Source organism: Neopsephotus bourkii, unplaced genomic scaffold, assembly GCF_033783945.1.
Source record: "Neopsephotus bourkii isolate Nb327-2 ecotype Australia unplaced genomic scaffold, CSIRO-AGI_Nbou_v1 NB_1279, whole genome shotgun sequence".
In the NCBI taxonomy this organism is placed as follows: domain Eukaryota; kingdom Metazoa; phylum Chordata; class Aves; order Psittaciformes; family Psittacidae; genus Neopsephotus; species Neopsephotus bourkii.
In genome coordinates, this window is record NW_026901764.1 from 2,456,315 (window position 1) to 2,670,640 (window position 214,326).

Sequence of the window (214,326 nt, forward strand, 5' to 3'; positions counted from 1 at the left end):
ACTTCCATTTTCAGCCCAAGAAGTCTGTTCCCCACCGAGCTGGCTCTAGTGCTCCAAGAGCACAATTAGCCCGTTAGTCTCGAACACTGAGCGGCTAGCTAGTTCTCTTGCTCACCAAAGGCTAAATGAGGCTGCAGAAAACATACAACTGATTAAAATACCCACGTGTGACCACAAGCAAAACCCCAAAATAGAAGCCTCCACCCCTTGCGCCCTCTGCTCAGCACTACACTTGTTCTTCTGGCTCACGCAGCTCCAACCTGGCAGCCACAGCACTGAGGCGGGGAGGGTGTTTTGGCTTGGGTGTTCTTCACATCCAGCTCCCACTCCCACGGAAGGGTGTATGGCACCAGGGAGCTCTGCCACTGCACAACCTACCTATGCCGCGAGCAAAAGCCATGCTGCAGCACTCCATCACCAGAAACCAGCTGGTGTTTGTACAGATTCCTTTAACTGTCTTTTAATAGCATGTACTTTCACTGTGCTAAAGCACTTGGAAGTAACAAATACAGCACTTCCACTTTCTTCTACACCATGGTAGGGCATAGACTCAGCTTCGGCAATGTTTGTCACTGCAGCACAGAAAAATCAAGTGTTTAATATTAAGTGACACAGGAGGCAAGACATCTTTCTCCCCCCAACCCAAGTGTTAGTATTGCTGTGACCAGAGGAACTTGGATTGATTTCAGTTATGCAAGTGAAAATGCTGTCCTGCAAGGCAGGTTAACAGCTCACCCACTAATTAAGTATTTTCCATCAACCTGCTAATCTGCCGAACAGTTTTAGAGTAACTAAACTCACTCCACAATTCCTTCCAAAGGAGCTCCACACCAGCCATCAGCTGGCACTATGCAAGCTCAGTCAGAAAACCAGACTGGATTTGGCTGGCTGAAGCTGAGACCTCCAGGACTGAAAACCCAAACACCATGTGATGTCTGGGTATAACCCTGAAGAGGGTTATAGAGTCACTTCCTAGGTTTGCCCTGCACCCCACACTGTTGGCTACAACAGGAAGCAGTCATGGGAGGACCAGCAGCCTGACAGGGAAAGTGAACTTGTACTATTTCTAGTAAAATCATTACAGAATATTCTTTAAGGAGTGTTCTTTGATAGTAGCACAAACCACCTGAAATCTCTAGTTTTGTTCTTAGGGGGAAAGGCTCCCCTCTTTCCCCAGCTCTACTCTGATGGCAATGCTTTCTTGCAGCAGACAAGTGTGGCTTCCCACTCCAAGAAAAGCTGTTTAAGGGCTTTCTTTGGCAGCCATCTCTTCTCCCTACCCAGAGACGCAAGGACCAGTTTAAACAACTTATTAATCCCAATAGTAATTTGACTTTTATATTTACTTAGTAGCCTGGGAAAAAAAAATCTACAAAAAAAACCCCACAACTGGTATACATTCTTAGTATCTACAAGCAAGCAAACAGTTAACATTGGTGCAATACATCATGTCCCATGTAGTGATGGAGACCACAGATGGTGACAGGCAACTGCAATCCCAGAGCATACAATTTCAGCTGTAATTTGCAAACCCTGCTTTTGATTGAGGCAGCTCCACCTGGTCCAGACAGCAAACCAGAAGAGACTGGACTATTTCAAGTGCATCTACCTTTGACGCATTACATTGCCAGAAGTGTATTATGAGGGCAAGGACAAGAGTTACACTTGTACGAAACCAAATAAAACACTTTTTCATTGTCATTTATGTACTGCACCTGCCCAAGCCTAATTGAAGTCAGACATTTCTCTTTGCCTTTACCACAATATATTGTGAGTCCCAAGTTTTGCACTTCACTGATGACAGCTACCAATAACCTTGCATTTTACCCATGACATGTGTGAAGCCTTGTCAAAACCACCCAACTCTGATCCCAAGGCCACTGCTGCAAGGGTTTGGGTTTGCTTTTTTTTTGTTTCAGGCCAACACTATTACCTCCTGCAACTGGTTTCCTCAGAGGTCTCCACCTGGCCCAACCTCTCCCTCCTACTATGCCATCAGCAAGGCTGGTCTCCATTTTGGAGTATGATCTGTAGCAGATGTCTGCTCTGTAAGTGAAAAAGTTTCACTCTTTTCTTGTGCTCAGAGCACTGTACAACTGCTATTCAGCATTAGTTAGAGCAGCCACTTCTTGGCCCTGCTATGCCCACTGGATAGCTTGACCAGCTAACCGAGGAGCTAATTTAATCTTTGAGCTGAAGTGGCATTCATGTTATTAATGCTTCTGGCATGGATTTCAGTATATTCAACCTCTATGCAGTTCAGTAACAAGACATGCATTTGCATATCCTGAAAGAAACAGCTTAAGTACAGTGCAAGGAGAAAAAAAAAATAATCCAAAAGGATGTAGGATGTGTAGGATAGAAAACAGCTGACCTGCTATACAGAATACCAACAAGCTTTCAACAAGCTTTCATAATGCTGAAGCTAAAAACTTAAGAGATAGTTAAATTTGAATCTAATGCTTCAGAAAGCCTAACAAAAATAAAAGCTAGGCACTTCTTTGCCGATGACCTTTTATATTTTTATAAGCTAACTGAGAAGGAGGAAGGTATATAGGCAAATTCATTTACATAAGTGTGGGCTTTTGAAAGCTGATGGACTAAAAATCCCTGTTCAAGGTAGGCTGCCCACTTAGATTGTGAACTTACAGGAAGGACATCTCACAACTTAAAACTTCTAAATGGACAATGGAAACACTGTCACTGACCCAGAGAAATGCAGCTACAGAATAAGTGACAAAACCCCAAATGCAATTTGTTAGGCAAATCCAGTTCTTAACCCTAAAGTTTCTGAACAAAACAGATGTGTCATGCATTCAGCTGTATGAGGGATGCCTTGCCCATGGCAAGCACAAAAGAGCTCCATTACTCCCCCTGCTTCACTGAACAGCACCATTCCAAGTCCTGTACATCATGCTAAATTAGTAGTTACTACCTATACCTAACTGTAGAGCCTAGTTTAAGCAGCCGAAAGAGTCCTGTCAGGTACAGAGCTCTGGGGAAGGTAAGAGGGAAACACCATAGTGTGTCCTATTTACACTGGTAGCTTTGTGTTGTTCCATGACAGATGATGAAATGTCTTCAGGCTACCAATCTCTGGACGACCTCAGCCTCTAGCAAGTGTTGCAAATACCAACCTTCACACATACTAGGCAGCATACTCAATTCTCACTAGGCTCAGCTATTCACATCACCCACATGATGCATAGTTCAAGTTTTTGGCTGAAGTTATCATGGAACTGTTTATGTCAACAAAGAGGACACAATGCTTTTGGCCTGCAGTTATAGAATGCTTGGTACAAAAGCAAAGTTACATTAATACAGACTATTTGATCTAGGTCTAGAAAGGCATTTGGTGGAGCAGGGAGAAGTTACATCTTCAGCTCCAGGCACAAAAAGTGGCTGAGCAGGGAGATTCTCTTACAGGAAGGCACTAGCTTAAGAAATACTCAATTTTAAGAGAGCCAGACCAAGCTGCTGCCTTCTTCTGAAGAGTCAGAGAAGGAAGTTTGGTTCAAGATCAGAGTCAAAACTCATGAACTGAAAAAAAATACCCAGATTTAAAGTGCGAGTTGGAGAAAAAACCTGTCCCAGAGAACCTGAAGAACACTTTGAAGTTAATTGAGGAAGAAAGTGACCTGTACATAGATTTTTAACTATTTGCACCAACTGCACTAAGTACTGTAAGTATCCCATGAGACACCTCTACACGTTTATTTTGAGGTCCAACTTCAATGGCTATAAGGTATAAGCACATTCTTGCGGCTGCAAGATATATTCCAACAGTTTCTTTGAAGATAGATGAAGCATAGGGAAGTTTAGATACCAGACTTCACTTTTGCACATAGCTGTAACAAAAAAGGCAGCAAGCACAGCTAAACAGAGTAAAACAAAAAAGCAGTCTTGCAGCATTGCTGGTCTTGCTGTATTGAGCCTAAAACACTCAAAGCCCTTGAGTCCACATGGCAGGCACTGGGCAGCCTTTTTGCCCAGAGAAACATGGCCTGGAACAAACAATGGGCGACTTCTCCAAGTTTGAGATGTTAATATCCTTGTCAGTGCCATCTGTGCTACTAATTTAAAAGTCTTATTGCAACTGACATGTGAGCTCAAAGAAAGCAGCTTCACTTCAGGCATTTAACTAACTCTTTCCAGCAGGACTGAATAAATACTCAACCAAACTTGTTAGCAGTCATTTATGGAGCTGGCTGAGCACACTGCAATTGTTCCTCCAAAGCAATGAGACCACTCTGGTTGCAATAGGAAGGTCACATGCTGGGTCTTGTTTTTCAGATGATGATGCACACTTGGCAGCATATTAAAATGCTCAAGCCTCTTGGTAGGCTTCTCTTCCCCCCTCACAGGTGTTCACAACTCCCATTCTGCCTAAGATCCTTATATCCTAAAGCCTTCAGCTTCAGCTTTCCTACCATGCTGCTTGGCCTCTGCTACATCTGAACACCCTTTCAGGTTCAGAGCAGCAGGACCCACGATCTGAATGTAACGAAGATCAGAAGTGGTTTCTTCTACAATAGAAGTAAGAGACGTTTCTTCTTCCTCCAGGCTTTCTGGTATGTCCTGAATGTTGGCTTTTCCCTTCTAACAACTCTTTCCAGTGCTTCCTACTTTAAAGTAAGGAAAAAACCCCTGGACATCCCCATAGATACAAAAAAATAAAAGTCACATTTTATCAACATATCAGGTCACATTTAAAGTATCTAACAAAACAGTCTTGTATTACTCAATACCTGGAAGGTTCACTACATGCAGAGCATTACTAAGAAAGGATGATTGCTAGCTTTTAAACAGCTCAGTACTTAACATTGCTCAGAAGAGGAGTAAGTTACTGTCAACATGAGATAAACAACTTGCACACAGAGATAAGCTGGAAGGTTATTTTAAAAACATTTTGTACCTTAAGATATTGGTCTGACTTCAGGCAATACAGCCAATGCTGCACACAACTGCAAGAAGTGTGGTACTGGTTCTGCACTTTCCTCTCTCAGTTTTAATTCTCTCTCTGCCATTTCTAATTCTCTCAGTTCATTAGTGCATTTGTGTTTGTTTCAAGATGGACCGTGTCCATCTGGAACACCTCCTTTTCAGCTGTGTCCAACCAGCCTCCCTTGCTAAGGGGGAATTCCCCAGCAGACCATCAGCTTCAAAAACTGGCTGGCCCCAGGAGGAACCATCTCTTTATCCAAATGCAGCTCCCACACAAGCCAGTGAGTTTAGTGCTTCTTTATGAAGAGTCCTGACCACTGCTTCATGAGACTTTCCATTTAACATGAAGGAGAGACAGACAAGCTCCATTTAAAGCTTTCTGTAGCCTCACAACTAGTGTCTCCAGTTCATAAGCCAGACTAATTCTCTCACATACCTTCTCCAGTATTAGATGGTCGTTCATTGCAGTTCACTTCATGAAACAAAACTGGTCTCTGACATTGACCAGAGAGAGCTTTTGATTTCACCACTTAGTTATAACTATACTACGAGTTTCAAGAAGGTGCTTACACACCATTTCCTTTTACTTCCATCTCTCATTTATACAGAAAGACAACTTCAGCTCTGCGTCATGAAACAAATACACAGCTTGCTGGTAACACAGAGAATTCTGCAACTTTATAGTTCCACTACCATTTTCAAGGGTTTTTTTTTGTGTTCTTTCATTATGGTAAGCCCAACAACTATTGCTAAAGTTTCTATGTGTTATTTACTCCTGTATTTAAAGCAGACTTTCCACAATCTTCTCTAAGATCTATTATCAGGTCTTACAGTATCAGAAGATTAAAGAGAATTATGTTTTTAATTTACTGGTGTCCCTTTAATAAAGAAATGGTTTTGTTGATCTTAAGTTCTTTATGCAATATGGTTACTTTAACATAATGAAGAAACAGCATGGGACAGTCAGCCCATCATGACTAATGCTGCAGAACCAGTTTCCCCAAAAGATGCAACACAGTGGTGTTTCACAACATGGCAGTCAGGCTATACCCTCTTACTCTGGATTCACCCTGGTAGAGGGAATGATGGTTCAATAATTAAAAGCATTTGCCTAAAACATAGCAGGAGGTCCACAAACCAGACCCCCATTTCAAGATTTTGTGGAAAAGCCTCGTGAAACCACAATTCCCACATTTATTGTACATTACAACACTCACTATGCAAGTACAGGCTCATTAAGAGCCAAAGGCAAACCTACAGGATTGTCAGCTCTTATTAGTAAGGTACAGGGTATTAACTCTTTGATAATGAGCCACATTTACAGAGTAGCAGCACAAGCTGCTGGACTAACAGTGGCTGGTGTCTTCTCAGGTACCTCACCACCACCACCTTTACTTCTGCTATAGTATTTGACCTTCTTTCCTTCCTTAAAGGGTATTAAAAGGGAAACTCAGTAACCTTATTCATTTCTACATGTTGCAGAACTCTCCTGATAGCAGGACTTGCACCTCTACATCCCTGCAAAGCAAACTGCAACTTGATACTTCCCTCCCCAGGTAAATTTTAGTCTGCAGGCCAGCAACACATGCCCCATCTCCTGCACATACCAGGCTTAAAGAGTAGAAAAAGCGTCACAGAGATGGCTCCATGGCCACTTTGAGACTGCATGCAGAGCTGTGCTTGGGGCAGACTGGATGTTGTGAACTTCCAAGTACACAACCTTCTCCAGAAGGGTTACAATACTAATATCTGAAGCACTCAGACATGGAGAACCATAAAGCAAAGGAAAAAAAAGTAATCAAAAGTAATCAAAACTGAAGACATAGAAGATTCCTCAAACAAACAGCGAAAAGTTCAACAGAGCTTTGACAAGGCATGCAACTTGCTGCAGAGCTAAGACAGATGATTGCCTTCAGATCCTACACCTTTTAGGTTTAGTTTACTCTACAAAAGAGATACTTGTATTTCCTATTAAAGACACCCTATGAAGCTCTGTTCCCATCATTCCACACTCTATGGTTCAGTCTGTGCTTACAGCACAATTGAAAACAGGGGTGTCTATGTAGCAATAATATTTTTATACTCCTGGGAAAATAAGGGATGGAAGGATGCACCAGCCACATGCATGCTTTGGTTAGGGATGCCAAACTGCAGTCTCTCAGTCTTCCAAGGGGCCTTTAAGAAGCTCCACCTGAAATTATTAAGTTTTACTTATTCTTCCATCTACAAAAGGTAAGGCTTTCGTAATAACAGTGTTGTCAGTTCTATAAAGTTACACAGTTGTATTTGATACACTCTTTCCTCCATAGAATTAAATTGGAATAACTCCCATGTTCTCTGATCATAATAAGAATTTGTAGTTAAACTTACTGATCCAAGACCTGAAACTTACAAGCTATGTAAGTTAGTTAACTTACAAGTATCTAAGGAATACTACCACCTGACAAAATACTTGGTTAGAGCAGTGTTCTTGATCTCTCCATCTACTTCACTTGTGGTTGGAGATCTGCAGAGTGATAGGTGACTAGCCTTTCATTTATTAATCATGCTGTACAACACTAATAATCAACTGCTTCCTATCTTCAAGTGAGTCTAGAAATGCTATTCTAATCTATATAACAAATGTAACTATTGAAGTGTGATGTAGCCAAGGACTAAAGTAATTAACATTTAAGATGAAAAAAGCATACTGATTTTGTGTCTCCAGGACAGCTCACAGAACCATTAGATACTAGTTTTCTAGTGGCTTCTTCTCAATCATTTCAGAACTAGCCCTAAAGTTACCCAAAAGAATAGGGATATTTAGCTTTTTCTTTACAGCACATAGACACTTACATATATTCGTCTTCCCCCTACCCCCAGCTTCAGAAGCAGAACCAGCCAACCCCAAAAGCATCAGAAATCACAGATGCTTTTAAGGATCCAGGAACCACAATCAGCAAGAAAATAGGAATGAAGCATTGTGCTGGGAACCCTAGCCGTATACTCAGATACCTTCTCAATCATTTGCGAGAAGACTTGTATTACTCAGTTAATAAGAGAATTAGCAGCTCTTTATAAAACCTGTATTTAAGAAAACATGCACTTTTCATTAATCTGACCTCATTTCCAATTAATCCCACTGGTTTTACTACAGGTTTCTGGAAAGGCAAGACCTAAATTTCCATAGAAAAAAGGGACAACTGAGTATGAACTGCGCACAGAAATCCTGCAAGGGGAGGTCATGACCTGATATATTAAGCCATCTGATTCAGTTCAGATTGAAAGTCTGCAGGCTGCATTGGCCGAGAAGCCGCTGAGGAGTCCATCACTTTCTGTAACGCAGATGATGAACTTCAGCAGAGGAAGTAAGCAATTAGCTGGGAAAGCAGCCTCTTAAACTGAGCTGCCAGAGCAGCTGGAGGCCTCAAGCTTCCTTCACCGCTGAGAAAGCTACATGAACTACTCCTTATGGAGGAGGAAGATATATAGCATAATGGAGACATACAGCTACCAAATCCACCAACCTCTAAATAAGATTTCTCATATCACTTAAGGATGTAAAGTAAGACGATAACAGAATGAAAGAGAAAAAGCTAAATGTATGTTCAGTTCTCCTCTTGTTTTTTTTTACCTGCAACCTATCTGAGCCAATGCCAGAGACTCCCTCTCTGGAGACATCCAAAACCCACCTGGACATGTTCCTGTGTAACCTGCTCTAAGTGACTCTGCCTTGGAAGGGGGGTTGGACTAGATGATCTTCAAAGGTCCCTTCCAACCCTTACAATTCTGTAATTAAGAACTGTAGGTTATGATCTGTTGACAACTAAATTTTTCAAAAGCAAACAGTTTTAACCTGCATGCTGAGGCCACTACATATACACAGCCTTGAGCAGGGATCTTCAGTTCAGAACTTGCTGGTAATCAGTCTTGATGCCTTCCATAATTGCTGTCATAATCCAAGATACTAAAAAGAACTTCAGGCCACTATTTCTAAAGCCCAGGAAGAGAACAGGAGGCTTCCTGAAATACATGGTTTACATCACATTGCCAAGTATGGTCAGGAAAATTGAGATTCCCATCATGGGAAGATCAATCCACAGATGAATAGTTTCATACTTAAACTGCTTTACAGCATATTTAACAGACCTCAGCACCAGACACCTCCCAATTTCAGCCTGAAAATATAAGCAGAAGCATCTTTCTGGCTGTTAAAGGTGAACACCGGACCACAGGCAAGATATAGTAGCTGCCAAGCCTCATGTGTTTCCACAGGCACTGCTTAAGAGGAGGTACTAAAGAATAAAGCATTTCAGTTAGCACTTAAGTGTTCAAGGCCATCACAAACAACTCAAGTATGGCTCATCCTAGCATCGCCACTGAATTTTCCCTTCCTCTTCCTGTCCATGATCACCGTCTCCAACTTCAGCAGTTGCTTGACACAACAACAGACCTCTGCGTTTGCAGAAGTATTCATGTAGTTGAATAATGAACTCTATTCTAGTACCAAGGACAAGACGGGCAAAAGCAGGGCACAGGAAAGCTTTTTCCCATAACATGCCAGCTGAAACATTTGCGTAGCTACAGCTGTAGGATGCTACCACCTTTATTGCGTCTCTTTCTCATCTCCTCCAACCCCATCATTTTAACCATCACATAGGAGACACACCTGAACATATGCATGGTTGCACATATTTAGCTCTCATTCTCACACACAAGCTATACACTTTAGCAAAAAAAAACAAACAAAAAAAAAAAACCAATAAAAAAACCCACAACCAAACATGGACCTTTTTTATGTTTTCATAGTTCTTTAATTTACACTGTTAATCTCTAAATTCACATGTAGGTGAATGGCTACCTGCTCTTCAAAGCTAGAAAGAGGAAATTCTTTATCTCACTTTGCTTATTCAAAAGTTGTTTATGGTTAGTATAGGTGCACTGAGTTACATGTTACTTATAAGGCTAGTACTTTGATGCAAATCATGATTTCTAAGTTATGTCACAGGAAATTGGGAAGATGCCCGGAGGCACACAAAGATGACTGCACCCAGCAACACTTCATGATTAGTGATGATTAATCCATCTTTTCCCTGTCTTCCCATGTATAAAACCTTTGACCCTAAAGAACAGTAGAATCCAGTTAACACACCAACTAACTGGAAGTGCTTTGATGATTACACTGGATTTTCCCCCAATTAATATTACAAAAGCATGCTCTCTCATGCATGCTTGTGATTAAGCAATCCAAGCAGTCCAGAAAACCCTAACTCTAGCTTCCAAGAAAAACTGAGAGCCTCAGCTTTTTCAAGTATGAACACTGCAGTTGCCTAGCAAGAATCAAAAGCCTCAAATAGCTCCATGAGCCAGGTAGATACTGAGCCCATCACCAGTCTCTAGCCAGAGCTCCCTCTGAACAAAGTGTTCTCTTACTGTAGATGCACATAATTTGTACATGTCCTCATTTTAATTCCTAGCAATAAGGTGAGGTGGTTATTTTTATATATTTATATGCATACACACACTCTTCAATCTAGTCTAAAAATGCCTAGTGCAGGCTAACTGGGCTCACTGCTTGACATTTTCCTGCCTAACAGTATGCTGTTACAAAGCTTTAGAACTGGAACGCGTTTCTGGCTGTGCAATTTAGAGACCCACACTAAAAGTCTCTGCGTGCCACTAAGACATGCTATTCTCTTGGTTGTCAATGACAACACCAAACAGAAGCTTCACCACTCATGTATACACCTTGAGACAAATTTCACTGCAGATTTCTTTTTCTTTTTCGTACTAACATGAGTTTACATCACCTCCTACATGAGGTACATACAGCTATATATAGACAGTTGTCTACAGTGATGGCCACATCATCATCCAAAGCAGAGGTTTTATAACATCCTGATGTCTAGGTAGCAGATGCACAGGTAATGTCCACACAAGCAGGTTTTCTGCATGTTAAGAGATCTAACGAAGTTTGCTTACAGACTGACATGCAACTTGCCCATAATTGTAAGGAAGCTGTGGACTAGCATTACTCAAAGTTCACTCCTGTGCCAAACAGCTGCTATTCTCACAGGTATAATCACACCTCATAAAACGCTAATATTCCAAGCTAGCACATCTTATACATATTTGATTCGGTCTACTTAATCATTCTGCCTTTTCATTTGTGTTGGTCTTCACCTCACATGCTTTAAGGACTCATCCGACTACTTCTCAGGCCACAGCTGCTTTTCACTTTGCCCATGGATTTCTACAGTTTCTCCCCTTTTTCAAAGCTACATGAGGGCAGCTTACAGCTACATGTGTTTTGTGAACAGTCCCTACAAAACCACATTTCTAATTAATTCCTGTGGAGAGCAGGGGGTAAGACGTTACAAAATTCTCACATAAGAGAAAGTGAAAGGAGAGGTCATTTTTCAGTGCAGTTAAAAAGAAAGAAAATCAGTCTACCGGGTTTCTCTTTCAGGAAGTTGCCCAAGAATGCAATTAAAACCACAAAGCCAAACCACGTTTCGGAATATTCTGCAGGCATGAGGAAGGGGGAGAGAAGTAAATCATGCTAATCACACTGAGGCCTCTACTGCTGCAGCAGATATGCCCAAATTTGAAGGGAAATCTGACATCTTAACAGCTATTTGCTAGCACAATGGTCTCTCCAAAGGACTTATTTCTCTGTGAAGATCCTCCTGTGCTGCACAACATTAAGCCAAGGCACTGAGCACCATTTTAACCAGAAGACAAAAGACTCTCTCCTGAAGTGAGATACTTTGCATTTCCCAATCCTCTCATAACTCATTACATGAAGTATACTACAGCATTATTCGAAAGAGAGCCAAGATAAAGAGTTTTAGCTAACCAGTTCTCTGCCTCAACACACGATTTCATGTCACCAGCATTATCCAAATCCTGTTTCAATAATAGAATATATACACCCTTTCGTCCCTGAAAGGCAATGGAGGTGAACACTTCTATTTCTCCATCACTCGATATGCAAAGAAAATCTCGGTTACTAACTGAATTAGGAATTTTTGGTGGCTTTTTAAGTACATGGAAAGCAAGCTCTCCCTCACAGAGGACGGGAGACACTAGCCAAGTGAGCAACTCCCAGTTTTCAAGCTTTTACGATGAAGCCGATGCTCGGGAAGTGCCTCCTCTCACATCCATGACTGGGGAGCGGGCTCCCACGCTGGCGCAGGGATGCGGCGCCGGGTTCACCGCATGGAACCCACGGCAGAGGGGGGCAGGCCCTCCCGCCGGAGCCGGGCCGGCCCTGGCAAAGCGTAAGGCTAACAGCCTGGAAACTCGCCTCTTGAGAGGAGAAAAGCCTCCCTGCTTCCGAAACAGCAGGGAAAAGCAGCAGCTCCCCGCGGCAGCGGCACCCGCTCACGCCACATCGCCACGCACCCGGCGCTGGGAAACTTGTGGGAGCAGGTAACAGGCGAAGCACACTTAAGAGCCCGCGGGCACCCGGGATAACGCGGCCGGCTCGACCACTATCGGCCAGCAGCCTTCCGGTTGTCAACAGGGAAACTTTGCCGTGTGCCCCCTGCCCCGCGGAACCCGCACAACGCCCGCTATCCCTTCTTCACCAAGCGCCGAACGGCTGCTCCGGGCTCTCCGGCCCGCCCTCCTCCCGCCTGCAGCAACACGGCCCAGAGGCCGGGCGGCCCTGACTCACCTCCGTGCCCCACAGCCTTGTCCCGCCGCGGCCCCGCTGTACTGCACCGCGCCGCTCGGCCGAACAGCGGCGGCGCCCGGCGTTTATAGGGCCCGCGCCCCGCCCCGGCCCGCCCCGCCCGCCCTCCCCTCCGCCGAGCCCCGCGGCGGCCCGCCTCGGGGCAGAGCTGCCCGCGGCCGCCCCAGCGGAGCGGGGAGGCGGAGAGAGCAGCGGCGGGAAGCTCTGGCCCGACCCTGTTTGTGGGAGGCAGCTCGGGCTGCCCGCGGGGTGCCAGGCTGCAAGCGGGCGGTGCGGCGGCACCACATGCCGCCTGTGGCACTGTAGGGCCCATCGTGATGGGCACGGCGGGCTGCGGCCCCTCGCCCCAGGCCTGCCACCTCGCCTGTGCCCTTACCCTCATCACCCTAGCGTGCCTCCCGAGCCACACCGGCTGCTCTCGCCCCTCTTCTGGGGCATAGGGAGCGGAGAAGGGGAAGTGGAGGCAGATGTGGTGTGCACCGGGGAAGCCTCAACCTGGCAGGACGGCTGATGGAGCAGGGACAGTGAGGGGACGGATCACTAAGGCCAAGGGTTGCAGTGGCCCCCGACACCATGAGGCCCCTTCCTGACAGTGGTGGTGTGGGAGATTGAAGGATTATGGCTGAAGGGACACCTCCTCCCACCACCTTGCATATTCCCCATGGCTGGGACTGCTGCACCCATGTCCTCTAGCAGCAAGGGTGAGGAAACATGCCAGTGGCCTAGGACCTTGATCCCTCATACGATGGCTTTACTCTTCACAAACTATGTAAGGGAGGCTGCGAGGGAGGCAAGCTGCACCCCAGTGTAACAGCATGGGCACAGTCACGGCAGCATGACAGAAGTGTAATCCTGGGAAAGCACATGTGAATGTTAACACTGACTGACAGCCCCTGACTCCTCAGCTGACGAAGTGCCAAGAGGGAATTTCCACTATTCATACCAAAACGCTGCTGCTGACAAGCCCAGAGAAGCAAGCAGTGTGTTGGTCCGGCAGAGGACAACACTGCTTTGCTAAGTCATCCTTTCCTGTTTTCCAAAAAATTTCTCATGCATGGCACAGTCCAGCTTTGAAGGAACAGGACAAGTACGCAATAAACCACGTTTCTCCCCTCAGGAGTTTGGACTGTTCTGGATACAAAAACCCCAACCCACCTCTTGGCTGCAGCTGGAGGAACAGTGGTGCCGGCTGCTTTGCTCTTTAAGGTGGAGAGCCTTGTGTCCATTGAGGTGGGCTCTCTCTCTATGGAGACCCCCTGTGCCTGGGCAAAAGCAGGATGCTGGCAGGCAGGATGAGGGAGGTGGCACAGCATGACAGTGTGTGGAGGCAGGGCGTTCAGCCTCAGACAGGGCAAGGGGAATTTGGCTGAGACTAGGTGCTGGCACCAGCAGGCTGGGCTGTCGAGGAATGGTGTCTTCATGGGCAGTGCCAGCTGAGGTGGATGGTTCTCAGGCTATTAGCTATTTACTAACTAGTTTAATTTTGCTATTTTTAGTTAAAAATTGTCTCCTTTTTCCGTAACCTAAATGCCTTGTATCATCATTCCTACAAACACAGATCCATTTCTGAGTTGAGAATGAGATGAATTAAAAACAACAACAAAACTCCCACCTTTTGCATGGTTTTTCATATTAGCAGGGACAGCCCTGGAGTACCCATTTTCTCTCATGGATTAAGACAGAAAGCTATGCAAACCATGTCAGAGCTCCTGCTCAACTGCTTAACATCATGAAAACCACATGGAAAAATTTTACTGAGTGGTTTTAGGAGCCTTTTGGTACAATCTGGCTTATGGAGAGGAGGCAGAAGAGACAGTCAGCTGCACACAGATCTTGGGGTAACAATCCTGGCTCTAGTCTGAAAGACTGAAGACCTAAGCCAACAGCCAAGCCCCGCAAACACCCTCAGCTTGGACCTGAACCCAGCCTTTGCAGGTGCAAACCTCATAGTCTGTCTTCAGCAGAAACAGGGCAGAGATAAGGGAAGCTACCTTCCAAACAAATTACCATAAAATAGTCTCAGTATTGATTACACTCAGTTTGAACAACACAGTTTTAATCCAGTGAAACAAGCTGAAGAGTTGCAACCAGAAGGCAGTGCTGTTCCTCCCCTTTCTTGTTGCCACATAGCCCATGGCTGCTTCAGTTTCTAGCTGTGGGCAACCACCTCTCGCCCAGGCAAGAAATCACTATTTCTCCTTTTTAACAAATGGTTTAAGCAGTCAGATTTTTAGCTATTAAGCAGTTAAGTAGTCACACTTCAGAAAGTATGAAACATCATACATATTAAGCACTTGGCATCAGCAAAGGACTCGCATGCAGAAATACAAACATCAAGTAAAAAAAGTCGAAGGTAAAGGGAGTTTGGTTTGAGGCTGCATGAGATTGGGCAACCCAATCTAACAGCTACCAAAAGGAGAGTCCTCCTTTTTCCCAAACCCCTCTGAGATGAGGGTCTCAGACCCTTACTGGCTCTGCTGCTTGTCAGGCCCTTGTGTGACCCATCTTATCTTGGCAGGGAAAAAATACAACACAACTTTTTTTTCTGAATTTGTCTATGAAGGAGCCTTCTGAGGGGCTCGATGAATACTAGAGCCACTGGAACAACAAAGCAGCCAGGTCCACAGCAGCTAGGAGCAAGACTGGCTTAAACTGTTGGAGAAACCTAGCCACAGGGGGCATTGCAAGATCTGGTGTAGATCCCTTCAGGTGAGTGCATGTGAGATGCACTTGCTTGCTAGTGGAATTAATTTCATAGATAAGTACCTATGCACAGAGATGAAAGATGTGTACATGAAAGCAAAATTCACTGACAAGCTGCATGTGCTGTGGGGCTATACTTAAAAGCACAGAGGTTCTTCAGATGGTATCCCACCTTAGAAAGGGCAGATTTCAAACCGTGCACCAAGTTGCTAATGAGGATACAGGAAATCTCACCCATTTTTTCCACTTGAAGCAAAACATCTCTTCCCACAGAGGGAAATGTTGGTGTTTCCCTGTATGATTTAGGCTTAAAGAGGAAGCTGACAGGCATAGTGTTGTGGTGAAATAGAAGAACTGGCTCCAACACAAACAAGCCTAAGCTTGACAAAATAGGCTGTAGTTTTAACAAGCAGCTTAGGAGAAGACTAAGGCGGAGGCTGTTAATGAAAACTACCACCTTTTTAGGCCAAACATCTTAAGAGTAACGTTTTTCAAGCAGTTCAGATTGGAAATCCTATATGAAAGTAAAAGAAACTTCACAGTTACCATACATGTTTTATAAAGCTAAAGTAAAAAATTATGGTAAAGGTGATAAGCCTATAGAATTTATTGTTTTATGTATGGTTTTGACAGGTTGCCAAGAGAATGGTGCTGCTATATGGAGAGTGGAAGGAATGACATTTTCTTTGCTTTTGGATTGTTATAAAATTTTCAGTGCTTTACAAGCCCCCAGATGGTTTTTATAACCCCTTCAGGGCTTGAAACATATTGACTAAGAAATACTGATTTATATAGGAAACTCTACTCTCTTCTCATTGCTGGCAAAATTACTGCTTTGTGTATGTATATATACACTGTGGTTGAATGTAAATAACGGTCCAACAAATAATGAGGTCTGAGGCAAAATCTACCACCTAGTGGTACATTAATTCGGACGAAATGTCTCTAAATTTACACTTGTGTAAATAAGATAAATATTTGGCCCTAAATCTTTTAGGTGAGCTCTGGATAGAGGATTAAAAAATTTGTACTGTGTTTCACCCTGCAAATGCAGCAGATTACTGACTGCTTTCATTGGTATCTGAAATGCTTTGCCTGTAATGAGTAGGCATCTGGAGTAAATAGCCTGTCCAGTTTTAATTTTTGGAAGACCACTGTATTCATTCATGATCTGTATAGTCCGAAGGGTATAAAACGATTCTTACTGAATAGTGGCTTCCTAAAGTACATTGAAATCCAGTGGTGTACCATAAAGAGCTCATATCCCTTGGGTGACTGAACCTGTGCTTTTGCTTTTGCCCATAGGTCCTGTACAATCAGGCTGGTGGCATGGTTTGCTGGATGACTGGCCACTGCTGCAACCTGCGTACAAAATGCTCCAGCACGCTGCCGGGGAGGAGGTAACACTTTGTTCATCCTATACCTCATGGATTATGTGGTCACTTAGAACATGAGTAGTATGATTTCAACTCCACCAAAGGGAGGAGGAGAGTTAGTGGTGTTCCTAGGAGAGCTCTCTATCCACCCTGTATGAAGCTTTCCTGGAGAAAGAAAGGGTTTTCAACTCTCATTTTGGCACCTTTCTACTTTGCATTAAAGAATTAATTTGATCAGCAGAAGGAAAGGAAAAGCATGGCATCGTAGCTTATTTAAGTCATCCTTTGGGAGGGTGGAGACTGCAGTTCTACTCCCCACTTGCCAGACAGAATACTATTGTATTTTACGTTAATCAACCAGTGGGTAAAATACATGAAGAATCCTTAGGCTGGGCAGAAAATTTAACTGATCGCCTTGTAAACAGCATCTCCTCTGCTCCTTTGCATTGCAATACCTTAGTCGCTTCTTGGAGCTGGGCCTGAACTCATGCCCTGTAGATCTGCACTGGTAAAAGCAGAACCTCTGCACTAAACTTTCTGGCAATTCTCACTATGCAGATTATAAAACTTTTAGATCACAAACTTTCTCTGACAAGGCAAGCACACAGCTCCCAGCTCCTTCAGCCTCCACCTCAGATGAAGCCGCCTGACACTAAGAAAAGGCAGTGAGCTGCTTCCAGATTACCTTGGATTTGTGTGGATTTGGAGCTAAGCCCCATCAGCGACGCTGCTGCTTAAGCTTTTGCATGCTGTGTTTAAGTTGTAGGACCCAAGTGACCAGAGCTGGCAAAGTTTTATTGTTGGTTCAACTATTTCTGCTCACTTGGACAGCTGTAAAAAGAGCAGGCAGCAGAGCAGCTCCAGACCTGAAAGAAGGCAGCAAGGCAGACTTGGCAGATAAAAAAAACACAGGCAAGTCAGCTGGCTCGGGGGAGGTAAATTGGAGGAATGAGCCCAAAGCACAAACAAAGCAAATGGCAGCCTTGAGGCTGGTCCAGGCCCTGGTGGGTCAGAGCCGAGCCACTGGCCAATGCATGGCCTGGTTCCCAAGGCTGAGAGAGGCTTATGTTGGCAATGGGGTCAGCAGAGGGTGATGATATGAATGAATGCCACCTTCTTTTTTTTTTTTTTCCTTTTTGGCTGAAATTTGCCTGTTACTCCAGGCTGGGAACACTACCATTCGCTATTGTAAATACCCTATTCTAAAACATGGGCTCTCGGCACCCAGCTGGAGGAGGAAAGATCTCATCTGCAACTCCTCAGTGCTAGGAAAAGCCAGTACTGCTCTGTCAAGCCTAAATTACCTTCCCTTGGTGTGGGCAGGATGCAGTGCTTCAACATCTTTGGCATACATTTCCTTGAGACAAATATCAATTTCCTCGGTGGCCCATCGTTTACTATCTACATAAAAACAGAGGGAGATGGTTAGAGTGGGGAACTGCCCTGCTGTTGCTATATATAGCACCCTGTCTGCTCAGCCTGTAATGTTTTGTATTCAGTTGTAAATAATACTGTAAGGAAGGGAACAAAATGGGGAATAAAATGAAAATTTAACTTGGAAAAACTGATGTAGAAAAGCAGGCAAAAAGAAAAAAGACCACAGGTCCAGAAAACACAGGAATAAACCACCTACTTGGGCTTAAAATCAGAAGACGGCATTAGTGGAATGCATCCTGCCACTGCTGCTCTGGGGGTCTGCTGACAGAAAGCTGAACAAATCTGTCCTTTTGGCTGGCTCCTTCTTCCTGGCACCTGCCAATATGGTCCAATGTGAAGGTTTCCAGCATTATACCTAAAGGAATTCTCACATTTATATTTCAAAGAGTGCTGGGAGACTGCACATATTTCTTTTACATGTACATATTTAAATCTATTCAAATTTGTTCCTCTTATGAATCATCATATCATCATGAATCATTGTCAGGACTTACTAGCTGAAACTCTACACAGTACGCACTTGTAAGGAAAAATACAAAATATATATGCCTTGAATATTCTAGTGGTGGTTGGGCATCTTGCAGCAATACATAGATTTTCTAGCAACACCCTTGTGAGGAAAAGTAGATTTATTCCCATTTTACAGAATAGTAGTAGAGGTAAAGTGGTCAGTCTGTGGCTATTAAGGAAGTCTGTGGAAACAACCCCAGATCTCTAGTGTTTCAGCATAATTTCTAACCCACAGGATAGGCTTCTTCTCAAACCAGATGGAAAAGCAATGCATAAAGGAAAAAGAACAAAGAAACGGGTTTGGTTTCGTTTAGTTTGGTTTGGTTTGTTGCCAGTGAAGGGTAAAAGAAGAAAGCCATTAACAAAGCATTTTCCCATGTGATTCAAATTAGGGCAGCCATAATGGCTGAAGACAATTGTGCTTTTATTCTTTTTCAGTGATAATTTCAAATTTGGGCAAGTTTTTGTTGTTGTTTTGCCATTCAACATAAATAAGTTGAGTTTGGTTCCACCACCAGAATGATTCACTAATGCCCTAAAGAAATTGGGAATGTCCCCAGTAGAGGCAATACATTACTAAATTTTAAGCCTGAGCCACATCAGTACTGATCTTTCTATGCTGGGAAACAATTTCCCTGCAATCTGGAGGAAGTGCTCTCTAACAAGTGAAAAATTAATTCTGTATTGCAAACCCCACTAAGTTCACTGTTGGGATTTTTCTTTTCTGTGAGCAAGGAATGAGTGAAAACAAACAAAGAAAACCTTTGGGATGTGAACCAAGAAGAGGCATAAAACATTAGTTGGGCTTCTAGCCATAACCTACTGGGAGATCTATGGTCTCAGTGAGTTTTTGGTCACGCTCTTCAGGAAATAGACAATACATAGTTTATTCAAGATAACTTAATGATAACAGCTCCAGGCATTTTGTTTATTAGTTGTAGGTTTCTTTCTTACTGACACATTCTTCTGGAAACCTAGCCTTGGCTCTGCATTGTGCCTGTGGCAGGGTTTTGTAGATTTTAGTTTCTGCAGCTCTTTCAAACTGAAAAAGAAGAAAAGAGGTTATAGGTAATATTGTAAAAAATAAACAAATAAATAAATAAGTAAATCGACACACAAGAATTTAAAACTTGAAGTTTCTTTTCACTATTTTAGGGCTTCCTTTATCTGAAAACTTCTAAAATTTAATTTAAAAAATATTATTTATAAAACAAGAGTCTGAAAAATGTGCTTTCCAATGAACACTTTCTGATTAGCCTTTTTCCCAAGACTACCTGGGTGTTTTCATACTCGGAGTTAGTGATACAATCACAGTGACTTCTCCAGAGGTCAGCTCACACTCTGAAGCAGCATCACGTGAAGGCATCTTGCATTTTGTTGAACAGAGTTTTATCTGTTCTGTTCCATACACTGAATTCTGGGATACGTTTGCATAATCTATTTGTATGAGTAAACGAAAGAGGCTAGAAGGAACATTTCTTGTGATAAATAATGGGAAGTTGTAGAGGTGGGGCAGTTAGGACTGTTTCCTGCATTATATTGATAGGGAAACAATAAAAAGCTAATATTCTCCCCAGAGATTTACAGATTAAGACTTCAGAGTCTTGTTTCCTGGGTTTTTCAGTTTGTTGTTGTTGTTTTCCACCCAAGTGGGAAAAAAAACCCAAACAACTAAGTGACTTTTCAGGCTAACAAGCACTTTGGATCCTCTGAGGATAAGGTCTAAAGAGAAATAAATTCTGTATTCAGCCAAAGAATATTAAATCAGTTTAAATTACTATTCTCTTTCAGCAAGTGTAGAGACAAACAAGGTTCAGGGTTTTGATTTCAACCTGTTCGAGTGAAACAGGCTGCTGCTAAGAGTGTCCAAGAGAACATGCTATTGCCCTGCTCCATAAGTAGTAAATACCTAAAGTAAGAAAGAGTCCATAAGAGAAATGCTATGCCTTTGATTCCTCAAATGTTCAAACTACTGTCTGAAATAATTAGCAGCTGCAGCCTGTAATCACTTGCCATTCAGGCAGGAAGGAAACCCAGCAGCAGGCAGCCAAATTACAATGCAATGTAGGTTGCTTCTTCCTGCCTGAGCTAACCTGTATTCTCCTTTGTGTGTCAGGGTAAGGACACAGATAGCCCCAAAAGAGAAGCCTTTCAGTTTTCTGTTGGAACATTTCTTCCCTCATCACAGTCAGCTAGACCTGACGCGGTAGCTAAATATCAACATTTAAAGTTAGCTTGCCTTTTCCCCAAACAAGGGCTAACTTCTGAGTTTGTAAGCTAGAGTAGTACTCAGCAAATATTTCTTCTCTCATTTATTGCCCAAATGACACAGAAGATGGCAGATTAGACAGTCTTTGGCTAAAAGTAAAGGTTTCTTGCCTTTCAGCTAATTAACATACTTCAGGTCATGCTTTCAAAACCCTGTTATTTCTTAGCAAGATATTTCATACTTTCCTTCTGGTCTTTTTAGTTTCCTGCCTGAAGATATACTCTTATCATGCTAATGATCTTCAGCTTCTGTTGCTTCTGTCATGCTTTCTGTGACCTCTCTAGGTCTCAAGTTTTAGTCATTGAACACTCAGCTCTGGTTAAGTTTTATACACATCTTTTATATAGCTATTTCTTTTGTATATATAAAGTGCCTATCACCATACTGATATTCTTTTCCTAATCTCCCAATTTATTTTTCCACCCACCACTTCCATTTGGAATGTTTGATACCTCAGTGTCTTGGGTTTGCCTACCTCTTTCTGCATTCCAGCATTTATTTCTGCATTTCAGCTTCTTCCAGGACTGAGGTCCTCTCTGCTTGGTAGAAGAGATTTAACTTTTGTTGTCCATAGTTTTGTCCAGACATCCCCTTGAGTCTGTTTGTGCTGCAACAACAATAAAGACAGGATTAATTGGCTCAAAGCTTTAAGAATTAAGACGTATCTTGATAATTTGAGAGACAATGGGAAAGGTGCTTCCCCTGTCCCCTTCTAAGAGCTGGAGTTCAGGCTAACAGTTTTTTAAGTCACATTTTCTGAAGTTTTTGAAGTTTCAGTTTCTGAAGGCAGAAGTAGACTGAATGGTTCACAGTTCAAACCTATTATTTCAGAAAGGGGTGGAGTTTGCTTTTAACAATGCCAGGCTAATTTGTGAATTAATGTCTCTATTTTCTGAGGTACAAGAGCAGTCTGATTTGGAGGACTGGCTGAAAGGATGCAGTAAAAACGAAGATGAAGACAAATCTGATTCTTTAGATTAAGCTGCTACTGTGCATTAGGACTGTCAGCAACCCACTATCAGTCTATAGGAATTGTTTCCTATGTTTTCAATTCATGGTGAATATGCATAAAAGCATATGTGACTTTTTTTTCTAATTAAAAGGGAAAACCCAGTAGCACTATGGGAGACAGATAAAAAAAGGAGAAACAGTAAGGTTCCAGAAACAGTTTTTACAACTACCAATGACAGAACAAGCACCTGTAATGACAAAAGGCATTGCCTTGTAGTACAAACAGCTAGGCAGACTTTTGGGCAGAAACAACTCTGTCCTTTTTCATGTAGAGGTACCTAAGAAAGCTCTAGAAATCTCTGTATGCAACAAAACAGCAGCCAAGGAACAAAACCACATTTGCCTTCAATTCACTCTTACACAACTGCAGATAGCAGATAGTGCCCTAAGTGGGGTTTATTTTTGGCTGAAACCTCAGGTTGTGCATCAGTAATGACAAGACCAAGGGAAGAAACCTTGCCTCTGGTGAATGTGGTTTGTACTTCCCCATGCAGTGCCTCTGCCCTGAAGTCTACAGGGGCCTTTCTCATCACACTGCTGCTGGTAAGTAAAAACTTAAGTTTGTAGATTAACATGAGGGTGAAAATAGTGGCCAAAACCCTTTCTGAGACAAGTGGTTTAGATACAGCTACAGCCAAACTTAAGTAAGTCTTGCCTGAAGCTTAAATACTCTACATCTGCTGAGGTCAGCGCTCACAGTGAATGGTATTACACAAAGAAAAGTACAGGGAAGCAGGGGACAGAGAGGATGCTGAACTGCTTTCCAGGCGTCAGCAGGGCCATTCCCATGGTACGTGGGTGTTGTGGACAGATGCAGCCCGTGCTCCTGCCCTGTGGTTAGCCTCCACCACAACTTCCCATCCACTTCACTTATTTCTGGCCCTTTTGGTGGCAGTCACAGGTCAAGCCCAGGCCAGATGTCTGTGACCAGCCCCTGCTGTGCACAGGCCTGTCTCTGCCAGTCCTCCTCCCTGCAGCACCTCTGGAACCTCAATCTCTTTCTGAGGCTTCAGCAGATGGATCTTAGGAAGGCTAAGGAAGACGTTCAGAGTGTCCCAGGTTGGAAAACTTTCACCATACCAGAAGTTACACCAGCCAATGTTTTCCTCTAGAAGCACAATGAAGTCATCTTAGGAGTCTGAACAGCTCTGGCAGGGCACTTTTTCCTCCCAGGTCTGGACATCTGGCTGGTGCCTGAAGACGAGAGCCCCTTCATGAACAGAGGACATTGCTGCAGTGATCTGTCTTGCTGTGGCTCTGCAGTGACTGCCACTTCCACAGCTATCATAATAGCACTTGGGGATACGTTTGTATCTCCAAGCTGTGTCCACTGTCTTCATTTTGAAACCACATGTAAACTGGTGGGCTCATGGGCTAGCCTAAGAAAACCTCAGCTCTGTGACAAAGTCTCTCTCTCAGGGTCTTCCTTGGGTCAGCAACTCTTCACCTCAAACACACAGCCCAGAGACCAGAGATCAAAGCTATTCCTAAACCAAGACAGGACACAATGAACTGGAGGTTGTCTCACATCACCTCCTTCTGAAGAGAAAACAAACATGACTATTTGGGTTTTTGTGCTGGGCAGACAGCTCTGCCTTCCCTACCATGTTTCAGTGTTGTAAGAGAGGACATAAATCCATGTCCAAACCCACTCTGTGCCTATCACTGCATAGACTTTTCCTAACGACACGAGAGTCTTCTTTTTTCAACTGGGCTGAGATGATTTTATTTGCAGCTTTTATTTTATTCTAGTCCTGGCTTCCTTCCATCCACTTTTGTCAGCTAGGGTTTTGCTGCTTTGTTTTCCAGTCACACTGTTTGGGCCCAGTGGATAAGCTTTTAAGTCAGAAAACTAGCACGTTGGCAGCAGCATCCCAGCTCAGGCTTGCCCTGCCCTATTGGGCTTGACAACAGCTCAGAGATGATTGATGTTCTAGCCCCAGTGCCTTCCCTTGAGATGACAGCACTCAGAAAAGCTGTCAGTGCTTGAGGAGAAAGGATCACCACAGAAATGCTAGCTCATTGCAGCTTATCTCCAGAGTTAGTTACTCGAAGATCATAAATACGTGGATTACAGTTTCTAACTTCATGAATTCCTGGACAGTTGACACCAAGAACTGTATTTCTGCAGTAAAATATAGACCTATCTCCCTCTAGTCCCTTTATTCACAGTGCCTTGAAGATGCCAGTATCTGTAATTCGTTTGGTGTACTGTGTGATTCAGAAGTCGTGGCAGACCATATGAAACATCCACCCAGCTTAAAATGACTGCAGTTAAGTCCCCTCATAGAGCATTCTCCTAATTATGCCTCAGAAAGGAAGGGGCAAAAGACATGAAAGGCAACAGGAGGCATATGCATTAACATTAGTATTATGTTATTGGTTCTTGTGCCCTATGGTATCAGAGGAAGCTACTTTTGGCAATTTCCCTGTTATCAAGAAGGTCCAGGAAAGTAATCCAGATGGCAATGAGTTACATAAAGCAACTTTAACTTTTCTTAAGGTATGTCCCACTTGTTTTATATGCTAGCCCAAAGGTAGTAATCTCGGTACCTTTATGCCTGCCCTCTGTGATTGGTATTTGTTCAGGCTGAACAATCATCTGTGATGAATAAATGGCATATGTCAAACCATCGGTTTTAGTAACTTGTAAGAGAAAGGTCAGGAGTTAGTCTCAAAATAGCTTTGAGACAGCTCAAAGCACCAGTCCATCATATCCATTCATTTCTTCTAAGAGCACTTCGAATTCCCTTTGCTTCCTTTAAAAACCATTTCTCACTGCCACTTCTGAGCAGCCCAGTCCTCCCAGGTGCTCTGGGCTCTGCTTTCTTAGGGTGGTTATTTCTCTCACAGAGTAATTCCTTGTAGCTTGCCACAGTTTATCTCAATAAATCTTCACAATTTTTAATAAGCTTTTTTCATGTCATGTGTTGAGCAATTGTCCTGAACCCAGGACGACAGCAATCTATATTACATCATTTGTACTGAGTGTTCACTGTCAAGAGCAGAGAACTGGCTACTGGATATGATTTCCTTTCAGAGATGAAACAAAGGAATGTTTACTATGCCTGAGTGTTTACTAAGCCAGCCAAATACAGCAAGGCTGACCCCAGCCTTTCACATGTGTAGAACCAGCTTCAGGCTGCCACCAAACACTGCAGAGCCCACCCACCTTTCAGAAATGGTTTGTTCATACTAGCAGAGCAATGCAGGATGACCAAGTTCCAGTTCAGCAGCATTTAGAGTCCCGTTTGTGTAGGAATAAATAGCTACCAGAGGATCAAAGGCAGAGAATTAGAGCTTAGTGTCCATACACTGTATTCAAAATTAATGAAACATGTGAGGAGAAATTATTGCAGGTCACTTTTTGTAATCATTAGGATTGCCTCATTCTAAAATGCTGTTATTGAACAAATTCAAGGTAAATTGCATCTCTGGTAATAACTGGAATACTTTCAGGACTAGATTTTCAAGTTATCTATTTGCATGTGTGCCTGCACAAATTGTACGTGCTGCATCTCTTGGCACTAGCATAGCAATTGTGTGCGTGGAATTGGCATCTGTGCACACACATGGCCAGCTAGCTACCAGGCTGGACTTGGACTTGGACTTGAACACCCAGGCTGGAGACACAGATCCCTCAGAGCAGTTGGCTCCTACTTTTATTAAGTTACTGTCAAAACAGTGCAGATAATAGAGCAGCAGGAGTTAAAAGCTAATTCCAAGTAATGTAGATGAAACTGAGTTCACGTATCACTCAGGCAGTGCCAGCAGCTCCTTCAATTTTGCATCCATCTTTCCTAAACGCACAGCATTCAGCAGTTCACACCTCAGGTGTGATCACACCTCAGGTTAAAACATTTCTTCTTTTGTAAAACCCTCTTGCCAAGTATGCTTTTGTATTTTATTACAAATGCCTACTATTTGGGTTAAGTTACTTCCTTTGTATGATTGGCTATCTTCCAGATGCCTCTAAAATCAGTAGTGATGAAGTGAGGGAAACAAAAGCAGCAGATTCTCTTCCTTCAGGCCTCACCACCCACACTGCAATGCAGCACTCAGCACTCCTTCCCCAGACCTCTGTCCTCTCTCCATCCCTTGATTTCTGGAGCTAGGGAGGGGGAGAACTGCTGCTGATGGCAAGTGGGATGGTGATAAAATGCCATTTTTCTCTTACCTCTTTATAATAAGCTCTGTCAGAACATTTAAAAACAACACAATCAAACCAAACAACAGATCTAAAACAAACCCCAACAACAAACCCAACCACCCAAATTCCATTGTCCTGAGCAAATTCCCTTGTCCTCAGGCTCTTCCTATTTTGACTTTTGGTACCCATTTTGGTACTCACTCAACACTTGTAATTATCATAAATTTTGCTGTGTCTAACTGGAAATCTCTTAGCAGTCATTCCAGTATCAGGCACTGTGAGATACATCATGACAGCACCATCTCTATTCACACTTCTCCAATATGCCCTTGATAAATCATCTACTATATTTTTAACTCCTTTTCTGGATTGGTATTCAAAACTTCACTTGGTATTTCTGGAGTGTTAACAGCTGTCTCCCTATTCCTGGTGAATGCTTAGTGAAGGTTCTTGAAAATAATCTCAAACACCTAGTGATCTGTTCCTAGGGCTGCTCAAGTTTTCCATAGATACACTAGTGGGATCATTAGGAGCAGCACTGTTGCAGTCACCCCTTGTGACACTGGTATCTTGGTTTGCTAAATGCTGCTTGAGATTAGAGATACACTTATAAAAGACAATGCTGAGGTGGGATGGGAGATAAGTTGCAACATAAAAAGAGCAGATGAGGAACTGAGGCACATTTGGCTTTCAACCAAATATGCAGTGCTCCATATAAACACATGAGAGAACAAGGAGGTGGCACATGAAAGCTCTTATATCTGTCAAAGAAGAGAAGAATAACAATTCTGGATTATCAAAAATCACCTGTTTCACAATCCAGCAATAAAAAATTCCAGTGGCTAAAGACTTAACTACTTCTCTGGGGTCTTGGGTTTGATCCCTGACCTGCCAACAAACTCGCAGTGCAGCCTCTAGAAGAACACTTCATTTACTTTGGTCTACAACCCTGTTTGTAAAATGGGAGTACTGGCATTTATTTACTGTGGTGCCAGACAGCAGAAGTTTGGAGCATGGGGGTGCTCAAATGCTACAGAGTCTACTACTGCTCCTCAAAAGCTGAATATTCTCCATCTTATGGAGTGGTTTTTGATATGCATGTAGCAGAAGGTAGCTAGCAAAATGAAGCAATTAGTTCCATGACATTTTCAGCTGCCTAACAAGTTTCTCTTCTGCTTGTCACACAAGTGTTTCAGAATTGGAGCTTGTGTTACCAGTTCTCAACATTTTACACTTTTTCAGGCTGCAATTCAACAGCTGTCTCAATATTGCAGTTGGAGCCAACAAATTCCATATAGATTTTCCTCAATATGTTGTCATTTTAAAAAACCCTTTGCCATGCCTCTTTGCTGTTCATGGCTTGATCATGGCTACCCTTTCATTAGAAATCTGTCACTTGAGTCGTTTTCCTACTAATGTGTGAACTGGAGTTGTTTTAACATCCTGGATATTAATTTCTCTGAAAGCTCAGGTTTCTGTCCCAGCACTTTCACCCCACTATTCCAAGCTGCTCCAAGCATCATGTGCCTGTTAGTCAGTTCTCCACAAAAATACCACAAATCTCATATAGAATACTACTTTTTCCAGCCCTTCTAATTTTGCTTTCTAGGTTCAGGAAGGTACTATATCACACATGTTATTGCAGGGCTTTTTCGGTTCAGCCCCTGTTCCTTAAGGGTTGATCCATAAAAATTTGTCCATATAACAGCTCTATATGCTATCATGGTTAGTGTTAGTCTCCCCAAAATACTGTATTGTATTGAGGCTAGGCCTCCCTTTTACTCCTCCTGACCCAGTAAAAATCCTTCTGGTGGAGAACTGCACTGTGAATCTCTGGCCCTTCTCTCCTGCCCTTTGGTATGGCTAGAGCTGTACGAATCTCACTTAAGTTCTCTGCACTGATTTCACCAGTCCTAATGCCTAAGGATGTAAGAATCTTGATTCATGCAATTAAGAATCATTACAAGTGCCTGTATTGATTGAAGAATTAAACTGACAGTATCTTTGCCAGCTATACATAGATCAGTATTCTTTGAAGCTTTGCATTCTCACTGTTTTGCACATCCCGCAAGAAGGACCCCCTTTCCTTGGAAGGACCCTCTTCGGAAGATCCATTGGTGTCCAGGGCTTGAACATGCTCGCAGAACATTATCTCTGAGAAGATTTCAGTCACCTACTTTGGACCACTTGAACCACAAACAGTTTAAAAATGTGGCATTTAGGGAAAAGGAAAGTATATCTTTGTATTTGATAATACTTTAAATTATTATTATAGTATTGCATATATTTCTGGAATCAGACTGTATATATGAGAACAAACAATCATTTTGTTCATTATTAGGAAAGGAAGCATATTCTCTTTTTATCCACTATGCTTTTTATGCAATCTGCAAGTACAAAGAGAACATTCAAGACCTCAGGACAAATATATTCTTCCTTTTCAGCTATACTATTATATTCTTTTGCCTTCTGAAAATAACTTATGCAACTTGTCAAAATCTGCAAGTTCAGAACTATTTCTGAACTTCAGGAATATTTTTAGATCACTCATATACAGCTCACTGAATATCATCTTTGTTTTTGTAGTTTAGGCAACCTTCTTTCTTAAATCACCATATGCTACCAAAATCTGTGAGTAGTCCCTTGCCTTCCTTCTTTCCCAGGTATCACACCCATAAATGCTCTATTTTGTGTGTCTCAAAATTCTTTGTCCTCTGAGGATTAATCTCCTCAGGCTGTCCTCTGAGTATTTCCCTAGTTCCTAGTGCCTCTCAGCCTAAATCATTGCCTCCATTTCTCACCCTCTTTCAGGCTGTGTTTGCCATGGTGGGTTTGGGTAAATCTTCCTCAGTCCATCCCTGCTGCATGGCTCCACCAGGGTGAAATCCTGAACTCATCTTTGGGGTGGATTGACTCACTGTCCCCTCCAGCTCAGTGTTACTGTGGCACTATCCCTGGTACTCATTCTCTGCTCAGGCGTATGGGATCAGTGCAGGATGACTTGAGCATCACTGCAGTGGTGATAGTGCTGCCAGGAGACCTGTGCAAGTTGAAGGCAAGAGTCAGGGCTACATCCCCCATGTCCTGGGTAAATAGTCCAGCCTTTAAACTAATGGGTGAAGGGAGCAATTGCAACAGCCACTGTGTACTTTGAGTACTTTCCCCTGCTCCCCTTTCTAAACAGCTAAGTGAAAGGTTTTGTTTCAATTAACTTCCTTTCACTTTTGCTCTTGTGAGAAAAATGGAAAAAAATAGTATCTTGCTTGAGCCGAGAATGCAGCTCACATGTCCCATACCTGCCAGAAATGTTCATTAGTGGTGTCAGAGTTACAGAGTTACCTGCATGAGTTACAGACGGATAAATTGTCTCCTGCCACAGAGATGAGGCACTGCTCTCCTAAACAGCCCTTATCAGTGCAGTACCACAGTGTCTAAACTCAGTGATCCTTCTGCACCCCAGCCCACCCTGAAACGTCCCTGTGCTGCATACAGACCCCAGGTACCTTGGTGATGGCACTGGCCTTCCCTGGCAGGGTGATGTGCTGGCTGGAGCTCCTGGACACCTAACTGCAAGCAGCTTAAGCTGTCTTTGAACGTGTCACTGCTCTTCACCAACCAGGTTCTAAAACAATTGTAATTTGGGGAGCTAGATCCCATCTGGGCCAGAGAGACCCTATGCAGACATGCCCCAGTGAGTTACAGCCATGCTGTGAGCCAGCCAGAAGCATCACCACAAGCTCTTGCAGGGCTGTTTAGCTCAGGCTGGGGAGCTGGGGCACCACAAGCAGCCAGCAGTGAGGTGGGACCATGGGCCATGTATGCTGCAGCTGCCTACAGAGGATCATGGATTGCTGCTGAAGAACGCCAAGCAACAAAACCAAAGGCTGGGAAGAGCTTTGCAATACACAAATTATTGTTGAGAAATCTGAGGACATCAGACACAGATACCAAAAGGTCACCCACATATTCTAATGTACAGAGACAGCACTGGTTACTCTTAGTCAACAGGACATGCTCTCATATAACTCTTTTTCCTGCCTGCTGTCACTGCTATAAAATATTATTTTCCAGTCTAAGCTCCATCCTTTCCCCCCCCCTCCAGTGCATCTGGTTTTGTTCCAATTCTGTCTATTGTTTTCTTTATGCATGCTGTAATAATAATACTGGTATAACTTCCCATACCCTCTGCTAATAAAAGTCAATGTATGAATGTCACCAAGGGTCAGCACACTTATTTCTGTTTCACAGTAGCTAAACTGAGCCATGAGGAGATGAAGTGATTTGCTGGAGACCATTGACCAGATCCTTGACAGCTGTGAGACAAGAGGCCAGGTCCAATGAGACCTTAATCCTTGCTCTATCCACTTAGAAACTGTTCTTCCTTCCCAACACACGTGCATGCAAACAATGCACCTATTGTGGGAATAGGAAATTAACTCTGTTCTTTCAGGATGAAGAATCCTTTCACTACTGTTAGCAAAACCTGCCAATTCTGTGGACATAACTATCCCTGGACTGGAGCAATAGCTGCATATATTAACATCAGACACAAATGCCTGCTCACTGAATGGCACACACACAGCAGGGAACTTGCCACCCAAATTTCACCAGACACAGGCAGATCACACACAGGGCCAGCAAATTGCACATGGGCTTGGGGCTGGAAGAGACCACCACACTTCCCTCCCAGACACAGACTGCATCACCTGGACCTTAGTGCTTCCCACTGGAAGATTCATGCTTCATCTGCTGGATGCTTCCCTTTTCCGTCAGCTCCTCTCTTCTGCCATCAGGAAAGTGAACCCACCTTTCCCACAAGCTTTGCCTGGCAGTCTTTGTTTTCCTGCATTGAGGCTTTACGGAACTGCAAGATTGGTCCAGGAGGGAGAAAGGGAGCCCACAGTGACCCATGCAGCCCACATCTTCCCAGGCTCAGCCAGGCAGAGCAAAGAGTTAATAAATGATGAGGGATTTCTCTGTGAGCCACAGAAAAGACTAAGAAAACGGAAACTGGCCTGAATTTAAACTGAAGGACCCCATTCTTCTGCCAAACCACTCAGTTCCTCAATCAACTGGGGCCTTGTTTCACGGTCAGTCATCAGAGGCTTTAGAAAGTCGTTCAGACAAATCTGTAGTGGGAGAGCCACAAAGGATGTCTTTTCTGTGGCACTCTCTACCTAGAATATGTAATGCTCAGGGACAGGCCTGCCCTCAGTGGTGCTTCTATACCACTGGAGCACAATATACAATGATGCTATAGGATACTTGCATTGCTGAGCTCCTGCTTATTTAAATAAGCATTTAATTAAGGCAAGTCCTGTAGAAAATCGAGCAACGAGCTTTCCTAATGGTACTTCTCCTCCTCCCCAAAATAAAATCTTTGTTGGAATTAGGAGTGGGTTTCAGAAGCACTGCAGTCTGCTCCAAATCAGACTCCTCTTTCTCTCATTAGCCCTGCAGTCCTGTCACTAGATTTCTAGCTTCTAAGGAAACACTTAATTCTCTTTTTTTTTTAGCTCAATTTAGTAATGCTTTCAATGATTTCTGATAGCTGCACTTTTATTACTCATTATTATAGAGTCAGGAGAAAAAAAATATCCCACATAATAGCAGATATCTGATTATTCTGGGAAACTTTGAAGTTCCCTTCTGCAGTGGTATTCTTTGATGTTCCTATTAAATAAATAATGATTTTTACATCTAAGGGTTATCTTACAGTGCAAAATACACCGTGATCCTCAGTGTAAAAAAATCTCTTCATTGTTAGCCACAATAAACATCAGGGGAAGCTGTGATTCTGGAGTGCTTGAAGCTGACCTGCCCAGATATGTGGCGATGTATTTTTTTCACATCAACTATTTGTGAAGGAGAAACTGGTGCTGCAGACAGAGGTATTGCAACAGAGAGAGGAAAGGAAGATGTTAGATCAAAACAGAAGAGGCACACAGGCAAAAAGAAACTAGCAGATGCTCTAAAGGCAGAAAAGCATCAGATTAGAAACAGAGTATGAGTCTTTTCATAAGGTTTTCAGTCACGGCCTTGGGCTCTTTGTATGACAGTGGGAAATAGGATGACATTTCTGGAACTGTGCTCACTTAAAAATAATAACAAAAAAAGATCAGAATTTACTGTAGAAGGAACTCGTTAAAAGACTTCAGCAATGGTACATGCAGTATGTGTTGTGTAAAGCAGGCCACCTAAATTAATTTATTCTATTTTGGTACCCGTGCAGCCCTCTCTTAGGTCAGGGCTTGTGGTCTGTGCTGTTCACTTGCTCCTGTCACTGTCCCTGGCAAGTGGCAGAGGTAAGGGCAGGTTGACCATGCTGTGCACCCCTGAGCTCTGACAGAGAAGCTACTGTAGAGCTCATGGTCTTAAATTGGAAGGTGTGTTGTCTGGGCAGCTGCCAAATCTCTCTTCCTCATCTGACTTTCACCCACAGCATGCTGGCATGGGGAAGCCACACTTCTGCACACAAGCCTTGCAAATCCCACATGTGTGCTGGTTTGGGTGCCTGGTGTTGGGCTGTAGGCATGACATTCCTCCTGGAAATGCACGGGGTCCACAGTCCTCCTGCCTGAGGTGGGCACTTTACCCAGGTAAAGCCTTTACTTGTGCATGACAGAAAACACCTCCAGCAGCACCCACTCTGTGAGCCGTGCAAGGAGGAGGATGGCTGAGATTAACAACAATACTGCAGGCAAGAGAGTAGAGCAGCACTGAGCATAGAGAGAACAGAAGGAGCAGGACAGAGAAGCAGAAGCTGGAAGGAGTGCTCCCATATTTTTTCCTGCCTTTATCCCCACTTTTATGTCTTGATTTCTATGAGGTGTTTTGTTTTTGTTTTTTTTTTTTGCATTACAGATAAAACCCAGAAGTCTTCTCTATCCTTCCCACAGCTACCAAATATTTTTCACACTCCAGGAATGGCGTGCCTTTCACTTCCTTCCTTATCCCTCACTTTCAGCTACCACCTGCACCTCCCAAAACCTCCCTGAGCCACTGGTCTTCTCAGCAGTCCTGTAACACTTTCTGCTAGCACTCTGCAACTACACTCATCTGACAAGACTGGAAGAAGTAACACCACAGGCTTCTCGATGCAGAGACTCAATCTCATACTCAGAAGGAAAGCCCCCATGCAACAGTTTGCTGGAAACTGGGAACTTACCCTGTCATCACGCTGCTCTTCCAAATGTCCATTTGCAGAAATCAGAGGTGATCATCCTGGAAAGGGTTTGCATCTGAAATGGAAAACTTGTGTTTAAAATAAAAGCATAAGAAAAGCAGCAATGAGAAGGAGTTTATTTTGGATGCCAGTGGAGCAGATGATAACATGGCTGTATTCCTATGTGAGCACTGCGCAACCACATGCACTGTCTAAACCTTGTCCCATCCCTGTCCCAGAAACCCTTCCATCCCCTCCATTAGCTCCTGAACAGGAGCAAACATTAGTAAAGTGAACTGGAGAGACCAGTAGTAAGGTGAATGGGAGAGAGGGCATTCATCTAGAAACCAGAGCTCCTTCCTGGCCTTCGGACTGTTGACTTGTATTAATGTATCAGCCAACCCCATCAAACTACCTTTGGCTGACTAACTTCTTCCAAAGGACATTTCCAAGAGAAGGCTCCTGTTGCAGTCCTGCTCACTGGAGCTTGGTGCAAGGCTCTAGGTTTTGTGTGGCTTCTACCTGAGGTAGCTAAGAGGCATTTCCAGTGGTTTTCTGTTTTTCAGTCTCCTAAGCTGCTGAAACCAGTTCATCCCAAACATTATTCGAACTGGTTTTCCTGTAGTCCAGTTTCCTTTTACTCAATCCAGTCTAAGTGAAGGCTACCAAATAGAGTAGTATTTTTCCTTCTGTCCTACCATACAGGGCCTCCTCAGTCACAGAATCACAGAATCCCAAGGGTTGGAAGGGACCTCAAAAGATCTGTCACTCTCACAGTAAAGAAGTTTTTCTGATGTTCACATGGAACCTCCTATGCTCCAGTTTACACCCATTGCCCCTTGTCCTATCACTGGATATCACTGAAAAAAACCTAGCTCCATCATCCTGACACTCACCCTTTACATATTTGTAAACATTGATGAGGTCACCCCTCAGTCTCCTCCAAGCTAAAGAGACCCAGCTCCTTCAGCCTCTCCTCATAAGGGAGGTGTTCCACTCCCTTAATCATCTTTGCGGCTCTGCGCTGGACTCTTTCAAGCAATTCCCTGTCCTTCTTGAACTGAGGGGCCTAGAACTGGACACAGTATTCCAGGTGCGGCCTCACAAAGGCAGAGTAGAGGGGGAGGAGAACCTCTCTTGACCTACTAACCACACCCTTTCTAACACACCCTAGGATGCCATTGGCCTTCTTGGCCACAAGGGCACATTGCTGACTCATGTTCATCCTCCTACCCACCAGGACCCCCAGGTCCCTTTCCCCTTCACTACTTTCCAGCAGGTCAGTCCCCAACCTGTACTGGTACATGGGGTTGTTCTTCCCCAGATGCAAGACTCTACACTTGCTCTTGTGGAATTTCATCAAGTTTCTCCCTGCCCAACTCTCCAGCCTGTCCAGGTCTCGCTGGATGGCAGCACAGCCTTCTGGTGTGTCAGCCACTCCTCCCAGTTTAGTATCATCAGCGAACTTGCTGAGGGTACACTCAGTTCCCTCATCCAGGTCATTGATGAAAATATTAAACAGCACTGGTCCCAGCACCGACCCCTGAGGCACTCCACTAGTCACAGACCTCCAGCTAGATTCTGCACCATTGACCACAGCTCTCTGCCTTCTTCCTTTCAACCAGCTCTTGATCCACCTCACTACCTGATCATCAAGCCCACACTTCCTTAGCTTATCTATGAGGATGCTGGGGGAGACAATGTCAAATGCCTTACTGAAATCAAGAATATCACCTCCTGTAGATTCACTCAGTGAAAGTGGTTACAGGAACTTTTAGGAAGCAATCATGTACTGCATACATGGTTCTCTGCCCAAATTCAGCCAAACAACCTTGTTTCTTTTTCTTTATGTCTGTGGCAAAGCCATTGCACAGGGCATGGTATCACTGTCCCAGTTCAATAAAAATCATGAGCATGCCTACAGCTTTGTCCAGCTGCTTAGGCTGCAGTTCCATCACTGGTTAAGTGAACTTAAAGTCATGTCACTCTGGTCTTCTTCTTTCCCTTACACTGGCTGCATGTCCCCATCTCTCTCCTTTGCATCAGCAGTGGCATTTATCTGACCCCTGGAACTGAGTGGAGCTCCAGACTCCAATATGTCAGAAAACTAAATCCACAAGAGGAATGAATATTTTTTTTGCTAGTTTAAACTACCATAAAACCACATCCACAAAACCATGACTGATCTGAGCCCTTCATAAGACAATTTCAATGGGCAAGTTACTGTAAGTTTAGGCTCCTCTTGCATTTAGCGTTCTGCAATATGTCAGATAGATTTCAGAACCATAGACAATTACATTTTGGAAAACATGAGTAACTACAGACCTCCTTCTCCAGAAAGTCTTTCTTTCCTGACTCTTGGGGAAAAAAATGTAACTGTGTTTCCAGCAATTTTTTTTTTTTTTAAGATTTCAGAAAACAAAAAGCTTACAAGATTACGGAAAAAAAAAAAAAAAGAAAGAAAAAAAAGAAAAAGGAAAAAAAAAAGACCATTTTAGTTGAAGAAGCAAAAATCTTGAATAATTTCTCATAGTCTTTTACTGGAATCCAATAAACACATTACCAAATTACACTGTATATTTTACTAGGCTAAGATATATTTGTGTGTATTAGAGGCACAGCATGAAGAAAAACAATAAAAAATATTAGCCTCCTTCATATAACTCAGTAGAGTTATAAAATATCTAATTGAATAAACTCCATTTGACATGAACAAATGGCGACATTTCCATGCAGTGTTGTCTTTTTTGGCTTCCTGACAAACAAAAGCTTAAGGAACCATGATTTTTGTTTCTTAAGGGCAAGTTTGTCTATTTTTATAAACTCAGCAATCAGTATTAAAGTATGAGCATAAGCACTTTTAATTTATGAACTGTATACTTTCAGTGAGTTTAATAGTTTAATCTTACGCATGTTGTTATAAGAGTGGCGGTTTTTGCTCTACTGCATAGGATTGCTTAATGAAAAATATTGCATTAAGGCATAAAAGCAGCCATATATGTAGAAAATCAGAAAAGGAATAATTAAGACACAGCAAAATCAATACTATGCTGATTTCTTGTAAGCAGAAGAGCACCATTAACTTGAAGGAAAACACAACCCCAACAGGGAGCCTGCACTGATGTCACCCATAGACAGAAGGCCGTCAGAAGATGTGAAAATCCTCTCTGTGGTTACGTAGATGAACAGGCTTCTTCCTCCCTGGCAGACACTTGGCACTTTTCTTTGTTCCTTAAAAAGTAGAGCTCAGCACTCCTGAGTTTTGATATTTGGCTCAGGTGCAGTTTTGTTCCCAGTTCCCAGCTCTGATGAAGTGGTTTGTCCAGCATGTCTCCTCCAAAGCACCTCTCCAGCACCTGTGTTTGAATTGACTGGTGGATCTGCCAGTTTGCATGAAGCTGGGAGTCAGGAGGGGTTGCATGTTTAAACTGACCTAAAAAGGACTTACCACTAATACTTGTCTATGAAAATATCACATAAGGACTAGACTTTCATGAGACTAGCTATGAAGTGAATCACTGCTGTCCATTATTCACAGCAGAAATAAAATGTGACCTGCTGTTAGCGTTAGGGAGAGGATGGCTTTTTCCACCAAACTCATGTTCAGATCTGATAAGGATTTTTCACAATGAGTATTTATCATGTAGAAAGCAGGCTCTTTCACTTTGTAATATTGATGTCAGTCACAGATGGGCTGCTGGTTGCCATGCGGATGATAATGCTCCAGGGATTTTCAGTTAATATTAAATGGAAAGTGCTTGATTTGCATGTCTCTCTAGAAACGGCAGAAAAACCATCTTGAGAATCAATATTGATAATACTCTGAATGTGAAGCAAAAAATAAGGAGTGCATGTCACATGGTGACTCCTATAGCTGTTAAAAGATATGTAGAAATATCTTGCAACAGGAAAAGCAGGACATTTAAAAGAAGACAAAATTCAAATTTGGCCTATCCAACTTTGCCAAAAATAACATCAGAGCCGATTCTTCATAACTGCATTCTAATTAAGACAATGCATTAATTAACAGATTGCAGAACACCTGTATGCCGCCACAAACTTGTCAAATGCATGTCCCAGTGTAGGTGAGCACCATGTGCAAGAAGAGCACACACAAAGAGCAGGCAGACCCAGACCAGCTGAGCTGTAGGTCATGTCCTAGGAGTGTTCAGGGGCTGGGAAGTGACCTCTCACCACCCTTTGGCAAGGGAACACAGGGCTGAGGCAAGCCCACGCTTGCATTGTTGGATGTGGGCCTTTTTGTTCTTTTTGGCCTATGGAAATGTAGTGAGACAAAGCAGCCAGCAAGGAGGTTTGTTTCGTAATTCTAACTCTCAACCCAAATCACACACATAGAAGAAAAGTGATATTTGCTTCCCCTGCTGCTTCAGGCTAGGATCAAGTGCTCATGACCATGTGGATCTAATGGCTCACATGGCTCTTACCTTTCTCAAAGAAGTCTAACTTCTCAACCTGGTTATGCAGTTAGTAATTCATGAAAAATCCTATCACCTGAAGAACAAGTACACCAGCCAAACTGACCTCTCTGCTGTATTCTCAGTGTCAGCTTTCTTACTTCTGTTTAGGGGGGCAATATAAGATTTTCAGGAAAGCATATGTACGGTGTATTTCTTACCCCATTTTACATTACCAGTAGCCTGACCACTGCTGAGTATTCAGCTAAAATAGATTAAATGAACCCATAAAAACAGAGGATGATTCAAATCAAGACTTGGCATTGAAGACCAGGCAAGTGTGGAGCCCTACACACCCTCTGTAGGTGAGTCTCATCATACAAGCAGGATTCTCATTTATTTGGTTAAACAAGAGTGTGTGTGTATGCACAAGAGAAAAAAACCCTTTACTGGGTTCTGAAAAAAATTAAAGCAAGCAAAACCCACAGCAGACAGAGCTATGAAAGACACCCTGTGGCTGGTTTGGAATTTGAACCAAGGGAAAGGCATTTTCCCCTTAGCTCCTCAATGATTGCACACAGTGTTCATCCAAGCGGAGCCCAAGTTAGGTCCTAAACTTGTCAGTGAAGGACAACATTGAGATTTTGGACACAGGGGAAAGACTGAACATGTGCAAAACCACCAAATAACTGTTGATGTCGGGTAAATCCTGATTCAGGGATACCGGTAAGCTGTAGCAATTCCACTGACCTGGATCCAGCTCCATTCCTTCAGCTCAGGTTGGAGTCAGGCAGCCTGCTCATTTCCTGATGATCAGGGCAGCATCTTCACTATCCACATGCACCCTGAAGAGAAGGATGTCAGAAACTAACCTGGAATGCAGAAACAATTTGTGCATCAGTTAGTAGAAAGAAGGAAAACAGCACATGAGTAATTGGAGTCTCAGGGAAGGGAAAACAGAGAACAATGTTGGCAAAGCTGAAGTAAAATACAAATGAGAATGCTTTTGTCTTCATCCACAGCCTCAGCTCTCCAGCCTGCTTACACAGGCTTGCCCCTCAGTACATCAGGCAACTTCTCTGCAGTGAGAGGAGAAAAATCATATGCTCAGCTGAATATCACATGATTTAATACCCAAGAAATTTGCTTAATTTTTAATTTTTTTATAGTGTGCTATTTCAGCTGGACCCAGATAATTCGTTTTAAAACGATCATTGCAGGTTTACCTTTTCTAACAGCAGTGAAGCAACTATGGATACAAATTATCTATCACATTATAGTTGTTGCCACGGAAATAAACTGCCACATTATAAGCACAAATAGAGCGAGCCTGCTGCAAAGGAAGATGTGGCAGCCACGGCTTTAAGGAAGTGCTTTTTCAGTGATATATGATGAACCAGTTCCTCCAAACCTCCTGAACTACAGGAGGTAATGCAGCAGCTCTGGCTTACATTGTTATAGAACTGTGCATAATGTCTCAAATCACTTTGGCAACAGAGGGTGCCTCATACTTGATGGCTTGAGGTTAAATGGTAGTTTTGTCATACTGGGAACTCAGCTGGGACTTTCTGACGAATCTCTGCATTACAGCCTGTTCCTCTGAACTACAATCCCAGGAGCACATCCTTGCCAAAAAGAAGTCTCTTTTCCTAGCAATAATATACATGCATGAGCACGACTAAGATGCTTTGCAGCAGACCCATCCTTTCAGAAACTCCCCTTAGGCAAGAGGATTTCTCCCCTGGCCTCATGGTTTGTGACTGTAGCCATGTGATGCCACAGAAAGCTAGAAGGGCATCAAAGTCTGCTGTGATCTAGGGGCCTGTTTTAAAGTGAGAAAAAGGAAAAGAAAGGGGAAAGGGAAAAGGAAAAGAACCTGTGTGGTTTTGTTATTCTTGCATGGTCAGGGCAAAAAGCACATGGTCAAAAAAACCTTAGCAATCAATTACAGATTTTGAGACAGCCGTCTCCTAATCTTGCTCAGAGGATTCAATACGCCATTAGTAATATCCCAACCCAACTGGCTCATACATGCTCCAGTCTCATGCATGCTGGGCTGCCCCACCAGAGATGCTGTGTGTGGAGACAACAGCCACCAGAGAGCACATGCTGGGGAGAGACCTCTTTGGTACTCAGGTTGAAGACATGGGTACTATGTATGTACGGAAAACAATATTGGCTGCAGAGAAGCTCTGACACCCATATGTGCTGGTTTGCATCTTGTGAATCTGATTCCAGGGCGTGGGGCAGTAAGAAGCTGTGATTGCAGCTACTGTCCTGTGCTGCATGTTCACAGTGTGAAATAGGTGCCTGGCCTTTCCAAAGAGCATGTCTATGCCAGGGAGGGGATGTGGAAGTGGAGCAAGAGAGGACACAAGCCCACCACTCTCACCATAAGCGTACTCTATCAGTTAACGGAGAAGAGGCACAAATGAGGCTGAAATAAAGCCCCTTGTTATTTTTTATTTTCTAACCTGCTTTTCCAGCACCTCCAGAAGAATCAGAGAATGAGGCTGTGTTCATCCCTGCCTTACTTGATCCTAACACACCCTCGCCTCTTAGGGTTCTGCCTTGGCTGGGTAAGGCTGCAAGTCATCAGCCCTGGCATCTGCCTGTGCCCTACCTGTGTGGGCGCTGGGCTGCCAGCCAGCCCCAGTGACCAACCACCTCCTGGGGAAAACAGCCTCCCTGGAAGGTGCATGGGCAGGCATGGTGGGGCAGAGCCAGCAGGCTGGGCTGAACCCACCCTCTGTGCACATCGGTGGCCGGTGGCCAGTGGCCATCAGGAACGGAACATCCAGAGGACACAGCAGCAAGCTGTGGGCATGGCCAGAGCCCACCCTCCGTCTGCTCTGTGGGTACAAGCAAACTTTGCTTTCGTAGTCTCAGGCCAACTCATGTCACAAACAGTCAATTAGCTTTTTAAAAGTCAAACAAACAAACAGAGCAGGAGATTATAACTGATTAACTGAAGGGCAGGAAACATGAGAAGCTGGTTTGCTAGAAAGGAAAGCTCTTGTGCTGAGATCTCCAGTAATTAGCAGCAACAAGACCTACAGAAATTTATGAGGGGAAAAAAAATAGCGAACCCTTCCTGTTTGAATGTTCTCTTTTCACATGTTTTGCTTGGAAGACTAGCTTTAAATACAAACACAGACTGGGTCTCAAATACAGAAGAGATTCATGCTCTGCAGAAGTCATATGCTTGGATTGCAAATCAGATGAACACGGGTCAGTGCAAGCTTCCTCCTCCCCAGTCTCCCCTCTCCCAAAAAACTTCTGTCTTTTTAACAACTGTCAGATTGACAGCTCTATACTTTTCTCCAAGCACCTGGAAGGCAATTTGGTTACTGCTGGCAAATGCTTTAGGTCCTCCTTGGAACACAATTGCAGACCAAAGCCGCTAGAGAGTAAAGGGCGAACTTCCTTTGCTGCTGCTGCACTGTGTGATTCAGTAATAATTTAGCAATCTCAGCACAGCAATTGCTTATGTGCCCTGCTTATCAGACTGCAGCGGAGCTGCTGTTGATTGTGCAGAAACATACCTGGTTTCATTATTCCCTTGAAGAAGTATTCTTCACCTGGCTCATGGAGCAGCACAGAGTTTCCCTGATTCACATAATGAGATCCCCAGGCAAAGCTGAAATCCTGACCTAGATTTCAATGGCTCTCCAAGCTCTGTTTATGCACCTTCAGCATGGTTGTGTTTACTCTTTTAAATTGCAGATAAACTGCAAATTAAAGAGAACCCTGGGTCTTGTCTTTTTCATTTTTTTATTTATTTTATTTTTCCAGTTTAAACGCATTCATCTCTGCTTTGCTGTCCTGGCTTTGCCTCTCTTTGGCTTCATTGAATAGTTCAGAAGAAAACTTGAAACAAAATGAAGACTTGCTCAAATAGATAGCAATAGCATACACTTGGAAAAACAGCACTAGCAGATCAGCAGTGATTTCATTGGGAAGGAGGACAGCAGGTCTGATCCTGACTGAACACACAGAGCTTGTTAGTGTTGGGTTATTATTGTGTGGGAAGGTCCCAGGAGCAAGTATAGCTCCAGGGATGCAGGCCTGTGTACGTTGTTAAGGATGGTGCTCAAACTCCACTACCCATGGAGAGGATCATTATTCCATTTCCCTGATAGCAAATTGCAAGAAAAACTCAAGGTAAATCTGCACATTGATACAAAGGGACACAGAGAACAAGAGGTGGCTCTCAAGAGTTATTTGGCTAATAGCATCACTCATCACCACTGCGGTGTCCTAGCCCCTCTCCCATGCAGGGTTATCACTTAGGTGTTTGGACCTAACTTCCAGAAATCCCTAACAGTGCTCAGACTCTTCTGCAGCTGAGACCAGGGGCAGCAGTATTACGCCACCAAGATGATTCTGAAAAGCCCTCACACACAGAGCAGCCCTCCTTCCCCTTCCAAAATCCATCATGACATGCTGCAGGTCCCTGGCTGAGGCCACTCCAGAGCAGGGCTGGTGTGAGTAGTGGGTATGTGCTCTGTGGAGCCTGACGAAGCCTTGTTCACATTAAAAAGCAAATGAGTGGGTGACAATTAAAGTGTTGCATATTTTTGCCTAAAAATAGCTCTCCCACAATCTCACCCCACTTATTTCAGCACAGCACTGAGCTGCCATTAATTTACACTTACCAGAAAAGAGAAGGAATTCTAATGGTTTACTTCCTTACATAAATATCTTCTATTTTAGGGACTGACTTTGTGGACTCTCTTTGCAGCCCAGCCCAGAGGTCCCAGGGAGGGCCGAGGGTACTTGCAATAGTGAAAACACACTTTCAAAACCATTTTTAGAAATCCCTGTCAATGTTTGGGTATCTACAGAGCTATGAAAGTCCAGCTGAACCAGAAGAGCTGTCACCAAACAGGAGCTTCCCAGCAGCCAGCCCTGTAAGGCAGAGGTCTCCACTGCAGGTGGAGGCACAGGTGGGAGCCAGGGAAGAGCTCTGCCCTTCTGAGCCCATCAGTTTACATTTTGATTAATCTTGCTGAGAACAAAGTAACCACAACAAAACCAAACCCGAACTACACAACAGGGCTGAGAGGTACAAAAGAGTGGTAGTATCAAGGCCCTTTCTGCACTCAGAGTGAGACAGGGTTTGAAGAGTTTTTAAGATTGAAAAGGGAATGTAGCTCAGCGCTGAACATGTGGGAAGCTGGAGACAAAGTCTGAACAGTCTTCTTTAAATCAAGGACTTTCTTTTCACCTCTGCTTTTGCTTTGTGACAGGTACCATCACAGTCCTTCCCCCTCAACTGCTCTTTGTACACAGCAACAGAGTTTGCAGAGCTGAATTCTGCACCACCCTGCTCCCAGTGCCTTAAAGGGCCATGCTTATGCCCAGGAGCTAAATCTGGAATAAAGCCCTGCCCTTCATGATGGGAAGTGAGACAGTCAATGCTTAGGTGAGCAGGAGTCCTCTTCCCATCCCGGCTGTGCTCTGTACCCTCCTGAGCTGCTCTGTCCTGGGGCTTTCAACCACATGGCTATTCAGCAGGTCAGAGCCCTCTCTCACCAGTCCAAAAGTTATCCCACAACAAGATGCTTTGCAGTGACACTGGCAGAGACAGGGAGCCAGCCTCCTCCCTTCACAACATGGAGCTCTGACAGACAAAGCAAATCCGTAAAGCATTCCCTGCTGCATGAAATGCTGTAAGCCAGCTGTGAAGCCACCTCCTCATTGGCATGGTACCCCATACCAAAGACAGTACCTACCTCTCAGGCTGACAGCCTGCCAAAAGAAGGGTAGAAAAAATATGTCCAGGAAGTGACATTAGCTTTTCTTTCAATGGTTCACTGAGCAAACGTTTGGAAACTGGTCCCTGTAATGAAATGGGTATTACATTGCTGTTGTGCAACTGGGGCTGTGTCTACTCTGACCATTTTCCCCACAGATACATTCATGACACTACCTCTACTCAAAGCCTATTGCTGGCCCTGCTCATGCAGCCTGAACACTGCACTGCTGTTTTCAGTCAGGGCTTTTGATAACCGTTTTGCAGGTAGAAGTTGCTGTCCCTCAAGCACTTGCACCAGTAGCCTCTTCTGTTCATTGTTAATCTTCAAAACACAAGCTGGTTAAACGAGAAAAATCTAGTCTTTTCCAGACACCCTGATAGCACTGTCATACCCTGTTGCGATGGCCATGACTCTGCCCGTTAAGTCTCCCAGTTTGGGCTTATCTGCACTGGTGTGACCATTTGGTGCATCACCCACCCCATCTCACTCTCATCTCCAGCCTGTTCCTCTGCTCCTCCATATGGCACAAACCAGGGCTGTGATGTGGATTAGAAGAGCTTTAAAATTGATCTTGTTCAATTTACATCTTCAAAGCTCTCTGAAAAAATTTAAATCTGTATTTTGGGATTTTTTTTTAAATCTGTGTTCCCATCAGACACAGTGCCTTTTATTTATTTATTTTGAAACAGCACTGGAGAACCACAAGGCCAGTAATGGACCATAATGAGCTAAAACTGCTGACCAGGACTTAGCTGTATTTAATTAAGACTCTGTTACACACACAGCATTAGCAAGGCAATGCCAGGGAGCAGTGTGCAGCACTCTGGCAGCCTCCCCATGAAGAGCCTACTCGCAGTCCATCACCTCTTCCAGAGGAAGACCTCTGTGCCAGGAAACTTCCCTTGGCCAGGTGGCACTGCTGGCCATCTGTAGCCGGTCCCCTATCCCAGCAGGACTGCGCACCCTCCCCAGTCCTGCATGTCCACAGGAGGGAAGCCCAGCCTTCAAATTAGCAGTGCCTGAGAAATTAGCGATATAAATAACAACAACCTACCAAGCAGCAGCACTTATGGATGCCCTAGAGGTGGTACGGGTTCTTTTATGTTCTTCTAAATTAGATTAACAAAAATTCGTTTGATGATGCCAATACTGCGGGCCCAGGAGTGCTACATCATCCTTTATGGGCGCATAAATACATGTTTCATTCTGTCACATTTAGTATCGGCGATGATTTCACACACAGCTGTAGATCAGCTCTCTTTTGATCACAATCTGCCACCCTTTTCTAGCCATTCAAATTTATAGCAACATTAATAGTTCAAAAATAATGGTGTTTACTGTATAGTAGATTTCTATAAATTAGGAGGAAGCAAGAGATCCTAACAAAGACCTCAGAATGCAGCAAAGCTGGACTGAATGTCAGCTTTTTCACCCCGATTAACACATCCTTGTCTATTGGCAGAAAGTTTCCATTGCAGCTGTGAGAAAATAATGCCATGGATTACGTCACATTGATTCAAAGTGAAATTCAAAGCCAAAGAGAAAGCAGAAAAGCACTCCCCATGTTCTCACAGAAAATATCACTGCCTCGATTAGGTGCTACAGATGCTTGGAGTAAACATATTTTCCACCAGTTTTCTTAGAATCGTACCCACTTAAATCTCCAATATTCTTCTGCATGTTCATTTTTCACCCCAGTTTAATACCACGCCTCTGGGTGTTGGTGGTTAAGGGGATACTGCCAAGCAAGGAAAGCCAAGAAAAGCTGGGATAAGAAGGGAAAATATGGCCTTTCAATAGTAAATAAACTTTCCAGCCTTAATGGTATCGCTGCTGTCAGCATAACTCAGAGCAGGGAAAAAAATCTCAGTGCTAGTTGTACCTTTCATTTCTTGGACCATGTGAATGCCCACTTCTCCAGTTTTCAATCTGCTTCCAATCCAATGGAAATAATGCACACAACTGAGCATTCAAGCCTGTAATAAATCTCATCTTTGTGTGGAATCTCTGGGATCCAGAACGGAAACAAAACTAAACAACACTTTTCAATATTTCAGTAAATATCAACTTCTTTCCAGTAAAAATTTGAGTTCCAGGGAATCAAAATATGCTGTTGATATAACTAGCACATAGCTGTAAGGTCAAAATTGAGACATCAAGTATCTGGAAGTAGCACTTGTGAACTGCATGTAAACACATGTAACACCTGTATGGGTCTCTTCAAAACGATAATAAAAGTTAGCAGCTTTGTTGCCAGCCAGAGTAAACTGGGAGCATCCCAAACATGAATGCCCTAGAAGATAAAAACCTCCTCACCTACAAAACTCCTTCCCAGCAGTGCTGATGGTCAGGGCAGCCCAGAAGTGGGAATGACAATGGAGCAGCAGATTCCTCCCTGGCTGCAGCATCACCTTCCACAGCACCTGTGATGGGAAGCTGGAACTGTGGCTCTACTTCTGCTCACTGCTAGAGAGGATTCAACTTAATCCTCTCAATGCTCAGCTTGGTCCTGCTCATGCAGCCAAGTCCCCCTGAATGTGCCATGCTGTTTTCAACATACACCAACAGAAAGTTTTCACCCTGAGTTACTATTATGTATATCCTACCCTTGCAAAAGTGGCAGGGGAGGAAGAGGGGAAGAAATCACCGGTTTTATAGGCACTACAAAGCAGCTTACTTTAGAGCTAAAAATTTCTGGCAGATGGTACCCAACATCTGGGAGAATGTTAATGTCCAGATATAAAATTTGTTTTCCTTATTTGTCTTTACTGAGATAGTACTTGGCTACAGTGTGTTGTGGTAAGATCTATTTCCTATGCCTGTCTCTTAAATTTAAACCTCAAAGCCATGTTTATAAACATTGCAACCTATCAGTTATTACTGTAGTGCAGGGCTGAATTCAGATCAGTGATGGTATGCATAAATATGTCACGTAGAAGCATATCTGCAACGCTTCCTGAAACACACCTCCAAGAATGATTTTTTTTTAAAGAGATGGCTGAAAAAGAATAAAAAATAGATTATATTAGCATATCCCAGGAAAACAATGGTTTGACCTTGTAGGAATAAAAGTAGGAACAGCTCCATTAATCACTTAACCCCCAAAGGTTCACTTTTGAGAGCAGGAAACATCCCACTTTATTCATTGTTGACAGCAGCAGGCACAGCAGGGAGCACAAGCCACAGCAAACACTCCTAAGCCCTGCAATAACTCTGCACAACAGCCATTCCCAAGACACAGGCTTTGCCTGATGAAGCACGGGAAGGCTGTCAAATCAGTGTTCCTTGAGCCTCTCCCAGCTGGTCACCAGGGAGCTGTGAGTGCTCCACTGGGGAGCAGACCTGAGGGTGATGCTGGGCTCCTGTCTAGGAGCCTTGCCCACCCCAGCATGTCAGGGCTTGCTGGAGTGCAGGAGCACAGCATGCTTTCCACTCATACCTTGCCCTTTCCTGCAATTAGCTCTGGTTTTGGAGTCAGTGGAGAAACCTGGCTTTCCCTCTTCTGACTGCTGCTGTGGCTCCCCCCAGCCCTGCCAGGGATGCCACTCAGATTTTGCTTTCCATCAACCATGCAGGAAAACCATGGGTCCTCTCTGTTTAGGATAGCAGATCAAGTCTGCTCCCAGCTGAAATGCTGCAGGAGAAAACAACAATGAAAGTAAAAATAGCTTCTTCCCTGTGCTGCACCGAGAGCCCTTTGTGCCAGCTTTCCAGGGGCTGAGGGAAGAGAGCAGCTCTACTAGCTCTCTAAATTAACAGCTAGGGTACCAAGGACTATCTATAACAGCTGCACACCTGAAAATCCTGGAAAATATTCCCGTCAGAGGCATGGGAGTAAGAGACCTGGAGACATGTCTTTTAAAGGCTGTATCTCTCCTAACATCTCTCTCTTCTTCTACCATAAACATGGGCAAGAGCAGACAGGCAAGGGAAGGATGCTAGCAAACACAGCCTGCCACAGAGTCTGTGGATATCCCAGCTGTTACCAGCAACATAGATGGAATGGGAATATTTTCTCCAAACCAAGTAAAGTCTAACGGCAACAGTTTGTTTCCAGAGCCCAAGCCCCTTCACAGTGCATTAGCAGTTATTGCTCCAGCCTTTCACCTCCCTCACCACTACACCTAGCTCCCAAGGTCACTGTGGAGAGACAGCATCACTCCTGTGCACAGGTTGCCCAAGGTGGTGCTCACTGTGAAGAGGCTGTAGGCTTCTTTCCTTTCAGCATCAACCAGGTTGTATCCCGGAGGCCCTTGCTTCCCTTCCCCAGCCTGGCTGCTGGGCTGGCTCCACCTGCCTCACCCCACTACCCTGGCTAGTCTCCAGCTGCAGCTTCCGGATTTGGGTGGCAAGGTGTAGTCAGACACAAAAAGGCTAATGAAAACCAGACCAACATTCATTCCAAAGCATTTGGAAACCAAGTTGCTGCGCTGTATACCTAACTTTGTACACTTCAGTTTGAAACGGTTAATTTACCAAGTTGTTTCCTTGTTCTACTGCTAATTCACCAATATTAAATAGACTATTAATGCTTAAACTATAGACAAAAGCAATTCCCAAAAGCAAAAATAATGAATCACCTTGCATGAGATGCTAGCAGATTGGCTGGAATAAGGACTCTGCCAGTGGAGCCCTGGCTTTGTTAGCGGCATCTCAGTGAAGGAGAAGTGCAGAACTAGTGAAAGCTGGGCACTAAAAGCAGCACAGCATCCAACAGCTTTCACCCACTTGTAGGACACCTTCTTACAAGGGCAGATTTACAGACAGGATATCCTTTGATTAACCAGTGACATACTGGATCAGGGTCATCTTTCCCTATTACAAATTCCTGAAGTTAAGGAGAAACAAAGTGTGGAAGACCATATCTTTTACAAGTGCTCTATGAAGTAATAATGGAGAAAAAAACAAACGGATAGAGTCATTCTCAGCCTCACACTTACTTCAGTTCATTACAAAAAGGTACATTTCTTCCCTTGTGCTATTGGTGGTAGGTTGAGATTTCCTTCCTGTCACCTCATAAGAGAGCAGTTCCCATCCCACAGTGGTGTCTGTCTTGCTTATGGTCAGCTCAGAAACTTTGCTGGGTATTGCCAGTATCAGGTCCTGATGACTCCACCAGCCAGGTCTGTACAGAGTCATACATCAATGTTCTCAGCACTGGTGTTGATGTTCTAGAGGCTGACCACAGGTTACAATAACCTAAATGAGAGTTTTTACCTTCTGTACCCAGAACAGGACATTTCTCTCCAGTGAGGTCAGGTGTTCTCCAGAGACCTTCTGTTACCTTTGGCCAACTAAATAATTCCATGTGAGGAAAAGGGAAAGAAAAAGAAACTCACCTTTGCAAACATTAGCATGGGCTGGAAGAAATGCATAGATAAGATGACAAGATAAAATGAGATTGCTTTTAATAGCAAAAACATGTTTTCTTTGGCCTATACACAACCTAGAGCTTTCCAGGTGCTCAAGCTTAAACTAGTCATATAGGTCTAGAGAGGCATTCATTATTTAACAAGCACAAAGAGGCCTGAGGAAATGATTGCCTTTTCCTCCTATTCTGTGCACGGGTACAGCTAATCCAGGCTCTCGGATCAGAGAGGCGGTTTTCATCTGCTCTAAAAGCCTGAGTTTTGTTTTAGCCTTCATTTCCTTCCTGCTAAAGACCTCCTTGGTGCAGAAAGCCCTGAAGTTTATCCATGCTCTCTTAGCAGGAGCTCAGCTTTGGGCAATCCCTGCTTGAAGTCAGATGCTGAGGCCCCAGAGATGGACACTTGCCCTCAGAGGTGCAGTTGGAGCCCACCAGAAACTGCTGCTGGCAGCTTCATGTTTTGGTTCTTTACCTGGTTGTCACAAAGGGTGCATGGGGTAGAACACTCATTTCTCAACACCAGGTAAAAGCAGTCTGCCAGGAAGCGGGGAAGATGCTACAGGGACTAATGTACCAGTGACCTCGCCAAGCTGCTTCATCTGTTCCCAAACAGTGAGATGATCTTCATCTTTGCTATGCTGCCCATGCATCCAGACTGCAGGGCCAAAGGGTGGTTGTCCAAGTCATCCCTCTGACCCTGCTGATCAGAAATGCAAGCAATTAATCTCCTGCTTAAACTTACAGGGAATGCTTCATGTCAGGGAAAATGAACTGCTCCAAAGGATTGTCCTGGGAAATTAACAGCTATAACGATTTCCAGAAGCACACACTGTTCCCAAGACAGATGACTCAGTGGATTCATCTTGTCATGGTATTTTGTTCTCAGCCTTGGACACCAGAGCCCCCAAAACTACCTTTTGCCTTACCTTTTGCCAAACAGCATCCTCATTTTACAGCTAGTGTGAGACGGATGCCATGAGGAAGGAATGGGGAAGGTAATTCTTACTGCCTAGAAGCACAGATATACCAACAATACCAACAAATACCAACAGTAAGCTGGTGTTGGCTTCTGTCAGGTTTTTACCATTACAGTCATTAGCCCTGTAATGGGTGTTTCCTATCACATTTAATGCTGGCTGCATTTTTTCACAAGAGTTTGTACAATTTGTGACTACTTTAGCTCAATTAATTAGGAAAAAAAAAAAAAAAAGGAAAGAAAAAAAACACCCAATCAATCAAAAATTATCCAGATGAGACTTTTCTTAACGCTCATTTGCTTAGGCTGTGTTGAGCAATATTTTCTCCACACTTAACTAGAGTGGAAACAATGTAGATTTGAGAAGGAGCCCTTACCTCAAGCTAAGACATACTGCAAAAGACAGGCTTTGTGAAAGCAGGGAGCTAAAGTAGGTCAGAATAAAACAGGCAAAAGAGACACATGTTCCTCATCTATCACATAATTTTATAAGATGCTGTAAGTGAAGTTAGTTTCAAGAGCTGGCTGCAACTGCTCTTCCTAAGGAATTTTCAAGGGAAATCAGTAGAGCTTCAGCTTTATGTTAATCCTCCATAAGGAAGCATAGTTTATTTGCCATGAAAAAGGGTATTTGTAGTCAGAACTTCATTTCTATTCAAACTTCCAAGTGGCATGTGAGTGGGGTGATGCTGTGAGCCTTCTGTTTGCCCACTGGATCAAGTCTGGTTTATCTGTTACAACCCAGAAGTATGATTTCTACTAAGGCAAAATGATCCAGCTATATGCTGTTATGTACCTCCTCTGAGCTGTAGGGAACACCTTTTGTAGTCATTTAGGAATATCTCAGTGCTGCAAAGCCTCTTGTCAATCTTTGCAATGCCCACAGTCAACAGAAAAACAGCTGGGATGAACTACAGGGAACTAGGTGGAAAAGCTCAGTCTTCACCTACTGCCCAGCAGCAGCTCTGTGACACAGAGAACAAGGTGGAATGCTAATACTTGATCCCAAACCTTTCTAAGCAAGCCAGTGATGGTTCCTAAGCTCTTCCATCCCAAAGTTTAGCACTTGCTTCTCACTTCCTCCATGCTCCTATTGCCTTGCCATAGATCCCAACAATGCAATGAGATGATTTCCACCTTAAAGTGGGTGGACTGCAGTCAGCACAGAGTCCCAGGCAAGACCTTTTTCATGGAGGCATACACACAGATGGTGATTAATTGCACCTTATTGCTGCTGTGCTCTGCAAGGTGGAAACACTCTGAATAAGGCAAAGTCAGAGCTATTGCTGCTGTCCGTAGCTGATGCATTGAGCTGCTGTATCTTTTAAATGCAGTTTTTCACTCTTCATTTAAAATAGCAGTGCTTTCCTTAAGGCAGAGCTGATGACAGAAGAACAATCTACCCTGGCCATTTCTATTGCAGTCCTTGCAAAATATTTTGGCTCAGCCTTCAACTGTCTCTGGGGCCTGTGTATCTGTACTACCAAGCCTCCTTTACCAGACCTTAAGGTGGGCCATGGCTGACAGCTGAAGAATCGCTGTTTAATCCCATTTGAAACTCCATTTGGCTTTGTCCTAAACTGGAACACAAAAGGTCACATTTTTGAAACCTCCCTTGAAGCGTGGGAGCTCAGAGCATTCTTGGCTCAACTGCTTCTTGTGGGGAATCAACCACATGAACCTGCTCAGATGAGCGGCTGTCAAGCTGGGTTCGGAGGCCCCATGCTTCTCACCGCACATGTGCATTGGACTCCTGACAGAGCACCTACCCCACAGTGAGTTAGTCACAGGAGGGTGTTAAGCTACTGTGGTTTAGCCAAAATGCTGGCACAGAGCCACCGTTGTAAAAGCAGACAAGTATCAACATTTCATCAACGTTTCCCAGAGGAAATTTCTCCTCTTGATTTCCCTGATGGAGAATTGCATTCCCCTCCTCCCCCAAATCAAGCGTTCGTTTTTTCTTTTCTAAAAAAAGAAACACTACCTTTTACTGAAACCACATTATTTCTCTCAGGAAATTGTGAGGGTAACTTCCCAGCTAGCTCAGCTTAAGCAATCTTCTGTACAGCATCTGACACCAAGAGATGCAGGCTTTCCATTCAAGAGGTGTCTTCCCAGCCTGGAACACTATACTGTGTTACCTTTTAATCCTTAAAGCTTCACCCTGGAAAAAACACAGGAAACCTATAATACAAAAGCACATGGGTATTCCAAGCAAACAAAAACAACAGGAAAACAAACAGAGTTTTGCTGCTTTTGCAGTCTGGTCACAAGAGTCCAGATGTTTTCAGGCTGTTGCAGGATTCAACAGCAAGTTCAGTTCAGTGTCAGCCATGAGTCTGAAATACATCCATAAGGACATAAGCACTATGTACAAGATCATCTTATCGTTCTTATTGATGTGATAAATTGAACACAAACACCTGCCATAGTTACAAGCAGATCTTTTGGAAGGACGGAAGGTAAAGGAAAGGAGATAAAGTGATTACTCAGATAATAGAGATTGTCTTTTTAATAAATCAACAAACTTTAAAGAAGGATCTAATTAAAAGGCTGTTTATACAGCACTTTAGGAAACTTGTAAACTGGAGAAAACTTGAACTTTTCACAGGTATGATGACAACTTTCAGAGATCAGTGACGGATGCTGAGTCATGGATGTTCTGACCAAAAAAGGGTTCTTACTGATAACTCCTCTGGGAAGTCAGGGCCTATATACATCTATAAATCTATTTTGTTCTGCTACAGACCTTGTCCCACCAAGTTCATGGTCAGGTTGCCAAACCTGTAACCACCCAGAATACAGCATGTATGTTCAGTGAAAGGTGATATTAGAAGAAGTAACAAAGGAGAGCACAGGAATCATCTCCTTTGGAGCAGGCTGCAGCAATGCCATAAAGCCTGGAAGTTGAGCTTTGCACTAAGAGTGAGATTTTTCACATGTAAAAGCAAAACACAGCAGAAAGCAAACCCTTCACAGGTATGTACACTCTTAGTGTACATACATAGTCATGTATGGTGAAACCTGTGCTAGCTTGAGTGTAGCACACGAAGCCTGCTCAGCCTGACTCTAGGACCTTTCCTTGACCTACCACTAAGAACTGAATGTGCAGAATATGTTAGTTGTACTTATTAAAAATCTTCCCATGAGACCTACAGTTATTATCTTCTACCATGGCCTAAAAAACACTTTAAATGACAGTTTCCTGAAAAATCAAACAAAAATTCATGTTGAGCAGAAAGATGATGACAGACTTCAGTGGGATTAAGCAATTTCTCTCAGCATTTTTGTGGGTTTAACTAAACCCAGAGATTACAAGCAGAAAGGAAAGAACCACCCCCAGATTTTCCATTAAGAAAAAATAAAAGCAGTGAAGAAACATTCTGAAGGAACTATAAAAGGTAAACAGGCCAGTTAGGCATGACGTACCGCAGCCTTGACCTCCCAACAACAACTCTGTTATTCCCATTCAAATTGACTGCTGATATGGTTTTCTTCTCACCTAACAGCTCCAGCTGTTTCTGAATGCTTCTGCTTTCAAAGCTTGTAAAAGGAGACCACGCACACAGGGAGGAAAGCAAAACACATTAAAAAACTCAGTAAAACCTTTGGCTCTATGAGCACCAAGAGACTGACCAAAACTGCAGCACCTCTTCAACAACTTGCTTCCAACAGTGAGAGAAACAGGAGCAGGACAAGTATCACAGATAATGCAGGCTGCTTCTGCAGAGTTCAGGGAAGTTGCAAGTCAGTGAGTCACTCCTCATGACAGAGGGGAAAAACCCCACTCATAGGTCTTGAGAAGTCAGATGGACTAATTGAACCAGCTTTACAACAGGAATCTCAGATTAAAGCATCTCACCTGCTGCTTCAGGAGAACTGTACAGCCCTCCAGCCGACAGAGTTGGTCATTTTGAATGCACAACATGTACAATTGACAGCAGAATAAACCTGAATCATGCTGGATGCTTTTGTCAGAACAGGAAAAAACTTAGTCATCTCACACAGAAAACCACATTGCAAAATTAGAGGTGAAGCCTGCCAGGATGGATTTAGCTATGTTTATGAGGTGCCTGTCAGTGATGTGCACACTGTCCACAAAAATTAAACAATGTACTTGATTGCTAGAAGAAGGACCAAAGATCAGTGGAAGTTCATGGAGGAGCTTGTGCATTTTCACACAGAAGACTAAGGCTGAAGATGTTAATGGTATATACACCCTGCAAGTACACTGGAATTTATAATGTGCTTTTATAATACACATTCTTGTACACGTGTTTATGCATAAAGATTATGTACCCAAATCCATCTTCTATTTAGGCCTTGACATTCTCCTAAGTGTTTTAGTTCTGACTTAACCTCTGTACTCCCAGTGCCCCCACTGCCACTGCCCTGTAATGGACATGGTGGGAATACTGCCTCAAGCCTGGGCAGCCCTCTCCCACAGCACAGTGAATGCCCCAGCCATCACCTACCTTGTTGTCAGACATTACCTGCAGAGATGTTAGCATCAATTTTCTGTCGCCCTTCCTTGGTGGCACAAGTCTCGACCACTTTCATATTGCGAAGAAGAGACACCTCAGATAAATGTCACTAAAATGATGCTCACATACAACATGTGATTTGGAAGATTAATGCAACAAGTCCCACTGGAAGTTATGTCTCTGAAACAGGGTCTTCATGGATTAATCCTTGCTAGGACCTGAAAACTGATAACTGTTTAATGACACAAATGGTAAATTAATAAGTTCTAGGATATTAAACCTGAAATAGAATAGAAAGAATGAAGTACAATATCAATATCTCTTACACCAACAAGAAAAGTCTACAAAGATTTCCTAAACAAGGCTGGGAAGTCCGACTTTCTTAAGTAAACAGCAAAAGAGAAAAAAAAATACACTTTTAAACAAGTTATTACAGTTGTTAGCTGCTTGTTACATGATCTCCAAAGAGTTAAGTACCAAAGGCCAGCAGTTTTTCCAGGGTGTTTTGCATTTTTCAATACTTATACTGAGAGCCATTGAGCACATTACCACATGCAAACATCTCCCGCAAGCACCGTTCCTCTGTAAATGGCTGGCTTCTGCTCCAGTTGACAGTCGACCAGATGTGAGAGCTTGGGAGGCTTGGGGACTGCTGAGCACTACTCTGGCGTGCTGGGGTGGCAGCCAAGCCACACAGAAAAGGACAAGTCAGGTAACTTGTTACAGCAGCTATTTTTCCACTTATGCTTTTTGTGACTCCAAATAAGCATATAAACCGAAATGCAATGGTGAAGTGAATCTGAGTGTATGCAAGGTCAGGCTTGGAGGGGGAGGCAGGCAGGAGCAGCTGCCCTGCAAAAGGGCTGAGTCACTGGGAGCTGGGATTAGGGTCAGCAATGATGCAGCGTGGGATGGGGTAGGGAAAGGTTTGGGGCACAAACACTTAGCCCTACTGTGGCCCAAGGATGACATGCAAGGAAGAGAGTGGGACACCAAGCAGCTCCAGAGGAGGAAAGTGCTCCAGGCAACATGTGGTTCTGCTCCACCAGTCACAGGTCTGGCCCCACAGCAGCAGCGATGCGTTTTGAGTTTCCCAGTACATGCTGAACGCCTGGTTCATTATTCTCAATTAAACATAAGTGAACCATACTAGCTCCTTCAAGGACACTGCTGTTCATGCTGCTTTTCTGCGCAGCATACTGAACTGATTTAGAGGATGAGAGAGACTGGGTTTGGCAACGCAGATGTTATGGGGTTTTGGCAATGTGACAAAACTTCCTGATGAGATGGACGTATGTAATACCCTTTCGCTGGCTGTTCTGCTCAACTCGGGCATCTGTAAGCACTTCCCTTTAGACCATCTGGAAGTGACATTTGGAGTAAGTCAGATTTTAAGTAGATCATAACCTCTGCTAGTAATAGACACAAGATAGTTGGTTACCTGGATCTGAAGGGCCAGTTCTCTTCATCCCCTGTAGAGGAATATTGAACAGATAAATCTTAATAGGTAACAAAAACATGTGGGATTCACCAGGTTGAACAGTAATTTACCCATCATTAGTTCAGCATCTGCTAATACAGTTACACAGATTAACTGAAGAAGAGAAATTGCTCTGCTGAAATACCTTGTGCAGAATGGCTAACTGAAAGAACACAAAGACAAATATTCTGTATGTTTTGCTTATGGTAATGTATTTACCATCCTGATTTTGCTTGCCTTTGATTTCAGATTTGTATAATCCAAGTGACAATATGTATAGCAATAATAAGCAGCTTGCATACAGAAAAGAAGGGCAGTCCCATGGGCTTTATGCCTGTCTGTGCTCCTCCTCTGAAATGGTGAATTCTCTGAGTGGTGACTGTTAAAACCCAAGCAAACAGAGACCAGTCCTCACCCAAATTGTGATCAGCAGTGCACCAAAGTGCCTTGGTCCCTGTTTAGAGGGAAACAAATAAATCTTTTCAAGGAAGCTATGCATGCCAGCCCATGCTCTGCAGAGCAAAGTCAGGCAGCGAGGCAGAGGACAAGGCTGCTTTCCAGGGCTGCCATCCTTGCTGAGTGTCATTGCACTCTTGGTGCTTCCACAGCACTCACCATTACCTTCCCCAGCAAAACAACATGCAAATGACTCAAACGAGCACCAATCTGTGGCAGTCAGTGGAGCTGTGCAACTCTACAGCTGCCAAGGAGAGGAAGGGCCATGGTTTTAAAAGCTTCAAACAAAATTAAACCAGAAGACCATAGTCCTGCACTTGACACGTTACTGGTAGGCAGGCCTGACCTTGTTGGTAGTAGCAGAATCGCTCATCTTTCCAGGTAGGTATTCTGTTGTATTTAAGCAAAACTGCTTTTTCATTTTCCATTGTCCCAATCTTCCCCAGGTAATCCTGTTCCATTATACAGGCAGGACCCACCATGCCAGGACACGGGAGCATGAAAAGCATCAGTTTAAAGTCACATCACAGCAGCAATTTTGAAAGATGCCTTGAATGCACAGGCACAGCCATCTGCTGTGTGTACGTGTATGGGTTGAAGACTCTGTATGCTGCCAAAATGCTCCAGACCCATGAGGGATTCCTGTGGCAAAGCCTTTGCAATATGGAGAATATTCTCATTCATTTACCTCTCTCAGTAAATTGGCCAAAGCCACCTCCTGCAGCTTGGGCCTCAGCAAAGCTCCTGGGCAGGAGTTTTATTTCCTCCTAGGATCCTACACACTCATAACGCTCCGTGCTCTTTCTGTTAACAAGGCTGAAAACCCCAGTGAAAGCAAGGATGAAAAGCCATTGGTAACACACGTGTGCTTTGGTATGCAGCCCTAGTCTCATCCCCATCACCATGTGCCTCTGTTCCAGCCCCAGGAGAAATTTGCCGAGTTTGCTCAGAAATGGAGTTTCTGTCAGGCATCAGCTTCTACATATGGCATTGAGGATGCAGAAATACTTCTGCATCATGAAACAGACTTACATCTTCCTCCTTTGTCTCAGTATATACAATAACACCCCAAAACACATGCATTGGCATGAAAACAAGAACAGAGATAGAAATACCTGCAAACTATTTACTTAAAGATTTAAAAGTGTGAGAAAATACACTTAAAATACAATGAAACTGCTAGCTGTCCAAAACTAATTCCCTTCCTGCATTTAAGACAACATTTAACCTAGAGTAGAATTTCTATATCTTTCTCAGTGTTTTAATGTTTTTTTGTGGAGAATTAAAGATGCAGGCTTGACAGCCAGCACAATGTAACAAGTACAGACCCTAGGTTCTGGCACAAGAAGGTATTTTCGAAGTTCAGACCAAGGTCCCAAGTAGCAGGTACTGCCAAAAAATGCAGCTGATGTAAGAAAACAGGTAACAGCAGGGTTTTGGTAAGCAGGTAAACTTTATTACAAGGCCTTGTTGTCTCATGTGGGTCATGGTTACAAGGGACAGCAATCCCATGAGCTGACAAGATATTAATCTCTGTAACTGTAACTACGTTTCCTGACTCCGGTGCTGACTGTCATACATTTAGCACTCAGAACTCCAGAGCTTTAGAGTACACAAACCATTAATCTAGCAAAGCAAGAAGCTCCTGCTCCTCAGGATCATAGGGATGCTCTGTCCAGGAGCCCTGCTGCATTTGTAAACACCTTTGCAGTTTTCGTATTTGCTTCTCTTTTAGGATATTATGAGCAAAACTCAGGTAAATACTTCCCCTTCAACCAGAAAAAAATCAGTGGTGGCATCACTCCGCAGCCCTGCTTTAGAAACTGATGCAGTGAGGAGGAGCGTGACAAACTCACTGCAGAAGAACTGGTGAAAGCAAGGAGGAAATGAAGACAGGCAAGGAAGAAGCCTCTTGACATTTCAAAGCATGGTTCTGCTTTACAAGCGGGCTTAGCACAGCACTGTGGGTTTTCCACATTGTCTTTGTGGTATGGGATGAATTTTCTCACCATGAAATCATAAAGAAGCTCTAGCAGCAATGAAGAGTTAAACTGAAATTTTCCAGGCTTACATACTGTTACCACTGGTGAAAGTAATATGACATAAACTGGAGTAGCAATTAGAAGTCTTCCTTCCCAACTGCCTTTGGCAGTACTCAGGACTCCCCAGTGACTGTGATTAGTGTGGCATAACTGCAGTATAGGTGAGCACTCACACACTGTGCTTCGAACTTGATTACCTAACTGATTTCAGCAGCACAGGCTGAAGGACCTTCCTTGCCTGGGTATCTGAGAGCATGTATGGTCAGTAAATTAAGCACCCAGAAAGGTGTTTAAAGGGAGGCACCTTTAAAAGCTGTTTTCTTGCCTACTAGTCTTCTGCTACCATTTAAAGAAAACCAAGTACTTCTTAACTTCCAAATGAATCTGAAGCTGGATGAGCACGAGGGCATAACAAACATTGATTTTTAAATACACCACTAGTTTCGTATAACTTTGGAAGAAGAAGCATGCCTGGCAGATAGCAGAACAAGAACCACACTGGGGAAGAGAGAAAAATATTCGGATTAAGTGGGAGGAGAAGGAGAGGAGGAAAAATCATGATTTTCTGCAGTTTGAAGGTATTTGACCCAGAAACTACAAGCTTGAGAACAAGAAACCACTTTGTTTTTTTTTTAAATGCTTATTTCCAAGTATTTGTCATCACAATTCACCCAACGTATTTACATTAACCTGCTTTGCTTTTGCTTGGAGACTTGGTATTTAAAACTGTTTGTTAGAGACTAAAGAACATCCTCTGAGAAACAGATCTGCTGGTATTTCTGGCTCGGCATACTCAGGCTACAGTTTTGAAAGGTTGGGTTTTCAGGGTGCTTTGTTTCTTCTCTAAAAAGGAAACTAAAAAAGACTCAGCTTTCGTTGCTGAAATTGTATTTTCTCTTGGCCTCTTCCCACACCAACCCCCCGCCCCCCTTTAGGAAAAACAGCAAGAGTTGCACGTTTGAGAGCTTGGCTTTTCAGTGACCAAGGCTGGAAGGACTTTGAAGGCTCTCAACTTCAAACCCCTGGTCCTGCCCAAATCCTGTGTCAGCATAAGCTGCAGGTTTTGATTTTCAGAAGCGTGCCTAGCACTTCTTGTCCCTGAACAGGGCTTTGCTGGTGGCAACATCGTTGATCCTTTTTATAAAGAATGCACCAACAAATAAGTTTATATGGAATAATCTAACCTTAAAAAGGACAGGAGATCTGACACATGAAGCCATGCCATGAGCTGCCCTGCACACTGCTCCTGCAGCTCTTCAGCAGGGTGGAGAGCAACATCAGGGCAGGCAAAGAGCCCAGAGGCAGAGGCTACTTTGCCCACAGCAGCCTAGAAACCTTTTCTATCTAAAACTTTAATCTCTAATTTGTTAGGACCTCTGCTGAATGGCATTTAGATTTATGCACATTGCAGCCCCTAATGCATTCTTGCAAGTGTAATTTACTCATTTTTCAGTTGACCTACTTCCAATCAGGCTTGGTATTAAAGAAATCTCTCAAAAGGCACTAAAAGCTCTGCTGCTACATGCTAAATGCTTATTTGTGTGGCCCCTGAAAAGCAAGAATAAGAAAGGCAAACCTGATAGCATTTTGCTTTAATTCCTGATGAAGTGGGAGCTGAGGTCCACTCTTGGCCTTGGCCACTGGTGCTGTGGAAGCAGCACGCTCCATCCAGCTGCTTCCTCACAATTCCAAGGCTTCCCAGGTGCTGCAGGTAGCTGTAGCCACCAACTGCCTAGTGCTTACTGCCTCCAAACCTTTCATTTTCGTGTGCTTTTAAAGCTACACCACTGAAATCAATCATGTTGAGAGCTTTTTCCCAAGCCAGGTGTTTCCCTGAGCCTGAGTTTTTTGGGAATACTCTAGTGGGAATGTTTGCATCAGAAATAAGAAGGAAAAGGAAATCACTCATTTTGACTCAGTTAAAACCTTACAGTGGCTGATCTGGATGCAGAGCAGCGGTTTGGCACCGTGGAGGGGTGCTCTCAGCAGCCTTCGGTGTTTCTGCAAGTACCTGCTTCAATAGGCTATGTCCTATGCCACTACAGAAAGACAAACAGCTACAGCTGTTCCCCAGCTACAGAATAGGGGATGCAGTGGGGAGAGACAGGAAGTTAGAAGGAGAAATTAGGGGTACAGAGATAAGAAGGAAAGCAGCCCAACACAGGGGTTTCAGCTGGGATGAGTGCACTTGAAAAGAGCCATCATCACTGCAAATCTCCCCAAAGACAGAGTCAGTTTCTGAAACTCTTTCATCTGCCCATGACATCCAAGGGAGAAGCATGTACCCCATGCCTCCCAAATGATGCCTATAGATGAAACACTTGGAATCTTCTGCTGCTGCTGCTTACCCTGGGACCTTGCTGAAGGAAGGTGGGAAAAAACAAAATATATGGAACATATAAGCTGCACTGGTTGAGATAGAGCATGAACAACACCCCGGGAAGGGAACCAAGAGCTTGGCAGCCTCTGTGATGCCAGGAGCTGGAGGAGAGCCTGCTGGACCCCTCCTGTGGAAACTCTGCTCAGCCCCTCCCGACCCACAGGCTCTCTCAGGCTTCTGCCTGGCTCTGGCAGCTCAATCGTGTTGGCTTGGAGCTGGAAAGCGAAGCACAGAGCACGTGCTCACTCCCCCGTCGGACTTTCCATCTGCACTGCCATGAGATCCGCTGGTACTCGGCATTGCCAGCTCCCGTTAGCAGCAGTGTACAGCCAACAGAGATGAACTGGGAGCCTGTGAGCAGGGAGGGCAGCTTCCACTTGAATAGATGTTTAAAATCTGCAGGCAAGCAGCTGGGCAGTGAGCAAAGGGAGGAACCTGGCCCTTCATAAGGGCTGTGCTATCCTGCAAGACAGCAAGGCCCTGCTGCCTCTGTAAAGCTTCACCACAAGGGAAATGGCAGCTCCTTTTGGTATCCTCCTGTACTTTGTGTCCCTCAGCTCTTCTGGTATTTACTTGAAGCACAAGAAGTGAGCTTAAAAACACCAGTGGCATCTGAGGTCACAGCCTGTGCAAGGTCCTAGGGCTGCCTCTAATGACCAAATGTGCTTACATCAGGGATTTTTTGCTGAGTATGTAAATAATTTGAATAACAGACTTGAGCTGTTCTACAGAGACAGACTTACCCTGAGCAGAGCCTGCTGTGGCCTGCCTGCGAAAGCAACCCCATGCACATGATTTAATTCTGGGGCTACCCTGGTGTAACTCTGGAAATCACTGGCCCTGAAGCATCATGGCAAGGAGGTTCATGTCAGTATTACAACCTCACTGGATAACTGCATTCCAGCATCCCACTTCAAAGCCCTCTGCTGTGTGTTGCTGCTCAGGACTCGTCAAGACAAGAGGTCTCCTGTGCATCTAAATGCTCGCAGCAGTCAAATTGCTCGTTTTGAGCACCAGCATTACAGGATCAGGCCCCTGATCAAGCAGAGCTACTGCCATGCATAGAATCATGAACAGTTAGGGTTGGAAAGGACATTAAGACCTGGAAAGGGGCTGTGGTGCCGGAATATGTGGGGCAAGGGGACACCATGGCACTGCAAGCCTGCGTAGACAACCACTACAGCAAGGATATCAGTGCAGCTCTTGCCAGCTAACTGAGGGATCCTGATACACACTGACCAACAGGTACTGTAATATGGCAAAGGGCTGGCAGTCAGCTAGTGAGGGGTCAGACAAATCCCCTCTCTGCCGAGCTATCACTGGTCCCCAGCCTACGCCACCAGCTGCAATTTTGACATAGGAAACACCGCACTTAACACCAGTCATTTCCTCTACACACCATCAGCTGCTATGGATATGCAGGAGCACCTTCATCACCACCTGCTCCTCCCCTCATGGGGCACAGCTCCCACCATGTACCCAGAGCCCATGCACCCTTCCGCAGCCACCATGGTCACCCTGCTGCTGGCCCAGCTCTGCTGCAGCATCCTGTCTTGCTCCATCCGAGGGGCCTGTTTTCTGCTCAGCCCCAGCTCCTGGCTGCTCCTGCTCCAGCCATGGCGAGTCAAAAATCACAGAAAATGAAGCTCCTCTCCAGTAAGCAAGGATATTGTGCAACAGCCTGTGTATGGTTCTGAACAAAGAATATGTTGTCTGCCTTTTATTTATGGGGTATTAACATGGGAAAGCAGCTTAGCATTGACATAACTATCCCCAAACCATTCTGCTAAGTTCTCCCATCAAACTTAATAAAATAATATTTGTGCCAAAAGTAATAATACAAAGCCCATGGTACAACCATAATTCTCAAAGGCCATCATAACCTGCCAAACTCTTTCCAGAGAAGTCTCTGTATTTGCAACAAGCTACATCCCTAGCACAAGGCACCGAGCTGTCAACAACAAGCTGCAAGGGTGCTCACCCCCAGCTGCCTGTGAAATGTCAACTGATCCCCTGGTTGCGTAACAGCATATGGGACAGGCACCCAATGGAGTCTCAGGTCCAATGTGCACAATGGCAAAGGATTCCATAATCCCCCAACACAAAGTAGCGAAGCTCTGCTTTGGTAGCTTAGGGCACACACAAGGCACCCCTATATTATGTATGTGAGTGGGGAAGTGCCAGGGAGGCACTCATCTACAGGGTCTTCTCGAGCAGGGAAGAAGCTCTGAAGGTGGCATCCAAACAGAGCTGGGAGAAAAAAAGCTTATATCTAAAAAACTAGGGAGACCAAAGAAAACAGAGCAACTGTTTCTTGTTCTGGTGGCTCAACAGGCTCTGCAGGATCATGTCCCTGGCTCCAGGCTGCAGCAAACCACACGCCCAAAGGGTCAAGACACACACATGGTTCCTAAAATGCAGAGAGAAAGCAGCAAAGTGGTGGGACTTCACCAAGCAGAGGGCTGCAGGGGAAGCCCCTCTCCTGCCCAGCTGAGAGCTGGCGGAGATTTTTAAAATTTAAACTAAAATTTAAACTAAATTTAAATTTAAAAAATAACTTTATAGGGGATTATAGATTTTTTTTACCCCTATAAAAGACTTTTAAGAATCGCAATATTCAGATTTACCTTTACCAAAAAGAGGTCTAAAGGGATTTTTGCAACCCATCATAAAGAAAGGCAGTGGATGCACTGTAACTTTACAGGCATGTATTAGCATTGTATTCCCAGTAAATATTGTCCCAAGTTCTTCTTGAAACTAGGGGAGGTTTACAACAACACTGTGACCCTGATTATTGCAGGAGGGTTGCTCCCAGCGTTCCCTCAGAGACATGAGAGAGAAATTATCCTCACTGGAAGATCATTACTGTGAGTTCACGTAATCCTGCTTTTAATCAAATGATAATTTAAGTGTAAATTCCACTTCATGCTTTTAAAAAAACATTGTTATAATATCCACTGCTATTAAAACCTCATCCTCCAAGAAGATCATTATCACAGTTGCCATGTAACAAAGCAGGAAAAAAAAAAGGTACAATTCAGGATTTAGGCAGATATTTAATCTATATCTCTTCTTCAAAAATACGAGTTTTATGTAATATTAGAATCTCAAATAGGTACAGAGCCCCTAAAGGTAAAGTAGGACAGATAAAGCACACAGAAATATTTAAGCTTGATTTTTTTCCTTCTGGAAGATAAACCCATGCCATCAATATTCTGTTAATAATCTTCCTTGAGTAATGTGTTTACAAGCAATTGCTTTAAAACCATCAGTCCTGTGAAGTTTTAGGGACCTAATTGATTTGCTCCTCACTGGTAAAGGTGTGAAAGTCGGAATATTGACAGGGATATCAAGAGAGTTGAGATGCATTAGCATGAAGTTCACATCAAATGAAAGGAGAAAAGCAAAAGGAACCACTAAGAAGTTTCGGTACTCTCAGTAAAAGCCGACATTCAAAGCACTGCTCTCAGCAGGGTGCACTATTATCTGCAGAGATGATAGGCCATTTCATCAGCTGGGGTATCATGATGATGTGGCTCATTATTCTTGGTAAATTATGCATGCATGATGAGGGGGATCAGGAGTGAAATCAGAAATCATTCCAGTTCATCATGTGCCAGATCACTGGAAAATCGTCAGTACAATCGACACTCCAAGCAGGCAGCCGAACAGCGCACAGGCTGTACGGTCAGGTATGAACTACACAAACATATTTCCATTTCAGTTGTGATTAACCTGCTGGTGAATAGTAGAAAAGGATCAGAATAATGCGTCAGTGTCTCCTATAGTGACCTCAGTCATGTATTCCAAATTGTCACAATGATCCAGAATTACCTGGCATAGAATAATCAGAAATGAGCAAATGCTTCAGGGCCTGGCAAAGCAGCAGGGCTGCCTCCTCCCTCCAAGCAGCAGGATTGCCACCTACACCCACCTGAGCTTAAGCAGGAGGAGGACTGAATTCTCCTGTCATTTAACATCTTCACTTCAATGTGCTTGAAACAAAGGCACACAGTAGTACTGGGTTGGTTCCTTCTCCACGTGGCCCCAGTGGAGTGCAGGGAAAGCTTCAAAGACAAGTGCTGGAGGGAAGAGCAACCCATATATTACATATATATATGGTTCTGCTCTGACATATAAAAATACACAAGCTTTCAAACCCTTGAAGCAGCCTGACAGACAGACAGTCGCTCTCTTCCCAGCCATTCCTCACTTCAACTGAGGGATGCAGGGACTTTCATACCAAACTGGATATTCCAGCTCCTCTGAAGATAAGCCCAAAATAGATTTCAAGGTGTTTGCTTATTTTAAGACATATGCAATCCCGTCCTACAGTGGGACATCCTCCTTTTGGAGGTGGCTCACCTGGTGGCTGAGTATTTGGTGTTAAAAACAAGGAGACCCAGAGGAGCTGTTGTGGAAGGTCTGGGATGTGGTGTCTCCCAACAGATCCCCTAGCAGAGCTAGGCACCACTGGGTGCCCTAAGCAGGGTGACTAGCCACCCCCCAGCATACAGGGAACGATGTTGTCACCTCTGCCACTAATACATGCCAAGTAGCCACAGGCAGCTCAGCAGCCCCCAGAGCTCTTGGCCTTTTTGAAGAAGAGCTATGCTGCCACCAGCCCTACATGTGTGCAGCCCTGTCTGTGCACAGAGAGAACCAAGGCCAGCAGCAGAGTGAGACTATTAGGGGTTTTATCTCCATTGTCTGGCATAAAGAAACAAGACTACACAGGCAGACTGTCTTAACACCACTGATGCTCAGGTAAAACACAAAGCACTGTTGATGGACCCTGGTGAAGACCAACCAGCACCTAGTGCAAAGTCATTTTGTTACTCCCCAGTCCACCACGATGCTTCCAAAGCTGGCTTGCAAGCAGGCTTGTGCAGTGGAAGCACTGCGACTAAATAAATAAGGAGATGGGGCCATGGCACTGGTAAAGCACGACCGCACACTGGGCTGCTGCTGTAGCACGGGCTTACTATAGTCTCATCCCGTGTGGTGCCTGAGGGCCAGAGCACAGGCTCATTCAGCCCTGGGAAGCCCACAGCAGCCCCAGGAGCTCTGCTCCTCTCTGGGGATCCAGGACAGCAGCTAAGTGCTCCTTATCAGTGCTGGGAAGATATGACAGGTAGAGAGCAGAATAACAAAAGCTCCAAGATGTGATTTATGTAGGAAAAAAAAACCAGGCAACTTAGTATTAGTTTCCAATGGCATTTCTGAGGCCAGCCAGGACTTCTTTAAAAGAAAAATCCACATCACTTTTCAAATATTGTTTTCTACAGAGACTTCACTGTGTTGTGCTTAGCTGGTGTTATAACAGTAAACAGGCATCTTTGCCTGAAGGGATTGCAGATACTGCCAAAGCAGGCAACATTTTAAACCTACAATAACCTTTAACTAATTGCAGAAGTCAAGCCAGACAGCCCAAACAGGCACAGAGCTGGGATTTGGGCAGGTTGGGAGAGTGCTTCAAGGAAGAGTGACACAGCACGGGCTTTTACCCAGGCGCTGCTGCCAACTGGCTTACAGAGGAACTTCACATCACCATAAAGGCCAGAAACCGCCTCTGAAAACCTAACTACTTGAACACCCATACAGCTAACACTTTGGGAATTGAAGCCAACGTGTGACTCCCTGGCAAATGGTGGTGCCCAAGAGGAATGTGGAGATGCAGCCCCCAACATGGAAACACATGCGACCGCTGTGAGACACTGGGAATGCCTGGGGAGAACCTGTTTCAGCTGAAGGGAAGGCTGACTGCAGCATGGCATGCTGGCTGGGAAGTGTTAAAAGCAATACCAGAAAGCAAGAAGGCAAATGACTCTAAACAATTCTCCCCCGCCTCAGACAACTAATGCTAGCAGGGAGATGGGATGTGTCAGGGAAGCTGCTGAGCTTTGCTCATTAGTTGCTCATGGTTTTTCACTGGTGAAGATCAATGACAGCTCATTGAGCATCAGCCCACTTATGGGGTCATTGGGCTGACAGCTCCAGTACAGCCACTGGAACATTTTAAGTGGGTCTGAAAGCACATTCCTATTCCAAGGATCAAAAGCGTGTAAGTAGAGTATTCCAAACAGGGGCATTATTGCAGATGCTTTTGGAAGAGCCAAGGAAGTGGCACTGGTCACCTTCCTATACCATGTAGCTGTGACGAGACCTGGGGTCCCTTCAGGGGGTTGTGAACCAAGGCCCTTTCACCTGACCCACACCCTAGACTGCCCTGGGCAGTTTATGCTAAACTGAGCCAATTTTTATAGTGACTGGTTTTGAGCCAGGAGGATTTCATTTGAAATCCTACACTGTTTAAAAGAATATATTTAATTAAGAGCACCCTCCCCCCAGCATGGTCCATAAAGCTTTCACTGGAGATGCTCAATTGAAAGGATCTGGAACTCATCACGGTACCATCTGCCTCTCTCCGAGAGGTGATCAATCATCCTGAAAGTTAAACACCCACAGAGCCTTAATCTGTTCTAATGTTGAAATCAACCTATTTTAAACAGTGAAAGGGAGGACATGCTGTCCCCTCATGGCACAGCGGTCAAGCCCCCGCTTCCATGCCTGACAAGCTACAAAACACCAACGTTTCCTGATTTTTACAGTCAGTGCTAAGACACAGATCCTTTTTCTTACGGAAGACACATGGGCAGAACTGGAGAGCTGTGTGACACCGGTTCATGCATTGTCCTTTACAAGGGTGAGGGAGCAGTGTGCATCCTGACATGGGAGCCTGCGGGGGGATGAGCATTCCCCAAACCTGCTTTCCTTCTGCCCACACACAGGAACTTTGCCTGGAAGTAGACAGGAGCAAAACTAATGTCTCATCCTACCACGGTTAACATGAGGGGTGCACAAAGAGCTCTTTCTTCACAGGATACAGGTAAATTCAAAAGTCATTGGAAACCAAATAGATACTGGTGGCTCCATTTCCTTCTGATAGGAGCAGACAAGAGGCCAGGCCAGGCCAGATCTATGAGATAGCTTAATCTGTCCCAGAGGAACACTGATCAATCAGCAGATAAATACATGGAGATTACTTATCCCTAGTGCTGTCTGCAAGCTTTGGTATTGAACAATGGGGGTGTTTTGGTCCACATCAAATCAATTCCTGAGAACAAGAGTGGTCTCTGATGCTACTGAGGCCACTTTCTCTCTGCCCAATGGTGGTTTTATGCACAGGCTGAGTGCTGCCACAGCCCTGATCCCCTCTGATCCCCAACTGCCTGGGACAGCTGTATGTGTCCAAGAGGCATAACCTGGCCTTTCAGAGAGACCAAGGAACCTAAAAGAGCTTGCCAGGAGAGCAACAACCAGCCTTTTAGGTCCTGCTAGCATCGCTGTCAACAGCAGCACATTGCTTTTACAGCTTGGATTTCGGATGCACCAGTGCAAGCCATCAGTGCTGGTACTGTTATATGAAATACCAGGGGAAAATAACATACAAAGCATTTACTATCATTTCTGTTCCTAGCAGATGAGTAGGCAGTCTATTAAGAGAGTTGAACTGAATGTAGGATTTCTGGTAACAACCTGGGATGAGACATGCTGTCATCATTGGCCTAGAACAAGTCCTGCTCAAAAAATAAATCCCTATTTGTCCAGATTGGATACAAATTGTTTGTTTTCTTACACAAGAACATTGGGTAGTCCACAAGTTCATGATTCATTCTCCACCATGAAGATCTCCACCCCAAGTTTCACTAACAGTCAGCTCTTTACTGACCTGCTAAACCTTCTCTAAGCTTACCTGGATACACCAAGCCAACTTCATTGTGCTGATCTTCATCTTCAGGGAGAAACACATGGAGCAGCTGAGGGTTCTGCTCATCACTTCACAGTTCAAGCTCCTGAATGTGGCTGTCCTGTGTTGGAAACAAGCTGTAGCCATGAAGGTTGCAATTCTGGAAAAGGCATGGTGGTTCAGGAAAGCACATAGATGCACATGCAATATCTAAGAGTTTCAGGGCTCCTTAGATAGGTGAAGAATAACTCAGGTACTCTTTCAGACCCAGACTGCAGAGACTACAGACAAACCTTCCGCTGCCTCTGCTGAGCCTTGTTACAATAGGGAGCAAAAAGTGAGAATGTGTTGGGCAGAAGAAGAGGTAGAATAAAGTGGAAATATTTGGAGATTTCATGAGTATGTGCACTGGGGGAGTTATAGAGGAAATTTAGGCATTGAAGCTTTATGCTTAACTGCCTGTGTTTTCACTGTGCACATCCAGGACACACCTACATGTTGGACAATTGTCAAAACGACACCAAAGCCATACCATCACCTCAAAGAGGCCACAGTAGGTATCATTGGATAAGTGAAAACAGAATAAACCTGACAGATGCCTTACATTTATGGATTAAAAGAGAAATGTCCCTGACAAGCTTTGAGCCCAAGCCAATTGCACTGGGTTGCTACATGCCAACAGTGAGGCAACCAAGGCACGAAATACAACATCTGTCCCGGACCTTTTCAGTCTTGGTCCAGCTGAGGATCTCGCAGTCCTGGCCATTAGGCAGACCAGACCATAACAGATGAATCCAAGTCTGGGTGTGTATCCTCCTTTAGGACCACTTCCACCAGCGGGAGCGCTGATGGGTGAAAAAGGATTTCCAGAAACACTTATCTGCATGATAATTCATTGTTGCTGGGAGCCAAAGGCAGCGATTTTTCCCCTGCCACCAGCTGTCTGGTTCTATTCTTCTGTGTTAAAAAAAGAGAGGGAAAGGCCACAAGACCTGCTGCCACTCTGAACTTCACCCGCAGGCCCATGGAGCTAGTCTTGGAGACAGCTTTCATGACAAAAAGGGTTCTTGATGTAACAAAGTCATATTGGGATCAGTGAAGACTGATAATTAAAAGCCATGGCAAATCATCCCCAAATCAAAAATACAGTTGCAATATGTGCTTTGGGAGAGAGCAGAAAGGGACAAAATTTAATTTTCTTTAAGTCAGCACATAAAATCAATGACTAATGTCTGAAACACAGCAGCCTCCGTGGTGCCCACTGAGATTTCTCTGGAGAAGAAGGAGAGAAATATATTCAAGGCATAACACAAGTAGCATGAGTTAAGCTTTTCTAATCCTCTCTCTCCCTATCCCCAGGTTTCATTACAGCGTCACTCACAAAGCTATGTTTTTTCTGATGTCTACATCTGACACATTTTCAAAGCCCAAAAGTTAACAACACTCAAAATTCAGTGAGAGCCGCTTGAGAACCACTTTCCAATATTTATGTGAACAACCTTGGAGCTCTGAAAACATCTCAAAGCCCCCACATCCCACAGGGGCCCTCCATCATACCCATGAGCTTTGGGTTTGGCCCAGAGCACAGGAAAAGCCTGAACTTGTGAAACAGAGGTTAGTCAGATTTGACTAAACATCTGGTCATCATCAGCGTGGAGAGCAGCACTCTGAGATGGGAGTTTATGATATTGGCCCCAAACAACTGCTATTTTTCACAAGATAGAGAATGTAAAAGTTTGCTGTATACAAGGCTGTTTATTGGCTCCCGTTATTGTTTCCATCAGCTTCCTTTCCAACATCCAGTCACAGAAGAAGCACTAATCGTATCCAGCAGACACCTCCCCAGATACCCACCATGTATTTCACTCTGTCAGCAGCAGCTGCACTGCAGTCTGCCCCACAGAGACAGCTCCACCATGGGCTAGGGGCAATCCCACCGTGAATCCTCACTGCCCCTGGGTCTGTCCAGGCTGTTTGCAGCACATTCAGATCAGCTCCATGGGATTAGAAGAGCCGCACGGCTCCAAGTGCAATGATAATGCTGACAGAGTTTGCAGTTATACAGAAAACGTAGGCTAGCAGTTGCAAAATTGACTCTGGCAGCAGGGACTCCCTGCACCTTCTGAAACCCATCCACTCTCATCAGAGGTGCCTTCTTTGAGGCAGCCAAGCTGGAGAAGTGTTGGCCAGGAATGTGTGAATTCGTCAGTAACTCTGTGAGTAACAGGAAGGGAGGTATAAGGACCCAGACTGCTGCCTCGTCACACAGGCTGTGGAGCTCTGCAGAAAATGTTAAGAGCATTATTCATCCTGCCACTCACTGGGGAAATACACTTTCACTGCAAGGCACCGCAGGATGGTGCCTGTCCCTCCTCTGCAGTGTCTGCATAACACCTACGCTGGAGACCCTTCAAATACCTCCATGGGACAAGTGAAGAATGTGAGCTATACTGAGACTAGGTCACCACACATTCCCAAAGCACGTGGGAAGAAGTGAGCTCCACAGCTTCCTTGGTGAAACAGAGAGGATTATTTAATGAAACTGTGTGGGGAAACATCCTCCAAAACCCAGCTGTTCTTGAGACAGCAAACTTGCCAATGGCCATTGCATACATGCAGTGCTATTCCCCTGTCATGGTCACCAGGCAAGCTCAACCCACCTCAACATCGCTCCAGAGGGGAGACCCCCATGTGATGCTGGCTGGGCTGGGGATCCTCAGCCATGAAGAGGTCTGTTGATACCACCAGAGCCCTCCATCAGACCTCGCCAAGGTAACTGCATGGTGCAGGTCCCACTGCCCTATGCAGGGTACAAGCCAACCATACCCAAACCTTGAAGATGGAGATGCATATAGGCTTGCCTGTGTCTCTGAAGAGCCTTGTTGTGTATACCAGGGTCCTTCACACACTACACCAAGCTTGGAAGTATTCAGAGATTACATACTTGAGGATGCACTTTCCTGAAGGAAGGTCACAATTCCAGATTGTTTCTCTTTGTTCAAACAATCAGGTTAATAAATCAAAATAAGCTCTCACAAGATTCATGTTCAAGAAGGATTAAAACATCAAGGGTTATGCCAGAAATAGTAGGCTGAGATACACGGTTTGACCCCTCTTTTGCCAAACACACAGAAAACATCTGCGCAGTCAAGCAAAACTATGTAGCAAATTGGATCAAGATGATTGTGACCTTCTTTGTGGGCTCCCCAGATCTTTTGTTCAGATGGAAAATAAGCAAATTAATATGCAAGACTTATAAAGCTGTGATGTGCCTCAATTTACAGGAAGGCTTTTATACCTCTAGCTAAACAGTTCACAGATTGCTTTGTTTAGAAGAGCACAAGACAAAGAATAGGTGCATTTCCACAGCACAGCGTGAAGCTCGCCATTGTCTGTAGGTTAGATTCAGTGCGCAAATGCAATAAAAATGATGTTGTGCTGACAAGTTAGTGTTTTATTTAACAATATTCTAAGAATAATTCAGTGGGGATGATAAAATAGCAAGTTTATGCCTGTTCAGCACTAGATAATAAAATTTAAATATTCAGCCATCTCTTAGTAATACCACCAGCAAGTCAGAGCCCTGTTACATGAAGAGCTTTATAAACATATAACAGGAGACCCAGTTGTTGCCACTAACAAAGCACACTGGAAACTGACCGATTTAGGCATCTTCTCCAAAGGTTCTGTCGCCATTGCGTTTACCCACCTAGATTCCTGTTATTCCAGGTGGATATTTCCAGATCCTGGGTTAAACCAAAAGCTTTGGAGTAAGTTCCTGCATATCCCATAACTTATTTGAAAGTAATGACCGTCACATCCTCTGAATGTGGGCTAAGAGAAATGGTATCTGTTTACCTTGCACAAACATTGACCTTCTACTTAACCCAGAGGAGAGTTTAATAGGCACAACCGTATCTCATTTAACATTTCCATCACTCACTCTCAGCTGTTTGCCTTCACGGATAGCCCATTCCAGCTTTGCTGCTTGAGCATGATCTCAGTGGAGCATGTTGCTGCAGGCAGCGTTCCCAAGGAGCTCCTCCACCCGCGAGGAGGAGCTGCTGGCGGCTGCTGACAGCAGAGGCTTTTAAAAGACGATGGGGCTAAATTCAGTTGTTGTTGCTGAGGTTGTGCTGCTGAGATCTTATCACTCTGGGAAGCACACATGGAAAAGATTTAAGCAATTACAGACAGAGAAAGCAGAGCAGAACATCAGATCTAAACGTACACCCATCAGAAAGTCCGGCAATGCATTGCCTCTTGAATTAAGTACTGAGCCTGCAGTAATGTCCTTTGCATGTGAGGACATTGTCCCTGTAGAGAAGGACATGTCCCTATAGAGGGTGGATGGCCTGCCTGCCAGCTGAACTAGCAAAGGACATGGGCAGGACAGAAGGTGTGGTTTTAGGCTATCACTGGAAACTCCTAATGCGAGTGATTATTTATACAACCAACATCCTCCTGAGAACAGCAGTACTCTGGACGTGCCTTTCTTTTGGTACAGTGATGACACAGGCTAAGCCACTTTGAAACTGTGTGAGGTACTCCCATGTTTTAACTGGAACGCTATCATAACTTTTTATTTCTTGGCTTCTATTACTCAGTCAGGAGCATTTCTTACAGCACTGGGCCACCTTCCAGGCATAACATCTACCAAAGGCCCCGAGTATGTCCTAGTTTTTCTCAGAACACAGCACAGGGCAAAATAACTACAATTACAGCACGTGCAGAAGAGAAACAGCAGCAAAGAGGCCCAATAGTAATGAAAACCAAACTGAAAAAAGAGCAAACCAAATCTGCCTAATCTACGGCCCCAGGAGAAAATCGTTGTGAACAACAAACAAAACCAGCATACAGTAATGCTTTGCAGAACCAGCATTGCAACACAACTCTGCAGGGCAACACGTGAGGAGGGGCAGCCCCGATATTCCCAAAACCCAGTGCTGCTGAATCAGCATCCTTCTGCAACCAACAGGTAGGGGTCGGGAGGTGAGCACCCCTAGCCTGTGCACCAAAGGAGCACCCATGGGTGGACATGGACCTCTGTACCAGAGCACCCAAAGGAGGAAGCGAGCCTCCTGCAGTTGTATAACTTCTAAAACAATACATTGAATGACTGACTTAAACCCAGCAGAGACAAGCACAGCAAAGATACATTAAGATCCATCTCCCTAGTATCCAAATCACTGTACAGTACACAACTCTAACAAACACTTCCTGACTACAGGAAGGGTAAAAAAAACATCTAAGTGCTGCTAGAACTTAATTTTCAAGCACAATCAGTACTTCTGCCAAAGTAGGACCATTCAGTCCCAGGATCTTCCAGCAGCTCTTGGTAATAAGCACCTTAAAAGGCAGGATAAAGACAGAAACAGTTCCATGAACACCTGTAAACACAAAAGGAGCATGGAGAAAAAAACCCACAATATTCATGAGGTATTTCTGATCCCACCACTGACATCTCTCTGAGTAATCCTGTTACCTAGAAATACTAAGATTCACCAAGAAGTGCCTTAACTGTAGTCTAGTTGCCTGTACTTGACATGGAAGAAAGATGCACTAAATTTTTTGTTATTTGTTCAGGCAAGAAGGACTTCTTCGCTGTCATCCAAAAATCCCTTTCCTTCCCCTTCTTATAGATGTCAAAACTTCCATTCCACCCATCACTGATCAGCCTTCATTAAGCCCTTCTCAGTCCCCAGCAACCTGATCAAAGGTGACGTTGTCACCTCATTACCCCTCTGACAAAGAGAGATTATAAGGATTGAAACAGGGAGTGGTGGTATGGTATCAGAAAGCAGAGAAACCAGCGTAAGTACCCAAGATCATTGCAATATCTATTTATGCCATACATCTGCATTTGTCCTCTTCCTAATTGTTCTCATTCTTCTTCCAAACAATAATGGGGACTTTTTCATAGATCAGAGGTAGGGTTCAGACCCTTGGATGCCTGTTCAGGTGTAAAGTCTTGGTGTACTGTTGCATTTATGTTAAGCCAGCTTGTTACTACTCAACAATAGACTGTGAATTGGCTATTGTTCAAAGAAATCACTTATCAAGGCCATGCCCAATGAAAACAAACTGTTAGTGCAAAGTTTTGAAGTGTATGAAAGGAGAATTAAGGAAGGAGGATGTTGTTGCAGCTAATGTGTAAGATTAAGAGATGAGAGCTGGTTTTTATTAAAAGGACTCTCCCTGTGCTGTTGGGCAAAATCCTTTTATTTTCATTTCCTTTGGAATAAAATGGGAATAATACTATTTTCCTACCCAGTGGAGAGGTTTAAATCATTTTGACCCTAAGGCTCACAATGCCCACCTACCTATGAAGCCCACCACAAAATCATGTTGGCCCTACTGCTCACAATGCCCACCACATCTACGAAGCATGAGGTGAAAGACAAAACACAATTCTACCAGCCATGTCTGATCGACTGAATTTTTAAACTCAAATTAACTTTCATCCAGCTTCCAAACCCCAAACTGACTGCACGCCATTAGGCTAGGAATAAGCATGAGAAATTACACTCTGCAGGGTAATTTTCTGGGGAAGCTGGAGTCCCCAGGGGAGAGGCTGGGGACGAGAGCACCTCTTCAACCGTGACCGCATGCCTGCGCCTATGACAATCCCATCAATTCTGTGCCTCAGCGCAGGGTCCCAGGGGTGGCTGGAGCCCCAGGCAGGCTCTGCACCCCTGCCAGCTCCTGCCCTGCACACCCTGCGTTTCAAGGCATTAAACTACCTTTACGCAGCTGAGACCTCCATGGTCCCACAGAGATAACTGAGTCTTAACCTGCTGCCTCTTTGGAACAAGCGGGTGCATTGCATCCTTTGCAGCAAGATGAGCAGCTTTGCAGTCTCAGTGCCGAATGAACTAGGGGTTTCTGAAGAAAGGATGAGTCCAAGTCTGAGCTGTGAGAGCTGCAGATGTGCAGGACCTGGGAACAGCTGGGTGGGGAGGATGGGACCCCTCTGCTGACGCCTTGCTGGACTCACATCCAGGGCTTCATTTCCCACATTTCTGGGGAAATTGCTGCACTGCCTCCTACATGCTTTGCAGAAGGATACAGTCGTGCTGCCTCCGGAGCCTGGTCCTGTGCTCGGCTCTGACATGGCGCAGCTGGAACTGCTACCCACTGCTGTGAGAAATGGCTTTCAGGCATTAAAGGGAAAAAAAAAATCACTTCAATCTTGGCAAAGCCTCATAGGAAATTTTCAGTTTCTCCCACACATCCTCTGCATCAGCAGGGTTATTACTATTATTATTACATACAATTTAATGTTACAGACAAACAGCTTTTAGAACATAAGGGTGACTGCTTTGGCTTTTAAAAATCGGCCAAGATGCTGTCAATGTTAAAAGGGGCTGCTGCATGCCCATAACATCTCCTTTCCCATTACCATCAGCAGCACCATGCAATCCCCTATAAAGTAAAAACACATGCTGGAGCATTAATGAAAATAGATGGATAGGCTGAGGTTGCCAATGTGCATTTCTGTGTGCAGATCAAACAAGACAGAGCACAAAGGAGAAACACACAGAGCAAATGCTCTCAAATAATCACCCTCCAAGTAGTAACTGCACCATGACAGATTCTCTTGCGGACAAATCCTACCCAGGAAAAGCAACTGAAAGACCCAGACAAGAATCCAGGATGCACTGTGGGTCAGCTGCTCATGGCACCCACTGCTTGCTGTCCTCATCCACCTCTCGGAGGCCCAAGATCCCTGTGGCTGATGTGCAGGGAGGAGATCAACATTCAGCATTGGCCTCGCAATGCTTCCCAAGTATTTTCATTGTCAGTACACTTTCCTTCACAAACAACTTACACCCCGGTTTTGATGATGATCTGAGGTTTGTCATTGCTCCTGCCATAAAAGCATAGCAGAACGCAGAAAACTCAGGAGACCATCAAATCTCACAGCAACACCGGAATCAAGAAAAGCTCAAATTAAGCCTGGAAAATTCCCATCCTGGCCTGTTTTTGCTAAGTTGCATACTACCCAACTGCAGCAAACTGCACAGCAGTGATGTAGGGGCTCTGGGACTTGGGCAGCCCCCACATTCCCAACACCCTGTTCCCCCTTCCCCAGGGAGCAAGGCTGTGGAATCACTACCTGGCTTGCTCACCACAGATGGCGTGAGTCACTGTGGGGAATAGAAGTACTCCAGACACTTCCAAACACTCTGAGACACACTCTTATGAATCAAACAGCTGAAAATAAAACCCAGCAGCCGGATAAGTGGGGCAAGGGCTGTGAATCTGGGAGGCATTACAGGAAAGTGTCTTATGGGTCTTCCTTCCTTCCTCTCCTCCCTTTTTTGTTTGACTGAAAGCAGAAGGGGTTTTTGGGACACGGCTTTCCACATCTCTAGTTAGCTTAAGTAACCCAGCTTGTGCAAGTGGCCGTGACAGGGCTGTCTGGTATTGCAGGGGGCCACCGGGCTGACGTCAGCCATGACGGCAGCTTCCATCCTGAAATCTGAATCCCGGGAACTCTCGACTCCCATCTACCATGCATGGTTCCTCCTGGGTCGCACCGGCTGCTGCTGCTGGGTTTGCTTATGCTGTGCCCCCCTGGCTGGATTCGGTGGGGATGAGCTGTGCCAGGAGGACATGTGAACAATGAGGAGAAGAAGGAGATGTTCCTGGCAGGTGTTGTGCCCAGGTGCATGGATAGAGGCCATATTCAGACCCCAGTATGTCCTGAAGGAGCGTGAAGGCCATCAAGGACCCCCACATCAAGTACTCACCTTACTGATGCCAGCAAATTACAGACTGAATATAATCTATCTGAATAAGTGGCACCTTGATAAGAGTCATTGATCACTTGCGGAGGCACAGGGACTGCGTAACCCATGCCAGCATGGTACAAGATAGAGCTTGCCCACAGTTCAGTTACATGTCAAGCGGTGCAAGGGAGAGGAAGCCCTGAGTGCTGACGAAGGGAGGCAAAGCCAGCACACTGACACAAGAAGAAATGAAATGCTGGAGAGGCACTTGGCCTGTCGTCACTTAAAACTTGCAAACACAACAGTGGTTATTACCAGAGTAAAACAATGAAACTGGGGGGAAAAAAGAAGTCGTCTCCACTAAGAACAATTGCTGAATCAATACAGCTACAAAAAGTAAAACTTTTGCTTTTCCCTAATAGAAAATTCTTGGCTTCCCATGGCACCTATCTTGTCTCGACTGTGTTAGCACCTTGTGCCATGTGCTACAGACTGAGGTGGCTCAGCAGCTCAAGCAGGCTGTCAGAGAGCTGCAGCTAAAGGTGGCCAAAACTTCAAGTCTGTGAGAAGTCTAAACCTCTTGAAACCTGGTTTCACTCTGATTTGCAACAAAAACTAACATTTGCAAGATTTCTCGTCACACAGAATGACTTTCCCGTCTAAAAAGAGTATCTGGTAAACATTAGCATGAGGCATTTCTGAAACCAGCTATTCCTTCCTCAAAGCCCAGTAGCTCTGAATTAAATCAAGATGAAAAACCACAGTGAAACTGTCAGGGAAACTCTGCTCATACCCCTTTCCCTGGCCCCCCCAGCTCACACGGACAGGCAGAAACCATCACAGCCTGGCTTAGGCCATGGTTGTAGGGCTGGGGAGCCAGGCTGCAGGGCAGGGAGACCAGTGCTGCCAGCAGTATGAAGCCACTGAACCTGCAGGTGAAACCAGCTGGTGGCCAAACCACCCCTACTAAGGCCAGTGGGAACCCAGCAGGACTCTCAGTGGAACCCAGGCATCGGGATTCAGCATCCCACCCACTGAGACACTTCTGGTGGTGCCAGAACCAATCTGATGAGTTACCTTCCAACAACTCAACTCACTTCTGGAAAGTGTATCTATGTTCTTAAGCAATGGCTGGACTAGCAGGAGGCCAGCACAACAACCACCATACCCAATGGGTAAGGAAATGCCTGGGAAGTGGGATATCAATGCCTTGAAATGCTGCATTTGATGTACAGCACAAGGTTTCACAACACTTCTACTTCATCCCAGTTACTTACACCCATTCCAGCAACCATCACCAGTTTCCCCACAGTTGTGTTCAAAGGAAGGTGCTCTTTGTGCCATTCCTAGTACACGTGGTCATGCAGTGAGGATGTTTCCATCTAACATGACCAAGAAATAAGGGAGGGAGAGGAACACAACTGAGATCTGCTTGCTTAGATTCACTAGACACAAAACCTCTAGCCTTTGGGATGGCCAAAACATGTTCCCTTTGTACTCACTCTCAGAATGACATTTCCCACATTGTTCTGGGAGTGTTCTTGAATATAATCAATCTCCTTTGTTTGTCATAACTGGGACTCCCTGGAGCATTTTAAGCCAATTCTGGCAAACAAAAGCAAAACCACAAACCATGTTTCCACTCCAACCGTACACCAGTGAAGCTTCAGATTCAGAAAGCAACATGGCAACACCACGCACGGTGCAGGTACACCTCTCCGTCACCAGCGAATGACCAGCCCACGCAGGGGCAGCTGCCTGCACACAGGGAGGCAGGGCAGAGCACACAGCAATGCTCCCTGTGGATGCTGTGGGTTTGTGCTTCCTGGCTTGGAGCAGGGCTGGAGCAAGCAGCCTAACACACAGCACATCGCTGGCAGCAGCGTTGCTCACTGCAGGATCTAGCTGAAGAGGGAAGTCCAACAATCCAGACAGGCTCATTGCCAACATCTAGGGCAGGCCATAGCTGTCGCTGTGTCCCAGGCACTCCAACCCTGATAACATGCTCTCCCAGCTACGGTTTTTGGCAGCAATAAACACAGGGGAGAGACTTCCGTCTGTGGTAGGGTGAAAGACCAGCCCACGGGAACAGGCAGGTGTTTAATGACAGGATCATAGGTGCACGTTTATGGCCTAAGCACCCAATTCAATCGCTCCTGTGAGGGCCTTGAGTGTGGTGAGCTCCAGCTGGGGGCTGATGACAGCTCTCCCATGTCTGCAGCCTCTGACCAAGCAGCACACCATCTGTGGACAGGATTGGATAAACTAGGAGATACAAGGGAAGATTAGCCTAATGCTTTGTTTTATATATAGTATCACTCTAAGCTGCAGTCACCTATCCCGTCAGCCAGTAATTCTCAGGCCCTAGAAAAATTATTCCATATGGGATCATAGAATGCTTTGGGTTGAAAGGGGCCTTAAAGCTCATCTAGTTCCAGAGAAGTGAGAGGCACTGCAGAGGCTACTGCTTACCCAAAGTTTTTCCCTCACTGGTACTCAAAGACACGCTGGGATTTCAGGCTAAGCTCCCACCAAGTAGGTCACCCTGTTCCCTTCTCCTGGGAGCACCACCTCACTGTCAGGGCACTTCCCTTTGCCCCCAGCAGAGGCACAGAGCTGCCTGCCCTCCTGCCCCACACCAGCTGGACCCTTCTGCACATCAGCTGCAAGACCCCATGAGCATCATCTGTGGGACAGCCGGGGAGGGAACAGGGAACGAAAAGTGGTGATGCTGGAATACGAAGTTGGGGCCAAGAAGAGATGCTCTGGTAGCAGGGCAGCAGTGGGGAGAACAACTGTTGCAAAAGAGGTTTCTTGCCAAGGCAGACCTGGGAGCCAGCAGAGCAAAGGCAACACTGGCTGATGGGTGCTGCCTGCAGCATTGGCTGGGTGTTTCCCTGCCACGCAGGCACCAAGGGTGACTCAGGGCTGCGTGGAGCTCTGCAGAGACCTTTGCCCCCTCCAGCCCAGTGGAAGTGCTCACTGCCACCACGTGAAGAGAGAACAAAGGTGGCCCAGGTGCAGGGAAGGAGTCACAGCTCCAGCTACACCCCTTCCTATCCCAGATGCCCGAGTGCAAAGAGAGGATGCAGGACCTGCACTTATTCCCATCACCATACCCACCAGGCATGATCTCAGCTGCCAGCATGTCACAGCCAGTGGCACATAGGCTGTGATGCCTCTCCTGCCACTCCCAAGGGAGCAGCAATGAGCAAAAACTAAGGCAAGAGGCGGAGGAGGCACTTTCTCCAGTTCTCCAGGCACTATTCACCTCTTATTCCACACCAAGAATCCCAGCTGTGTCAACAGGAGGGGGTTACTTCAGAGCAAAGGACATATTCCACCTCCAGTTAGTTGTCAGGGTCTCTCTCATCCCATCTTCCATTTTTGGAAAGCGAGGATCAATCCTAGCAGCTATGACAGCTAAAAGCCCCAGCGGCTCCTGCCTGCTCCATGCCCACTCAGGCCTGCACCCTACAAGGTTCCTTCTGATGGTGAGATGGAACTTGAGATGATCCCAATTAAAGCAGCGAGGCTGTCACAATTTCAGCTGCACAAGTGAGATGAGAAAACTAATGGTGTCACCAAGTATCTGCAGGAGCAAATTTACAAACCTAATCACCTCCCAGCATAGCCAGGCTGCCAGTGCCTGAAGGAGGGCGATAGGGGAGAAGAAAGCTTTCAGGACTCTTAACGAATATTAATTCACACTAATAAGAATCAGATCTGTCCTTGCCTGTAATCAGCAGCAGAACTGAGATCCTGAGCCGGAATATTAATGCAGGTGCTCCACAGGAGATGGAAACCTCTCAAAACCTCTCTCAGATTATGAGAATTAGGATTAGGAGAGCAGCACAGCACCCTGCAGTGCAGCTGCGGTGTCAGGAGGAGTCTGCTGGGAGAGGAGGGTGAGAAACTCAGTGGAAGTATCACTGCCTCCTGGCAGTGCCCATGACCACGGACCTGTACCAGCTGCTTCCCAACACACCGATTTTAACCTGCGGGCACCCTTCCGAACTTGGGTGTGATCCCTGTTTCTTCTGTGAAACACGGGATAGCTGAATTTCTAATCCAGGTGGATCAGGTGCATCCTCTGTGCTTAGTGAAAGCTGGTACAGGGAAACAGGAGAGAAATCACTTACTGTGACTGCTGTTACATTTTGTTATTGTGTGTGACTGCCGTTACATTTTGGGGGCAGAGAAATACCTCTGACCCTTCTTTTCAATTGGGTACTAAGGACTGGAGGTGTTCAAGCTTGAGATATGGCACTGAAAATGAGCAGCTCTTCCTGAAAATGGAGCTGATGGGGAGCGCCTGACACCAAAAAGGGAACACATTCAGTGCATCACTTGCTGCTGAAGGGTAGGCTGCAGGCACACCCGATTGTGGCAGAAGAGGAGCCTGACTAAGAGCTGTCACCCTGAGGAATACACTGCAAGAGTATATCAGGCAGGTCTTTTAAAAGGCATTTTGTTCTCTCATGTTAGCTTTCCTGTGTGGTTGACCACAGGGGTTACAGAGCGGCAGAGCACCTCTGCAGCACTGAGTCACGGTAGAGATGAACCAGCCCCACAATTAGATAAAACCCACAGCCATACAGACACTTTGCTGGAATGGAAGTGCATCATGGGCCAGGTTTCTTACCAAGGCCCATATGGGACCCTTGCATCATTCCCATACATCCTAACCTATCCCCAGGAATCCCCTTCTGCCGAGTCCCTCTCCCATGTTCCCTGAGCCCACAAGCAAGCACCACCCTGAGGCAGAGATGTGCCTTCTGCACTTACCATCAGGGATGAAAAGACTGAAGGTGAAAAGAGTTTTCAACTCCCTAAGAACAAAAGAAAGGTCCTGGTGAGCCTTGCATGAAAACACTGAAGAGGAGGATAAACCCTTTTTAGGAACACACTGCAGGTTGGCAGCTCTGAGCCCCCAGCCCTGACACATGCACACTCCCACTCCACTCCCACCTGCCCACACTGACATGACCAGTATTTGGTGGTTTACTCAGGGTTCCCTGTCAAAGCCCAGCATCAGGACCTTCCACCTGCACCAAAGCTGGGCCTGTCTGCGGGAGATGCCACAGGAATGGGCAGGGAGATCCTGGCACGCAAGAGGGCAGTGGCCTTCCTCCAAGTCCCAGCAGTGTCTGTGGGCAAAAGGGCCATGGAGAACCCTCCCTGTCCTGAAACATCTTTCCATTGCTCCTGTGCTGAGAGGTGAACCACTAACACACACAGCCTGGCAGGGGGAAAGGAGAGAAGGATGTGCCAGAGGTTGCCACGGGGACACCCCCACGTCCTCTGGCTCCCTTTCACAGACCAAACCTCTTGGCTTCACTTTGGTTTCAGCTGAAATTTCCTGTTCTTCCTTATTAGAGATTTCTTATTCCCTGGCTATTCTTTGTTATTAAGGAAAAGCAAAGCCTAAGGGCCTTTGAGCTTCATAATTTGCTCTGCAAGCAAGGCACTGAGTGTCTACAGCCATGACCCTAGAGTGCTCTGCATCTCCTCCTGCTCTGACCCACCAAAACAAAGGTCCCTCTTCCCATCCTGCTCCATCGCACAATGGGACCATTGCCTTCACAAAGGGGAATGGGATTAATTTATGACAACCCAAGGGCAATCCTGGGCGACTGACTATTGACAAAAAGGGGAGAAGTCTAATTTTTTAACCTTTGAAATTAAATTTATCCAAAGTTAAAACTAATTATTTGCTTTTTTTCAGTTATTAAATGATCTGCCATATCATTTTTTAGCAAAACGTCTTTGTAACAAGCATGTCAGTACTGTGCCTTATTTTTCTCTGCACTCAGCAGATACACAGTAACAAGGCATATAAAATTGCAGAGCATCAATGTCTGAGGCTGCCATTAAAACAGTAAAGCACGGTAAGGAAGAACTCTGTTTTTCCCTATCACTTAGACAACAGGTCTTCCCAAATTAACTAGCCTGCTGACAAGAGAAAAACGAATAAACGAGAGAGGAATTTGCTTTTTTTGTTGCTAATATCTCTATTTTTTTTCCTTACATATCAGGTTATTTTACCATTCACGAAAGTGAGGATTTAAACCCTCAATTACTGGAAGGCAGGGGGGACTGAAGAAGCTTATAAGCAGCTCTGATGCACTGGACCACAGCTGAGCCTGGAGACCTGATGCTGCAGAAAGGCAGAGCCTGGTGGGGGGACCCCTGGGCCGGGTGGGCTGCAGGCAGCTACCTGCCTCCCTGCTGATACGGTGCTCCCCGCAAGAACATCATCGCCCGGTGTGATCCGGGGCGGGGAGGATGACCTGCAGCGGTTCCTCCAGGCGGCTTCGTGAAGTCTGTGCAATGTGGAGGGGGAGGCAAGAAGTGGGGTGATGCCGGCAGGCTACCGAGGACCCTGGGCTCAGATCGCAGCTGCAGCCTGCCCGCAGCCCCCGTGCTCCAGTCCTCTGCTGCTCCCGCGGGGTGAAGCCCGGGGCACGCAGCCCCCCCTGGCACCGCACCCGAGGGTGAATCGATGCCGTTTGCGGGCACCAGGCGGAGCTGGTGCGTCAGGGACGGGCGGCGATGGGCGCCAGCATCCCTGCCCTGAGCCCCCTTCCCTCGCCCGCATCCCGGCCCTGCAGCCACCACCACTGCACCCTCGGGAACCGATCCAGCGCACCCCAGGCCGCGACAGCCAGGCTAGGCGAAAAGTAGAGAAACAGAGACATGAATCCTTAAAAAAGGGGAAAGAAAAAAAAGGGGAAATAAGAAGAAAAGGAAAAAAAAAAAAAAAAAAAGAAAAAGGAAAAAAAGAAAAAAAAGAAAGAAAAGAAAGAAAAAATAACCAAAAAACAGGAAAAAATAAGGAGGGGATCTGCACACTCTGGAAATGCCAAGAGGTGAGGGGACGGGGCACCTGGCTGGACTCCAAGCAGAGTAGAGAAGCAATAGAGGAAAATTTATGCTACTGCTTACAGCACATACTGAATGGATGGAGGGACCCATCAGGCAGTGACCCCACACCCTTTCCATGCAATTTATGGCAACAGAGACCCAGTGCCGTGGCTGTGCTGTGTGGAGCAGCCAGGAGCACATCATGGGGCGGCCCAAGGAGGAGCGGGAGCTGCTGCACATTCTTCGGCTCACAGAGAGTATTTCTGGTTTGTGCTCCCATTGCAAACACAGGATTTCTGGTACGTGCAACATTTTTAACTCCACCAAGTGGCTGTGAGGCTTTGCCCTGGGCACAGAGCAGAGCATCCACACAGATGAAGAATAGCCTGCCCGAACTGAGAGAATAGGAACTCCCCCCCAGACCTGCCAGTGTAACTCTGGAAAGCTCGGCTGTGCTCGCTGCACCACCTCAGGGTTTACCCAGGCATTCACGAAAGCTGAACTTGGCCCAAAACCCAAGAAAGAAGAGCGCATTCAGCACTTGCTTCCCCGAAAGAATCAAGTTTGCCAATTTCTCCTTAGCGGGAGAGGCCAAGCCTGCGGCATCACTACCGATGCCAGCAGCCGCCTGCCAAGGTCAGGGTTGCCTGGGTACCCGCCAGCACCCTGCCAGGCACAGGGAGTGGGCTGCACTGGGGAGCACTCCTCAGGAATACTACTGTGTTGCTTCAAAGGAGACAGAAGACCATTCCTGTAGCCAGGGGCTAAAACAACAAAAGCAACAGCAGCTGCCTCTGGGATGTGGTAACTCTAGAACAAGCTCTCCAGCTTCACCTGACTGGCTGCAAGCAGCTCCCACTCTCAGCACGCTTCCTGCTCCTGCAAAGAGAGATTCCCCTGCTCCCCGATTGTGCAACTGGCCTAGGATAAAAGCTTTTCCCTTTGGCCTGGGATTGTTCACCATTATCGCTTGTGAGAACAGCCACAGCAACATGTCTGCTCCCTCCAGGGAATAGGGTCACCACACAGCTTTCAGGAGACCCAGGGTCATGCTCTTGCTCCCAGATGCAACATCTCCTGACACACAGACCGGCACAACACATGATGCCCACCACCCTCAAAAAGGGCACATCTTAAAATCCTGGTTAGTGGGTACCACCCCATGCTGACCACCCTTGGCTGCTGTCTATCAAGGTGTCCATGAGAGGAGTCAACAACTCAGTATCCACAGCACCATCGCCCCTTGTCCTGGGTTCAGCAGTAGCAGTCAGTTTTCTCCTTAGTAGCTGTTGCAGTGCTGTGTCCCCTGATGGCCACAACTACATCAGAAGCATTTTACCAGACCAAATCACTTATATCAAGCATGACACATGCAAATGGTAAAAAAGAACATTCCCCTCCTCCCCCCGCATTTTCTTCCATTCAGGGTTGCAATGCCATCTTATCCCTAAGCATAACTTCAAAACTCCCTCTTCAGTTTTCCACCAAGGCCCTGTTCCCAGGTGCTTTGCTGGGATGAGCACATGGGACAGGCACCCCCCAGCTCAGCCTGCTGCCAGCCTCGCCAACCCTGCACACCTCACACCTCTGCCCCTTCCCAAGAGGTTGTGATGTCTGTCTGCTTGCCTGTGACCTCCTCACGAGTTCTTTGGGGCACAGAGCCCCAGCAGACCCCTGCCAACCTGCACTCTCTCTCATTAGCCTTTATATAAAACCTGAAAGCAATGGCACAGTGTGCAAGGAAGAAATGTAAAATAAAGGTGGCAGAGATATGAACTGTCTGTGGATAATGTGAATCTTTGCCTTCAAGCGCTGAGTCCATTCAGGGAGAAACTGCGCCCTCTTGACTTGTCAGCTGCATGTGTAATATGGCATTTACGCTAGGTGTATCCTGGACTTAAAATACGTGGATTTTGTATACCAATTACAAGCAGTATTTTCAGAGCAGTTTTTCTTTGACTTGAAGTCCTTCTGTTCTGTGATCCACTGCAGGCAGATGAACCTCATATCTCATTTTCTTCTGGTTTTTGTTTTAAATGATAGAGCATTTTCGCCATGCTGAATACTGACCTTCTACCTTTTATGCACCCTCTTAGGTAAAATGAGATTAGGCTCACACTCAAGTGCCTTTGTCATGACAGAGTAAAGAGAAGGCCATGAAATCTCTCTGTAAAGCTGCTTCTCCCAGGAATCTCACTTTTGGCTTTTCTCCTGGGTTCATGACTATCCCATCTATGTCCACTGTAGAGACTGCTGCCCTACCCCTATCCTCCTCCTCTCTCCTTATCAGGGATAAGCCCACCCTCACACACACCACAGTGAACCCAGAGAGCCAACACACTTGCAAGCTCTCCTCTTTGCTGGTTTCATAGTTAATCAAACATGTTCTCCAGCTCTGAAGAACACTTGCTGTTCCTAGCACGCTAGGTAAGATTAAATCATCATCATCTTCAGATACATAAAGAATCACAAAATGATTTATTAAAAAGTCCAAAACTTTTACAGAGCTTACGGAAACATGGTTGTAAATGTCCATGGAATAAGTGTTCTGTTCAGCGCCCTGCAGGGTGTGCTCCCTGCACTGAAGGGTACATGAGCAGTGCTTCCAGGGCAACACCAGCAGGAAAGACACAGAGGCCCAGAGCAGGGACTGGCCTATTCCCACCCACGGCTCTTCAGAACAACTCAGCTGCACTTCCAGACTTCCCCAGAACCTTCCCAAAGGCCGAGCTAACACACTCCAGCAGCACCACGCTCCAGTCCCACCGGACTGCACAGCCCACCAGCAGCAGAGGGGTGGGTTTGGATGTTCCTGGGTACCGAAGCTGCTGCAGCACAGTGTGGGCTGTGTTCAGCTGGCACGCATACAAGTTAATACCCATAAAAGTGTGCAGAACTCCCCTGCAGAACTCCTGCTGCTGCTGCTGCACATCATACCCTGCCTCCCCTTGGGCCACTAGAAGCCATTGCCTGCCAAACTTGAGTTATGAACAAAGAAGAGGCAAAGAGAAGGAACTCTCCAATAAATTCACACTGTCATGTAAAGCAGAATTCAGATATTGAAGGAGAAAATACCCTTTTGCTGTGCTGCTTGGAAGGTAAGTATGAGCAGATTTGTCTTTTCTTTTTATAATTTCATTCCTCTGTCATGCCTTTCCCATCTCTTTCCCTTTGAGATTTACTTAATCCCACTTGAGAAAAGGAAGTGCTGATCAAGATGGGAGTTATTTCGGCATCTCTTGCTGAAACATTACTTCACTTCTTGTATCCTTTTTACTCTCCAGTATTCAGCCAAGACTTCTCTTGTCTTCTGTTAATTGAAACACAAGTAGGATTGCCTGCTGATAACTCACACTGGTCTAACAAAGCCCAGTCTGTTGCTGAGTTTATTTTGGTGAGTCTCACAGGTCTTCCTGGAGCTCAAACTGCGCTCTGTAAGGGTTTGCTTTTTGTGTGCACTGTGCTAATTGGGGGCACAGCTCTCTCTAGGACTTCTTTTTCTTCAAAAATATTTTAAAAGAACATTCTTATTTTTCACATTTTGCATAAAATTTACAACATTCTTTTAAATACCGTGAACAGAGGAAGTGAGAAGGAACAGAGAGAGAACTGATGTAACCACTGTGACAACACAACTACCTTGATTCCAGTATGTCAGAGAGGGATGATGAGCCCCCCTGAGGGCATCCAGCTGCTTGGTCAGCTTAGGCAAACTGCACTGTCTAACCCCATCAGAAGATGTCACTGGCTATCTTTAGCATCTTGGAATAGAGTCATATGGCTTATTCCTACTCATTGCACAAAAATCCTCCAATCTATTCTGCATTAAAAAGCCAAACCTTTTTGTAAAGACAGTGTTTCTATTTCTGCTTTGCCTGCAGCCTTTTCAGCATCACTCAATGGAAAGTAAGCATATACTTCAGTGAACCCACTGCTGAAATGTAATCACGGCTTCAGAGGTAAGCTGAGCATCAGTGGTCACAGCACAAGCAGGCACAACACACACACACACACACACAGGTGCTCCGCTGTCATTTGGAAACGATGAGCCCCATCTGGCACGGTTGTTTTCAGTCATATGAAGAACTCCTCCTCATGATCTTCCACTCTGTTGTTAGGACTGGTGCGTTGTGTCTGCGAGTGGCAGCTCGACACTCTTTGCCCTGTGCTTTTATCCCATCTGGCTGCAGCCTGCAGCCGCTGCGTGCAGCCCCGAGAGGGCAGGGTGCTGCCGGCCCCGGATCGCGGCTGGAGCAGGCTGCTCCGCAGGTCCTTATGGAAGCGGCTCAGTGCGCAGCAGCTCGCAGAGGTGCTTACGGCCAGCCCGGTGTCCACGTTGGTCTCCGCTGCCTGCCGGCGCGCACGGCCCTGCTGCAGCTTGCTGCTCCCTTGCCTGCGCAGGGACGTGGCTTCCCACCATGGCCAGGCTGCTGCACCACCGAGGGAAGAGCAGAGGCGCCTGTGAAGGTCACGGCTGGCGGGATCAGGAGTGAGGGCTTTGCTCTGGTCGGGTTTTGCTTTGCCCTTTGTGGTTCTTACCTCCTGGCTTCGTCGGCCAGGGTTGCCCCGCTTGACAGGGAGCTGAGCTGTGACAGAGTCCTGCAGGGTTTTGTCACTGCCTGCATTAGTATGCCGATGGGAAAGACCAACACTTGTTTCATGGGGCTTGGGGCTCTCCTGAACCTGTTGAAGGAAGTTTGGAGAGAACTCCATTAACGTATCATTCTAGCTTAACCAAGTGCTGAAATCACCTGCAGCGTGAATCAGAGCCCCACTAGAGAACAGCACAGGAGTCCTACAAGCCTGGGTGATGGCAGATGAAGCTTAATGTACACAAAGTGATGATGCACATGGAGGAAAAATAATCCCCGCTTCACATACAAAATGCCAGGTTGCAAGCTGACTGTAACTCAGGGTCTCATTTCTGTTGCAGGCAGCACTGTGTTAGCATCAGTTCGTGCCTGACAGCAGTCTGGAAAGCAAATGAAACCTCAAGGATTACTCCAGACAAAATGGAGAACATTGCTATGCTCAGTGCAGTTCTAGTTCCAAAGCTGGACCATGGTGCCTGTCCCTCACCTGCAGCAGACAACAGAATGTCATGGATCTGGAAATGCTCAGAAATAGAAAACAAGGATAACTGCAAGTACAGTAAAGGAATAATTGTGTATGATGGGAATTTTAAGCCTGGGGAAAAATTAAACAGTAATTGGTGAGAAACTTCAGCAAAAAAGGGAGAGGATGTGGTTTGTTTGCTTCTTTATCAAACCAGGTGGCCTGGGTTAACTCTTCATCAATAAAACCAAGACTTTGTGCAGGCTCAGGGGGAATGACAACTCCCTGTGGGTAGCATTCACAAGCAGACCCTTGGGTTGCGTTTGCAATAAGGCAGAAAGTGTGCAGGGGGTGTGTGTAAATAATTTTCAGGTACTTAGAGTTAAGATCTACAGCATTAACTGAAGAGCTGCAGAATAAAGTGCCATGTGCTAGGCTACCAGCATGCTGCATAGAGCAGGGACACGAGTTACACATCCCCCTGTTCAAGTGGGCTCAAACTTCCTTCACCATGAGCACAGTGCAGCACAGCTACACCCCTCAAAAAAGCTTCCAAGTTTCCTGCCAGTGAATTCATGTATATCTGTAGTTGGAAGACATTGTGTCTACAGCAGGAATGACCACAGAGTAATGTGGGAAGGGACCTTTGGAGTCCCTGGAGCCCAGTCCCCTGCTCCAGCAGGACCAACTTCAAAGCGATATGAAGGTGCTCAGGGCCTTGTGCAACCCAAGCGGGTGGCAGAACAGTTTATAAAGTGATACTGAACTAGCAGTATGCAAAGGCAGCCCTCAGGATTAGTGTTCAGAGTAGAATGCAAATAGACTGTGCAGAACAATTAACTTGATTTGTTACAAATCAGCTCTGGAAGGAGAAAGAAATAACACAGGGTGGGCAAATTATTTAAATACCCAAATTACAAGAAAAATCAAGTGGAGATGGGAGGGGTTGTTTGAATGGAGGGAGAACACATCGACCCAAACTGCCCTCCTGCTCACATGCGTAATTCCCACTGTGTATCATCTCAGCACAGTCTCTCATCAGTTTTTACTTATCTGTATTCACAAACCTCAGGACCACACACTTGAACAGACAAGGCAGGGGTTTCCTATGACATTTCTCTGCCACTTTTGCCCAGCAGTGACTCACTCAAAAGATCACAAACTCTATTGCATGTGATGCTGTGTCAACACTATGCTTACAGTACATCTGGTTTTGGGTGTCAAAAATTTGCTTTCGAAACCATTTAGAACATAATGATTTACAGGAAAAGAGTAGGCTGCTATGTTCATTTAATTCAGGCAGGGAAGGGAAGACATTGAACTATCCTCCTCAAAAAAGCATTAATACATTCAATGTCAGACAAGCAGCAATGATGTGAATTTAACAGTATAAAAACATTCCAGTGATCTGTGCAAAACCTCCTCCCAGAGCACCACAGACACATACCTGAAGCAGAATTGTATTTCCTTCGTAGTCTTGTGTTTGCCACCTGGTGCTACTGATGGGAATACATGGGTTAGGCAGCAGAGGCACCAGCTGCCCGATTTCTTGCACCTTGAACTGCAAGGCTGATGAATCCTTTGGCTGAGCAGCCACGCCGATGGGCAGCTGCTTCAAGCAGAACTGCACAGCAATAGTGTGGGTTGCATGCAACACAAAGACACAGAAGTTACTTTTCTGCATGGTTGCTTCTTTCTGTAGGATCATCTCATAGAGTCTCACTGCATCCTCGTAGTTGTCAAAACTGCAGTAGAGGGTGACACGCAGGATTTCGGGGCCACAGTGCACCCGCCTGATGCCCCACACAGGCATCTGGTCATCCAGGCTATAGAAGTCCTGGTGAGTAAGGGAATAGGTGTAGTTTTGCCCATTAGCAACCTGGGCACAGCTGTAGCGCCAGGGTGGACGCTGGAATTGCTCATGGACCTGGAAAATCCGTTCTTCTCCCAATCCCTCATGTAGAAAAAGAAGAACAGATATTCCAGGAAAGCCACAGCTTCTCTTACAGTATCTCTCATAGTATTTCAGTGGAGTAACCCTCTCAGACACAAAGAAAAGGCGAATGTCCAGGCAGATCCACTCTAAAAGCCGATCCAAAGTTTGCTGCAGAAGCAATGAATGTCCTGAACTGGCCAGGAGATGCACTGTCAGAGAGTCTGCTCTGTCATCCATCGCAAAGGTTCCTGACAAAAGAGGGTGCCTTCCCTCTCCTCTGCTGCTGGGGCCTCAGTAATACGAGGTTTGTATTGCAAGACCTCAGCAGAATGAATTCAATCTCCTACTGGCTTTGCAATAACCCAATGAAATACGCAGGTATGCAGTTAATGTACATGAGGAGGCAGGCAAAGAGTGATGAGGCATTATGTGCCCATTCCCAGGTCATCTACATCACAGTACAGCTTGGCTGAAGGCTCATCTTCCAACTCCAAAACTTGAACTCTGGTCACCATATACATGTGACTGGCATGTCCAGAAACACCCATATCTTACTGCTCCTGCCTTCCATAGGGCACCAGAGATTAAGAGCTCTGAAATACAAAAGCAGTAACTCTCCAAGATGAGTTGATGCTGTCAGAGCACTTGCCTGTCAGCGGTGGAAATGGACGCTCCAGATCCAGGCAAATCCAACCAGTGCAGTCCCCACCTTTTCAAAGGCAATGTGGCACCGAGTTTGAAGATGTCAGCATATTTTCTGGTAGTGAGCAGGCTGGCGGCAGCTCACTGTGAAAAGCTTGTGATCTTTGTGAGGCACACCCTTCTGGGGCATGCAGATAAGCTATTCTTTAAAAGCGAGGAAGGAAAACAGCCTAACAAAAGAAAAAAGCACCGTGTGAACACAACAGATAACAATAAGGGCAGATACGGATCAGCTTTAGGAAAGAGGAGCTTTGGGAAAAAACCTCTGCTCCTAGTTACCCGTTTCACAACACTGGTAGCTTGCTGACTAGCTGCAAAGCTGGTCCTGCGTTGTAATATATAGCCCATAAAAGCTGGGTACCAGGCTCCCTCCTTTCAGTGCCCTGGTTTTGCCTCTTTTTCCTCCTCCTTCTTCAAGATAACTCATGTAATCAGCACCCTTAAGCAAACTCTAAGGCTTTTTCCCTTGTTCCTTGGGTTTATAGATTGGTACTTGGTTTAGCTTATCAGGAATGCTGAAAACACACCTCTTTCCAGGCCTTTTCAAGTGTCTAGATAATAAATCACACTGTCCCTTCATCTCCTTATTTTGTCAACCCAACAAGTCAAGCCAACCCCCATTTTCTATACTGAAGTACCCCCACTGCATCCAGTATTTACATCAAAACTAGGGCCTCTGACAATGCATCCAGCTCCATCTAATTAAGAGCAACACATCTCTCTGACATACCGATCTCTCTGTCAAACAGCCAGGCACACAAAGCAGTAGTTCACCAGGTAGAAAGCCCAGCTTTAATAAGAGCCTGTTACTCAAAACTCTGACCTATATATGTTCTTAGATACAATGCTAGCTTTATATTCAACTTTCCAAGCAAAATCTCCAAGATCTAAAGGTAAAAGTAGCAGTGTCCTGGTTTCCTTTGTGTAGATCACTCTATTAGAAATACACATTCATGTTTTAAAACTGGACTGATGAACACCAATGCACAATAAAAATAATAAAAAATATTACTAATATTAAAAGGCTGACTAGAAAATGATTAGAAAACCCTAATTCGCGCTGATAGAGGCAAACCCATCCGCTAACACTACCAAGCAAATAGCACAACTGTTGGGAGGGAGACAAAAAATCCAGCCTTTGGACAATTGCAGGAAGAGAGCAAAGAGAAGAGTGCAAGTGCTCAAAACATTAATGCACCCTACATGAGCTCTAAGCAGCACAATTTCACTGAAATATGGAGAAGGAAATGATTCATCAACTCTTTGCTATAGGGCAGGGGCAAGCCGTCATCTGCCTTTCCTGCGCGTGAGGAAAAGGGAAATTTTGCTTGTGCAAGGAAACACTGAAACTAAGAAAGTTCATGGGGCTCAGTGTGTAGCTGGAAGCATGAGCTGCATTTCAGGGTCTCTATTGGCGATGGTGCCATGCGATCCATCACTACAGGATAGTGCAGCTCTCTGCCTCCATCTTCACTTGAATTGCACCACCCCGGCTGTTTAAAACCCTGTGGGGGCAGCATCGTCATAGCAAAGAAGATATCATAGCAAAGAAGATATCATAGGAAAGAAGATAAAGTACTGGTAATGTGAACTCCTGCAAAGCAGCTGTGGAGAGTAAGGGCTGGTGAGCCAGGAGGAGTGGGGTTAGGAAACACTGTAGACACGACATCTCCCTCCAGCTCCCAGGAGGGTTTCCAGGCTGGCAGGAGCCTCCTGCAGGACTGCTGAAGGTGACCAGCATCTCCCCTGTACAGAGGTGAGATGTGACTTGGCTGCCATCCATTTCCAGCATCACCAGGTTTACAACAGCCAAGAAACAGCCTATACACAAAGAGGGTAAGTCCTGAACCCTGCCACCATGCTGTGTTGTGAGCAGCACACCTGCTGGAGTGGGATGGGGAAGCAGTCTCACCTGTGAGCAATATCTGACCTGAGAACAGTTTTAGGCCTGATTCTTGAAAGCATAAGCTCTTCAGCAGCTCCAAGTCAGGGGTACCCACCAACATTCATACCATGAGCAGCATGAGATGAACCTTTGCTTGGGGTTGCCTTTGCTTGAACCCATCCCTCAGAGGGCAGCCCCACCACCCTGGCTATGCACAGTCCACAGTAATGAGTCCTTACCTTCCTGTCTGCTTCAGCTTTCCCTAGCTTTCCAGTCTGGCTGCTGAATGGAAAAGCCCATTATTCATAGTAACCTACTGAACATGCCAGAAAAGATTTATTTAAGAGGCTAGAAAAACAGCTGTTCAATCTTATGTGAAGTCACTCTGCTGAGGGAAGGCAGAGGGAAGAATAGCCACAATGTGGTACTCAAAGTTTATCAGAGCCCTGTTCCCACAGTGGTGACTGACAACACAGCAGACTGCCAAGGTAGTCCAGCTTTGCGTAAAAGCAGGTCAAATATTAATACTGGAATCTACCACCAATATAAACGCCAGTAAGCCCTGCATAAAATGAAGCCTGAATGTAAATAACACACTTTATTGTGTGCAGCCTCAGAGAACACTGCTGTATTTTTCAACTCTGGTGGTGGAAAGGTGCAGCAAGATAATTAAAAATGCCTTTTCATAATGAATTCTTAAGATGTGCCCGGTCCTCCAAAGTGCTCAGAGCCCTTCATTCTCACCGACACCACAAGACTGATGATGCATCACAGGGTTAATAAGTTCATAGTAACATCTGTAAGGAACCTACTTTATGAGGATTTAGGCTTTGTATATTAGCACATAATTAACTTCAGAGAGACTGAGTGTGAATTACCTAGCACCTTGGGAGCAGGTCTCGTTAAATACATGCAATGTCTTGGGCTTACTAACTTTTAAAAGACATTTTTTGGTTTATGCCTACCTCAAACTCTGCCTGTAATAAGGACAAAACCACTAAATTAACCAGTTAGGTGACAATTATCTACAGCATAGGCAGTACTGAGACAAAAATCAGGATTAAGGTGTTGTTTGAATGCAATGAGCTTTTCAAAGAGTTTGTATCTTGCTCCAAACCTTGCGACTCCAACATAACTTCAGAGGAAAGTAAAACCCCAATGACCAAAAGAGCAAAAAACCCATCTAACCTACTACATTTATTTAAGTAGACTTCTCTCCCAAATGGTTCTTGTTCCTTCTTTTTAACCACCTAACAAGGAGTAGGAATCCAAGACGGGTCTGTCAGCAGACACATAAAGAGCTCCACTCTACACTGAGAATCAGGATCCAAGAACATATGGGCACAACAACGAAAAGGAAGGAAAAACAAACCCCGCTATAAAGAGGCCAGGGAAACTTCCTGCAGGCTGCAGCCTGCCTTACCTCCCATTGCTACCCAGAGGGCTGACACTCAGCTGCTGCTGGGAATCACAGCTCTAACTGGCAGCAGCAGCAGCACTGATGTAGCAGGCTTCAACTCCTTCCATTGACGGGACCCAGCGACTTCTGCCCAGAGAAACACTATGCTGGGAGATGCACAGACAACATGAGAGTTTCAAGGCTCATGGGAGACAAAATGCAAACTAAATGAGAGAGGCTCCTCCTGACCCTCAGCCACAGCAGCTGGGGGAACAGGCATCCTTGCAGCACTACAGCACGCGCCGTCGGTGGAACAACTAGGATCAAACCGCGTTTTCCCTTCACATTTAGTGACTGCATTTACACAAGTGAAACAAATGAATTATCCTCAAGCTACATGGACCTTGGTGCAACTGCAAGGCTGGGAGAGCAGCAGAGACGAGGGAGATCACTGGCAACAGACCAAACTGTGGCCCTGCTGAAGCCCGTGTTAGAACTGCTGTCAGAACTGTGTCAGGTGAGAGCCAGTCCACTGATAGCACCAACTATGCAGCAACACCACCACCCTCCAGCCCCTCTTCAGAGACTCGATGGCAAGACAAGGACAAGAACCTCTGAGTACGTGAGTCAGCTTTTCCACTCCTGATGCCCTAAGATGCCTGAGACACACGTGGTTAGACAAATGCCTCTGACAGATACTGGTGCCCTTCCAGATACATGGCTGGTGGCCACTACAGACACAAACGGCAGAAAGCAGGCTCCAGTCATTCAGATGGTTCAAATCCAAGCAGTTTGAACTCGGGCAAAAGTAGAAAGCCTGCCAAGTTAAGTGCATGTAATCAAAGATGCACAAGTTTCTTAGCAGAAACTCCTATGCAGTTCAAGCCTTGATGCCCACAAATAGGCACACGCTGCATGCCCCAACATGCTGTTAAGTACACTTTGCTCTGTAGTAATAGGTCACAAAAAGGCACTGCATGTCTCTGCCTCACTACAGACAGGACACTGCAGCCACAAACACAGAGTTTGAGAGATTTGGATTTCTGTGACCTGGTCAAGAGAGCTTTTGCATTCAGCTGCAACCAAATTTGGGCTATGTGTCTTCAGCAAGTTATGGGGTTCTTGAAGACAGATAGACTCTTCCTCAGTTTTCAGCTTGTTTAAAATATATCAGAACCCCCCCAATGCACTCCATACACACAAGCCAAGACCCACTAAACATAATGAGCCAATAGGAGGTTACAGCAGAAATCAGTATTATAAAACAAAGTCAAATCTGTTGATTTGACTACACAGAGCCAAAAACCAGCACTGACCCGAGACGGTATCTTCGGGAGCCCCTGCCCATAGCCCCAGCATCAACACAACTCCCACCTAGGTCTGTGTGGGACGAGGGGGCAGACAGCTTGCCTACATGTGAATTGAAGAGCTTTGCTTCAGTGACTCATTTCTGACAGATTTAACCTACCAAGTTTTACATAAGTTACATTTCAGTTAAAAACCTCCCAGAAAAAGAAAGCAGGTACATCCAAACAAACCAAGACTTGCAGGGCCCAGCAAAGTGTTTATTTAATCAGCTTAGATTCAGCATTGCTGAAGACAACTCAAGGCAAAATTCTTGGAAGGTCAGCATCAGACGCTGAGAAACTGCACCCTACTGAGCGTTAATAAGAGCAAGTCCCCAGGAGCTTGTGAGCTTGCCAACGAGTCCAACCTCCAGCTTAACAAACAAGCCAGGCCTACATGGAGTGAAGACTTCTAATTAATCCCTTTCCTGAGGACAACCCTCCCAAGATATGCAATGATACACCCCGAATTCTAATTAAAAAACCCCAAGTGTTGGCCCGCATCACACGTTATGTTGGAGTTACAGATTTGCATAATTAAGTCGATAACAAATGGTGTGGCAGACAAGCTGCAGGATTATTAGCTTCATCCTTAATAAGAGTTTCAAAAGAAGCAATATCCAAACACCAGGTTATTAGTAGAAGTAGCTCACAAGGTCTAAGAAACTACTCAGGTGTTACTGATATTTAGGGCATGTTCTAGCAAACTTTGCAAAGAAAAAGCTGCACTCCAAGCTATGAACTACTATGAACTCAAAGACCATAGTAAGGCACTATCAGGCTCTGATGCAGCTTCACTTTGAGGACTTCGGAACTCTTCACTGTGATTTTTTTCTTCCCAAGAACAGTACTGCTAGAAGCTATTCATCAACAATGAATAGAATGTGCACCTCCTGGTGGATTCCCCTTCCTTCCCAGCTTCTCCTCAGGCAAACAGCAGTGTGTGGCTCTCGGACCACCATCTCTCCAATTTCTTGTCTTGTCCACAGCTAATCCACATCAGCAGTTCCAGGACTTGAGGAGATGAGACAGGCCTGTCTCTCCTAAACAACAGTACACCTTCTTGCTTCAGGATAAACAGCTGCTGAGAGCAGGCAGACAGTGTCAGGCTGCCTGGAGACTCAGGCAGATATTGCTGTGTTAGTTTCAGTCACACCACATTTGCAAGATTTTCTTTAAAGGCAGAAAACACAGTGAAAACAAAGGTCAGTTTGTGTTTGGCATGAGAAGACTGAAGGACCAGGAGTACCTGCCTGAACCTCAAAGCCTTAGCGTAAAATGAGGCAGAACCACAGTTTGTGAGAGGACTTTCCTAAATCAGCTGATCTGTCCTTGAAAAACCTGGCTTAATTCCAAATGTAAAACTAAAGAAATTCATGTTAGGTACAAATACAGTGATAAGCTCCTTAAAGCCAGAACCAATGCTGGAGCTTTCCACATACTGGATAAATAAAATATGATCACAACAAAGGCTTCAGGTACTAACATAACGAGAACAATACACACATAATAAAACGCTCAAGGTTTAACAACCACGTGCCCACCATCATCTCAGAGCAAGCTTTGCTCCACACACCTCCCTTGCTCTCCCCAGAGATGCACCTTCCTCTCTGCATGATAGCCGATGTGCTATGGTGAGAGCAGAAAAGCCCCCTCACTGCAAGCACATGTCGCTTTGCTGCCTAAACATCGCTTTCCCGTGTGTGCACTGCACCACCTCTGCTTTAGCTTCAGCTTCTAACAGATCAAACATTAATGCTTTGCAACTCTTTGAAGGATGAGGCATACAAATCAAGTGAATGGCAGCAATACAGTGTTCAAAGAGGAAGAACAGAATAGCAGTCATTAAGATTGGAAGGTTCCTCAGTGGCTGTTGTACCTGGAATAAAAGCTGAGTTTTGAACTGCAGGAGGAAGAATAATAAAACATCACTGCTGTAAGTTCAAATGTTATTTCTTTTCCTATCCGTCTCAGTGAAACTAAATGCATTAGCTCCCATGGACTCGCTCCCCAGAGTTCCAGTTTTGGAGGAGAAATGAAGAGCAAGACCCTGACAGAAGTGGAGCTGTTTTACAAACCTGACACGTATTAATGCCAACGCAGCAGCACTTTCCTGCAGGGAGAGCTCCAGTCACATTGGGAAGGTCACACTGCACCTGGGGAGACCTGCTGTTCTGAAGAAGGCCACAATACCCCAAAACGTAAGCCAGGTTGCACTGATGTGGCTGTTGTTGCACAATGCCTGTTTAGCACTTCTCTTTGTTGAAGGTGTGCCATGATTTTCATTTAAAACAGCATCTTTACATTGTTACATTAACATTCATTTCTGCCATGCCAGATACAGAGTTAAAACATGGATAAAGCCAGCTGAATGATTCAGAATATTCAGTCCAGCTCAGGCACACTCTGGGAACTCTTCCCCACACACTGAAGAACAGAAAGTTGGGTTAATAATTCTCCTGTTCTTTTACCCAGCTTTCAGTTGGATATATACAAAGTTATGTATTTTACAAACATGACACATTCTACGAGACACAGGAGCCATTAAACTCATGCTTCAGATTGAGCACATTGGTTATTTCATTTACTGTTCAAGATAACAAAATGACTATTAACCAAAACTGGACTTTGGTATAGACACAAGAAGATGATGCCTCTTACCAGCACTATATGCAGCTGTGAGGCTAACCCTGGATTGTCAAATCTTTGTTCTAAAGCCACAGAGGCTTCTGAGTAACTGGGAGCCAAAGATGATAGCCCACCTTGCCTCTAACCACTGCGATTAACACAGCAGATTCCAATTTAGCTATAAAGGTTCTGGCCAGGTTTGAACATACACCTAGCAGTCACACACAGTCCCAGTTTTTGCTGCTTTTGAGAAAAGGGGAAACCCCATTGCTGTGCAAGCTTATTCCCTAAACCATGCATCATGACAGACTCTGTTACCATACATACATGTGCCACCTGTACAATTTAATTACAATACACCTGAGTAAAAATATTTCAGTAATCCAGAATTTTTAGTGCAATGCTTCTGTTTTTAAGGGTCCAGAAAAGTAAATCTTTTGGCAGCTGCCAATTCTCAATGAGCAAATGCAAGAAAACCAGACAGAATTATACTGAGAGCTTTAGGGTCAACTGGGCAAAGTTTGTCTTTAGGAAAGGGGGTGAGAAGAGACATTTAACTCAGGAGCAGCTTAGCATCCAAGACTCAGTCTGCTTTGCAGACAGGACTAATGTCAATTTGTTCTGCAGCAAACAGGGAAATTGCATGGATTAATTCTAGGATGCAAAAAGAGCAAGTCAAAGCTGTAAAGACAGTGAAGATCGAAAACAGCAAGAACTGAATGAGGGAGATACAGGGCAATCTTACTTGTTACAACAGCAAATGAAGTCTCCTCTCAACCCTTTAAAATAAAACTTGTAGACAAGCAAAGCACATGCCTTCGTACCTTCAAATAGCTATAAAACTCCAAACCTACTTTTAATTAAAAAAATTGGAAGTTGTAAACTCCATGTTAATTATGTCTTGTTACTGCATTTAGCTGCATGTTAAAGCAAAGAAACCAAACTTACTAATAATTACACTCAATTCGTGTGACTACATTCCTACCAATGAAATTTTAAACAAAATTACAAAGGAATTTTAAATGGAAATTAAGAAAGGCAGCAAAAGTGAAGTAAGGCATAGCAGAATTCTGCTATGGACTGTAAAAGAAGTCCCACAGATACACACAGAGCTTAAAAGCACATGCATCAAACTCACCTTAAGCAAAGTTCGAGTGACATCTTGTTCTCTCTGACCAGTTTTCACATTCTCTTCAGATCATCTTGTTCAATGGTAAAGGGCACATTTCCAAAAGGTGACTTCACCAAAAACCACTTTCTAAATAATTAGTCTTCAAAACTCTAATGGAAATCAGACTCTTAGTATTTGTTACTGAAGATAGCCATCATCTCCCATTATTATTTTAGCAAACACTCTAGCCCACGTAGTTTGTAAAAATAAACACCCTTAAACACATAATTATACAGTCATTCATACAACATTCAGGGTAAGCACTTCCAAAAGCCACCAGAGGTAGAAGCTTCAGCTGATGCACAGCAGAAGTGCAATCACAACATTAAGGATGAAGTCCTCCTATCATGGATAGCAACATGAGTATCTGTATAAGCTTCACCGGGGAATAAACAATAGACGAAAATCTTTCTCCCTGAAAAGCACATGGGAAAGCATTAACATGCAATTATCACAACATTCATGCATACAAGAAAACCTTCACACTGATACAGAGAAAAGTGAGTTACACTTTGAGGAAGATGTTTCTGATGACTTAAAACACAATCCAAACCCCAGAACTCATTCAACCTCTATTTAGCCTTGTACTACGCTAAACAGTGATTACATTTTGACTTAAGTTTTGCATATACTGTACAGGGACACACGGGCATTTTAACAATGTGTGTGGTCAGCATCACATTTTTAGAATGGCCTATGGACTAGCTGTTTTCTTTTGGAGCTAAACTCTTGACGAACAATGGCAGGAAATGTCCCTCAGCCACCTCCCCTCTGATGACTTAAAAGCTAATAAATGTGTGTGTTGGTGGGTGTGCAGTACTTACGTAAAAGCTTCTTACAAAAGCTTCAGAATAGTCAGGCTAAAAATATCACCCAATTCCAGGCTTTCCTCTGTAGAAGAAACATCCTACTACTGAACAATAGCCAGGGTTTGTATCTTAACAGCCCACAGAGGTGTGAAATTGGAGACACATTATGAACAACACTCTCCAGTCCAATTGCTACATCACACCACCACCACATATTTTATACAGCTAATCAAGAACCGCTCTGGCAGTATCTTAATGTTCTAAAACTAAGGTTTTGTTTCCACTCCAGTACTATGCATTGGGAAGCACATCCCAACTATATTTTTTTATATATATTTATGAAAGTAATGTGAACCAAGAAAAAAAACCAAACAACCTGTTTTGAATTGGAACAGAAAATAGCTACGGCTGAGAAACCATGTCATATATAATATGTGCACTGGAATGTCAGAAAAACTGTTTAATAAGAGCTCTACAGTACAATGCACACTTCAAACAATTTCTAACTCTGAGAATAATGATGCCACTAAACTGCAATTTGTAATTTATTTTTGCAGTATACTGATAAGAAAAAAGTTCCAGGGTAAAAACTAAAAAATTCATTACAGTAACAATTTTTTATTGCATGTTTAAAATGCACTCTTAAAAACAAATAGCGCTTGCTGGCTTCTCTTTAATCTCCTGAAATATGCACTTAAGATGGGAAGCCCTGGGGCTATGGATCCATCTATGATGTTTATGAACAAAATATAATCCCAATATGTTTCCCCAGGAGACAGTACTTAGTTCCAAAAAATTGTCAACCCTGTACTCTAACACACTTGTTTGTGTACACTAAATCCATTTATTTTAAATTTATTTTGTCTACATTTAGTGAAATAAAAACATAGCCCTGTACAATCCACCATCAGCAGTGAGTACAACAGCAAAAATTATTATACAGTTTATACACACTAAAATCTTTTCCTTCTTCCTATAAAGAAACCAGAACAAACCTAATCAATATAGAGTTTAATTTAGAAGAACTCAAATTACAGAAGGGAAAGCCAAAATTATTATGGTCATTTCTGAGCCCCCGGAAGCTCGTGATTCATGTTGTTGGAACAGTGAGTGCAGCTGGAAGAGTGAAACATGCTCAAGTGGTCTTCTTGGGTCTTCAAAAAATTACCAAATATTTAAATTAAACATGGCTAGTTAAAGAAACATTGGAAGCAGAGCAATATAACTGAGAATTCTGCCCTACCAGTTGTGGTTTCTTTTAAACCCAACTTATACAATGCGCCAAGTGCTAAGCAACACTACAGAAACACGTTTACATCAACACTGAAGACCTGGGGAAATGAAATTCCAACAATTTTATTTTTTTAAATGAGCTGTATTTTCTAAATTTGTCTTTATTTTTCTGTTTTCATACAGTATTGAAAACAAACGCGGCACATTCACATTTTCCCGAAGAATTGTAAGGATGATCTCTACAGGGATAACGTTGAAAAGCCTGAAGCTCAATCAATTGATGTTGAAAACTCTCAAAAGGAGTAAAAGGCTTGATCTGAATGGTCTAGAACATGTACTGTAATTTAATAGAAGAGATGGTCGTCTTAATATTAATGATTTAAAAGAACTTCCCAGTTCATGCGAAGAGTATAGTCCAAGAATAAATCAAATTTTCTGAACGCATTTTATGCTACGTAAGTGTATACTTTGCGATCCTCAGGTGTTCGTGCCAAATATTCTCTCTCAATAAGTCCTTCAATACGTTTTTTAATAACAACTGGACTTGGTAAGAATCGGGCCTTCAGCTGCTGAGTTACCTAAAAAAAATAAGGTCAAAACCAATAACGTAAGACACCATAGGACAAGTAAGATCATTAAATATCCTAACTGACCAAAATAGTCAGAAAAATACATTTAGACAGGGTTGGCTACAACTGTCAAGTGTAAGAAGCAGTCTGCAAACTTCTGACAGTTCCCCCCGTCCCATCACCTGCTTGATCATTTTTGGGTATGATTCAAAGAACTGAACCTCTACTGAGGCATGGTCACAACCTGAGAATCCTCTCAATTTCACAGCCTTAAAGGAGTTCAAGAATGGAAAATGTGTACTATTCCCAAAGATGCCAGAACTCAGGAGTTAAGAGCAGCAAGACTTTCTCTTTCCTAAGAGCTCAAATCTCTCAAACCTGGACACAACAGTCAGAACAGCATCAAAGCATAAAATAATTCATGTTAAGTACAGAAGGTTTTTGTTGCCAACTTATTTCAAAGAATTTGATAACACCACAATAGGACTAAAAGGAGGAAGTAAAATTAGATATACCCATGAGTACATCCTAAACTGAAGGGTAAGGATTTAAATCTCTTCAAATACAGAGTATCTGATAGAGAGAATAAGGAAAGGGTTGGGGGGGAAGGGGAAAGGATGGATTAAACACAGGATCTCTCAAAGCCCTTCAGGATCATATCAGAGCTGTATAACTTTCATGAACTAATATGGAAAACAAAGAATTCCCAAGCCCATATCAAAACTGTGTATAAGTATACCTCTGCTACTAGCACATTGTGTTGCATCTTCTTTCTAGATTTCATTATCCGAACTATAGCAGCTTCTATCTCATGTTTTCTGTCATCATCTACTTTCTGTCTTGTTTCTTTCCTTTCTGGATCAGATTCTCCTTGTTTGGCAGCAACTTAAAGAAAAGAAAGAGAATGTAAAGCATATTAGCAAAATTTAAATTGATTTCCTTGTGTGTTAGCTTTCACTATTTGTGAAAAAAGTTATATTTTCCTGAGTTTTGACATTCTTAAACTTGTTCTTTTTGATGAAAAGCAGCCTTAAGAACATATAACACTTTTTGGCATATTTTGATAGCAACTGACAAGGTAACAATCTGTTGTTTTATTATTGCTATGTTAAAATTTGAACAGCATTCAAATCTGCTCACAGGCACCACCAACCCCCATGCTCCCATTATTTTTCTTTAATATAGCAAATAATCCAGTAATTAAAATAGAAATGGATTAAAAGTTTACTTCACAAACTAGTTAAATACTTTAAAAGTTTGTCAGTCAGAGGAAACAGTCCAACTTTATCTTCTCCAACTTACATTCTTTGTATTCTGTTCTGCTCTTCTATTCATGCTTCGTTTGTACCTGTATGTCTAGCTTTTCTTACCCTTTCACCCAAGCATCATTATAACCAAGCCTTCCTCCAACACTGACACCGCTATACCACTTCCTCCCTGCCCTTCTTCACCCCAAAGCCTCAAGTATTTTTCAATTTTCAAGAGATTCACATAAAAAGTCTTCTGTGTAAGACAGAAACATAAAACCACAAAATCAAGTTTTGCTCTAAAACTACCCTCAACCCCAAAACATAATTCTCTATTCACAGACAATTCTGGAGTGGAAAATAAAAAGCAGAATTCCATTAAGGCTCCAGCAGTTGTCTCAGAATTTGCTTTAATTATGCCAGGGAAATGCCTTGGGCCTTGACCAGAGGATTCTCAACATCCTCATTTAGCTGCTGCTCTCCTGCTCCCCAGAAAAATTCTCAAAACATGGCAAATGTCTTGGTATCACAGCACCCTGCATGTGTGTGGAGAGACAGCCTAGCTCTCATGCAGAGGGATACACACAACGTCATGTATGTAGGTACTGTGTTTTACATGCATACATCCCTGCACAGTGTGCTGCACAGAAGCCCATCAAGTTATGCTACACGCAACAAACAGCATGTGAATTACTCACGTTGCACTTAAAACACTTCCAGTGATGCTGTACATTTTATATACAGAGATCTGCAAAGTCAGACAATAACTAACCTTCCAAAACACTCCATGTGAAGTGTACCCATACCAATGCTACAAATCAGAAATTATTTCCAGACTAAAGGTATCAATGTTACTTACGCATAAGACAAGCCAACACTTCCATGAAGTGGTGTTGTACTGATGAGGTTCTATTTATTAAACCCAAATCATTGCCTAAAAACATTACAGCTACCTGGCACTTGGAAATGGCTGTTGTACCATGGCCTATAAAAACATCACTCAATTTCACAGCAGCAGAGCAACTTGTAAGACGGTTTTCCTATTCATGAATCAATCGGTACCATATTTTTAATTTTATTAAAATTTTCATTTTATTTCTTTCAACAGTTCATTTTAATAGCTAATCACAAATTCTGTAACGTAAAAGGCTTAATTATGACTTCCACACTTCTCTCAGTATTTAAATTTTCACTTTGATGCAACTAATCATCAACTAAAGAGATATATTACTTTATTTTTTTTTACTTGTATGGATATCTATCCTGCAAAAGATAATATGTCATTTTAAGACACAGTTTTGGGACTGCAAGACAGTAGAACATACAGCTCACTTACCCGTCTGAATCTTGACCCTGTGTAGTTTAGATGTGAACTGATCATTCACCGTAAATATATGACCATTTTCTATTTCTTTTGATTTAGGCTCTTTTGTGAGAACACGTTGTGTTGGTTTGCCACATGCAAGGGACTGTAGGGCTCTAACCAGTTCTCTTTCGGGGATATCAGTCTCCTGTTGAATTTCCTAAAGAAAAATGTCTTGGTTAGTTTATGGCTATGGCAGAAGTAAGTATCATATTTTGTAACAACAGCACTGATTGCTTAATGTCCATCTTCAAGCACACAAAATACTTCTGTGACAGTTGAAGGTCTTGAAAATTTGAATTCATTCAGTGGCAAAATGATCCACCTGGGTCAACACACAGACGGTGATTCTGTCAAGTAAAGAGTCACCATGAGCCGAAAATAGAGAATTGAGTAACCAGCAGTTTCATTTCACTGCAATTTTTGAGAAGGCTGAAAGGATTTGTTCACTGTTTCCAACATTTGCTGAACAGTGAAACCACACCTTCTAATTAACTCAGCGACGGAAACCATCCGTAGTGTTCATGAGCATTCCTAACAACTGTGTAAATGCATCTGCATTCAGCAACACTGTTGAAAATAAGATCTTTACAAAGGACAGCCATGTGTTAGGCAAGTCACCAGTGATCAAGAATTAGTAAGGAAATGATACTGGATGCAGAATGATGTGTAAGGATGCTCTAGGAATAAGGAATCTACTACTGCTTCCTGAAAGCCTGTCTACTGAGCTCCCACTTATTAGAAGTTCATTTTAGCCTTACCTCTGTTTTCTTCCTTTTTCTAGTTTGAGGAAACTGCAGACATATCTGATTTCAGCATTTCCATTCAGACTCAAGGGACCTCTAGCAGCTAAAGATTAAACTACCAAATAGAAAAAATAAACCTCACAGACATGTAACTGTCCACATGAGCTGTCACTTTCTCAGCTTTGACACCTTCAGTTCTAAGAGCAATAAAACTCTTACACTGTCCCCATAAATTCCTAATTCTCATGGCACAAAAGTCGAACTGATGACCTTCAGGCTAAAAGCAGCAGTGATCAAAATGCTAAGATCTGTGAAGAACTACAGAAAACTTGTTAAAAAGTTCTTTAAACACTGACCAGAAAAAAACCCCAGACCTTGGAGTACAACTAGTTTATATTAAATGATGTTATTTCTTGAGTACACTTGAGTTTTTTAAAATCAATCCAGAAAAAGATGCTACCCTTCAGTGGTCACCCACCATGGACAACATGCAATAAAACCAATCTGGATGTATTGACCCCTATTCAGACACTGCAATTAACGACAGCACATCTCAAACACAGCATCTCACTAGGCATCTTCATATTTTAACTATTTGCTAGTAACAAAATGTCTCTTCCCAAGCAGCACACAGAAAGTTACTGTTTCTTCACTTTACAGAATCATAGAATCAACTAGGTGGGAAAAGACCTTTAAGATGATTAAGTCCAATCATTACCCCAGGACTGCCAAGGCCACCACTAAATCGTATCACTGACGGCCTCATCTACACCTTGCTTTATTTGAAAACACAACTGTCACCTTTGTTGCCTTCACAATTTTTTTCCAGATCCAGCAAAAAGTAGTATTAAAAAAAACCCCAAAACCAAACAAAAAAACCCCACAACCTCAAACCCACAAACACCCAAACCCACTATAATCCTTTACATGGTCACAGCAAATAGTCTTACTGAAACAGATTGATCAGCATAAATTTAACAAACCAAAGGGCGACACTTAGATTTTAGGACTTAGGTGAAGGTAAAATCTTGAGGCTACAAACCAAATACAGCTTACTAATGACATGCATGTTCCCAAACTACAATTTTTTATCAAGACTTAAAATGAGCCCTTCCAAAACTAAATCACTTCTACAAGGAAATATATATATCCTGCTTTTGATGGAAGTGAAACAAAGAGCTAAAAAGGAATTCAAGTTTTTTTTTGATGCTAAACTTCATACTAACTACTATGTATTTCTGTTCTTTTTTTTTTTTTTTTTTTTTTACTTCACTCCACAGCATTCTAACTCAGCCACTAACGTATGTGAACCATTTGGGCTTCAGAATTTATAAGCCAGCATTAAAATAAGAACGACAGGAAGACTTGCACTGCAATATGCTGCCTCAGAAGAAGGCAAAACCTTCAAGTTGGATAAAAAAGTGCATAATTATGAATGTAAATGGGGATAACAGATGTTCTTGTGCTCTCTTTTTCCTTTGGTCTGCGGCATATCACTTTTCCAAACATATTTTTATATAGGCCTTTGATGTAACACTGAAAAATTTATACACTTTTCCCTATCCCCAAAAATGCCTTAAAGACGACACTGGAGTCATGCACAAGAGCAGTACTGATTACCCAGTCTTAGTTCTAAAAATATTACCAGCTGAGCTTTATCTGGAGGCTACAAAAGAGATGATTCTAGGTATGAAACTGCCTCTGTCCAGTTCTACACAAGAAAAAAGTTTATTAGAAGGAAGATGTGCAGAATGCAATCAGAAGGAAAACGTCATTTTGTTGCAACGTTGAAAATTTAGGTATTTTTTTATTTGCAGATTTCCACTTGTTTATCTTCCAAAGCAGAGATCAGCAAAAGAGAAAAGAGGTAAGCCAGTTTTGAACAGTAATCTAATTTTTGTAGAATTATGCAACAGCTTCTACTACAGTCACATATGTATTTCTTTGTTAAACCTGAAGGAAGATCCAAAAATCTTCCTTTTTTTTTAATGCTATCATTAAAAATTGTCCATTTCACCTTTTAAAATATTGAGATGTACTGTAAGCTAACAGAAAAATATGCTAAGTATTAGATGAGACTTGATTAGAAGAAACTGAATTCTTTGAAAATATTAGCATTCTTTGAAGGTTTATATGGAGTTCCTTTCTCTTACATTCAGGTAGCATTAACTTAGACACGTATGTCCACCAGTTCCTTTGCATATGTAAAATGTTGCTGTAAAGGATTACAACAAATACATATATTTTTGTGAAGGAATTTTACTATGCAACAATCCTTTAAGTTTCTGTAGTATCTTATGCATTTCTGTGTTGTCATTATCCCATTTTTCTCGTAACCACATGGCTTAATGGCTATTAGGATTATTGTGAGGATCTTGTCAATTTTGCAGTTAGTAATCATAGAGTACAAAACAAAATAGCAAAGTGCTCAACTGTGAAGGTAACTTCCAATTAATCTGTTCAGCTGAGAATTTGCAGAAACACTTGTGCATCAGACAGTTTTGTGCAGATACAAGTACATACCATGTCATCTCTCATGCTATGTCACTGTAAAAGCATTAATGTGATATGACAGAAAAATAACAGTTGCCCAGCACTCAGCAGTTTATCATGGTATTCAATAATCAATGAACAAAGATAAAATTCATTCTACCCTAAGTTCTCGTAAGCTTTCCTGGCTGGAGTTAAAGACAACTCCCACACACTTCACCAAAGAAACCAAACAAAACAAATATGCCTTCTTAATGTTTTAGTTACAGTGGGATACTAAGTAAGAGTTTAAGAACTCCCAAACCAGAAACAAACAAAACATATACACAGCCTAAAAGCACACTGACATATTTATCTATCATCTGGTCTTCAGTAAAATAAACCATAATTTAGAGCATGTATTAAAAATTGTACTTTTCACTGCTCTACCACGTGTCATTTTTTTCATATATGCGTAAGACTGTACTACTCATAAAGCCTACAGTTTTGTGGAATAAGGTAGCCACCAGCCCAATTTCAACACCAAGAAAGAATGAGCTGTTAAGACCCCCTCTTCTCCCTCCCACTGACACCCCCAAGCATTATGCAGAGAAAGTACTCAAAGCTGTTAATGCTCCTACAACAGATTTCACAATACACGACTATTTTGCTGTAAAATAATATTTTTTTTTAACTATGAGTAGTTTTTTACAAGCCTCTTATCAAAACCTGCCTTCCTTAATCCCAACCGAGACTGTTTCAAAGAAACATTCTTCATTAACAGGCTAGAAGTATGCCAATAAGCTGAAAACAAAATCCAAACAAAAAGGCAAATGATTACTATGCACAGCACAGTCAAAAGCAGATGAAAAACCTGGAAATACAGTCTGATTCAAACAGCACCCACACTGCTCTTCAAGGCTGCCAATGCTCTCTCAAACAGAAGGTAACGTCTAAAGCAAAACTACTGACATTAAAATACAATGGTCAAACCTCATAGGCACAGGATCCTTCTCCACTCTGAAAGCCGCCTTCATCATTGTCTATCAGCTAACCAGTTCAACCTTTCCCAGCATTGTCCCTCAAGTCTCCTTGTTAAGAATCTTATCCGGACCTTCCTTACTGTCTTTTCTGGCTCACCATCTCAGAGAAGGGATGAAATTCCTTTGATTAATCCTACAGCTAACTCCAGCCTGCCAATTTAAGCACTTCAGTGTTTAAAAAGCCAGGATACAAACACTTTTCTACCCTTTCGCCTCTAAATCCAATTTCTCAAAGATAAAATGAGCAAATGGAGCCACCGGCTGCATTCCAGCTTCAGCTTTTCTATAGCTCTCTGGCCTAGGAATAACCACACTCACAATTCTTCAACATTATGAAAACTCCTATCCCCAAATAATTCCCTCCCCTAGGACTGCTTCCCAGGTGCATTGCTAACGATCTGCTTCCTGTATTTATTGGTCTGACCCACACTCAAATAGAAGGAGACACAGCTGATCTTCAGAAGTCTATTCAAGAGGTCAAGAAAGTGCCTAAAACAGTTACTTAACATCATATGAGAACACCACAATGCTTACCTCAAATGTATATTTTTCTCTGTTGTTAAAGAGCATTAATATCGTCATCTGGAAAGTGGAGACTTGCAATATGTGCTTCCGTGTATTTGAGCCAGTTACTTGGGCACCTCCTACGCCAACCTCTGAGCCATCTTCCTGTTTTAAAATTCCAAAACTGCTATTAGATTATTCCCCACTGCAAAATATCTTACCTCACTACAATGAAGTTATATGATTAAATATCTACCTAGGAGATCAGTGTACACAACTGACAGAACAGCATACACCTGCCAGCATAACCACAATGTCTCCCCAGTAGCTTAGAATCACAGGGTAATTGAGGTTGGAGTCTTCTCTATAGCTTCCATGGTCTAGCCATCACTCAAAGTCAGGCTGTCTAGAGCAGGATGCCCAGGGCTATGTCCACTCAAGCACTGGGTATCTCCAGGGACAGAGATTCTACCACCTCTCTGGCCCCTGTTCCATTACTTCAGTTCTCTTAGCTTTAAAATTATCAAGTAATACAATTTTAACACCCTTATAAAAGCACATTATTAACACTTTGTGCTATAATAACTTTTCAGTCTGCGTTTCCTCCTACATTCTCAAGTATCACACCATTTCTAAAATGCTAAGCTAGAGGTAATACTGGTCTAAATTACTAGCAAATTATTTTCTGGTATACATAAACATAAAGCATTAATACTTCTATTAACTCTACTAAGATTCTTGAGTTTGAAAAAAGTGTTGTCTACATTGCTAGCACTCTGCATATGAAAAGCAGGCTAAACTTGGGTTAACAACACTGTTTCACAGTAAAAAAATTACAGAGAAACAAGTTTCATTTCCTTTCTGACCAATTAACAGCCAAAAATCCCCAAAATACTCAACCACTGAGGTCCCTTCAAGATCAAAATTACTACTTTCCTACAAGGTAATGAACAGATGATGCGGAGTGATGCATTCAAATTGGATTTCAGATTAGATTTGGTCAAAACTACTACAAAGGAAGAATCAGACTATAAAGCCAATGAAAGGCATCTTTTTTCATGATACTATCAGTGGCCAAGCCTTCATTTTATAAAATCCTGAAGTTATCACAACTGTGCATTTGCTTATTTTTAAAAAAAGATACAGTATTTTCATAACCTTGATACTTTACCTTTTTAACAGGCCCATAGAAAGTGGCATTGAGATCTGCAGAACCCATATGGTGCTGGAGTGTCAGCTGTCGCCCGCTATGTTTGGCTAAATAAAATCTGTAATATAATCAAATAGAAAACTTAATACATGGCTCATCTATCCAAGAGAAAATTGCTTTAAACAGTTACATAGACTCTACATAGACATTAAGTTAGAAACTTCTAACTTTTGCTTTTTCAAACCATTAACTCTTGTTAGATTTCTACTTTAAGTAGTAGCACCCCAAAACCCAAGACTCGTGATTATTGCAGTCCCCGATTTTCGCATGAACTGAAGAGCAGCAGTATGCTAGCATGTCTTTAATGGTAAAATACATCTGTATGTTAAGTTTATAAAGTATCTTCTTAAAAGCTCTACTGAAAACATCTGCTCTAATAGATACCTTCTAAATATTTCAAAAGCATGTCTGGGAGCCGGAGGGATGTTGCACTTTGGTGTGGCTGACTGCGTAGGCCAGTACCCTGTTGTAAGGACCCGCACTGTAAGATCAACACCACCTAATGAGACCTAAGGATAATTGAAAGAAAACGTACAGTATTTTAAAACAGGACCATGTTTCATCATCTTTCTGTATCAGTGTAGAATGTATAGAATTTTCACAGACTAACAAAAATACAGACATATATCTATGCTTATTATTTTTTATGAAGCCAGACAAATTAATTCATCATTATCAGAATAAATGGTACAGCAACACTCCTCCACATTATTTCCTTCTGGCATTTAGGAGTGTACAGAATTTAACAAAATAAACTCTTAATCAAGAATGAAATGTCTGTGATCATAAACAGAGCTCATAATACATATAACAATTCTTTCTAAACAGGTTTTTGACTGCATACAGTAAAGCCAGGTTACTAAAGGTATCTATTTCACTGGAAATCACTATTCTCTGGAATCAGACAGTAATACTGAATATCTAACATTAAACCATAGGGAGCTTTCCCTGCAATTTACCTCTGGACTGCAATGTAAACAGTTATTCACTTTCCCAGACACAACCTAGGCACATTCCCTAAAGACAGCTATAACTGTAAATATTCAGCACTCATTAGGAAACATTCTACAGTTGAACTGCTGATCTATAAGGTATTTGTATTAGAAGGTGATAAAGATCTGGCTATCAGGGAGGCACAAACCTTACTAGGTATCTTAGCTAAGCTGAATATTATTAAACTTAATTCAAGGAACACAAATTAAGGACAAGAAAACCGAAAGCATACTATATCCAACTTGTTATAAACCAACTACCCAGAAATAGAGCATATTATATTTCAGTAGGTCAAAACTGTCATATGAACTCAGAAACTTTCACTATTAAATAGCAGAGCAGTATTTCCACACACTGCAGAGGAGTTTTTATACTGTGCCTGTTGAATGCCTGTGTGCATCAGCAACCTTGTGCCTAGGAAACTTCTGAAAAATCTAGACCGGTGACAGGCTACTGGTACAGAAACCCCTCTGACTGAATTTCATTAAGCTTTAAGAGGAACAATTTGTACAAGTATGTAAACACCCATGTAAAGATTGTTCTGTAGCCAACATTACTGCCCTGCTTCTAATTTCATATCACCAATGTCATGAGGCTCAGAAGAGAAATGCAAACAGGCATTTAGACACAAAAACCTAGCTCATCTGTGAATCACAAAAAAAAAATAAATAAAAGCTTCAACAGTTTTCTCCCCCCAGCCAAAGTGTAGGGAAAGGTCACCAATGCAGACAGAAAGCCACAGAAAACAACTTCATCTATAACCAAAACATCTTAATTAATATGGCAACTGTTTCCCAAAATTTTTTTAGCTGTAGCCAGACCAGAATGCAGCATTAATTTAGAATGCCTCACCTCAACGAATGGAAGCAGTTTATTTTACAAGATGTCTTTTCAGCATAAAAATGGTATGAACTAATGGAAAGTGTCCTGAAGAGATCTAATCTTTATAAAACAAACGGATGTTTCAGGACTGAAAATCACCTGCACAGTCCTTGGCACTACCTGTATCTCAGGACATAGAATCCAGCAGGAAACTCTGCAGGTAGGTTTATTTAGAGAAGAGCAGATGCCTGACTCCTCTAGGAGGGCACCAGACATAGTCACGGTACACAAATTGTTTAAAAAGGAGTAGAATAGACTACTTCGTATAAAACACAGTACCACCAGCAAGTCACCAGTAACATAAAATTTCCCAAATCTTCCTGTTTGTATTTCCTCTCAAATATTATTGACACTAATAAACATATACATTTCCATCATAAGTAAGTACACCAGAAATTTCGTTAGGTGGTCATGACTAGGCTGACCAAAGGCAACCATCAGGTGAACTGCTGGTCCCTTGCCAAGAATAAGATGAAGTTTCAAATAAGGCCTGAAAGAATATCTATTAACATTTTGAATTCATCTTATTAGCCATACATAGCTACACTGAAGAAGACAGAGACATAATTTAATAACTCAATTTAAAACTGTCATGTGAAGCACATGAATCTTTAACATATGCCCCACCATGTACAAGTCCTACATGCTACCTAAAACCAGGGAGTGCTCTAACAACCTTTTTCTTGAAACTAATATTTCAAGCATTTTAGAGAGAAAACCTGATTAGCCTCTAAAGCAAAAAAGCAGTAAAGCTGCCTGTGCACCTTTATATACACCTGTCCATATCCTCTACAACCTTTTCTGAAACTACACTGAGAACATCCTGTTCTTTCACTTATGATGATTCACAGCATACTGATGAGGAAGAATTCGGCTTACTGCTTCAAGACAGCAAAGATTTCAGACCACCCTGTACAACCAGGGACATAGGGCATAGTACTTCCACAAACTTGATGCTGTCATTCACATTCTTGAAACTGATTCAAACATGCTTGATAAGTGGACTTACTTACCTGCAGGAAACCATATGGCTGCTTATATATTATTAAGTGCTACTGAGTATCAGTATAGAAAAAGCGTGTTCAGAGCATGCAAACCGATCTCAAATATAAGCAATCTCTCCATTACGCAACATTCCGGAGGTCCACTTTTACAACAGCATATAAAACTTCCTGATTGGACAATTATGTACATATTTGGTGATTTGAATAAAAGGGCAGGTCAGCTTTTTAGTACAGGCATTAGCTGCATCAACACACTTAAAAACGAGATGGTGTGTTTTCCAAATACCTGCAGCACGCAAGATTTTTCTTGTTGTTAGCATAAAATCCGTGTCGCAAGGTAGGTTACCTTTAAAGAATGAGAAAGAGAACACCGGTGATGACACGGTGACAAGGCACAAGGGAGCGGGCGGGTGGGTACAGCTCGCCCCCTGCCGGCCGGCGGCGGCACAGCCGCCCTGCATTGGGCCGGCGCCTAGGCTCCTGCTGCGGAGGCCCTTGCAGAAGCATGTGGATAGAGTGGAAGTTGAAACCGGATTTTGTGGAACGAGATTGGCACCATTCCAGCTTCGAACTGACGTTTGTATTTCGGGAAATAGTAACGAAGTTTGTAAGATAACAAGCACAGTAAAAGAAGTACAATTGGAGTGTGCTAACAAAATCCTTCTTCCCATGTGCTAACAAATTAAAAATCACAAGCCTTGATAAAAAGTCTGCACTGATGAAAAGTCTGCACTGAAAAAAAAAAAGTCTACGGTCTGCACTGAAGTAAAAGGACAAACACACAAACCACACGCTCTTACCCCGGTCGCCTGAAGATGTTGCCTGAACTCATCCATCGTTGTGTTTGAGATGCTCATGTCCCTGAACATTCCTTCCAGTTTAGATGTGAACTGACATCCACATTCAGTCTAAAAATACAAAAAAATAACTTATTGTGCCAGCACTAGGAATACAGAGCTTCTGATATGTGAACGGCAAGACTAAGAGTTAGCTTATAAACCTCACTAAAAATGATACTTTTTTGCATTTGATTACAGGGATTCCCTTTTGTATTACTTCAAATCTTATCCTAAGTTTCATATTTCATATGAGGATCTGACCCTACATGTAACGAAACTTGCTTTCCTTCTCTTTTCTCCAGTATTGGATTTCTGATTTCTTTTTAGCTGCCTACCTCCATCTTATTAAAAGAAAAAAAAGCAAAACCTTATCAGACCAAGGCACACACTCTCACATGCTTTTGAGCATGATCTCGTGAGACCTCACTTGGAGTACTCTGTGCAGTTCTGGTGTCCTCAACATAAAAAGGACATGGAACTGTTGGAACAAGTCCAGAGGAGGCCCATGAGAATGATCAGGGGACTGGAGCACCTCCCTTATGAAGACAGGATGAGAAAGTTGGGGCTGTTGAGCCTGGAAAAGAGGTGGCTGCGTGGAAACCTCATAGAAGCCTTCCAGTATCTGAAGGGGGCCTATAGGGATGCTGGGTAGGGACTCTTCATTAGGGACTGTAGTGATAGGACAAGGGGTAATGGTTAAAACTTAAACATGGGAAGTTTAGATTGGATATAAGGAGGAAATTCTTTCCTGTTAGGGTGGTGAGGCACTGGAATAGGTTGCCCAAGGAGGTTGTAAATGCTCCATCAGTGTTCAAGGCCAGGTTGGACAAGGCCTTGCGTGACACAGTTTAGTGCAAGGTGTCCCTGCCCATGGCAGGGGGGTTGGAACTAGATGATCTTAAGGTCCTTTCCAACCCTAACTATTCTATGATACTATAAAAGGGAAAGAAACTTTGTGTAAGAAAAAACCCAGTTGTCCCCCGAGTGTATAAGAGTTTACTGCAGATTACCAGGTGAGATTATTATATCTTTTGTGAATGTTTACACATACATGCACCAACACATGCATTTCAGTTATGCCTACAAGACTGTGTGCTGTTTCCAACACATACTTAGATGCCTATGGCAAAGGAAAGTATGTTAGCTTCAGCATCCTAATCACTGTGAATAAGAAAATGGATGGCTCATATCACAAAAGTACCCCCTGCACTTCTAAATCACCAGGCTAAAGAGGTAGAGAGGTAACTGTGAAGGAATTAGTACTGATAATTTGTAATTAATACTGACGATTTGGAGCAATCTGATGCAACCAGGCTTTGCTCACTGACAGAATACGAAGACCAAAAATGATGATCAGTAAAGTCTGACTTTAAGATTAAATCACTCTGGTTCAGAAGTTAACTAGACATTTATCACGCCACTTAGGAAGAAGCCGCCTTAGAAGGTGCTTCAAGGACTGTTCACATTTAGGCTTTAATTTTTTTCTCCATCTCTTGGCGTATTTAATCAGTAAATGGAAGCAACTAAGGGAAACGTGTTTCCACACACCGATACGAAGATTTTGTATTTCCCTGATCTATCTCAAACTACTTAAACAAAAAGGAATTGAGCCTTATCATCAGTCTGTAGATGGAAGCAACTAAAAAAACAACTGTGCATGCAATAGAAAATCTACTGTGAATAACAGAAAACCTAGGATAAAGCACAGCCTTGTCTTCAAATGCAGTTACTAGATAAACAGGAGTTATCCTCTAATTTGGAAAGTCTTAAACTGTGAAAAATACTAGTTTTGTTTTTTAAGATCGTGCTCGGATCACAGGTGCTTTCCAATATTTTCTTCCTTTTTTTTTTCCCACAAAATTATTCAGAAGAGCCTTTAATATTTTCTGTTGGGGGTTTACAAAAATCAAATCTGCATTTAATAGCAATCAAGATGTATGTTATCTACATATCCCTTATGTAAAGACAAAAGAAACTGTATTTGGGGGGGAGGGAATCAAGTAAAGTTATGCAGATACTGTCTTACCTTTAATTTAGATATCATATTTTTCTCAGAGTCATCTGAAACACTCTTATTCGTGAGAAGTCTTCTTGCCAAGTGCTGTTTGTAATAGCGTTCAAAAACATCTTTCTCTTGCATAAACCTAAACAAAACCATTGCCTTATCCAATATAGTTTCTACTTCTTGCTCTGTTAGCTGTAAAAGAAAGAATTTTCTCATTTAAACATTCTAGCACAAGTGTCTTATACAACCTAAAGTAATTCACAGCAAGCATATGGTCTAGCCGTAGCATATAAAGGAGCCCACAAAACTCATCCAACATGTAAATGAGCCAAAAGAACAGTGCACAAAGTCAGAGTGGAGAAGAAGATAAGAGCTAAAATGGATGGAAAAGCAATTGTGAGGGAGAGGGAAAACGACAGAAGGGTTTAATGTCTGAATAAATACAGTAAAAGCTCCTGGGTAAGTTTTTAAGTATTTTAAAAAGCAAGCACAGATGGAATGCAGCATTGTAAGTACGGAAAATCAGCTAAGAATTAAAGATTTTATATGTTAAGACTCATTTGCAAAGCCTATCTAGTGCCACAACAAATAAAATGACTACTTATTTTATAAATAAGTACAACTTGCTACTTGATTGCCAAAGCATAAGATGCATCTAATAATATTCAGCTTTATTCAAAGCCACTGAAGCCTCAGCTGAACCATCCTATCCAGCTCCAGGTGCCATACCTCAAAAAATTTCATGAAAGAAGCTATGAAGTAAAATTGAAGAACACAGTTGTACTTCAGAAAGAAGAGACAGATAGGTAATAATCCTCTGATATGCAAAAGACCTTACATTTCTGTCAGTTTCTATCTAAAGTTTTATGAGATCATATTGTGTTACATATTTTTAAGGCAGTATTGCCAGTTATCTTAATGAAAAATTAATTCTTCAGAAAGGAGCTTATTTTAATTTCATCCACGTTTCCATGACAAAGAGCATAATCTTTTAATTTAATTTATACTTACTCCCTTGACTCCCTTTTTCAGCTTATCATCAATAAATAATGAGAGGTACTCAGGAGACCTAGAATTGAGGTTGAGGAAGTACTCAAAGTCACCCGCAATAGTCTGTTTGAAGAGTCGATCATTATTGAAAGATTCTTGCAGAAAGCGGTCAAACCTACTCTTCAAATCCAGTAAACCCTTTAAAAAAAAAAAGGCAAAAATATTTTCACTGATGTGACATCAGAAGTTGCAGAACAGCAGTAATAAATGAAGTTACAGAAAAGACCACATGTACAGTCAGAGATTCTGCAAAGCTCTCTATGTTTGGCACAGAAGCAATTTTCAGATAAGCTGGCTAACATACTGGTGTCAAATACTCAAGCAGTTTGCTTTAACAAGCTACTCAAAGATTAAGGAAGTTTTTTATTACCCTTGTTAAACAGGTTGATTTTATTTTTAAATCCACAACTTAAAAGAGGTATTTGTCATATTTGTTAAGCTTTTTCTAGTTGGAGTAATGTTGACAAGGTCACTATCATAAATTCAGGATGCAGGAAAGCTGGGGCTAGACACCCATTACTACATCCCTAGGGCTACTTAAACAAGTTTGAGAAAACAGATTGCAACAACAGGCCCAATCTTGCAGGCTTTTTCCCCCTCTAATTTCAATCTAAGGACACTGCATTATTTAGTCACATGTTTCTCTACTGATCTGTAAGAGTCACTGTGAACATACGGAAGTTAGATACAAGCAATAGCTCTTCGGTTATCATAGTGTGAAGTTCACAGGCCTAAAGTACTTCCTCTGAGCTAAATTTATTAGATCCTTAACATAATTTTTACAGTTTGTACCATCTTCACCCAGTTAAAACAACTGAGTGCAGAAGGGGGAAGCATCTTAAAATCACCTGAGCACCTTGCTAACTATATATGATATGCACAGGGTTTAGATATAACTAAGACAGCAAGGAGGAGGGCGGGAATTTCATTTGAGAGTTAAATTTATCATGGGTAACAAGAGCCCACAAAAACTGTTCACCTTAAATGCTCTTAAAATCCTGTTTCTTAAATAGTTTATATGTGGTTACTTAAAGAAGCCATTCAAGAACTACTTAAAGAAGTAGTAATGTTTCTTAGGAACTCACCGTCTCACTCAAAAGGAATGATCTTTAGACAGGCTAATTAATGCATATTAGAAATCTTAAATTCAAAGTAAATCCCACTATCTTTCTGTTAACCAAGGTTAGCTTATGTCTCCCTTCCAGGAGTACACCATCTGAACAACCTGGTGTTAAACAGGAGAAACTGTTAGTACCTTAAATTACAGCAGCACTTCAACATCCCTTCAAATTATTATAAGTTTTAAATCTAATCCCCTGGCAATGTTTTTGCAATCATCTTGCCAATTATGCTCAGCATTTGGCGATGTCATGATGCAGAAGCACTGCTGGACTCTGATGAAGTTTTTTCCTCGATGGCATACTGTGACTTCCTTGTCTGTCATCTTACTGCTGTTTAAGTCCTTGAAAGATTCAGATGAATGCGGCTGAGTGAGGTTTCTCAATTCATAGGTATTTTTCTATTCTTCCATTGTCCCAAAGGTAGTGAAGGATAAACCTGTTTGGGGGTGTGTGTGGGGTGGTTCAGCTGTAATCATGTATCAATCTCCTCTCTAGGGTATCTTCATGAGATGGTCGGTGTACATACTAATGGGCTGAGACAATGAGCTCTGCCAAAGCCCACACATTATGGCTCTAAGTCTTCTTCAGCTTCATTATGCTATTCGCTTTTGTAGCACGAAAAAAATCAATAGCATCTTTAGAATTAAATTTTTAACTCATTCTCAGTTAAATTTTTAATGATACTCCTCTTTTAGGTTCATCAGGATGTAAAGGGAGTGCAAATCACTTCAAAGTAATCCAGACACTTATTTTCCACATCATTAGCCTTTTTTTTTTTTAATCATACCATCACAAAAAGCATAACAGCCCTTAATCATTAAGCCTAATAAATTTCAAAGGGTGTTCTCTCTTCTTTTTAACAATCCTTGGAGAGGTGATTCTTGTCTAAGCTTGGTAAGAAGTTTGCTTCAGCATTGCCAGAAAATTGATAATCCAATCAACAATATTTTTACACTCAAATGGCTTCTTCTAATAGTAGCCAGTTCTAGCAAAGTTACTGATTTCAAATAAAGCAGTAGAGGTGATAGGCATACAGCATTGAATGTTTCTCACAAAGAACAACTACACATTTAAAAGTAAAATCTTAAAAGTTTAATGAATGAACATTTTCCCATTAAGTATAAAACATCTTCCAGCTATAAAAACATCTCCTTAAAGTTCAGTGACCTCTAAAGATTTTAATGCGCAGATTTAAAACAACCTTCTCAGAGACAATGGGAGAAAAAAGATGACAAACACTCCTGAAGCATATCTTGTGATGTTGGTAAGTTAATGGCACACATCACTTCTAGTGAGAGAAGAATGAACACTTATGTCTTTCAACATGCAAAAGTGTTCTGTTCTCAGGGAGACTGAGAATTAAGCAAGCAATTTGGTTTGATTTATATCACATTAACCTCTCAGTTACTCTTGCCATGAATTACTGTCATGTGATTTTTGTCTCAAACACTGATAGCTATTTTACATAAAACTAAATAAAACGGACACTACAAAGCTATTCGGAAGCACACACGTAAGTCACTCGAAGCAAATATCATTTAGGATGATGCAAGTTCTCAGCAGTTAGGTAATTAGCCTGAATGTCATTTAATAAAAGCAGTTACAAAAACCACAAAAACTGAGGGTGCACTTTTCAAGTAACTTAAGTAAAAAAGGAGTTCTAAACATGTTTGAGAATTCAGAAGCAAACTTATAGCTTATTATGAAGAATCCCTCTTGAATCAATATTAAACTTTACAATATCAATAACGTAAGTTAACTGAGGGAAAGACAGAAGAAAAGAAAGGTAAAATAGTTAACTACCTGAATGTAGTCGACTGGATTCTTTCCTTCTCCCTCTTCAGAAACAAGTGCTTTGCCTTGCTCTCTCAGGTACGAGCTCATGCACTCACACATTGTCTTCAGACCATTTGGCACACGGCTAAACAACTTGTACATACAAGCAAGGTCTGGAAACAAGGATATTATGCAGGACACTCTGTTATACTTCTGCAACTGACTCATAGAAAACACAGCAACAAAAGTTCATCCACTTGAGCCACAAAAGTAGCCCAAAACAGCTCAGGCACTAGAATCTTCTTTCCTTCATTCCTGACAACATGATGACCACAGAAGTCAGAAATTCAACCCAAAGACTGCATTCAGTTATTCTAGGTTGTCTGCAGCAAGGAATGTGTTATTGCTGATACCCTGGCCAGCAGAAGTCGATGCTTGTACTAAAGGACAGCACACTTCAAGCTTCAGTAATATTATGTTTTCCAGTGGTATGTAAGAATGCAGCTTCCAAGACTAAAAGTCAAATACTGCATTAAAAGTTGTGTCAAAATCTAAGGTAAAGCAAACAGATGCTTGTATCTGTATTAAAAGCAAAAACTGGTAAAAATTTGAGTTTAATTGATATTTGTCTTCAAGTCAGCCATATAATTTTACACTACTTTGTTTCATCTGTCTAAAATCATGAGAAGTTAGGTTAAACACAACTTTCCAAAAGAGAATCATCTTTGTGCGTTTATGTGAAATCTTGTCTTCACAATGCAGGAAGTATTTTCTCTCAAGTATTTAACTAAATCAAACCAAGGTTATAAAAGTTAAACTAATCCCTCTAACTTAAGAATACCGTTCAATATCCTTGTACCTTTACCCTGAAGGCTACCTTAACTAGATATTAAAGAAAAAGAATGTTAAATATAGTATCATCACTTTCCTTTCCAATATAGTAATTCTTTTTTCTTCCAGCCAAGAAATTTGCTCACTCTGTCACTACCACTTTGTGAAGCTGCTTTAACGAACAAAGGCCATTACTCTAAGCAGCAAGTCTGTTCCCCATTCTCAGGGCTTTAGCGTGAGCACCAGTTTCTAAATATAGATACTACAATCACTCTCTTCATTATGCTGCTTTCGAAACTTATGCTCTATTTTTTTCCATAGTAACTTTCATTCAGTCATTCTGTCCCACATTAACCTCTATCAGGAAAATCAAACCAAGCCGAGTCCTTCTTTTTCAACCACTTCAATAAGCTGCTACATACCCTTTAAAAACAGCCAACTTTTTCTCTGCAGCAAAGCCCCTTCCCCAAGAATTGGTCCCACAATACTTCTATTAAGTAAATCATTTACACTAGTACTTTTTAAATAACTGCCTACGGGCCAAAAAACTTCCACGCATTTTGACAGCTGCATTCTAGAGGACTGAAAGTAAAAAAATGGCTCATGGAAAACCAGTAGCAAAGACTATTACCATAAATTTGTACTTTTCTTAAAGAGATACCTGGCTTACCTGTGTCTGCAACTAAATAGAAACAGGTTATACATACGGGCTGTGTTTTAATAGCCCTCCAAGTCTCTGAAGATTCTCAGATATTTGTGAAACGGAGCCACCAAAGTGTTTTTACAGTTACACAGGAACACAACTTTTAAGATTGATTTATCCTAAGTTTAAAAGCAGTAAGAAGTATCGTATTTCTGTCTCACACACGATGCAGTCTTACCTTCTGTCTTCCCATTTTTCAGCATATGAACAAGCCCAGAGTTCTCCATTTCCACTATGGTTTTCATATGCTTCGAAATAAGCTCCCTCTCAACAACTTTCACAATTGGTTCTTCTGTTGATTTATCCAGACAGTGCATCACCCGTTCTATTTCTTCATTAATTCTAGCTTCTACTTTCTTTATATATACAGAAGCACTGTTTTCAGCTAAAAATTTTTGACTTTCCATCTGCAATTAACACAAATTAATACTTTAGGCTTCTTTTTAAAAGCAGAAAAGGAAATGTACTATTTATTTCAGATCAGCATTTATAAACAAGTTGGAATCAAACAGCATGCCCAAGAAATGAGATCATCATACCCCCAAGATTTATATACATGTTTATCACATAATAAAGGTTCTATTATGCTGTGTTGCATACACAAGGGGGTACATGCAATATGAACGTAGTATTTTTCATAATAAAACAACCTAAGCCAACTTAGCTTCCAGTTACCAACTACAGTTTTAGCTACATGTTCAAAGAAAACAGAAGGATGGGGAGAGGGAAAAGGCAAAAATTCCTTTCAAATACCAGTTTATGGCATATTTATGAGTTGTGTGGATCAACAATTCTTATTCTCATTAGTGATTAATGCTGAGAACATTATTCCATGTCAAACCATTATTATCCACACTGGTCAGCATAGTCTTTCAGACGAAAGATAACTTTTTCCAAAACAGAGCAAAAAATAAAGCTTAAATAAAACTAATCATGTTCTTTGCGGGGGGGGGGGGTTGGACTAGATGACCTCTGAAGGCCCCTTCCAAACTATTCTATGATTCTCTTCATTTTATGCAGCAACAAAGAAAAACAGAATATAATGACTTCTAAGTCGTGTAACATATGTTTCTGATTTTCAAATAAAGCTGGAGATAAGAGGATATGACAGTAGATCCTGCATAAGAATTGGGAGTCTGACAAATCATCTTATCTAGATAACATGCTTTTACAATTTCTATCAGTTTCCAACAATAGATGGAAATGCAACCACCATTCAACTGGCTTTTTTCTCCAAAACTACCTCACAAAAAATCCTCACGAAATATTTAAAATGTGTTATTCAGTAGCTGGTCAACAAAAGGACAGCCATCTGGATTAACTGAATTCCTCCATTCACTTTATTTTATTACAAAAAATGAACCCACAAATACAGAAACCATGAAGGAAACAAAGCTTCCTCAAAGGCAGTTTGGCAGGTAGTCTCCCCTTTCAATTCCCAGCCTGAAACAGTTTGAACCTTTCATGCCACTTGTGTTTCAAAAAGACTGTGGCTGCAATGCAGAGATAGACTAAGCTGCATGAAATAGCCCAAAGCAGGCACAAGATTGGCATGATAATTACTTTACACTTTATTGGCATAAGTAGGTCTGAACTATGTTCAAATTATGGTAATTCTGTAAAATTTGTGTTACTTTTTCCAAAGTTTGTTATTTTCTTTCTCATTTCGCTTAATGGTGATGGATATACTTATAAGCAGCAATTACTTAAAAGTACAACCAATTCTCACAATTCCAGACAGTTTTGATGACATTCCAAACAATATTACAACATTGCTGTACCTGAAAAAATTCTGCTGACATTTCCAAAAATGGAGCCTCAAAGTCTTCTTCATAGACTGACCTTCCTTCAAGACCTAGAATCATTAACATCTGGCAAGCATTTCTTATTGCGCCTCTGCCAAAAAGTAAGTTGTTAACAACTTGAGAAATCTACATGCTTGTAAAACAGGGTACATAGCAGAATAACAACTCAGAATAAAATACAAACTTCAGTCAAATATAGTAACAGCAAGGCCATCCTGAATCTGTATGGTACATGACAGGATTTCAAAAACAGTACAGGAACAAGATTGGCTGGTTTTGTTCTAAACTAAGAAGCTGACAATGTTCATTAAATATTTTAAACACTGGGAAGCAGGTCTCAAGTTTTATTAACTTGGAAAACTATTAAGTATATTTCAACAGACAAGAAAATAACAAGTATATTACTTCAAAGAAAACTGCACACATAGGTTGGAATTGAGCAATTCAAAACAATTGCACAGATGGAAGGTACTGTGCAAAGTTTGGGGGTTTGGGCTGGTTGAAAAAAACCCCAACCAACCAAATCAAAAAACCCAAAAACCCAAACCCCACATCACACAAAAAAAGCCAATCCCAAACAAGCCACAAAATAAAAATGTATCAGCAAATTAAATATTTGGTTAGGCACAGAAACACATCAATAAAATGTGAAAACAAAAGAATTGCATCCAGGAAAAAATTCCACTTTCTGGCAGTAGGGGACAATACACAGCTGTTGCCAAGGAGTATTTTTCTCTTCATAAATAGTGTGTTGGGCAATCTCAGTCCCAGAACTGCAGCCAAAGTAGCATGGAGTTTATGTATCTCCACACCCAACAGCTGCTCTGAAACTAGAGAAGCGCAAGAAAACTTGCAAATTCAAAGTTACTCCAGTTGCAGTATGTGCAGTGTGTGGCATAAAACTTCGCGTCTACTAAACTGGCTGGAGAACGCAATAACAAATTTGAAAGCTCAGAGATGTAAGTGAACTACCAAAACTAGATCGGTCAAAACATGAGTAAGAAATATGAAGAAGAAAAAAGAGCCCAACAAACAAACAAACCAAAACAAAACATCCCCACCCCCAAACACAACCAAGAAACAAACCCACAACCAAAGTAATACCAACCTTCCCCTCTGCCCAAAACACACACACACACACACAAAGGTACAAGAAAATTAAGCCATCTCTCACTACAGAGGAGATAGAGTGTAGCAAGAGGCAGAGAACTGTCAATACTCAGCTTTGTAACAAATGCCCTGGCACAAAGCAGTAACGGAGAGATTTAATTGAAGTCTTAATAAAAAACACAAGGTAAGTATTAAAAAAAAAGTATTCACAAGCTTCTCTATTTACCATTAAGCTAAACCTTAATGTACAAATAAATACATTATTCCAGGTTCCAAAAAAATTTTTACTTGCAATCAGGAATGCAGCTTTAAGTAATTATTTGTGTACATTCATGATTCACTCTTAAAAAAATGACAGGCATTATTTACAACAAATGACAGTCACAGACATCTTACCTGTCTACAACTTCTCCTTTCCTTTCCCTTGCGATCATATCCAGCAGCGTTTGCCGCAGGTGATCCCTAATGCAGCCATAGCGTACAACCTGATCTCGAAAAATAATCAAGCCCAAATTGTAGACATTCTCCACATTATTTTGTTGCACATACACACGGTCCTACAAAGCAAACATACAGGAATCAAATTAAAAATTCAGTACACCCATGCTATTCAATTGCAAGAGATTGGTCATATTTCCGCTGTAGAAAGGACCAAATTAATCTTCTCCTCTTTTGCCATAAAATGAAATTATGAATACCCTCAAATTCAGAATCAGTCCCATTTTCCAAAACTTCACTTACACAGAAAGTCTACTTTGCTGAATGCTGTACACACAGTATTTATGACTCAAGCATGCCAGGACCATCTACAGCCTTGACACTTTTTAGTCTGTGGGCAGGGGAATCTCCAAACACCGACAAAATTCATGGCACAGCCTGAAAGTATCGCAGAATCATCGAACGAGATAATGGTTTTGGTTGGAAAGGACCTTAAAGATCATCTAGTTCCAACCCCCTGCCATAAAAGCAGGGACAACTTCCACTAGACCAGGTTGCTCAAAGCCCCATTCAAGCTGACCTTGAACACTGCCAGGGACAGGGCAGCCACAACTTCTCTGGGAAGCCTGTGCCAGTGTCTCATTACCCTCATAGTAAAGAACTTCTTGCTAATGTCTAATCTAATTATACCCTCTTTCAGTTTAAAGCCATTCCCTCGTCCTGTGGGCCCTTGTGAAAAGTCTCCCCACATTTCTTGTAGGCCCCTTTAGGTACTGAAAGGCTACCCTGAGATCTCCTCAGAGCCTTCTCTTCTCCAAGCTGAACAAGCCCAACTCTCAGCCTGCCTTCATAGAAGAGGTACTTCGGCCCTCTGATCATCTTCATGGCCTCCTCTGGACTTACTCAAGCAGGTCCATGTCCCTCTTGTGTTGGAGACCCCAGAGCTGAATTCAGTACTCCAGGTGGGGTGGTTTTAGTTATCTACTCAAGAGATTTTACCTTTATTTATTCATTATTTACTTTATTATTTACTTTTACCTACTCAAACCACTTCCATCCACCCCTTTTTGTTCTTTGAGAAAAAATAAGTCACTTCCACCATTTCCCATGCATCTTCCTACCACGCCCTTTCAGGCAGAAAGTTCCCCCTCAATATTCAGTGAAATTTCCTGAAACAGCAACATTAGGTGAGCAAAAGAAAAAGCAAAGCCCAAATGAGAATAGTTACAGTCAAAATGTTTATAAATTGTTATTGTAAAATTGTACATAAGGACTTCTGCTGCACCCCTCCCCCCCAAAATTCACTTTTGTTCAACTTGAGCAAGTATCTTGAAACTATCTTGTTTCCTTAAAATCTCACACATACAGCCCCCCCCCAAAAAAAAGAAGGCAGCAAAGAATGAACAATTTTTGTGTATCTATATGGGTTTAAATTCTATCTCCCTATATAATCTTAGAATATACAAACAATCAAGCTTCTCATCTGCTACCCCTATACTATCTACATTTACAAATTGAGAATGGTCCTCAGAACAGTGTTCCAAGTCTGTATAACCGAAAAACCATCATCCAGAGTGGACTGAGACACTGCTGAGGAGACACCCTGAGTTTCTTACTGCTGCTTCCAGAAATGTTCAAAAAATTCGTCTCCCCTTTTCTGTTCCTCTTTCCCAACTTACCAACTCTCTAGAAAAGGAAAATTATTAATAAAGTTAGTAGCAGACAGAAAATCAGTGTATTCACTTAATATCCAGTAGTGCTGTACCAGGTAAGCCCATTTAAAACAACATTAAGAACAGAAATTTTATTTTACAAACTATTTCTGACATGAACAATGATTACTTTTTCATTTCTGTCAGGACATAATCCATTCTTCTAATGTAATAGCTTGGGTAACTACTAAAAATACTGCTTTACTACCACTTAAGCCTCAGGATTATTGTATTAGAGAAAGTTAAGGGGTTTGTACAGCTCACAGATCTGTGATAAGGTTTTATGAATATTTATACAGCTATAAACAAAAAAACCCCACAAATTCTATAAAGAATGGAGGTCAATGTTCAAAATGGAATATAATGTTTGAAATAGAGTATAAAAACTGGCTTCTTCACTAGTTCCATCAATTCTTAAGTGCTTTACCACACTCAGAATTAAAGTGTAAAGTTACTCAAACACCTAGAGAACAAAGCTATTAAAAAAAGATTATGCTCCAGAGTATTAAAAAAAATACGAATTTTAAGTTTTTATAAATTCTGCAATTAGATACCCCCCCAAACAACAACCCATAAGGAACTGACACCACACCCTTACTACTGCAGCAGCTGAATTTACATGGCAAAATTATTCATATACTAATTATATGCGAGATTGCCAGCTGATGACCAAAGGAATGCAAAATACTGTGTTCATGACTGATTTCCTACTCACTCCTTTCAGACATACAGCACTTCATTTAAATGAAAAACCAAGATGGGAACAGGTCAAATGTGCCTACTCTGTGGCTCATGAAGCAAGCTCAGTTCTGCCTCAAAGGGAAAAGTTTAGTAATTGGTCTAATGAAGTCACTTTAATAACACATAGTACTCTAGATCTCTGGAATACGCTATCCTATTTTTTTCTGTTATTTAGAAAGAATTATTTATTTCACTCCCTTATTCACACACTTGCCCCAAGAACAGAAAGAAATATGATTCTAAATAAAGACGAGGTTAAAGTACACTTTCAAAGAGATGAAAGAGAAAATTAAAAAGTAGTGTCTAATATGACTTGAGAATATACACATTATTATCAAAGAATATTCAGGCTTCTGAAGAACACGCAGCAGGGTACCAAAATGAATCAAAGCCATGGCCCTGACTCACCTGCACAGCTTCTGTTGTGGCACTGCTAAATGTTGCCACTATGAAATAGTAACTGCACTAGAAATTTGTCTCAGTGTAACAGCAACACCGCTTTAGAAAGCCAGACGGCTCTACAATACCCAAATCACAGTAGCAGCATTAATGTTTCTGATACTGCCGATTTGCTTACTCTTGGTAACAAAGCGCTTTTACTGTTTACTGGAAGCTCTCCCAACCTAAAAAAAAAAAAAAAAAAGAAAAAAAAAAAAAGTAGTCTTCGAGACAGGAAGCCCCATTTGGGAACAGGTTTGACTGACAAGATTACATGCTACCAAACAGCAATCACTTCCTGCAGGGAGAAGCAGCAGGTACTTAAGGTAAGAGTAACTCTCAGGAGACAAGGGTGGAGTTTCAGAGAGCAATTATTCATGAACTACAGTGCTGCTTACACTGCAGAATAATTCTGAATCCAAATAAACCAAGTTACCTACTGTTAAGTATCACCAGCCACATTTTGCCCATCTCTGCATAGATGCACCTGGATGATGTAGCCTTCAGACACCATTGTGTGTATATAGATACAGATATATACACAGAGAGAGAGCGAGCGAAAGGTCCTTTGATCTTAGTTCTCAAAATAAAAACAACACTCTCCTTACTACCTTGTGCATAAGCCATGAACAATAAGAGTCATATGCCCTAAGGTCAAAACTCACATTGCAGATCTGTGAGCACCAGCTTAAATCAAGACACCAGCTTTGTGCACTTCACAGGCAAGAAGAGAATGCTCTGCCCTCTGCAAAACACACAGCTGTGTTCATAACAGTAATTGTTCACTTCTGACACTGCTTAACTGGCACTACCCACATGCCAATAACGCAGCCAGGGGTGTGTGACTGCTGTGCTTGCATATCTGAAATTACTTTAAATTTATTAAGTACAAATAGTAAAGAAAGGACACCACAGAATCCAGTTTAGCCCAGTTTCCCCAAAACATTCCAAAAATACACTTACGCAGCTTGAAGAGAAGACCGAACAACTGAGCTTCCACTGCTCCTATTACATACAGTAGCTAAATAAAAACTACTTTAGGTATGCTTACCTATGCTGCAGCCAAAAGTGAGACTGAATTTCAGATATGCCCAAGTGCAGTACATTATTACTTCACTACTTCAACATGTCTTAGTACATGGCTTGACTCACTGAAGACGCTACTTAGGACACGACTTCACTGCTTTGGTACCTCACTGCTTGCTACGTAGTGCCATGAATTTACAGAGATCTATTCCGGCACTGATTCCTGTAGCCTAAATATGTAAAACAGAAGGAGGAGAGCTAGTGCACGTACCCTACAAAATACAGTGGAACCATGTAAACTTCAATTGTGGAAACTGGAATGTCTCAAGAAAGTTGGATTTGGCTTTACTGTGCAATTCGAGGTTGCAAAACCTTACAGTGGAAGTGCAACAGACCTGAAACCAAGCAGACTCTTACCAGACAGTAACCATGACACAAGAGAAGACAATATGCTTAAAAATGCAGCTATGGGGCAAGCTTTACGAGTGTTGTGCATGTAAAACAAAATCCTGTCACAAACCCCAGACAGCACATAACAATGCACAAACCCCAAGTGTACAAAACATATACCTTTCTAAAAAAACATCTATTTGAATTAGTTGTAATTTAGAAGTGGCAAAATTAAACAGAGTGAAAATTAAGGTGAAAAGGTATTTGTTTTGACTTAGATCATACAGGAGCTAATGGGTGAAAAACTTGAAAACATACACGGCATTAAACCAGATGTAGTTTAAAATGTACGCTCTTACATTCTTCAGCCTAGCGATTGTAAGATCAGAATTCAAGAGGACGCTAAATGTTCACTAATGTCAGACTGTGGTTTGTTGGGTACCTAATGGGTACGTTTCCTGAAACCAACGGGTAAGGAATTAGAACAGCCTACAAGATACGAGGACAAGGACTGGGTTATCTTTTATTTATAAACATTATATAACTGAATATACTTCTGGTGGAACACAAGCATATCAATTAACAGTGCCTGGTGACTGAGTTTACAGTGTTTGGTTTTCTTAAAATACTTTAAATGTAAGTTATATTAGCTGCACTTGAATAAAAAAGTATAAACAATGTCTGACAAGCGTATCACTATAAAACTACATCTGATTTAGACTCAAAGTAATAAAAAAGAACAAATCATTCCTTATTTTATGAAGTTCTTGAAAATTGTTTCGTTGAAGAGCAGTCAGGTCTCATCTTTGACAGATGTTCCCTGCTTTATAATTTTGTGATACTAGCAGCTTTTTCAAGCTTTTTGAACGAACACATACTAAGACTAGAAGTTTCCTGCTCTTAGTCTCTTTCCAATGAGCAGAAACACCTTTGACTCAACAGGACACCCTAGTGACAAAGCTGAAACTTCAAATTTTTGAGACTAGTCTTGTTTTAAACCATAGCTTATATTTTAATCTGTAAAAAAAAAGCATGTGTTTTCTAATGACGATTTGTATTATGCACTCCAAGTCAAAGAAAAGAGGGAGTCTGGCCATTCTCAGTTCCTTGCGTTAGACAGTTCTAATAAAGATCCAATTTATAATCATAAACCCCACGTTACATTATGTTTAACAGACATCAGTGCTCCTAAAGTTTGACAACTTTATACAATCATTCTGAAATAAAAAATTACTATATTTTTACTTTTACACTATACATTTTATTGTGGATCCCTCTTTTCTCTTTCTTTGGGTCTCATTTTGGTACAAGTAGAGGTCTCAACTGCACACTCACTTGAAACTAGGAACTGTCAAACAGCTCACGAAAGACTATATATTCAAATTTCTTTGGTTTTTATTCTGTTCTGCATCTAAATTATAAATACAGTGAAGTCCAATTTACACTTGCACAAATGTTGCAGGTCTCCATCTTCTGGAATTTCAATGGCAAAAGAGAAGACTGTCCTAACTGCACTTGCAAGCTTCAAACAAAAGACATTGCTCTCCTGAGGAAAAAAAAAAAACAACTTAGGAAATAGGTCTCATCTCCCCCCAAAATTGCTAACTGAAGCATGTAACCCTTCCCCAAAGGGAACGCTTCGTCCTCAATATTCTGGTCAATACACAAAAAAAAAACCCAAATAAAACAGGAATAGCTGGTAAGACAGCTTTCTCTGACCCTGCCTGAAGGGTCAAAGATTTACTGAATTCAAGAGCAACAGATAATACTGCATTATCCTCTCTGACCACCTACATACCTTGAAGCATCCAGCCCTTTCTATACTGAAACAATACACAGTATATGGCTAAAACGTATCAGTTTTATGTATATGGCTAAAACATAATCAGCTACTCCCTTAAAAAGCTCTGAATTCCATGTCTTCATGTCTCTGAAAATTTACCACTAGCTTTGGTGAACATTATTCTAATCATTAGCTACTCTTGACTTTGTCCAGATGCACCTAGCAGCAACTGATTTGTATTTGTCCTGTAGAGGACATATTAGTGATTCCAGGATTTCTCATAGTAAAAATCGTACATCTTCAAAATGAGAATTTCTCAATCTTTCTTTTTCCAAGATAAGACACACAGATCATTAACTATCACTGAAGGCGTGTTGTCCAGTTCTCTATCTTTAGATATGTGGCCTTTTCCCAACTTAAAAAAAAAAAACCACACCAAAACTCAACCACCCAAACACAACACCCAAACAAAACCACTCCTCCCTCCAAAAAGCCCACCAAAACCAAACCACCAAAACCAAACCCCACAGCACAAAAGCCAGTAAATCCATTAAAAAAAAATAATTAAAATTTAAACTGTATGGCTTCAACAATTACTCTTTCAAATTCCTCAGCTTCTAGTAGCTTTTTAACCAAGCAGGATTTCACAGCTAATACAAAGAAGTTCAATGTTATAGCATGAAAACTTTCAGAGCTACAAGATCTTAACATCAGCTGCAGCAGGTAAGAGTACAATCTCAGATCACCACCTTTTTTTTGACAAATAAAAAGAAAGCATTACCTGACCTTCACTGCCTTAATACTGCATGAAGTGCTACCTTCAGCATGACACTTCAGAAAACAAGATTTTACATAAAACCAAACAAACCACAGTATTTCAACACATATTTCTTTTCCTTCCTGAAGGTAAAGCCTTTGGCTAGAAGCTATGCAAAAATATACTCTCCTGCATCCTCTGAACATGCCCACCACTCTGGCAATTTAAACATATACCAACTACCTAAAGCATAAAACAATCCAGACACAAAAATCTAAGGCACTCTCTCTCAAAAAAGACCTTTTCTATTAGCTATTAAGCAAGGAATGCTTTTCTTTTTTCTTTTAGAACTAAAAACTATGTATAGTGCTTAATACTGTACCCAAGCTGTAGATGAATAGCAAAGGATTAAATTAAAATTCAACATTCAAGGACACAGACTGTACCTAAGCAAAGTTACCCTTTTCAAACCCTTAAGCTTAAAGAACTGTATTGTAAGTTTCAGGACATGTTACACCATACTTCCCACAGTAAGAAAGCACCACATGCAAATAACCATCTATAACTTGCCAGAATGGGTCTGACATTTTTAAAGAATTGCGAATTCCAACCACTTTTCAGGTGTATTTTTCAAGTGATAATGAGATAACCTGAAAGAAGAATCCAATTATAATTTATCACACACCTGTAATAAGTCTTGCATGCACACAGCAAATTCAAAACAAGGAACAGACAGTCTTGGGAACAAGACAACAAGACCATTAAGGATGCCTTGGTTTTTTACCCCTGCAGCTCATCTACTCATTTTTGACAAGAGACAATTTACTGCATCAAGTTAAAGGTGTGAAAAAGCAGAATACCCACCATATACATCAGAATGTCTCTAATCATCACCATTGCTGTTTGATGATCATTCCATGCTTGATTTAGTGTTTGTAGAAAGTTGTTATTCAAGGAGTTTAAAACATCTTCTCGCACCTGAAGCAAAAAAAAAAAAAAGAAAAAAAGAAAGCAGCACATTGTCATAAACCCAAGTCAGTTTCTCCTGCACCACCTGTATTTCAACAAGCTTTGCTTGAAAAAGAAAAAAAAAAATAAAATCTTGCTCCTCTATGAACTTGAACATTCCAAACAAATTCTTGCATTTCCTGGAGGCTGACCATCCCTACTTTGTACTTCACTTCTGTGGAAAAATAAGACTTCACACAAGTAAGAAAAAACAGGCTAGAAACAAGAGCAACAAAATAAACATGGATACTACATTTCAAGGGAATACCTGAAAGCTCTAATGTTAAAAATATTTTCTACAACTCCTCAGATGTTTCATTTCCTGCACTATAGTGTGCCCATTAATGTTAATGTTACTACCACAAGTAACCTCAGATTATTGGGTAGTACTGGTGAATGTTAAAACAAAAGTACAGGTGGAAAACTGGCCATGATGACATTTAGAAAGACATGCTGAGACAGCATAAAGTTACAGCAAACAACAGTTCTGAAAGGAAATAATCACTTGGTAAAGACCAGTCTCTTACACTAATAGTCTCTAATTGCCAACAACAAGACTCCATACTACAAACTAAAGTCATCATTTTACAAATGTGTGTGTTAGTTGATTCATTTGTCCCAACAATTTCAGGCTTTATTCTTTTTGACACTACTACTCCTCACTCATAAAAATAGAGAACATTCAGTTCCATATATTGATTTTCATGCAGTAGGCATATACAACAGTGCTCAAGCTTTAAACACATGTAAAAGAGAAACCTGAGGGATGTAAAAAAGAAAAATATTCCAGAGTTTCAGTGTGTCAACTGACTTCTGACACAACTTGCAGAATACATCCTGTCTTTTTTGTAATGGAACAGAACATATTTTTACATTTACAGATTTGCATTTATACTTGTGTGATATAGTACAGAGCATTCAAAGAGCAAAACAAAACACACATGACAAGCAGCCACAAGCTGCACCAACATCAGACACAACCATCTGACAGACTTCATTCTGTCATTTAATTTTTACAATGTTATTAGGCAAAAACAACAGTCTGCCACACTACTATATATATTCCATAAACTTAGATGAACCAGAAACATAGCATAGCATACCATACAAACATAATGGTCTCTGGAGAAGCTGTGGAAACTTATACCTGTAATATTCACCTTTTCATTGAATCTAGGTAATACAGATATGTTTGTAGGTTGTTCAAAGCTCTGCAAAATCTTCAGACACCTACTCCCAAAACCTGAGCAAGGCCCCTCCTGCTTACTTTTGGAAAACACAGTATGAAAGTGTAAGTCACAGTGCCATTCCTTATGATAGTGATTATTATTTACCCTTGGGTTTCCCAAAGGTGTGCTCTGTTGTCACCCAATCTATGTAGGTTTTAGCTAAAATGTAAATACGCATTAAAAACTTCACCAACTGTGCTTGTAAAGAGTGTGCAAAATCTTCCAAAAGAGAAACAAGCATGGCATAGCTGCTTTCACTTCTTTAGTCAATATGGAAAAACACTGGAAACATTATTTGGTAGATCACCCACACTACTAAAATTTACCAAACCAAAACTAAATGCCTGTGTAGTTTACAAGCACAGATAACCAGGGTAGGGATTTTTTTTAAACAACACAGAGGCAGCATGCCTTTGTAACATCCATCTCAATAATCCTAACTAGACCAGCCAGTGCCAAATCACACACCAAACTGTAGCAAAAGGGGGTGCTTGCCACCAGGTAGCAATGACTACAAGCTTCGAAATAGAGGAATGCAGAGATCTGTACCCCCTCTGCTCCATATAGTATGCCATGAGGCTCTATGGAAATATATATTAAATCCAGGAATGGGTGCAGTACAACAAAACTACTCTAAAAGTCTCTCTGTGAAGCTTCTCAATGACGTTCTCCTACATTTACTTTAAGCTGCAGGCAGGTTTGGGAAGCTGTTCTTTCGGTTGCTACAAAAGTCAACCAAATTACTGCTTACAATAGCTGTGTAGTTAATGAGCACTGAACACATTCCTTCTATGGACCATGAATAAAGCAATAGTACAGGAAAACTAGTATAATGCACAAAACAGCCATGCAAAGGTGCAGTCAAACCCCTCTGGTGGAATAAACGACTTGTAATTAAAACCCCCTGGAAATCCACACTGTTCTACAGAGAAGGAAGCCCTTCCTTCAGAGACACAGCAGCTGCTCTTCCAAAGCCTTAGAAAATTTGAATCCCAAAGGATATTTTATCAGCAGAGTGCTACTTTCAACTATCTGAGCTTGAAGTGATTTCTATGACAATCTTTGCAGCTACGCAGTAAACTGGCAGGCACATCCAGCTTAAAAAGGACTGTTCATATACAGTCTCAAAAATAAACAACTTTGTAACATACATAAGGTCATCTTGTATTTGCAAGAATGAAATCTTGTACATAACTTCAGGCTCAACTCTTAAGGAAATATAGCATCCTCCCCCGCCAATCTCTGAAGAATTGGCATAAGCTTTCAATACCTTTAAATAACTCTCTGCTGAATGTACACAAAGCAGACTTATGGCCTTACGTTTTTTCCTCTTGCAGCGCCTAGCCTGACACAGCAACACAAATAGTTCAATTATGTAATTTCCACTACTAAGGACAACCAGCACCTCCTGTGTGCAACAGCAGTATAGAACAGCACTTGCTGAATCAAGGCCTCAAAATCTCAGAACTTCTATTAATGGAGTTTCCTCATCTTCTACAGAAGTCCAAGTAGTGCAAAAAACAGTATTCTAAAAATCTTACTGTCCCAACAGATTAACTTTACCAGAAATGTCTGCTCTCCCCTGCAGCTGTTATCCTTTTGCTGAAAGGAAAAAAAAACAACAAACCAACCACAACTGAAGAATATTGATGATTCTGAATTGCATTCACTACCTGGGAATTCCCTTGCATCTTTTTGCCCTCCATAAAATTGCAGACTTGCACAAGACTGTCTTAAAACATCATTAAGGAAAGATAAAGGCAGATAACACTTCATACACTGTCATTCAGGCTTACAGTAGACTGCAGTGCTCACTAATCAATTTGTCTCCTACACAACTCCTCATGCCATTCCTCCCTATTTCACAGATATCATTACAAACTCTAAAAGGAGCTTGAAATTACTTCCTATCTTATGCAATAAAATTTTAAGGCTTGCCAAGGACTCTAGACATAACTTTGTAAGCCCCAGAGCAGAATCACTTTCTTCACCACTACAGTTCCTTCTACACTTAACACAATGACTGGCTCCATACCCTCCTTACCAAAGGAGTTTCTTGCATGCCTGCCTTCACTACTATTCTGAAATTGCATGCACTGTTGCCACAGAACTCTAACAGCTGCAAGAGCAATGACCACCATGTTGTAATGCATTCTGGTCATGTCAGCCACAGAAAATAATAAAAATGTTCAGTAAGATCAAGAAGTCTTACAAGGCACGAGAACATCCCAAGCACCTCTGCCTGTTCAGTAATGCTCTAGTACCTCCTCAAACCAGCACATTTCGGTTTAGAAGAGTCTCCTACACCTCAATCTGACACACACACTGCACAGAAAAAACAACCAAACTGTACTGGGCCTGACAAACAAACCAATCAATTCCTTTGTCTCACACATACAGAGGGTGCATGGTATGTTGCATGTCACAGGTTTAGATTTCACTAGACTATGAAGTGTTTGTAAAAACTAAGGAAACTTTAAAAATATTATCCTGCAAACTTTTAACTTGAAGTTTTTTTATTCCAACAAAAGTGATGTTGTTTATCAAGTGGTTTAGAGAGCTGCAAACTAAGCTTTGTGTGTTTATTTTTTTAAAACACTTTTACAACATTTGAGTGAAAAAGTAACAGACTAGGCTTCAGAAACATGAAAGAAGGGTGTCGACATCAAGCTACAGGATTGCCAAAGGACAAGAAGGGGAGGAATCAATGAAGCACTAAATGCATAAGAATTAAATGTCTAAATTAAGATGAAAGGTTTCAGCACTTCTTATTCCACACTATTTTAAAATTCAGTTCTAAATGTACTATAATAATGATGTAAATACACAGGCAAAGACAAGGTTTAGCTTGTCCTTACCCTGTAGTAAAGCCAAGGTAGTTCAAGACCGCTGACTCCTGTCACTGATGCACAGTAAGCTACTTGGCTTACTACTTACCTTCATCAAGCAGCCAGAACCTGGTGAACTGCAACTACAAGCCATTAGGGTCTGCATGTTCAAAACCAAGCATACTTTTTAGTAACTTGCTTGTGTGCTTGTATCTTGTACAGATCATGCTGGCACCTATCATTTTACATTAAATAGGCTGCAATACACAGCATTATGTTTTCTTGTTCAGAATTTAAGTAATTTTCTTTTTTAAAGTGTTTGGTTTCTTTCTAATAAACATCAAGCTGAGTAAGCACAACTTTAATCTAGCAATTAAATAAGCATAAATATATCTTTTAACTGTGCCACACCAAAAATGATTTTTTTTCTTTCCAAGTCTGAAAGCTATTTGTAAAAATACATGAACAAATACATTGCCTCTACGTAGTCTTTTACATTACATTTAATTAACCAGCATGACTGAAATACTACAGGCATGTAACTTTTTTTTGTAGGAAGATAACCAGCAGCTGTGGGCAGCAAATTACGATTATGTTTCAAGGATTCTAGCAATTCAAAATTTGGGTTTGGCTCCTCAGAGATACTTCCTGAGCTGAATGTAGCCCTTTCCTAAAATCTATTCATGTTGCACATTTTCATTTTGATAAAAAAGTTAAGAGATTTTATGAACAACACTTCAGTTGGCAAAATCCCCCTCTTCTGAACTCTAGCATCCACCATTGAATCTCTGAATTGAAGATTACAAAGACTTGTGATGAGGGCATTTACTATTAATTAGCTACTTCACATTTAACAGAGAACTGCTTTTGCAAAGCACTGAAAATTCAAGATTCTTCTAAAACTGCTGTTACATAAGTGTGAGGTTAAACAAAAACTTTCTCTCTTACAAGTACTAATGGCACAATCATAAGATGCTGTTATAGAACTGATCCTATTTCTTAATAAACAATGCACTATTTTCCCACACCTCCATCTGTAACCGACTCAATTTTCTTAAGCTAGCCACCAAAAGGAGTAGCTTTGAGCCTACAGAAGTTATCTATTTTTCAGAGCTTTTTGACAGAGGTTGATTTTTATTTTTGTTTAATATTTCCCTGGGATTATTTCATTTATAGGCTGGCATCATCAGACATCTGGATAAATTAACCTTTAAGTTTTACAGTATTTTACTACTAAAATTCAGTAGCTAGCATTTTTATTTAGAAAATAAAAAAATATCCAACCTTCTGATCATCTATTTTATGTTACCTGGACACACAGATATAATTTGATTAATCATATTAAAGATTAGAAAAGTAGATGACTAGAGAAGATGCTCTGGATTTTTTTAAGCAGATAAAATAGCACCAAATTGTCATTTTTTTTCTATGCTGGTATCTGTGCAACCCTCTCAGCCAGTGCAGTGACACAACAAACTCAAAGGATCTTCTGCTCTTTTGTCAGCTTGCCCCATCAGCCCTTCAAAATAACCGATTTTGCACATGGGTAGTTTTTAACATGTAGAATAGCTAAGAACAAAGATAAGAAGCTCTCCTCTAATTAAACTAGGATAAACTTGAAGCCCAGGAAGAACAAAAGGTTAGTGTCATGATTAAGTATAGACATTAAACATGGCCATATACAAGAACAAGGCACAAAAAGCCTCAGCCATTTGCCACATTTTATATGAATAGCACAGATTATGAATGCACAGATGATGAAAACAGAAGCGTTTGAGAGCCACAGATGTGCTACAAGTATAGAGGAGAGTCATAAATTATTTAGCTACTTCATACAGGATACTTCATCTTCTGCAAACAATTAAAAAGCCCCACATGCAAAGCAATTTAAACTATACTTGTCTGGACCACACTTTGAAAAACTAAGATTTTAGAAGAAATAATACACTTCTGTGCCACAGCAGTAACTCCAGTTAGAACAAAAAACTCCCTATTATTTAGACATTAACCTCCCAACCACGTTCTGTGTATCAGACAGCAGTGATCATTCAACACACAGGACTTTCCTTTCCAAATACTGTAATAACAGAATAGATACTCCATTTGGACCCATAGCCAGCGTATAGGATCAAAGAGAGGACATTCATCTCTTTTTAGAGACAGGCAGCTATGGATGTTACCACAAAGAGTAAGGCATCTTCCCTACACTTAGGATCCTATTACCACGAAATAATATCTAGACTCCTAAAAAAACGAGTTTTAAACTTTTTTCAGTGACATATTATTAGTCAACCCTAACCGTTCCTTACAAAGACTGATTCAAGACAGGATGTATCATCTGAGAAAAGAGCTCTTCACAGCTTCAGAAACAATAAATTTCTGCGTATCATTTTGACCAAATTACATGGTTTTGAAAAGGCTAAAAATGTTAGAATGCAGACTATTCAGGACTTTTCATTGTTGCCACGCTGATGTTTTTGTACATTGGCTACCCCCTCTTCCTAGCACAACTCTCATAAACTTATGAATTAGTTCATTAGCCCATAACAAACATGTTCTTACACTGGTATTTATTTTGCTCCACAGACTGAAAAAAACCCTGAAAACCCAAAACAAACAAACAAAAGAAAACTGACTAGAAAACAAAACAAAATTTGTTCTGAGAAAGTCACAAAATTCCACCAAAAGGCCACAAACCTTTTCTTAAAAATTCCCAGCTCTCAACAGCTATGCCTCAGCTTGTTTCCTACTATATACTTTCAAATACTTGGTACGGTCTGAACTCCATCAGTAATTTACAGCAAAAAGTATCTGGAATATGAAGTCATTTAAGCTTGATGTTAGCTCTAAGCTATCATTTTTGAGGATGGCAATACCATTTCAACACAAGGCAACATAATAATATAATCACAGAATCGTAGAATTAAGTTCTGGTTTCGTCATTTAAGTACCTATTTAGAATTCTTTTGTATAAGACACTTTGATTTTAGTTCATAAAATGACATACCTTGTTTATTAGATGCTCAGTGACCACTTCTCTTAGTCCAGTGTAGAGCTTTTCTCCATGTTTATGCAACACCATTGTATATGCATTCCTATACAGCTCCTCAAAACTGAGACCGCTATTGTTCTTACGCTGGATTTCTTGGATTGCATTTTTCAGAAGATCCCAAATACTGTTCACATATTTCTCATCCATAGTCATCTGTAAAAACAGAACAATATGTTATCATTTAGACTCAAGAAAGATCACTAATGAAAGATATCTCTGGAAACTGTTACTCCAGAAGCAGTGTTTCTGCCACATTTTGTTGATCCCATTACCACAAGGTTTCTCAAAATTTATCAGAAGAAAAACTATTTCTGAAACTCATGGGGATTTCAAGAAATAGTTATCGAAATCATAATTTGCAAAATTTTAATGCTTTTCTACTTCAGAGCTGCAAATCCACAGAACCCAACTCCCTCCAGAGCCTGTACAGGTGGGAAGGCAGGTAATCACAGACATGAGTTCCTTCCCTCCACTTTCTCTGCAGTGTTGACAATGACTGTCCTCATAGTTTCGCCCCATACTAACACGCTGCTTGGCAGCTCATAAATCATAATGCAACACTGCTCTGCTTAACCAGACCCCAAATCAACCTGTACAATAGAAGATAATAATCTCTGACACAGAGCTAGCAAACTTACTTAGTCATCTGTTTGAGCTAAATAGGTATTATATACAGCAATGTACTAATGCCCAAAGAATTACATGCCTACAATATTGTGCCCTATAATTTAAGTACTTAGAGGTGTTGAAATACCCCACAAATGTCCAAAATTAACAACTGTATTGAACATATTTCCAACACACAGATGTGGTTGAATAACTTGCTACAGGATATGCATCAAGTGGTTAGGAGAACATGCATCTGCTTGGTCCGTTATTCAGACACTATATACTTCAGTAAGCATTTCACATAAAGCTACACAAGAAAGGAGAAATCAGAGAATGAGAGAAACTCTTACAAGAAATAGTCTCAATATAACAGCAAAACACCTTTTGAAATTTACTATCTAGCACTTAGCGTGAATCAGTTTACAACTGTGTTTTACCAATGCAAGGTGTTTCAAAATATGATGCTTTATAGATAAAGCAGCATCTGGGATAGCAAGCAAGAGTAGCAACAAGATATCAGATGTCAGTATTGCTTAAAGTTTGCGATTGAGGCAACCGAAAAAAAAAAAAAAAAACAAAAAAACAAAACCCCACCAAAACCCAAAGACATTTTAACTGAACAAAATTTAAAATGCAGTGTTTAAAGTTAAGTTTGGTTTACTTTATACAAAAAAAGAACTGATCTAGCATTTTACATCTGATGAAAAAGGCTCAAGAGGACAAAACCCCAATATTCCCAGAATTACTGTGAAGAAAATATCCTTTAGTCTACAAATATTGTCAAAGCAGCCTTGAAAACAGAAGCTGTAAGTAGTAAAAGAGTAAAGGTAGGACATTACAGAAGAAAATCATGACCAGTCCTGGTATACTTCTCTCCCATCTTCCACCCAAAACCCACTGAGTAGAGTAAGGACACAGAGTAGTGTGACCTGTATAAAACAAGCAAATCAACAGACACTAGTCTGGAGAAGTATTTGCAGCATTGCTTTTATGTTTACCGGGTTGGTCAGCCAGTAAACAATTACTGGGAGCTGTTCAAGATCTTTAAAACCTGTGATCTTTAACATCTAATAACTGGGATCTCTTCAAGAAAAAGCTAAATAAGTGAATTCTTTAATCCTCCTACTTTCAATCCAAATTTTTTTTTTTTAATAAACAAAAATCAAGGAATGATTGCAACATTATCTGCTCCAAACTGACTGAACATAAATGCAAACCCAGAGCTTTCTGCTTCTTAACAGTTAACACACCATGAGCTACTTTGGAAATGCAGGAGATCTGTAAAAGGTAATTTTAAAGGATACACGTGTCCATCTGATAAATATACAGCAATGTCTGAAATAGTATTATAAACTTATCTTACTACCTTTTAAGAGTAAGTGTGAAGGACTCTGCTTCTCAATGCAGCTTCCTATTCTGCTACTGACTTCAGATTAGCATCTGTGAAGCTTTGTGGGAACAGGTTTGCTAAAGTTCTAAGATACTAAGTTAGAAGAACTCTATCTTCCAAAAAAGACCTAGCTTGTTTGAAGAAGTGTTTTCTAACAAAGCAAGGACTCCTAATGCTTTAAATAACTCAATTCTATTGGACAGTAAGTCACTGCAGTAAAGCTTTAGCAAAAGTTTACTATTTCCTCTCCACTACTGAAGAGTTGTTTAGCTATTGAACAGAAGAGGCGTTCCTGTATCATTTACCCTCAAAGCTATGCAAGAGTCACAGTGATTAAATCAACCCTTGGAGTATTTAACTGACAGGTTCATGTTTCTTCACCCCCCTTCCTTAATTCAGGCTTCTATGCAGATTAAAAAAAAACCCCAAAAACCAAAAACAAACCAACAAAACAAACTAAAAAGCCAAACACAACCCCCCCCCAAACAACTGAGCAATAAAGTTTGTGATGCTATTAGAACAATTTGGCATCTTTCAGAATTCCTGTAAAAAAGCATCTCTAAAATCACTATTACAGAACTGTGATTCTAATCTCCCAGTCTGACCCAGGAGTGAAGATTTATGCAACTCTCTAGTTCCCTATCAACAACAAAGCCTGCAAGTGATCCACAAATATGAATATGGGATCAGAATCCAGATGTCTTTCCATGCTCATTACCAGATTTCTTCCAATGGTTACATTTTAAAAATGAACTCCACAGTTGTTGTAATGCCTTTCTTGTGCCTTTCAGTCTTGCAGATTTAAGCAAAAAACTAGATTACTGTTTCTGCTGGTGCTTTGGGAAGAAAACAACAACAAAAAAAAAACAACCCAAAAGCAATAAACTCCCAGGCTGAAAAAATCTTTCAGAAGCAAACTCCCAGTAATTTCAGTAGTGGTTACTCTCGGATTCACCAATATAGTAAGAAACCAGTGTCCAAAGAGAGGAAATACATTAATGTACTCCAGTTTATCTGAACATTACCTTTCTTGGGGAATGGGAGAGACATCAAGTCTGTTATTGGCAGGAGAGAGATGTTTATAAGAAGACGCTAGTTGGAAAACTTCCACAAACCGCTGCCCAAATGCTAATGATTCAAAGACGCAACTTTTAACACACAAACATCTGAGCTCAAAGGGTAGCAGAAGTACATCTTGAGGAAATTAGACTAAAATGTCATTGCACATGAAAGTGCAATCATTCTACCAAAAACAAAAAAAGCAAAAGACTCAAAAGATCCTGTACGCCACAGTACTGCCATACTGCAGGATAAGACACATGCAAGCCCTTTCTTCAACATTTGTCTATCCTATTGAAGTCTCCAAGAACGAACAATCACCGTCAGCAGTCTACTGCCACCTGAAAAGCATGACACCAACAGGTAAAGCTAGTAACAGTCATGAATGTATTTCTCCATCTCTCCCTCCTAGAAGCTAAAAGTAGTCACCAGCTCTTCCAAATAACTTTGTCATTCCTTAAATCAAAAGGGTCTAACAGCTCTATTCAAGTAGCTTTGGTACTAATATAAAACTTCATGCAAAATATTATCATCTCCCTCCTAGTCAAGTAGTTTAAAGGTAAGTGCAACATCCCTGCGAGGAACAACCCCATGATGCATTACTACATGCTGGAACCAACTGGCTGGAAAGCAGTGCGGCATAAAAGAACCTGGTGCTCTTGGACATCAAGCTGACAATGAACTAATGGGCCCTTGAGGCAAAGAAGGTTAAATGGTACCCTGGGCTGCATCTGAAAGAGTGTTGTCAGCAGGTTCAGGGCTCTACTCATCACTGGTGAGACACATGGACTACTGTGTCCAGCTCTGGGCTCCTCTGTATGAGACATGCACAAACATACTGGATAAAGTACAGCGAAAGGCCACTAAGACAACTCACCAGGAGAACCTTTCATATGAGGAAAGGCTGAGAGAGTTGGGTCTGTTTAGCTTAGAGAAGCTTTGCAGGGATCAAATCAATGTATACAAATACCTAAACGGAGGGTGTACAGAAGAGAGAGCCAGGCTCTCTCCAGTGGTGCCTGGTGACAGGACCAGAGGCAATGAACACAAACTGAAACACAGGAAATTCCCTCTGAACATCAGGAAATCTTTTTTTTTTTACTATGAGAGTGACCAAGCACTGGCACAGGCTGCCCAGAGAGGTTATGGAGTCTCCATTTTTAATGAAACTCAAAAACCATCTGGGTACAGTCTTGAGCAACTGGCTCCAGGTGACCCTGCTTGAGCAGGGTGGTGTGACAAGATGACCTTCAGAGGTGCCTTCCAACCTTCTTCAACTAGCCTGTGATGTGGTGATACATATTACAGCTGTATACTGAGGAAGCCAGAAAAACCAGGCTTACAAGTTAAATGTAACCTCTTAAAAATGCTAGTGCCTGTCTTCCAAAAGAAATGCATTGCTGGATAACAAAGGTGAACAACAAAACGCTTTTCACCAGAAGAACTAGGCATTTGTTCCCTAGCTTTTACTAACTACTGTCAAAGAACAACACTAAACCTCCCAGATTCAATCAGAACAAACAGATTTACCACTGGAGAGCCAGACTACTTTGCATAGAAGTAAATGCTTTGGGGTGTATAGAACGGAAATTACGATTTAGCTTTTACAATATTGTTTTCTTCGAATGCAACTTTATTTCATGTTGTCAGTTGGTCGTTTTGCTCTTAACACTACAGAACTTGCTCCTCTTACTTATAAGAGTTCCTTAAAAGATGAATTGTAAGGAAAGGCAATTTGCAGCAGTAAACAGTTAAAAACCTGTTGAATTATTGGTGGTTTACACCAGCTTCTTTTTATCATGAGTAGCTACTTAGTCTTCTTAAGCAAGAGGTGGTTAAGAAGGAAGTGAGGAAGAGGCAATAGTTGGCCTACAGAACTTCAGCAGGAGTATCCAGCAGGAATTTACCAACCAGCAAAAACAGGAGACACTTGTACTCACAGTACTAGAGACTAGACATAGCTTCTCATCCTTGCAAAATAAGTTTCTAGACAAGTTCTGTAAAGCTTTCACAAAAATCTGAGACCAAATAGAACATTGTTAATTCTCAGAAGTTTTAAACAGACTGCAAACACTTGCAGAACAGGGCACAAACACCACTACTCGAATTTTCTACAGACCAGCTGCAGAGCACTTACCACAATTCTGTACACTACCAGGTGAAACAGATCAATTTGGAAACGATTACTGCAGCACAGTATTTGTCAAAGTTTTCAGAAAACGTAAGTATCATCTGCCTCATTTCTTTTCATGACATCCTTTAGGTCTAATGCACCAGAGCACTGGAGTGAGAACCCACTGAAAGTACAGAATTCACGTGTTTACGCTCTCTACCCTGAAGGAAGTGAGCGGATACTAACAAAGTTAGTTAGCAGCTCTGGGAGTAAACATTCGCACCTAGTAATTGCAGCCTGCTCTCACTTCCTGATTTCCTACCCCTCAGCAGACCAAATGAGCATGAGCTGACTGCTGCCATCTAAAACTGCCACCACAGGGGTCCTGACCTACAGTCCAAAACGCAAGGGAAGCTGACAGAACTAAGAGTCTTTACTTCCATTTCAAGACAGGGCATTCACCAATATAATATTAAAAGATCTGCTACACAGTAACTCAGCATCCTTAGCCAGGATCCTTCCCTCTGGATGAAGCTTGGCTGAGGTTATCCAGAAAAGGTCAAGAGCAACACATTTTCTGCCTCAGAACCTAATCAGTCATCATCATCATGGCTTGACTTCGCGAACGAAGATTTAGGAAGGGCTTTGCCCACACTTCCTGCAGGCGCGCTGATGGCTAAGAAGGCCAATGTAGGATAGGTAAATCCGGCCACAAAAAGCACAGCAGAAGGTCTCCTTGGGTGGTACAGGTGGGGCGCGATTCTTTCTGTGTTGTCTTTTCTCCTCAAGGCTAGTTCTTCGTAAACTCTCAAGGGAGTCAACAGCATTATGTATGGTGTGCCTCCAAGTCTCCCGATTGGAGGCCAAGGCAGACCACTGATGATAGTCGATTTGGCCAAGGCTAAGATATTGTTTCAGGGAGTCCTTATATCTCTTCTTTGGGGCACCTCTCTTGCAGCTACCGGTGGCAAGTTCACCGTAAAACACGATCTTGGGGAGGCGGTGATCCTTCATCCTAGAGACGTGCCCTGCCCAGCGCAGCTGCAATTTCAGCAATATGGCCTCGATGGTGGTGACCCCTGCTTGTTCGAGGACAGTGACATTAGACACATAGTCAGTCCAATGGATGTTTAGGATTGTACGGAGGCAGTGCTGATGAAAGCGTTCCAGGAGTCGCAGGTGATGACGGTAGATGACCCATGATTCAGACCCATATAAAAGAGTAGACAATGCAATGGCTCTATAGACACTGATCTTTGTACTTTTCTTCAGGTGTCTGTTACACCAGACTCTTTTATGGAGTTTTCCGAAGGCTCTATATGCCTTTGCTATTCTGTTGTCTATCTCTTTGTCGATCGTGGCATCCGAGGAAATGATGCTTCCCAGATAGCTGAACTGCTGAACTGTCTTAAGCTCTGACTCGCCGATGGTAATATGGGGATGGCGATGATCTTCTTGGGGTGCAGGTTGGTAGAGGACTACTGTCTTCTTCAAGCTGACTTCCAGCCCAAAAACCTCGGCTGCCTCCGCAAAGCAAGGTGTTAAACGCTGCAGAGCTGCTTCTGTATGGGCAACAAGGGCGGCATCATCAGCAAAAAGCAGTTCACGGACAAGATGATTTAGGGTCTTAGTGTGGGCCTTCAGTCGCCTTAGATTGAATAGGCTACCATCGGTATGATATCGAATATAAATGCCGTTTTGTTCATCGAGGTCTGCCGTAGCCCTTTGGAGCATCATGCTGAAGAAAACTGTGAATAAAGTCGGTGCGAGAACGCAACCTTGTTTCACACCATTGGTTATTGGAAAAGGCTCAAAAAGTGCATCGCCATACCTGACTTGGCCTTGCTGATCCTCATGTAACAGAATGATCATTTTGAGGAACTTGGGGGGACAACCTAATCGTTCCAAGATCAGCCACAGGCCTTTTCTGCTCACAGTGTCAAAAGCTTTGGTGAGGTCAACAAAAGTTACATATAGCCCCATGTTCTGTTCTCTACACTTTTCTTGCAGTTGTCTGAGAACAAATACCATGTCTGTGGTACTTCTATTAGCTCTGAAGCCACACTGACTTTCAGGTAGAAGTTCTTCTGCGATAGCAGGTACTAGTCTGTTCAATAGTATTCTTGCAAGAATTTTACCAGCAATGGAGAGCAGAGTTATACCACGGTAGCTTGAGCAGTCTGACTTGACACCTTTTTTCTTATACAGAGTGACGATGATTGCATCACGAAAGTCTGATGGTAATTTACCTTGTTCCCAACAGCACACAACTAACCCATGGAATTTAGCATGAAGTGCTTGGCCTACATGCTTCCATATTTCAGGTGGGACTCTGTCAACCCCAACTGCCTTGCCAGTTTTCACCTGCTGTATGGCCTTAAGAGTCTCTCCCATGGTAGGGGCTAAATCCAATTCGTTTTTCACTGGATGTTGCAGAATGTGCTGGATTCCTTCACCTTGGACTACACAATTAGCACTAAAGAGGGTTTGAAAACGTTCAGACCAACGATTCAAGATGGAGATTTTATCTGTAAGAAGCGTTTGGCCATCTGTACTAAGTAAGGGGCTTTGAACCTGAAATGTGGGTCCGTACACTGCCTTCAGAGCCTCATAGAATCCTCTGTGGTCACCTGAATCTGCGCATAATTGAATCTTTTCTGCTAGGTTGAGCCACCACTTGTTCTGGATGTCTCTAAGTTTCTGTTGGAGTTTGCTACATGCAAGACGAAAGGCTGCTTTTCTTACATGGCAGAGTGGCTGAGTGAGGTGTGCTTGATGAGCAGATCTCTTTTTTGTCAGAAATTCCTGAACCTCCTGGTTGCTATCGTTGAACCAGTCTTTGTTTTAGTTTGAGGAGAACCCAATGGATTCTACAGAGGACTGCAGGATGCTGTTTTTAATATGTTGCCAAAGCGCTTTAGGAGAAGAATCTGTAAGTTGGTCTTCAAGCCTCGTTTGAAGGTTAGCCTGAAAGCTGTCCCTCACTGCAGCTATTTGGAGATTATTAACATTGAGTCTCCTCCTCGGAATGCCACCCCTCTTAGGTTTGGGCTTGAGGTGGAAATTGAGTTTGCAACGCACAAGGCGGTGATCTGTTTGACATTCTGCATATCACTCTGGTCTGGCAGACATCACAAATATTTCTCTGGCGCACTAAAACATAAATAAATAAGGTGCCAATGTTTAAATAGAGGATGCATCCAGGTTGTCTTCCAGCTGTCTTTCTGCTGGAAGATAGTGTTGGTGATGGTAAACTGTTGCTCTGCACAGAACTCTAGTAAGAGACGACCGTTATCATTGCAGCTGCCAACACCATGCTTGCCTAGTACTCCTTTCCAGGCTTCAAAGTTCTTTCCTACTCGGGCGTTGAAGTCACCAAGGATTATGATCTTATCTTCTATAGGAACCTTTCGAGTGAGGTGACGCAAGTTGGAGTAGAATTTTTCTTTTTCTGCAGGGTCGGCTTGCAGAGTTGGAGCATATATACTGAAAAGAACATGTTGCTTATTGTGTAGTGGAAGATGTAAGGAGATAATACGATCAGAATGACCTATCAGCAAATTTTCAAGTTTAGAGATGATGGAGTTTTTAATCATGAAGCCGACTCCAGAAAGATGACTTTCAGTTTTGGGTTTGCCTGACCAGTAGAGTGTATAGCCACCACCATGTTCTTTGAGGCTACCTTCCTCATGAAGGCGAACTTCACTGAGAGCAGTGATATCGATGTTAAGTCATGACAATTCATGGGCAATTAGCACAGAACAGTGCTCAGGACGCCCACTGTTCACTGTATCAAGCATGGTTCTGATGTTCTAACATGCGAGTGTCAATCTGGACACACCTTTGGAGGCAGGTGTATGCCTTTGTCTCTTTGTCTTTAATTGACCGCAATAGAAGATGCCCGTTGGCCGCAGCTAGCCAACCAGGTGGAGGGGGAGATGAGCTTTGGTTAGACCACCTTTTCTAGGCCTCTCTCCATATGGAGCAAGCAGTGCTGTCCTTGAAAAAGGCTGCTTGGTCATTCAGGATGCTGCCGAACAAGACCATCATCTCCTGGGTCAGTCTCGAGCGACTAATGTCCTGAACCGCCTGCATGCAGGGTTGGGTCTGCAACTTCCAGTGCACCTTATCACCTGCCGTTTCATCCCTCGCCTGTCGCTACAGGGCTTTGCAAGTGTGGGTAGACCCTTCGGGCCTGCGCAGTGGATTTATTTTAGGTGAGGCACAGTGTGCGCAGAACTGGCCTCACCCTTTACACCTGAGGTTTATCTGCCAGGGCCTAGTGAGCTTGGACGGTGACAGCAAAGGCCTTCAGGTCGTAGGTTTGATTAGAGTGTCCTTCTCTTAGATGGATGGCCTTACAGGGCAGTACGAGCTCCATCTGCCCGGGTTTAAAATTGGAGTTGTCCTTCTCCTAGGATAGTTGCCCGAGGGCTAGTGAGCCCATCCTGCCCATGAACACACTTAGTCTGACCCTTCATTTGAGACCTGACTGGCATGGGAAACTCTACTGGAAGCATAAGCCATCACCAGCATAGCTCCCAACTTCGCAAGGGCATGTGAGTTCTTTCCCCATGACAAGGGGGTGTCTGTAAAACAACCAATACCCCCCTAAAACCTCAATAACACCCTCGAGACCTCAAATACCCCCAGGGACCCCGAATACACCCCTGTGGCTCCGGCACCCCCCACTGCCCCACCCCCCCGGGCATTGGGCTGCGCTGCACGATGGAGCGGAAAGTATCCCGGGTGCGCTTGTGCTTCTCCTCAATGCACTGCAGGTCCTCCTGACGGGCAGGCAGCAGAAATCCGCGGCTGCGCCACGCCGCCGGCCGAGCGGGCTCCGCAGTTCCACATGTGCGCGCTCCTGGGCCGCCAGATGCCGGGACCCAGGAACGCCGGTGTCCAGAACACGACGGCGACCCGGCGATGGACATCAGCCCGTGCGAAGGAGCCACGAGCCCCTCAGCCCTCGCCCTAGAACCGCACTTCGACGTCCCCTCCACGCCTGTCCTCCAGCGCCAGAAGCACCGCACGGGGCCCGCGCTCCAAGGCCGGGCCCAGCAGCTCCCGCTTCCCGCCCCCCCCCCGCCGTCACCACCCCCTCCGCGTGGGCCAGGCCAGCAGCGGCACCTGTGCGGCCCGCACCGGGCCCGGGCCCGGACCCGCAGGGCGGTTGCCAAAATCGCCGCCATCTTGCGGCATTTTACCTAATCAGTACTTGAGATTTTATAAACCCTTCCAATATTGTTAAATTTAAAATACAAGTATTGGAAATGACAGGAGATCCATTGCCTAGTGTTTGCTCCAAGAATATCTCAAAATAGCATATTAGGATATGTAACTACACATCCTTCAACTACAGAGCAGATAAATGCACCCCTATTAATGATAAATGAAGAGCTCAACATTTATACTTCTTCAGATTTTGAGGTTTTCATCATTGTACAGTAATGAGCATATCTGGAAGAGGATATACTGGCGACACCTTACTGCCTAAGAAACATCAGCACTCAAGAAGCTAACAACTCCGTAACACACTCACAAATAAAAACAACTAATCTCTGAACTACCTAAACAACCAGGCATAAAATTCCTGTATAGTGTTATCTGAATAGGTTGACTGTTACACACCAAAAAACCATGACTGGAAGCTAAGAGAGGGAACATGAAGAAAGTAAGGGGCACCCTAACCTACTGCTGTTCTTCTGAATCTGGCCCACTTTGGCCATCCGCTGAAAGAGTGACAGGGAAGTCATAGCAATGTGCTACCAAAACTGATCCTAATAACTAGGCTTTTGCTCAAAGGTGACTTATAACAAAAACTACAGATAATGATCCAGTATTATCCACATCTTCTAGGAGTGTCAGGAAATGCCTACTACACTATTATACTCCCTCAGAGGGGTGTGTGTGGTGGTGGGAATCTATGTCTGTAGTTTGCTTATGGCACATGGCAGTTATCATTTACAATATTAAGTATTGACGTATGTTTTTAATATATGTTTTGCTCTTCACTCATCCCTTAAGATACAAGCCTTATCCTTGCTTGGGTGGGCAATCTCTACGCTAAACTTCTCCAGATTCCTCCCACACAAAATATTCATGGCCTGGACTATGCTCCATTCTGTGCTCAGAAGATGAGTTGAGCAACCCAGTGCTGACAGTAATCCCATAAAGGTCAAGAGAAAAAACATCTCTAGTATGACCCCAAAAAAGGCGTGAACCTCTGTACAACAGGCAGGGCTCCATGACAATAGTCAGTAGCAGAAATGCAAAATTGTAATATCCACCTCTCCTTCCCAGCTCTGTCAGGATTTATGCAGCAGAAGCAAGTAAAACACACAACTGAAGTCAAAAAAGGGAATCCTCTTTGTCAACTGAAACACCCCAGAGCTGCAGCAAAACGCTTTCCTTCCCCACTTTGCTTAAAATGGCTCTGCAGCAATTAAAAGCTATTCTGCTAGCATGGAGCAAAAGAGGTAACTAGATTAAAATGTGATTGTTCCTTAAAAGATGGAGTTGTACCTCCTGTGTAGTGCCTGACAGATTTGGTCTACCTCCAAGGCATTGTCTAGGAGTACTACTGGTCTCATCCCAAAACAAGTGCTGCTTCAGGGTGGGAGCTTGAAGAGGAAGGGGTTTGGTTGATTGGTTTTGATAAGCCTTACAGCAAACTGTAATATCCTCCAAGAACTTCCTTTTCTAGTAAATCTAAAGCCCAGGAAAAAAAGATTTGTTCTCTCAACGTTTGGCAGCACTATAGGTAGACCCGACAAGTGCTTCACCACACAATAGCAATTTAACAGCCTATATGAAAAGTTTAAAAGAAGTCCTTAATAGAAAATGTCATACTGCAGCAACAGTTTTGACATGTTTAGGAGACTGAACAAATTTAAAGAAATATCAGACTAATTTCACATTTTAGGTACTTATTAAGAAGGAAACTAACCCTAAACTGCCAACATACTTCACTTACTCTAAATTTCAACTTTCGTTTAATACAATTTATTATTTTTACCCCCAAATGCTCTTCCTCAACTTCAGTCTTACAAATCTGTGGAGCATTATATCCTGGAGGAAAGATGAGGGAAAAATGAGAACACCAACTCCTCGCAACCACCTGATTCATCTGAACTGTGACTATGAACTATGTAAATTTGAGCAGTTACTGAATAAACACAAAGCAAAAGGTAATCTAAAACTTGTTGTTTAATTTCTTTAAACAATACATAAACAATGGAGACAACCGGGAGAGGCAAACAAATAGGCATAAACTGAAACACAAAATTACACAGTGCTGATTCTGTGAACACAGACATTTCCCCATTTACAGACTTCCGACACCTTTCCACCGCTAGCTCATGTTTTGTGTTATAACTACTAATGATCAACTGTAAGAATGCATGGTATACACAAAGACTAAAGTCAACAGCCTTTCAGAAGACATCATCTCTCAACTGCAGAACACACCAATATTTAGTCAGCAGCAAATTGCAGAAGCATACTATTTAACAGCACACTTCAGACTCTCTGATTTAGCAATTCTTTCAATTTTTCCATTACAGATTCAGACTCTTGCACAACACATGCAAGTTCATAGACAAACTTACCTTACTTTTTCCTCTCCTAGAGATCCATTAAGGACAATCTACATTAGTCTAAAAATCAACAGATTCAGTTTGCAATTCATAATGCTCAACTTACAAAACACACCTTCCAACAGTCACTCTCACTAATAGAAACAGAACTCTCATTCATACTGATAAGATATTCATACAGAATATTACTCATCTGAGTGGGTCAATGAAAAATGAATGATAGCACACCAGCCTCATTTTTCATTCACTTATTGGTGTATATGGATTTATACAAACCAGTCTTTAACGTTCTGTGTAGAAACCGCATCAGTAAGTTAAGTAACCTCATAGGATAATCAAAGTCAGTAAATACAGTATTTACAGTCATCTAGACAAAGCTTAACTGTCTCTTTACTATTTATTTTCCACAAGACCCAAACCCCTTGAAATACATATATGTTCATTTCATATGTATGATTCTATTCTATGATTCTACATGCTTTAGTCAGGAAGGCCTGAAGAATGTTGTCCTCCAGAAGGATTGGATACTGTGGAAAAACAATATTAACTTCTTTTCAACATAAATTTTCAAAGATGCTACTGATTACAACAGGGACTTTATTCTAGAACTGCATGCTTTGCCTAAAGAGGCTAGCAGAACAGCATTTAATTAAAAATACAGAAATGCCAGTTTTAAAGTTACCTCCCCCATCCCAGCACCTGCAGACAAATATAAATGCCTCTGAAAAAGCATCATCTGTAAATGAGTAAATCTCACCTTGCTGTGGTACAAACTCCTGCCCACCTGCCATTCCATTATGAAACTTGCTTTAAAAGAGTTGTATCTAGAAAGATGACAACTGCTTTTGTGCAAGCTTCTAGAAGAACTGAACTGGTAAGAGGCTGAATATAGGAAGTTCTAGTTCAAAAGATAGTTGACACTACTATAGAATGGAAGTGCTTATATAGCCAAAGTAGTGACATTGCCTGTACCATTAACCAAGGTTCTTTTTAACACATTCGGTAACATTTCTACAGTGTTCATTACTATAGTGCCTGAAAACAAAGGAGGATTATAAAACACCTACAATGAAACTACTTATTTCCTAAGAACACTTCAACCTAACAGTAGTATAGAACAACTGTCTATACTTCTATACTAATTTGGAAACCATCAGAGCTGAAGTTTAGATCTAAGCTTACACTTCAGAAAGTCTGATCTTTCACATTTAACTCTGCAAGGTAAGAAAAGCATTTTCAGACATAATTTTTCGTCTTATTTCTGTAGTTGTGTTGATTATTTAAGGTTCAAATAACATGCATGGGGAAAAAAAGAAGTCAGGTCAGGACTGATTTCTAAGAATTGTTTAACAAAACAAAACAAAAAAAATCAAACCAAACCGTTCTGAATGAAACAGAAGAAAAAATATAAAGATTTGACATCAAAAATATGCCTACTTCCTCTCTCCTGACCAAAAGAATAAAAATTAATATTGATATTTTTAAGACTAATGAGAAATTCAGAACCATCTTGACCCACTTTAGAAGCAGCAATCCTAAAAACAACTTCAGTCAAAGTTATGGGGGGGGGGAAAAGTCTGAAAGGCTTGTGTAACAGCAGGAAATATGTTCCTGAAAGACAATAGCTTTAAGTTTTCGATTCTAAACAAAGTCAGTGTTAAAAGAAAATATCTGAACATAATGAGAACAGCAGAAATGGAATGAAGAAGAGATAAATTTCTGGGAATGAATCATCACCCTCATATGTCAGCAGGATCCTGGAGGTCAAGGCACAGGGAGAGACAGGTACATCTGCACTTCAAGAGCTCAGCTGCGTGCCCATAGCTGTTAAACACGCTCCTGTCAAAGGTGAAATGACAGACAGTGGAAACAGTGGCACAAAATTTTACAAACTACTGGGCATGCCTTTCCCCATCTATAAACAAGGGACAGACCCTAACCCTGCAGCATATGGAAGGTGGCTCATTCTTCTACCAGAATTACTTCCAACTCACAAAAGTCTTAAGAAAGGAAAAATGCTTGTTTACTTACAACTTAACAAGACTTACTAGCAAAGATTAAACACAGCTGTTAACTTACAATTTGATTTAGGTCCCTGACACTCCATCTCCTTTTAAAACCCAAGCATGGGACTGCAACATCCCAGGTAAAATGCAGTAGCCGTAACAGACAACAGGTCACTGAACAGAGAAGCAGCACTATCAGACCCCAGCCTGCTACTCATATCACTCCTAACCCTAAACCCCCAGAAATATTTCCTCTGTTTTTGATAAAATAGCAAATCAAACCTAAGTTTAAAACTCTGATTCAGTATGTGATCACATCATTCCAACACTACAAAGTAGAAATCCACAGCACTAATCTAGTAAGAGGCAAACGCATGGTGTGGTTTTTTTTTTTTTGCAAATCTTTTCTATTGACGATTTGTATAATATTAATATTTTAATGACTTTAAAGAATAACAGTGATGCTGCATGCCTCAATCCCAGTTAAGAACTGCCAGTAGAAAGAGCAATGCTGTTCTGCACACCTGTACCTTCTGTGGAAGGCAGAGTCTCCTGCATGTCTCCTTGCAAAAAATAAATCCATTAGCTCATTAACTTTCCACCCTCAATGATCAGGATTCAGAAAGCTTCGCTGAACCACAAATGGCCTATTCCTTGCCCACTGAACTTCAGTGCAAATCCCACAAGAATCATTTCTGGTTTGTTTTTTTTCCTTGGTTTTGGGGATTTTTGTTTTGTTTTAGTTTGCAGGGGGGTGGATAGTTGCTTTTTTGTTTGTTTGTTTTTAATAAACCTACAAGTAGTTCAATATTTTACAACTGTTCGCAAATCAACACTATTTAAAGAAAAAATATGCGAAATATACACCAATTTATACAGACTGTACGCACATTTCCTGAATCCATTTCAAAACAAGGAACACAATGAATGATTTTGGGGGGGGGGGAATAAAGGAAGAAAGGGTGAGGGAGGGGCAGTAGGGCTTTTAGAGACCTTGGGGGCTTGATGACAACTCCTCCTCCATTATGCTATCGCCATAACAATACAAGGATTTGTACAGTAAATAAGATAAAATTTTATGATAGAAAGAGGCCAGAGGACTTCTTTTTTGCTTACTTCAGGAGGAGAAGGAAGATACACTTAATAATTCACTTACACATTTACAGATAATCAATACCACTGCATGCTGACAATAACCCTTCTCTGGGGGGATTCTTGCACCATACAGTGCATATACCATGACTGGATGCACAAACCAGCAGTGCTCGAAAGAGCAAGACTTACACTGGAATGAGTGCAATAGGGGAAAAAAAATAATTAATTAAAACCCCCAAAATATCAGTTATCAAAACACTGGTCTGCTCAGATGCTACCAACACTTTAAAAGCAGAAGTAGTGTGGAATTAAAAAGAATTTATTTCAATAAAGATTCTTCCATGCAAAATGTAAGAGACACACACAGCCTGTACTCAGACTATATGTAGTATAAGAAATTAATGTTGTGAATTTTATTATATAAGCTCGCCAACTTCATATCATTCACATGCATAATTTATTGTCTTTAATGTTTATGCTCATTAGTACTAAACCAAAAATTGGCATTTTCCACATAACTATAAACAAATAAAGCAAGTTACTGCGCACATTTTTCCATAGTATTATACCTTATTTAAACTTCAAGCAAGCCAGTTTCAGCCCTCAAACACTAATTTTGTTTACAACTACTTGACGAATCCCAGCAACTCCGCAGTATGCACCATCCAAATGTGTTTATTACAGTTTTGTCCTCCTTCCTGTACATGGGTATAAAAGGCACTTTTCTCCTTCCCCAAAATGCATGTTAAAAATGCCAATGAGGAAGTCCTTTTAAGTCATCCAACAGTAGGTACGTCTGCTGATATGCCAGTACTTTCACCCTCACGGAAGAACCATTAGTGACTTAAAAATTCTACCGGCTTTAACTGAAGAAAAATAATAGATAAGAAGTATGCTTGGCCATGCTATTGTTTTCTGCTACAGCACTTTCCTACTCCTTGTTTCTGCAAAAACTGACTCAAATGAGAAACACAAGCTCACTTCTCAAGAGTTGCTATTCCACAGGTACAGCTACAAAAAAACAATATAACCTCCAGTGATCATATGCATAAGGTCAAGAACCTATTTCAGACTGTAACAGAGCCACCATGCATTTTATGAAAGGACTTAAACAATCTCAAGGAAATCTGTCCCAGTCTATCACAAAATGTTTTCATCACATACAGAGAGATTATCAGACACTGCAGATCAGTTGAGATGACAAAAATTTAAAAGCACCTATACTACTGATTAATTGCCCTATAGATCACAGCCAAAGACTTCAGAATACATGTCTGAAATTGAGAAAGGCTGCCACTTACACTGTGTACACCTGCACAAAACAGATTAAGACAAAGAAACATTTTGAAACAATGTCACTTCTTTTCCCTAAGGGAAAACTGGCTTAAATTTTTATGTTCCTTACCATTATTGTAACTCTTTATGCAGAATACCAAAAACTCCTGATCAGTTTTACAGCAACTCTCATGAAGCCCTTTTACCTACCACTACCAGGGAAAAAATACTAACTCCTGTTTAATAATGCACTACTGTATAACACAAGAACGAGGGGGGAGAGAGACCTACACCAAGCCACCTTTTCCCTCTGAATTAAGATAAACAGTGTTTTAGGTTTTTTGGTTTAATTCTAGGCTTTAGACTTACTAATATTTTAGTTGTGAACATTAACTTTGTAATACTGTATAAACTATATGAGTTAATAGCTAAGACGCTCTTTTTTATATATATATATATATATATATATATATGTGCGTTTGAGAATATAAAGCAATCAGGATTCACAAAGCCCAACCCTGTAAAATATTAAGTTAACCGAAAGATCTTGCTGCACTGAGTGGGCTTACATTATTTTAATCAGAACTGAAAAAGCCTGCAGTAAACCATCTCCAATTCTAACCTCATCCCATCCTCCATGACTGTCTATCCATTCACTGGTATAGCACACATGCTGAATTGGTTATAGGCCAAAGCAGAAATATAAGCATTGCTTACATAATCTGAATGCATAAAAACTTAATCACAGTTCAGCACATTTTCTATGGTTTACCTCCTATAAAATGCTCACAGAAGACACCAAATGCAGATCAACCTCTTGAATTAGTAGATCTACACATTTTAGGTTGATACGTAAATTTAACAAACCTCATCTCAACTTGCATCAGTTCCCCAAAATTCAGAACAAAACAGAGAAGCAGTCAGCATTCCCTGAGGAAAAAAAAAATAAATGCCTTCTGCCTACACAAAGCCTGAAACAAGTGGCTGTTAGATCTGAGGAGAATGGTGCAGTGGCAATGAAAATATGAGTCTTAATACTTTCTGATGGAACAGTTGAAGCCATTTACTTATAAGTTTACAGAATTTTGAGGAAGAAGCAACATCAATTGATAAATGGGTTTGAAAGAAACAAAAGGCTGTCTGCCTTTTTGCACAGGACCAGATTAAATGAGAATTTTCTACGGTACAGGTATTTCAAACAAAATGAATCAGTGAATTTTTATATATATACATATATATAAACACACACATACTTGAAGGACTTATTCTATTGCAAGTACATATGTAGGATATCTCTAAATACTTTTCAGAATTCATAATGTAACCATGCAATACTGATCTACTGGAACAGTTCTGAGAACTGGCAAAACACTACTTTGTAGCATTGCTCTAGAGAAGATATAGCTCTGCAGGAAATGAAAACGATTAAAAGCACTCAACAAAACCCTGACTATAACGATCAAACCCAGTAACCTACACCAGGTCATGCTGGTTTTCAGACAGATCTGTCCGAACTATTTTATGGTGACAACTGACACATTGCACTGAGAAAAGGATATGTTCTTGCAAAAAAATTCACTCAACACAGCTTAACATTACTTCCATGATTTTTGAAAATAAATTACCAAAATGCTTTCCAAATTCTCCTTGTTTACTTCTGTAAGAAGTGCATTATTTAATTTTGTAGAACTTTTCCACCAAAACCACGTTTAAAGCTACTGTTTTCCACTAGCTAAACAGTCACAGCAACACAGCTCAAACACACTTATAGGAAACATAATTTATACATGCTATATCTCTGGCACAGACATCACATCTTTCCAAAAGTTTTACATGCAAATTTAACATTCTTTGGCACTACTTTTCACATATCAACTGAATCATCCACACACTAGGTTTGTTGCAAGCTTGTTTGAGAGCTTTTAAAGTATTCTTTTAGCCAGCAGTAATGGGCTCACTGACGGTTAAACAAAGAAAGCCAATCTGAGACCCTGAGAATATTATATACTAAACCACAGAAGATAAGAAAACTCCCAACACTTCTCAAAATAGGTGCACTTAATTCATGCTTTGTAGAAGTACCAAACCTGCAATTTCGCATAATGCACATAGTGTGCATTCAGCAAGAATATTACTGCACTCTTCCAAATCATTAAAAAAAAACAAAACACCCCAAAACCTAAAAATTTCCAAACTATATCCAACTTACATCACTGGCAATTACTTGACATTTAAGAAATCAGTTTTCTAGAGGAAGGTGTTCCTGCCCATGGCAGACAGATGGAACTACATGATCTTTAAGGTCCCTTCCAACCCAATCATTCTATTTTGTTACTTTTAGTGTTCAACCTCAACAAAATCCTATTTGTTGCAATGTGTATGAATTTTAAACAAGAAAGTTTATTTAAAGACTGCTTAAGAAACAAACAAAAAAAATACACTCACTCAAACGCACTCTTACTCTATTCCATCTCTCGCTTTAACTCTGCTCTGAACGCTACCTGGATAGGCCTTATACAAATATAGAACAGCTATATATGATGAAACTGTTAAAAAGTACCATCAGCAGTTATTGAAAGCAGCACAATCAAAGTCTTGATTAACTGCACATGCAGTTACTTAACTACACAATCTCAGTTCATTCTACTGAACATATAGTATTTTCATTAAAAATATTTCATTATTCTTTCCAGATTTTTTTTGAAAATGTTCAACTCTGAAGTCTCAAGAAAGAATGCATCCTCAACTGGATTACTTCTGATGCAAAGTTTATCACTGTCTAAGTCAAGACCACTAAGAGAATACAAGAAACTTCTTTTTACTAAGTTAGTTTTTAAATAAGGAAAATAAATACATTTTTTCTACTGTCAACAGAAAACTTGGTTAAATGTATAGAAAACTATTTTCCTCAAGCACTTTTGATTACTCTACAACCTGCTTCAAAACAGTAAGCCATGTACTCAAAGTCATTGCCCTTGAGGTAAGAAAAAGCACAGAGCACATACCAGGAGCTAGCAAACAGTAATGGACACTTGGGGTGACAGATAAGCTGCCACCAATTACAAAAATAATAAAGAAGGAATATAGAATAGAACTAATTCCAGAACATTATAACCTCTACGTGCAACACTGGTGGTTCTCAAAGGTTTTGCTCAATTTCTACTTAGTTTCTAGTAAGGCAGAAAAGGAAAAGTTTAGTGCAGTAATGTATTGTAAATGACTATTTTGCCTTTCCTCTAGCTACTGTAGAATACATCAATACCAGAAATATAAAAACATTATGAAAAAAATATTAAAGAACCTACACGGGAGTAGTTGCCTCCTGTCCAATTTGGCTACTTCTAATTTAATGCAATAGTAAATAGCTACCTCCATGCAAGAAGCAAACTAATTTACAACAGACAGACCTGCTGAAGAAAGATGATCAATAAGACAACAAATCGAAGCAGCCCACGAAGTCACCTCTGGAAGCATATTTTAATTGAGAACTGAAGTGCAGAACCACCACATTTGAAATAAAAGAGTGAAGATCAGTAGCTGAAGTACAAATAGTACACTTTCTAAATATAGGCTCTATCCCCCACACATATGCAACCTCATTGACAGGAATAATCCCACTGCAGTCAGTGGCACTATTCGCAGGACCAAAGCTATACATCCCCTTAAGCCTCCACAAAATCCATATTAAAAATTTTGCACAAACTGCAGCTATTCCCTTCTGCAATTATGAAAGGGAAACCCTCCAAATCTCTCAACCAAGTACATGCTTCTTTTCTGTAAACACTGCATCAACAGACTCATCAATGAAATGTCTTAAAAAAAAAAATCCATTGAAGGGGACACCTGTAAAAGTGCTGTCAACAGATGTCAACAGTTAAGATCTGTAGGTATTGATGCCTACTGACTTACTGAATTACTTTAGGAAGAGGATGTCTTTTAAAAAAACTTCTAGACATTCCTGAAGCAACTGAAAAGCCAGACAATGCTAGCAAAAACAGTTTCAGAAGGAAAAAACTTTGATTATCACACTTAACCTTATGCAAGAGCAATTCTCCACACCAGCTGCAGATGCGCATTTACAATACTGGTGAAAAAAGTAAAACACAAACTAAAGTTCATCCCATTGCTAAGTCTGCCTTTGTTGGCCGACCCATACTGACATATGGTTGGAATAAACGAATCAGTTTATCAAGTTAAAATATATCCATATTTTTAGTATAATTTCTAATAAGATATACATATTGGTTTTGTCATGGTTTATTTTTTACAGGTGTGTGCTACCCTTATCCATGTTGCAGTAAGTCTTTTTCTTTATTCCTATAATCCAACACTTCTTTGAAAAGGGTGTTTATATAAGTAAATATCATTTGGAGATCAAAAACTTTTCATCAGCTGAAATTCGTAATTTCATACGCCATTTTTTTTAACTTTTACCATTAAATAGAACTGTCGATGATTAAAAGTAGAGGACAGTGTAAGAGATGAATAAATCAGGTTGCTACGATTAAGCTAGCTGCTGAAAATATAATTTCCTAATTTCATCAGCAAAAGTTTTGATGAAATGAACACATTGATATGTTCCTTGGAGAAGATAAACAGGTATGTCCAGTTTCTCTATAAAGGCAAACCACATTAGTTCTACACTACTGCCTACTGCGATCAGATGTAGCATCAAAAAGTTAACGCTAAACCTTAAAAGCCAGTGACTCAACGAAGCATCTTCTTTTTAACGTATACAGCGACAAACACATACATACGTACTTCCTGGCCATCCTCTGGCAGACTGAAACTTTTCTATTTCTCTCGTTTCTCAATACCATTAATAGCACTGTAGTCGTTAATGCTGTTGTAAGCTTTAATTGAACCAACTGTCAAAACACAGCAAGCTTTATGGCAGTTTAAATTAATCATCTGGCTCATTCCCCTCTGTAACTCAAAGGGATGGCATGCTCATGGCTCTACCGAACATGCATGAAAGTTACCTACACCTAGATGTTTACAGTAACATCTTCTGAATAGCTGGCATTCTGCCACCTGAATCTCATAATCATACGACTTAGAGCCTCTTTTACAAAGCAGGGAGTGCGTTAAATTCATCAAGAGGAAACTCTCCAGAAAACGTAAATAAATACACACACACACACCCCCTTCCGGGGCTAACTAATTTTGTTGATGTAGGCGTATATCTCGGACTTCTTTAAGACTTTTTCCCCTGAAAACAAAGAAGCGATATTCCCCCCCCCCCAAGCCGTACGTGGATTTTCGTAATTGATTTGTTTGACTGATGAGGGAGACGATAATCACGGGGACCAGTTCCTCCACCTCCCACTCGCCGCGCGGCAGACAACACTGCTCCCGCACGTCCCCCCGAGCCCCCCGCAGCTCGCATAGGAGTGCCGGAGGCCGCCGGCCGGCTGACAGCTCACCCGGCACCGCTCGCACCCGCGGCCCCATCCCAGGCCGCCTCTGCTCATGGCCGGCCCAGCCCGTCCGTCCCGCGGCCCCGGGCACACGGCGCGGCTGACAGGGCGGCGAGGCCTGGTAGGAGGAGGAGGCCGGGGCCTGGCGCGGCTGCTCAGTCCGGCCTAGGCCCGGTACTCACAGGGAAGGCTCGGATCCGCATCTTGGTGTCCTTCCGGCTGCCCGTCCCCTTGCTCAGGTTCGACATCTTCGGGGCCGGCGGCTGCGGCGCCTCCCGTTCGGAGGGGCGCCGGGAGACGCGCGGCGGGGCGGCAGACCCCGGGAGCGGGGCCGGGAGCCGGGCGCCGGGAGGGGGAGGCCGCTGGCGACCTTCACTCCGGGCTGCGGCCCCCGGTGCTGCGCGGAGACCGGGAGGGCCGGGCCCAGCCGAGGCTGGGGGAGCGGCGGGGGAGGCGGCGGCGAGGGGCGAGACGGCGGCGCAGGCCCCTCGCTCCGGCGGCGGCGCTTCCTTCACCCTCCTCCTCCGCCGCGATGGCGGACAAACATCGCTCAGTGCGCAGGGCCAAGCGCCCCCCCTTCCTCTGCCTTCCTTCCCACCGCCCAGCCAGCAGCCAGCGAGACACAGATCCGGCCGCGGGGGCGGCGGCGGCGGGAGGGCCACGGGGCGGAGCGCCGCCTGCGGGAGGTGGGGGGGGTGGGAGGGGAGGCAGGCGCCCCGCAGCTCTCGCGAGGCTTCGCAGCTCTCGCGAGACGGCCGGCTGCCCTACTCCGGTGGGCGGGGCCAGGCGGCTCCTAGCTGTCACCATCGCGGACGGCAAGGGGAGGTGCGCGGGAGGAGTGGGCGGCTCTGATTGGCGGAGAGGGACGTGGTGGGGCGGGGCCAAGCGGGGCGGGCGGGGCTGGTCTGCTCTGGGCCGAGGGGTCCCCATACGGCGCCTGATGCGGGGTGCGGTGGGTTTTTTTTTTTGGGTGGCAGTTCCAGCTCCGTCAATGTCCTGTTTCTTGTGCTTGTGGTGCGTGCTTCGTTAGGGCTAAAGTGCAGGTGTCGGCACCCACACGGGAGCGTGAGCGGGCCTCGAGGCAGTATGCGTGGCGTGAGCGGGGCCTGTGGAAAACGGGCTGCGGCCCCATACAGACAGCACCTACCCCGTGCTTTGGCTATCTGGCATGAATCTTGCTATGCACAGCTAAAATAAGAGAGGCGGTTTGTTCTCTTCCTATTTCTTGCCCTTTGAAGTCTCCCGGATGTCAGTTGTGCCCCTCTGAATCATGTCACCGGTAGGCGTATCCCTCCGCGGAGGCTCGCAGGATGGCATGATGCAAGGCGGGTTTATTTATTTATGTTTTGTGCTTTTGTCGCAATGCATGCCTGAGAGATGAGGGTGCCACCTGAGGCAGCTCTTACATGAGCCCGGAGTTAAATATAGGTCATTCAGGGAAGGACGGTGGCTGTAAAAGGGAAGCGTGTCTTGGAAATGTCAGATTCTGTAAGTTAGGAGCAGCGTGGTACCTCTGAAAGGTAGGCTGGTCAGCCAGGAAAATCTAGGTGCCGGTCACCAGGGGACTCACTGAAAAGTTAGTGGATGAAACTGAAATCTGGGTCAAAACACGCCTTGCTCAAGATCCCCCAGAGGAAGTACGTGGCATAGCCAGGAAAAGAATTTCTTTTAGGTGACTCTCGAACTGGACTCTGAATACCAGGGCGTCTTGCAATGTACGTTTTGCATCCGGCTCCACTTACCTCTATCATTACTGTTTTCCTACAGGTGCCTCTACACAGCAAGTGCCCTCAGGGCACTGAAGCGATGTAACTTCTCTGAGCTAGTGTACCTTCTGTGAAGAGTAATTTCACCGTTTTTGTCTCTCTGAGTTTATTACAACCACTTCCCTATACATTTTCATATACGGCGTGGTTTTTAATCTCCTGATCAGAATTAAGTATATACGCCTAGAAAAGATGTTATATAACAGCAACACAATAAACAATGATTGCACCATGACTATGCAATACGAACCAGTCCTTTACAAAATTACAGTGTAGTCAAAATGCAGATGAAACAAAAATGACAAGGGAAAGATTGCCATTTGTTAATATGAAGAACACAGCTTCCACATTGCTTCAATATCATTTCAGTCTTCTTTCCCCTCCTAACTACTTCCTTTGGCAAATGAGAACAACCTTTTATGTTAATATGGGTTTTTTCGCATTCCATGACAGTTAAGATTGAGTCATTTGAAAAGGTTTAGATTTGACTCGTGTGAAAACAGTTTGAAAAACAAAAGTGAGAAGTAAATTTGTACTGAAACACAGAGTTTTCTATTTGAAAATGTTACAAGAGTACTTTTCAACAAATCTAGTGCCATTTTCAAAACCCAAAACTTTCCCCACAGTTTTTGAGGAACTGGCATTTCTTCTTTCAAGACAGAAGAAAAAGAACAACTTTTACTGCATCCATTACTGCAGATTGCCCTAGATTAACTTCCCTATAACTATTGCTTCTGTGCTTCCCCTTACTGGCCTTAAGCTTATGGCAGCCCAGGACCACTAGCGTCTTGACTTCTCTTCATCTAGGTTGCTACTAATGCACATTTTTATCTGAAAGTTGGAAAAGTGCTGACTCATGCTTAGACACTGTTCAGTATGTCACAGTACGCTCAACAGAAACCAAAATTACTCTCCCACCAAGTGATCTCAATTCTCATGTCAAATAGTTTTATTTTACACCGTGATCTTATACCTACAACATACTAGCATATCTATAGCTTATGATTCTGTTTCTGAGTTCTGTTCTGTGACTGTCCAAGGTGGAGACAATAACTGTTTTTCTAGTGCAAATTTTCTCTTTCCATGCATAATGTACAAAATGAAGTTTCACTAAAAATTTGCTTTGAGCTTACACAAGGAACTCATTTAGAGGTTCATTAAGTGCATGTAATAGTAGTTCTAGGCAGGTCAAAGCCAGAAGGAAGACAGGCGGGTGGAGGAGGATAGATTAGCATAGGAAGAGCTAGCCACCCAATTGTCTAACTGGGTCACCTCTGCTATCTCACATACATATCTTATGTATCTTGTGTTAGCCTGGCAGCAAAGTAACGGTTCTTGTGTAAAATGGTCACCACTGCTGGGAAGTTCATATCTGTGTGTTACAGCAGCCTTAAACGCCTTTTACACCAATCACAACATGCAGAGGTATGAAAGCCCCCCAGATAATTTAAGCTGTGCAGAAAAGAGCTCAGCATTATTTACAGCAGTCATTTACTGGTTTGGGTTTCTTTCTGAGCTCCTATCAGTCCTCTGATTTTACATACTGATGAGTAACAGTGGAAGTTGCTCTGGTACCTGCTAATCCATACAGAATATTTTCACCGGAGTGCCATGTCACCATGCAGACTGACGTTTTTCATGGACACATGTATCTTGAAAGCAGCAACAAATTATAATTATTTAAACACTGGTTTTATAATCTGAGTTAGCACCTTAATCATGTGAAGGGTGATGGAAATTTTAGAAGAATGTGTAGAGTGCATTACATTAGAATCAATCTAAATTTACATTTTTATAATCAGGCCTTTAAAAGCAGAACATGGCTCTTCTTTAAGTTACAGGAAAAAGAAAAATCAAGCCTTACCATGTCAAAAGTCACCATTTGAAATAAAGAAATCATACTCTTATTGGCTTAATTATCCTCCACCAAAGCCAGGAACTTAGATTTATTTTTATTTTTTTTTAAAGTATCCATCACCTCCATGGAATTATACATACATATTCTCAGGTCCCCCTTACATACTCCCTCACTGCTGCAACCATCAGTGGTGTGTGACCACTGAAATACACAAGCACTTCTATCACGGCAGGAAACAGAACGACCGCATCCTGATCAACAGAGCACTGGGGTGTCTGACTGCAAACACAGGTGTGAGCATTTCAGGGCTTGACCTCTCTTTAAGGACCTACTGCAGAAAAAAAACCCCAGAAACAGTATACTGTGGTAGGAGAAACTGTGACTTCTTTCCTTTTAAAGCCCAGAATCAGGAAGAGAGCTTATTCTCCTCTTTCCCCTACCCATCCTTCCCTGTTCCACCCCCCCCTTTATTTTTTCTTTCTGTAAGTGCCTGCATCACTTTGCATGTGATGGTCGTTCAGATTTGCATGAATGATGACACAGTAATCAATGTGTAAGACAGTTCTCTCACTTTCCCAGGGTACTATTTTGGGAAATACAGTAACAAATTAATTTTCTACAATTTCTATAACCTGAGGGGAAAAAAGTATATATTTTGTAACAAGACAGAGATACGCACCAGCAAAACAAGTATCCAATGACTGAACCGCAGGGTGTTTTTTAATAGATGGTATTAAGGATTCTACCAAAAGAATCTTATTCCAAATCACTGAAAGAACAACAAAGCTCATTACAACCAGATAAATGTATGGTTTTAGTGCCTTAATCCTTTCCCTGCAAATCACACCAGTTACTGACTGATCTGTGTACAAGGTTGATAAGATTACAGGTACCAGGACAATAGGTTCCTGTAAAAAGATGGTAAATATTCAGAAACATGATTTACCAGGGCATATTGCATTTCTCTTCAAAGAAACAGAATTATTACAAAGCATACTGTTTCACATCATTTCTATCCACTTTGAGACCTCTTTTCTGCATATCCTCGATAAAGAAAAAGCTTGTTTTTATCTTCCTCCATCACTGCTTCAGAGGACTTTAAGGAAAAATATAATTCAACATAATAAAACTGGATATGTAATATTGGAGAATATGTAATATTTTTTTTCTTTGCTTCTTTCTTTCAACAAAAATAATGTAAATAATATTTTATTTTCTTTGAAAAGGAGCACAGTTAGGTTTTACTGTTTTGTTTTTTTTTACGTGCTGGAGGCAGTGGAGTTGGCTGAGAGGCATGGGGGTACAGTGAAAGGCTGTGGAGAGACAAGAAACAAAACTGGCAGCATAAAGTTATTTGCTTGTTCCCTCATGGAAACTTGTTGCTTAGAACATTGGCTGGGCTGTGTTTAAATTTAAATTCTGATGCATTTAAATACCACCACAAATAGAGTAAATGCTAAAAGATGACAGTCTAAACAGCTTAACAGTTTCCAAATTAACACAGGCTAATGTACTTTCAAATACTCTTGCAAGCAGGAAGAAAAAGAGATGGTGGTACTATCTCAACCCTCTTTTCTCATTACTGACCTGAATTCAGCTATGCCCATCAGGAAGGGGTTTTGTCTGTTAGCCCATGCTCTTCCTTAGAGCTCTGTGTATTCCTTTACATCTCATCAGCCAACCCAACAGCAGACTCCACCACCCCTTGTTGCACAAGACCTGCCCTTAGCACCGGCAGACACGGAGTGGACTGTTTACAGGACTGGCAGCAGAGATGATGAGGTTGCTGTAATAAGCCCATCATGTAGTGGCACATTTTAAAAACAGGTCTAACCAGACAATGCACATAATAACCAAAATTAATGCTGTCCAACCAGCAGTGGCTTCCCTTTCAGTACCTGACCCACTTCAAGATTGTTGGAATAATACATGGAATAATAATGAAGTGCTTAACAGACTAATTCAAGTCTCAGTTCAAGTAAAAATTCAATTCTGTAATGCATGCCTTTGACAGTCATCTTGCACAGTATGACTGCAAAATACACCAGCAAAAAGATGGCCTATAATTCACCAGCGCTGCAGCTTCTCTTACGGCTGTAACTACTGCACCATCAGCTTCTTTCATACACACCTTGGTCTCTGTCAAACAAGGACTACAGCAGTACAATGTAACAGGATAAATGTCTGTGTCTGCTCTACATTGCCACTGCTAGAACAGGAGATGCTACCACATTGAGAAAAGACACTCTTATGTTACAGACCCATTTTCTAGCTGTGAGACCATTGCCTCACTGTCAAGTGGAGAGAGATTTGGTGGGAGCAAATCTTCTGTGCCACACTCACATTACAAAAGAAATTCATGCTGCAGCAGTTGCAGCCAGCAGTGAAAGCTGCAGTGGTACAGTGAGACACATGGTTCAGGTTCAGAAATTTGTCCTACCGCATCATGACAATCTGCTCTGAGATTGTCATGGCCAGAAAGAGCCATGCTGCAAAACACTCAAGGCAACTTTTCAGGAAAATAAAAAAGTTTCTGTTAAAAACCATGGCAGAAAATACTGTGCACAAATCCAAGTGAAAACTGAAAGGTTGAACTGCACCATCATACTACACAAACACCTATCAAAAGGTTAGGGGTGACCTGATCTTGGTGTATAAAGCACCCATGTGGGAAAGTGATTTCTGAAAGTACTGCCATTTAAATCAAGTAGGAAAAGACAACTTAACAAAACAGTTGGAAAGTGAAGCAAGGTTAGAAACGATGCAATATCAAAGGTAATTATTCCCTAAAACTATTTACCTACAGATGCGACACATCCTTCACTATTCAACCTGTCAAATGAAGCTCTGTAACCTACTAAATACCAAGTCAGAGTCCTAACAAGGTGAATTTTGTCAGGACTAGCTAACTGCCACTTTCTTCCCAGACAGAAGCTCTGGAATTGCTGAGGCACTCGCTTCAGCAGTAATTGCATCAGCAGTTCTTGGCACCGTATGCAGATGCAGGTGGGTACTGTAGCTATTTGGTAGCATTCACCCACTCTGTTGCTGTGGCACACAAGATGCTGGTAGAGAATATGTGCTCCACAACAGTTGACAGATTTTATTCTTATGAGATCTAATTTCTTAACACCAATTCCATTTCTTTGGGACTGGAGGAAGTTGCTTGAAAGTTGAGGGAGAAACACATGTCAGAGTTTTCACAGTTACACTCACCAGAGATTATTTTATTTGTGGCTGTTACTGACTTTCACACCTCAGCTATTTTGACGTTTCCTGTTTGCTAAGTGACAGAGAATTTGTCACCAGGCATATTTAAAATGCCTGTACATTTGTGGCCTTTTCACATTCAGGTAAGAATTCTAGGTTTCCCACATGGGAATTTCCTCCTTCTGAAATATATGACTTGTTTTAAAAGCAGCTTCTGCACAGGAGAAATCTCCAAACCAGCTGTACTTTGCATACTTTCCAGATACTTTACACTGCAGTAGAAAGCCTTGAGAAGCAGCGTGACTAATCTTCAGTCTTGGATCAGATATTTACTGGAGAAGCAGCAGTGTCAGTTTAAGATGTGACTGACATCATGGTGTTTGTCATCGCTCTGCAGCAGCTGGAGAGTCAGCCCTACTGTTTAATGTAAAAGACTTGCATAAAAGAACCAGTGTTTAAATTCCAGAGGAAAGTCAGGTAGGTGAACTGACATCACTCTTACCAGAATACTAACCTGCTGCCTTTGCGCTGAAACACATGCCCAGATGATTTATTCTGACATTTGAGCTGTACCAGGAAGAGAGTAATTTCCAGTTTATGGGTGGGAATGGACGTCTTCAAGTGCCACAAAGACATTTCTACAGTGACCGCATGACTGTAGCCTGACGAAACAGTCATTATTTTGGAGGCTGATGGTAAACATCCTCTTCCAGACCTGGCTCTGCAGACTAAAGATGCCAAGCATCTAGAATGGATATTCGCAGAAATCAGGACCTTTCCCTCAGCTCCATAAATTGGAATTGTGCTGCTCTTTTCCTAATCTGCCTGAGACAAACCACGTTGGTTAGTACAAGCCTGCCTTTGTCAGCTGTTTGAACTAACCCGGCAGAACTTGCCTGAAGCAGAGTGATGTGCATTTGTTAACCTGGATACACCTTTTTGGCAGAGTTGGGCTAGTGGTAACTCCTGGCTATGGTGAAAATGTGAAACTGGAGCAAGACTTTCAGCAGTCAAAGGTGTTTGAGAAATGGTGATGGCACACAACCTCCAAAGAGTTAAGTACATTGCCAAGTACAACTGTTCACTTTTTTAGTTCTGCACAAAAATGTGAAATCCATGTAAAACATGACAGTCCTTCAGCTACTAAACAGCTCTCAACTCACAAGGTTGTGTTCAATGCAAAAAAGTGACCTTTTAACAAATATTATACCATGACAATAAATTCAGACAAGATGCCTCTTTAAACCATTAAGATTATTGCTACTATCTTTACTACACTGTTAGCTAAGGGCCAAAACCCAGTACTTTTATAGCACTTTATACAGCACTAGACAAACACGGAAAAATAGGCAGTCTTCTACAAAAAAGCTCACAAATGATGTAGATAAGGCAGGTTATGGGGAAGGTGTGGCTGTAAGGAAGGCATGTGTTCAGGAATGGGATTACAGTTCCTGGACTTTCAGTCTAAAGGAAGGCCTAAAGTGAAGGAGAGAAAAAAAATCACATACTAGACATCTTGAACCTGCTGTGAACATGCACAAGCTCATCTATGTATGCAAATGTCTCTCTTGTGCAGAGAGTACAGCAGGCTTGGTAAATCAGCCCCATGTGTGCTAAGGCTGGCTTTTTGAGCAGTCATGACAGCGATGCAAGGTAAAGATAAGCTTTTGATGCCAAAAGGTTTTGTTTTACCTTCAGGAACTGCCTAAATAAATAGTTCCCTGGTACGTTAATACTTGGTAAAGCAACTCCCATGAAATGGCTATAGTTTCTCAAGATATTACAAGACAAAGTACAGTAAAAACCCAAGATCATAATGGATGAAAAGCTATATACATTAGAATGAAAATTTATATGCAAGACCATTTTCCCAGGATGGATGTATCAGATATGTGGCAAAATCTTTCTAGTATAAATGCAGTGTATGTTAACAAAAGCTTATTGTTACTGATGTATCTTATACAACAGTCTATGCTGATAAAAAACCCCAAAGATATTGTAATAAACAGTAACAGCTTTTCCAGGTGATACTCAGGTTGGCAATCACATTTCTTGATGTGTCTTTCTGAGCCAAATTCTTTCTAGGGTTTGAAATCAGTTGTGGCTATATCGCAAGGCTTATTTGGCTCCAGCTACCTGGCTAGGAGATGTTATATTCATGTCATTACTAAAATCACTATTTTGATTTAAAATGCTGTTAGTGTGTGCACAGAATCTGCCCATATGGCATAAGCCAAGCAATGATCCTCAGATGAGCTACCTTGCACATAGCACTCTTTATTGCACATATCCATGATATTCCTTAATTTGAGCAAACAGCAAGTTTGATATCACTGTAAATAAAATCTGAATCTGTAAAACACTTCCCTTTTAGTATATAGAGAGAATACTAGTAGTAAATTTAAGACAGGAAATAAGAATTATTTCTGGAATATAATTTTCGTCTTCTCAGTTCAATGGGGTCCTTCCTGGGAGTGGAGAAATAAAAACACAAAATCCTGCAAATTGCTTGACCATAATCTCCCTTGCCTACTTTCCTGGTTCTTCTAGTTCAGAAGTTATAGCAACTAGGAACAGGTATGTGCTATCATCAGAAACCTTTTTCAACCGCTAATACATATTTAGTTATATGGTTCATTACTTTCTATGTGTTTCAGGACTATAGTATAAAAAAAAAACAACAAAAGGAGGTGAAAATATAAAACAATCACAATATGCTGGCATTTTCAAAATGATACAGTTTCATTTTTTTGACCAATATTGCATTTCCTTCAATTTTACTTTAAAGGCCATTGTAAGGGTTATTTCTGATGTCTGCAATGTAGAAGGTAACTGTATGTATATACACATATTAGAAACACTTCCCATTCATTTGCCTGTGAAAAAACAGTGTTTATGGTTGGCTAAGGCTCCAGCCCCTGTTCCCTGAGTCACTGAGCAAATATTCCCTCCAAGTTCAGGAAGTGCAGCAGCAGGGCCAGTCCCGACCCGGGAGGGCTGTCAGGCATACCTGGATGGTGGCACATGTGGTCACTGGCTTCCTCTCCTGACACCACTCTTCCTCTGGACTCCTCCTGGTAGGGAGCAAGGGGGGCTGGCAACCCTGGGCAGAGGGGCCTCTCAATAGCAGGTTAGCAAAGGAAAGGCCACATCCACCTTACCACAGCCCCAGGCACCCACCAGTAGCAGCCACTTGTGGGAAGTGGCCAAGCTATGCCAATTCCTTGCTCTGCCTGTTGCTGTCTCTGCTCTTTAGAGAGGCCAACCGAGACTAAGCTGACCTACAGGCTAGCTCTCAGACCTGAGCACTTTTCAGCGTGTCCAGTGCCAGACCGAGGCACTGAGTGCTTTCCATCTATATAGAGGTGCTGAGCAAGGTTTCTTTTTTTCTTTCCCTTTCATTTTCTAGAACGTAATCTTTGATCTAGGCATGAAGAGTTCCCCCAAAACAGGCCGACGTTCTTTGTAATCTTGCCATCAATCTGCTTGCCTTTAAGAAGTCTCTTAATCAGTTTGAAAGGGCTTGGGTTCACCTTAGCTAAAGACCTTCAAGAATTCTCCTCCTCAAAGATTTCCAAATTTATTTTAGTTTTTCAATCAAGTATTCATCTTCGCAGAACAAGAACTGAACAAATGTGTATTGAGGAAATACCCATGGGATGACTTTTAACTGCAAACCTTGTCCCCAGTACTGGTTTGTGAAGGAAAATGAAAGCAGGTAAATTCTAGGGTGTTTTAGGAATAATAGAAGCAATGTTTGTGCTATTTTAGCCAATTCATTTCCAAAATGCTGTAACAGTTTAGCAACCCCCAGACCTCAGACAACAGTTCAGCAAGCCTCGCTTAGTTTGAAGATTTCTTAAAACCAAGAATGCCAAAGATTTTTCTTCTGCCAAATTAGGCAAAGTCAGCCAAATGGAAAGGTGTAAATCCTGTCCTCTTGTGTAGTCAGTGCCTCTAGCTGTTCTCAGGACCTGGCAGAGATTGAAGTTGCCTGCTATTAGCAACTAGAAAAAGCAGGAAGGAGAATGCTGGCTTCTAAATTAAACAAACAAAAATACTTTTCTTGTTAACTTTTAAAGACATGTATATTTCTTTCACACCTAGCACTCAATACATGGTCTTATTTATGTGAGTGGCTGGAAAAAAGCCAAGGACTTATATACACTTGCATTGCGGAAAGAGACTGGGCCAGCTGGACTATTAGGAGTTGGAAAGATTTTTTATCAGAGTGGAAGGTTCTAAAGACGATTTCACAAACCCCATCAGCCAGCCTAATGCTGGCCCAGTTGCCATAGCAGAAACATGTCTAAAGAATTTTTCAGTTAGTTAAAAGAGTGATTCATTTCATTGTAGATTTTCACTCAGGGAGAGTGTCATGGGTTTGTTTTTAATTTCTTATTTAATGCTGCTTTCACGTTTCAGAACTGCCCTGACTTCAAGGAATTATCCCAATGAACAATAAGACATCAGAATAACCCTGTTATTCAAATACATCTGTTACCCTTAATAGCATCTTCCAAACACTGGTTCACCATGGGTAAGAGAACACATATATAAATGCATTTCTGAGAATGGGAGAAATGATTAAAAGTGACTTCTTTGTTGAGGTTTGGTGTAATGTATAGCTGGTACATCATATACGGGAGCTGTGATGTTACTGCATACACTCGGGTTCCAGTAAATACAGTACTGGGCTGTTGAAACAGTGACATATGGTGCTAAATAACAAGAAAACTAAAAGATAGCTATGACAAGAAATGTTAGGACATTCCAGAGTTGCTTTTTAGTATGCATGCAGAAAGAAGAGAGGAAGATCAAAGTCTGGCTCTGCATACCTTCTGCCAAACTCCTAAAAAGCCTGTATGGTCTGAAGAGGGCTGAATAGCTGAAAAAAAAAAAAAATAAAAAAAATAGATGCAATTCTTTCCATAGGGAAAAAATAATTTTCTAGTCATAGCTCTCCAGAACCCAAACCATTAACACTCTCTGTCTCTCTCTTCATGTCCCTTTCCACTCCTCTCTTTCCTAGATATTTGCCACCAAAAAACAGAAAACATCCAAAGCCAGCCTTCCCTGCATAGAAATCTACACAATACCAAACAATCCTTCAACATAACTCTGTCAAGCTCTTTCCATGTGTGTCAGCATTAGCTTATGATGCTATTGTTAGGATTTTCCCTTTTGATCTTTGTAATCAGCATCTGTGGCTTACTCCTCCTGTGCAGAGCTGCCCCAGCCATCAAGGTCTTTGAAACTGCCACACCAACCAGAGCAAGGCAGGAGGCTCTCATTGCTGCAAGACATTGCTTCTGCCAGATGTCTTTCTTTAAAAATACACATACACATATATATACACACACATATATATGCATGTATATAGATGTATTTTTATTCTCAGTAGAGAGTTTTAGTTTGCTTACCAGCAATACATAGCTCAAGACCTACCTCCTCATTCATACTATTACTGACATGTATCTTAAGAAGCCCCTCAAAACTTGAAACTTAGACGTTTATTTAAAAATTATTGTGCCTTTCAGGCCTACGTGCACATGAAATCCATTGGAGCCCAGCTGCTGCATCTGGGGAGGCGGTGTTCAAGCTGGCAGTCAGATGCACACAGAGCTTAATCACTTACTGCTGACAGAGCTTCATCCAAGGGGTCATTTCTGCAGCCATAAGAAAAGAAGATATCTACTTAGGTTGGCAGGAGTTTAACCATTAGAGAAGGCTTTTTACTCACAGTGTTTTCTCCTTGGTATTACATGATAAGTGGAATGCAGAGGATTTTGCTCTGTGTTTTAATGAAGGCTTGTGGCAATGGCAGAAATCGTCATTCAAGGATTTCCCAGGCCTACAAGAATGACTTAGCTTGAAGGATTGTGCATCCAAACACACAGATTACTCAATAAAATCTATTACTTTTCTCATGCTTATAAGTCCTAGTCCTATGAATCAAGAAGTCCGTTGGGTAATCCGGCATCTTAATTATATTTTGGTGGCATGTGAAAGATTCTTCATGATTACCTTAGGCACTAAGTGCTCTGTTGCTGGACAGCTTGATGTTCAAACAGCTCTGGCTCATTTTCCCTTTGCTTAAGCATTGTGCAAGGAAATATTTGCAATGCACAAGAAGATGCAGGGGTCATAGGAACAATCCTGAATATGGGACAGATTTTCAGACAGTTATGCCATAAGCAGTACTCATCAGACGAGCCCAGTGTCCTGGTAGCCTGCATAACAGCAGCAACCCTGCTGCTCAGGACCAGGTGCGGCTTTGTCATCAGAATATTCCATTGCTGTTTCTACCTCTTTTCCCCAAAGCATGGGTACCAAGGCATATAGCTAAGGGTGTCAGTCTAAATTAGAAAACCAGCTTCAAAAGGTAGCCTAATATTTCCTACTCAATTAACAATTCTCTTGCTTTAGGTGTGGAAGCAGGCAATGTTGTCTTCTCTTTAATGCCCATACCTACATGTGCAGCAAGGGAAGACATGTTGCCCTAGAAGCCCCAGCAAGTTCCACACATAAAACTGCATTACAATTTTTGGTAGCTGGATGTTGCCACAGGGCAAAATGAGGAATGAAGCTGAGGGCTTAGGGGCAGCAAGCAGCAGTCTGATAAGCAGTGGAAGACAGTGTAACTTAAGAATCTGTCGTCTCAATGGCCAATCCTTTGAAAGACTTGTTGCCATAGGTTTGGATTGGCTTTACCTGTGATATTCTTTCCTACATCTCTGCTTTTAGCTGTAGTAACTAGCCTACACACGTTACTGGACAGCAGGATTACTGCTGTTTTTAATATATTACACCATCAGGTGAGCTGTTGGGACAGAACAGCTGGACAAGTTGTAACTAGCCTCCTCCCAGTTAGCTGCTTGGTGGTTCTGCTTCTCAATTAGAAACACATCTCTCCAGTTTTACGTTTGTACTGGTTTACTTCAGCTAACAAAGAAGGTCCAGAGTACAGATCTGTTGGCCAGAAGCTCTAGAGTTCTATACTGAATCAATCTCCCCTATACCCCACTGCATGTTGCACAGCTTTTCTGTTTCCCCTTAGGAAAATGTGGTTACCACCATTCACCTGCATTACAAATACCACTTGTATGAGGGTTTGAAGAGGTGGTATAGTGCCCTTTGTCTCAATAGCGTACTCTGAAAACTGATGTTTACTTTATACAGTGTACAGGCCTATCAAATAAGAATAAATTAACATTTTAAAACTAATTCATTAATTACTTTAAACCTGTTTCCTGTTGGCAAAGGACTGTGAGGATGCATGGTCCTTTGGGCTCCTCACCAGCATGGCAGTCTTTTCTAGCAGCTCACACATACTGCACCCTGGAACGACTATGCTGTGTGGCACAGATTTTCCCAGTCAAGGTTCATTTGAAGTTGGTTTGCTTGCATTGCAGTGCTTTGTAAATACTCAGCTTTCCCAGAAGCTATTCTGTCAGAGGAGGAAAAAGACAGGAGAAGAAAAAGGGGGAAACTAGCCAACCAGCAACAAAGGAGGCAGGCAAAGCCACAGCGCGCTTCTTGAGGGGCTGCAGGCACTGCTGTACATGCAGCAGAGAGGACAAATTACTCCAAGAGCAGTGTGGTCCTGCACGCTTTGAAATAGTTACATGCACACAAACAAATCACAGTGTTTGCTGACCACACAAACAGAATACAGTGTGTTTGCTGTCTCCATATTATCCCATGCAACCAAAGTTAGCATTACACCTCTGAGCTGTAATTTGCATTGCAGTAGAGCTCCTGTTTTGCATGTGCATATACACACCGTCCCGCTTCACTAATTCCACAGCAATGTCCCATCCTAGCTCTTGCCCCACCCTGCCCTCCATGAAAGACCAGGACATATATTTCCCTTGCTTTCAGCAGTGAATGCAGCAGTCCTAGTCAGGAGAAAAAGGAGCAAAGCTGGCACACACACACAGCAGCAAGGAGTTAGCTGCAGTTACAAGCAATGTTTTAAAAAGCTGATGCCATGTCCAAATCTGGGCAGCTTTATGATACTTCCATCATGAAGACAATGTCATTTTCTAAATATATGAGAAGTCTATACTGGAACATGGGACACATGTACTCTAACTGGCCAATTCTGATCCTACTAGCAGCCTAGAGCTGAGCTCAAGCTATTCATCCTGCTTCTTGGACAGCTTTTACAGTCTTCGTCTTTGTCAAGTTTGTACCTACAACTAAAGTACTTCATCCAGCTGGGGCAGAACTACTATAAGCAAACAAGAGAGGGGCACAGATACACATTCTTATTCTAAACAAAATAGCCTTTCAACAAAATAATTAATCTTAAAACAAGAGAGAGAGAGGTACTCCCTATCCTCACTCAAATGCACTCTATATAGAACCAGTTTTGATGAAACCAAGATGATCCAAGTCAAGAATGGAAAACACTGGGTTTGGCAAGACCAATTATCAAAGGAAAAAAAATCAATCTCAAGGGGAATTGCTGGAGATCGCAAATATATGTAGGTCCATGTTTAATATTAAAACCTTAAAAAGTCAATTGTATTGTATCTTGTATTCCTATCAGTACACAACCAAGCACAAATCCCAAATCAAAACAAAGACTGCTCTTGTACCTGAATTAACACATATGATCTGTTGGGTAACCAGAGTACGTTATAAACAGATCAAAAAGATGCAGTGCATTTTCAATAACTAGCCTGGGCTAGTAAGATTTTTCTTTTTACTACTGCTAGTTTACAGGAAGGTACTTTCTGTTCCTAAGGATCAGCGTGATCAACCACAGCAGGAGTCAGGCCAACAATCTAAACTTGGGAGGGGGGGAATGTTTTTCAACATCTAATGCTAGCTGGTTTAGCTATATTGTTCTGATTTGTGGGAGAAGGACATTATAGAACACTCCAGAATGGTTTGGGTTGGAATTAGACCGTCTAGTTCCAACTCCCCTGCCATGGGCAGGGACACGTTCCACTAGATCAAGTTGCTCAAAGCCACATCCAGCTTGTGCTGATCCTCCTTCACTACAGTAAACTCATTGTATAGAGATACGCAGGGAGGACAGAATACACAATAAACATCAGAGGAATCATTCCTTGTGTTTTTTTAGTAGTGTGGAGCTTAGATGTTCTCTGCTCTGCACATCTGTGCCTTTCAAGTTTGTTCATCATGAATTGGAGGTGGTTTAAGGTCAAAAGGAAAATTATGGTGATTTTGGGGTAATCCTTCAAAGGGATTTGCCAGGGTGACACCCACTGCCATCACACCATACAGCTGCCCTCATACCTACCCAGCACTGCAAGGAAAAATGGGTGGCGAGGCAGGTGCTGGTTAGATCATCACCAACACCTACAGTTTCGAAAGGAGAGATCAAAACTGAGATTACAGTTGTAGGTGGAGACGCAGAAAACACAAGGCTACCTTCAACTGTCTCTTACCACTTGCTATCAGCTAGTCTGTATCCAAGTTTCTTATCCCATCAATTTACCCTATCACAGACAGGGAGGTCGCTTCTAATTCTTCCCTTAAGCCCTTGCCCCTTGTAAAGCCCATTACAAAAACTAAAGCTGCTCTAACAACCAACCAGCACCTATCACCTCCTCACTCCTGATCACAGCATTTGTCCTGGTGCAGGAAAAATAGGAGCCTTCATCCCACTGTGCCTCTAAAGACCTGTGGGCCCACACAGGGCATGGAGGCAAGTACTTCATTCTTTCAGTCTTCCTTTTTCTTCCACTTCACTAGAATCTAGGCTTTTTTACTTAAAACTTACATTCCTGTAACTTGTTAGTCATCCTTACTTGGACAATTAAACACTCGTGGTTAATAGCCCTTCTACTTGAAATCTACAGTTTCCTTAGAGCCCCTTAGCCATCTTTCTCAGCCTCTCTCAGTTGGACCTCTCTCAGTTTACCATCACACAGATTTCCACCTGGGTTTTCCAGGAAAGTTTACTACTCCCTGTTTAAGACTTCCTAATTGCGTATAAACTTCTGTTGCTTAAGCAAAGGAAATTTGGTTTATACCTCCTTATTTTCCCAATGTGCATCACTGTGAAATCTCACGTCCAATTCTTTGTGGCGGATCATGGGAGCTGTAGTCCTTTGAAAACTGACACCGTGCTGGACTTTTTCACCCCCTTAAGCTGTAGAACAGTTTGCCCCCATTGACAAAAAGGATGTTAAACTTTGCTTTTGCACAGAATGTATCCACTTATTTTTCAGTCAGATAACACGTGAGCTATAGCTCACAAATAGGAGCTTTCAAATGAGGAAAGCTAGAGTAAACATGTATTTGTTAATAATGGCATGATGTATCTAAGCACACTGTATAATTAATACTTTTGTAAAATATTGCTCAGAGGAGTAAAAGCAGCAAGGAAGAGGAATGTTACATTTAAAGTGCTAAGAGAGCATCCATGGTAAGTGGTTTGCTGGGAAAAGGTAGCCAAGGTGAAAGCTTACTAAAAGAAAGAGCTGGATGCAGTGGAGCCTGGGACAGAATTCAGCCAAGAGGAAAGTAAAGGTATCAGCATATTCAATAAGATACGCAATTTAACAGTTACAGGAAACCTGAGTCTACCTGTTAAGAACAAACCCCCAGATATCTACTATGCCACAATGGAGGATAGCTGGATTATCATTTCCAAAAGTAATGCAGCAATTTCTCACAATATTAAAGCCAAATAAAGCTAGTGCCAGCATTAGCCTGTTACTGGTTTGACATTATTAGGGATGTGCTGCTGAATTGCTCTAGGCTCTTGAACTGAACTTTTTGATTTCACCTATTGGATGATAGATGACACCAATAGTACCTGAAAGGCCCCCTTTTCAAAGCACAGGGAAGGGACAGTGCTGGGATGGAAGAGAAATATACCACAGACCTCTCAGGTACAACCTTGTTTAACAGCACAGACTGCATGGTCTGATATTGCACTATTACAAGCACCTTGAAATCTGTATGTACTTTTCCAAAGGAACAAGACACCAGAAAGCGACCAAACAGCTCCATATGCTAATACATTTGAGCTATGTGGCTCAGAGAACAATGAAGAGGTAATAGCATGCACCAAAGATTGATGAGACTTGGCTTTTACCCATTTTTGCGTCATTCTTGACTGCATTCTTCCTGTCTCCTGGATAACTGCCGTCTGGGAGCTTCAGCAGGAGCAAGCCTGACCCAGGCAGTTGAGACAAATGATTCTTTGTAGCTTGTTGCAGTGATGTTAAAGCTGGAACAAATTTCATTAAATGGCAATCAGAGTCAAAAATACAAGTAATGAGCTATTTTCTATGTAGCAAACAAAGATATTAGATGATAGCTTTTGAATGTAAGTAGTGATACAAGAGGCAAGCTAAACAAAATACCAAGAGGAACATGCACAAAGACTTTAACCAGAAAGTTTCACACAGCAAACGTACCCACAGGGCCTGTTTCACCTTCTTCATGACACATACATTCATGGATGCAGCCGTGACTTCCCCAGCTCAAAGAAGATGAGTGCCAGGACAGGTCATGCACAGGGAGAAAGAAATTCCATGGCAGCACACGTGGAAAGCCAGGGGAGAAGGAACGAAGCCAAAGGCCAACCAGCTCTTAGAGCAAATCATTCTTTTCTTCAATTCTCTCCCATCAGTGTGTAAAGGGCACATGTGAATAGGTTTTGGATCTGAGCCGGTAACTTTTCCCAACAGTTTTGCAAAGCCAATTTAAATACTATTGACCCAGCCTCCCATCACCAGCTCATCTTAACAGATAACCAGAAGAATTGGGGTTCTGAAAGCTTTCTTGAGGATAAAACCTACACTAGTACAATTTCACTGCTGTTGAGTTCATTTACATTAACAACATTTAAATTTTGCTCAGGGTCTTTAATAGGAATTCAAGTATAACTGTTGGGGTTTTTAAATACATAGTTCAAAAATTGGAGCCATCTGAACTATGCAGGGCAGCACATCTCCAGTGTTTATTTTTATTTCTAATCTAGACTTTACATCAGCTGTCCTTGTGGTTTGATAGTGTGAAGTACTGGAAGCCTACCAACACATACATATATAAAACTTCCTTTTTGGTTCCTGCTGGTAGAAGGACGGATTCTTTTTCTCTTTGAGTCACTACAAAGTCACTGTTCAGGCTAAATCAAGACAAATGTGAACACATGATATCCGAACAACGGATGTGAGGCTGCATTTGAAGGAAGTATGCGGAAAAGGATTGTGTCCTAGGGGTCTTCAGTAGGAGAGAGTGCTGGCAACCACTTGGAGAAAGGATTCTATTACTGCTGTGGTATTTGGGACTCCAGACGGCAATGTTTAGAATGTGCTCTGCTCAGACGGTTGTGGGAGCAGCCCCTCCACCATGGCGACTAACATATGGCTTTGCGCTGTTGCTAATAATCACACAACAGAAAGAAAAAGAAGTAAAAAGTAGGACATCCTTGCATACGCAGACGATGAAAGACTATGGCTGCATTTTCCAAGGATGCAACCAGAAGTTATAAATTGCTATATTGCATATTTTCGCTTCTCATGTTAATTGAAAAAACAGCATATTTTTTGCAGCTAGCCCATTTATTTTGCTGAACTACTTAGAGCTCAAGGATGCTGTTCAGTACTAGCTGGGTACAAGCACAACAAAAGGCCAAGGGCTGCTTCTGGTATACTTATTTTTCCAGGTATGGATGAGTATCTTTTTTTGCAAGGCCACAGCATCCCCTTTCAGAATTAATGGATCTTCTGTCACAAAGGCAAAAGAAATATAAGACAAGTTTTCTCACATGCTACTGGAAAGGTTGCAGGACTTTTGGGGGTTAGCAGTACAGTGCTCTACGCTGCTGTTTGTCTCCTAGACATGTCACTTTTAGCAATTTATAAGGGACCGACACGCTGAGTAGTTGACCCCATCCTCAGCACTAGACACTGAGCTGGCTATGGGAGGATAGGCTGTGCACGTGTGAAGCCCACAACTTTTCAGGCATACTTCAGCTGAAGGTATCCTGTGCCATTAAGCAACAAGGCTCAGCCGCACAGGGTAGAGACCAGAATACCAGTGTGCATTTCTGTCTGAGCTTATTGCCACCCACCTTATGTGTTCTGGAAGGCAAGAAGCCCTATGAAACTAAAGACATCCTGCTCCAGCCTCTCCTTTACTTCCCCAAATACAACTGCTCTGCTGCAGGTGGTAGTTTGCATCAATGTCAGGCCACTGTGGTGGGGCCCAGTGAAGACTGGGAGACCTGAATACACTGCACCAAGAGAGACCATCATCACTGTCACTGGGGCACAGCAACAGATTGGGGAGTACTGTTGTCTTCATCTCATACAGAGTGGGCTGAGGTACAGAAACAAGTAGGGTGTTTTGTCTTTGATTAAAGACTGGTGATTATACACATAAATAACTGCTGATCTCAAAATTCTAGGAAGTACCAATTACATTTTTCCAAAGGAATAAAGAAAATTTTTACAAAGTCATGCCACAAGTAGTGTTAATTTTTCTCTCATTTTCTGTTATCTTACTTGGAAGGCTTCTGTTATTCAGCTGGAGAAGACAGAGGTGGCCAAGGGCACATCATGGTCCATGATCTGCAAAGGGTGAGCAGCCCAGTGACTTGCACACAAACAATTCTGACTTGCAGAATCTTCATCCAATTTTTTCTCGTAACAACAAACAGACCTGAAAAAATAGTAGGATTAATTCTCTAACCAAAAGAGGGCTAAAGCAATAATGATAAATTTCATTCCAGTATGAACTACTTTGTGCAATACAGATTTAGCATACAGGTATTAATGTGAATTTTGGATAGCTTACCTGAATTGCATCCCCAAACCTTTTAGCTAGTAGCTTATCTTTGTTGATAAAAATCATTGGATTGCGTATTTAGGTGTCATGCATACAATAAGAAAAAGTAAAGATAGTAAAGTACTAGAAGAGAATAAGCAAAAGTAATTATTTACTTGAAAATCTATCCAATGATTCAAGTTTTATAAACCTGAAAATTAGTTGTATTTATGTATGTCGTGGTTTAAAACCAGTCAGGCAGCTCGTTCATTCAGTCCCACCCCTTCTTGCCCTCCCCCTACTCCTGGAGGGACAGAGAGGAGAATCGAAAAGAATGCAACTCCCACGGGTTGCGATAAGAACAGTTTAGTAACTAAGGTATAGCACAAATCACTGCTGCTACCACCAATAATAATGATGATAAAGGAAATAACAAGGGAAGAGAATACAACACCTCAGCACCAGCTGACCAATAACTTGCCTCCCCCAGCCCGACCAAGCACTGACTGATTATTTGCACTCATAGCAACAGCAGATTTATGTGGGTAAAATTTGCACACACAAAAAAAAATAATCAGTAACCTCATAGTGACTTACATTGGTATCGATGGCGCTGACAGCCATGAGCTCCTAACCCGGTTTGGTTTCAGTTACTTTGCAGGCTGCCATGGAGCAGCCGGCCCGGCTGCGCCGTTGACACACTGCGTTTAAGGTAACAGAAATGAGGGTGTCTTCATCCTGCGGGAAGAGCCGTAGCGAACGCAGTTCTGCCGCTAACAGCCGGTCGGGAGCGGGGCGCCGGCTCCGGCGGGGAGAGGCCCCCCCCTAGGGGCCACCGGCCGGGATGCAGCGGGGATGCGATCTGGGGGACCGGAACTGCCTCTTGCCTGGCAGCGGGCAAGGGTGCTCCTTACACGGGTGTTGCACAGAGGGCAAACCAAGAGAGAGGTCACCTGCTGCCGCACTGGCCTCTCAGGCCTGTGCTTCCACAAATACTTGGTGTTGTCCAAGAAATACAGCGGGGTTTACGGTTATGTTTCTATGCTTAGCAAGCCTTCTAAACCCAGCTGTGGGAATACAGCAGGGACAAGGAATTCCGTTAGTTCTCTTTTCCTGAGCCTGGCTCCGACCTCACAGCTCTTAAGAAGAAACTCAGGCTGTGGAAGAGTCGCCAGTGTTTGCAGGATAGAAGGGCTGAGGGGAGCAGAGAGGAGGCTGTGAGAGGACAGGGACAGCAGGGCTAGTGGGAGGGCTGTGATCATTAAGAAAGCAGCACCCATGCCCACTGAGGGCTGCCACGCAGATTTTGATGTGCATGCTGAACATGTACAGCACTTGTAGAGAGGGCTGAGTGACTGGAGATGAGTACAGAACGATGAGTACATCTCAGAATCGCCATAGCATGAGCAAAACCCTCCCTGCCAGACTGGCACACTGGCTCAGTACGTGGTCCCACAACCCAGCATCAAACAGCAGCAACAAGGTGGGTGAAATGGGGCTCACATCACCCACGGGGCTGCCTGTATGAATTTGCCTGACAGAGGACAGGAACTCATCTTTATCCAGGGGAGAGTGTTTTCCCCCAAACAATTCTCCATCATTTCCTCTCAGGATTCATTCTCCGAAGTGATCTATGAATAACTTCTTCCCCCCCCCCCCCCCCAATAAACCCTCCCAACCTAGGGATGAGATAACTAGGGGTAAGAGCCAGGCACTAAACCCCATTAACTCATTGCATCTGAAATCAATCATTGTATTTCTGTTAATGTCCCTGCTGGTGTCCTTCCCTCTCAGATGGGTTGAGTGGCTGCAAACACAGCCTAGCTGATGTGAGCTACGGGCAAGTGACTTCACCTCCTGCTTCTTGTCAGGCCTGTGGCTGCAATACATGTCTCAGCATCACCCACCAGCCAACTGGAAGACACTGATTCTATCTACAAACCTATCCTAGGGCACGTGTGGTTGTTGACTTCATCACTGCTGCTCCTGCTCTGCTAAGACTGGTTTTAAGAAAGCCTTGTCAAGAGTCACCATCCTCTGGTCACCCTCTCAGCTGCTGGGGCTTCAAGAGGTGGGGCCCGGTGTCCCTCTACTCTGGGCAGACCCCCATCAGGTCTACCTGCACCATGTCCCTCCTGGCTGTGCCAAGGGCTCCAGCAACGGGGGACCAGAGGGATCGGGAAACTGCGGTTGTGACAGTGATGCCATTTCACCGAGATGCTCTTCGGCATCCCCCGGAATTCCTGCAACACCGCAGCTACGGGAAACCCACGTTTTCTGCTGAAAGCCAGGCGGGCAAGCGGAGGGAGCCTCGGCAGCGCGTCCCTGCCTGTGTCCACCGGGTGTCACCGCGGGCGAGAGCGGCGGGGCCGGGCCTGGCCGTGCGGCCGCCCCCCGGGTGAACAGCTGGGCGGACGCCACCGGCGGCGCTGGGGGAGGCGGCCGGAGCCCGCGGGCGGCGGCGGCGGCAGGATGGTGAGCGGCGGGCGGGCTGCGGGGACTCCGCGGGCCGGGCTGCGGGACCCGCTGGAGCGGGCGGGAAGCTCGGCCCCGCCGCCAGCCCCGGGCCATGCCGGGCTGCCTCGGGGAGGGCAGCGGGAGGAGATGGGGGGGGGCAGAAATCGGGACAAACGGCTCTTGGGGACAGACAGCTCTTACCTGAGAGACCAACCAGCCGGGGGCAGGAGGCTAACCCGCGTTGCTTTGGGGGATGTGAACCACACCATCCTTAGGCTGTTGCTGCTGTGATAGTGCTACTCAGGGTTATTCTTCCTACGTCCCCCCACCCCCATGTCGAGTGTGCGGTTTGTCAGTACCAACGCGAAAGATAACAGTCACGGCAAAGCCAAACTTACTTACGCTGCTGCAGCGTTGCGTGTCTGCGGTTCTGCCTCCGCCGGGAACGTGCTCCAGGCTGGGTGATCCCGGACCTGGTGCTTCTGGGCCCTTCTCTGCACAGCAAAACTGAGTGCGTTTGCTCTGTTTTCTTGAATGCTTGTGAAATGCTGAGGTAAAGGTTGTGATGCTCACTGGAAGGCTTAAGTGCTGTCGCCACATAAAATCTTAAATGTAAAAAGATGGCATGTTTGGGCTGTATTTTGAAAATAAGTATGGCTTTTCCATGTTCATGTGTTTGCTTTTACAGTATGGATTTATAAATACATGCCTGAAGTCTTTGGTGATTGAAAAGTATGGTGAAGAAACATGGGAAAAATTAAGGTAATGTGTTCCCAAAAAATGTAGTGCATTGAAAGCAAATGCTTAGGAATTTAGGAGCAGAGGATGATGATTTCTCACTGATAAACAGCAGTTGATGTGTACCTCAAGTAATTATAAGAAGTAACTAGCAGGGCAAAAGCAAGAGTTTCTTACCTTCACACTCTACTGGTTTGTCCCAATTAATTTGTCATATCAGATAACTAAGGATGACATTTAGTCTTGCAGACAGTTGTGAAACAGATTTGCTGGCTTACTGGCACAATACTGAGAAGTAATTACACTGAAAAGATGTCATCCTTGATATTAAGTCAGTTTAATTCCAGCACTTCCAGAAAAGCAGCTGAATGTATCATCTCTGGTTTTGCCTTTACTTTATGAGCTCTGTGTTATTTTCTAAGATATAAAGATATATAAATGATACTTATATACATACACACAATAGCCATTGAAGCCAATATAAAAAAATAAGTTTTATTGTCAAGCCTGAGGAGACCCAAGGGCTTGATATTTTTGCCACATGGAACAATGACCCAGTAGACCAGAAGACAAACTAAGACTCCTCTTGCTTGAGCACCCCACAGGATGATGCTAGAGACAGTTTACCATAATATCACAACATGAAATAGCAGAAATGGAGAGGTAGATGCCACCATTCAGCCATGCTAAAGCAACACCCTTAAACCATTAGGGGAAGTAGTGTGCTCCAATATAATGCTTGAAGGAGGAGGTTGAGAAGTTGTTTAACAGCAAGCAGTGCTTAAATGAGTGCCAGTTGGGTCACCCAAGCATGTTATATTTACAGCACAGCTAGGACCAGAATATTGTCTTCTCTGTTGCAGACTGCAGGCTGGAGTCCAAGATTCTTTCTTGACTTTTGAGGTTTACAAAGATGAGATCACAATGCAGCTCGTTGACAAAGCTTGCAAAATATTAGGTAAGTGTCACTGTCCCTCAAAAAATGAGCCATCCTGGGTCAAGCCTGAGACTGCAGCCTAGGTTTTACTCTCCTGTGCTCTTTGAAATGCTCTCCCTATGTGGCAGGTTTTCTGCATTCACTCTTAATCCACCTGACAGCATTTCAAGAGCTTCCATTCCTTTCTTATTCCTTAAGGTACCTTTATTTTGCCAGGTGTTCCTGCTGACATGGTTCTGAGAGAGTTTGGAGAGTATTTCTTTGAATTCTGTAAACGCTCAGGCTATGACCACATGCTGAGGACACTGGGTGGAAATCTCTATGAGTTCATAGAGAACCTGGATGCACTGCACAGCTACCTGTCCCTTTCTTACCAGGCAAGTTCGAGTAGTATTTATGGAGCAGGTATGGGTAGACTCTGCAAGAGGATGCAGCCCAAGGAACAGCATCTCATAGGTGTGAATATATAAAAATATATATACATAAATAACAGAAAAAGGCTATAACAGGCTCTCCTATGTTCTGAAATGAATAACCCCAAAGTGTTAGGGTTATTTTAATATTATTTTTTTTCTGAGTAGTCCTCAGCATTAGATATTTAGATCATTGGCTCTAATGCACAGTAGATTTTCCTTCACAGATAATCATAGTTAATTTTCTGGTATTCAGCTTATTCACATGACTGCTTATTTTACTAAGACATGGATGCTTTTGTACAAGTAGAATTCACCAGTTTTCTTCCTCAAAAAAAGATACTGAAGAGTTTTTTGTTTGTTTCTCCTCAGGAGATGAATGCACCATCTTTTAGGGTAGAAAAGAATGAAGATGGGTCAATGCATTTACATTACTATTCAGACAGAAGAGGTCTGTGCCATATTGTGCCAGGTAATCAGATAGAATGCAGAGTACAGATCAGCTGGTAATGCAATATATATGCCACATAATCATATAGTTGCAGTCACACTTTGCTCAGATTTCAGAATCATTTTTCAGCTAAGGACTGGCCACGGAATTGGAGCCTGGTAGAATTTAGTCACCAGATACCTGCCCTTGGTATTGTCCTACTGCCTGACCACTCCTAGCTCCCAGTAGCTTCTATCAAGACTTATGATACGAAAATGCAGGCCATAAGGGTCCATTCCTGCTATAGAACACCTATAGAATTGCCTTCCTGGAAGAAAAAATAAAGTTCATGGTGTGTATTTTGTCCAACTGTTGATCCCTTCTCAGAGACTCCTGCTCCTTAAATTACAGTGAAATAAAAATTATAGTTGAAGACATCCACACATTCATCCTGTAACAAATAGTCCTCCAGCATATGCAGTCTGTAAAACTACTACTGAACCCTGCTCAAAACTGAATGTTTCACCAGCATTTTTAGGAACCTCCACAGTTGTACTTCTGCAAGGGCTAAATAACTGTAAGGTCTGTTAGAGTTTATCATATTCATTTCTTTCATAGATAGCGCTGAATTTAGAAGCTTATCAAAACTTACCCCTTTGTCAAAACTCATTTCATATTCCTATTGAAGCACAGAACTATTTGGAATATCAGACAGAGCTTTTCATGTAATTGTCCAATGTTTCGCCTAATAGCTAAGCAGAAATGAGAAGACTGATGTTACATCTTCATGAAAGATAATTCCTTCCTTTCAAAAGAAAATGGTCTGCAACAACACAAATGGATTGTTACAGCTCTTTAGAATCCCTGCACTTTTTGAGTTAATGGGAATTCATATTGTTGGTATGTATGACTATTTGGACACATTCTTCTAATATCCTGCTGAGCTGCTTCTAGTGAAAATAAGTATTTGGCATCAGACAAGGCAAAAGAAACAGTAACTTTAAAACTTATCTCTTATGCACATATTCTTATAACAACAACAATAGTAGGAATGATACAGGTTGCTTCCAGAGTCTTTTGGAAAAATGATTTTGGGAACAGTGAAATTCCACTGTGGGCCCTCTAAAAGGGGAAATGGAAAGAGTTTGTTCTTGGCAATACTTTGTCTTTTGTTTCTCCTTCAGGAATTATTGGTGCAGCAGCCCTGGATTTTTTTAATATTGAGCTTTCAATGGAAATAGTCAATCAAACAGAAGAAGAAGAAAGAACTGGGAAAAAAGAACATATTATTTTTCTTGTTACTCAAAACCCTGTATTTTCATACAAGGAAAGAAATAAATTTTCTTCCTCACATCAACATGTTGCTGACTCTGCAAAACAAACTGAGAACCAACAGAATAAAGAGGTATTGTAATAGTCATTATCACTGTATTATTAAAATACGATTCAAATAAAAACACCCTTGAATTTCCCTCTGGATTTATTTCAACAGGACTTTGAAAAAGGCAAGAATGCAGTTAGAGACAAAGGAAGCTCTGTTTGTCCTGTCAAGAAAAGTCACTGGAAAACAATAAGAGGAATAATCACAGTAGGAAGAGGTGAGAGATCATTCAAAGGCAGCTTGTCGCCATTTCTGAAGTCTTCAGTAAGACAGTCAGTAAGCCTCCCCCTCTCCACCCACCAACCATTTTGAAGTTACCATTTGTATTTCCTCTGCCTCTTTTCAAAATGTTTCTGGTTATGTTTCTTTTGGTTAGACACTGGTTATCAAAGGAAAATTGCAGATAATAAGCATGCTTAGTAATGACAGACGCTTACACAGAATATGACCTGTCACTTCTGTCTCTTAAACAGGATTTTCATCTGAAATGTATTGTTCTATAAAATGTAATTGTGTGGTACATTTGATATTTTCTTCTCATGTCACCAGACATCATCTAGCCTGATGATGAATTTAAGAGTGTTTAACTTAGTAGCTGCTATCCTTTCCAAAGTTACCAACTGTAGTTAATTCTGAAAGCCAAATTACACCTACTGTTACCAAAAACCTACTGCCAATATAGTAATCTCTGTTTATACATTCATGTATGATATGTTTATATATCTTTACAAAACAGAAGGATTTTTTTCAGTTAGGATCTTTTAACTCCCCAAGAGGAATGAGAATCCAGCTCAGTATCGCCAAAATGTCTGGATTCTGTATGGAGTGAAAAACTGAACCTGGTACCATCTGGTGCAATGTCACATGCATTACAAGGGAAGATATGTTGAGTAATGAATTAACATATATTCAAAATAAAACTTTAGAGTAGCCTTATTACTTAAAAACAAAATAAAATCCTTTAACAATAAGTGCAAGGATTATCAAGAGCCAGACTTCGAAAAATGAAAAACCCATGCTGACTTACCCTGAAGCAGTAAGAGGTCTAAAACTTGGGGCCTGTGTTTGTAATTTTCACCAGTCTCCTAAATGACTTGAACATTTGTTATCAAACAGACTTTACTGCAGTAACTGTTGTAGCCACCTTCTGGGGGACAGAGATCACTTAAACTAATCATCCTTTTGATCATTGTGGGTTACTGGATAATCCAGTTTATACTGCGAAGATCAAAGGCTTTGGGCGCTTCAGTTAGATGAGCCCTTTTGTTTTACTCATTCATTTTAGAGAAATATCTGTTTGCCAGATCTGTAGATAGCTCCTCTGTAGATCTGTGATCATTTTATGAAAAACCTCCAGGTAAATAAAATAGAAACCAAACAGTGATTTGGTCTTTGTGCTATGAACTACAGTTCTTATTATAGGAGACTGAAACCCAGATCATGATGGATTTTTTATCCATAAGTGGTCCTTAGTAGCCAGCAAAATATATTAAATGTACTTCTGTGTACATTTTTTGTGTGATACAGCTGTGTTATGTTGCTATGATATCTGCAAATTCATAGAGCAGTAATGTCTACAGTTGTTCATCTAGTCTTACTGTTTGTTTCCACGTAACTTAATGCACCTAATGCTCTGTGCTTTTTGTGTGGTTAGATTTTGAACTCTCAGCCTACTCAGATCAGTTGCCAATCAGCTGTGGATTAAACTGCAGAGCATTTAGCACAGGTGTATGCACTTTTGTGGACCCACACACAGTTTACTTTGTCTTTGCTCATCATGATATAGAGTCCAGTCCCAGTGCTAAAAGGTAATGCTGACTGGTTTGATGAGGTGCGACCCAATTAAAAGCTACACATTTATCTTGCCACAGGTAAGCTCCTGAGAGGATTTGATCCTGTTTATCCCAAGAGTCTTTGGATTGACACAAAAACATTTTGCAATGGACTTCCTTTTCATATGGTTTTTGACAAAGAGGTAGGACAAGCATGTGGTAAGGGCCTTTAGTTTGCATAAACCATATAGTAACTTTTTTCTGTTTTGACTGTCCTATGGTTCACTGCTGTGTGTGCTCTGTATACAGCACACACTCATTTTCAGGATTCGCAGAAGTGCTCCATACAGTGACACGTAATAGGAAGTCACTCATAACAATTGGATCTGGATCATTTCAGAGAGGGATCTCCTTTGAATTTATTGAGATTACCACATCTGAAACAGCTGCAGATACACCAACAAGGTTTATTGCAGCAGCCTATTCGTTACCAAACACTGAACAGAATTTTCTGAGGTTCCTGGCCACCTTCCTGTACTTGGATGTGCCAGAGACATGACCCATCCTTTAAACTGTCTTTGTACTTTTGTACTTGTAGTTAGTCACCCTCTCTTCCCAGTTACTAATCTATCCAAAGGCTTTTGTAAGGCTTTGATATCAGCTGAGGCTCTACATGTTCCTCCTGGGAAAAGCCAGCTATCTACTATATCTGGCAGCATGCAACCTCATCTAGTAGGAACTAGTCCCAAAAATCTCTGTATCTTCCAGGGAAAGATTGAGTCTCCTCTCCTGTGCACACATACTCTACAGCAATGGGATTGCCCTTGTCTTGGCAGGGACTGCCCTGAGTCTGCTTTCCAGCCAGTGGAGTTCCCACCAAGCTAGAGTTCCTCTTGCTCACAATTCTGTACATAGGATTTTATCTTAAGACAGGAGCAAAGAAAGGAGAAGCTGAGAATAGGAAAGCAGAATAAAGCTGAATACAGGCACTCAGGGCACATGTTTTGGCATCACACCGATAGAGATTCCAGAACACATAGTCCAGAATGCATAGTCCGCTTTTTGGCATTGTCCACATTAGTTAAAGTTCAGAGTTTTAAACCTTTCAATACATCCAGTCTGTATAATTTGATAAAATTACTAGTGTGGAGAGAGGGCAAGTCCTGCATACTGGTAGCTACGTCAGAGCTTCAGTAACTCTGATGACAAGCAGTGAAGGCAGGGTGGATATTTCTGCAAGAGTTAAACACTCATGTACGGTCAGCAGGCTAAAAGAGAATAACTAAACCTCTACACAGCAATGGTTAAGAGAAGGTAACCCATGGCATCCATTAGAAAATTAATCTTTGCCAAGACATTTTACGCCACAGTTATTTTCTTTCTGGAACACAAGGGACACTGTGATATTGCTAATTTTCACTTGCAGCTATCTGTAAAGCTATTTGTTAGGCCTGCACAAATGTAAACAGATCACTTCTTTTCTTTTTAACTATTGAAAGGGAAGAGCATTTGGATAATAATACTCCTTTCTGGGGACTTTGCCTTGCTGTGAAGGACACTCATTCAGAGCTTTGTGGTAAACCACTAATAGAAACTTTGCTCAGAAATAAGCTATGTAGTATAGCAAACCAAAGTGCATGTAAGTGTATAAACAATGATCTGTTATAGCTTGCCCTGAACCTAAGCAGGATATGAATTATAACACATTGTCCATATTTTCTTTTTAAGCTCAGAGTGAAGCAAGCTGGTGTGAGCATTCAAAAGATTGTACCTGGCCTTCAGACCATGGGCATCTGCTTGGATCACTATTTCAGTATTGTTCACCCAGAAGTACCCTTCACCATCTCTAGCATTCAGAAATTTATCAACAGTCAATTTGTTTTCCGGACTAGAAGAGAGATGATGCCAGAGTCATGGAAACAACGGCCAATGCTAGAGCTGAGAGGTACTTCACTGTTTTCAGTAGCTAAGTGCTCATATTGAATCAGGAATTATGCTGGAGTTGAACTAATGCCTTTCTGTAGGCTTCTGGTTTCACATAAATCCTATAAACGGCTTTGCCTTTGTGCAGTGAGGAGAAGATTGCATGGCTCTGTTTAGAGACAGTACTATAAGATACTTGTAGACAAATTCAGCTATTACCTCACCAGATTTTGAAGGCTCAGTCAAAAGTAACACCTGTGCTTCCATTTGAAAGGCTTAGAAAGACACTGTTTTCCCAATGCTGCAAAATCATCTTTGCAGGTTTCCTGAATAACAGAGGCAAGGTCAAAGGAGGATTAGATTGTTTTCTGAACCACCTCTAATCTCAGTTTTTCAGAGTCACAAAATTGACTCAATTCCAGTTGAGTTTGGAAGGAACCTCTGGAGATTGTCTAGTCCATCCCAACTCAAAGCAGAATCAACTAGAGCAGGTTACTTAAGACCATGTCTAGTTGGGTTTTGAGTACGTTCAAAGATGGAGACTTCACAACCTCCCTGGGTGACCCATTCCAGTGTTTAACCACCCTTACAGTTAAAAGGTTTTTTTCTTATGTTTAAATGGAATTCCTGCATTTAAGTTAGTGTCTTTTGTCTTTTGTCCTTTCATTGGATAACACAAAGAATTTTTTTTTACTATCACCCTCTGAAACTGCACACAGACATCTAGTTCCCTTTTTTTTCCCCCATGCTGTCCACATTTGTGTACAGGCACCTCAGAGAGTCATGCTCATTCCTAGGAAAGATTTCCCCCATAATGCTGCCCTGTGTTTTTCTTTGCAGAGGTTAGAAGCAAATATATAATGTTAGGCATTACTCTGGGGTGATCCCTGCAACATGGTTGTATTGTTACTCTTGGGCTTAGTTGGGATTCAATGCCAGTTGCTCCGTGAACCTTCCCCAGCCCTCAGCCACAGCCTTCTGCTTCACTGGGAACCTGTAGAAGGGACACAATGCCAGTCTTCAGAGTCAGCTTCTGCTTGTGGAGTCACCAGGCTCAGCATGGAGATGCACTGAGCTGTGTGAAAGTAACTGTCCAGGTCTCACCTCCCCATAGCTCTATGCATCATCCTATGCACCTGATACAGAGTTGTTTTGCCCTGCTAAGAATTTTCTTTGCCGAAGGAATTACTACTTTGCATGTGGAACAACATCTTAAACCCAGCCACCCAGCACAGGTAATGTCACTTCACAGATATTGGGTTGCATCTTTGCCACATACAGACAATAGTGAAACATGCAGTGAGCATTCCCATGATAACACAATGCAAGCATCACTCCTGCCAGTGATGCTCCGTTCCTGTCTGCTGGGCAAGGAGGGGCAGAGGACAAGGGAAGTGCTTAGAGACAAATTCCTGATACCATTGCTACAGCTCGAGGAAAGAAATGGCTTCCCCCATACCTCCATGCATTTTGATTCCTAAAATGTGAATACATGATTCATTCTTAATTTATGCCTTTGAGGGGCGTTATGTGCCATTGGCTGGGTTTCAAGTGTGGATAAAAATAGTTAGCTGTGCTTTTAGTTTTTGTTGTCACATTTTCAGATCCTGATTTCTGTCTTCAACCCCTGCCCCCTCCACCCCCCAATGTTACATAAGAATTTACAAATTAGAATTATTTTATTTTTCTGAGAGGAATGAGTTTGCAATGATTTTCTGCTGTGTGCAAGTAACTGTAATGGCATTTGGTTTAAGTGTTCTGTGACCTCAATTTTGCTCCTCTGAACTATGTAACATGGCCTAATTTTCCCTTCTCTCCTTTCACCTTTACATAATGAGTGCCAAATCTGGTATTCCTGAGATTCAGTAAAAAACAGAGATAAGGGAGACCTTGAAAAAAAATAGTGCTACCAAAACAAGGAACTTTAGTCACAGGTACAATTTTACTTCCTCTTACGCTATCAGGGTTAATTCACATGGTATATTTACTGATCCAATCTGCTGCTCATTCAGTTGCCCTGGGGATGTGGTGAGAGGAGAAGAAATAAATAGGAATTTCTAGATTGTTGTTCAGAAACCAAGAATATTTGGAAGCAAATAAAAATAATAACAATAATAAAATATAAAAAACCCAAGCACATAACCAAATCTCAATTGAGAAAACAACAACTCACCCCCCACCACCAAAAATCCATTCTACTTTTCAGGCATTTTTGTACATGCTTATTTAGGTGACCATAGTGACTAAAAGCTCCAGCTCCCAGGAAGGAAGGCTCTGCTGATTTTATTTGGCCTACATATTATCCACTATGAAATTAAACTTTGAGCATTTCATTTAACCATTGTGAGTCTCAATTCCCCTGTGCATGGTGCTGACTGACTGGATTCAGGAACAGCTCAAGAACTAGTAGCAGAGGAGAGATGCTGTGAGCACTGGGGCTCCTCACGAAAAGGAGGGACCTGAAGCATGGTTGGTCTCTGCCTAGTAGTTGCAATGAGTGACTGCTCTCTGGGTCCTGATTATCGTTTTATTTGCCTCCCGTACCTCCTCTAAACAAGTCCAGCTCTAATTCCCTGAAACAGAGTAATTACTATGTTGGTCCAGACCCTATCAAAAACCACTGTCCTTAGAACTCGCCCCCTAAAATTGAGATCAGCAATGCTGAGCATCACGTGAAAGTCCAAGCTGCTTAAAACTCTTACCAGTACTTGTTTCAAACAGGCCAGATGATCTGGATGGAGTCTCTGCAGTGCATGCTCTATCTCTGTTCGCCTTTGCTTCGCACTTTGCATGAACTGGAAGAGCGACAGATGCATATTGCAGACATTGCACCTCATGACGTGACCAGGGATTTGATTCTTCTCAATCAGCAGCGACTGGCAGAGATGGAGCTCTCTAACCAGCTGGAGAGGAAGAAGGAAGAACTGCGGATACTATCTAAGCACCTGGAGGAAGAGAAGAAAAAGACTGAAGCTCTGCTCTACGCCATGCTTCCTCAGCATGTGGCCAACCAGCTGAAAGAGGGGAAGCGAGTTGAGGCAGGTGAATGAACAGGATGCATTCATGCATCAGGTGATGGTGATAGAGGGATGCGGGTGCTGGCACAGTCCTTTGCCACTATCATGGAGTACATTTTCAACTTGGTGACATTCATGGGTAGGAGGAGGATCACAGATCCTTAATCTCTCTGGTAATAAATATTAGACTACTCTTAAACAAAGCTTTGGAAGCTGTTTGCAAAATAGTTTCCTAGGAAGTGAAAGGTGGTAGCAACTGACCATTCAGGGAACAAAATTCAGTGTTTCAACAGTAAACTGAGATTTTGTTTTTAACATGATCACAAAAGGAAATGGGGCCTCAAAAATGAAAATAAAGAGATCGCTTTTTCCTGGAAAGTTTTCACAGTTCATCTTTGCTATCTATAAAGCTAGCATCATCATGATTCCCATTTTTATTAAGGACAGCAAGTAAGAATATGCTTTAATTTCCTTTAGTAAGCATACCTATGAAGTTAGGAATAAAGAGCTGAGTATATCCTGAATATGGATGCACAAAGGGATGTATTCAGATGCCTGAATTGAAATGTGTGATGATTCTTATATTTCATGTACTCTTATATCGACATCTTTCTTTCATATCAGCAGCTGTATATGAGTATTACAACTGATGGGTCATTTGTCCTAGAAAAATGATGAGAAAGTAATATTTGCAAATAGGTCTCAAATAGATGGTGTGTGATTGTCCAGTTATTACAAGTACTTACTATTGGTCTTTCTGCTCACAGGAGAGTTCAAGGAGTGCACTATATTGTTCAGTGATGTTGTGACCTTTACCAACATTTGTGCCCAATGTGAGCCTATTCAAATAGTTCTCATGTTAAATTCAATGTACCTGCGATTTGACAGACTGACCACGGTGCATGATGTGTACAAGGTATGTACTCATTGATGAAGGCTGTAGAAATCATCTGGGAAAAGATTTTGCTGTTGTCGGGTTGTTTTGTTTGGTTTGTTTTGTTTTTAAATGCACTTAAATCCTCTTCCCTCCAGCATGATTTTAAGTAAGCCATAAAATATTGCATATTTGTAGTGGCCACACAGAGAAATTGAAAAAAAGGCAGAGGTGTGATTAAATATGTTTAAAATTTTCAGACATGTCTGTCATGGGTTAGTCGCTTTCCACAGCATTGCACCAGAATGCTGTTCTTTCACACATCTCTCTTTCAAATGCCTATCAAAACAATGGGATAGCCTAGTTTATGGACCAATTTGAATAATTTTCCCTGTTCTTTTTATTCCATTCTGTTGTAAATAGGTCACTATGTCCCCTTCAGTGGGAAATAACATTACAAACTATACCCATATAATACTTCAACTTTGTTTTGCTTCATGGAGGTCTCCAGCAATGGTATAGATCTCCTGTTGACCCCAGAGAGCATTGGATAGATCTAGGCTGTAACGCGTGTCTTGTCTCCAAACTGTGCTGGAAGGATCAGAGCCCTGGTTGACATAAAATAATAGCATTATTAACATCTCCAGAACTACACAGATTTGATGAGCTGAAGAGCAAGTTCTAAGTTTCTGTCTGTCCCCACCACATTAATTATTAAGGAAAGCAGAAATAGTAAAGGGCGAAATCCAAGTCTCATTCATTCCTTGCTCAGGCAAGGCATGCATTTCATCCTGCAATAAATTGTACTAGGAAATCAGAAGCATTTCTGACTTGGCGAGGAAACTGTGTTCAATAATTGAAGCATTCAAGATATGGCCCACAGATTTGAGGATAAATTAGCATTATATTCTAAATCATCCATCATGAGTAAATTATCTGTCACTATAATAATCTCCTTTTGATACCTGTATATAACTCCTATTAATATTGAAGGAGGTGACTAGGGTACAGGAGTGAGGTTGAGATTACTATTTCAGGGAATTGAGAAAGAAATAAAATACTGAAATTGATGAAAGACACTTGGCCCAAACTTATAAACGTCTGAAGGTATGAATAAAAATCTTGTTAAATTAAATCTCCTGCCATGACTGATAAATAATTAGGGTATCTATTTGCATTAGTAGCTTTTTACAGTTGTTTTTAATTTGCTACAGAAAATTACTGCATTACTGTGGAGTTGGCTATCTGACAGAAGGCATGTACAAGAACGCATTTTTCAAGACTAACACGCTGAATAGTTTTAAGTCATTGTGTTAATGAACAAACCCAAAGATGAAATTATGTTCCTGATCTCCTATTGGTGTTCATTTTTAGGAAATCAATCTGATTTAAACTGATCCGTTACTTATTGACTGTAAATGTAACAGTGAAGTCTCATAAGAGCAGTTCAGAAAATTTCCTTAATGTGTAACAGTTTTACAGTGAATTTTAGACATTTGAGAACTCTCTGTTGCAAACAGGCCTATTCTATTCCCAGGGACAAAGCCCAAACTATTTCTTAGGTGCCTTATCATGCACTTCCAGGGAACTGGATGCCTGATGGAGGACAAACCCTTCACCATTTGTTTCACATTCTGCAGCTTGTTGTGGGAAAACAGCTGGCTGTAAGGAAGGATGCTCCTGAACTGCTTGGTTAACACTTTGCATTCTCTGACATACTGGAGATTGGAGGTTTCTTAGTTGCATGTGAACCCCTTAGTAATAATAATAATCAGCAGTAAGTAGGCTCCCTCGCTTTATTGTGGCTTTAAGAAAAAGAAATGTCTTTTGAAAAAGAAACATGCTTTTAACACCACCGGTGAATTAGAGCTAATTAAGAGGATTCAGCTGGCAGATAACCTCCTGGCTCAGGAGTCTGTGCCTGGAGATAGCTCTTTGCATATAGGTCTGCCCTGGGTAAGAGGAAGACAAAAAGTCTGACATTTTCACAGTATCTCTTTCTCCTTAGCATCTGTGATACTGATATCTAAAATGTGTCAGGTAAGCAGGGACAGAATGCATTGAAATTTTTAATGTGAAGTCAAGAAAGGTCCCCATCTCAAGGAAAGTCACATGTGCTAGACCTCTTTCGTGATTGGAAACATCTTCTAGAAGAAAGGGGGAGTTGGTGCAGAGAAGAAAAGCCCCAGACAGCAAAGCACTAACCTGAGCAAGACACATGGCATGCTGATGTACTTGTCCCTCTCAATTAAAGGTGGAGACAATTGGAGATGCCTATATGGTAGTAGGTGGGGTCCCTGTGCCTGTATCCACTCATGCTGAGCGAGTTGCTAACTTTGCCTTGGGGATGATAATAGCAGCTAAAGATGTGCAGAATCCAGTTTCTGGAAACCCTATCCAAGTAAGTTGTTAACACAAAGGTGCATGTGTGTCTTTCTGCTTCTTGGGTTGGTCTTATGGTTAATGTACTGCAGTAGGACATCAAAGAGCTTATTCTGACTCCTCTGTGACTTTCAGAAAGGCCCACATGGGTACATTTTTCATGAAGAGTGTCTCCCTGTGGATATTTGATATTTTACTGATGTCCATTGTTGTGTTAGAATGATTTTTTTAGGTGGCTGGATAGCATTAAGAAATGTGTTAAATAATAAGTGACATTTTTGGGGGCTGTTTTATGTCTTTGTAAAGATTAGAGTTGGGATCCATACAGGTCCTGTTTTGGCTGGAGTTGTTGGAGAGAAGATGCCTCGTTACTGCTTGTTTGGAGACACGGTAAATATAGCTTCCCGGATGGAGAGTCATGGTGTCCCAAGTAAAATCCATCTAAGCTCCAGTGCCTATCAGTGAGTAACTATGATGGACACTTTCCCTGTTAAAATCTGGGCTAAAACCAACTGCCTCAATAACTGCAGCTTTCAGTGTTTCATGTAGAAGGTGCTGTGCTTAGTCACTGATTTATGCAGCTTACTTATAAAGAAAAATCATGGCTTGCAAAGAGTTTTATTCATTCTGACTATTTCAAATGCATTTGTATGTGGAGCCAGATGTTTGAGTTTTGATCCTAGAGAACAAACTATGAGAAAAAAATAATTGTCATAGCTTATTTAGAAGTACAGATAGAATGATGTGGATGCTAGAAAGGCACCTAGAACATTTGATATCCTGCATATCTATCTGAGCAAAACAGTTTGTGCTGAAAAAGAATTATCTGCTTAAACTACTGTCCTATTTATGCAGTGAGTAATTTACTTTGCTAAACCTCATGTCACTAAAATCAAATGCTGTATTTCAAGGATTTTATGTATGCCAGAAATGGAAATGAAGACAAGCTCAAAGGAGTACAAAAACATTGTTTGGGCACATAGGAATGATATTAGGAAAGCTAGAGCTCAACTAGTATTGAAATGGCCAAGGAAGGTTCAAAGGCAGTAAAAGGAGCTTCTGCTGTGATAGCAGAAAAGTATAAATGGAAACGTGGACCTGCTGTGGCAGGTGATTTAGTGACAGTGCCCTGAATAAAGGCTGAGTTACTCAAGGCCTCTCTTGCCTCTGTCTTCACTGACAAGGTCTTCAAGGTACTTGCACCTAGAGTCAGGGTTCAAGGAGTAGGTAAAGTACCAGTACTGGAAGAGGATCAGATCTGGGGTCTTTTGAGAAATCTTAATCTATTGAAGTGTATTGGATCAGATGGGATGCTTCCAAAGGTAATGAGAACGCTGGCTGATGGCATTACAGTGCTGCTGTCATCTTTGGAAGGTCATGAAGACCAGCAGTGTAGCAACTCAAGAAAGCCAGATGTTACACCTATATAGAAAAATGGCAGGGAGACACTGGTGAACTACAGATTGGGTCAGCCTCATGTCAGTCACATGACATGTCAGCCGGTGAAAATCAAATCTTCTTGGGAGCCATTTTTGACACATGAAGAAGGCAATTGGAGCCACTCTGGATTTGCCAGGAGTGAATCATGACTGATGAACTGATTGAATCATGATTACCTTCTCTGATGAAATAAATGGAGATAGTTTTGTCAAACTGATATTGGCTGCCTCAGTTCTTAATTTCTATTTACTGGTCAGTAACAACCCTCTACCATACTAGAGTATTTGACTATGTGATCCATTGATTTTTGATCAGGCTGTACGTGGAAAGCTCTAAAAGCACAGCAGGCTTGAATAAAAAGTTGAAACAAACTCTCAGTTTTTCACGGATCAATACTGTTTTTCCCAGACTGCTGTGATTATATTGCTTAGATTACAATAGCTTATCTAAAACATTGGTGTCAGTTTTGCTAGTCTTAAATGTTCATGTGTCATTTTGCTTCTGATGCTTTAGATGCCTAAAATACAAGAATTTTGAGATGACTGAAAGAGGAGAAATAGAAGTAAAAGGCAAAGGGAAAATGCACACATATTTCCTCATTAGAAATAAAACTGCAACTGAGAATGAGATTATGGGAAGGCCAATCAAAGACTTAGATTCTGGCCACGAATCTGCTCAGTCCATTCAAGAAGGCAGGATGGAAACAACACCAGGTAAAGTCAACTTGACATAGCTTTCCCTTCTTGAACAAGTGAATGTTAATACAACTCAGTTAAGTATCTTCTTCTGTTCTTTTCAGCTACTCAGACTCAGCCAGAGAAGGACCAGACTCCAGCCATTGCAATGAAATATACTGATGGCCCCACAGATGAACAGAACAGCCTCAAAAGTAGAAATCAAGCAAGAATTGCAGATTTAACAGGTAGTTATTTAGTTACCATCCAACAAAGACAATAGAGCTAGGAAGTAACTGAGGCTTAATCTTGCAGCATCTTTATATTCCTGTTCTGAATAACCATTGTTTTACTCAAGCCAGAAATTCATGCCAACATGTCATGCTGGTGAAACTAACCATTCTGCACACTGTTTAGGGCCAAACAAATAACACCTTCAGGTGTTAATTGTGCACTAGGGAGAAAGAAGCTGACATAGCTGTCAAACCCCAGAGTCCTTCTGGCAGTGCACAGCAGAATGGCGAAACGTTAGACTGCTCTTCCCATGAGCAGCCCCATTTGTTCACATACATGGGTTGTGTTTTTTTTTCTTAGAAAAGCTGTCATTATTTGTAGTTATGGGAAAGCCCTTATTGACTCCAGCCTGAGAAAGAGAGACATCACTGGCTATGCACCTGGCTGTCCTCAAGCCCGTTTCCTGCAGGAGTCAGATGGATTTATTGTCATGCCCAAAGTTCATTCTCTTTTGAAGTAGCTGATACTTAATTTGATCAAATTGCATGCCAATAGTCTAATCTAGTGCATTTGATTTACATTGTACAATTTGATATGCATTTGATGCCATAATAGTCTAATCTAATGCAACTCTACTGATGTATTTTGTGCATTTTATACAGACGAGATATGTTGTTGCTGATTACTAGGAAATGTTTTACTCCTTTTCCTCCCACGTGCTTAGATGTGGTGGTTAATCCAGTATATGGTGCTGACAAACACAAACCTACAGTCATTAAAAACTCACGCTGAAGGAGTATTTCCTTTTAGGCAAAACTTACGATTCCAAAAGTGATGGGAGTCTCCATGGCAACCAGCATGCAGATGATGGTTCTTGTCCTCCAAACCAGGGAAGAGTCAAACCTGCTACTGAAGAGCCACGGAATAGACACATTCGTTCTAATTTTTGCACTTTACTCTAAGTTTCTTACTTTTTACATTAAAACAAAGCAACTTTATTATGATTTTGTGCAGTTTGCTGTTGCGCTGATTTGTATATCAGCAACCACGTGATTAAAAAAAAAAAACCCACAACACAAAACCAAACAAAAAGAAAAAAGACATCACAGTTTTCAGCAAAAAGAAAACAATGGAGGATTATTTTTTTTTTTTACTCAATCTATATGTGCCATATAATACTCCCAATGGAGAAGGAAACCACCAAAAGATGCTTTGAAGAGGTATTTTTCAGCCTCTGCCATGTCTTTGAATATCCCTATGTAAAAATAACTTGTTATCTGATGCAGCAACTGAGAGGTGACTCATCCTGCTAGAAATATTCCTACTCAAACGAGCACTTTCCATAGAAGAAATATTCCCTGAAGTGACCATCTGTCTTGACTTGACACAGCCAACAACTTCCCTGTGTAAGGTTAGCAGAATTTGATCTACATTCTCACTGTGATGACAGATTAATCTATTAGCAGGTCTTTTGTTGGGTAAAGGCAATGTGCAGTAGACATGCAGAATAGATCTACTACAACCCGTATCTTTCCTTCCTGAAGAGAAAATATTGTGCACGTTATAGCACCCAACAGCAAAACAAGATGCCGTGCTTAGATAATTGTAGAAGGATATGCACATAATGGAGTTACGTAGCACTGAATTCATCACAAGACTGAAGGACTGTTCAAGGCCTATGGACTACTTGAGACCTTCAAATAAGTTGCAAGGTAATTTCTCAGCTAAATGAAACTGAAGTTTCAGGTCTTCAGAGGAAGCCTGTCAGTGCTAGAATTAATGTCATCAGTGTCATGGAAAATGACAGCATGAAAGATCAACATCACTTACCTTGTGTCAGAGGCTCCTCAGCTGAACTAATTCCATGCTGATACATCCTTAGGTTATGCCTGAGAAAAACTGAAGTTCAGCTGTCAGCGATTTAAGATACAGGAGCAAAACTACAATGGATATAAAGGTTGTGGGCAATTTTGCCACACATAAATTATGCTATCACTCTAAATAAATGGAGTTTGGAGTATGTGGAATGTGGTGTGATTTGGACAGAAGATGTGCTCCACGTAACAATACCCACTTTGGATGTGGATTAGTTGTCTAAGGATGCACACCATTTGAACTTTAAGCAAGAACTCACTGGAGAAGATGATAATATTACTCCTCTATTACAGTCTGGAGCATCACATTTCCACCTCTGTGTGTGCAGTAAGAGTGAATCTCCTTAAACACCAGGCAGAGAGGTAAGACTGCTGAAAAGCATTTCCTCTCTATAGTACAACAAGATAAAATTTCACCTGGTTAGATTTTATTTTTAAATCTGTGAGACAGCAGCTCCCCTGTCTGTGTGCTCTACAGCTCTGTCTACATTAGCAAGTAGCTCAGACCAGCAGAGGAGGATGTGTCAAGCGAACAACAGTGTTGTTTTCCACACTATAGGTATTTCAGAGGGCTTGCTACTGTGCTCCCATGCACTAAATACCCGTTACCTTATAACCACATTCTCTGACTTAGTTTCAACGGTAAGAAATCCATTCGGGTGATTTGAGACCACTCTACAATATGAAACAAAGCACAGTGAGTGGGTTTGACCAGCAAATTCCCTCAGGAGAGTACTCCTGATTCTGGCTGAAATGCTGATGTGGATACACCCTTTAACATTAGCACTTTCCATGGTACCATCTGATGAGCATCACCGTTCTGGGAGAATGCAGTTTTACAAATGGCAGGATTGCTTTATTTATTTATTTATGAGGATTTTTCTATCTAGGCACTGTTCATTGTTTTGGCAAGGGTGAGATCTACTGTAGGTTGAAGATGCATCTCAGGGTTATTAAGGTTGAGTATCAAGATTTCAAACATTTAACTGTGTACTACCCTCAGACACACAGCATCTAAGTTTCACCATCTTTATAGGCATCTGCTACAGAGATATAAAGCCACTTAGGCCCAAGCACAAGTGTGACACAGGAGTGTACATCTCTCAGTGGCCACTGCTAATGCAGGAGGGAATCTCTTGCTCTCTCAGCTGCTCTTGCAGTCCCATACCTGCATGGCTGAATACCACTGACCACCTCTCCTAAAGGAAGAATTTCCAATTGGAAATTGTTCAACAAGACTGGCCGTCAATGATTAGGGTCTAGTATATATTCCAGGCTTAATATAGATATATTCCAGTGTGGTTTTATGTAGAAGTGCAGAGCTCCTCTGAATTTGTATGGATCCTCTAGGGAAGAAGAAAAAGACCATGGCTTAATTGTTGCCTGCATTTCTCGTCCAAATTTTAACATCTGCTTTGCTTATACCTGCTCTTTCTGCACTGAACAATCTATGAATGTTTTATATTGGAATGTTTTAAAAGGCATTAAGTGCTCCATGGTAAGTGACTTCATGCTGTACTGTGGTAAAACCGATGTGCTCAGTGGTTTCTCTGTGACCTCTGCTACAAACTGGTTCTTCTGGAGGTGCAGAGCTAGGTCAAATCTGCACAGCTGCTTTTAAAAATTAATATACCTGTGCATCATCTTGTCTTCTTAAATCTGTGGGCACTGCTAAAGACTGCAAAAAAATCATTAAACAATAAATCTTTCCATTAATATGCTGACTGACATTTGTCTATGACTACTTTGATTTCTTTCCCTCTTTTTCCTTCCAATTTTTCTGTTTTTTTCCCTATAAGTATACAAAAGTTCAAGACCATTATACCTCTAATGCATGTCGAGTGAGCTTAATTTCTTGACCATACACAGTTACATGTATCTGTGTGACACCAGAATCAGCAGCCCACCACAACTGACATTGTCATAAGCTTACCAATACGTAATCTTACTGTCAGTGATCTATCTATATAGAATTGATACAAAATGGGTGGAAGAAGAGAATTCCCACTGCTGCTTCATGGAACTGAGGCTTAGAAAAGTTAAAAGTTGAGACTTCTGAAAGCTGTCTAAAGCATATGGATTCCCAGATCCTGTTAAATTTGGTGTTCAAACATGAATATTCAAGAACCCAGGTATTTTAAATGTATAGTGGCCAGATTTTCAAAGACGTTTATAGTTACTTTGCTAAATGAAATCATCTGAATTTAAGTGCTTAACTGAACACACATCCAATGTCTAGCTTCTGACAATGAAGCTTTCTTTAAAACATCTAAGCAGTTGCTTCTTGTAAATGCCTTTTAAAATGAGCTGTTCAGTAATGAGCTGTTAGTAAGTTTTGCTGAACAAATGGTGACCTCCTTTGGTAGCAGTCTGACTCATTACTTTTGACATTACAATGCATCCCTGTGTGGACCCAAGCTGAACATAAAAATCCACAAATAAAATATCAGTGAGATTGAAATTATTACTTCAGTGGTGAGAATATATTGAATTTATACCTGAATATATAAAACATGGTGAATTGCAAAAGGAAATAAACATCACAGAGTTGTATACAATATTGAATTTATACCTGAATATATAAAACATGGTGAATTGCAAAAGGAAATAAACATCACAGAGTTGTATACAAGTATGCAACATCATGGAAAATCCAGAAGGGACTTTTTACCACCAGGTCTCTGCTTTCACTTTTGAAAGTTTGAGTTAAAGTAGTTAATGAGGTGAAAGTCATCCTTAAAGTTACTGGTGCCAACATCCACTGTTCATGCATCCTCTGTACAATATTTAATCATCATGCTGTCTGTGCATTAAGAAACAGCAACGTGCAGTATTTTGATTCCATAAATACTAGTGATAAAAATAAACATGTGGGACACCGTTTTTACCCATATGAACAGAACTAAAAAGAAATCCTCATTTTTTACAAGCTGTTTGTCGTCCTCTCTCACATTTACCTTGCACCTATTTACTGATTTCCTGCTAATGATTTTAGATCCAAGCTGTGCTGAGGGAATCCATTCCTGAAAAATTCTGACATTCACAGTTCTCCACATTTTGACTTCATGTTCAAACATGAGCCTTTAGTGTCTGTCTGGATGAACACACCAGAAACAGATTTATAGTCGTCTTTTTATACTGATCAGTACTTACTCTCCCCTGCACTCCCTTAGAGGTGAAACCTAAAATGGACATAAACAGTCATTGCCAAGCTTTGCAGAAATTCAGAGTAACATTAACTGACTCTCAAATGTCTTCTTTGCTGCGTTAGTACTGTGAAATTTTATGTAGATAGAAAACCTCACAGGCTCTTTAATAGCTCTTAGTCATTTGCATCAGAATACCTTTCTAGCAAGGGAATCAGCAAACACATGTGGCAACATTTTTTCCACTTTTTGTGACAAATACATGAAAACCAGCTTCAACACACTAGTTACAGCAGTCCTAAGGTAAAGGATCCTCGATACATGTTGTGAAGCAGCTTTGTGGAGGTACCTTTACTATCGTGTGGCTTTATCATGGTGTATGGGCTTCCAGACGGCTTTGTCGTGGCTTCCATTTCCATGCTAAACATCAGGCCAGTGATCCGAAACACAGGCTGGGTGATTCTCTGCAGGCATCCTGCCAAGCGTTTTGCAGGAGAGGAACCCGACACACAGCTATTATTTAAGGCCAATTTATCTTGAGAATCAATGGGCCTTTAAAAATTCACCAGCTTACATATCCTTTTCAGCAATGGGGGTTAACTGTTTTGTGCTCTGATTCTGTGGGCTTTTGAGGGAATCTTGCTTTTTAGCATATGATGACATATCCATTGGTAAAAGGAAAGTAACGGCCTTGATTTTTCCCCTAGAGAAAAATGAGAAAGCATTATGAGGATTACAAATGTATAAAATGTGCAAAGAAAGTGAAAAGATACCAAACAAACAAAACCCAAACACAACAGCAAGAAGGTGGTAAATGTTTTCGGCACTTACATGCTGCATGGAGGCAGAATTTCATGCTGCTCACACGGTCTTCCCAAGGGATCGAGCACAGTGTTGTCTGCCTATCTGTTCATCTGCTGGAAGCATCCGTCTTTTACCTTTGAGCCTCACATCTCTCCATCAGTGCCCAACCAGTATGTACAAAGCTACCTGCATACAGACGCCTCAGAGTGCAGGAGCACCAAGATGGACCCAGAAGGTCTTTCAGTGGCCTTATAGAATCAACTAGCTTGGATTCTATAATTCTACAATAAAGCCACTGAAGATGTTTATATACATTAGTACCTACATACAGCAAAAGGCTTTCAAGCAGTGAGAGACCACATGGTAAATTACATCAGCTGTGAAAGCATGCTCCTTTATGTGTCCCAAACCTCCTTGGTTTGGCAAGTTAATGGCTTGAGTTTTGCAGAACTTTGTTTTTCATTCTGACTGCCCTCTGTGATTGCTGTCAGCTCACACGGGCCCTCAAGGAGCGTGAGAAAGGAAAATCGTGAAACTATTTATTGATGCTTACTGGGAGGTGTTCTGCAGGGCAGAGGACCTCCAAGGTATCCACCCTTTTATCACCTGCCGATTAGACCTGTTCCACTGGAAGATGAAACCATCAAGCCTGAACACCCCAATAGTTTGTATCAAAGATGCCTTGTACCTTTTGTAATTTTACTAAGATAGCCCTGAAAACTATTCTCAGCCTCTCTTATTCCACGCAATGTATTCAGATATTTAAACTCTCTGTTTGTTTTTTTTTTTTTAATTTACCAAAGAAGTGGGAATTGCATGGTATAAATAATTCTTTGGCATGAATGAAAATGCAGTAGACATGCAAATCAGTGATGATTTGTTAGCAGTGCTGTTATTTTATTACTTAGATGCAACTGCACTCTAAATAAATCCAAGACGATACTTCTACAGAGTTAATTTAAAAGCAAAAATATTCAGCTTTATATATAAGATGATAGCTTTGGAGCCGAATGTGAGTAAGCTGCAATAAACAAGGAATATGAAAAACTGATACGCACCAGCATGCTGGGAAGTAAAAATGTCATTACTAAAAAAATAGGTGTAATTAGCTCGCTGAACTCATTGCCACAAATTATCTTACTAGTTAAAAGCTTAATAAGATCGATGTCTGTGTTTGACCTTTGCATATATAATAGAAACATTCACCATTATGAGCACAAAACATATTGAACTCTCTTTGATACAAGAAACACAAAGCTTCATGCTTCAGGGTATCATCCAGTATGCTGACAGGGTTAGGTAAGAAGCTCTTTCCATAGCCATTCCTTCTCCTAAAGCAGCCAATACTGAGTGGTCATGAGTCATGGTACCACACTCACTACTGTTCAGAGCTAACAAGGCAGCTTTAAAGATAGTGATGAAATAATCAGCACCATTCCTGTTGCCACTGGGTAACCAGTGCTTTTAAACCTATAGGTCCCAAGGCATTAGTTGTAATAGATCCATTTTGTTATTTTGAAAGCTCTTTCCCCTAATGAGAAAGCAGCAGCATTTACTGTTGCTGTCCCTGCTCCTGCATGCTGACCCTGTGTTTCCTGACACATGCTTTCCAGGTGAGCTGGCTTCAGGGCAAACCTCTCAGAAGCGTTTATGTGCACTGGGAGTCTCAAGTTTCCCTGAGCCCAGTGGAGCATATGCTGAAATCCAGAGTTACAGGGTCACGGTGCTTTTGAAAACGATATGAGTTCCTGCCAGGGACTCAGTTTAGGTGTTTAAATGCTGTAACACTTCTCCCCCCTCAAAACAAGAAAACCTAGGTGACTGTGAAAACTTGACCTCATTGTCCCATCTCAGCAAGGAGCTGGGCTCCTAATTGGGAGTGAGACAGGCTGTGCACTGGTCTGCTCTGAGGACACATTGCTGTGTGAGGGTGCTACAGAATAAAGCCTGACATGATGTGCCATGTGGATGGGTACGTCAAGTGCAGGAAGCACAACCTGCCACAGCCACTCAGCCCCAAGGAGAGGCCACTGGAGCCCTGCCCTGGGGCATGCATGGGGCAGGCAGACCCATGGGCTTTTCCCTGTTCAAACACACACCTTTGTGTTGGATCCTTTTTCTTCTGAGCACATCATGACTAGCACTAAACCCAGCAATCGATGCAGATCCCAGGGTGTGTCTATCAGCACCTGGAAGCAACCGGGACTATCATGTGTCACAGTCTCATTATTAGTGCTCCTGCCTTTGATTGTTGCCCTGTGCTGGAAAGCTTCTCATCAGTGAGCAGAGACACTCAGGGCTCGTCCAGCAGCCATTTCACTTAATTTAGAAGCTGTCCTGAGAATATATATCTCAAGGCTGAATGCATTAACTAGTAATGCTTCAATTACAGTGGAAATATGATATGGTACACCTAAACCCATGAGCCACATTAATCACACTTTCAAAAGCGTAGTTCAGAGTTCCTTGATATGTCCACACTTTTTGTTCGAAGTTTAAAAATCCCTTTCAAGCTTAGCTTGTCAGAACAACACATCAATCTGCAAAGCTCTTCCTGGCTTTAATAGAGAGAAGGTTTCAGACCCCTTCTGTCCCCCCTCAGCCTCTCTAGTAAATTTACACTGCTAAACCTGGCAATCTTCATGCATTGCAAAGAAAAGCAGGACAACTTACCCAAAAGACATCTCCCATCTGCCCCATGCCCATATACATTTGAACAAAGATTTAACTGACAACAAACTAAACCCCAAAGCAACATCCATAGATGTTATTAGGTGGAACCTGCAACTAGCCCAGGCAAACTGAACCTACCTGCACTTATAGACGTGCTCCTGACACAGGTTCATTTTGCTGGAATGACTGCAGGAGAGACAGTTTGCTGCTGTCTTTTCAAGACCTTTCTCCTCTCCCCTGGAGAGCTGTGCTGCAGCAGGAGGGGCAGGTGGCACACTTGAGAGCCCACTGCTTGGAGGTGTCTTGCAGACCCAGTGAGACCTCGTGCTGGCAGGAGCAGGTGCTGGTGGCGCAGTGAAGTAGCGCCGCACGGTCATGGTGGTATCTGAGTAGCAGAGACAAAAACAGAGTTAGGAATAATAATGGAAATTCAGATATCCTCAATGTATTTTTAATCACTTTCTTTCAGCTCAAATAAGTTTTTGTATGTGGGGAAGCTGACAGGCAGAAGAGGTCAAGCAGCCCCTTTGGATCCCACCCTTGCCCCTAAAAGTCATCTGGAGAGAAAAAGCCACGAGTTTGGAAGGCACTGCACATCTTTCATGTGTGATGGAAGACCAGTCAACTGTTCCCAAGCTGAGACATCCATAGCCACCAGCAGCCCCAGTTTAAGAGGCCCAGGGTTAGTAACCTGAGGACTGGACTCAGTGGGTTTGTCAGTGGGCATTGCAGCACTCATCTACCTGTACTGTTCAGCCTCTCATCTCATTCATTTTCATGGACTTGTCTCTGACAAAATTTGTGGGAGCTTTTCTCCATGGTCTGGACCTCTCTAGGAGGATGGTTCAGGGCTGAGGCTAGGTCACCCTCTAGACCTATGGAGCGCATGGACTGTAACAGCAGCTGGAACTCATAACACACACCACACTAATGCCAAGGAGTTGTGTTAGCTTTTCCACTGGACTGGACAAGACAGACACCAGACAAGGAGGCAACTGCCTGACGCTGCCAATAACCACATCCAATTCTAGATAACTACTTCTCACACCAAACAACATTTTGTTCCAATTCCTGCTTCATTAAATCCTCCCAAGTCCCAGACAGCCTTCTGTAACTGAGGAATACTTCCATTTTTTCCCTCTGATAAAACTGTGAAGAGAGTGTATTCCTGTATATTGGCTCTCCTTCAGCCAAAACCGACTGCATTATCTGCAAAAACAAACTGCACATCTAGCATGATGTATGCCATCGGTGCCTGTTGCTGTTTGTCGAGTTTTTATCATCTTTTGCCAAAGCAAGAAGGGTTACAGCATGATTACAACTGCTGATTCTTTTCTGTCTGAACAGACAGTGGACAGGCATAGGAAAGATAGTCCATGCCCATGAAAACTCAAAGCAGGAAGTCAAATTCTGCTTAACAAAGACAAACTGAATTCCTTTAGTTGAACTCTGCTTGAGCAGCCGCAGAATACTCTGCTAAGCTCAGCTTGGGACATGCAGGTACCCCACTGAACAGGTCACAGAATGAGACACCCAATTAAAATGATTTTGAGTATGGGCACTGAGCAAGTCCTGGGCTCTTCCATCAAGTTAACTAGACATACAGCTAGTGGCTGTGTCCCATTCCCTGCAGACACGTAACGGCTGGGCTGGGACATACTGCACAGGCAGCACATGTGTGCGCTGTGGACAGCCCTGGCTTTTCAGTACCTCTCTGCTCCTTTGGTGCTGGAGCAGGACCAGCCACGACGCTTCCATGCAGGGATGCTGGAGAGCCACCTGGTCCTTCCCCATCATCATCGGTGAGACTCCTCACGTTGCTGCTCCCACCTCCTCCTGCTGCCTCTCTCTCCAGTGGCACAGCTCTCTGCCCACAGACCCGCAGCTCTCCCCTCAGGGCCCTGTTTTCCCTCTCCAGCTTGTTGATTTGGGAACGCATCTTGCAGATGACCTGCAGGAGGTGCGCATTTCCCTCCATGGTCCCACACTACACACAGCAAGGCTTCCCACAGAGAAGCTCCTAAGCTAGAGGCAGGTGAATCCTGCCCTTAAAAGCCTTCGGACAATGAGTCCCTCCCTGCATGCAGGGCTCCAGCCAGCTCCCACCACCAGGAGGGCTGCACTGAGTTGTCAAGTTACTAAGAGAGGGCCCATGATTTATTCATTCAGAGTCTCATTTTTCAGAGCAGGGCTGGCTCTTACACACTGCACAAATCACTGTCAACACAATATCACTGCTTCACCCTGGCCCCTTGTTTACCTCCAGCTCTGGTTTTCTCTGAAAGGACCAAGGAGGACAGAACCCATTCCTTTGGCTTACCTGTAAAGGTCAGCGATCACCTCTGTGGCACAGAGGGAGCGGTTGCCCTTTGTCGGGCAGCAATTCATCTCTCCCTTAACACTGGGTGTACCACTCATTTTCAGTCTGCTCATCTGGAAGAGAATTAGCAATTTCTCAAAGGAAAACTATGTTTCCAGATGAAAGCTGATATGGTGCAAGAGCTCTGCTACTAATGAAGTAAGCCAACAGCTCCCGTGGACAAGCAGGTAAAATAAAGCTGTCCTGAAAGGCTACAGCAGAGCCCACTGCTCCTTCCCTAATGCCTGGAGAGGCTTGCTGGAATGGCATGCCTGCACTCCATTGTGTAAGGAGAGACAGATCAGGCATGAATCTTGCATTAGAAAGGGAAACACAATCCTCTGTGCTGCTTTCGTCTCCTAGCCCTAAAGCAAGCTGGCAGTAAAATGCAAACCTCTATGGAACTTCATAGGCTCATAGAATGGGTAGGGTTGGAAAGGACGTTAAGATCATCTAGTTCCAACCACCCCGCCATCCTTCCCACTCCCTTCCCAACTTCAAAATCCCAAACTGAGAATGCCAGAAAACAGCAGGAAAATAATTTTAATAGGTCTTTTGCTTTGAGACCATTTGCTCTCCTGTAGCTGAAGAGTGACTCAGGAATGCCTGGGAAAAAGACGACCTTTTGCTGTGCACTTTGCTGCTGCAAGCTGGGGGAAGAAGGGAAGTTGGTGTGAGATGCTTGGAAGGAGAGATGACTCAGGTTTGTTTTTTCCAGAGGGTGTCAGAGGTGGGTTAGATGTGAGGAAACAATCGGGTCTGCAAGGAGGTGCTGCCGCCCAGCAGCTGTTACAAAGTTGGGCAGAAATTGCTGGAATTGAGAGAAAAACAGGGATGC

At 42.3% G+C, this 214,326-nt stretch overlaps 4 protein-coding genes and 5 long non-coding RNA genes across 10 annotated transcripts; 2 read left to right on the forward strand and 7 right to left on the reverse strand.

Annotated features, from left to right (window-relative positions):
* Positions 1 to 25,004: 25,004 nt before the first annotated feature.
* Positions 25,005 to 41,343, reverse strand: LOC133218648 (uncharacterized). Its single transcript, XR_009727228.1, has 4 exons — positions 41,204 to 41,343; positions 38,409 to 38,530; positions 33,247 to 33,319; positions 25,005 to 25,197 (listed from the first exon to the last, which is right to left on the reverse strand). It is a non-coding gene; the product is annotated as an uncharacterized LOC133218648 (long non-coding RNA).
* A 5,217-nt stretch (positions 41,344 to 46,560) lies between these two features.
* Positions 46,561 to 51,979, reverse strand: LOC133218649 (uncharacterized). The gene is made up of 3 exons (XR_009727229.1): positions 51,749 to 51,979; positions 51,168 to 51,344; positions 46,561 to 47,054 (listed from the first exon to the last, which is right to left on the reverse strand). It is a non-coding gene; the product is annotated as an uncharacterized LOC133218649 (long non-coding RNA).
* Positions 51,980 to 87,366: 35,387 nt separating this feature from the next.
* On the reverse strand, positions 87,367 to 92,152 carry FAM124B (family with sequence similarity 124 member B). Its single transcript, XM_061365169.1, has 2 exons — positions 90,461 to 92,152; positions 87,367 to 88,641 (listed from the first exon to the last, which is right to left on the reverse strand). Exons 1-2 carry the CDS (start codon positions 91,184 to 91,186, stop codon positions 88,033 to 88,035), a joined length of 1,335 nt encoding a protein of 444 aa, XP_061221153.1. The 5' UTR covers positions 91,187 to 92,152; the 3' UTR covers positions 87,367 to 88,032.
* Positions 92,153 to 101,885: 9,733 nt separating this feature from the next.
* Positions 101,886 to 164,033, reverse strand: CUL3 (cullin 3). The gene is made up of 16 exons (XM_061365171.1): positions 163,545 to 164,033; positions 140,750 to 140,947; positions 133,542 to 133,655; positions 125,789 to 125,949; positions 124,259 to 124,373; positions 122,656 to 122,884; positions 120,971 to 121,116; positions 118,008 to 118,184; positions 117,018 to 117,188; positions 114,953 to 115,060; positions 111,658 to 111,782; positions 111,235 to 111,331; positions 110,094 to 110,228; positions 105,275 to 105,461; positions 103,431 to 103,576; positions 101,886 to 102,700 (listed from the first exon to the last, which is right to left on the reverse strand). The coding sequence occupies exons 1-16, from the start codon at positions 163,608 to 163,610 to the stop codon at positions 102,569 to 102,571; spliced, it is 2,307 nt and encodes a 768-aa protein (XP_061221155.1). The 5' UTR covers positions 163,611 to 164,033; the 3' UTR covers positions 101,886 to 102,568.
* A 217-nt stretch (positions 164,034 to 164,250) lies between these two features.
* On the forward strand, positions 164,251 to 166,566 carry LOC133218593 (uncharacterized). The gene is made up of 2 exons (XR_009727202.1): positions 164,251 to 164,314; positions 165,130 to 166,566. It is a non-coding gene; the product is annotated as an uncharacterized LOC133218593 (long non-coding RNA).
* Positions 166,567 to 167,064: 498 nt separating this feature from the next.
* LOC133218592 (uncharacterized) lies at positions 167,065 to 186,963 on the reverse strand. Of its 2 annotated transcripts, none has more exons than XR_009727201.1 (3): positions 186,816 to 186,963; positions 183,699 to 183,855; positions 167,065 to 167,317 (listed from the first exon to the last, which is right to left on the reverse strand). It is a non-coding gene; the product is annotated as an uncharacterized LOC133218592 (long non-coding RNA). The 2 variants fall into 2 exon arrangements; XR_009727200.1 differs by lacking the exon at positions 186,816 to 186,963 and adding an exon at positions 184,558 to 184,694.
* On the forward strand, positions 186,079 to 203,636 carry LOC133218591 (guanylate cyclase soluble subunit beta-2-like). The gene is made up of 16 exons (XM_061365172.1): positions 186,079 to 186,435; positions 187,106 to 187,179; positions 188,019 to 188,113; positions 188,309 to 188,469; positions 188,878 to 188,977; positions 190,120 to 190,340; positions 190,428 to 190,533; positions 192,188 to 192,291; positions 193,817 to 194,033; positions 196,733 to 197,053; positions 197,796 to 197,944; positions 200,157 to 200,303; positions 200,591 to 200,745; positions 202,238 to 202,437; positions 202,524 to 202,646; positions 203,443 to 203,636. The coding sequence occupies exons 1-16, from the start codon at positions 186,178 to 186,180 to the stop codon at positions 203,592 to 203,594; spliced, it is 2,583 nt and encodes an 860-aa protein (XP_061221156.1). The 5' UTR covers positions 186,079 to 186,177; the 3' UTR covers positions 203,595 to 203,636.
* LOC133218594 (uncharacterized) lies at positions 195,935 to 196,811 on the reverse strand. Its single transcript, XR_009727203.1, has 2 exons — positions 196,714 to 196,811; positions 195,935 to 196,028 (listed from the first exon to the last, which is right to left on the reverse strand). It is a non-coding gene; the product is annotated as an uncharacterized LOC133218594 (long non-coding RNA).
* A 3,433-nt stretch (positions 203,637 to 207,069) lies between the features above and the next one.
* CCDC195 (coiled-coil domain containing 195) lies at positions 207,070 to 213,859 on the reverse strand. Its single transcript, XM_061365293.1, has 3 exons — positions 212,744 to 213,859; positions 211,268 to 211,514; positions 207,070 to 208,355 (listed from the first exon to the last, which is right to left on the reverse strand). Exons 1-3 carry the CDS (start codon positions 213,105 to 213,107, stop codon positions 208,223 to 208,225), a joined length of 744 nt encoding a protein of 247 aa, XP_061221277.1. The 5' UTR covers positions 213,108 to 213,859; the 3' UTR covers positions 207,070 to 208,222.
* Between the last annotated feature and the right edge of the window lie 467 nt (positions 213,860 to 214,326).

Excerpts from the sequence above, each read along its gene's own strand:
- FAM124B (XM_061365169.1), bottom strand. The coding sequence starts at position 91,186 with ATGGATGACAGAGCAGACTCTCTGACAGTGCATCTCCTGGCCAGTTCA. Across the intron at positions 88,642-90,460 it reads GAAATACAATTCTGCTTCAG|GTTCAGGAGAGCCCCAAGCC; the intron begins GTATGTGTCTGT and ends TTCCTTCAACAG.
- CUL3 (XM_061365171.1), bottom strand. The coding sequence starts at position 163,610 with ATGTCGAACCTGAGCAAGGGGACGGGCAGCCGGAAGGACACCAAGATG. Across the intron at positions 124,374-125,788 it reads AAAGGAGAAGTTGTAGACAG|AGGCGCAATAAGAAATGCTT; the intron begins GTAAGATGTCTG and ends ACTTTTTGGCAG. Across the intron at positions 118,185-120,970 it reads ATCCAGTCGACTACATTCAG|GGTTTACTGGATTTGAAGAG; the intron begins GTAGTTAACTAT and ends TTTTTTTTAAAG.
- LOC133218591 (XM_061365172.1), top strand. The coding sequence starts at position 186,178 with ATGCTCTTCGGCATCCCCCGGAATTCCTGCAACACCGCAGCTACGGGA. Across the intron at positions 194,034-196,732 it reads GCCAATGCTAGAGCTGAGAG|GCCAGATGATCTGGATGGAG; the intron begins GTACTTCACTGT and ends TGTTTCAAACAG. Across the intron at positions 200,746-202,237 it reads CTAAGCTCCAGTGCCTATCA|ATGCCTAAAATACAAGAATT; the intron begins GTGAGTAACTAT and ends CTGATGCTTTAG.
- CCDC195 (XM_061365293.1), bottom strand. The coding sequence starts at position 213,107 with ATGGAGGGAAATGCGCACCTCCTGCAGGTCATCTGCAAGATGCGTTCC. Across the intron at positions 211,515-212,743 it reads TCTGCAGGGAATGGGACACA|ATACCACCATGACCGTGCGG; the intron begins GCCACTAGCTGT and ends TCTGCTACTCAG. Across the intron at positions 208,356-211,267 it reads GAGCACGTCTATAAGTGCAG|GGGAAAAATCAAGGCCGTTA; the intron begins GTAGGTTCAGTT and ends ATTTTTCTCTAG.